Below are 270,012 nucleotides of genomic sequence, written 5' to 3' on the forward strand. Positions count from 1 at the left end.
GGCATCTGAATACAGATTGGAAGCATACTTTTTAAACTTTATTTTTCTTGAAGTTCTTCCCTGCTTTGGTGTTTGTTTTCTTTCATGCATAACAACATATGGATAATCTACATCAAATTGCTTACTTTATCAATGAGAGAGGATAGGGAAGGAGAGACTTTGAAACTCAAAGTCTAATAAACAAATATTAAAAATTGGCACATTAGATACAGCACCAGCCCTGAAGTCAGGGCTTTCAAATTCAAATCTGACCTCAGACACTTAGTGTGACCCTGGGCAAGTCACTTAATCCCAACTGTCTCAGCCAAAAAAAAAAAAAAAAAAAAAGAAAGAAAGAAAGAAAAAATCTGCAAGACATTTCCCCACCATCATTTCAGACCTGACCTAGCAGAACTGCAAAAAGAGTCTTAATAGATTTTAAAGGTTTCAAGGTTATTCATTAAGGAATTTGAAGATTAACCATATTAGGATTGTAAAGAATTCCTAGGACTTCGGGTAATTCCAGGAACTTATTCTCTTCTGAACTATCTTAGTGAGTTTTAAAGTACTATCATAGAATTTTTTTAAGGAAAAAATAAGAATTCAAAAAATTTGAAAAACAAATGGCATTTAGAAAAATTCCCCTCTCACCCCACCAAAGATGTACAGCCTTTTTGTTTTAGTGCAATGAAGGAAGTTTAGAAGTAATCCCAGAATGAAGAAAAAAAAAAACATGCTCTTCATAGTCACCTCTTGTTATCTCTATCTTGATCATGAAAACAATTATTTAAATCAAAGGTCTCCCGTGATTCCTCCAGTTCGGAGACTCTTTTCCTCTGATCCTGTTAATATCTCTTAAATTAGGCTCCCAATAAATGTGTAGGGGAAAAAGTGAAAAATGCAGAGAAACTTGAATGACATTTCAGTTGCATAAATTTATGTGCTGTGTAATCTTGAGTAGCTTATCTTACCTCTTTTTTCTGATCTGTACAGAGAAAAACAGTGATGGTACCCATCTCTCAGGGTTGTTGTGAAGATCAAAATAATATGATTACAAAGTGCTCAACACTGGGGCTGGCACAGGTAGAGTGAGCCCTATATTATTATTTCTTTAACTGATAATGGTTTAAATGGATTATTGTTCCATGCCTGATAATTCTAAGTGAATTTAAAATGCCAAAGATAATAAAAGCAGTGATTTTTATATAGGGCAATTTGGAAATGCATTCAACTGAATTGATTCATCTGTTAAGTTTTGTTTCATGTATTTAAATAAATATTCTTTATGTTATTATTGTACTTTTAAAGTTTTCTTACATTGTAAAATTTGAAAGACCATTGTAACAGAAATAGCATTAGACAAAACAACATTTTTTTAAAATCTGGATGCTGTTACACTATGAAATGAGCTTTTTAAAAGATGTGATATATATAGATATTTGAAATTTTATAATAACAATGTTTACTCTAATAGTGAATTTCCATTTGAAAAGTTCTGACTATTAAAAAAGTATATAGAATGGTTTAAAGATATAGTTTCAACATATTAATAATGAGTCCAACTATTAGGTATAAAGTAAAGAATAAATTAATTGTTAACTGTTAGGAAAACATCAGGAAAAATATTCAAGCCCTAAGTTGTAATTATAGAAAATTTGCTATTCGAGATAAAAATTCCTGGGACCGTCCTGCCGTCACAGATCTAGGGATCTAGGGATTACAGGGATAGTTGTCTGCATTTTCATGAAGCCAACAGTAGAAAATATATATAGCATATGCTATAGTCTGGAAATTGCTAAAAGTGGATGTCTATGCCTGGGGAAAGTTTTGGGGATGACTTTGGCACAGTCTAAGGTAAGATCCTTTTGACTCATTTCTCCATTATTTCTTTTCTGAGAAGAAAATTTCTCTACCCGATTAATCCTGAGGCTTGCTTTTGATACTCTGTGACAACAGGATTGGCTGTCAGAGATGGCTCATGCCTGGAATCAAACAGAGGTAAGGAAGTTTTCCTTACTATGATATATAACATTGTTATGTCTATGAGCCTCCTTTTCCTTGTATAACAAATTTCTATAATCAGAATAGGTGACTAGTAGAAGTTCTGTAAGCACAAAACTAAATATATTAAATAATATATTGATATTGAGATGTCTCTAAGTTAGGATTTAAGTATAAAAATCTAACAATTTTAACCTGTATTTGTGGAAAATTATAACATAGTAATCATTTCCTCCTAAAGAAGGGAACAACAAGACAAAGCTGTAATATAATGGACTACTGAATTTTGAGATATAAAAGGATCAGATTGTTTTCTTTAAAAAATGTATACAAGTATATGATTGTCTTCCAAATTTATTTATCATGAAAATTCAGGCTTTGGGTATGTTTTAGTAAAAAGTTCTCAGAAGAAGATTTAGAATTTTATATATAAAATTTTATTGATAATAGCAAAGAAAGTAAAATTATTTTCCTATTTTTAAACTATATCTTATAATTTTAAAAGGAAGAATAATTCATTTTATGATTGAACCCTCATTAATTTTTTAAAAAAGATTCTTACATCAGGAACAGGACTTAGGTAAGGACAGAAATAGTAAATGGAATATAAACTGAAATTCTCTGAAGTTTCAGGATGGGAAAACCAAATTTAAGAAACTATACTAAAATGTATCAAGTCTTGTTATTAGCATAATTATCTAGGAACCTTTAGATTTGAAACCAAAGAAGCAGAGCTTCATTTAAAGCTGTCCTGAGAATGAAGCCTATTATCCAAGAGAAGATATCTGGAGACCAGATGATTGAGACATCTGGAACTCAAAATGTGCTGATTAAATGAACACTGAGAATGGGTTACTAGGATACAAGGAGACTTAATATTAGTATTAATTAGTCTATTGCTCTGGTCTTTTGTTTCATGGTGTTTATGTTTACTTATTTAACTCAGTGACATTAAAACTACTCCATTGTGAGCTCTCTAAGTAGTCTGATTGTAATCTGACTTCATGTGATAGATTATTAATTTGTAAAAAACCTTAAAGAATTGGCTCACAGATATGTGATCCAAAGAGTTGCCCATTTCTCCATTAGTCAAAAAGGGAAAAACTGAATGAATTGAGGGGATTGGGACAGCAAGTGCTTAATTGTAGAACCCGAGTGAACCATATTAACTCCATCTTGTGTTTCAATCCCGGAGGTAACTTAGTTTCTGTTCAATTATGGATGTGGTCCAATTGCTGTCATATGAGAAAACTTTATTCAATTGTGGGAATTGGGTGGATGGGTGGGGAGTCTTATTGCATCGTTTTAATTTAGCCCTCCCTGCAGGGTTAGAAAACAGGATTCATCTCTGCCATCTAAGGAAAGCCCCCACTCCTGAGTGCATGGCAGAAACCTCCAGGGACCTCAATGTTCATATATATGGACCTAGAAGCAGCTGACATCCAGACATCTGTCTCAAGCTTCCAAAAGGTCTGAATCTCTGACTAACCCTTGATCATCTGGGTCAATGCCACTGGCCAGATGGAGACCAATACTAACTTGAAAATCTGTGAGCAGGCCTAGTGACTCCATGATCTCAGCCAGAGACAGCAGCCTTTGGTATCAGAAATTCCATCAAGGGTTTTCTCCTTCCTGTCAGGGACCTGGCTATTCTCCTCTGGCTGCAGTTTTTCCTTTTTCTCCTGTTCCTGCTCACCATCTACTCTTGATTGGCTCATTAATTTTGTGTCCCAGTGACTGCGTGCCTCTGGGCTTTTCTTCCTCTGACCTCCTAAAGTGGGACATTACCATTGCCTTATTTCTGATGTCCCTCTCCTTCTTCATCAGATTAAGAATAATCAGACCCATTAGACCTCCTGAAAGAAGCTGTCATCCATGCTAAATGCTCCTTTCTTGGTTAGAAGTTCTTTTAGACTCCTTCTCTTGAATAAATGGGGTGAATGGCAGAACTCCCATCCAAGACCAACTATTCTTTTCACTCTTCTCCTCTCTTATTATTAGGAAACACCTTATTTTCTAGGTCTAAGGTCCAGCAAGCAAGCTGTGCCCAAACTCTTACTGTATAAATCAGTAATTCTCAAGGTATGTTCAGGGGTACCTCTGAGGGTTCTAGAACAAGGTCAAAACTGTTTTCTAGTATGGCAAATATTAATAGATATAACTTGAGATAAACAAAATCTCTTTTGAGTGTGGTCCTCAATAATTTAATTAATTTTAAAGGGTCCTGAAATCAGAAAGTTTGAGAACCTCTGGTCTAGATGAACTTTGCTGCAGTTAAAACTGCAGAACTAACTCAAACCAGCCCTAAGTGTGCAAACACCTTTAGGAACCTCAGCCTGGTCATGAGGCCATGCTAAGAAAAGACTTTCTATCAATACCATGTCGCTGCCATTATACCTCATTGTTGCTGTTACATCTTACTGCTGTCTAACACTACACTGCTTGATTCTTTCTGTTTAAAAAGCCAAAAGTTATGTGTGACAGTTTTCAAAAGAAATTCAAGCTATCTATAGTCACAAGGGAAAAAAAATGCTTTAAATCACTACTGATTGGAATAAATTAAAATAGCTCTGAGATATTACCTCATATCTATCTGGCTGAAGTGAAATAGAAAAATTGGAACACTAATACATGGTTGGTAGAGTTATGAACTCCAAACATTCTGGAGAACAATTTGAAATTATGGCCAAAAGTCTACAAAACAGAATATTGTTTGATCCAGCAATACCACTACTGGGTCTGTATCCTAAAGAGATTTTGAAAAAAGAAAGAAAAGAGCTTATATGTACAAATGTTTACAGCAGCTCTTTATAGTGGTAGCAAAACATTGGAAATTAAAGGGATGCTCATCAATTGGGGAATGGCTAAACAAGTTGTGGTTTATGACTGTAATGGAATACTATTGTGCTCTAAAAAATGATGAGCAAAATGTTTCCAGAAAAACCTGGAAAGATATCAACTGATGCAAAGTGACATAAGCAGAAAAGTGTACACAGTAACAACTTGTATGAAGATCAACTGTGACTGACTCAGAACACAATGATTCAAGACAATTCCAAAGGCTACATATTGAAAAATGCCATCTATATCCAGAGAAAGAATTGATGGACTCTGAATGCAGATCAAAGCATAATATTTTTTACTTTTTTGATTTGCATAGGGAGAGGTTAAACATGTACAATCATGTAAAACATATTCCTATATTAATTACAGATGTAAAAGAAAAAAATGGATCTAAAAGTACAAAAAAGAAATAAACTGAAAAATAGTATGCCTTTGATCTGAATATAGAGTCCATCAGTTTTTTCCCTGGAGCTGGGTAGGATTCTTCATCATGAGTCCTCTGGAATTATCTTGGATCACTCTTTTACTGAGAAGAGCTAAGTCATTCATAGTTAATTTTCATATGATCTTGTTATTTTGTATAATGTTCTTTTGGTTTTGCTCAATTTATTTTGTATCAGCTGATGTAAGCTTTTCCAGGTTTTTTCTGAAAGCATCCTTCTTGTCATTTCTTATAGTATAATAGTATTCCATTACAATCATATACCACAACTTGGTCATTCACTCTTCAATTGATGAGCATCTCCTTGATTTCCAATTCTTTGCCCTAACAAAAAGAGTTGCTGTAAGTGTTTGTACAAAGAGGTCCTTTTTCCTTTTTTAAAAACTTGTTGGGATACAGACCTTGGAGTGCTTTTGCTTCAACAAAAGGGTATTATGCACAGTATTATAGTCCTTTAGCCAGATCCAAATTGCTCTCCAGAACAGCCAGAGCAGTTCACAACTCTACCAACTAACAGTGCATTAGTACCCCAATTTTCCCACATCTTCTCCAATATTTGTTAATTTTCTTTCCTGACATATTAGCCAATTTGATAGTTGTGAAGTAATATCTCAGAATTGTTTTAATTTGCATTTCTCTAATCAATAATGATTTTAGAGCCCTTTTTCAAATGATTATAAATAGCTTAAATTTCTTAATCTGAAAACTGCCTGGTCACATGCATTAATCATTTATTAATTGGGAAATGACTTATATTCTTATAAATTTGACTCACTTCTGTATTTATTTAAGAAATAAGACCTTCACATATAGATTTGGGGGTCATTGGTATAAGGATGGGGAAAAATCATTAAGAATATATCTAGAGAAGACTAGGGGGCCAAGGATACTGAGGAGCAATTAAACAAGCAAAAACAGAATCAGAGAGATGAGAAACATGAAAGCCTAAAAGAGTATTCAGGGGGAAAAAAAAATCAAACCTGAAAAATCCATTATCAGATTTGTTAATTAAAAGATCATTTCTGAGGACTGCTAGCTGGCACAGTAAAGTGTGCACCAACCCAGAGTTCAAATATGACCTCAAATATTTAGTATTTCCTAGCTGTGTGAGGCTGGGCAAGTCACCTAACCTTCATTAAAACACAACCTCAAGAGATCACTGATAACTCTATAATACAATGTTTCCATCAAGTGATAAGATCACACTCAGGCCAGACTACAAAGGAAAGGAATGAGGACAACAAATTCAGGCAGATTTTCCTAGAAGTCTGGACTAAAAAAAGGAAGGAGAGGGGTGTGTGTGCGCGCGCCATGTATGTGTGTAGGGAGGAGATGGTAATATCTAGTGAAAGTTTTTGTAAGAGTAGATACTAGTACATGCTTAAAGGCAGTAGGGAAGGAGCTAGTAAATAATGAGATGGTGGGAATACTTCAGAGAAAGGAAGGACTGAAGCTACCATCAAGTGAACAAGACAGAAGGAGATGGGATCAAGAGAAAACATGTAAAAAGGTTAGGTCTTGGCAAGGAGAAGGGCCAGCTTACAGTCAAAAAATGGGAGAAAAGCCATCGTCAAGATTTTTTGAGGTGAAGGGGTAAAGAGGTGAATTCTTCAGTTAAGAGAAAATGGAGGTGGGAGGGAACAACTTATAATATTGAGAAAGATTTCCAATAGAAAAGTAACTAAAATAGGGATAAAGTAAAGTTATTATGGATAACAACAAAGTTCTGAGCCAGAGTAGATTGTAAATAGTAGAAATAAACATGAATAAAAATAAGGAAGGAAAGGGACTTGCTTTGGAGAGAGATAATAAGTAACTTTTATTGTAGATTGCTTAGACTCTGGTAAACTCCCTGCATGGAATATAACCCATGAGACTATAACATGCAATCCCCTTGGGAGTTTGGCAGTTAAGGTAGTGCCACCAGAAGTTAAATCAGTATGAATGTGAAATGAATTCTTCATTTTGATGACACAATGAAATGAAGATTGCTGCAATAAAAGACAGTTTGATAATTTTAAACTGGTTGTTTTATTTTGTTTTTAAGAGTTTACACAAGGCGGCTTCACAAAACTCCATTTTCCCTTTGAACTTCAATCACATGCACAGCAAAGCTTTAAGAAGACATACTAAAAGTATAGCACATTACCTGGGGATATTCTGCAGAGAATAATGGATAACTCTTTAATAAAAACATCTTAAACAAGGAGAACTTAAAACAAACTATTATAGTTCCCATTTCAATTTGCATGCTGCAAAGTTTCCCTTTAAAGTCTACTTTTCCCCCCATAATTAACAGATATCCCTACAAAAATATTATTGACGGTTGTTAAAAACCTTTAGCTACCAAATACTATGTTTTAAGGGGAGGAAGAACAAAATTATATTAAACTGATTAACCAGTAGACTTTAAAATAAATATCTGCAATGAGATGATAACTTAGTAAAACTATTTTAAATGAAGATCAACAAAAAAAAAAAAATGTGTTCATTCTCTTTGGTATCTCTCCTATATTTTTTCACTTTTTATTTAAGTGATATTACTTAATAAAATTAAAGAAAAAGGGAAATGGAGAAGTGAGTAATAAAATGACTATTGCCTTAGATTTTTTCTAGGCTAAGTAACTAATAAAATAGTCTCACACACTGGAGAAGAATATCAGAGATGATGGATAAGGATTACTTCTAGTTTATACGTCAAATATTGTGTACTAGCATAGGAAATATCAAAATTATGACTCAAAGTGGCCTCATTTGGCAAGGCTGGGCTTGGGGATGATTTAAAATTAAATTTTTCTCTTACTCTTTCAATTTTCATGTGTGGTACTCATTATATCTGGTACCACTTACACTGTTTCCTTATTTATTTCCACTCTAGCATGATTTTTAAATAAATGGCTAGCTGGAAATGAACATTTAACATAATTTTGGTCTCTACTGTTTGGAGCCTTCAAAACATTATCAAAATAAGCCACAAAAAATGGCAGAATTCAGTTTAGAGAAGAGACACTGGAAAGATAAGAAAAGTAGGCAGTAATAATAACATGATTTAAAACTCTGTGACTTATTAATGCCACAAAAAGTAAAAATAAATTTGTCATGCTTAATGTCAAAAATTGGTAGAATATTCATGGTCCTGGGAATCCTTAACAAAGAGCGCTAAATAAACAAACCTTTAGGCTGAAATCACTTACAACCTATTAATGTCCCAATGATCCATGGAGCAAAAGACAGTTGATGAATTCTGAAATAAAGATCTATGGGGGGGGAAAAACCTATTGTTTCTCATGTTGATAAAGATTTTTTTTTTCTAGGTCTCTAAAATTTGTGGAAAATCTCAGCCTCTGTCACTCACCTTTAAATTCACAAAATTTCCCTTTCATCTGACATAGATGTGATCTTATAATACTCATATTTCAGTATAAGTATTTGAGATTCAGAAGAATATAGATGGTTTTGAATTAATATTAATATTGAAAATCCTATATTCTTGTTTTAGAAGTTAACAGCTTTAGGATTTTTAAATTCTTAAACAATCAATAGTATATTTAAACTGGGATAACTTCAAGTAGTCAGAGCTAATGGAGAAATTAGATTAGTAGAATATTTAAAAGTTTTAAAGCTTAAGAAACAAAGTGAAGCAAAAAAACATGTTATCAAAGTCAAAGAACTTTTGAGCTGAAATTTTGAAATGCAGGTTATGTGGAATTGCTAGAACTAAAATCAAGGGGTTTTCAATGACTTGGAAAAATGATTTCAAAGCAATTTCTAATTGGAAAAATTTTAAATTTTCATATCAAAGTATATGATTGAATAGTGTGTGAGACTGAAGACACACAATTGTAGAAAACTAAACCTCATTTTGCAAAGAGGCATACTGGAAAAAATAATTGACACTCTTCATCCTACAGAAAAAGCTTATGCTTAGTTATGGATCAAGAATCTTTGCAGAGTGCTAATAAAAAGATTTTTAGATATTCTTTCAATATAATGATGGTAAAGATATCTAAATGTGTAGCTAACTATACTAAAATATCCCCCTAACTACCCACAAAATTATTCCATATATTAAGGATTTATATAATCCAGAAAAAAAAAAACCCAACAACAAAAGAATACATTATCTTTTGCCTCAGCATGAAATCTCAGAAAGACTCCCCAAATTCTTGATTGGCAGCATCATACTCTGTAATGAAATGCTTCAGTTCTTCAATGCATCGCTCACCTATTTCATGTAAATTCTGTCTCAAAGCAAACTGCACAGACTTTTCTAATGAAGGATCTTTATCAATCAGCATTTTCACAACCATCCCAAAAGTTTCACAGTCTTGTCGATAAACCTATAAAGACGAAAGACATGTAAAAATCTGGTTAAAAATTAAAAGTATAGGAAAGCAAATTCACTAGCAACATTTCTAATTCAATTATTGCCCTAAACTGAAATATAAATCACCCCTATCTTTTAATTACATATAGGAAAGTCAAATCAGCAGAGTGAGAGAGAATCAAGATGGCAGAGAAAGAGGAAGGATTAGAATCTAACTTGCCCTGCATACTTCGTTCATAAAAATCTACAGAAAGCATCAGATCAAATTCTGATTGGGAAAGCCATTAAGATGTCAAAGAGAGTAATTTTTTTTTACTTCAAAGAAACTATCTATAGATACCTGTAGCCAAGGGAAAATAGGATACAGACATGAAGGTAGAGTGACAGAAAAAGAAGGTCAAGGTAGGACACCAGAGCAAGAAGCACAAGGGAAGAAAGATTCTTGAACAAGTACTGAGTACAGGAATGGGTGCCATTTGACAATTCTTTTGCTCACTCCCAATTCTGGTTGGTGGTTTTGGGATGGAAAAAAGCAACTGATCTTATGTTTTAAGCATAAAACAAGTTCCAGGAAGCAAGTAATATTTGTAAAGTGGTTCTGATGCTAACAAAGGGGAAATCAGCACGTCAGTTGTTTTGAACATAGAGAGAGCCTTCTAGTGAGCAAATTAATAGTGCCTAAGACAAGTAGTAGTCTATTAAAACTCCCAACCAGAAAAAAGGGGATAGAATCAAAACTGGGAAGGGAACATGCAAACTGAGAGTAGGAGGGCAGAGAACAAATCTACTATTACATAACACATTTTTGAAAACTTACAGCCCTCCTTTCTTCCCTCCCTCCAGCCAGTCATGAAAGCAACAGAATAAATAAAAGGGCAGAAATGCAAGCTAGACATTCCCAATCAAAAATGTGAATAAGCCAGCTCTAACAATAACATATAAAGTCAAGAAGCAGGTTGAAAGAACAAGGAAGATCTAAATACAGAAAGGATTAAAAAAAAAAAATTACAAGCAAAGCCTTAAAGAAAAATGCTGTTTGGACACAAGTCCAAGAAGAATTCATAGAAGAGTTGTAGCTAAAAAATTATTTCAAAAATCAACTGAGAACAGTAGAGGAAAGAATGGAGAAAGAGGCAAGAGCTTGGAAAGGAAGATTAAGAATTAACAGCTTGGAAGAAAAGGCAAAAAAAAAAAAAAAAAACTTAGTAAAAATAACTCCTTGAAAACTAGAATTGCCAAAAAAAAAAAAAAAAAAAAAAAAAAAAAAAAACAACTTTAAAAATGCAAAAAAAAAAAAAAAAAAAAAAAGGAAAACAAATATGACAGGCTAAAGTAATAGAACAAAATAAATATCTCAAAGGAAAAATAAGTGACCTGGACAAGAGATTGAAGCTAGATAATGTAAAGATCAATGGACTGTATAAAAAACAAAATGTCAAAATGAAAACTCCTAGGAACACCATAGGAAAAATACCGAGTTCTAAAGTCAAGAGGAAAAAAAAAAAATACTGCAAGCAGCTAGAAAGAAGGAATTCAAGTAGGAGGAACCCCCTTAATAATGACACAAGATTGAGCAGATACCATTCTAATAGAAAGGAAAGTTTAAAATGATATTCCAGAAGGAAAAGGAAATTAATGTACAACCAAGAATTATCTATTCAGAAAAACAACATAATCCTAACAGGGGGAAAAATGGAACAAAATAGGACTTCCAAGCATTCCTGATGAAAAGATTGGAGCTGCATAAAAATCTGACATAAAACTATAAGTGAAAAGAGAAGCAAAGAAAGGTAAACGAGAACAAAAAATCAAAAAAAGATTCAATAAGATCAATTGTTTAAATTCTCATATGGAAAAATAGGGTAATACAAATAACTAAGAACTTGAACATCACCAAGAATCATAGAGAGAATCTAAAAAGAAAGAGGACTTGATTGTGATTATTATTGTGTTTAGGTGATTTCAAAAGAAGAATGGGACAGATTGGGAAGCAGAATATACTGGGAGAAAGAGAAAGGGAGAAAAAGAACAGGGCAAATTATGTCACATAATGAGGTGAATAAAGAGATTTATACAATATGGAGGAGATGATGGACTTGAATCTCACTCTAATCTTAACTGGTTAAAAGAAGAGAAGAATACACATATACAGAATATGCAGTTGGGTATAAAAAATACATCTTACCGAAGAGGAATAAAGGCAAAAAGATGGGAGTAAGGTGAAAAAGGCAAATAAGGGTAGATTGAGGGAGGCAGGAGTCAGAAAAAAGAAACAAGAGCAGACTCTTAAAAAGGGGACAGTGTGAGGCAGCTGGTGCAATGGATTGAGCACCAGCCCTGAAGTTAGGAGCCGAATTCAAACATGGCCTCAAACACTTAACACTTCCTAGCTGTGTGACTCTGGGTAAGTCACTTAACCCCAATTGCCTCAGCCAAAAAAAAAAAAAAAGGCAAAAAACAAACATACAAAAAGGGGACAGAGTAAAAAAAAGAGAATAAGTTAGAGGGAAATAAACAGTGAACAATAAGAATTGTGAATGTGAATTGCATGAGCTCATAACATAATGGAGGGGGATAGTGGAATGGAATAGAATAGAAACCAGAATCCAACAGTATGTTGTTTACAAGAAACACGATGAAATAGAAAGATATAAAAAGAGTGAAAAATAAAAAGTCTCAATTCAATTCCAAAGAAAAAAATCCTAAAACAAATTCAAAGATGAATTTAATAAAATTGAAAGTAAAAAAACAAAAAACAAAAAACAAAAAAATCACTAAATGAATAAATAGAACTACAAGCTTTTTTTTAATAGAACAAATAAATCATTAACTAATTTGATTTTTAAAAAGAAAAACAAATTATTAATATAAAACTTGTAAAAAGTAAATTCACAATCAATGAAGAAAAGCAGTTTTTAACAGGTATTTCACCTATGTATTATTAAAGATGGATGAATATATAAAATGCCCAAATTAATAAAATAAGAAATGGAATGTTTACATAATTCTGCTATAAAAGGGGGAGGGGGAGATATGAGATAGAAATTAATCCTGACATAAAAGAATTCTCAAAGAAAAAAACCCAGGACTTGATGGATTTACAAGTGGATTCTACCAAATATTTAAGGGGCAATTATTTTTAATACTATATAAACTGTCTGAAAAAAACTGGTAAAGAGAACAGTTCTTACAAAATTACTTAACTTATACAAAAATAGTTAATATTTAAACTAGGACATTAAAAGAGAAAGAAAACTACAGACCAATTTATCCATGAATACTGAGATATATATTTTAAATAAAATATTAGCAACTATAGCAATATACCACATAATACATTATGACTAGACTGCATTAATACCAAGAATGCAAGACTGGCCCTATAGTGGGAAATCTTTACAAATCACTGACCGTATTAATATAAATTTAAAAATCCTATGGTTGCTTAAATATATGTAGAAAAGGCTTTTGACAAAATATATAAGAAAGCATTGAAAAATAGAAAATGTAGCTTTCCTTAAAATTACAAGTAGTATCTAGTATCTATCTAAAACCAAAAGTAAACATCATCTGTAATTGGAATAAACTAGAAGCCTTTTCAATAAGATTAGAAATGAAAAAGATGTTCATTACAACATCATACCAGAAATGTTAGTTATCACAATAGAATAAGAAAAGGAAAATGAAAGAAGCATTGGCAAAGAAGAAACAAATCTATTCCTTTTTGTAGATAACATGATGGTTTCCTTAGAGAACCAGAACCCTAGAGAATCAGCTAAAAAACTAATCAACCCAGTTAACAAATTCAAAGTTTCAGGATATAAAGTCTTCTGTATTTTTGTACATTAGAAAGAAGTAGAAAATGAAACTGCATTTAAAATAATTTCAGGCTAGTACACACAAAAGAGTTAAATGAAAATAATTACAAAATACTCTTCCACATAAAGACAGATCTAAATAATTGGAGACATATTAATTGCTTGTGTGTATGCTGAGCCAATATAATAAAAATGGTAATTCTATCTAAATCAATTCCATTCAGTGCCATACTAACTGAAATACCAAGAATCACTTAGAGAGCTAGAAAAAAATAGCAAAATTTATGTGAAGGAACAAAAGGTCAAGAATATCATCTGAATCACTGAGGAAAAAAATTGGGACCAAGAGTATCAGGTCTGGAACTATACTTCAAAGTTGTTATCATCAAAACAATTTCATACTGTTAAGAAATAAGAGAGATTATGAGCATAATTGACCGTATCAATAACAAAACCAACAAAAACCAAATAATTTTCTCAACAGATACAGAAAAGACTTTGGACAAAACAGAACATTTATTCCTATTAAAAACACTAAAAAGAATAGGAATAAATGGAGCATTTTTTAAAATAAATAATATTTATCCAAAACCATGAGCAAACACAATGTGGAGTGGGGATAAACTAGACAATTTCCCAATAAAATCAGGCATGAAACAAGAATGTCCATTATCACCATTATTATTGAAAACATCAATTCACATATATAATTGATATACTCCTTCCCTTCTCAATGGTTGGGGGAGAAAATTTGGAACTCAAATTTTTTAAAAATGAATTTATAATAAAGGATACATTAAATAAAAGAATTAATCCCCTATGTATGACTGCAAAGAAAATGATCTTTAATAACATTTGGGGAATATATCTATTTGGAATAGTATTGATGAGAAGCATTGTGGGAGAAGTGAAAGAGCACTTGATTTAAGAGTCAGAAGATGAGTTCAAATATCAGATTCACTTTTAACTAGACTTGATCCTGAGCAAGTTATTCGATCTATCTGAGGATAGGGATATGCTGGAGGTAGAGAAGAGTCACATATACTTTTACATATGCCATATTTCAAAAACTTACAAATAAAAAAGGAATCTCTCTTTTTTGTCACAAAAATCCGATTAAAAAATTTAAAAATCAATAAATATTTATTAAACATCTATCATGTGACAGACACTGTGCTAAGCACTGGAGATATGAAGGCAAAACAAAGAAGGAAAAAAAATAGTTCCTGCATTCATGGACTTCATAGCATAAATGGGGAAAACAACATACAACTAAATTATAAACAAGAAAAAAATTGGTGGATAATTAACAGAGGGAAGACGGAAATAGTGGCAAAAATCAATAAAGGTTACTTGTAAAACTTAAGATTTTAGTTGGGATTTAAAAGGGATACAGTAGATAGAAATAAAGAGGGAGAGAATATTAGGTATTTGGCAGCACAGCTACTGATAATACTCAGTTTCTGTGTACATATCTGACAAAACTGGAGTATGTTCTGCTAGAAATTAAAGGCAAGTATCAATGGATTGCAGAATTAATGGGAGGGAATAAGGTATAAGAATACTGGAAAGACAGAAAGGAGCCAGATAATGAAGGTCTTTAAAAGCCAAACAGATGATTAAATATTTGATTCCTAGAGGTAAAAAGGAAGCACTAGAATTTAATAAATGGGGAAGAGGTGACATGATCTGACCTGCACTTGGTAAGTGTGTAAGTAATAAAGTAATTTTGATAACTGAGTAGAAAACTAGAGTAAAGAGAAACTTGAGAGAATAAGGCAAAAATGTCATTGTAATAGTTTTAGGAATGAAGTCAGACTGTACCTGGTTGGTGACTGATCAGAAGATAGATAGGGGAATGTATTAGATATTGTTAGGAATCTATAAGCAATAAGATTTGGGCAACTGATCAGATATGGGGATTGACAGTGAGATGTGAAGAATGAGATCTAGGATATTAACCTGGGTAACTGGGGGAATAATGGTCCTTGATAGTAAAAGGAAAGTTAGGAAAAGGGATTGCAATTAAGGGAATAGAAAACAATGAGAGTTCAGTATATGTGGAGTTTAAATTATCTGTAAGATTTCCAATTTAGATGTCCAATAGATAATGGGAAATGCAATTCCCAACTATAAATTTTAGCACCTTAATCTCACTGTTATATCTGACTAAGTTGTGAGATTTCTTTTTCTGTATCTTCAAACTTATTCAGGGGTTTCTCCTCTATGCCTTTTTCAAAGCTTTTTTTTTTTTTTTTTTTTGGTAGGTTATCTATTTGACCTACAATTCAGTCATTTCATTTGCAGCTCATTGGTTTCCAGCAGTCTGGCAGAAAAAACCCATTTGGCAAGAATATCAATCTCTTTATGAGAAGGCTCCCCTACCAAGAGGGCAAATCCCTTTTGGAATCCTCTTCTCTTTGGTGGAAACTTGGAGATTGCTTTTCTAGGGTCTTGGTAATGTACTTGAAATGTATGTCTTAGTATTCTTCTTTCTTACTGGAAAGTATGGTACACCACCTAGGTTGTTGATGACAGGGTAGAAACAAAAGAATTTTCTGAATCATCTGAACAATAGGTTTCACTATATTGTTTTTGTTCTGAGTCTCCATCTTGATTGAAATCTGGGCTTCTTGTTCTTTCTCCCATTGTTTTGACGTATACTCTGTATTCATATAACTTCAGATCCTGGTCTCCAGAAGTGTCCCAAATCTGGCCGACTTTTCCACCTTCCTTTCCACTTAGGAGCCTCCCAGCCTTAGGCCCTAGATCTCCATATGGGCTCATTAATGGGCTGAAGCCTAAGCCCTGTGGAGGAAGCCCCAAGTTGAAAGAGGGATTAAAGCTGGATAAGTAGGTCTGAGATAATAACTGAATTCATGAGTAGTAGAAAGGATCATTAGTGACAGTTTAGAGGGGGAAGAGAGAAGGTTCTAGAGAGAACCCCTTCGTGGGCATGACCCAGATAAAGATGAAGAAGACAATTATATACATTTATTAAGTGTCTCCTTTGTGCTACGCATAGTGCTAAATGCTGAATATATAAATACAAAAAAAGAGAAAATCTCAGTCCTGAAGGAATTTACTATCTAAAAGGGGAAGAAAATATACAAAAATAAATTGAAGGGGGTGGAAATGGGAAGTACAAAGCTAACTCTGTGGTGCAGTCAGGTGGGAAATGAGGTGATACCTGTCCCAAGAACACTTCTTAAAATGAGTTTTCTTTGTTCTCTTATCTGTGGGGCAGAGGATAGTGATGGAGAGTGCGTGCCAATGCTGATTCTATCTTGCAAGATGAACTTTTCCCAATAATGGGGATGGTGAGGAAGACAGAGAAAATAGTATTGCCAGGAGAGAAATGAGAACCTGGATAGAGTAGTTTCACAAAAACCTAGAGAGAAGAGAGCATAAAGGAGATGATCGACATTATCTAAGGCTGAAGAAAGAGGTCAAGAAATGGACTGAGAAAAAGCTGAGATTTGTAATTAAGAATCATTGGTAACATTGAAGAGAGCAGTAGTAGACAGGTGAGATCAGAAGACAGAATGTACAGTTAAGAATTTGAGAGAAATAGAAGTGGAAGTACTGAGTGTAGAAGGCACTGATTTTAGCCACAAAAAGGAGGAAAGACAGGGGACAGTTCCTTTCTTCTTGAAGCTTAAGAGGGAACTGGTGACCAGGGAGAACTACATATTGGGAAGGTAAGTTAGAGGGAATGGTAATGGAAGTCACGGAGAAATTGACTGGCATGTCCTTCCACGAATGATAGATTTGCCATATACTGTTAAAATACCTTTTTTTTTTTTTTTTAGTAACACAGCAACGAGGTCATGTAATGAAGAGTAATAGACTGAGAGTCTGTAGACTTGGGTCACTTACATCAAGGGCTGAGCAAATCACTTAATCAGTTTTGGCCTCAATGTCCAAATGTAAAATAGTGGAAAAGATTTTGTAAACCTTAAAAAGTCTAAAAAGTCGGGAGTGGGAACATTATATTTTTGTCTTTTAGGTATTCTTGGTTTCTAAAGCTAGTAGTTGACATAAAATTACTATTTCTGGTACTAAATCAGTCACAGTTTAAAGGAACAGTTACATTCTGAAACTTTCAAAAAAGAGCTTTCAAGAGTCTGTAACTCAATGTCAAATATTCATTAAATTCTCATTTTTAAAATGGAACAACATTCTCATTTCACAGTTACAGAATTAGTATCATATAAATGGAAGCCATTTTACTGAAATGTGTAAAATGTTTAGATAAATTGTGCCTCTGCTGGTGTCCTTGAATCCATTTCTCCTCTCTTCTCTTTTGATTAACTTTTTTGTCTACCCCTATTTTCAAACCGCCCTTGTCTTTGGGCTCCTTCTTTGTTTGTTTCCTTCAAAAATGCCAGATCTCTTCCATCCTTAAAAAGCCTTCATTTTATCCTGCCATCACCAAAAGGTACATATGTTTTTTCCATGTCTCATCCCTTATACAGCTAAATGGATTGAAAAATCTGCACTCATTACCTCCACTTGCAATCTGGCTTCCAACCTCATCATCAGACTTAATCTTCACAGATTAAAAAATTAATTATCTTTTGTTAAATCCATGAGTCTTCTTTTAGTCTTCCTCTCTCTTGGTTTGTTACTTTTTTTTTTATTATAGCTTTTTAGTTATAAAATATATGTATGGGTAATTTTTCAGCATTGACAATTGCAAAATCTTTTGTTCCAATTTTTCCCCTCCCCCAGATACCAGGTGGTTTGTTACATTTAATGCTTGTAACCATCCATCCTCCTGGAAACTTGTTCTCTCAGTTTCAATAATACTGAGCACTTTTGGTTTTTGTCCTACCTACATAATTTCCTTCTCTGTCACTTTTCTGGATAATCATCTATTTTCTACTTCTCAGCAATGGACATTCCTCAAGTTTTTGCCCTGAGAGCACTTGTCTTTTTCTCACTATGTACTATTATCTTGGTAATATAATAATCTCTCATTTAATTCTCATCTTTCTATGTTTTCCAAATATATATAGCAGTAGTTGCTTTCCTCATGGTTCCACTTCACCAACTACTTGAGGGACATCTCATAAATATTCCATAAGTGTCTCAAACAAAACTTCACAAGCCCAAGACAGAAATTTTCATTTCCCTTAAGCCCACCCTTTTTCTAAACTTATCTATTTCTACTTAGATTTTTTTGTTGTTGTTGAACTGGTCAGTCATGTCTTACTCTTCCTGATTCTGTATGAGGTTTTCTTTGCAAAGACAGTGAAGTGGTTTGTGATTTTTAGTTACTTCTCCAGTGGATTATGGTAAAGTGAGGTAAACTGATTTGTCTGGGGTCACACAGCTAGTGTCTTGAGGCCAGATTTAAATCCAATCTACTTTCAGGCTCAATGGTCTATCCACTAAGCCACCTAGCTGCCCGTTGAGATCATCCTTATTTTTAATTCCACAATTACCTTGGACTATCCTTTCTTTCTTTCTCCTATCAAAATCATGTCAAAAATTCTGCCTCTATACTATTTCTTAAATGCATTATTATAATTGTAATCTTTGTCATCTCTAGCCTGAACTATTACAATGGTCTCTAATTAGTTTTATCTGTTTTCAGTTCCATTCCTTTTTAATTAGCTCTCCATACAGTTGCCATAATAATCACATGGCACAATTTGGTTCCAGAATAAAGGTTCCAATCCCCATCTTTCCATTGCTCTCTCTCTCTTTCTGTCTCACACACACACACACACACACACACACACACACACACACACACACACAATGTCTGTCTATCTGTCTGTCTCTATATCCTGGCAGACTAGCTTGTTTGATGATTTCTTTTCCAAATTACTTTCTGGAATATTGGACTACTTCACAGTTCCAACAACTATCTTTTTGCAACATCTTCAACACTATTTTTATCTTTGGTCATCTTTGTCAATCTGCCAATACCATGTTATTTTAAAGATAAAGAAATTAAGGACCAAAGAGATGGAATTATTTATGTTGTACAGTCATTTTCAGTTATATCCACCTCTTTGTGACCCTATTTGGAGTTTTCTTGACAAAGATATTGGAGTTGTTTGCCATGTCCTTCACCAGCTCATTTTATAGATGAGAAACTAAGGTGATATTATCTAATTTGATCCTCATAATAACTGTGGGAGGGAGGTCCTTTTATTATCCCCATGTAATATAATGCTGGAGAAACTGAGCAAGACAGAGATTAGAGAACAATTTAATAGTTTATTAAATGGAGAGATTTTCTGGGACCAAATGATCCATGTTTGGTCCAGGGCTGAACGAGACTATCGTCTCAAAGAATCCAGCCCTGAGTATTGGGACAGCAAGATTTTTTTGTAGGATAACCAAAACAATGACATAACGGGGGAGGTACCTGGATGGGGATAACCTAATGGGGGGAGGCACCTAGGATGACACAATGGAGGGGGGTACTGGAGAGGTTACTGATATTCTAATGACGTTTAAAATGGATAGACCTTTATCCTGTCAAACATTAAGAAGGAATGATTACAGTCTAAAGATATAAAACTTTTATCTCATCAAACATTAAGAGGGAAAGGTTATAACCTGAGGCAGAGTAACTAAATAGGACAATTGATAAACTGGGTGAATACATTAAAAGGGAATTGTGGCACAACAGTAATAGTTGAAGAAACTGAGACAAATGGAAATCGGAAAATCTTTCTGGCTTTAGGTCACATACTCTATCCACAATGCACCACTTTGCTGCCCAGAAATAATGAATACAACAAGATGCACGTTAACAGCTGGAATTTAAACTCGACTTTCTGACTGATTCCAATACTTTTCCCCCTACTATATGAGGTATCTCTCTGATCTCTGACAGAACTAGTCTTCTGGTTTGGAAAACCTGAATTGTTGGTGCCAAGTGGTATCCTTTCTCAAGATGCCTTTGCTCTTTGGTTGAGAGACAGTTTTATAGGTTCAAGGAGCTACATTGTTACTTTCCCTAAACTCAAGTTCTTGAATTATTAAGTTAATCAACAAACATTTATTAAGACACCAAGTGAAATTTAAAAAGCAAATTCCAGGAGTACAGAATGTTGAGAAGGTCTGAGCATCAAGGGTTAATTTGTTCTTACAGGATGACAGGATTGCTATGGTCATAACAAAGAAATCCAAAATAGTGTAACAAGGAAGGAAATGAAAATATCCTCCTTAAATTACCAGCTACATGAATTGTAATGAGAAGAAAACTGTATCAGGCAAATCAAGTAGTAGGCTATTTAATAATACATATATACTAAGACCAAAAGAAGGGGAGTAGAGAAGCCCACTAAGGCTCAAGCTTCACTTTTTCCCTTGGTGGTAGCTTTCTAACTGCTTCTGGCAGAGGGAACACAATGAGAGGCATTCTGGTCACAAAGGAGAAAAATGACTCATTCACAGGAAATAAAACTATTCAACTTGATATAATTTGTCAAATCCTATCTGAAATCCAGAAGTGTTTCCATATGGAGATTATTCCCCCACTCACTCCTACCCAAATTAAATTAAGCTTAGAGTATCATTATTGAATATTCTTTCTATGCAATTGTTAAGTAATTCTTTTGTCAATGACTGAATGCCTATGACCTATGAATGCCTGCATTCACTCAATCAGGATATGTTGTGGCTGTGTCAGATGCAAGGCATGCTAAGGAGGTAGAAAGGATACTATTTAGCAACTGTGAATAGGAGAACAAAAACTGAAGATGATATTAAAGTTACAAGCCTTAGAGACTAGAGAATGGTAGTGTCTTTGATAAAAGTGTTTGGAAGATGTATGGATTCTGGTTCTGTTCACTTCATTTTGTACTTTTTATACAAATCTTCCCTACTGTCTCTGAAGTCATACCTTTTATCATTTCTTAAGGTATAGTAATAGTCTATGGAACATGAATATGCTATAATTTTCTCAAGCATTCTCCAATTGTTAGGCACCTCCTCAGTTGCTAATTTTTGTCATCACAAAAAGAAATATTATAAATATTATTGGACAAATGGATCCTTGTCCTCTTATTACTCTCTTTGGGGTATAGATCTAGTAGAAGAATGACAAGACATATATTTTTGGATATATTCAATGTGAGAACTTATGTAGTGCATATTTGTTAATAAGGTTTTGATTTTTTTTCCCTCTTCCTGAGTGGGGGAGGAGGGAATTGAGAGAGAAAATAAATGCTTGTTAATTGAAAAAATTTTTAATTAGAAAAAGAGATGATAATTGATAACATGGGAGCAAGTAACATCACCAAGAGATCACATAGCAATAAAAGAAAAGAAGATATAGGACAGTGTCTTGAAGAATATTTAAGTATGGACAAAAAACCAGCAGAGGAGATTATGCTGACTAGCTGTACAACAGATTTATAATATATAATTACAACTGAGCTCTCCCTGCTGTGTACTATTCCAGGAATGACTCTCTAATTCACTCCCAATCTATTTTCATGCAACCTAGACCACCCTAACATCCATCTCAGCAAAAGAATATGCTAAATGTTTTTTTTTAATGAGGAATTAGAAATAGACCATCATTTCACATTATATTTCAAGATAAATATATACTGTGTTAATCAAGTAGTTAACAGAGAGAGAGGCTCAAAGAGAGGGTTTTTTGAGGATGTATGAGAAGTGAACAGGTTTGCAGGTAGCCAACAGATAGAAAGGGATTGAAAATAAATGATCAAGGGGGGCAATCTTTTGAATGTGAAGGAATAGAATGGACTGAGATCACTTGAGGAAGTAAAAGGATTAGGTTTGGTAAGGAATAAAGTCACCTCATTATATTAGTTAGGTAAAGAAGAAGATAGTGGAGGAAGACATATACATGACATGAGATGAGAAGGAACAAAGGAATTGGCCTTAATTTTTATTGTAAAGTGTGATACAACTGAGAGAGCTAAGGAAGGGGGAGCCATGATAGGTATAAAAAGGGATGAAAAGGTTAAGGAGGAGCTTCTATGCAAAGTGAGATAGTGAATTAATGAGAAAGGTTTAGGAGCACTTAGTAGCAGTAGTGAAGACCTGAAATCATGTAACATAAATTTGTAGAGTACACAGAATAGTTGTGTGATTTTTCTCCATTTTCATGCTATATCATGCTAAAAAGTATGGGCCTAACTGTTGTATGATAAAGAGGGTGGAAATTCAAGAGTTAGAAGAGATGTGGGACTCTATTGGTTCACCAGAATCAAGATGGGGAGAAGAGGAGAAATTGGTTAGTATAGGAGAATCGAGGGGACAAGAGATTCAGATGAAAACTAAAGGAAGAGATAGAAAGCCAACAAACTCTAATCAAATAAGAGAATTTGGGAAGTTTTTCAACATGGAAGCAGTATATAAGAGAGTGATTGCAAGAACAAGGATATTACTATCTTCATGTGTGGCTGAGATTGGATGGAAGAGTAGATCGTGTGAATCCAATTAAGGTGAGGAACTGAGTTTTTAGAGTGTTTGAGGGAGAATCGATTATGTTTGTTGAAGTCTCCTAGTATGACAGTAATTTCTCAGCCAGTTTAATCCATCCTCTACTGTCTGCTGCTTCTCACCACCCTTTCTTCCTCCTTCCTTGTTCCTGTTTTCATTCTAGCACTTCAACATACCTACTGATATTCCCTCATATATCCTAATCTCCCAGTTTGCCAATCTATTCCTTTCCTCCCAACCTTTCCTACACTGCAATGGGCTTCTATGTTCAGAAACTCTGAAATTTCCTTATCTGGTAAAAAATCTGTTGCCATTCCACCTCTCTCTGTGTTCTGGAACTTCTAATACTATTCTCCACTCATTACAACCTCCAATCCCTCTATCCCTCAATTTTTTTTAATGCAAGGTGAAGACATGAGTTTATTTTGTTTGACTGCATATTTGTTACAAGGTATTTAATTCCCCCTCCCCCCCTTCTTATAGTAGGGAAGAGGAGGTAAAAGAGAAAATAAATGCTTGTTAACTGAAAACAAATAAAATTCAATTAGAAAAAAAGATGATATTAACAACACGGAAAACAAGTGATATCACCTTCACAACAGCTACACCTACTTCTCTTCTTCATCTTAACTTTTTGATAAAGCTATTTTCAAACTCTACCCTGTCTTCTCATCCACTTATCCTACCAACAATCTTTTTCCAATAAATCTCAGCTTTAAATTACTTCCATCATCCACTATCTTGGCCCCCATTCACAAAATCATTCTGACTGGGTCTTCACTGTAGCAAGACAATCCTTTGATATGTCCCAATTATAATCAATTCATTTACCTTACTCACAGCAGCAGTCTAAAAAAAATTTCATCCCACCTCTGTCCTCTCAGGGCACTCTCTCCCCAAATTCTCTAAGCCACAAAATTTGCCTCCTATTTCACTTAAAAATTTAGGTTATTCACTAAGAACTCTCTCATATCCTCTCTTCATCATCTCATATCACTCAATATCTTCTGTCATTCTGTTCCTCAAATAAGACAATCCATTTACTCTTTCTCACTCAATAAGATGGCCCTTCTCTTTGTTAAGACAAACCCCTCTTTTCTCACACATAATGCCGTTTCTTCCTGTCTTCTCTAGCAGAATTCCCCTAATATCCCTGCTTTCTCAGTAATCTTTAATATTTTCCTTTCTACTGGCTGTTTCACTCTTATTGAGAAACATGCCCATTTCTCCCTCACCGCCCTCCCCCCCCCAAGATCCTCCATTTAATCTGTCCATCTTTGCTGGTTATCATCCCACTTCTTTCCTTCTTTACAGCTAAACTAGAGATATCCTTCTTCACTAAATGCCTCAAATTTCCTTTCCTCCTCTACAGACTATTTTCTATTCTCATTTTTCAGCCAAAATTGTTTCTCCAAGGTTACCAATATCCCTTAATTAGTAAATCTAATGACTTTTTTCTTCAGTCTTCTTGACCTATTTGAGCCTTTGAAACACTTAACTCTTGCTCTTCTTAATATCTCTAAATTTCTATGATTACTCTATCGTACTTTGTCATGTACCACATTCCTCAAGGGTTTAGCTTGGGCGCCTTTCTCATCTTACAAAATGACTCAGTTTGATCAGCTCAACTAATTACCTCATCAGCTTCCATGGATTCAATGATCACATCCATGCTAATGATTCTCACATCTATTTCTCTAGTTGTAACTTTCCTCTTAACTTCCAAATTTGAATCTCCAACTGCCTACTGAATATCTTGAAATTGATGTCCTGCATATTTAACATGTATAGGACTGCTTGCTATCTGGGGGAGGGAGTGGAGGAAGGGAGGGAAAAAGTCAGAACAGAAGTGAGTGCAAGGGATAATGTTGTAAAGAAATTTTTTTTTCAAAATAAAAAAATAAATAATTAAAAAAAAGAAAAGAAATGGATGTCCTGCAGACATTTTAAAAGTCAACTGTTCAATCTTAAAGTGAATTTATTATTTTTCCTCCCAAAACTCCTCTTCTAATTAACCCACTCCCATACCATGATTGTTCCAGTCATCCAGGCTTATAACCTGAGGGTTACTCTCCACTACTTATTCTCTGACCACCCATTCATAACAGAATTCTCCCCCCACTCACTAATATCCAATCTGTTACCAAGTCTTTTGAATTTTACCATCAAAACACCTCTCAGAACCATCTCTTTTCTCTAATATGGCCACCACTTTGGTGCAGACTTTCATTACCTAATGTATGGAATATAAATGTAATAGCATTTTGGTTGGTCTCCTTCTCTTGCACTGCAAGTCCCACTGCAGTCCATCATGCACCATATCAGAGTAATCTTCCTAAACTGAAAGTCTGACCATCATTCAATAAACTCCAGTTGTTTCCTATCACCTCTGGGATCAAAATGGGACATCTTCTGTTTGACATTTAAAATCCTTCAAAACCAGCCCCTCCCTTACATCTCCAGTGGTCTTATACCACATAATGATACTAACCTCCTTTCTGTTCCTCAAATAAGACAATCCATTTCTTTATTCCAGGAATATTCACTAGGTGTAACTACGCCTAGAGTTCTCTACTTCTTTATCTCCAGATTCTGGTTTCATTGGCTTCTTTCAAGTCCCATCTAAAATTCCATCTTTTATAAAAAGTCTTTTCTTATTCCCTTCAGATCATCTTCATTTCCCTTTTATTTCCTTCAATTCCTAATTTTTCCTTGTTCTAATTTGAATCTCTCTGTATGTTGTAGCCTGAACCTCCATGATACTAATTTTCAATTGTTACACATCTTGTGACCATATATCATCACTAAAATAACTTAACTTTTAGGATCCTGAAAATATAAGCTGCCGTTTGATCCAACATAGGTTGGATATTGTCCATATTGTCCCCTGGACCACATAAGTTTATTTTTTTACATTTTCAGTATATACAACAGACTAAAAAGCAAATTGTTTTAAAAAGGACAAATTTGTTAAAGAAGAGCTATGAGAAACAGTGAGAAGGAATCCTTAATGAAAGACTACTATTTCATAATTCTAAAGCTATTACACATCATGTGAAAATAGAAAAAATTTTCAAACCTCATTTTCACTTCTAAGTCAATTACTTAAATTCCTATTTATTTTATTATTATATTGTATTTTTTATAACAACTTTTAGATAGGTTACAATAATTTAAAGAAACTCTGCAAAAAAAAAAAAAAGTCTAAGGAAAGTTGCAGGAGCAATAATTCAAATTTACAGTTAAAAAGTTTCCAAAGTACCACTTGTTCTACTAAAAATATTGAGCCAATAGAATATACCATAAATAAGAAATAGAAAACAAATAGAGAATAAATCAAAGAAACTGGCAGACAGTGACTCAAAGGCAGGTCCTTTTTTGGATCACTATTTCTAATCATCATTTGAAAATAATAGCCAAATATCCTGGAAAAGCTGTTAATTCATTCCATTTCTCCTCATTTTGACAAATTAAAATGTGGATATATTAAATTGAAAAGCAAAACCACTGACATAGCAAAGCAGATAAAATGCTGGATTTGGACTCAGAAAGATTTGTATCCAAACCCTGAATCATCCCCTTTTTTTGATGGTATAAGCCTGGAATAGTTACTTAACTACAGTTTTCTTCATCTGTAAAAAAAAAACAAAGAGGGACAAAAATAATACCTCTACTTCTGAAGATTGTGGTGAAGCTAAAATAAGTTGTTTTTACAACTTGTTTTTACAACAAGTATTTTACAAACCCTAAAACAGATATAAATTTTAACTACTATTATTACTATTATTATTATGATTACATCCACTAAGACTCTTTTGAGTTATTATCATTTGAGAAAACGAACAACAAAGAACTAAAATATAGATTTTTTAAAAATAGTCATTGGAAGATGTGTCACTTAATAATTCTCAGGATAGACACATTCATCATGAGAAAGCTTCTATTATACTCTTCTAACAATTTTTACAAATCAATCAAATTGCTATTGCTGCTGTTGCTATCAATTATAGGTTGCAAAATACTTTATGTATATTATCTCATTTGATTCTCAAAAAACTCCAAAAAGCAGTGAATGAGGTACTATGATCCCATTCTATAGAAAAGGAAATTAAGACAGAGAAAAATTAAATGACTCTCGCAAGGTCACAGGACCATTAACTGACTGAGATGGACTTTCAATTCAGGCCTTCCTGAATCCAAGTCCATGACTATTGTCACGGTGTAACTTGGCTGCTTCATACACACTTTATTCTTAACTAAAAGTTACATGCACTAAAGAAGAACAGAACTGTTTGATTGATTATTTTCAAAACAACAAAAACATAGAAGTAAATGATCACCACATAATTATCTTTGTAGTTTGGAAATCAGTTGACTTGCTGAAGTCTGGAACTCAAGAGTGTTCCTTATCTTACCTCAGAGGAGTTTAAGAAAAATTCTCGGGTTCAAATTCTGGATGTTTCTTACTAGATGTGTAATAAATTACTTTACCTCTCTGATGTTTCCACTCCTTAAAGGGTCCTCCCCAATCCCCAGCAACCTTTCTTTGTATCCCTAGTGCATAGTACACAGTGAAATGTTAATAAATGCCTGCTGACTTGGACCTTAGTTTCCTCACCTGGCAAATGAAGCAGATTAGATAAAAGACCTCTGAAGACCTTTTCAGCTTTATTACAATAACCAAAAGAAATAGCAGCATGTCAATTTTTCTTTAATAATATATTAATAAGATTGTCCATATTTCATATGAATATCATATATGCTCTCACATAAAGGATAATAATTTTTCATATAAACAAGTCCCAGAAAATATATTAAATTTTTTTCTCATACACAAGATTCTAATGTCTTATTACAATAAGCATAATTTCTAAAATTTAGCTTTAGCACTTTAGTTGATTTGTAGTAATAGGGCAAAAGTGATAATACTTTTAAATCAGATAACTATTTATGGTTAGGATTTTTTTTTCTGAATAACTTCATAAAACTAAGTTATTTGTAAAAACAAATTATTGCATTAGTTAGCTAAGGTGGCAGGTTGGCTAGAGAGCTGAATTTGGAGTCTGGAAAACCTGAGTTCAAATTCTGCCCCAAGTATTAACTGTGTAATCTGGGTAAGTCTCTCAATCTGCTTTATTATCTGTAAAATTAAAGTTAGATTCGATGGCATCAAAAGTTCCTTCCATTTAAGCACAACCATTGCCACTACTATCAGTATCACTTCCTCTTCCTCCTCCACTACCACCACCACCATGGATTTTATAGCATTTTAAGGTACTGGAGAAATCTTAAGTTACTTTCTCCTTTTCATTCTCCTCTTTCTATCCATTTCAAATACCTATAAACTTTTTTTTTCTGTGGTAATCCCTCATTTATCCATTTTTGCAAGCATAACTCTGATGTTTATTTACTCCTAGCAATGCAAAGACAGGCTTGAAAGTTTCTCTGATTCTGGCCTTTAATTTAATTTATCATCCACTTAAGAGCCATCTTCAAGAATACTTGATACTTCACTTCTCTGAATGCTAAATAGTTCCCAATCTTTTGTAATTTAATTATTCATTCTAATCTTAGGCCTTTAACAATACTCTGTTCATTGATTATTTAATATCCTATATTTTTTCCATCAAAGATATTTACTCTTTGTCCTGACTAACACACTTATTTAATAGCTCCTATTCATGTCAAATTCTTTAAAACATTTTATTTACAAAAAATAAAAATAAAAAAATAAAAGATTTTATTTGCTCAGAACTCCTATCTTCCTTCAAAATTTTGATCAGAGTTTCTTCTGCCAAGTCCTTCTAGACTAAATTGACCTAGCTCTAATCCCTTTAATTACTTCCTCAATTTTCAAAATACTAATGATAGTATTGTTACTTTAATACATAGCTGTAATTAATTTGTGTGTGTTTATGTCTCCCATCTTTTTTTTATAAAATCAAGGGCAAAAAGACACCTTACTTAAAGTGGACATCCAAAAACTACCTTTTACTATCAGCTTAAAAACATATCCTTTTCCTACCATCTACCATTCACCAATTAGATCTGAGGGGAGCTAAGGTCAATTTTTTAAATGCATAAGGTAAATGAGCATTTACATAATCGGATATAGAACAGATTAAGGTAATTTGGAGGACATATATAAGAAAACTACACAATAGTGCTTAACTTCTAAATGAATGTATCTATCCAGTACTCTATTCTAGTGGTTATCCAACTCAAAAAGAAGTAGGGACCATTAAGTCATATATGAGAATCCTTGCTGGGCCTGTACACTGACTTAGAAAATCACATATATTCTACTGTATAGATATATTCTATCTATATTCCATTGTATTTTTATTTATGGTGGGAAATATTTCCCAATTACATCTTCATTCTGGTTCATACTGGGGAATGTTGTGGGCACTCATCTGACATGTATGACACCTCTACTGTAGTTCAAATTGACTATTCTCTCCACTGATGAATCCCAATGAACAAAGAAATAATCTACCCTTGAATACCAATCAAATGAGGATTGTCCACCAGAGTGGTCTCCAAATAAAAATTTATTAATAGTTTTTGTTTTTATTAAAAATTACATTTTCCAATGTTTCTCTCCCTTTCTGTCTTTCGAGAGAATCATGTAATATAACAAAGAAATAAAAGATAAAATTAGAAGACAATTCAATAAAAATTAAACAATGTAGTGAAAAAAAGCTGACATTATATACAATGTTGCAAGGCCATATTCTTCCTCCTCCAATTTGTGTCCCAAAGAAGTAGGGAGGAAAAGTATATTTCTTCTTTAGCATTAAATTTATATGGCACTTAGTTTTGGTTTTATTGCTGTTCTATCCACTTAAATTATTGTGACAATCACTGTATATATTATTTTCCTAATCCTGCCTACTTCTCTTTGTATCCATTCATATAAATCTTTCCATAATTCTCTGAATCCTCTATATTTATTATTTCTTTATGGCAAAATAATATTATGTTATATTTACATACCATAATTTATCTAACTGTCCCTTAATTAGTGGGTAACTATTCTGTTTCTATTTCTTTAATTCATCAAAAAGTGCGACCACCAATATTGTGGTAGACACTAGGCCTATTACCTAACTGGAATACATAATTTTCTTTGAGCATTATTACTTTAGATACTTTCTTAACATATTTCCAAATCTTTGTCCAGAAAAGCAAGAACCAATTAAATTACTGATTAATCAGTGTACCTGGTTTTCCCATAAGCTCTCCAACAATGATTATATTCAGCTTTAGCCATCCTTGCCCATTTGATGATTAAGATATGAAAAACTCAAGAGTTGTGCTGATTTGCATTTCACTTATTTTAAGTAATTTGGAGTCATTTTTCATGTGTTAATAGTTTGCAATTCTTCATCTGAGAACTATTTTTTCATATGTTTGAACCACTTTTCTATAGAAAAAGACCTATATTTGTGTTAATTCTTTGTATGTCAGACCATAGTAACCCCCTCTAACCTTTGTTAAGAATTCTATCCCATGCCCATCAATTAGAGAATGGCTGAATAAATTGTGGTATATGAATATTATGGAATATAATTGTTCAGTAAGAAATGATCAACAGGATGATTTCAGAAAGGTCTGGAGAGACTTACACGAACTGATGCTGAGTGAAAAGAGCAGGGCCAGGAGATCATTATACACTTCAACACAATACTATATGATTACCAATTCTGATGGAGCTGGCCATCCTCAGCAATGAGATGAACCAAACCAGTTCCAATGGAGCAATAATGAACTGAACCAGCTACGCCCAGCAAAAGAACCCTGGGAGACTAAGAACCATGACATTGAATTCCAATCCCTTTATTTTTGCCTGCCAGCATTTTGGATTTCCTTCACAAGCTAATTATACAATATTTCAGAGTCCAATTCTTTTTGTACAGTAAAATAACGGTTTGATCATATATATTTATTGTGTATCTAATTTATACTTTAATATATTTAATATCTACTGGTCTTCCTGCCAGGGGAGGGGGTGGGGGGAAGGAGGGGAAAAATTGGAACAAAAGGTTTGGCAATTGTCAATGCTGTAAAATTACCCATGAATATAACTTGTAAATAAAAGGCTATTAAAAAAAAAAAAAAGAATTCTATCCCAGGGGCAGCTAGGTGGCACAGTGGATAAGTTAAAATTTAGTCTCAGACACTTAACACACTTCCTAGCTACGTGACCCTGGGCAAGTCGCTTAACCCCAATTGCCTGAGGTTAAGCAAAATAATAATAACAAAAATAATTCTATCCCATTCATTGTTGTAAAAGGCACTTACATAACCTACTAATTTATGATATGGCCATTTATATTTGGAAGTCTTATCCATTTGCAACTTATGGTAAAACATGGTACCAGATTTTGGTCTAAGTTTATTTATATCAAATGACTTTCTATTTTTCCTAGCAGTTCTTACCAAATACAGAGTCCCCCCCCCTCACCCCTTCAATGGTTTATCTTCACAAATTTAACAAATACTAAGTTTACTTAGTTAAAAGTTTCTGATTCTACATTATCAAGCACATTGCATTGATATATTTTTTCTTCTTTTTAATCAAGACTAAAATTTCTGATGATTTTTTGCTTTAAAATATGTTACAAAAATGTTTTTCTTCTTTCATCACTACTTTCACCCCACATTATTTTCTTGGAAATTATAGACCTTTTTGTCTTTCAAACAAATATTTTTCATTTGTTTATTATTTTGGACAAGACACCTGTTTTTATATCTAAAGGGATATCAAATGGAAGACTTATTCTATTTGGTTCCACAGGGCCAAAGTAGGAAAAATGTTGATAACTGTAAGGAAACAATTAGAACTAGCTTAAAGTGGAATGAGCAGATCAGATAGTTAGTTCCTCCCCTTGAAGGCCTTTAAGTAGAGGCTATATATATACACACACACACACACACACACACACACACACACACACACACACACACCCATACACACACATCTGAATATATATCCACTTTAATAGTGTCTATATATTTAGAATAATTTTTTAAATAGAGAAGACATGTATATCATATATGTAATATATGTGCACACATATATGTAACGTGTGTGTGTGTGTGTGTATAGTTATATATATTTATATAATAGGGTCACTTATTGATCCTATTACAGTATAGCTTCCTTTTATGTTTGTGGACTTAATTAGATGTCTGCTGAAATTCCTTCCATATCTCAAATTCTGTGATCTCATCCTATAAAATAGGCCATTAACATCTTAAAACCATAAGTCAATCTACACAGAATAGTCATTACTGTTATACTAATCTGGTCCCTAAAAATGATGAATTTCAATCAATGAATATCTAAGATATTTTTTATTTCTATAAAGAGTGTTTTGAAATTATGCCTATGTACATCTTACCTATGTTTTAGGGTACTGATTCTCAGATAGTTCACATATTTTGTAGTATTTTCATCCTGGGTTTTAGTTCTGATAAGTGAAAACCCGGATGATTTTTTTTAATAGGTTTATTTTGTATCCAGCTACTTTACTGATGCTAATAATTGCCCCAGTTTCTTTATTGATTCTCTTATACTAAATAAAGCAATATTCTTGCCAATAGAGATAACTTTTGTCTTCTTTTTGCTAGTTTTGCCTTTAACTTATTTTTCTTGGTCCAAGTTTTTGTTTTTGCTACTGCCAGTATTTCTAGAAATGTCAAAAAATAGTTGGAATAGCGGTTCAGGATGTTCTGTATTAGACTCACTGGTATAAACCCAGCCTATCCTGAACACATCATCATTAAATCACTCAACTCACTGGTTTTCTCTCTCTTAGGGGCAGATGGCCTTGAGGTCAGGAAGAGCTAAATTAAAATCCAACCTCAGAACACTTACTGTGACCCTGGGAAAAATCATTTAACTCTCTCTGCTTCAGTTTCCTCAACTGTAAAATGCTTGGCCAGATGGTGTTTAATGAATGCGTATTCCCTTTTCCTTTCTTTTTTATACTCATTGCCCAAAGTACGGGAAGAAATTTAGTTCTTCAGTCATGTCCAACTCTTTGTGATTCCATTTGAGCTTTTGGCAAAGGTAATGGAGTGGTTTCCATTTTTTTTTTTTTCTTCCAGCTCATTTTGGAGATAAGAAAACTGAAATAGAGTTAAGTTAAATTCAAGATTACATAGCTAATAAGTATCTAAGGTAACATTTAAACTCAGGTCTTTTCAACTTCTGTCCTAGCACTCTTATCACCTGTACTATCCAGCTATCTATGGGAAGAAATAGAAAGAACTATTAAAATTTATTTCTTGACTTAAAAAAAAACACCAAAAATAAATATACACTTTAAGTATTTTAACTAAAAGTCGAGTTTTTTCACTTGGATCAAAATCCAGTATCTAGCAATTTTATTAAATTTTCTTTTGTATGCTTTTGTAAGATATAAGCCCTGCATTCTCATTAAATAATCATAACTTTCATATCCTCATGAGTTCCAGGTCATTTTAGGATAGGTTACAAAGGAATGAGTTTGGGCATTAGAGAGCAGATTTCATTTTTGCCTTTCTCTCTCTATTTCACTGAACTGTAAGATTTATTAAGAATAAGAAAGCCCTCAAGAACACTGATCTTCCTAAAGAACTCCATCACTCTGGTTACTTGATTGAAAACATTCATCTATATTAGCCATTTGACTTTTGGGGAAATGACTAGTAGCTTGGTGAGAGCTAGTCTTCTTCTGGAGAGTAAGGAGAAGGTACATTTTAGATGATAAACTGATCTCTGTTGCCATTTCAATTTTAATCTTGTACTCTAGGGACATCAGAAAATGCCATTTACTTGAACTACTGACTGCTGTTCCTTTACCTCAATTAAAAACGAGTTTATTACAAAAAGTAAAATATGGCTCTATATTTTTTCTCAAATTATGCAATTTTGTTCTAGGCATAAGACATTCTTTAATCTCTTTCCTCAATAGCAATCAAGTCATTTTCTGCTCACAAAATGAACCAAAGAATTAACAACTCAGGAAATTCATAATTACTGGGGGGAAATGCTGAGACAGGGATTTCTTGAACTTCTTTAAAAAACAAAAAAGTAAAGCAGATGGTCAGGAGAGATTATGATTGAATGCTGAACTACTTCATAAAAACACAACTAGCTTGGAGTTAGGGGCTTTCTGTGAGCATAAACTATAACCTCGTAAATATGAAATAAGAGTAATCTAAGTCAGCGCAAAGTCCATATTACATAGGAAACTGGAAATGCCTCCATGAATTGGTGTTAGTGAAATCAACTAAGAGAATGATTTATACAGTAGTGACAACACTGAAAGCTTTTAGAACTCCAATCAATTAAATGATAAACTACTAGTAGAAAAAACTGCTAATTAAGCAAAGTACTCACTTCCTTCTAGAAAGATGAAAGACTTAAAATATAGAGGGAGATGTGAATTTCTGTGCATGGACCCTAATGGAAATTGCTTGGCTGACTACCGTTATGAGATTTCTCTTTTTATTTATTTATTTTTTTAAAAGCTGTTCAGTGTGTGGGGCAGCTAGGTGGTGCAGTGAATAGAACATTAGCTCTGAAGTCAGGAGGACCTGAGCTCAAATCTGGCCTCAGACACTTAATACTTCCTAGCTGTGTGACAATAAACTATTCAAACTAATATTTTTTTTTCTCTCATACTAAATAGCAAGCTTGATTAGCTTCACTAACTAAAAAGAAAAAAGAAAAAAATGGAAAAAATACTTTATGTAAAAGCCTTCACATTCTAAAATCTCAGCAGTCAATAGTGATGCAGAAATATTACTATTTAAGTTGACTTTACTTAAGAAGTTAAAAGGATTGAAGCCAATTAAAAAAATAAAGTCATAGTAAAATAAATATACACTGAATGAAAATCAAAAGGAAATCTTCTTAGTTCAGCCTTCTCTTAAACATTCTGAATCAATTTCAATGAGTTAAGATAGTACTTACTGGAGATTGCTTATGGGGGAATTGCCAGGTTTCATATGCTAATTATATAATAAATTTGATCCTACATATCTTAGTTTTAAGAACAAAAGGTGCCAAACTAAGTTGGAACAGTGGAAAGGCAAATTTTCAATATAGTGGTTTTAATTACATTTTTTTTTAAAAAGCACGAAATCCCTTCTTTTCACAAAATTAAACAGATTCAGGGCTATTTATACTCCTCAAGTTTTAAACTTTGTTTTCTTAGTTATAATCTTTACTAGAAATAAAGTTAAAAGTATAAATTAACAGACTGTTCTAACTTTGGGAAATGAAGTTTTTTATATCTTCCAAGTTATTCCATAAAAGAACACCAAGTATAAACACTTTACATTTGATATAATGCCCCATAAGATTATATTATACAAGATTTATTTTCAGTATGTCTTCAAAATTAAAGGAAACTATAAAAAGGGTTCTATAAATAATACTCATAGTTTTAACAATTGTTAAGAGTAAAAAAGTTCTTATACAAAAATATATAGTATTCATTAGTGCAAAAAAGAAAAAAGTATATGAAATGTCTAGCTTTATTTTGCTTTAGGTGTTAAAATCCCAGCTCTGCCACTTACTACCTGTATGACTTTAATTTAAGTCACTTCACCACATTAGATCTCAGTTTCCTAATCTGTAAAAGGAGGGAATTTGGCTAGAAAGTCTCCGAGATCCCTTCCAGCTTTAAATCTATGATCCTAGAATATTTCTAAAAAAGAATGACAGGATATGAATGGGATGGCAGGGCAGTCAATTAGAAAACACCCATGTAATAACAGTTATACCTCAATTATGACAACTCTTGACTCTGAATGTTAAACCTTCAAAAGCACAATCTGATTCATACCTTATCTTTTTGAGGGAAAAAAAAATGTTCTTAATTGGGTAGTTAGTTGGTATAGTGGATAGAGCACCAGCCCTGAAGTCGGGAGGACCTGAGTTCAAATCTAGCCTCTGACACTTAACACTTCCTCCTTGTGTGATCCTGTGTAAATCACTTAATCTTAATCAAACTAACTATCCTTTTGGCAGAGTAGATGTGGGGGTTGGGAGGGATAGGGAAGTGGGAAACTGCAGAGATTCAGGTTTCACTTCATATCCATCAAACTACCAAAAATTATAGAAAATAAAAATGGTCAATGGAGGCTATATGGAGATAAGCTATAATCTTGGTAGGCCTTTAGTTAAACTATTCTAGAAAACAATTTAAAATTATGCAATATATGATGACTTTTGTTATGTTTGTTATGACTACCCTTTGACCACATCATTACATTATTGGTCATATATCCAACAGGTCAAAGACAGGTACCATTTATGCCAAAATACTCAGAGCAGTAGTTTTTATAATAGTATAAAATTGGGGGGAAGGGGTGGAAGAAAAGAAATATCTTAATAATGAAGCTGAGCTGATCTAGCTAAAGGTCAGGACCTCAAACAAGCCTCCTTCTTCTTATAACCAGGCTGTCTTTAGGGAGTCCAATCATCCACTCCTTGTCTCAGGTAGAAACTGGTCAATTATTTTGCTTCACACCAGTCACCATTCCAAGAACAAAGACTCTTCCCTAAAACGTCTCCCTCCTGGGGTAGACAATCTAATCAATATTAAATCCTGGCTGAAGTTGACTTGACTGAAGGTAAATACTTCAAATATAGAGTTGCTGAGTATCCTATAGCTATGTTCCTATTCAAAAGACTCTTTGGGTGCAGCTAGGTGGCACAGGGGATAGCACCAATGTCAGCAGGGCCTAAAGTTCAAATCTGGTCTCAGACACTTAACACTTCCTGATTGTGTGACTCTGAGTAAGTCACTTAATCCCAATCGCCTCAGCCAAAAAAAAAAACCCAAAAAACCTTATAAAAATGACTATTTGGTGGAAGGCTTATATAAATAATGAAAATCTGGAACTAAAGAGAATAGACAGAGGCTGGTGAGGAGACAGAAAACATGTTGGGTGAGCCTGGACTGTCACAAAGCCTTGTTTACTACAAGGCGCTTAGTTCAAAGCACCCATTTTCCCCTTTTAACTGCTGGATCATTTCTTGATTCCTTTTCTGCAACATTTAGGGTAAGGGAAGAAGGAGAGATAGAAAGAAAAGAGGATAAAAGGATAGATTTATCTATTATCTAATTATCTATTTTCAACTTCTAGTCAAAAATGGACTTGGGTCTAAGCTTTTTTAAATTGTTCAATTTAAAAACGAGTGACCACAAACTGACACTAATGCCCTTATTTTTAGAATTGGGGATTGGGAGAGACTGAGAATATTCTTTCTTCCTCTAAAAGAAATAAGAACTTTTTTTTTTCTTTTTCAGTTCAAGCTGGGTTGAAGAGAAAGCTCTAGAATTCATGGAACAGTAAGAAAATAGACATTACTGTTTCCCAAAACAGAGACCCTTAAGGAAAAAAAAAAAAATCAGCCAGCCTTGGGTGGGGTACAGAAATTAAGACTGACTGAGTTTTGGTATGGCTGCAGCTGGCCTTTCAGTTTGGGACTGATAACTGATATTAGAGTGGACTTTTAAATTTAATTCACCTACAAGCAGTTATTAAAGCAATTATTTAGACAAGCAATTATTATGCAATTATTTAGCATTATACTAATAGATGAGAAAACAAAGAAAATATTCTTTGCCTTGTAGAAGCTTATATTCTAATGGGTAATAATACATATACACAATTAGATATGTTATAGAAGACAAAGAAACAGTTACATACAAGATTCATACAGATTTGATAGGACAAAATTTAGCAAGGATAGAAAGATCAAGTGAGCATTTTTTCATAATGGGAGAAACACATGTTTTTAGATAGCAGAAATTAGTCAATAGAAAGAGTTGAAAAGTAAGTTAAAGAATGAAGATGACAGAGGGAGCAATCTGTCAGAGAAGGAGGGATGGAATGGAATTGCTCTAACAAGTAAAAGTGAAAGTTGTAGCTCCTAACTTTTTTAGTTTTACCTTCAAAGTAACTCCTGATTATAGAAGAAAAAAAGCTGAAAAGTAGTGAGAGGATACCCACTATAACTTCTGCATGGCATTTTTTTTTTACATATTGTTTATATTACAATTAGTTGATAATGCAATTTACTTGTAACATATAAAAAGTGTGAAAGATATGGTTTCTGGGTAATTAATCAGGCTAGCACATAATTAATAAAAGGGCTCAATTGTAATGACCCCGTATTTTAAAATCAGCCAGAGTCAAGAATTCAGGTTAAGGGAAAATTCTCGATCTTTATTCTTTGGGGAAGTGAAGGGGGATAGCGATAGGAAGTGAGAGCAGCCCCGACACGAACCCGACCAGCAGCCTCTCTGCCTCTCTCTCCCTCTCTCTCTTCACTTATCAAAATCATCTCCAATTCCTATACAACACATCAAAACTTGCAGAGAGTGGGAGGGGCCATTCTTTCTCTAAGCATATATTAATGAAGTATCATCCAATTGCTATTTAGTCTCATGTGCTTGGGACTTCAGTGCATCAACTCGAGCTTCTACCCATTACAATCAATAACACTCTCAAAGGCCAAAGACCCTTCACAAAAATCTACTCAACATTTATAAGTCCTTGGAACAGTGGGTGTTCCTGAGGATAGCAAGTAATTTTATTATCAAACAATGAGAGAGAATATTATAAGATGGATCTATTCTAATGAAGAGCTGATAATGTGACTTTGTGTTGTCACTTACTTCCAAATCATCCCCTATATCTTGGGCAATGTGGACAGAGAATCTGTTCCCTTGCATAGACTTATCTGAACAGGTGAGGCAACAATTCCACCTAGATAAAACAGTCTAGATAAAGGGTGAAGGGTAAATTTTTTTGGTAAAGGTCAGAAATCTGCCTAATAATTTCTCAACTAATAATCATTTCTTTCATACTTTCCCTTAAAAACTCTAAGTCCTTTGAAAGCTGCACTCAGTAGTTTCATATGGATATTGGGATGAAAGTATACATGTATTATATATGTCTAAAACATATCATGTATATATATATACATATATATATATATGTTGCTTATCAAGTATTTCTTTAACAAATGAATAAACCTAAGCAATAATAACCAATTCAGTCTTCTAGTCAATTTTAATTTAGATACTTTTAATCACGTTTTTAAAAAAAGATTACACATATTTTGTATTTTTTTTTTTTTAAGCAGAAGTGAACAATATATTTTTTAAAAGTCTTTTTTGGCATCTATTGACATTGTTATATGTTTTTCGATTTAAAAAAGTGATAAATTACCATCTATCATTTTCCTAATGTTAAAATATCCTTATACACTTCATATAAACCCAGTGTAATCTTAAAGAATAAATTCTTAGATAAAATGCTAAAGTTATTTAGTTTGTATGCTTGTTTTTATACTTTATAATTTAAATACTTTAGAATATAATTTGTGTGGTACTGAATTCTTCATCTGAGCCAGGAGATTTATCACCTCCTTTTTTTAGTAATTTCTTTATATCTCATACTGTTTTCTTATCTGATATTTTAAAGTTTTACGTCTTTTGTTAGTGTGAGTATTTTATAATTTTGAAGATATTTCTCTATTTCTTTAGTATCACAATTTTATTCAGCACAGATGGCTTGCTTTTAGCCCTAAATATCTATATTCTCTCCTCTTGACTCACCCATCCCCTTTCCTAACCCTTCTTGTAATGAAGAAAAACATTTAAACAAAAGTCAACCAACACAGAATTTAGCCATATATATTACAATTCCTTATAAGCTTGCATGCTTTCTATCTCTAAGACTCAGCTGAAATCCTACCACTGTAAGAAGGTCCTCAGCTTCTATCCATGCTTGTGACTTCCCACTAAGATAATCTTCCACTTGAATTGTATAGAATTTGTAAAAACAGTTATTTATGTATTGCCTTTCTTGCAAGAATGTGAGCTCCTTGAAGACAGAGATCATGATTTTGCTATTTTTGTATCTCTAACACTTAGCAAAATGTTTTTTAATAAAAGTTTATTGATTGTCACGGTAAAAAACAGAGAAAGATTACTGAAAGAAACTGAGGAAGAAAGTTGAGCAAATAAAGCAGAAAGGAAAAAAGTACAAAAAACAATGAAAATAATATAGGGTTAAAAATAGAGCAGAGAAAAAAAAAAAACAATGACAGACTGAAGATGCAGAAAAGGGAAAAACTAAATATGTGAGTCAATCATGAAATTTATCAGTGAAGTAATGGGAACTGTGCCAATCTAGAAAGTAAGGCTGGAGAAATGAGTAAACAAAATCAAGTATAAATAGGAAATATTATGGAGTCAGGAACATTCAAAACAAATTTGGAAAATCTGGACAAAACTCAAGGAGGCCAGAGTTTTAAAATAATCATATGATTGAAATGAGAGCTCTAGAAGGAAAAATGGCAAAGAAAATGAGTGTTCCAAAAGAATTTCACAATAAGAATAAGGAATTACATATAAATTTTCAAGTTGTTACAAGAGGTATTAACCTAATAAAAAAAGTTCATTAAGAAGCAGGCTCTTTCCAATATTTTCTTAAAATATAGGATAGAGGAGATATTCAATAGCATTTATAAGCACCCATTATATGCAAGACACTAAGCTGAGAGTGGTGTATACAAATTACTTAACCTCTCACAGTCTCAATTTCTTCATCTTCAAAATGATATAATGATAATGATAATAATAATAATAGCACCTGGCTTAGAGAATTATTGTCAGATCAAATGAATAACATATGTAAACTATTTTATAAATCTTTTTTTTCGTTTTATTTCCTGAGGCAATTAGGATTAAGTGATTTGCCCAGGGTCACACAGCTAGGAAGTAGTAAGTGTCTGAGGCCAAATTTGAACTCAGGTCCTCTGACTTCAGGGCTAGTGCTCTGTCCACTGTGCCACCCCTCATTTTATAAATCTTAAAGTACTATACATCTGGGGGAATAATGTATAGGGAAAAACATGTTAAGGCCATGTTGTAAAAAGCAAATTACTGTTGTTGTTGTACAGTTGTTTCATTCATGTCCAGTAACTCTTTATGATTCCAATGAGAGTTTTCTTGGCAAGATAATGGAGTGGTTTGCCACTTCCTTTTCTAGATCATTTTACAGATGAGGAAACTGAGACCAACTGAGTCACATAGCTAGTAAAATGAGATTTGAATCAAGGAAGATGAGTCTTCTGGACTCCAGGCCACTCTTAGAAAAGGGTTCTTGGAAGAGCTTAGAAAGAATTTTAGCTGAGGAAAAATTGAGAAAAGAAATAAATAATATAAAGCATGAAAATTATGAAAAGAAAGCCAACCATAATTAGAAAAATAGATCCAAAAACTTACAGAAGAAAATAACCTTTTAAAAATTTAGAATTGGGCAAGGGGATGCTAATTGATATAGGACATCAAGAAATATTAATATTAAAATAATAAAAAAAGAATAGAACATGAAACATTTCCCTTTCTTAGAAAAACAACTGAACAGGATATTCTCCTTGAATACAGATTACTTGAAAGTTATCATAAAAAGTTTTGACAGTATACTTTAAGAAATTAAGAAAAATTGCTCTATTCTACAAAATTCTAGAAATAGAGGGTAAAATAAAAATGGGGCAGGGAGGGGAATCCACCAAGCAGAGCTTGAAATGAAAATTCAAAGGAATGTTAAGATAATGTTTCAAAGTTCCCAGGTTTAGGATTTTATTACAGGTTTGATTACAAGCCACAGTCAGGGTAACACAAATTTAGCAGCTTCTGCATTAAAAGATGAAAAGGCATGGAACATAACATTTTGAAGAGAAAAGAAGTTGGGTTTGCAACCAATATTAACCAACCTAATGAAGCTGAATGTAATCCTGCAAAAAAAAAAAAAAAAAAAAAAAAAAAAGGATGTTCAATGAAGTAAAAAAACTTTGGACTATTCTTGAAGTAAAGGACTAAAATTGAACAGAAAAATCTGACTTAAAAGAATCAGGACAAACATAAGAAGGTAAACAATAAAGACTAAGGAATTTAATAATGTTAAAATATTTACTTCTTATATGAAAAAATGCCATTTTATAACTTAAGAATGTTATTGTTATTAGGATAGTTCAAAAGAGACAAATTGAAATCTTGGGGCTAAGTTGATTAATATGATTGGATGATCCTATAAAATGGAATATGTAAAAGTAAAAGAAAAGCAAATGATCTCATACAAAAAAGGCATGAATGAAAGAATCTTTATAGCTGCAGAGCAGGAATGGGAACCTTATTCTCATGGGAACTGGGTTCAAGAAGAAATAACATACATTTAGTAAGGTATAAAAAATTTTTTTGATTACAGAGAAATAGGAGTGCAAGAGGACAGTATAAGGGAGAGAATCTCAAAAGGATGCACATAAAATTAAATATTTTTTAAAAAAGAATAAACAGTGGAAAGGACTCTGGGAAAATGGCAAGTAGATGGGTAAATTTCAAGCTCTTCAGATTTCCCCCACAAACAGAACAAATTTGTGCTTCAGGCCAAACATACCAGTGAAAAATCAAGAAGACTTGGGGCAGAACAGGGAAATCCCAAGTACAACCCAAGAAGAAGTGAAGAAAGACCCTGAATCAGGGATTAATTCATGTGAAGTACAAACACCTTCAGACTAGCTCTGGAAACACCAAATGTGGAGCCCTGGGGCCATCTGGATTTGGCTGGAACCTCAGCAGGAACCACAGAAACTTTCACCTCCTGGACAATGTGTGGATTGAGTCCAAAAAGATAGAGAGGACTCTGGCTGATCAGGAACAACAGACCTAATTGTGCTACAGAGCTATGGCCTTAGGTGGGAAAGAATCAGCACAGTTGTGAATGCAGAAACAAGGTGGTAGAGATGCTGCTGACTATGGGAGCTCTTGTTTTGCGGTTCTAGGTCAGAGGGGAGAGATGAAGTAAAGTTTGAGGCACTATCCCTACCATCCTACAATTAGAGGTGGTTATACTAATATTTCTCATTAAAAAAAAAAAAAATGAACTGGCAAAGAAGAAAGAACCCCAACATAGAAACTTCTTATGGGAATAGGAAAGCTATGAGACACCAAGAAATAACAAAACAGACTCTAAATTATGAAAAAAAATAGAACAGAATGTGACCAAAAAAAGACACAATAATGCAAGAAAATTGTCCTGGAATCATAAAACATGAGGAGAAAGTAGAAATAGGAAAAAAGCCATTGATCACTATCTCAATAAGATCATTTGTAGCAAACATATAGGAATATTATTGCCAAATTCTGAAATCCCCAGATCAAAGAGCTAATTTTACAAGAAACAAGGAAAAGAAAAAAACAATCCAAATATACTGGAACTACAATTAGAATTGTACAGGACTTATCAACATCCACAATAAAAGACCACAGGTGTCAGAATCATATCTACCAACAATCAAAAGAACTACGTCTGAAGCCAAAAATATCATATCGAACAAAATTATTTATAATTTTGAATGAGAAAAAATGGACATTCAAATGAACTTGCAGATTTTCAGATTTTCTATCAATCAAATCTGAACTTAACAGAAGATTTAACATATAAGAGTCAATATCAAAGCTTAATCTCAAGGAATTCAACAAGGATATTTTTCTTTTAAATGGGAAATGTACACCATAGTTTAAGATCGACATCAACAATAGTGTAGTTCAAAATAAATATTGGGGGAGAACTTAGGTTAAAAATAGTAATTATGTCATACAAATGAGATGCAGAGGAAGAACAGCCACAGAGACATTGGGGAAGCTCGTAGTTCTGAAAATCCATTCATACTGGGAATGGAATAGTCAACACTACTATGAAGTGTATAGGACCCTCCAAAATTTATAAGAAATAAGGGGGAGAGACATGGAAGGACAAGGAAGCAAAGGATGAGGGAAAAAGACAAAGAGGGATTCATAGGTGAGAGGCAGTTAAGTAATAGCAAGGCAAATTAAGGAGCTGAATTAAAGCACAGGATCAAGCAGGAATAGGAAAGATATGTATGTGTATATATGTGGGGATATGTGTGTGTATGTGTATGTATACATAAATATATTCTTTTTTAACTATAACCTGCTTGGGGTAGGGGGGATTAAAGGGGTAAAAAAAGTTGTGCAGCAGAGAATAAAAGGACAATTTACAAGGAAGTAAAGAAAAAATGGACACTCATGAATACAATTTTTTCCACAAAAAAAAAAAAATATATATATATATATTCTTGAACTGGTAATTTGTTGTTACATATTTTGAATCCTCCCTGATGTTCTGCTGGGCATATGACAATGTTCTCTTTAGTTTTATTTGATTTTTTCTTTTCTAGTTTTTTTTAAATAAAATTTTTAAAAAAGAACAGCTTAGATGAAAAAGTGCTAAATCTTACCCAAATAAAAGAATCCCTGAAAACTAAAGGTTTTTAAAAATCTACGACTTTAAGAATATAAAAATAAAATTAAAAGATTGAAAATATAGAACAAAATGTAAGATACTGATATTTAAAAACAACAATTCAATAACTTAGAAATAACTGAACTTAAAAATCAAAATTTTACCACCCTGAACACTTTCCCTCCCAAAAAAACTGAGCACTATATTTTGAGAAATCATAGATGAAAATTTTTCAGGTCTATTAGATTCAGAAAACACAGTAAAGATAGGGAAAAAAGAGAAAAAGAAAGATTAAAAATAATCCACCCAGTCACTTCCTGAAAGAAATGACAAAAGAAAAATTCTCAGGAATATTAATTCCATTGGTTTGGCCAACATGGCAGAAAAGGAACATGACAAATCCTGGAGGGGATGGAAGAAAATAACTACACTAATGCATTATTAGTGGAGCTATAAACTGGTCCAACCATTCTGGAAAGCAAATTGGAACTAAGTCCTACAAACTTGTAAAAGTGTGAGCAATATCATTATTAGGTCTATAACTCAAAGAAGTCAAAAAAAAAGAAGGGATCCATATGTACAAAAATATTTATAGCAGCTCTCTCTGAAGTGGCAAAAAAAAAAAAAAAAAAATGGAAATAAGGGGACGTCCATCAGGTGAGGAATAGCTGACCAAGTTATGATACATCGAATAAGGAAATGACTTCAGAAAAACCTGAGAAGACCCATATGAACTGAAGCAAAGTAAAGTAAGTAGAATCAAGAGTACAATTTACATAATATCAGCAATACTGTAAAGAAAGTCAACTATAAAAGACTTAGTTCAGTACAATGATTTATTACAATCACAAAAGACTCATGATGAAAAAATGTTATCCATTTCCAGACAGAGAATATTGGGACCTATAAGATTAAAGTATCTTTCTTCTACTTTCTTATTTTTTTTAATTTTGCAACATGACAAATATGGAGATATATTTCCTATGATTTTATATTACAATGGGTATTATAATTCTCTTCTCAATGGGTTTGAGGGGGGAAGAAAGAATTTGGGACTGAAAATAAACATAAAACTGCATGTAAACCGAACACAAAGTCCTGAAAAACTTAGAAATGTAAATTTATTTAAACAAGTGAAAAGGGATATATGATATATATTGATGACATTCTTATAGGTGGTGAAGAAACAATTTTCCTTCAGAATGCTAATGTCTTCAAAGAGCACTGAGGGAGTCTCTAACAAGAACCAGAGGTCTAGGGAGAAACTGATTTTGTTCTGAGGATTTGGAAGAAGAAAGAAAATGAAGAATAAAGGAATACACTCATATAAAAAGAAAAAAAAAGATGAAAAATGACAAAGAACTTGCTATTCGCTATTCCTCATAATCTTAATACATGAGAAAAATTTCAAGGGGATTTCAAGGGAATAAGTAGTAGGAAGAAAGTAAATCTCACTTTTAATGGACTAGACAAAGTAGACTTGGAAACACATTAACATGTACACCCCACAGAGTTCAGGATAAAAAAAAATTTTCAAAGTGACTAGAAGAAAAAATGGGACATAAAAATGGGGAAGAGTTAGGAGGCAGCTAAAATTTGGGAAGAAACAGTCACAAGCAAAACAAAATTACTGATCACCTTTGGGATAAACCATAAATAGGGTAAGGGGAGTCCTATAGTCTAAGGAGATGCCCCCAAATTGATAATGGTTAAATGAAGTGTGGTTATGGAACATAAATGAATATGTGCCATAAGAATTGATGAAAGAGAAGATTTCAGGGAATTCAGTGTAGTATATAAATAAAACAGAGAGAATGAAATGAACACAAAGAGAACAATCTATACAAGAAAAGCAACATTGTAAAGAAACAGTTTTGAAAGATTTAGAAATTTTGATAAATTCAATGAGCAACAATGTCTCCAGAAAACTTATGATAAACCATTTTATTTACCTCTTAATAAAGATAATAGACTCCCAATTGCAGAAAGATACATCTATTTTTGAATATGGTCACTGTGTAGATTCATTTGTTTGGCTATATTCATCTCTAATAAAGGTTTTTGTTTTTTGCTACTTTTTAATTGGGAGAGGAGTGGTAAAAGGAGGAAGATAGCAAGTGATATTCAAAAAGGGGGGAGACAAAATATTTTTCAAAATATATAGAAGAAAACAAAAGGAATAAGGGATAAACAAGACGGTTTAAAAATTAATCAATGAAATTAATTATTCCTTTAAAAAAGCAAGTAGTATGAAATGCATATTGAGTTTCACATAAATTTGTATTTTTATGTTCTGCTGTATATATGAAAATAAGCATTTTTGGGATTTTTATGTTCAAGATACACTTTCACCTTCTTAACAGAAATTGGTCTATAAGCTACAATTATTTTCATAGCAGTGGCATGGTATTTTGGCAAATACTTGAGTGCTTCAATATGTTAAGGCTAAAAGCCCTATAAAGTAGTATTTCTTATTGCTTTTGTATCCAGCAGCAAACCTTAAAACTAATGGTAATATAAACATACAGAAGTAAAGGAAATCTAGGAAGAAAAGCAAAAATCAAAAATATTAGAAGAAAATATGATCTCTATAGAAGCAAAATATATTAATCTCAAAGAAAATATGTTTAGAGACAACCTAAGTATAAGAGGTAAACCAAAATAATATTACAAATTAAAAAAAAAAACAAAAAACCCTTAACATTATAATGCAAGGAAAATACATGAAAGCAACCTAGAAATTTCAAATATAGATAATAAGGTGCCAATCAAAAAATATATATAAAGATTATTTCCAAAGGGAAATAGCTCAAGGGAGCAGGAAAAAACTTTGAAATATAAAGGAAATTTGAAAATGAAAAGACTATTCTGCAAAGATCAGAAACTGAATCAGGCAATGGAATGTGTTTCAAAAAGCAAAATATTTCCAAGATGCAACTCAAGGTGACACATACTCTGCAATTCTGAGCATAATCAGCAAAAAAGAACAAGAAAGCATTTGAAAAATTCCTATCAAGAAAATATGAACTTGCCTCAAAATGTGACTTGCTTTGCAAATACATTAGAAAAATAAATTATAAGAAAGGTAAATAAATATAGCAACCAAGGAAAACACAGGGAATTTTTAAAAAGAAAGAAACCTATGAGGTTAATAACAACAAAGATGACAACAATACCAACAACGCAGAAAGATCTTTCTAAGAAAAGAAATACACAAGAAGAAAGTGAAAATGGAAATCAGATAGAAAATGAGATGGAGGGAAAGGAATGAAATAGAGTTACTGAAAAGTAACTAAATTCTTTTTGTGATACCAAACTGCAGAACTGTGAGAAATGGGAGAATATGTGATAAAGGGGGGAAGAAGTGAGCCTATAAGAGAAAGGTCAAGTTATCAAAAAGAGGGAATGAAACAAAGGGAAAGAAAGGGAGAGCCTTCTCTCTAAATAGCTGTAAAATTCCTGAAGGGAGCTTACATTTTGTATGATGTATTTTGTAATTTATTATTTAAAAAGTAGGGAGGCAAATTGCGTTATATTTTTATTTTCATAATTCAGAACTTTTAATTAACTTGTTTATCTTTCTGGTTCAGCAGGGGAATATTCTAGCAGGCTGGTGTTTTGTTTTGTTTTTTCCTCTTTGCTTGCAATTTTAATAACTTAGCTGAGAAGGTGTGAGGAGGCATTAGTTTGAGGCATGAAAAGAAATGAGGTATCTACCATAATTAGTGTTGTATATAAATATGTAGTACATCATACTATAATTGTTATAATTATCATTAATTAACATATTATAATTGGTAGATATTAGGAAAGAGTGTTCATTTTTGTCATAATCTACATTCAAACACTTTGGTACTCATAAATTTAGAGGCCTTCCTAACATAATAATCAGAATTCATTACTATTAAACAAAATCGAAAATTAGAGGCAGGTAAGTTTTAATAATTTACAAATCAAGATTCTACATAAGTAATAGAAATACCAAATCTTTCACTTTAATAAGTTGTTAAATTTGGTTTTTTCTTCTTTTTCTATAGGGAGAGGTTTAGGAGGGAGAGTGACAAATTTCTGAACATCAGTAATGGTCATAGTGAGTTCATTATTACAAATTATGTATTCATACTATGGGTCCCACTATGAAATGTTTCAGAAATTAGATAGTTTTAAAGTGCTTAAAATAGTGCCTGGCACAGATTGGTGCTATATAAATGCTAGGTAGTATCAGAATGAGGCATCTGGTGGCACAGTGGATAGTGATGAGTGTAAAGCCAGGAAGACCTAAATTCAAATCTGGTCTCAGACATTTAGAAATTGTATGAACCTGGGCAAGTTTTCTAATTTCCATGTGCCTAAAAATGGGGATAATAATAAGTAGTTCTGAAGATCAAGTGAGAAAACTGCAAAGCACGTGATACAATGTCTGGCACACAGTAGGCACCATAAAAGTGTTAACTATCATCATTATTAAAAATTTGGCACCCTGATCAAAGATCACTTTGTCTCAGAATTTAGGCTGTCTGTCAAGGAGTTTGCTTTGATAAGAAGAGCCACATCTTCACCCCAGACTGGAACAAAGGAGAAGATTGTGGAGGGAGACATTAGAATAAAGCAACTATAAAACTCGACTATAAAATGGACATAACAATAGCACCCATCTCATAGGGTTGCTTTAAGAAACAAATGGTATAATTTTTATAAGTAGCTCTAAAGGTGCAGTGCCTAGAACATAGCAAGTACTGTACAAATACTTTATTCCCTTCCCTTTAGAAAGTACACTTAAGGTTCCTTCTAAGGTTAGCATTTTAAAAACTGTAATGTGGAGATCATAATTAAATTTGATATGGCTATGAATTGGAGAAGTCAACCCAACATTTTGTATATATATAAAGTTACTGAGTAATCTTGAACCAGTTATACAAGTAGAATAGATAACCATTTGATATTTATTCCACATTTTATCTAGGTACTACATACAAATAATAACAAAATGAAAGAGCATTAAATATTGAACTAGAAAGGAAAAGGTCATTTAATTCAACTTCCAAACCATTAAACTGAAATGAAAATTTCATCTTCACATTCATAATAAAAGAAAATAAAATGACAGTTTATATATGACATAATTGAAGAATACATATTTAAAAGACTTCAGAAAAAATGTGGAGAGTAGATGTATAGGTAGGATTCAGGTAAAGTGAAATGAAGTAAGTAAAGTTGTAACGGGGACAAAAACTCAAGAAAGATGGGAAACCCTCAATGAAATTTTAAAGACATAAAGAAGCAATTCTAATAAGGAAGAAAAGGCTAAATTGCCTAACTTGACTGCACAGGAAATTAACTGACCACCAACTTAGATCCCTTTTTTTTAACAATAAAGCACATAGAGAAGATAGAACAAGTATAGAAAGTAAATACAAAAGCTTATCAAAGTTCTTTAAAAACAATGTTAACAGTACTAAAGTTCAGAATAAGCAAAGGCTAATGATAAATACTAAGTTTGACAAAAACTGTTATCTTTAAAACTATATAAATAAGTACCATGGGGAATCTCCATAAAATCTTACTGAGGTCCCTTTAGACAGTGAAATTCTGTCATTCTTATTCAGGATAAGAAGTGATAGGAAGCTACAATCTATATCTCTCTTTTTAAAGAATTATATGACTGCTATATAGAATAATAAATGCAAGAACTTAATGTTGGTAAAAACAATTTTTTTCCTTTTCTCACAAATGAGTCATTATCAACATTTAATGGGAAAGTAAATATTAAGATTATTGTAAAAATCTTTATCCACTGAAATCAAATGCAGTTCATATAGTGTATGATATACTTTTAAAAATCTGAATACCTGTTCAATTTCTTTGGTCTTTGATGCTATTGCTTTTGAGCGACTGGTTACTTGGTTGTCTTCAAAAAGATCAATACTATCTGTAGCATTTGTCTCAGGCTCTTCTGGTTGGTCATTGTATAATGGTGCTGAGGACCCAGCCTTTAAAAAGAATAAAATTGATATTTTTAATGATATAAAAGATAATTTTAATTACATGAAATTAAAAAGGGTTTGCTCATGCAAAAGCAATGCAGCCAAAATTAAGAGGAAAGCAGGAAACTGGAAAGGCTTTTTTTAAAAACAAATTTCCTTGATAAAGACTTCATTTTTCAAATATGTAAGGAATGAAGTCAATTTTATTTTTTAAAATGTACAAAAATATTTATAGCAACTCTTTTTGTGGTGGTAAAAAACTGGAAACTGAAAAGATGCTCATCAATTGGGAAATGGCTAGACAAACTGGGTTATATGACTATAATACAGTAATAATATGGTTTGAGAAATGAAGGTAGTGTTTCAGAAAAGACTGGGAAGACTTAAATGAACTAATGCAAATGGAAGTGAACAGAATCAAGAGAGCACTGTATACAGTAAGAGCAATACTGTAAAAATGACCAACTATGAAAGACTTCACTCTGGTCAAGGCAGTAATCCAAGACAATTAAAAAGGAACCATTCTAATAAATGGTATCTACCTCCAAAGAGAAAACTGATGAACAGAGTGCAAATCAAAGCATATTCTTTTCCCTTTCTTTACTTTTCTTGTTTTTATTTTTTGGTCTATGGTCTTTTTTTTTTTTTTTTTTTTTAAACAGCATGGTTATTATGGAAATGCTCTTCATGACTTCATATGTATAACTGATATTGTATTGCTTATCTCAATAGTTAAGGGAGGGGCTAAAAAGGATTTGGAACTCAAAAAATTTTAAAATGTAAGTGAGAAATATTTAATGAAATAAATGAAAATATAATAAAAATAAAGTTATAAAAAGGATGTTTCAGATAACTGTTTCTATGATACACTAGCAGGAGAAATTATATTAAGGAAAGAGATGATCCTTTACCATTTAAATAGTGTTTTTGATGCTTTTGATTTTATTAGGTTTAATGAGAATATGTGAAGGAAATATAAAGCTAGCAGCACTCACTTGCAATTGCACGTTCTTTCTCTCTGGCAAATGGGATTGAGATACTTGTCCAAGTTCACGCACCTAATATATCTGAGACCAAAGTGTCTCCTCTACCTACTGCATTACTTCACATTCCCCAAAGATATCTTTCTTAATAGTGGGTAAGATGAAGCTTCTACACTCATTAAATCTAAAAGTAATCTACATCCTTGATTGTGATTAAATTAAGTTGTTATTAAACTTTTATCTGTTTCAAGAGTAATCCTTAAATAACTTTCTGTGTACACGGGGAAACAGATGAGTAGTCTAAGAAAAAATTAGAAGAGAAATATGGAGCTAAGAATTTACATTTTATAAATACAAATATTTACTGTCAAGAAAGTAAAAAAGGGAAGGTTTGATTTGAATTTTGAATTTGCTCTCTGAATCTGAATTTGTTACTCTGGGCTGCAGATTGTTTAAACAACATAGAAGCAAACCCCAAAAAGAAAGTAGCAACTTTCAAGGTAATACAGTTCAATTTAAGTAGCTCATTTCTAAACAATCAGCAATAGTTTTATTTTTGCTAGCTCATTTTAAGCAATTCACTGGTTTTATTTTTGATCATAGTATATTTTTAGTCACAGTATCTAGAACATTTAATTTTTTGGCAAATTGTTTTAACTTCAAATCACCACAGAGTCAGCCTTGCAAACAGTTCAGCATGAAGTATTACAAATGCAAAATTATATAAAAGATGTTAATTTAATTTAATTTACAATATATTATATTTTTGACCTAGTGTTAGAATGAAAGGAGGGAAAAGAGAGGAGAGGACAAAGTGCTAATTAAAATTTTATATAATATCTTTTACTAGTCATTTGTAAAACTATAGTAAATTTTGTGCCATGGTGGAAAATGAAAATGGAAAGCTGAAAGAGTGAGGTGAGAGAGGAAAGTAAAGAGAGAAAGCTGAAAAGAAACGTATAAGTAGTGGTGAGCACAATAAGTAAGCTATTTGTAGAACTAGGGTCTATAAATGCAATAACACCAGGTTCTGGCTACTTTTGTTTTGAAATCCCATTTTCATTGCAATTGGGCCAGTAGTCAAATCTTGAACTATTAGGAAGCAATATACTCTTTTTTTTCCCTTATGATTCACCACTTCCTTTACTTGTACAAAACAGTGAAAAATGACATTAAAAAAAAACATAAAAATAACAGTGGTTTAGAATTTAAACAAAATTTTCTGTCCAGAAGCATCAATTTTGGAGGGTCGAGACTAATAGATTTAGGCCCCAGAATCTTTGGATTTGATACCTTTAGGGCCGGTGGACTGGGAAGGCTTCCAGTCAGGAGGCTTAGCAGCCTTAGGACCAGTGGGTTTGGGAGCCTTGGAATAACTGGGCTTTGTGACTTTAGAATCGAACTTGATGGCTTTGGTGTCAGACTTGGCGGCTTTAAAGACTTTGATGACCTTCAGACAGATTTGGTGACCTTGGTGTCAGACTTATTGAACTTGATGTCAGATTTGGTTTTCTTGGTGTCATTTGTTCAGAGCTGTACTTCACAATGCTGAGGCCTGGGCATTTGATATTGATTCTAGGGCCTAGAGGGGCCACTGTGAGGCCAGTGAGGAAGGCACTAGCTTTGGGGATCTTGGACCTGAGAGGCCTCTGCTCATGCCCTGGTGGCTTTGGTATTGTTGATCTGCATCTTCTTGGCCATTCTTCTTATGTTTCTTGGCAAAGATTAATATTTCTCAGAATCTTGGAGTCAGTTCCTTTCAGACTCCTACTTCTGTGACCTAGGTTCTTGATGCCATGTCAGTGCCATTTTCATGAGTGGATTTGAGTGGTGTTGTTCTTAGACTTAGCCATCTTTACACAGCTGCTTAACATGAACAGGCATTCCACAGCCTGGAAGAGGCCAAGAGCAAGATGGAGAAAAAAGGAAAACCATATATTCTTAAAGGAGTTTCTGAAATCATTATATTTCCAGGCCTAATTATTAAAATATAAGATAATGATAGGGACTGGACCTGTGATTTTACTAAAAAAGACAACTCCCAGGAGAACTGAGTAACTTTCCTCTAGCAATGTTGTTTGGCACCCTCTGTGAAACTTTTCAACTCAGAAACTTGCTAAGACTACTAAGAGTTCAAGGAACTTGCCAACAGGCCATCTTGGTTTGAAGATCAGCTTGCTCTCTCCCTCCTTCTCTCTTCACTTCTCAATATTGCCTTTCATGGTTAGTAAAACATAGGAAATATTAAATCAAAAAGGCCTCAGTTTGAGGGAGAAAAAAAAGAGGAAAATTATTTAAGTTGAAACTCAAACACAAAGAAAACAAAAATATTTTTTAAAAGGTTAATGGTTTTTAAAATGTTCATTGAAATAAATTTAAACTTTTCTTTCTCTGAATAGTCCACACAAATTTATTTGATCTTTATCACATTTCTGGCCCAAAGAATCACAGAATTTCAAAGTTGGATAGGTCCTCAGAAGCCATCTAATCCAATAAAATCTAAATAAAAACTTTCTTTATAATGTACTAAACAAGTAATTACCCAGTTGTTTTTAAATCTCAAGTGATGAACATAATTTCTCTGTGGCAAAATAAAACAAGCTCAATGTCTTTTCCAGATAAGGCCATCAGAATACTTAAAAATGGCTAATAATACCCTCCAAAGACTTCTATTTCTTAAGCTAACATCCCCATACCAGGCCCCAACATCACCTCCTCCCTTATTTCTGTTTTCTCTCACTAGCCGCAGATAATTCTCAGTTTTTAGTGGTCCTGACACAACTCTTCTGCTATCTGTCCTTATAGTACATGTCTTTTTAAAATCAAAGTTTGTCAATGAATTCCTATGGATCTATCTCTTTAGGTGACATCCCTTTTTTCCCTCGTCAAAATTCTTTGTCTTTTGAATTTTTCTCCTTTAAGGCTGACTTCTACAAAAGTTTGAACTATGGCTTCCGTTGCTCTTTTAAATCTACTTTCCCCCAAATCGAGTGTATTATACTAGAGGTTGTACAATTTATCTCTTTTCTAATAAAGCTTTTAAAGATAGAGGTATTAAAGATACAGGGGAAATAACCAAGGTCTCTCTCATTATATTCCCAGAAACAGTTTGTTTCTGTTAGTGAAAATACATTTCAAAATAGAAATGCCACTCTTTTATTCCTCCAACTCTTAAAAAACTAATTTATAATTAAGACAAATGAAAAAATTAAGTGATATGGGTTTGGCCTGGAGCTCCAGAAGTTATCTAGAATTACTGGTCCTACATCACTGCTATATCCCATGGCTAAGTCAGTATTGTGATCTTCCCAAGTTCCTTTTTCTGTCCATGTTTCATCCATAAGACGCTCAGATAACAATACCCACATGAGTGTAGGACTGCCAGGCTAAAATGAGATTCTCAATAAGAAGTGGATTATGAAGGTTATGTTTACAGAGTGATGATTAAGAGTAACTTACATTTGCATATAAAAACACTAAAAGTCTAAAGAAAGGCTACCAATACTGAAGAGGTCAAGTATAGCAGTTCATAGGAATAGTCCTATTATCCCATTCTTTACCAAAACATATTTGGCGTCTTATTTTCAATTGGAAAAGGTAATCATATTCAAGTCAGACTAAATTAGGTACATCTGCCTGGTGCAGAATGAATGTTTTTTGAAAAAATTGTAATATGAATATTTTTTGAAAAAGTTCAATCTATCAGATAATTTTCAATTTTTTAAACCACTATCAATTCTTCATTTTAAAGATAATGAAAATTGATACTGAAAATACAATAATTTAAAACAATTACAAAACTATATAATCAATATTATTACTACCACTGACAGCTAAAAGTGTGTCAATAATTATCCTAAACATTACCAAAGAAACAAAAGCATATTCGTTGAAATTCCCTGATAATATACAAGCCTGTAGGCATTTAAGGAATCCTGGGAAATTACTGAGCAATCTCAACTTAGAAGAAAGTCATAATAATACTAATCTTGTTTAAGTTTAATGTGAATTTTTGTCAGGTTTTTTTTTTTTTTTAATTCTTTTAAGAACGCATGTTAAAGTGTGTAATCTTGGCAGTAAAGGCAGTATAGCAAAAGCCTTATTATTATTATTATTGTTATAGAATAATAGAAGCAGAATATTATTAGCTTTAGAAGCAAAGTAACATGAATTCAAGATCTGCCTTGAAAACACTCTAACTTCATAACCATAGACAATATATTTATTCTCTTAGTGTCCCAGATAAATGTAAGATTATAAACTGCAGTTCAATGTTCTGCTATCACAGAGACCCTTCAGTTGGAGTTATCTACACTGAAAAAAATCACAGGTCCAGATTAAAAAAAAAAAACCTTTTATCTTATTTTCTAAACATTTATATACTAGTTAGTACAAAGAGAATGAATTCACAAACACATATGCATGCATGCACATGCATTACTAAAACAAGCCATCTATCTACAAAAATATCTAAATATCTAAGCAATAATAAACTGGCAATCCAATGCTTGTCTTCCAATAAATAGCATGTGTTAAAACAACAAACTATCTTTTTCAACCATGGAGAAGATAGACAAAGAAATGTGATTCTTACATCATAATCAGAAATTTCTGGTAAGTTATTCTCATCAGTCTTCTCTAATTTTTCTGCAGCCCATTTGTTTGCAGCCTCTGCAAGTTCCTTTTCAGTTAGCCTGCTAGGTTTATCTGACACCTAATGAAAAAAAAAATCTATTAAAACTCTAAAAGGGTTTTTAATGTTAAAATTAAAATAAAAGGTATACCTCTTTTAAAGCAAAAGCAATTTATGAAATGAAATGGTGTTACATAAAGAACTTGGGTCTTAACAATAAAATGATTGGAGTTTATTCTGGAGTTCCAGATCTAAGAATTGACTCAAGTTGAGCAAGTCACTTTATCTTTTTCTGTTTGCTTTCTCATTAGTAAAACTGATGATTAAAATTATTTACTTCATATGATTTTTTGAGGAAAACATTTTGTAAACATCAAAACATTACATAAACACATCATGAAAAAAGTGATAATGAATTTCCACATTTAGATGACCTGCATCTAAAAATTAATAGGTGCTTATTAAATTTTCAAATTTTTAGTAATTATTTCCTTAAAAAAATCCACTATAAGACAAGGGGTCTTTTGCCACTGGATAAACAATCAAAGGATATGATTAAGTAGAATTATTCTAAAATTATCAAATTTCTCAAACAAAATGGAATGTATCACAAAAAATTGAGAATATTTTTCAATGGTCTGGGAACTCATCTGATTTAAAGGTCATTCAAAATCTATGAAAAAATGGACTATGAGTCAAAGGTGTAATTAATATCCAATGTGATATTTGGTTCCATGTTTTAAAAATTAAAGAATCTATCACAATCTTGTGAACTCATGAAAAATAATTATGTAAAATAAGCATAATGCATATTAATTTTAAAAGATGTAAAAAGTTACAAGGTGCATTGCATGTCAACAAATTTATTTTACTTTTCTTGAATTAACTTGCACAGCTTGCACACATATTACACCTGCCCATGGATTCTGTTTTTTTACTCCAGAACCATATTTCCCTACATTTTTAAAAATCATCTTTTTACTGGAAGACAATAAAATTACTGAATGTGTATGTCAATACAGGGATATAATTTCCAATTATATTCATTATATTTTTACAAATATTTGTGAACACTGGAGGAGAAGATATCTAAGTATCTATGAAATGATGCTTCTAAGTAGCTTTTGAATGTGATAAAACCATTTCACTCAATTCATTTTTTTTTCCAAGAAGAACCTATAATGCCATACTTCCATAATACTATGACTTTTTTCTTTGATTCATTTTTCATAAAAATATCAAAACTGTTATGGTTCTACACCTCTAATTCTGTGTCTACTATTATTTACAAGTAGTTTTAAAACCCTTGTGATTTTTAGCACTGTAAATCTTTCTTTTGTGCTTCTCTCCCACCATTACTCCAGAAAAAAAGGACATAGAATTAAGGGTCATTTTCCATTTTTCTTTGTTTTCATCAATTACCATGACTTAAATTCATCACCAAGTATCCACCTTACTATTGAAATATAAGCCTCTCCACATTTAGTTAGGCTAGTTATTAGAAATTCACAGTCAGGACCACAACTTAACAACATGATAGAACTTGCCTTCTAAAGCAAGATTGCAGGGTAATCAAGATGCCATTATTAGATTTGGAATAATACTTTGATGAAAAAAATAATATTAAAAAACACAAATTTATAATACATCCTATGTACATAGCTAGATTAGTCGTTACAAAACAAAAAAAAAAAAAAAAAAGAAAGAAAGAAAAAGGGGATAGTTTGTTTCTGGAAGCAGCTACATGGTAAAGTGTATAGATGGTTAGGCCCAGAATCAGAAAGATCTGAGTTCAAATCCAGTCCCAGATGCTTAATACCAGCATAACTCTGGGCAAATCACTTAATCTATGTTGGTACGTTTTGTCTTCTGTAAAATGGGGATGATAATAGCTACCTGCCTTCCAGAGTTGTTGTGAGAATTAAATGAGTTAATAAATTGTACTTAACAGTATCTGATACATATTAAGTTTTCTAAATGTTAGCTACAATAATTCATAGTTATTATTTTTATTATTAATATTATGGAATAGTATTTAAGGCTTTTCCATATTGTAAAAACTCCAATAACATAGATTTCATGGACTAAGGGTCACTTACACAGTGTGCTAAAGTAAAAAGAATAGGATTTTGTATTTAAAGTTATATAGGTCCCTTCAAAATTACAGGAATTTGACCTAGTCTTAATATACCTCCTGACTTTCTCTTATCAGGCTATATACTCAATTCAAATTAAGCCTTTAAGAAATGCTGTTATACTATAAAGCACCCAGTTGCTCTTCCCATGAATAAAGGCAGGAAGTGATCCTTTGCTCTCAAAAGGCTAAGCTAGCAAAATGCTGACTTGACAGGCCCTACTATGACAGAAAGCTTAAAACCCAAAACAGATTATGTCTATTGTCAAGGAAGTAAAGTTTAGGTAATTTACCAGAAGGCTCAAAAGAAGGTAGATCAACAAATGATGACTTTTTGGGCCCATAGTAACACGTTACAGAATTGTCACTCAAATGCTGTTTTTTGAGCATTTAAAGTTTATAGTTTATCAGTTATGGGAATACTTAATGATAATGAAATTATAGATAATTTGAAATATTTAATACAAAAATTAAAAACGAAGCGATCTTAACCCTATCAGTATTAATATACTTAGAGCAATTTGTTCATTAAGTCCTAGGAGTCAATTTTAAAAAAATTCATATCTATTGATACATTTTTAAAAATCGTCTCCATTTACCCACATATCTTATAATCTCAGTCTCTCTGAAAGCTGTTACAATAAATAAAAAAGGTTTAAAAAAAGGATCAGCAAAAATGACTAATGGATCAAAATATCTGATATTATGTGCAATTTTTCAAATCCATAGTTTTCCTATCCCTAAAAATTAAAGGGAGAATGCACTATTATCTCTTATTTGGGGCCAAAATTAATTATTATAATGTCAAATAATATTTCTCTTCTTCTTCTTTCCATTTCTCTTGTTTTATGGATTTTTTTTCCACTTACATTGTTGTCATTGTATTGTGACATTTCTGGTTCTACATATTTCATTTTCCATCAGTTCATGTATGTCTTTTCATGCTTGTCGATACTTGTCATTTTATTGTTTCTTATAACTCAGCAATATTTCATTTCATGCAATTAACAAAACTGATAAGCACCTATTGTCCTATCACACAAAAGTACTGTTATAAATATTTTAGTGGATTGACTATTGATATGAAGCCTTTTTTTTTGGTTACTATCCTTATTAGAATATATGTCTAAGCAAGAGAATGTCAAAGGACATGGGCATTCTATAATCCATGTCCCTAATACGATTCTTATCCACCCCCACCCCCACCCCCCCAAAAAAAACTGGAGCAATTCAGTTCTAATATCAATGCACTAGTGTGCCTAATTTTTTTTATTCTAGCTTTTTATTTACAAGATATATGCATAGGTAATTTTTCAGCATTGACAATTGCAAAACCTTTTGTTCCAATTTTTCCCTTCCTTCCTCCCACTCCTTTCCCCAGATGGCAAGTTGACTAATACATGTTAAATGTTAAAGTATAAGTTAAATACAATATATGTATACATGTCCATATAGTTATTTTGCTGTACAAAAAAATCGGGCTTTGAAATAGTATACAATTAACCTATGAAGGAAATCAAAAATGCAGGCGGACAAAAATAGAAGGATTGGGAATTCTATATAGTGGTTTATAGTCATCTCCCAGAGTTCTTTCGCTGGGTCTGGCTGCTTCAATTCATTACTGATTTATTGGAACTGATTTGGTTCATCTCACTATTGAAGAGGGCCACATCCATCAGAATTGATCATCATATAGTATTGTTGTTGAAGTATATAATGATCTCCTGATCTGCTTATTAGTGTGCCTATTTTTTTTCACACCACTTCAACAGTGATTTATTTTGTCAATTTTCTACAAGTGAGGTGAAAACACAGGATTGCTTATCTCTTATTAGTGATTTTGAGGATTTTAAAAATATGGTTAATGGTTTGCAATTCTTCCTTTGACAATTGTTTACACATATCCTTTGATGATATATCTATTGAGGAATATGAATTAATGAAATTATTGAAATAAACTAAATAATTAATTTCAGTCTTAGAAAATATTTTCAGTTTTAAGTAATAAAAATTATCCAGTTTATTCTTCTGAATTGCCTCTATTTAAATATTTGGTTAAGCATTCAAATACCTTACTCATAGATGTCAAAGGAGTACCTCAGTTTCAAATTGCTACAAGCAGTTTGAAAACACTAAATTTCAAACTACAGTAATTAAAATTCCTATGTCTAAAATTCAGAACAAATTATCCCCCTAACTACACTAGTAAATATGGATGAAAAGGTTTATTACAGAAAGTATACCTGGCATTGCCAATGACAAATAATTTCTTAATTATTTCTAGCTAATGTATATCTTTCAATTTTTTTTTTTTTTAATCTAAAGAAGCAAAACAAACCTTTGATGAGGGAGTTGCTGTGGAACTGGAAGGAGAAGTATCTCTTGATGTTTTCAAAGACTGGGCAGAAGGTCTCTCTTTACCTTTAAAAAAATGTTTTAAATTACTTTTAGAATGCTATAATTATTATTTTAAAAAGCTTTTTTCATTCTTTTCCACAGCATTTTCTGATTTTTTAAGAAGGAATCTCAAATTCCTTAAGGTAAAAGTAAATAAGGGTTCAGGACATTACTTTTATATAGCTTATTGAGAGTAATCAAAGCAAGCTGGTAATACCAAGGACAGTTGACTTTGCCAAGCACTAGATACTATTTAGAAGTCTGAAGAAACTAAAAGGTGAAAAATAATGACCATCAATTCCAGTAGCTATTACCCAACAGATAGTAGCTGCAGTAATAATGAAAGCTTCCCACATATAGGTGTGTCACATAACAAAATCTCTACTTTTAAAGTAGGCCTTCATTATATAGCACCAAAATTAGCAAAGGCAATTATTGTAGTGACCACTACTAAGTTAAGTATCAATACTGCTTTTAAAAAAAAAAAAGATAATAGTAAGATTTAGCAATGGTGCTTATTAATATTAAAATGTTTACATAATAAATTAAAGGTGTAGGGTATCTTCAGAGAAGACGAATACCTCTGGTGTAAAGAGGGCCAAGCTCTTTACAAGGTTGCTTTCCACTTTTGGTGTCTACCTGATCCACCTAACTCTCTCACCTGTGGCTCACGGACAATAGCCACACCCTGGTAAACCATTTCGGCAGTAGAAATAAACCAAGTTGAGGGTAAACAGTCTTCATGAGTTAGTGGGGTATCTATCCCAGGCATGTAAAGACCTCCCCTGGTGGAATGGGTGGGTGAGAACAATTTGTTCCAATGGCCATGAAGGCAGGTGAAGCAGGCATTGTGGAGCACTTAGAGCTGGGTTAGACATCAAGGACACCAAGATTATCTCAAGTGATCACCAGCCATCTTGATTCAGTCCTATCATTAGACAGTGATGGTTTTAGGAGAGTGAAGCTGACAACTTCATGCAACTCTGCCTAACTTAAATCCAATTTATACACAAATAAAAAAAGATATAACAGAGCAAAAAAAAAATTAATAAAACACAATTTAAAACAATTTAATTGTGTTTATAGAAGCCACTGAGTCTTAAGTTTAGTCACGTCAGTACAAAATATGTAATGCTATTTGAACACTTCAGCAAAATATTTTTAAAACAATATAATTATCATAAGTAGGTTATATAGAACAAAATGCTTAAATGAATGTAACCTGTAAAATAAATGACATACTTGGGTAATTAGTAATTATAAACCTTTTATTAAAGTCAAATGAATTAAGTCATATTAAGTGCTTTGCATTCTTAAATTACTATGTAAATGTTAACTATTATCATAGTTACTGTTACACTACATTTTATAAATAATAAATCTCTTGAAGCAATTTTATATGCAAAAATCAAAACAAACCAAAACTATTTGGCTGGTGATGAAAAGAAAGGAGTAAATCATGTTGGTCATGGGCAGTAGTGGATAAAACAACCTCAGACAAAGTCAAGTGAACTACTCCTAAAAATTACACATCAGATAAAGATGAAGACAGACAGCAGTATGTCAGAGAAGTGAAAGCAATAGGGCGCCGTAGATCAAAAAAGGAGCTGAAGATCCAGAATAGCCAATAGCACAAAGTGTGGTAATCATTAAGGAGTTGAAGATCATTCAGAAGCTGAAAGTTAATATAGGGAAGTAGTAGAGCTAATAGTAAGAAACAAATCAAGTTATAAATAAGAAAAGCTTGATACTGAGGCAAAATCTACTTCAGACAAGAAACTTCTACTGTCATCTATGATACAGTAAGAATAAGGAATGAATTACTGATTTCAAACAACAAAATCAGCCCTGAACCGTAAGGTACAAAGGCGACTATGATATTCATCATATAGCCAATGATGAACTCTTTTCTACTCTTAGTAGTTCCCAACAATCTCTCTAAAATATCTAATTTTGATAACCCACTATAATTATAACAGGCACAAATACAGCACTTCTCTATATGTGGTACTACCTTGAGCTTTGAAATTCAACAAACTGAACAAGCATAGCTCTTATCCTTTAGGAATTTACAATGTTAAAAAATTTAAGTAGACATGATTGACATGTAGGCAATGATGTAATTCAGTAAACCCTCACTTCTTCAAACACTTAAGTTTTAAGAAGTAATTTTGTTGTCTTTTCAGTCAATCTCTTTATGGAATTTGGAGTATGGAGGAGTAGAGAGGAAAGATATAATGGAAATGAGTTTTAAAGTTCAATCCCAAAATGGATGAGTGAAACTAATTTTACATGGACTAATTATTCCATAGACTGTTGCACTTTATTGACCCACCAAAGAATTACATTAAAAAAAAAATCTTTGGATATGGCAAAACATAAATCCTAATTTTACTCTCAGATACTGTGATAAAACTTTGCTCCAATTAGTTAATTTATTTAATGAAGTTTAAAGTTATTTTCAACTTCTCTCACGTTATAACAAAAATAAATTTGTTCCTGATCCAAATAAATTATAAAACTTATTCTGGAAATGGTGAATATGACCGATAATTGGCATTTTTCAAGGAATACTTATATATTATTCTTTTTTTTCCCAAAAAAAAGACTGCAATGAATGTCTGGGGCAATAAGGCAATCTACCAAAACATACTGAAGAAGAATTATTCATCTTGGGGAGAAAGCTAAGCAAAGAACAGAGACAGTAGGAAACAAATGAGGAGGAAAAATAAGAATGGATGTAATTTTCTGATGTCAGTGCTATCTATTTTCATCTGCTCATAATGACACTTCAATCATTTCTCCACTTAGGAACAGATAGAGAAAAGACTGGCACCACAGCAGAAACATAAAGAGGAACTTTTGCCCGATTCCTAACCTCTACTTCACTCCCCCTAACAAGTAGATGGGTAGACAGATAGAAAAGTCCTATGATTTCATTGTTCAGAGAGGCTCCTGCTGAAGATCTCTAATCAATGGAAATGGACAAATGTACTATAACATCATTTAAGAGATCTGTCTCAGGCCGAGAAATTAAGTGACATAAATGGGGTCACAGCCAGAATATGTCAGAGGTAGGAATTGAACTCAAATGATCTTGAATCCAAATCTTGCTCCCTATCCACTACACCATGTTGATCCCCATGTGTATATATTTACATGCAATTGCATAACTGTTTTCAAGCTCTAGTTCTGACCTTTCCATTGTGCAGACTAGACACAGAATGCACGAAATAACTTGTCCCCCACTCCCTGTAACAACTATCATGTCCCTCCCATGCCAATCCCAAATGAGAATGCATCTCAACACTCACCTCTTCCTGGCTCTCCTTCATTTTGCTGTTTGTAGCAGGCACCAGCACGCACGGACTCTGGAGAAAGGTGGGCAGGTAGGAGTTAACACCAGCACCTCTCTGTGCTCCCAGAAAATGCAAAGAAGCCCAAAACAAGCAGCAAGGATCAAAGTAGCAAGAACTTCTTTACAGTACATATGTTTGAAGGTAAACTGCCCTCAAACTCTGCCCCCCAAATACTCAAGTGTTGAACTGATTATAAAACCTGTCACTACTATATACATGAGGAAATGTTTCAATCCGAAACCAACAACGAACGAATGGTGCATTGTGGTGATGGCATAAATAACTATATAGAATAAGTATAACCAGAAAAGGAATATGTCTATCTCAAAAGTGCAGAGAGAAGATTAATGATTAATGATTAATGATGAATAAGATAAAAGCACTTCTTTGAGATCAAGGACTACATCTTAAGTCATATTTGTAAACTTCATAGTTGTTGGCCTTTCAAACAGACAAGGCTTTCAATGAATGTATGATGAATTAATGAAAGAGTGAATGGATGAATGAATGAATGCTTTGAAATACCAATACTATATAAATTGCCTGATAATATTTCTAACTACTTTTCCTACTGGTACGTTATATCTATCTGTCTAACATTTGTCTGCACGTCCAGGTCTCTTTCCTATGCCTATTTGTTGTAGTAATTCCAATGCACTGATTATATTCACAATTTACCTAAATTCAAGAAACCTCGGAATCATCTGATTCTTTCCTCTTTTTTCATCTCTTCATTAAAATCAATTGATTCTGTCATTTCTACCTTTACAATCTTTCTTAAAGCTATCCCCTTTTCTCTATTCACATTGTTATCCCCAGTTCAGTTTCTCATCAGGTGGCCTTTTCTCTAATTCATCTCCTCTCCAAACTATGACACAAAGATGCCCAAATAATTTTGATTCTTAAATTCATGTTGTTCCTGATTAAAAAAAAAAATTTAAAGGTCAATATAATTACTAATTCCTTAGCCTGTTATTTAAGTTCATACACAATCTGACACCAATATAATTTTCCAATTCTGTTTCACATTACTCTCCTTAATGCAGTCTAAATTCAATCTGACTCAAATTAAAAAAAAAAAAAATACATTCTCTGTGTCAGGCACCAAAAATGAAATACACTTTGACCTCAAGAAGCCTGCATTCTACTAAAGGGATATGATGCTTAACAGGTAAGTAAATCAATAATATATACAAAATACATAGTGTTGGTGGGGTTGGTTCACATTAAAAATTGAGGAAATCAGGAAGGGTCTCTTAAAATATATGTACTTAAAAAAAAAAAAAAAACTTGGAGAAAGCTTGGTAATCCAAGCAGTAAAGGTGATCTTGTCAGTCTGTATGTCACCCTCTCCATTAAACTGTGAACTTGTAGAGGAGGGTCTGATTTTGCTTCTGTATGTACATCCCAAGCACTTTAATTTAGGGGCCCTTGTAGGCACTTAATAAATATTTATATATATTAATTTAACTTTCCCACTCTCTCTTCTGCAACCCATTATAAAATCTATAACTTACAATAGGAAAATCAGGTCAATGAGTCTAACTTCTTCATTTCACAAATGAGAAAAGAAGAAACTGAGAAAGGTTAAATTACATGCCAAAAAGAATTTTTTGGGGGTAGAATTTAAAACAGTCCCATTTGACCCTAAGGACAGCATTCTACTCTACTGTTATGCTTAAGATCATTCAGCATAGCAGAGGCAAGCAGATACAAAAATATCAAGATCAATTCCATCAGAATAAAGACATCAGTGGCCTTGAAGCCACAAAAGGCATAAGTTTTATCTCTTTACATAAGCCAAGAACACACAAATTTCCTCCATGTGCATACCTCTCCATATATTTTCTTCACATGCACACGTCTCTATTTGTGATCTGTGTTCATACTCAATGCTATGGGGTACAACTGAGGAAGAAAAGTGGCAATATTTTATTACTTTTTTTTTTACTATGAAAATTTCAATAACTGGGTTTATTTAGAATTAATTTTGTTATCTGGCTGGCAATTCAAAGATAAACTCATGTCTATGGAAATGTGAGCAAGACCCAAAATGCAACTTGAAACTGGAATATGTTCCCTAGGCAATTCTTGTTTGAAGAGGAAGAGTATATTGACTATAAAATAAAAATTAACACAGCTAATTTCTTTATTTGCCTTTGGCAAAAATCATTTAGCCATAATTTCTTCACAATCACTGTGGGTCCTATTTAAAAAAAAAAATTCTTACATTCTAAACTTAAAATAACAGCACACACACATTTCCATATTCAGAGTAGAACATACAGAAAAAATTCTTTAAAAACCTCACAAATCTCAATTTTAAACTGTTTGCTTTTTTAAAAAAAATCTAATAAAACTCTACATATTACTTTCAAAACTGCTCTGCTTATCTTTGCTTCCTTCTATTCTTTTCTACGAATTAAAAAAGTTACAGTAGAGACAGCTTTTGTTTTCCAGCATCACTTCAGCTAGTTTCCAATCTACACAAAACAGACACACTTTAAAAACAGAGAGGGAATATAACCAATTGTAATTGGTTTATTACCAAGCAAAGAAAAGCTACATCTGACTATATCCAAAAATGTCTATTTCTGCCTATGTCCATCACTTTTTTACTGAAGTGATTTACATACTTTATTGTAGGTTTTCCCAATATATGGTGATTGCATTGGTTTCAGTTAATAAGTCTTTCAAAGTGGTCACTCTTTACAATACTCTTGTCCCTGTGTAAATTATTCTCTTGGTTCCTCTCATTTCATTCTGCATCTGTTTACATTACCAATGATTATTTGAAATTACCTCTGCAATGATTTCTTAGGATACAATAACACTGCCTTACATTCACTTACATAATTTGTTCAGATATTACCTATTACCTTAGATCTAAGGATCCCAGTTCTTTGTCACTCTCTCCTTTCCAACTCACTCCACTTTTTAGGGTGAAGAAGATTTTTCTGTTTTTCTCCTTTCCTTTCCCAGTGTTATCCTCCCTCATATCTATTTGTACTGCCATTCTCATTTGTTTATCTGCTGATTTTCATGGATTTCTACACCAAAATAATTATGGGTATATTCAATAACCCTCATTTATTCATTTTAGATAAGAATAAGATTTGTTTTAATGTCTGTTCCCCCTCTCATTTCCTTTCTGTTTATGTACACTTCTCAATACATTCCAATTATAACAAATGGATAATTTCACTCCTTTTTTTCCTCCTTTTAACACTAGTATATTTTTTTAAATTCTCTTTTGTCTTTGTCTTTTCAAAACTCTCAGAATCATAAGCTTGCCACTGAATCCCCCATGACTTTTGCATTTTTTTAAAGAGCTGCTTGTTTGTACTCATCGTGTGTGTGTGTGTGTGTGTGTGTGTGTGTGTGTGTGTGTGTGCGCGCGCGCGCGCGCATGCACTGAACCTCTTTGGTAGACTGATATGGGTCCTTTTTCGGAAAAAAAAAAAAAAGAAACATATATATATTTCCCCCCAAACCACACAATAAAATGCATAAGAATATAGGGAAAGACAAATTTATTATAATGAAATATAGTTATTAAAAAAAAAAAAGAATGAAAACAAGTTTATGGTCTCCAAATTAAGAATCTAAACCTATTATAGAGTTAGCACTACATATCTCTCTCTCTCTCTCTCTCTCTCTCTCTCTCACACACACACACACACACACACACACACACACAGTTCTTTTTAACTGTTCAAATAAATTTACCTTTCTAGTTCTCTCTGGACTTTTCTAGGTCTCTCTTGTTTTTATATATCAAAGATCCTATTCAACTTTGGTCTTTCATTAAAAAAAACAAAAACAATCCCACACACTTCAAAATACTGTAGTATATTAAAGATTCATTTTTCCCCCTGGAAGATTATATTCAGATTTACAGGATGAGTTATTTTGAGTTTTAAGTCTCTGTCCTTTGTTTTTTCAAATACTGCATTCCAAGATCTCATTAGGCAGCTAGGTGGTGCAGTGGTCAACTTCAAATAGATCTTGAGTTTGAAGTTATGAATTCAAATCTAGGCACAAACATTTATTTGGCTGTGTGATCAAATCATTTTACTACTGTGTACCTCAGTTTCCTCAACTGTAAAATAAGAATAAGACCAATTACCTCCTAGAATTCCTTTCCAAACCTTAAACCAGTTTATAATAGCTATCATCATTATTATCATCATCAGTGCTGCTAGGTCTTATGGGATCCTGGCTATCATTCTCTAATTCTTAACTTCTTCTGGATTTATATAATATTTTTTAATTAATATGGGAGCTCTAAATATTATCCACACATTTTTCCCCCTAATCATGGTTTTCAAGGATTCCAGATTATTAAACTCTCTCTCCTTGATCTTCTTCAAGAAAGATGTTTTTGAGATATATTCCATTTTCTTCTATTTTTGAATGATTTTATTTTGTTCTGATATTTCCTAATAAGAATGATAGTCAACACTAATAATAGCTAACATTTATAAGGTACTTTACAACTTTTGAATAAATTACCTCATTTGATCTGTACAATAATCCCCTAAGTATAATAATCCCATTTTCTCAATGAAGAAATTAAAGCTGAAAGAGGTTAAGTAACTTACCACATTAAAAAGTGTTTGAGGCAAGATATGAAATGAGGTCATCCTAACTCAGTTCTATACTCTATATTCATTGTGCCATCTAACTACTATATGATTTCTGCTTTGTCAATTGTAGTTTTCAGAGTCCAATTCTTGAGTAAGATTTTTTATTCTAAGCTATTTATTCTCATTCCAATTCTTTCCTCCAGTGTCTTATTTCATTTTTATCTAGCTTTATTTCTTCTAGGAATTCATGTTATTTTTGAGAAAAATCCATCTTTTTCTCTCTGATTCATTGCTTGTTACTGTTTTTACATTACTCCCTTCTTTGGGGAGAGAGAAACAATCATTAGATTTGTAAAATTAGCATTTTCTTTGTCATAATCATGTATTTGTCCAGGCTTAATCAATTCTGCCAGTCACACTCCATTATCACCACCAAGGTATGGTGATCAGCCTTGTTTGGTCTCACGCTAAGGCTCTGAGATTTTTCTATTGACTTCTATATTCTGCTGCTAGGTTTGCCGGGATCTTCAAGTTTCAGTGTTCTGAATCTTCAGATTCATATCTGACACATCAAAAGAGAGGTAGAGACCTCAGCACTTCTATATTTGAATTGTCTTAGTAATGCCTTACTATTTGACATTGTACTCATTGGGGCCCACTGCTATTTCCTAGATTGCTAAAGATTTCCAATTTGGAGCTTTCTGATGACCCTAGAAATTCTCCATTTTTTTTTAAGAGAACTTCCCCATTTTTGCTACTTCTGAAACAGTTCCTTTCAGAGGTACATCTCTGATCATGACAGCACTAGGTTTGTTGGAGGGGGACACTTTTCTATTGCTTGGGAGCTTTTGGAGGACATTCTGTGTAGGTCTGAAGTGAAGAAGTTACTTACATTAGTTTTTTAATTGAATTCCTTGATCATTTTTTTTGACTGATGCTGACTTCAAGAATTTGCCAGAGTATGTAAGAGCTAGATGTCTGTTTCAATTCAAATAGTCATCTTAACAGGAAGTCCTGGAACCATTCGATAATTTTATTTCATGAACTACCATGGCCAATCAATTAATCATCAAAAGCCTAACCTATTAATGATTACTCTCTTCATACTTACACAATTTAGTTCTTGAAAAGCAAATAATATTATCACAGAATCTACAATCAAAGCCTTTCTAACATCAAGAACTTTTCATAATTCACACCAAAATGACAGTCTTCAATAACCACAGGTAACTTCCATGTTATAATGAGGCATCAGAGAAGTACATTGTGGATATAAAGAAGAAATAACTGACAGAAGAAGAAAAGGTCAGAAAGAAGTGAATATAAGGATTTAGATTAGGCAGTAAAACTATGAGCAAAAAGAAAGCTATAATTGTAAGATAAAGAATTTCTGATGATTTTCATGTATGACAAAAAAAACTCTCTGAGTTCTATAGTTGATAAAAACTTTATATACTTTAGGTTTCTAGTCTATAAAATAAGAGGTTTGAAGTAGTTGTTTTAAGTTCTATTCTGGCTGAATTTATATGACTGTAGGTGACTATAAAACAAATTGTAATTTAAGGAGTTATAACAATTTACTTACAGTATGAACCGCTCTGGTCCTGTCTGATGCCTAGCATGGAAAAATGTAATACTTATAAGATTAGAAAATAAGACCAGAAGAAAAAAAGATAACATATGCCCCATAATATGTATAGCAGCACTTCCTGGTCAATGTACAGAATTGGGAACAAGGCAGAGGCCCATAGATGACAGAAAAGCTAAAAAAAAAAAAAAAAAAATAGATGAATGTGATGTAAGATATATACTGAGCTATAAAAACAATGAATATAAAAGATCCAAAGAAGCATAAAAAGATTTATGAGAGAAAGAGTGAACAGGACCAGGTAAAAATACATAAGATGATTTTTTAACAAAATCAACTCCCCCAAATTGACTGAATGCTATATAATTATAATTACCTAAGAAAATGTGCCTTGCTTCTTTCTTAGACATATAAGACTGTTTAAAAATGTAAAATATTGTACATGCTGTCATATTTAATCAAAATATCATTAGTTTAAATATATTGCATTTTTATTCTTTCATTTTATACATTGTTGCAAAGGATCCATTAGAGTGATATATCAAAAAATGAAGGTAATATTAAAATAAAAGATAATTTTTTTAAAAATTAAGTCTTGAAAGGAGATTTAAAAAGAAGTAGAATTTTTCAAAAAAGAACAAGATGGAACAATTTTTTTTAAATATACAAATGATCCTAAAAAAAGAAAACATTGAAGATGTTCCTCACCTAATAAAAGACAAATGAGTTTAATTTGAAATTTTATGTTATTTTTCATAAATGCTATGTAATCAGTTACTAAGAGAGATTCTAAAAGCTCTAGTTGCATATTCTTTAAAAAAATTCTAATGGGAGAGTTTATAAAAGCATTCTTATAAAAATAAAGGCTTTAATCTATGAAAATTTAAGCTTGTTTTTCTAAGAATTTGGCACATTATTTAAATCCTTAAGTTTTTTCAAAGCTTCAAGATTCATAAATCTTTAAGAACAAGAAAATTAAAATTCTCTTTATTATGTTCAACATACATATTGCTACAAGGATTAGAAACTTGTTGTCAATAACGGACTTCTTAGTTCAGTTTGACAATGGCACTCAAGAGGAACTGTACATTTTAAAAAGGAGGTTTACTTTGTCCTAAATACAAACAGTGGCACTAAACTACTTTGAATGCAGTCCAAATCAACTCAACTTCAATCTAGAAATTCATCTGGTCAGTAAATCATCAGGTTATAGTAATTTGCATAGTATCAGACATCCATCAAGTCTGAGAAACCAAGACTACACATGATTGGGAATATTCGTGCCATTCAACTATGAAACAACAGCAGGGAATCTGGGTCCAAAGGAATATGCATCAAGAAAATGCTAGCTTTCTCACAATACTAACTCTAGATCTTTACAAGTAAACATTTATGAATTAACTAACATGTCAAATCTCCATTGATGTTCTCAATTGAGAATTGTTATGGTAATGATTTAATTGGGGTATGTGAGTGTGTTTACACACACACATACACACAATTTAATATGGCAATAATTTAATATTCCCATGTCATTCTGGTGACAGGAGTCTGCTCTTGGCTAGATTTCAAATGGCTGCTATTGTTCAAAGTCTCTCTAGATTAACAGAATCTGAGAGTTTGGGCTCTAATGGCATAGCATTAGATTCAAGACCTGGATTTAACATAAAGAATTTTAATAAAATATGTTTAAAATGATGAGATTAGAATCACTCCAATAATCTTTTTCTAAAAAAAATATGATCAGAAAAAGCAGGTAGCAAATTTGGGCCATCTATCTATATACTAAATTTAAAAGTCAAATATGACAGAAGTATTTTCATTAAGTGACATTAAGTATTTTCAGTTTTTTTTTTTAAAAACAACATATTTTTAATGGATAAATTTGCTGGTAATTAATTATTTGTAGATCCTTTCTCCCATTGGTGAGTTCTTCTAGAGATACTATTTTGACAAAGAGTACAGGTCAGTCAACCTTCATTATCATCTTCATTCTACTTCTAACTTTCCAGATTTCACCACAGTCCCTCTCCTTATGGTTTCTCAACTTCAGCTCCTTTTTGTTTTATGTTCTCTTGTTAAAATGTAAGCTCCTGAAGGACAAGGGATTCTTGTTCTTTTTGCTTGTATTTATATTCCCAAAACCAGGCATAATGTAACTTTATAAATGTTTTTTTTTCTTGCTTTTACCTTTTCTCACTGAAAATAGACCTCGCCAATATCTTTTTTTTTTTTTTTTTGATACATTATGGTATGCTGCTGTCATTTAAATATTTTATGATAAAAGTTAATTCCAACTTCATATGTAAATATACATAATACATACATGTAGACAATTATGTTTTAGATATGAACCCAATAACATCATGAGTAACTAAAAATCATTTTTTCTAGTATGAAGAAAGAGAATGAGAATTATTTATGAAAAATAAATCCAGGAGTTAAATTTACTTTCTTGATTAAAAATTCCATTTTCAAATCTAAATAATTAAGTGAAAGTTAATTTAAAATTACAAAATATATAATAACTTTCCACTTAAAAACTTTCAATTTACTTAACTATTTTAAAGTTCCTTAAGATGTTTCAAAGAAATTAAATAAAGAATAGTATTTAAGCTCCTAAAAAGAAAATGTGTTATTTTTATTTTCTCCATGTTTATTTTTAAGTACAAAGATTTGTGGTCACTGAATATGTCATATAGAATGAAAATCTGATCATTCTGGTCAATGATTGGCATGATTTAAATGAAATGAAAAAAGTTTAATCTCTCTATACACTACCATGAATTACGTTATAGTATTGTAAATAGCTATGATATGGCTTTTTGAAACATCCTATGAATTGCTGTTTTCTTCACTGTCAGAAAAAAAGAAGATAGCAGACTTTATATTCAGTATCACAAGGATTTTTTTTATAATTGAGGGGTGAGTGGTGGTGAGGTTTTGTTTGTTTGTTTTTACCTCTTTGGCTGAACCAAATCATTACTATGTTGCATTTCTGGATTCCAAGATTCTTAATATTTAAGGGCTGGAAATATTATTTTACAGACAAGAGATTCCAAAACATCAAATCATAAAATCATCTTTTAAACTCAAATAACACAAAACAAATCATTATCACTTAATAATCTCCATATCTTTTCTCCTCCTTGTCAACTCTCCAAACTTTGCTAGCCCAGATTGGAAGTAGTACAGAGATCATTGACACAAGGGCTACTCATAAGGACACAACTTTGTGTTTCTGTTTCTGCCATGGGCTTGGTTCTCATTAAGAGCTCAACATATTAAAAACTGAGCAGAGTACAAACACCTAATCACATAGCCAACTGCGAATCAGAATTCCTGAATTCCAGAGACCTGCTTACTTCAGGAACTGAAACTATAGGTGTACACCAATGCACCCGCCTCTATTGACTCAAAGTACATCATACAACATTATGCCTCTGTGCTTCTCTGCTCCTTAGAAAAACAATATTCATATGGGAAGCACTCCACTCCATAAATATTTGTTAGATGGATGAAGCAATAAAAAGATCAACCCAGCAGAAAGCATAATTTGAGACTGTCTTCCCTCATCAACATTAGCCAGCAGAAAAAGATGTTTAAAACAAAACACTAATTAGAATTAAACAATGAACTGAGAACAAAAAGAGAAACAAAACAAAAAAAGAAAAGAAACAACTTATAATAAGCAAATAAGAGAATATAATACCATATATATCACTCCTGAAAGAATTATGTCCCTTCACTACTTTCTTTGAAGTGTTAGAATTTCTTAGAATGTCACATATCCACAAATTAAGAGTTGTTTTTTTAAAGCAGTTCAAAGTCAATATAAATGATCTATAACAAGGGGATTGCAATATTAATCATTTAGAAATGACTGAAAAAAGTCATTAATTTTCTTAATGATTTGGCAATGAAAGAAATAGACACTGTAAAATGTGTCAATGTGAGATTAAGGAAAAATTTCAAAATAAACATGCCATTTTAGTTCATCTGTAAAACCATGCCAAGGACACATGAATCAAAGTATACTATGTGTGTTTGGAAGAAAAATAAACACAAAAAACTAAACACATACTTCTATGCTGAGACTGGTGGAAAGAATATGCTTTACTCCTTTCTGGAGAGTAACTTCTGCTGCTGACACTGGAGCCAGATCTGCTGTGTGGAGAATCTTTTCGATTGACAGGAGATTCCCGGAAGAATGGATTGTCCCTTTTGTGAGGAGATCGTTCTCTCATGTAATGGGAAGAGTAGAAACCCTTTCTTCTAAAGCCATCTCTAGTGTCCCTTTGGAGAAAACAAAAGTCACTATACTTTTTGAAAAATAAAAACCAAAAATAAAAGAGACAATGATTACTTTCTAAGTATCACTTTATATAACAGTTAGAAAGTCTGTTAGTTCACTCATGTAAGTTTTGGTGTTCCCATAAAATACAATTATGAGGGGCAGCTAGGTGGTGCAGTGGATAGAACACCAACCCTGAAGTCAGAGGATCTGAGTTAGAATCTGGCCTCAGACACTTAGTACTTCCTAGCTGTGTGACTCTGGGCAAGTCACTTAACCCCAAATGCCTCAGTGAAAAAACAAACAAAAAAACAAAAACAAAAAACAAAAAAATCCAATTATGAGACTGGAAAATGTTATACAATCTACCACTACAGTTTCACAATTTGTACTTCACAAATCTTCAAAAGTTATTGTATTCTAAACAAGCATTAAAGAATCTAACAGCTGGAAGGAATACAAAAAAGTTAGAAGATTATAAATTTAGGGAAGCAAGTACATTCAAAGGTATCTAATACAACCGCCAACATTTTACAGATAAGGAAATTGATGCCAAAGGAAAGTAAGTTCTTCAATATGCTCCTCCCAAATATGTAAAAAGACTGTACCAGAACCATTTGACACAAAAGAATACCTATCTTATTATTCTTTTTTGGGTCATTTTATTGCTGCCAGGAAATTCTTTACAAGGCTCATGCTAAAAGAATCTTCACAAAAACAAGTAAAGAAAATAGATCAACAAGGCCAATGCACTAAACAGTACATGTAAAATTACACAGATGGCCACCTTCTGAAGAAAAATGTTTCATTAGCCATTCTCCTCCACCCAAAGTGATCACTGATATTCGTTTCAATTCATGTCCCTTCCAATGTTGTATTTAATTACTTATTATAATTATTATGTATTTAAGGCTCTTGGATCTATTTACTTTGTTGTATACTATTTGTATTTGTTTCTAAGGTGCAGTAGTTTTCCTTTAATTTCATGAACCAGGTTGTGTTTTGCCTTTACTCAAACAATGAGCATGTAAACAGTTTACACTTTTTTGATATTACAAAACTGGGTGCAGTGGATAGAGTACCAGCTCTTAAGTCAAGAGGACCTAAGTTCAAATCTGACCCGAGACACTTAATACTTCCTAATTGTGTGAATCTAGGCAAGTCATTTTAATTTCAATTGCCTTAAGCCAAAAAAAAAAAAAAAATTACAAAATTGTTTGTGTGCCTATTAGTTAGAAGGCCTCTTTCTTCCTCTGATCAGCTTTGAATAAATGCCCAATAATTTAAAATATTCCCTTAGTAAAGAATATTTTATAAATGTATTTATGCAATTCCTAACTGTGTTTTGGTAGAATTAACTCTCAAAAGCATTATGTATTTTGCAACTACTTTAAATAGATTTTTTTTTCATTTTCTTAATTTTTTTTAGTACAAATAGAAATTACTACATGTAGAAATGTTGTGATTTCTAGGGATGTATTTTGTCCCCCCATTAATTTACAGAAGTTTTAAGTTATTTCTATTTAATTACATTCCTGAGTCTGCCAGTGTTTACACTGTACTTTTTTAAGTTTTCTGTTTGTTTTAATGTCATAATCAGCATCTCTAGAATATACTTAAGAATTGTGGGTTAATGATGCAACCCTGTTTTATCCTGTACATAATGAAAAAGCTTTAAATATATCTCTTTTGCTAGTAATGCTAGCTATTCCTTTTAGGTATATTTTTTGACCAAAGTAAACAAGTTTCCTCAGAATTCTTAACAAAAATAAGTGGTGAATCTCAAAGCCTTATTCAGTATTTATTGTTGAAATTGCATTGTTTCTATTCAGATGATGCAATATAAACATTTTTCTAACACTGACCTACACTTACATTAAAATTACAAATTCATGACTTGTAATTATAAGAATACAAACCATTCCCCAATTGATAAATGATCAAATGACATAAACTGACAATTTTCAGATAAAATTAAAGCCACCGAAAAACATATGAAAAAATGCTAGAAATCACTATTAATTAGAGAAATGTAAATTAAAACAACTCTGAGATTGGCTAAGATGCCAGGAAAACATAATGATGAATATTGGAGGGAATATGAGAAAACTGGAGCACTAATGCATGGTTAGTGGAGTTATGAACTGAGCCACTCTTTCTGGAAAGCAATTTGGAATTATGCTCAAAGGGCTATGGAATTGTGCATACCCTTTCATCCAGCAGTATCTCTACTGAGTCTATATGCCAAAGAGATGATTCAAGAGAGGGAAAAGAAGCCATATGTACAAAAATATTTGTAGAGCCCTTTTTGTAGTTGTAAGGAACTGGAAATTGAGTAGATACTTAGTTCACTTGGGAAATGGCTGAATAAATCATGGTATAAGAATATAAAGAAATATTATTATTCTATAAAAAATGATGAGCAAGCTGATTTCAGAAAAGCCTGGAAAGACTTACATAAACTGATGCTAAGTGAAGTGGGCAGAGTTAAAAAAACACTGTATACTTTAACAATAAGATTATGTAATGAATCAAATTTGATAGAATTGTCCCTTTTCAATAATGAGGTGATTCAAAGCTATTCCAATAGACTTGTTACAGAAAATGCCATCTGCATCCAGAGAGAACTCAGATGGGGTTCTGAATATGAATCAAATCATATTTTCAACTTTTTTTTGTTGTTGGTTGGTTTGTTTTTTTCTCTTTTGATCTGTTTTGTGTGTGTGTGTGTGTGTGTGTGTGTGTGTGTGTGTGTTTACACGTGCACATGCAGCATAATGGATATGAAAAAACATTTAGAAGAGCTGTACATGTTTAACCTGTATTAGATTGCTTTTTGCCTTGGGAATGAGAGAAAGGGAAGGAAAGGGAGAAAAATTTGGAAAAATGGAATACTATTAAAAATAATAAAATATTTATCTCCCTTCCCCTTCAAAAAAGTATAAATTCAACTTATTCCCAATGAACAATTTTAAAAACATGTTGTTTTAGTTTCTGAGCTGACATGTTATCTAAAATTTTTATATACTTTAAATATGTTATAGCTTTTGTGCTATTTTATTTAAAAGCTTTTTTAAATCAATACTGATTAGATTAATAAATAGGTCTCTTTCTCTGCTTTATCCCTTACTGATTTAGGTAACAAATTATATATCTCACATATGTAGTTTTAATTGAATATTCCCTTTCAACTTTTGAGATTTTTTATTACACACACATTGTTCTTTAAACATTTGAAAGATCATCTGTAAATTCATCTGACCAGAAATTATTCTCTTAACTCAAATATTTGTGGTTGATATTTTTGTACTCTAAATTTGTACATCTCATGTCTCTTTGAGATACTGTGATTCTATTTTGCTCATAAAGCAAAATGCCTTCTTTGATGCGGATACTCCATTATGAGCATTTTTTTGCCAGTGTTTTCCATGTCATGCAATCAATTCCAAAATTCTTTAGAGAGACCTTGAGAGTATGCTTGTACCAAGTGAGATTATTTTAAAATAGTCTTTTAGACAAACATATATTTGATCTTTGAAAAACAGAGCCAACCTATGGGAGTTGTACTCTCTGCAGTAAAGTTTGAATGCTTAGCAGTTTAGTTCAAGAAAGGATCTTAGTGGAGTGATGGGGTGTGATCTCACCTGTTTCTACGGGGAGAACTTTATCACAGTGTGGCTACTTTACCCTGGCAGCAAACCAGTAGATCAGCTGGGAAACCATAAACACAGTGAGTAAAGACTATAACCCTGAAAATTTAGGGTGTCTCAGGATCTGGCCACACCCACCCAGTGACTCAGCATGCTCTCAGAGCGCAGTCATTGCTGTCCTGCTAGTGCCTCACTGCTGCCCACTGCAGTCTGTAGAGGAAGCTCAGTGACAGCATGCAGCTCCACCTTCACCCCTCCCCCCCAAGAAAAGCAGATTGCATTTTTTTTGTTAGTTTTCTTTGATTCTTCTTTGACAAAATGAGCAAAAAAATTAAAACAGGCTCTAACTATTGATAGCTTTTGTATAGAGAGCAGACTTTAAACCCTGAGGAGACTAAAAACAGACTGTCCCCAGATGAACGCCAAAGGAGGATATGTTCGTGTCCTCAATATACAAGAGTCTCACAGAAGAATTTAAAAGGCTCTCACAAGAGAGCTAGAAGAAAAATGGGAAAAGGAAAGGGAAGCTTGGCAATAGGGTATGGATAAGTCATCCCACTCATTTAAAGACAAGAGTGGAAAAAGAAATCAACTTCTTGAAAGACAGGATATTAGTGAATTGGAAAAGGTTAACAATTCCAAGGAAAACAGAATTAGTGAATTGGAAAAAGAAAATAACTCTCTAAAAAATAAAATTGGCAAAATGGAAAAAAATTCCATAGAACAAAACAACTCACTTAAAAACTCAATTGGGCAATTAGAAAAAGATATTTTTGAAAAGTAGGTGAAGAAGATAATTCATTAAGAATCAGAATTGAACAAATGGAATTGAATGACTTAAGGAAACAACAAGAATCAGTCAAGCAAAACCAAAAAAATTAAACAATGGAAAAAATGTCAAATACCTTCTTGGGAAAACAACAGACTTGGAAAATAGATCTAGGAGAGACAATCTGAGAATTATTGGATTCCCTGAAAAATATGATGAAAAAAAGAGGCTGGACACTATTTTCCAGGAAATTATCAAAGAAACTGCCCAGATGTTACAGAAACAGAGGGTAAAATAGATATTGAAAGAATTCATCGATTACTTATTGAAAGGGATCCTAAACTCAAAACTCCAAGAAATATTGTGGCAAAATTTCAGAACTATCAGACTAAGGTAAAAATACTACAAGCTGCTAGGAAAAATCAATTCAAATATAGAGGAACCATAATAAGGATTACTCGGGATCTAGCAGCATCCACATTAAAAGATCAAAGGGCTTGGAATCTGATATTCCGAAAGGCTAAAGAACTTGGTATACAGCCAAGAATAACTTACCCAGCCAAAATGAACATTTTTTTTCCAGGGAAGAAGATGGACATTCAATGAAATAGGTGAATGATTCATCTATTTTGATGAAAAAAAAAAAAAACGGGACTAAACAAAAAGTTTGATCTCCAAATACAGGACTCAAGAGAAACCTAAAAAGGTAAAAAGAAATCTTGGGAACTATATTACCATTATAAAGATATACATGTATAATTTGTTCTAGAAACTAGAGGTGGAAAGGAAATTTAATTGTACCAAAAAATGGGTAAAGTAAGGGTACTACATCTCACGAAGAGGCAAAGGAAACCTATTATATCTGAGAGAAAGAATGGAGGGGGATGAAAATAGTGTGTATCTTACTCTCATTAGAACTGGCTTAAAGAGAAAAATATTAGGCATATTCATTTACGGGAAAACTTTTCCCACCTCATTGAAAAGTAGGAGGGGAAAAGTGAAAAGGGAAGGATTAAGTTAAGCAGAAGGGAATAGAGAAATTGTGAGGAAAAGGGGTAAAAAGGGGGGAGAAACTTTAAGGTAGAGGGAGGAATACTAAAAAGGGAGGGGTGTGAGAAGCAAGTGGTGCTCGCAAGTTTAATACTAGGGAGCAGGGGAAGGGGGAAGGAAAGGAGAAAAGCATAAGCAAGGGTTAACAAAATGATAAGTAATACAGAATTAATAATTTTAATCATAAATGTGAATGGGGTAAACTCCCCCATAAAGAGGAAGCAAGTAGCAGACTGGATTAAAAGCCAGAATCCTACAATGTGTTGTACAGGAAACACACTTGAAGTAGGGCGATACATATAGAGTAAAGGTAAAAGGTTAGGGCAGAATCTACTATGCTTCAGGTGAAGTCAGAAAAGCAGGGGTAGCCATCCTACCTTGATCTCAGATCAAGCAAAAGCAAAAATTAATCTAATTAAAAGAGATAAGGAAGGACACTATATCTTGCTACATCTTGCAATGAAGAAATATCAATATTAAACACATATATGCTCCAAGTAGTATAACATCTAAATTCTTAAAAGAGGAAAAAAAAATTAAGAAGAATGACAACAAAACTATAATAGTGGGAGATCTCAACCTTGCACTCTCAGAATTAGATAAATCAAACCACAAAATAAATAAGAAAGAAATCAAAAAGGTAAATAGAATACTAGAAAAGTTAGATATGATAGATCTTTGGAGAAAACTAAATGGAGACAGAAAGGAATACACTTTCTTCGCAGCAGTTCGTGGAATCTATACAAAAATTGACCATATATTAAGACATAAAAACCTCAAATTCAAATACAGTAAATAAAGGCAGAAATAGTAAATGTATGCTTTTCAGATCACAATGCAATGAAAATTATATTCAATAAAAAGCCAGAAGAAAATAGACCAAATTAATTGGAAATTAAATAATCTTATACTAAAGAATGATTGGGTGAAACAGCAAATCATAGACATAATTAATAACTTCACCCAAGAAAATAACAATAATGAGATGTCATACCAAAATGTGTGGGATGCAGCCAAAGCAGTAATAAGAGGAAATTTTATATCTCTAGAGGCCTACTTGCATAAAATAGAGAAAGAGAAGGTCAATGAATTGGGCTTGCAACAAAAAATGCTAGAAAAGGAACAAATTAAAAACCCCCAGTCAAACACTAAACTTGAAATACTAGGAGAGATTAATAAAATTTAAAGTAAAAAAGCTATTGAATTTATTAATAAAACTATAAGTTGGGTCTATGAAAAAAATAACAAAATAGATAAACCCTTAGTAAATCTGATTTAAAAAAGGAAAAAGGAAAATCAAATTGTTAGTCTTAAAAATAAAAAGGGAGAATTTGCCACTAATAAGAAATTAGAGCAATAATTAGGAATTATTTTGCCCAATTTTATGCCAATAAATTCATTAACTTAAATGAAATGGAAGAATACCTTCAAAAATATAGCTTGCCCAGATTAACAGAGGAAGAAGTTAATAGGTTAAACAATCCCATCTTAGAAAAACAAACAGATCAAGCTAATCAACTCCCTAAGAAAAAATCCCCAGGGATCAGATGAATTTACATGTGAATTCTACCAAACATTTAAAGAACAATTAACTCCAATGCTATATAAACTATTTGAAAAAATAGGGATTGAAGGAGTCCTACCAAACTCCTATACTATAGACACAGTATTGATACCTAAACCAGATAAGTTGAAAACAAGAGAAAGAAAATTATAGACTCCTAATGAATATTGATGCTAAAATCTTAAATAAAATATTAGCAAAAAGATTACAGAAAATCATCCCCAGGATAATACACTATGACCAAGTAGGATTTATACCAGGAATGCAGGGCTGGTTCAATATTAGGAAAACTATTAGCATAATTGACTATATCAATAACCAAATTAACAAAAACCATATGATCATCTCAATAGATACAGAAAAAGCATTTGATAAACTCCAACATCCATTCCTAATAAAAACACTTGAGAGTATAGGAATAAATGGACTTTTCCTTAAAATAGTCAGGTACATCTATTTAAAACCGTGAGGGGATTATGTAATGGGGATAAACTAGAACCATTCCCATCCAGTAAGATCAGGAGTGAAACAAGGTTGCCCACTAGCACCATTATTATGCAATATTGTATTAGAAACGCTAGTCTCAGCAATAAAAGTTGAGAAAGAGATTAAAGGAATTAGAGTAGATAATAAGGAAACCAAATTGTCACTCTTTGCAGATGATATGATGGTATATTTAGAAAACCCCAGAGATTCTACTAAAAAGCTATTAGAAATAATTCACAACTTTAGCAAAGTTGCAGGATGCAAAATAAATCCACATAAATCCTCAGCATTTTTATACATCACCAACAAAATCCAACAGCAAAAGAAACAAAGAGAAATTCCATTCAAAATTACTGTCGATAGCATAAAATATTTGAGAATCTATATACCAAAGGAAAGTCAGGAATTATATAAGCAAAATTACAAAACACTTTCCACACAAATAAAGTCAGATCTAACCAATTGGAAAAATATTAAGTGCTCTTGGATAGGCTAAGTGAATAAAATAAAGATGACAATACTCCTAAACTAATCTATTTATTTAGTGCTCACCAATCAGACTCCTAAGAAACTATTTTACTGAGCTAGATAAAATAACAACAAAATTCATATGGAAGAACAAAAGGTCAAGAATTTCAAGGGAATTAATGAAAAAAAAAAAAAAACAAATGAAGGTGGCCTAGCTGTACCTGATCTAAAAGTATATTATAAAGCAGTGGTCACCAAAACCATTTGGTATTAGCTAAGAAATAGATTAACTGATCAGTGGAACAGGTTAGGTTCATAGGACAAAAAAGTCAATAATTATAGCAAGGTAGTGTTTGACAAACCCAAAGATCCCAACTTTTGGGATAAGCATTCACTATTTGACAAAAACTGCTGGGAAAACTGGTAATTAGTATGGCAGAAATTAGTCATGGACTCACACTTAATACTGTACACCAAGATAAGATCAAAATGGGTCCGTGATTTAGGCATAAAGAACGAAATTATAAATAAATTAGAAGAACATAGGATAGTTTACCTCTCAGATTTGTGGAGGAGGAAGGAATTTATGACCAAAGAACTACTAGAGATCATAACTAACCACAAAATAGAAAATTTTGATTATATCAAATTAAAAAGCCTTTATTCAAACAAAACTAATGCTAAGATTAGAAGGGAAGCAATAAACTAGGAAAACATTTTTACAGTTAAAGGTTCTGATAAAGGCCTCATTTCCAAAGTATATAGAGAATGCACTCTAATTTATAAGAAATCAAGCCATTCTCCAATTGATAAATGGTCAAAGGATATGAACAGACAATTTTCAGGTGAAATTGAAAGTATTACCACTCATATGAAAGAGTGTTCCAAATCAGAGATCAGAGCTCAGAGAACTGTAAATTAAGACAACTCTTGAGATACTACTACACACCTGTCAGGTTGGCTAAGATGACAGGAAAAAATAATGACAAATGTTGGAGGGGATGTAGGAAAACTGGGACACTGATGTATTGCTGGTGGAGTTGTGAACGAATCCAACCATTCTGGAGAGCAATCTGGAATTATCCCCAAAAAGTTATCAAACTATGCATACCCTTTGATCTAGCGGTGTTACTACTGGGCTTATATCCCAAAGAGATATTAAAGAAGGGAAAGGGACATGTATGTGCTAAAAGATATATATACATACCTTATCCTTCCAGGTGATCTTCATTTTTGTAGCTACTACAAACTGGAAAATGAATGGATGCCCATCAAATGGAGAATGTTTGGGTAAATTGTGGTATACGAATGTTATGAAATAGTATTATTCTGTAAGAAATGACCAGCAGGATGAATACAGAGAGGCTCAGAAAGACTCACATGAACTGATGCTAAGGGAAATGAGCAGAACCAGGAGATCATTATACACTTCAACAACAATACTGTATGAGGATGTATTATGATGGAAGTGGATATCTTCAACAAAGAGAAAACCTAATTCAGTTCCAACTGATCAGTGATGGACAGAATTAGCTACATCCAGAGAAGGAACACTGGGAAATGAATGTGGACTATTTGCATTTTTGTTTTTCTTCCCAAGTTATTTTTACCTTCCGAATCTAATTCTTTTCGTGCAACAAGAGAACTGTATGGTTCTGTGCACATATATTGTATCTAGAATATACTATAACATATTTAACATGTATAAGACTGCTTGCTATATAGAGGAGGGGGTGGAGGGAGAGAAGGAAAAAGTTGGAACAGAAGTGAGTGCAAGGGATAATGTAAAAAATCACCCATTATTCAGTCAATAAAAAGTTATTAAAAAAAAAAAAAGAAAGAAAGAAGGATGTCAGTGGCCAATACCTTATCCTTCCAGGTCATGTTCAGAATCTTCCTAAGACAATTCAAGTGGAAACAATTCAGCTTCCTGCCATGGAGCTAGCAGACCATCCAGGTTTCATAGGTATACAACAATGAGGTCAGGCAATTTAATATTTTTTTTCTCCCATACTTTCCTTCAACGTCTCCCAAATACTGCGGTAACTGATTGTGCATGTGTCAACTTCATAATCTATATATATATACATCCCTAAAAAGTATTTTGCCAAAGTAAATGAACTTATCCACAGAATTCAAAATTTCTCTATTTGCTGTAATTAAAGTTTCCAAATATGGATTGGTGTGGTGCTGGCTAGTTAAAAATCTGTTTTCTAGGTGTTTAATTGTTAGACCAAAATTAGCACAAGGAGCAGAGAACTGATCCATACTCAGTGAAGTCTCTTCAGGCTAAGATGCAAAAGAATGAATAGTCAATTGTGTACAAAAACTAATGTCCCAACTATTTCTGTGCTTTAGCTTGCTTTGCAGCCTTTTTAAGTAAAATAATTTACTGTCAAAGCAGTGGCTGACATTGAAGTCTTTTTCATCCTCAATGATGATGTCTGACAATATTGCTGAAAACATCATGCTAAAAAAGCATGGAAGCAAGCAAAGCCCTGCTTCATATAATCCATGACTAGGAAAACAAAAGAATATCCCTGTTATGAGCCAGAACTCTGAACTTGAAACAAGGATTCTTACAAGGTACTAAGTGGAATTGATGCGACAATGCTTATCTAGTTTAGCATGATCCTTAATAGTTCTCTAAATTCAATATGATTGATTTAATCTTACAACAAATAATGGTTTCCTAGTGATATAATGATTGGGGTTTTTTTTTTTGGATTGGTTTATACTGTGTAGCGCATATAAGTTAGGAGCCTCAGCTCGATTCATTCAGAGAGAGAGCTAGGGAAGACAATCAGACTGCAGGCTGAGGCACAAGCCCTTGGACTTAGACACATTCATCCCATCTCATGCCACCTTGGTGGCAGCCTCTCCTCCTTAGTTTCTCCACTGAAACTAAGACTCCAGAAGGCCTTTAAGAAAGTTAACTGGGCCCCAGGAAAGAAGACAGGACTTTGAGAAAGATAATAAAGGATTTGGACTTTATCACCTGGCTACTCTTGTGGTGATTACTGAACTGAAACTAAAGCTGCTTCCAGAGACCCCAAGAAAACTGAAGAACACTACACATCTCTATTATCCAGAATCCATGCAATCATGCTATCATGAAATCAATATATTGTACTGACAAACTTTTTGGAGTAACATAGATAAATGGTTAAAGGATATGAACAAACATTTCTCAAAAAAGAACAGTAAAGTATTTGCAATCACATTAAAAACAAAGGTTTTCAATCACTAATAATAAGAGAAACACATGTCAAACTAACTCTGGGGTTTCCATCTCATACTGTAGAAATGGCAAAAATTACAAAAATGGCAGTGGTCAATGTTGGATGAATTGTGGAAAGATAGGCCCAATAATACATTGTTGATGAAATGTGAAAAGGTACAAGCTTTTTGAAAAGCAATTTGGAACTAAAATGTTCATACTCTTTAAACCAAAGACTATTACTGAGAAAGCCAAAGATAAAAAGTCTCTATATAGTTCAAAATATTTATACTAACACTTTTTGCAATACCTGAGAATTGGAATCAATATAGACACACATCGATCAGAAAATGACTAAATAACGTCTACCTGAATGTAATCAAATTTCACTGTGCTATAAGAAATAATGTGTGTTATGAATATAGAAAACATTGAAAGATCTGTATGAACTGATTCATAATGAAATAAGAGCCAAGAAAATAGTATATATTGTAACAGCAATGTAAATGGGAAAAACCAATAGAGAACAAAAAACCAAAAAAATGAAGTATAACAATTATAAATCTCAAGTAGGACTCAAATGAAGAGATATCAGAAGACACCCTAAATCTACTCATTCATGAAGGTGGAAGGTATACAAGTGCTACACTCTGCATATATTTTCAGACTTTTTGAATACATATATATTTTTTGCTGAGGCAATTGGGGTTAAGTGACTTGCCCAGGATGACATAGCTAGAAAGTGTTAAATGTCTGAGACCAGATTTGAACTCAGGTCCTCCTGATTTCAAGGCTGGTGCTCTAACCACTGCACCATTTAGCTGTGCCACTTTTTTAAATATACATCAGCTATCTGGACTTTTTCTTTCTTTATCCTCTCCAAAAAATATCATATAGGATAATTCTCTGGGAAGGAGAGTAGATGGAATACAGAAAACAATTAAAAATGTATTTTCTTAAAAAAAGATACTTCAGTGCTATCTACCTCAATTTCTTTATCCAGAATAATAATGGTAACTACTTTTGACAGTTGCTGTGAGAATAACATGAGATATTTGTAAAATATTCACTCATTTTCCATCAGCTGCTCTGCTTGGTTTTCACTCCAATCCTAAGCTATAAACTCATCATCTTGGAAATTAACTCCACAGCTTTTCAGGACTCTCAGTTGCCTCCAACTGGAAAACCGAAAGACCAAAACAACAAATTCGTACCATGTTATTCCTTTAAGAAGTCTAAGAACTTTCAAGCTAACTTCTCATTTTCCATAAGCTGTTTTGCTTGGTTTCAATTCCATAAACATTAAGCTCCCTGTCAGGTAAACTCTGGCAATATCTACCCATCCTCTTTTCAGCTTTCTTTTGTGTATTATTTTTTCTCATTAGATTACAAATTCCTTGAAAGCAAGAACTGACCTTTTTCTTATTTATATCCCCAATGCTTATCTCACTGTGCCTGGTACTTAATAAGAGCTTAATAATAACATATTGAATTAAACTACTTAATTTAAAAAATGCTAAGCAAACTTTAAAGTACTATGTAAATGCTAGTATGTACTCCTTTACTCACCTATCCTCTCTCTTCCCCTCACTTTCCCTTCTCCTCCTCTTTGTACTTAATATAATCTATGAGCACTTTATTATTTCTACCTTTAATTTCCTTACTCTCTTATCCTACTGCTGCTCATACCTTGGAAACTACAACCAATGGATTACTCGCACTACTGTTTTCCTTAACTAATCAAGCACTGTTGAACTAAACTAAACCACAGAAAGCATAACTATGCTAAATGGGATCATCTACATTTAACCCTAAATTTGCCCACACAGAAAAGAAGGTAATTCTTTTACTCAAGTCAACAAAGTACTTCTTAAGAACCTACGTGCCAAGAACTCTGTGCTAAGAGTCAGGAATACAAAGAAAGGCAAAAAATAGTCCCAGATTCTAAGAACTTAGTCTACTTGAGGAGACAACATCTACAACTATGGACAAACAACATACAGGTTAAATTTGGGATAAGCAATACAAAGAAAGGACAAGCTTTGAGAGGAAATGGGAAGGCTTTTTGTAGAACCTAGAAATTTTGAACTTGAAATCAAGGAAGCCAGGAGATTCAGTGATGAAATCAGTCACTAACTGATTATCTAACTCATTCACAAGCATTACCACCAAACCTCCTCTATTTTCTTCAAAAATTTTCATATCACTCATTTCCCTAATACTGACTTGAGGTCATACCTTTTTGCTTTATTGAGATCATCTAGAGTTTCCTCCATTTATCTCACAAGTCCTTGACATCACTGCTCACTATTTTCCGCTTTATACTAGTTCCTAAATTTTCTTCTTACCAAGACTAATCACTCTATTATTACCACTGATGATATCATTTCCTATTTTCTCCAACAGATTGTCCTCATTATTACTTCATTCTCCTAATCTTCTATCTTACTACGTACTTATTCTTGTCCTCATTATTACTTCATTCTCCTAATCTTCTATCTTACTACGTACTTATTCTTTCACTACTACTTACAAACATACCCACATCTCTCCCATCCATGAAAAATTATTAATAGGATCCCACCATCACTACCATTTGTTCGACTTTTCTCATTTTCTTTCCAGGCTCAATGAAAAAAAAAATTATCTAAACTCAATGTTTCTTTTCTCTTAGTTTTTCTCTAAATTTTGACCTCTTTGTTCATCTGAAATCATTCTCTTAAATGTTAGCAATGTCTTAATTGCCCAATCTAATGTCCTTTTCTCAAACTTCATCCTTTTGGACTTCTTAATTTTTGGATACTCTCTTCTCTAGATTTTCATAACAATTATTATGATCTGTTTATTCTTTTGTAACTATTTCTTTTCACTCTTTGCTAGACATACTTATTATGAGTACACCTCAAGATTCTGACCTGGACCCTCTGTTCATTCTCTGTACTCTCATATGATGTTTTCATAGCATCTATTATTGGTTTCATCCAAAAACTTCTGAAATATTGTTCCACTATTTTCTGGGGCAGCTACATTTTGCAATGAATAGAGTACTATGCTTAGAATAAGGAAGATTTATCTTCCTGATTTCAAATGTGGCCATAGACCAGTCCTATGGAAAAAAGAGAGTTGTGGAAGAATGATTTGGGAAAAGAATTAACAGCTTGGGATATGAGGTACACAATCTTACCTAGGAAAATAATTCCCTGAAAATCAGAATGGATAAACAGAAGCTAAAGAGACTACAAGACATCAAGACAATTAAAATGACTGAAAAAAAAATGTAAGGTTTCTCATATAAAAATAACTGACAAAGAAAACAAACCTAGGAGAGATAACATCAATTATTGGACAACCTGAAAACCAGGATCAAAAAAAATGAGCCTAGATAGCACATAAAACATCATGAAAGAGCATAAAGGAACACTGCTCAAATCTGAGAAGCAAAGAGCAATCTGGAAAGTTAAAGAATTCACTAGTTAGCACCTAAAAGAAACACTAAAATAAAAACTCCCAGGAATACTGTAGCCAAAATCCAGAGCTCACTGCTTAAAAAAAAAAAAAAAAAGAATGAAGTCAGAAAGAATTAAAGCACCAAAAAGCAACATTACAACCCAAATCAAAAATTATTTATCAGCCATCACTATAAAGGAGAACTCAAAATGTAAACTACCAGAAGGCAAAAGTTCTAGGCTTAAATGAAACTGAGTGCTGTCCTACAGAGGGGGAATGAACCTTTAATGAAATACATTATGAAAGTACAAATATTTCTGATGAAAAAGTGAGAGCCGAATAAAAAAATCTGTAATAATAGCATTTTCTTTTTCAAAATACATGCAAAAAGTTTTCAATATTCACCCTTGCAAAACCTTGTGTTGCAAATTTTTCTCTCTCCCTTCCCCCCTTTTCCCCTAGATAGTAAGTAATCCAATATAGGTTAAACAAGTGCAATTCTTCTAAACATATTTCCACACTTGACATATTGTGTGAGAAAAATGAGATCAAAAGGGGGAGGGGGGAGCAAGAGAAAGGGGAAAAAACCCCTAGCAAACAAACAAACAACAACAACAAATAATGAGAACACTATGCTTTGATTCACATTCAGTCTCTATAGTTTTCTCTCTGGATTTGGATGGCTCTCTCCCAATACAAGTCTTTTGGAATTGGCCTGAATCACTTCACTGTTGAAAAAAGCCAAATCCATCACACTTGAGCATCACATAATTTTCTTGTTACTGTGTACAATAATCTCCTGACTCTGCTCGATAGCAATCCATGTAAGTCTTTCCAGGCTTTTCTGAATCTGTCTGTTCATCATTTCTTACAGAACAATAATATTTAAAAAATTCACATACCACAATTTATTCAGCCATTTTCCAATTGATGGGCATCCACTCAGTTACCAGTTTCTAGCTACTACAAAAAGAGCTGCTACAAATATTTTTGACATGTGGGTCCCTTTCCCTCCTTTATGATCCCTTTGGGATATAAGCCCAGTAGAGAGACACTGTGGGATCAAAAGGTAAACTCAGTTTGATAGCTCTTTGGGCACATGAATAGAAAATCTAACCAAAAACATAAGCAAACCACACAAAAGTCAAGAGTGTTTTGTAATTTCCTTCTCTAGATCATTTGACAAATAAGAAAAATGAGTTCAATTAGGTTAAACATCTGAGTACCAATTAGAACTCTGTTCTTTCTGAATCCAGGTCCAGCACTCTATTCACCATTCCACCTAGCTACCTAAGAGAGATGGACCATATTAGAAAGATCAAACCTAAGACTTATTTTGTTGCTCTGAAAAAAAAATGAAAAGGAGAAAAAGAAAAAATGCACTGAGAAAATAGTTGTGGAAAGAAAGAGAAGAATAGAGAAAATTATACATCATCAGAGTGACTAAGGAAAAGTCTTAAGAACAAGGAAGAGAGAATCTGACTATATGTGGAGGTGTGGAGGGGGAGTAGAATCATTGACACTTGAACCTCATTATCACCTGAATTGGTCAAAGGAAGAAAGGACACAAATATAAACAGAGCTGAGCAAAAAAACACATTTCACAGAAAAGTGAAAACAGAAAGAAAAGGGATCAGTGAACAGAGATAGAAAATAAAAGAAAAGATAGACTGAGGCTCTGATTTATTACAAAAGAGAGGAACAACAAGAAATGAAAGTATAAGAGAATAACATGCAAGAAAGTACACAATTAACAATCATTATTGTGAATGAAATGAATTCACCCTAAAGAGGCTAGTAGAATGGATTAGAAACCAGAATCCAAAAATATGTTGCAACAGAATCTATTAAGAGTTTACCTGAAGTAAAAAAAAAAAAGGGGGGGGAGGGGCAGGAGTAGCAATCATTTAACTTTTTCTTTAAGAATTTAGATGTATGACATTTTTAGCGCTGCTATGAAATCACTATATATAAAGCTTTGTTGCTTTTTCTGAGGGCATGATTGCTAGAAAAACTTAAATCATTTACATCTAGAAACACAGCAAAATTATACATAGTAGAGGAACAAAATATAACTTTCTTAAACCTTAACCAAATGAAAAAATTCAAAAGAAAGAAGGTATATGACCAAATAGAATTTTAGAAAAGTAAGATATGAATGACTGAGAGATAATTGAACATAACTAGAAAGGAACAAACATTTCTCAGCTATGAATGACACTTTTGAAAACCTGACTATGTCCTGGGGTATTTAAAACCTCACAAAATAATATAATAATAATTAAAAAAAAAAAAAAACTAAGCATAGCTTCACAATGCAATAAAAATTATATTTTTAAAAATATGTTTAAAAAAAAGACCAATGAAGTAAAAATGAAAAAGTGCTTAGAGATGAAGTAATTTGATTCTGTAGAAGATAGACCAAAGTATAGAAATAATCAACAATTTAACTTAATTTATAGATCAAGTCAACACAGAAATTAAAAAGGAATAAAATGACTTAACACTTTAAACAAAAAGAGACAAAACTAAAAGAAAGAAAAGCAGGATTAAGTGATTTGTCCAGGATTACAATGCTAGTAAGTGTCATGCAGTCAAATTTGAATTTAATAAGATGAGCCTTCTTGACTGCAGGCCCAGCATTTTATCCACTGCACAACCTAGCTCCCTTAGTTTAATAAAATACAGGATATTAAATAAGCCCATTCAAATCATCAGCAAAACCCAGCAAAAAGTGAAAGAATGATAACATCCACTTAAAATAACTAAACTAAAGATAGTATAAAAGTACTTGGAAGTTTACTTGCTAAAACATGAACAGGAACTATATAAGTATAATTACAGAACATTGTACACAAATATAGACATAAGTAATGGGAGAAATAATAATTACCATGGATAGATGAAAGTCAATATTGGAAAATGAAGTTACCATTTTTGTGATTAGGGCAAGTGAACTTTACAGCAAGTTAGTAAACACAGAACAGAGGAATTAAAGCTTTCAGTTTAAAGTTTGAGGCCTATTACGAGAAGCTAATTAAATCTAGCTTATATGTAATTAACATATCTTACACTGATATCAATTAACTGAATGACAAAATGGATATTACTAGATGAATATATCTTCAATAATTGACAATAAATCATTATCCCTACCGAAGTATACCAGATTTATTCATACTGATTGGAATAAAATAGGGGTCCAATAAATCATTCTTCTCATCATTCTCTTCAATTTGAAAAAGACTCTAGTTCTTTCTATAGATTGTCACAATCTAGAGGCACACAGGACAGCTCTTTAGAGGTGATGCAAAATCAGAAGGATCAATTGACCATGGAGCTTATGATGGAAAAAACTGTGAGAGTTTAAGAATGATTGACCATTGCATTGACAGGAGCCAATAAGAGCAACCCCTATGGCAAGTAAGCCTTACAGAGGATAAGGGCACAATCTCTTTCCCAGGAACCTATTCTCACTGTCTATTTCAACAGTTTATTATATCATAAGATTTAGATGTCTCATCTCATACAACTGAATGGTCTCTGAATAAAAAACCTCAACATGCAATCCTCTGGAGACAACTCGGGAACCAAATTGCTCCTTTAGAGATTTCTCTTCATAGACATGTTGGAATGGGTGGGGCTTCAGAGCAGTTTCTTGCTAAGATCCCCTTTTCAGTTATAATGCCTGACAAAACACATCTTAAAACAGTTCATAGTGAGAGCTAGCACAAACCATATATCCCTAATAAGAACACCATATCAGTAATCTCCAGACCAAAAAATTTATGTTGTTAGATTAGGAAACTGTCAAACTGATATGCTTAAGATTTAATTTTTAAAACATTCTAAATATTAGCTGCTAGCTCTCTGCTGATATATTCTTGCTCATTCCCCCCTTAGGAGGACGAGATTCTACTAGGGAACTAATAAAAGAATACTTTTTTACCTTTCAATATCTAGGTGGCAAGTTCACAAATAAAATTCATTTTTTCTGTTTAGGTAACAGATGCTATTTCTTAAACTATTCTAAGAAAAGTGATGACACAAAAATTCTTTTTTTCAAACCCAAACTGAAGATGTTACTATTTTAGGCTTAGTAATAAACAGAAAAGCTTGATCCCAATAATTTTCCTATCAATACCCAGATATTCTCATATTAACTTCAGAAAGTACTAAAATTCTAACTTAAATAGCTCAAATCTTATACTTGTATCTAACTATAGCAACTCCAGGATTAGCCTATAAAAGAGATATAATATTGTGTTCATACTGAGCATACAGAAGTCTGTCAAAGAAAGAAAAAAAAAGGACAGTTATAAGAAGGGAAAAAAACACTTCGCTAACAATGTCAATCCCAGGTAAGAGATAGATAGCCAACTGTACTGACAAAATATTACATTAGGCTAAAAATTAAAGCTAACTAGGAAAATTCTCCATTCAAAAGTAAATGGCACACTAAGAAAGGAAGAATCCTACTTTAACCCATGCTAAAAAGTCACTCTTCCACTTTTCCTTGAGACAAAACTCCACTTGAAGTTTGCAGCTGCCATTTTTCTTGTTCATTAGTCCCACAGATCATTGGCCCACTGGCATTTCTTGACGATCATACCTGAAATCAGACCCAGAATAAAATTCTAAAAGGTCTAACAGAAAGTTACAATAATTTAGTTACTAAGGTTCAAAGAGCCTTGATATAGATGAAAAAATTCAAAGTTTTATATTATATCAAAGCCCCACAATTTGAAGTTTTTCCAGATTGTATTATAATTGTACATTGTTGGATAAACCATGTTCTTAGATCAGCTCAAAAGGGGATTCTACCCTCTAGCTCTGCTTCTCAAGTTCTAAGATGTAACGTAAACTCAGTATAAAATGGAATTATAGGAAGAATCATTACATTAAGAACAAATAATTTACCCAAAACTTCAGGGAATTCCAAGTGTTACATCATACATCAAGAATTGGGAAATGAGTCAGTGTCCCTTTCAATATTATCAGACAGACATTTCAAACAATTTTTACATGTAAAATTCTTAATTTAATCTTGAAAATCATGTCACATTTCTCCCTAATTTACCCCTTTTTTCCCCTAATTTACCCTTATGAGGATATTATTATCCTACTAACATAACAAAAATATGTTATGATCTCTATCATTTGTGATTCAAGTGGCAATTCAAAATGATCCCTTCCTTATTTATACTAGCATATTTTACTTAATCAAAGGTCATCAAGAGAATTTATATCTTTGATACTTGCCTTTATCAATGTAATTTGCATGTGTTATATTCAGCCAACTAACTGTCTGACAGGATGTCATGGGTAGGCTCAGAATTAAACAAGTGGGAAAATATCTTGTTTACCCAAGATGGAAATAGAGCAAGAGAAACCTATCTTCACAAGATCATTTTGTCAACTTTCCCTTAGGCAAACCTCAGACTACAGGCTCATATGACATTTTTCTCGAATGACAGGTTAGCAGCCTTATGAGGGGTTAGATATGTAGTCAAGTGGGTCATAACTGTTTACAATTTTCTAAGTGAAAACGATGGTACCAAAGGGAGCTGTAACTTTAGAACTAGGGAGTAGTTTAACTTTTGTCAAGGACTTCCTTGGGCATATTAATATTCTTCTGTAAAGGCTTAAAAGACAGGGTATAAACTGACAGTCATCAGTGAGATGTGACTTGAAATGAAAACTGATTAAAAAGTATACAAGCTAGATTAGCCCTTGTTTGACACAATGATACCCCCAACTCCACATCACCTCCAACAACTAAAAAGTATGCCTAGTAATAGAAGCTTTGGGAAGGAGTAGTTACCCAAATATGCTGTTTCCATTTCTTCAACATAAGTTCATACAGAGTGAATATTGTTCAAAAATGCAACTTCACTACATTTAATTAGTATTTTTCCTACTTTGGCTGGAAGAAGAAGCCCTGATTCCTCAAACTGCAGTACTGTTTTACAATACATTGTCAGAGGGGCTAATAATATCTTGTGATGCAATCTGAATAGGAAGTTGCACAGAATCTTACAAAGAACTCTTTAAGAGGATTTTATCATGCTTTTCTCCCAAGAATAATTTACTATTATTATTTTCTTATTCAAAAGAAAATATATCTTTTAATTAATTTATAGTTTTCAAACATACAGTTATATCATATAGCTTTAACAGTACTTAATTTAAAGACAGGAAGTAACTTGCACCAATAAGATGATAATAATTTGGTCAAATGCATTTCAAAGTTATCAATTCATTAAAAATCATTTAGCTTACTACCCCTGATATTTTAAAACTAGTCACATCTTAATTGATTATAGTGTTTATCACATGCAGGTTTTATCTAGGTATCAAAAACTGCTGTAAGGAATTGCAAAGCCCCATTTTCAATAGCGCTTTAAATGTTAAATCCATGAATTTTCAGTTATAATTTGAATTTCTGAAATATAACAGAAATTTTGTTAAATGTTCCATACCAATTAAAAAACTATGTCTAATTGAATCCCTACACAAGCCAGGCAACATGTGCTTCAATTTCACAGTCAATAGTCATTCTCCACAATGTGACTTTAAAACCAAATAAATCCTAATTCTACTTATTTTTAGTCCTTTGTAATCTGTAGTTAGCCTAAAACTTTCTTGTTCTGCCTTCAATTTGTCATTCCCTTTAAGTACAGCTTTTAAGTATATCTTTAATTTTCCTTAAAGTTCCTATCTGTTTCACAGAGTGATACTTCACTTCAGATTCGGAGACAAACTATTTAGGAATATTCTGCTTATAAAAAAGTGGAAGCATCTTCTCTTGAGCTGCTGCTGAGACTTGAGCAATTGGAGATCTAATCTCAATCTTTAATTCTCCAACATATTCAACAGCAAGTATGTTTAATCATAAACTCTGAATGGTGGAATGATTTAAACTCACAAGAGTTTTACTTTCTCCAGATCTCTTTGTCTTTGAATCTCTCCTGAACAGATTTTGTAATTAATAAAACAGTTCTTAAAATTCAAACTACAGTTTTAAATCAATCCCTAGTCATTTTAAAGATCACTTTATGGAATAACTGATCTGTCACCTTTTCTTTTCCAAAACACTTCATAAAAACATTCTTCAAAATGAGAGAAATCAATTATTCTTTTTCATCTCAGCAATATCCAACATGGACAGTATTAGAAACAGAAGAGGGGAAAACAGAGAAATTTGTTTTCTTTTAACTTGTAAAAAGTTTACAGCCTGTTCTTTTTGGTTGTTCATGCCAAAAGAAAAGCCTTAGGTATAACACCTACTGGCTATAGATCAACACAAAGCACTGATACACAAAGTACACCTACACAAACAGGTCTTTTAAGGAGCAGAGACCTATTCTTAAGTTTCTCTAATGCAAAAAGAAAGGAGAAATTACAGCTGCCAAGCTGGTCTGCTTTCTAGTGTCATAAAAATGTTTTTCAGTACTTACCCTCTTCTTTATGATTTTTCTTTAATATTCACACAGAAATAAGTATGCTTCAATAAAAATCTTTCTCCCTAGTTTCTACTTAAAGAAGAGCTCCATTTTTCTAGGTTGCAAAGTATATTCACAGAGGGTCTAAAAGGTAGACTGAGTAAAAACTGAAAAAGTGCAATTACTGTGAAGATAGAAGATTTCTAAAAGTGCTTCCTAGAAATATCAATTCATCTGCTATAAAATAGTTTGAGATTACTCAAAATTATGTAACTTTCTAAGGATAGAGAAGTAAACAAAAGTTCCAAGATTTAGTCAAAATAACCCCCTGAACCATTGGTAGTCGCAAACAAACTACACAGCTTTAACAACTCTTTAGTCATCCCTTGACAAGGAGTCCACTCTTTCTCCACAAATCTGAAATCCCTTGGCCCATCAGCAGAATAAATAACAATCAGGAGACATGGCCCACTGATGTATTTATCTTCTTATGTCTGACCCCATGTCTGTTGTGAATATTCCCAATCAGGAGTGAAAATTCTGAGAGGAACTTCTAAGAGAAGTGAATTAAAGACACAATTTCTCTGCTTCCTTCTGAGAAGTTCCCCACTTAAGATGTTTATAAAATCATTTATAAATTGTCTGAAGTGATCTTCAGAGAGTCCTTTCCTACAGCCAACACTCAAATATTCAGGGATCTGTCTCAGCATAATCTCCAATTCTTTCAATTCCTAATTTCTGGATTTAACCTCTGAGGAGCTAAAGCAAATCAATTAAGGCCCAAATGTTCTCTAAAAGTAAATAAATATTAAAAATTAGGTAGTTGGGGGGCAGCTAGTTGGTGTAATGGATAGAGCACCAGCCCTGAAGTCAGGAGGACCTGAGTTCAAATTAGCTTCAGACACTTAACACATTCTGGCTGTGTGTGACCCTGGACAAGTTACTTAGCCCCAACTGCCTCAGCAACAAAATAAATAAGTAAAATTTAAAATCAGGTGGTTGGTCTGTGGAAACTTTTGTGTCTCTAAACTGTTCCCTTTATCTTTGGTTTTGGGGAGTTGAGCTCCCTTATTTGAAAGACTCACACAGTGCAATCCTCATCAGCATTTATGGGAAGTTTAAAAAGATCTATTCACAGTCTTGCCATCCAGGTTTACAGAGCAAAGGAAATCCCAAGTGTTCTTAACCAAGGTTTCTAAGGAAAAAGTGATTCCCAAGAGTTCTTCACCAAGAACAAGACCCTAAGAGGTGGCAATTAGGATCCTAGCCATTCACGATTCTTTGTGGTGTTGAGACCAATGACTGTTGCTTTCAAAGCCTCTGAAAGCAAAACGACCTTGGGACAGCTATATTTGAGCCTACTACTTTGAGAAAAGGACCTTTTCTTACTCAAGGATCACCAAGGTTCCACTACCAGCCCTTGCTTTCTGCTACTGGAATCACAGAACCATACTGATGCAGTCACAGGTGCAGCTGCCAGCATTGTTAACTTTTTCCCCTTTATGTTGAGTTTACGTATACTGATGAGACCCAGAGAACTTTCAATTGAGTTCAAATTATAATTCAATAAAATTTCTATCAGCTTTCCTTTAAAAAGTTAAAAAGAAATATCCTTACTTATAACTGAAGAAGAGACTCCTCAAGGAAAGGATATACTTACCACTCAGATGGGGAATCTCTTCCTTAAGGCATTTGGGTCAGGAGCAAATTATTGCTCTTTCAAAGTGATATCACCCTGCTAAACCCTACTTATCAAATGACTGGGTGGTAGAGTCCTCTAGGTAACTTCCTTACCCTGCTGTGAGCCAGTTAAATGAGTTGTCCTTCAACCAATTTGATAGATTGCTCTATTAAATGACATGAATGATTCAATTATTCCTTATTAAAAGAATTTAAAGGTAAAAATCTATTTTAACTCTGCTAAAAGAAAGTGTTTTAACTGCTGACTGAAAAAGAACTAAATTTCACTTGATTCTCACTAAGTAGCCCTATTTAACAAAGTGAAATTAAAAAAAAAAAAAGGAAAAATAGCCTTTGTTTTAAAAATTAAAATTATAATCATATTATTTTTATAAATATTAAATTTCAGTGTCCCAGACTTATAAATCCAGACAGATCAATTACTAATTCAAACATTCCCTCTTAGCCCAATGGGGAACCTTTTCTTTAAGGAAAATAATTTAGAGGTAAATCAAGGCAGACAAATCAATCTGCAGCTTAGAGAGACTTACCACAGGCTCAGAGAATTTGGGTGCAGACCATGAGGAGAATCCAATCTCTTAGGACCACTGTCCCTGAGAGAATCAACAGCAGAAATTTGTTCACATGTGCTCTTCCTTTTGGGTCCCTTGTGGGAATTAGTATAAGGAGGTGGGGAGTTATACCTCACCATCCCATCTGGAATCATCATCAATACTACCTAAATTAATTTACTTATTCAGTGTCATAGCAATATTTTCCTTCTTGTCCTGGTAACATTAGACACAAAAGCTTTTGAATTTTATGTAATAAAAGTTACCCATTTTATCTTTTGATTACTTTTTACCCTTATTTGATTAACAAAGGTAACAGATGCCATAGTCTTTTTTTAACATCAGTTTTACTTAAAATATGTGTTTGTGTGTGTGTGTGTGTGTGTGTGTGTGTGTGTGTGTGTGTGTGTGTGAGAGAGAGAGAGAGAGAGAGAAAGAAAGAGAGAGAGAGAGAAACAGGGTATTTGGGTTTAGAAGCTAAAGGAAATCCTCTGCAAATAAATTAAAGTTTGATTAGAATATATATTTCAATAGTTGAAAAAACTTTATAGTTCAATAGCTGAAAAAAAGTTTTGATACAGTGAATTCTTCAACAATACAATGAACTATCAGGCCCTCACTGATATGGAAGATATTCTTCAAGAATAGCTAGAACTCAGTTGATAAATGGTTAAAAGATATGAAAGGCAATGTTTAAAAAAGATATCAAAGTGATATGGTCTTGTGAAAAATCATCTAAATTACAATTGATTAGTAAAATGTAAACTGAAATAACTACCTCATACCTTTAAGACTGGCCAATATGAGAGAAAGAAAATGAAAGGATTGGAGGAGATATGAAAAATCGGTACACTAATGTATACTTTGTGGAATTTCAAAATGATCAGCAATATTATACAATGATCAACTGTGAATGATTTAGTTCTTCTCAGAAATAAAATGACCAAGGATAAGTCCAAAAAACTCATGAGGAAATAATAATAATGAACTTGAATCTGACTGAAGACTAAAGCATACTATTTTTCATTTTTTTGTGTGAGTTTTTTAAACTGTATTTTTTTTCAATACGACTAATACATGTTTTGATTATTTTACATAGATGAGTACTGTATTCATATAACCAACAAATCCCAGAGAGGGAGTAACAAAGAGAATTTGGAACTCAAAAATTTCTAAGATAAAACATTAAAAATTGTTTTTTACATGCAATTGGAAAAAAATTAAAACATTATAAAAAACATCAACCACAAAAGAATATTTGGAACTAAAAACTTTTTTTTAGGGTAAAGATATGTAATTCTTTTAAACACATTTCCATATTTGTCCTGTTGTGCAAAACAAACAAACCAAAAGAGAAAAAAACTATTAAAAACAAACAAACAAAAAGGTGAAAATACTATGTTTCAATCCATATTCAGTCTCATAGTTCTCTGTCTGCATGCAGATGGCTCTTTCCATTCTAAGTCTATTGGAACTGCCTTAGACCACCGCATTGTTGAAAAGAGCCAAGTCCACCCTAGTTGATCATCACATAATCTTCTTGTTATTGTGTACAATGTTCTCTTGGTTCTGCTCACTTCACTCACCATCAAACAGTGTTATTGTTTCTGAAATCAACCTGCTTATCATTTCTTATAAAACAATAATATTCCATTACATTCATATGCCATAACTTATTCAGCTATTCCCCAACTGATGGAAACCTCCCTCAATTGGAACAAAAAACTTAATCACTTGGAAGTAAATATTTGTTTGGTAAGCGTTTTTGAATTTAACCAAGCTGTTCCTCACAACAAAAATGTAACAGTCAAAATAAACAAAAAGCCTTCTAGATTTGAAAAACATGCCAGAGTTTTGTGCTTCATTTCTATGATCTTTGTGAAATCAAAGTCTCCTCCAATTTGATGAGGAATCATAGAATATTGGTATTTTATATAACAGCAAAAACATATCTGAAAAAAAGCGGGAAGTCATATTATTTGGATAAGAAGCAATAAAAGGAGAAATCAGGCATGATAATGATATGATCAAATCATCAGAATAAGTGGAGGACTACTCTAAAACTTCTTAGGATTCCTCAATAAAAGAACTATAGAAAGGTGTAAAATGAGATATTTTTGTTTAAAAACTATAGTCATTGATTCCATCCCAAAGTCTTAGTGATACCTTAGGTCAAATCTGCCTGCAATTAGATTATCTCGTACATATTTAAAAGCCACGGATATTTTAATACTATTATTTTTTGGATTGTGTCCCTGTGAATTTCTATGTCTCCACTGCTGGTTTTTCTACATTATGGCTACAGACAGGGATCATAAAGATATAGAGAGATGTAAAGAGACAGCTACAAATATATAAAGACATAGAAAGATAAAGATAGAGATACTTTGAAGAATAAGCTTAGGTTTCTGACATCATTCCTCTTGGATTTGCGAGAGTGAATGACCAAAAAAAAAAAAAAAAACCTAATATATGGACACAAAGTCTTAGTGATACTTTAGATCAAAATCTGACTCTCCATAATTAGGATATCCTATACATACACATTAAAAGCCATGGACGTTAATATTAGTCTTTTCTGGATTTTGTTCCCTATGAATTTCTTTACTACTGGTTTTTCTACATTATGGCCATAGATATAGATGCAGAAAGATATAGCAGATGTAGAGAGATAAAGATAAAAAGATATACAGACATAGAAAGATAAAGGTAGAGATATTCTGAAGAAAAAGTTTAAGTTTCTGACTTATCATTCCTCTTGTTTATATTAGCAAGAGTCAAGATCAAAAAAAAAAAAAAAAACCCAATTATACATATACATCCCCCCTCTCTCTCTCTCCCTCCTTCCTTCCATCCCTCTCTCCTTCCTTTTCTCCTTCCATCCTTCTCTCTCTCTTCCTCCCTCTCTCTTCCCCCCTTTCCTCTCTCCTTCCCTCTCTTTCTCTCTCCTCTCTCTGTCTCTGTCTCTCTGTCTCTCCCTACCCCCACCACCTCTGTCACACACACAAACACACGCACTTCCCCCCTTAACAAAGGAGGACAAAGGCAGCAGAGGCCTTTAGCAGGCTTTTGCATACAAGCCCTTGTCACAGAAGGGCAGACTCAAGCTACAGCAGTGGTAATGCTATCATTCCCCCCCACAGAACAGACTCAAAAACTCAAGCTGCCTCTGGGTGAGTTGTGCTATTGTCACTCTCCCCCAAATTGGGATTAGAGAGAGCCTGAGAGTAACAGAGGATCATGGAGCTATCATTCTAATTTAGGATGGGGATCTTCTACCCTATGCTAGGACAGAGTGTTATTATAAGGCCTAAGCACTATTATACTGCCAGGACTGGATGCTGCCTTTTTACTGCAAGTCCTCCTATAAAGAAAGCTTCTGGGGGTCTCTGCTGCCCTTCACCTCATGTGTGGGGGGGGGGGGAAAGGGGGGAGGAGAATGCAAGGGGTGTGTGTGTGTCTGTGTGTGTGTATGTGTAGATACAGCACTTTAAGTATGACACTTTAAATTCTTTAAAAATCATTTCATTTTATCCTCATAACAGCCCTGGAAAAGAAGTGCTATTATCCTATTTTACAAATGAGGAAACTGAGGCAGAGAGAAGGGTTAAGTAATTTTCACAGGGTCACAGTTACTAAGTATCTGAGACTAATTTAAAGTCTTCTTGACTTTTTTTAATTTTTAATTTTTATTTTATTTAACTATATTACCTCATGTAAATTAATCTACAGTGTAATGTTATTTCCTATTGAGGTAATTAATTACTTAGAATTATTAGAATTGTGTTTTAGTTTAATACCTTTCTAAACTATGAGAATTGTTGCTGAAAAGCTACTTGTAAAAGGATGAATGAGCTTTATATTGGTTAATTTTGAAAAGTATTGATTACAGCAATGTCAACTGATTAGTAATAAGTCTTTTATGTTGCTAAATATTCCTCTATTGTGACTTCGGAAAAATCATTATTTGAGAAATGCTATTTTAGGGGATGCTGGATTATGTCACTGGGTTATTTAAATCTCTAATTTGCATGCTGTGAATTAGAGATGACTGTCAAAATGTGAAGCATACCTATCAAGTATTTGAGCATATTTTAGAAGAATAGCAATTGCTTATTTTATGGGAGGAAAAAAGCGAGAGGGAGAGAGACCTTGTATATATCTCTTTTGTGTATTTGCTAAGCTGAGCATCTATCAGTAATGTGAAACAGGTGTAACAATCTGCTAATTTGCACCATAGAAATTTAGACAAGTACTTATTTTAGCCCTAGCTTGTATGACTACTCTGGTATTTATTAAATATTTAACCAGGCCTCCTCTTATATTGACATTCCCCTTTTGGTCAAGGAATCACTATAGATCAGTGAGACTTTATTTTTCTCATTTTTTAAAAAAACAATCTGACTAATATTAGAAACATTTGCCATTTTTGCTTTTTTGGCTAATATGGAAATATTTCACATGACTTCATGTGTACAATGGGTATCATGTCATATAGGTTGGAGGGAGGAAGAGAATTTAAAACCCCAATTTTTTTTAAAGAAATGTTAACCCCCCCAAAAAAATTCCTTCTAGAAATTAAATATGGTCATGATACCTAAACAAAAGAAAAAGCAGAAAAAGAATACTGTAGGCTAATACTTCTGATAAATAATGATTCAAAATAAATGAAGAAAATTAGGAAAGAAGCTGCTGTAAAACACTTAAAAGATTATACATTTATTATGAACAAAAATGAATATGTTAGTAATATGGACCTCATTACATGAAGTGATATATTTAGACAGTCTTTAATTCCCAAAAAGAAAAGAAAAGCACAAATAAGAAAATCAAGGAGTCCCTGAAAAAGAGAGGAAATTTTAGGAGCAATGAATAAAGTTTAGAAGACCTATTGTGGAGAAAATAGGATAGAGAGTGAATAAAGGAAGCATATAAAAGTACTACACTGCAGAATGAGGACTTAATTGAGGTCATATAACAAGAGAAGTGTCAAACAAGGCAGCCCACAATACTCTCAAGTGTGGCCTGAACCAGATTAAAATATAATTGGGAAATGTTTAACAAAATAAATAAAAATACAATAAAATCTAAATAAGAATACATTTTAAAATTAAATAAATATGTTGTCCACAAGAGATCCTATGTACACATCAGAAGTCCCTATATATTTGTTGGACATAATTGATGTAACAAATTTGGAGTAGGCTTTGTCAGCACTGTTTCATGATTTTCTCCAGCTTCATTCAGCAGAATGTGTGTCAAGCAAAAGCAAAGAGGATAAAATAGCAGTGTTCCAAAGCTGAAGCTTGCCAGGGCCAGGGCACATTTGGCAATACAATAAAAGAGAAAGGAATTCAAAAGAAAAAAAAACAGTAAAAGTGAACTGGCTCACTAAGAAGTCAAGATGAGGAAAGAAAAGGAGTAGCTAGTACAAGGATGATGGTCTGAAAAAGAAGTAAAGAGCTGAAGAACTGGAAATCATACTATGGAAGAACAACAAAGTTTGGGTTAGCAAGACAAAAGTGGTACACAATGTATATATATATTATGTCTATTATGTATTATGTATATATTGTGTGTATATTATACAATGTATATATGATGTAATAATAATAGCTAATGCTAGCTAAGTGCTTTATATATGTGTGTGTACATGTTAATTCATTTGATCTTCATAACTATGAGATAGCTCATTTTACAGATAATGAAACAGACACAGTGTAGATGCCTCCATTATTATAAAGATAATGGGGATAGTCCTACGGCACTAGGGTGGATGTTCTTTGCTAATCACTGCTGACAAGATCTTAATATGCTCATCCTTCACCTGGAAGATGGTGAGAGCCAATGTGATGTTAGAAAAGGTGAAGGTACAATTGAGTGACTTGCCTAGGGTCCCAAAGCTAGTAAATCTCAAAGGCAGCATTTGAACAGAGGTTGTCCTGACTCAAAGTCCTACATTGTCCACTACACCAAATACCAGAGAGGAAAAAAAAAAAAAAAACTAAGCTCATCTACCTCAGGTGAGTGACCCCTCACCTAGGCTAATATTTTATTTAATACCTTACAAGCAAGTAAGTCAGTAAACACGGTAATTTTGCAGAGATCACTTACAGGGAATGAAGGCTGCTGGGAGGAAGTAATAGAGAGTCAAAAAACAGAAATCCTTGACAGCACCATTAGTCTTCTTGGGGAAAAAAAAAATCACTAGAAAAGGTCTCTTGAAAATATAGATTTAGAGCCAGCAGAAACTTTAGAGTTTATCTAGTGCAACTCATTCACTTTAATAACTGAGGAAATTAAGTAACATCAGAAATTGAACACAAGTCCTATGATTTCACAAGAGGTGCTTTCACTATTACACAAATGCTCCAAATTTTACAAAATGCTACATTGTTTTTACATGGAAATGTTCAATAATGTAAGCATATTTATAAATATGTATGTTTTCATTTTACTTATTTTAAATTGCATTTATTAAAAATGAATTCAATTATTAGAATGAAAGTTTAATTCTCAGAAAATAACAATTATTTAAAAGATTTTCCTCATATAGGATTATTAATATGTGGAAAGATGATTTTTAAAAAACTATAAAGTTTGTTTTCGCCAGGTTTCTCATTTATGTTCAACATAAAAAGATTCTCCCTTCTAATAATCCCTATCTCTAAACTTACCACATTTTATTCACCATAAGATGAAATAGTACACATGAAGGAAAAAAGAAAAAGGATTTGTTCTCAACTTATTCAATCTCTCTAATTACAAAAGCAAGTTACACAATTCAGTTTATATGTCTTTCTAGCTCTAGTAATATTTTTATCCCAAAAGTGTTAACTAAATTGCTTCAGTTTGCTTATATAATAAATTTATACATTTTAAAATGTGATCAGTAATCTTTTCAAAGAAAATGTATTTTTTTCCATCAGAAAGAGAAAAATAGCATAATGCAATGACTGGAATAAATAATAAATAATTCTAACTGCCTGCTATCTAAATGCAGAAAATATATATATTTTGGGGGCAAAAATATTTTCCAAAAGGGCAACCCCAAATGGTCATTAGTAAGCATATGAACAAGACTGCAAACATCAATCAGAAACCTTACATTTATTCCTTCTTCTTTGAGCTAGATACACACACACACACACACACACACACACACACACACACACACACACACCCCACCGCACAATGACTAAAAAAAGTATTTCCAAATAAAAGATATTTAAAAAAAAAAAAAAGAGAGAGAGAACAGGGACAGCTAAATGATCTAATGAATAGAGCTTGGCCCTTGGAGCAAGGAGGACATGAGTTCAAATCTTGCCTCAGGCACTTAACACTTTCTGCCTATGTAACCCTGGCCAAGTCACTTAAGCTCACTTATCTTTAAAAACAAAACAAAACAATGTAATTGTAGAAAAAAGCAAACAAGGATTTCATCAATCAGAACTTTAAGCCCTAACTATGTTAAAAAAAACAAGTCAGATGAGAACATTGTAATGGAGAAAATGAATTCAGTATACTGTTTAAATCAATTAATTCCAAGGCTGTAAAAAATTCAAAGTAAGGATAACTAAAACTTTCAAAAATATTCCCATATCAGCATCAGGAACCACTTCAAACTCTTAACAGGCTTTAAACCATTTTATAGCTTAAAATTTTAATACAAATGAAACTGTACCACCTCACAGATCTTTGTATTTGTACATTAATCACAATTAGAACAAAGTTGTGTTTTCTAAACCACAGAAGACACAAATGAATTTTCTACTACATATTTACTTCTGTTTAACCATGGTACATTCATGAGTTTACAACTGGAATACTATCTCCAGGATTAGATTTTATATTTTTGTTTTATTTTATTGAAGTAACAAGACTCACCAAGCTTTATTAAGGTGAATTTGCCTTGATATTTCTGGCTGAAAATGAGAAAACTGCTGGAGCTTAAGTCAAGTTGAGCCAACATAAAAACAATTGATGCAGAAACTTGGGGATTTTTTTGGTCCCTTCCTTTTTGAAAAGATCTCAGGAAACAGGGACTGGAATAAAAGGGGTATAAACTCTTTCTTCTTCCACAAGATTCAATCTAGAATTCATTCAACCACTCAGGAAACTTGAGAGTAGAGTGGGGCAAGTCCGATGAGAGAGAAAGGGAAAGCAAGTGTCCGCTCAGGGTAAATGAATACCTATCCTTGGGGTGGAAAGGATGTGCCTAAAATCCCATCAATCTGGAGGCCCGTTTGTGTCAGGAGGCAAGGGGTGACCAGAGTGAACACTAAAGGAAGAGTCCTGTTGCTGGGGAAAAAAAATGCCAGCCAGTGTAAGTTTGAGGTTTCTGCCCATAATAAGTGATCCCTCAAATATCACTGTTAAACTCTTAAAAACTCCAAGGAAGGAGGAACAAAGCTAGGGCAAGAACAGTCACTTTAAAGATAACCAATTCAAGTCCACAATGTTGTCAAAACTAGAATCCCTTCCCCTCTTATGCCATCACACTGATCACTCCTGGATGTTCTGAACTAGGACAGTGGTTCAGATTCTCTAAAACCATCTGAATTTAGAAAAAAAAAAAGAGTACTTAACAACAAAATGGAGATTACAGTCAACAAAAATAAAGCATTAATTATTGCCTTGATTATTGCCCTACATTCCCTATCATGGCCTGCCTAGTTAAAAGGCTTCCTTAAGGAGCCAAGATTGAGAGAGTAAAGGCAGGATGTCTCCTGTGGTCTCTTAAGATTTCCCTCCAAAAAAGTTTAATGCCTCAAAAATGAATTCTGGAGTGACTGAACCAACTAATGGATGGCTTGAAATAATTTTCCAGCCTAAGACAACTTAGAAGATTGACAGGAAAGACCTTTTTCACTGTGGTAAAAAGGGAATGCAGGCAAGCGAAGTATAATACCTCAGCAGGCGAAGACTAGACCTTGAGGATAAGCAGAGGTAGCTTCTAGAGCTCTCAACCCACTGACAGTAAAAAGGTCAGACGACTGATCAGAAGTACATTACAGGAGACCAACTGCTAGCAAAAAGGTACAGAATTCTATAATATTATTCATATGCAATTCCAGGTCATAGGCTCAGGGTGAGAAGAACTACCAGTGACCTCCATCATCACAGTTTGAAGGCAAAAAAAGAACGCTTATGAGGTGAAGCCAAGATGGTGGAGAAGACACATGCTGCATTGTGAGCTCTCCTACTACCCTTGCTACTGATTACAAAATTCAGCCTCTGAAATAGTGCTTGACTGATAGAATCCACGAATATTGGGAATACAACACATTACCAGCAGAAGATAATTTGGAAGATCACCAGAAAAAGTCTATCTTGATCAGGCGTGGCGAGGCCAGCACAGGATGGGGGGCAGAACACAGAGGCTAGCCCACATTGAGCAGACTGCGGGAAGGGGAAGGAGAAGGGGGGAAGAGGGAGGTGGACTCCACAGGTGGAGAATTTGCAGGGAAGACTCTACCACAGGTTGGCTATGCTGCTTTGGTTGCAAAGCAATAGATCAGCAGAGAAGTTACACAAACGCAAAAGGTAGAATGTACTCCAAAAAATGCCAGATTTTAACAGGACCTGGCCACATCCACCCAGCACCGGAAACGACTCAGAACAGACCACAGCACAAATGTGCAGCCGCATTCTGCAGTGCGGGGTTTTTGCCCAGGGCAGCCACACTTCTGTAGTGAGGCTGCTCTTCTAGAGCGCAGCCACTCTTCATAGCCTGTTTGCAGGACAGCCACTGTCTCTCCATTCCTGTTCTGTAGAGGAAGCTGGGAAGGTTCTTGCCCTAAAGGCAGACCCAAAGGGTTTTTTAAAAAAAAATATGTAAAAAAGCAAAGCAAGCTCTAACTATAGCTTCTATATTGAAAGAGATCAGATTTCCAACCCTGAAGAGACTAAAATCAGATTGTCTTCAGACAAAATTCCAAAGGGGGATATAACGTGGTCCCCACCTCACAGGGCTCTCCTAGAAGAAATTTTAAAATATCTTAAAAGAGAGCTAGAAGAAAAATGCGGAAAGGAAAGAGAAGCTCTACACGAGAGCATGGAAAAGACATATAACTCATTAAAAGAAAGATTGAAAAAGAAAACAACTTCCTAAAATGTGCAATGGAAAAGGTAAAGAATTCCCAAGGAAACAGAATTTGTGAGTTGGGAAAGATAAAGAATTCCTAGGAAAGTAAGATTTGTGAATTGTAAAAAGAAAATAAGTCATTAAAAAAAAAAATTCTGTGAAATGGAAAAAAATTCCATAGAATAAAACAACTCATTTAGAAACTCAATTTGACATATACAAAAAATTAAAAAGTAAATGAAGAAAGAACAAATGGAAATGAATGATTCGATAAGACATCAAGAATCAGTCAATCAAAACCGAAAAAATGAAAAAAATAGAAAAAATGTTAAATATCTACTTGGAAAAATAACAGACATGGAAAATAGATCTAGGATAGATAATCTAAGGATTATTGGGCTCCCTGAAAAGCATGATGGAAAAAAGGGCTTAGAAACTATTTTCCAGGAAATCATCAAAAAGAACTGCCCAGATGTAATAGAATCAGAAGGTAAAATACTCATTGAAAAAATGCATTGAACACCTTCTGAAAGAGACCCCAAAATAAAAACCCCAAGAAATATTGTGGCTAAATTTCAGAACTATCACACTAAGGAAAAAATATTACAAGCAGCCAGAAAAAAAACAATTCAAATACCGAGGAGCCACCATAAGAATCACTCAAGATCTGGCTGTCTCCACATTAAAGGATCAAAGGGCCTGGAATCTGTTATTTCGAAAGGCAAAAGGACTAGCAATGCAGCCAAGAATAAACTACCCAGCTAAGATGAGCATTTTCTTCCAGGGAAGAAGATGGACATTCAATGAAACAGGTGAATTTCATTTATTTCTAATGAAAAAAACAGAGCTAAACAAAAAATTTGACCTCCAAATATAGGACTCAAGAATCATAAAAGGATAAAAAGAATTCTTAAGAACTGTATTTCTGTTATGGGCATACATAAAGAGCACGTGTATAATATGATTTTACTGTTTTAATGCAAAAAGGGGAGGGGAATTAGAAGTAGAAAGGGGATTGCATCAGAAAAAGGGAAAATTGAAGGTAAAAAGAGGGAAATTACATCTCAAAAAGAGGCAAGGGAAACCTGTCTTATCTGAGGGAATTAAGGGAGGTGGAGGAACCTTGTATGAATCTTACTCTCAAAATATTTGGCTCAAAGAGAAAATATTGGATATATTTGATTTAAAGAGAAACTTCTTTCACCTCATTAAAAAGAGAGGAAAAGAGAAAAGGAAAAGGATATGTTAAATACAAGGGAATACAGAAATAATAAGGGAAAAATATAAGAAAGGGGGAGGGATTCTAAGGGGGAGGGAGGAATTCTAAAGAGGGAGAGCTACTTGAGGCAAATGGTAGCCATAAGTTTAATACTGAGGAGAAGGGGGGTAAAAGGGAAAAGAAAAAGTATAATCTGGGGATAATAAGATGGCAGGAAATACAAAATTAGTCATTTTAACCGTAAATGTGAATGGCAGGAACTCTCCCATAAAGCGGAACCAGACAGCAGACTGGATCAAAAGCCAGAATCCTACAATATGTTCTTGGCAGGAAACACATTTAAAGCAGGGTGATACATACAGAGTAAAGGTAAAAGGCTGAAGCAGAATCTATTATGCTTCAGGTGAAGTAAAAAAAGCAGGGGTAGCCATCCTTACCTCAGATCAAGCAAAAGCAAAAATTGATCTAATTAAAGAGATAAGGAAGGAAACTATATCTTGTAAAAGGGTAGCATAAATAATGAAGAAATATCAATACTAAACATATATGCACCAAGTGGTATAGCATCTAAATTTCTAAATGAGAAGTTAAGAGAGCTGCAAAAAGAGACAGACAGCAAAACCATAATAATGGGAGCTCTCAATTTTGAACTCTAAGAATTAGATAAATCAAATCAAATCAAATCACAAAACAAATAAGAAAGAAGTTAAAGAGGTAAATAGAATATTAGAAAAGTTAGGTATGATAGATTTTTGGAGAAAATTGAATGGAGACAGAAAGGAGTATAATTCCTGCTCAGCAGTTCATGGAACCTATATAAAAATTGACCATATATTAGGACATAAAGACATCAAATTAAATGCAGAAAGGCAGAAATAGTACATGCATTCTTTTCAGATCACAATGCAAGAAAAACTACATTCAACAAAAAGGTAGGGGGAAAAAAGACCAAAAAATAATTGGAAACTAAATAATCTAATCCTTAAGAATGAATGGGTGAAAAACAAATTATAGCCACAATTAATAATTTCACCGAAGAGAATGACAACAATGAGACAAAATATCAACATTTGTGGGATGCAGCCAAAGTGGTAATAAGGGGAGATTTTATATCTCTAGAGGCTTACTTGAAATAAAATAGAAAAAGAAAAGATCAATGAATTGGGCTTGCAACTTAAAAAGACAGAAAAAGAGCAAATTAAACCCTCCCCCCAATCAAATACTAAACTTGAAATTCTAAAATTAAAAGGAGAAATTAATAAAATTGAAAGTAAAATTATTTCAAAGTCCGATTCTTCTTGGGCAGCAAAATAACTGCACGGATCTGTATACATATATTGTATTTAACATATACTTTTTAACATGCTAAACATGTATTGGTCTACTTGCCATCTGGGGTTGTGGGGGTAGGGGAAAGGAGAGGAAAAATTGGAACAAAAGGTTTCGCAATTGTCAGTGTTGAAAAATTAAACCATGCATATATCTTGTACATAAAAAGTTAAAATGAAGAAAAAATAAATTTAAAAAAATGAAAGTTAAAAAAAAAACTAATGAATTAATAAATAAAACTAAGAGTTAGTTTTATGAAAAACCTTTGGTAAATTTGATTAGAAAAAGGAAAGAGGAAAAGCAAATTGTTAGTCTTAAAAAGAAAAGGGAGAATTCTCCATTAATGAAGAGGAAATTAGAGCAATAATTAGGAGTTACTTATCCCAATTTTATACCAATAAATCTGATAACGTAAGTGAAATGGATGACTACTTTCAAAAATATAGGCTGCCCAGATTAACAGAGGAGAAAGTAAATTCCTTAAATAGTCCCATTTTAGAATAAAGGAAATAGAAAAGGCTATTAATCAACTCCCTAAGAAAAAATCCCCAGGACCAGATTTATATGTGAATTCTACCAAACATTTAAAGAACAATTAACTCCAATGTTATATAAATTATTTGAAAAAATAGGGAATGAAAAATTCCTACCAAATTTCCTTTTATGACACAGACATGGTACTGATACCTAAACCAGGTAGGTTGAAAATAGAGAAAGAAAATTATACACCAATCTCCCTAATGAATATTCATGCAAAAATCTTAAATAAAATATTAGCAAAAACATTACAGAAAATCATCCCCAGGATAATATACCATGACCAAATAGGATTTATACCAAGAATGTAGAGCTGGTTCAATATTAAGAAAACTATTAGCACAATTGACTATATCAATAACCAAACTAACAAAAACCATATGATCATCTCAATAGACGCAGAAAAAGAATTTGATAAAATCCAATACCCATTCCTATTAAAAACTTGAGAGTATAGGAATAAATGGACTTTTCCTTAAAATAGTCAGTAGCATCTATTTAAAACCATCAATAAGCATCATATGTAATAGAGATCAACTGGAACCATTCCCAATAAGATCAGGAGTGAAACAAGGTTGCCCACTATCACCATTACTATTACAATACTTCATTAGAAATGCTAGCTTTGGCAATAAGACATAAGAAAAAGATTAAAGGCATTAGAGTAGGTAATGAAGAAACCAAATTATCACTCTTTGCAGATGATATGATGGTATTTAGAGAACCCCAGAGATTCTAGTAAAAAGCTATTAGAAATAATTGACTACCAAAGTTGCAGGATACAAAATAAACCCACATAAGTCATCAGCATTCTTATATATCAATAACAAAACACAACAGTTAGAGTTACAAAGAGAAATTCCATTTAAAGTAACTACTGATTGTATAAAATATTTAGGAATCAATCTGCCAAGGGAAAATCAAAAACTATATGAGCAAAACTACAAAACTTTTTCCACACAAAGTCAGATCTAACTAACTGGAAAAATATTAAATGCTCTTGGATAGGGTGAGCAAATATAATAAAGATGACAATACTACCTAAACTAATCTATTTATCTGGCATGCTATACCAATAAGACTCCCAAAAAACTGTTTTAATGACCTAGAAAAAATAACAACAAAGTTCATATAGAAAAACAAAAAGTCAAGAATTTCAAGGGAATTAATGAAAAAAAAAAAAAAATCAAATGAAGGTGGCCTAGCTGTATCTAAAATTATATTATAAAACAGTGCTTACCAAAACCATTTGGTATTAGTCTAAGAAATAGACTAGTTGATCAGTGGAACAGATTAGGTTCAAAGGACAAAACAATCAATAACTATAATAATCTAGTATTTGACAAACCCAAAGACCCCAGCTTTTGGGATAAGAACTTACTCTTTGACAAAAATTGTTGGGAAAATTGGAAATTAGTATGGCAGAAACTAGGCATTGACCCATACTTAGTATGATACATCAAGATAAGGACAAAATGGGTTCATGATCTAGGCATAAAGAACGAGATTATAAATAAATTAGAGGAACATAGGATAATTTACCTCTCCGACCCATGGAGGAGGAAGGAATTTGTGACCAAAGAACAACTAAGAGATCATTATTGATCTCAAAATAGAAAATTTTGGTGATATCAAGTTAAAAAGGTTTTGTACAAACAAAACTAATGCAGACAAGATCAGAAGGGAAGCCATAAACTGGAAAAACATTTTTACAGTGAAAGGTTCTGATAAAGGCTCATTTCCAAAATATAGAGAGAATTGACCCTAATTTATAAGAAATCAAGCCATTCTCCAAGTGATAAATGGTCAAAGGATATAAATAGACAATTTTCAGATGAAGAAATGGAAACTATTTCTAGACATATGAAAAGGGTGCTCCAAATCATTATTCAACAGAGAGAAAAGCAAATTAAGACAAGTCTGAGATACCACTACATACCTCTCAGATTGGCTAGGATGACAGGAAAAGATAATGATGAATGTTGAAGGGGATGTGGGAAAACTGGGACACTGATACATTGTTAGTGGAATTGTGAATGCATCCAAGCATTCTGGAGAGCAGTTTGGAAGTATGTTCAAGAAGTTATTAAACAGTGCATACTGTTTGAATGCAGCAGTGTCACTAGTGGGCTTATATCCCAAAGAGATCTGAAAAAAAGGAAAGGGACCTGTATGTGCAAAAATGTTTGTGGCAGCCGTCTTGGTAGTGGCTAGAAACTGGAAACTGAATGGATGCCAGTCAACTGGAGAATGGCTGAATAAATTATGGTATATGAATGTTATGGAATATTATTGTTCTGTAAGAAATGACCAGCAGGATGAATACAGAGAGGACTGGCGACACTTACATGAACTGATGCTGAGTGAAATGAGCAGAACCAGAAGATCATTATACAGTTCAACAACAATACTATATGATGATCAATTCTGATAGACGTGCCTCTCTTCAACAGGGAGATGAACCAAATCAGTTTCAATTGTTCAATAACAAAGACAACCAGCTACACCCAGTGAAAGAAGTATGGAAAATGAGTATGGACCACAACATAACATTTCCACTCCTTCTATTTTAGCCTCTTTGCATTTTTGTTTTTCCTTCTCAGATTATTTTTTACCTTATTTCTAAATCTGATTTTTCTTGTACAGCAAGATAACTGTATAAATATATATATACATATATTGCATTTAACATATACTTTATTTTTAACATGTATTGGTCTACCTGTCATCTAGGGGAAAAGGGTGGTGAGGAAAAGGAGGGGAAAAGCTGGAAGTGAAGGTTTTGCAAAGGACAATGCTAAAAAATTACTCATGCATAAGTCTTATAAATAAAAGGCTATGATAAAAAAAAAATGCTTATGTAACTCACAAACCAAAGCACAGGTCAGGAGAACAGTGTCCACAGCTCTCCTTAGATTTCAATTGTGGTTCACAAATCAAATGTGGATTGCAAATTTTTTTATTGATTTAGTTATTGATTTATTGATTGATTTATTATCAGTAAATATTAGATTTTTATACCTAGAGACTCAGTCAATGAAAATTTCTCAGGTAAAAAGGCATTATGACTGGAAAATTTAAAAAGCTCTGCCTAAGATCATACCACCAAGAAAAAAAAAAAATCATACCACCCTGGAAGAAATTAAAATTTGCATACCCTCAAAAATAGCACCATGAAAAAGCTGAAGCAACAGTTTCCTTTCAAGCCTCAGAGCAAAGCCCAACTATATAGTTAAAAGTCAAGAAATAAGCTAAAAAAAATGGACAAATAACAAAAAAAGAACTAACCACAGAAAGTTAACTATGGTGACAGAGAATATTAAAACAAAAACTTTTAGAAGTCAAGGAAATCAAAGGAGCAACAACCAAAGTCTCAAAGGAAAATGAAATTTGATCTCAGGTGGAAAACAATGCCTGGAAGGAGTCGAAAATAATTTTTTAAATCATATAAGAGAAGCTGAAGAAAAACAGGGCATAAAAATGAGAATAATATAAGAAATCATGAAAAAAAGGAATAAACAGTTTGGTAAAGTAGACACAAAAAGTGAAGAAAATAATACCTTAAATGCAGACTAAATAGTAAAAGAGGTACAAAAAGAATTGAAAAAGTAGAATGAGTCAAATGGAAAACGAGGTACAAAAGTTCACTTAAGAAAATAATTTCTTAACAATCAGAACTGGAAGATGGAAGCAAATAATTATTAAGAACTGTGAATGCAAATTAAAAGAACTTATTCATGAAACACATGGATAGAATGGATTAAAAACCAGACCCCAATATATGTTGTTAACAAGAAAAACACTTAAAGGAGACATACATAGAGAGTAAAGATAAGAGGTTGGAGCTGAAATCATATTTCAGCTAAAGTTTAAAAAATCACCCAGAAGAGAAAATAAAACACTTAAAGGAGCTCAATGAGCTCCCTAATTAAAAATCACTAGAAACTTCACAAATGAATTATGCCAAACATTTAAAGATTAATCCCAATTCTATATAAACTGCTTGGAAAAATAGTCAAAAAAGGAATCTTATCAAATTCTTTTTACCACACAAATATGCTAATGATACCTAAACCAGAATGAGCAGACAAGAAAAAAAAAATTTCCCTAATGAATACTGATGCAAACTTTTTTTTTTTCCTGAGGCAATTGGGGTCAAGTGACTTGCCCAGGATCACACAGTTAGGAAGCATTAGAAGTGTTAAGTGTCTGAAGTCACTTTTGAACTCAGGACCTCCTGACTTCAGGGCTGGTGCTCTATCCACTGTGTCACATAGCTGCCCCTCAGATGCAAACATTTTAAATAAAACAGTAGCAATAACATTACAACATATCTCACAAACCAAGTAGGATTTATACTCAGAATACAGAATTGGCTCAATATCAGAGAAATTAGTAGCATAACTGATCAATAATAATACCAACAGAAATAATACAATTAATTCAATAGATGCAAAAAATGCTTCTGACAAATTGCAACATTCCTTCCTATTAAAAATAATAGAAAGCGAAGATGGTGGAGAAGGCATACATAACTTTCTAAGCTCCTCTCATTCCCCTCATAATCAACTATTTAATTCGCCCTTAAAAATAGCTCTTCACTGCTTAAATTCATGAAGATTAGAAGTAACACAACTTACCAGCTGAGGTCAATCTGGAAGATCGCCAGAAAAGGTTTGTCCTGAGGGGCCAGGAACAGACCAGTGCAGGCAGGGAGAAACTAGTGTCCTGAGCAGACCAGGGGCAGGGTGATCTCTGTGGCTAGAGAAGTTATAGAGACGACTCTGCTATAGGCTAACTGCTCTGCCTTGACTACAAAGCAGTAAACTGGCAGAGAAATTAAAGCCTAAAACAGAAGGTACTCTTAAAAAAAACGCCAGAACCTAACAAGATCTGGCTGTAACTACTCAAACCTGGAAGTGACTCAGGCAGACTGTAACATAAACCTGCAGCCACATTCTGCATTTGGGGCTTTGTGGGGGCAGTTATAAATCTGCATGGCAGGGGGGCACACAGCCTGGGCAGCCTCTAATAGGCACAGTGAGGGGCTCGGTCTGGGGCAATAGAACTTCCCCAATAGATTGTGCTTTCCAGGGGCAGAGACACTTCCATTCACTGCAAATCCATTCACTATTCAACTGCTAATACCCACAGCCCCAGGGCAGGTTTTGGCTCAGCATCTAGCCCCAAGGCAGTCGTTATCTCACACAGCCAGGGTTCTTTGCAGGGCACTTTCCCAGCTCAGCCCTGCAGGCCTGAGTTACTCCCAGGTGGGGAACTCTTTCCCAGAGCACTCCAGTAACCTTGCTGCTTTTTATAGCCGGCTGGCAGGACAGCTACCTGTCCATATACCTATCACTGCTCTGCAGAGGAATGGTAACTTCCTGGCTCTGAAGGCAGATCCTACAGGCTTTAACAAAATGAGTAAAAAAATCAAAAGGACGATTGATAGTTTCTATACAGAAAGAAAACAGCTTTTCAACCCTGAAGAGACTAATAGCAGACGGTCTCCAGTTGCTGGTCCCCAATACAAAAGGCTCTCCTAGAAGAGACTATTAAAGACCTTAAAAGAGAACTAGAAGAAAAATGGGGAAAAGAAAGAGAAGCTATGCAAGAGAGTACAGAAAAGGCATATAACTCACTAAAAGAAAAATTTGATGAAGTGGAAAAAGAAAACAACTTCCTGAAATGTGAATTGGAAAAGGTAAAAAACTCCCAAGAAGTGCAGAGAAACAGAATTTGTGAATTGGAAAAAGAAAATAACTCAAAAAAAAAAAAAAAATCAGTGAAATGGAAAAAAATTCCATAGAGCAAAACAACTCATTTAAAAATTCAATTGGACATATACAAAAAGAAGTAAAAAAAGCTAATTAAGAAAATAACTCACTAAAAATCAGAACTGAACAAATAAAAATGACTGATTCATTAAGACATCAAGAATCAGTCAAGCAAAACCAAAAAAATGAAAGATTGGAAAAAAAAAGTCAAATATTTACTTGGAAAAACAACAGACCTGGAAAATAGATCTAGGAGAGATAACCTGAGGATCATTGGACTGCCCAAAAATTATGATGAAAAAAAGAGCCTAGATAATATTTTACAGGAAATCATCAAAGAGAACTGCCCAGAAGTAATAGAACCGGAACGTAAAATAGGCATTCAAAGAATTCATTTGAACACCTTCTAAAAAAGACCCTAAAATAAAGACTCCAAGGAATATTGTGGCCAAACTTCAGAATTTTCAGGCTAAAGAAAAAAATTTTACAAGAAGCCAGGAAAAAACAGTTCAAATACCAAGATGCCACAATAAGGGTCACACAAGATCTGGCTGCCTCAACATTAAAGGATCGAAGGGCCTGGAATCTGATATTCCGAATGGCAAAGAGCTTGGAATGGAGCCAAGAATAAACTACCCAGCTAAGCTGAGCATTTTTTTCCATGGAAGACTATGGACATTTAATGAAACAGAAGAATTCCATTTGTTTCTAAGGAAAAAACCAAACTTAAACAAAAAATTTGATCAACAACAGGACTCAAGAGAAGAAGAAAAAGGAACTCTTGAGAACTATATTTCTGTTGTGGATATATATAAAAACCACATATATAATTTGATTTTACTGATACATAACATAAAAAAGGGAAGTAGAAATGGAAAGGGGATAGTGTCAGAAAAAAGGGAAAAGGGAAAAAAGAGGAAAACTACATCCCACGATGAGGCAAAGGAAATCTATCATATCTGAGGGAACTTAGAGAGGGGGAGGAATGTGTGAATCATTATCTCATCAGAATTGGCTCAAAGAGGAAATAATTGACATATTTGTTTTACAGAGAATCTTCTCTCACCTCATTAAAAAGTGGGAGGAAAAGGGAAAAGGAAAAAGAGTAACAAGGGAAGAGTACAAGAAAGGAGAGAGGGATTCAAAGGGAGGAGGGAAGGATACCAAGGAGGCAGAGCTGTGTGACGCAAGTGGGACCAATAAGTTTAATACTAGGGAAGGGGGGAAGGAGGGCAAGAAAAAGAAAAGCATAATCTTGGGATATTAGGATGGCAGGAAATACAGAATTAGTCATTTTAACCGTAAATGTGAATGGGATGAACTCTCCCATAAAGAGTAAGCGGATAGCAGACTGGATCAAAAGTCCGAACCCTACAATATATTGTTTACAGGCAACACATTTAAAACAGGGAGATACGTACAGAGTAAAGGTAAAAGGCTGGAGCAGAATTTATTATGCTTCAAGTGAAGTCAAAAAAAAACAGGGGTAGCCATCCGTATCTCAGATCAAGCAAAAGCAAAAATTGATCTAATTAAAAGAGAGAGGAAGGAAACTATCTCTAGTTAAAGGGTACTACAGACAATGACGCTATATCAATACTAAACATATAGCAGCAAGTGGATATAGCATCTAACTTCCTAAAGGAGAAGTTAAGAGAGTTGTGAGAAGAAATAGACAGCAATACTATAATAGTGGGAGATCTCAATCTTGGACTCTCAGATTTTGATAAACCAAATTCCAAAACAAATAAGAAAGAAATTAAAGAGGTAAATAGTATTAGAAAAATTAATTATGATAGATCTCTGGAGAAAACTGAATGGTGACAGAAAGGAGTATACTTTCTTCTCAGCAGTTCATGGAACCTAAGCAAAAATTGACCATATATGAGGACATAAAGACCTTAAAATTAAATGCAGGAAGGCAGAAATAGTAAATGCTTTCTTTTCAGATCACAATGCAATAAAAACTACATTCAACAAAAAGTTAGGTGTAAATAGACCAAAAAGTAATTGTAAACTAAATAATCTCATCTTAAAGAATGATTGGGTGAAACAGCAAATTATAGACACAATTAATTATTTCACTCAAGATAATGACAACGGTGAGACATCATACCAAAATTTTTGGGAAGCAGCCAAAGCGGTAATAAGGGGAAATTTTATATCCTTAGAGGCTTACTTGAATAAAATAGAGAAAGAGAAGATCAATGAATTGGGCTTGCAAATTAAAAAGCTAGAAAAAGACCAAATTAAAAACCTCCAATCAATTACTAAACTTGAAATTCTAAAATTAAAAGGAGAAATTAATAATATAGAAAGTAAAAAACTATTGAATTAATAAATAAATACTAAATAATAATATATTGTGATCAATATATTGTGATTTATTTATTGTGATCAATAATGATCTCTAATAATAAATAAAACTAAGAGTTGGTTTTATGAAAAAATCAAAAAAATTGATAAACCTTTGGTGAATCTGATTAGAAAAAGGAGAGAGGAAAATCAAATCTGTAGTCTTAAAAATGAAAAGGGAGAACTTTCCACCAATGAAGAAGAAATTAAAAAAATATTAGGGGGTTATTTTGCTTAACTTTATGCCAATAAATTTGATAACCTAAGCGAAATGAATGACTACTTCCAAAAATGTAGGCTTCCCATATTATCAGAGGAGGAAACAAATTGCTTAAATAGTCCCATTTCAGAAAAAGAAATAGAACAAGCTATTAATCAACTCCCTAAAAAAAAATCCCCAGGACCAGATGGATTTACATGTGAATTCTACCAAACATTTAAAGATTAGCCCCAATGTTTTATAAACTATTTGAAAAAATAGGGAATGAAGGAGTCTTACCAAATTCCTTTTAAGACACAGACATGGTACTGATACCTAAACTAGGTAGGTTGAAAACTGAGAAAGAAAAGTATAGACCAATCTCCCTAATGAATATTGATGCTAAAATCTTAAATAAGATATTAGCAAAAAGACTACAGAAAATCACCCCCAGGATAATACACCATGATCAAGTAGTATTTATACCAGGAATGCAGGGCTGGTTCAATATTAGGAAAACTATTAGTATAATTGACGATATTAATAACCAAATTAACAAAACCCATATGATCAACTCAATAAATGCAGAAAAAGCATTTGAAAAAATCCAATATCCATTCCGATTAAAAACACTTGAGAGTATAGGAATAAATGGACTTTTCATTAAAATAATCAGTAGCATCTATTTAAAACCAGCACTAAGCATCATATGTAACGGGGTCAAACTGCACCAATTCCCAATAAGATCAGGAATGAAACAAGGTTGCCCACTATCACCGTTACTATTTAATATTGTATTAGAAATGCTAGTTTTGGCAATAAGAGTTGAGAAAGATTAAAGGAATAAGAATAGGCAATGAGGAAACCAAATTATCACTCTTTGCTGATGATATGATGATATACTTAGAGAACCCCAGAGATTCTACTTTTTACTAGAAACAATCCACACCTTTAGCAAAGTTGCAGGATACAAAATAAACCCACGTAAGTCATCAGCGTTCTTATATATCACTAACAAAACCCAACAGTTATAGTTACAAAGAGAAATTTCATTTAAAGTAACTACTGATTGTATAAAACATTTAGGAATCTATCTGCCAAGGGAAAATCAGAAACTTTATGAGCAAAACTACAAATCACTTTCCACACAAATTAAGTCTGATCTAACCAACAAGAAAAATATTAAATTTTCTTGGATTGGGCAAGCAAATATAATAAACATGACAATACTACCTAAACTAATCTACTTATTTAGCGCTATACCAATCAGACTCCCCAAAAACTATTTTGATGTCCTAGATAAAATAACAACAAAGTTCATATGGAAAAACAAAAGGTCAAGAATTTCAAGGGAATTAATGAAAAAAAAAAAAATCAAACGAAGGTGGCCTAGCTGTAGATTTAAAATTATATTATAAAGCAGGAGTTACTAAAACCATCTGGTATTGGCTAAGAAATAGACTAGTTGATCAATGGAATAGGTTAGGTTCAAAGGACAAAACAGCCAATAACTTTAATAATTTAGTGTTTGACAAACCCAAAGACCCCAGTTTTGGGGATAAGAATGCATTATTTGACAAAAATTGCTGGGAAACTTGGAAATTAGCATGGCACAAACTAGGAATTGACCCTCACTTAACACCATACACCAAGATAAGGTCAAAATGGGTTCATGACCTAGGCATAAAGAATGAGATTATAAATAAATTGGAAGAGAATAGGATAGTTTACCTCTCAGACCTGTGGAAGAGGAAGGAATTTGTGACCAAAGAAGAATTAGAGATCATTATTGATCACAAAAATTTAATTATATCAAATTGAAATGTTTTTGTACAACCAAAACTAATGCAGACAAGATTAGAAGTGAAGCAATAAACTGGGAAAACATTTTTACAGTCAAAGGTTCTGATAAAGGCCTCATCTCCAAAATATATAGAGAATTGACTCTAATTTATAAGAAAACAAGCCATTCTCCAATTGATAAATGGTCAAAGGATATGAACAGACAATTCTCAGATGAAGAAATTGAAACTATTTCTAGCCATGTGAAAAGATGCTCCAACTCATTATTAATCAGAGAAATGCAAATTAAGACAACTCTGAGAATACTACTGTACACCTGTCAGATTGGCTAGAATGACAGGGAAAGATAATGCTGAATGCTACAGGGGGTGTGGGAAAACTGGAACACTGATACATTGTTGGTGGAATTATGAACACATCCAGCCATTCTGGAGAGCAATTTGGAACTATGCTCAAAAAGTTATCAAACTGTGCATACCCTTTGATCCAGCAGTGTTTCTACTGGGCTTATACCCCAGAGAGATACTAAAGGGACCTGTATGTGCCAATATCTTTATGCAGCCCTGTTTGTAGTGGCTAGAAGCTGGAAAATGAATGGATGCCCATCAATTGGAAAATGGTTGAGTAAATTGTGGTATATGAATGTTATGGAATATTATTGTTCTGTAAAGAATGACCAGCGGGATGAATATAGAGAGGATTGGTGAGACTTACATGAACTGATGCTAAGTGAAATGAGCAGAACCAGGAGATCATTATATGCCTCAACAATGATACTGTATGAGGATGTATTCTGATGTAAGTGGATTTCTTCAACAAAGAGATCTAACTCAGTTTCAATCAAGAACAGAAGCAACTATACCCAAAAAAAGAACACTGGAAAATGAATGTAAACTGCTTGCATTTTTGTTTTTCTTCCTGGGTTATTTATACCTTCTGAATCCAATTCTCCCTGTGCAACAAGAGAACTGTTCGGTTCTGCCCACGCATATTGTCTCTAGGATATATTGTAACCTATTTAACATATATAGGACTGCTTGCCATCTGGGGGAGGGGGTCAAGGGAGGGAGGGGAAAAATCGGAACAGAAGTGAGTGCAAGAGATAATGTTGTTAAAAATAACCCTGGGATGGGTTCTGTCAATAAAAAGTTATTAAAATAGAAAAAAAAATACTAGATAGCATAGAACAAAAGAACCTTTCTTTAAAATAAATAATATCACTCTAAAATCATCACCAAACATTATCTTTAATGCAGATAACCTCACAGCTTTTCCATAAGATTACACATGAAATAAGGAGTGTATTAGAAATCCAATAGTATTAAGAAGAAGGAATTACACAGGCGGTGATAAAACAAAATTATGACAATCATACCTGTACTTATTTCTTCAATGTCCTACCAATCCAAAAATAAATATTCTATAGAGCTAGTAAAAAGTCATATAAAATTCTATTGGAAAAATAAAGGTCAAGAAAATCAAGGAAAATTAATGAAAAAAACAAAAAAAAAGGTATCCTAGCAGTACCAGATCTGTAACAGATCTGTAACTGTTACAAAGCAATAATCAACAAAACAATCTAGTACTGGCCAAGAAAAAGAATGGTGGGTCAGTGGAATTAGGTGCATGATACATAGTAATAAATAACTATAATAATCTAGTGTTTGAAAACATAAATATCCTAGCTTTGGGGATAAGAACTCACAATTTGACACAAACCTCTGGAAAAACTGGGAAGAACTTTGGAAGAAATTGTAATAGACCAAAGTCTCAAATTGTATAACATAAGTAAGATCAAAATAGGTACATGATTTAGACATAAAGGATGACATCATAAGCAAATCAGGGGAGTATGGAATAGTTTACCTATCAGATCTAGGGATAAGGAAAGGACTTTTAATGACCACACAAGAGGTAGAGAATATCAGAATATATAAAAAGGACAATTTTAATTACATTAAATTTAAAATTTTTTGAAGAAACAAATCCAATGCAGCCAAGATTTCTTAATCTTGGAAAGGGAAAACAGAAGAAAAAAAAAAAACAGACAAGTCTTTCTGATAATGTTCTCATTACTCAAAATTATAGAAAAATGAGTCAAATTTATAAGAATACAAGTCATTCCCCAATTGGTAGTCAAAGAATATGAACAGAAAATTTTCAGAAGAAATCCAAACTAACTATAGATATACCAAAATAATAACAATAATAATGCTATAAAATCATCATTGGAAAAATGCAAATTAAAACAACTCTGAGGTAACACCTCACACCCATCAAAGTGCCTAATGTAACAGAAAAGGGAAAATGACAAATCTTGACAGGTAAAGGGGAAAACTTGAAACACTCATATACGTACTACAGGTGAATTCTGAACTGATCCAACCATTCTGGAGACAATTTGGAAATATGCCCAATGGGTATAAAACTATTCACATACTTTGAGCTACCAATACCACTACAACATTTGTATATCAGAGGTTTTTTTAAAAAGGAAAAGGACCTACATTACAAAAATTATTTATACTACCATAAATATAGCAATGAAGTGGAAATTGGGGGAATTAAGGAATGAATGATTGAACAAGTTCTGGGATATGGTTGTGACAGAATATTATTGTGCTTTAAGAAATGATGAACAGGATGTTTTCGGAATAATCTGGTAAGATTTACAAGAACTAAGTTCTTGTTAGGAGAACAGAACTAGAAGAACATTTTCTACAGTAATAATAATATGGTACAATGATCAACTGCTAATAATTTAGCCATTCTCAGCAATACAAAGATCTAAAACAATTCCAAAGGATTTATGATGAAAAATGCTATCCAACGCTGGAGAAAGAAGTGAAGTGTAGTCTACATACAGACTGAAACGAACTTTTTAACACCTTTTTTTTCTTGGACTTTTTTTTGAAGGGGGGGGGCAGCATGTTTTTTTTTTTTCTCACAGTGTAATAAATATGGAAATATATATATTTTATATGACTGCACACATATAATCTGTATCAAATTGCTTATCTTCTCAATAAGGGATGAGGAGAAGATGGGAGAAAATTGGGACTCATTAATATTAAAATTTATGGTACATTAGAAAAAATACTAAAAGTAAAAAGTTAATATTAATCATGAAGAATCCTTGTTCAGATCTTCATGCATTAATATTTATACTTAGATGACAAATCAAGAGTTCTGTCAATAAAATCAGGCCTTAGTCTCCTGAACCACTTAAATTTCAAGGTGAGATTGTTTGTCTAACAACCTAGCCAGTAGTAGGAAATAAATAAAAGAGTTAAGGCATTAGAATTAAGAGATTGGGAAAAAGTTTCATGTTGAAGGTAGGATTTTACTTGGGACTTAAAGGAAGCCAGAGAAGCCATGTGACAGAGATGAAGAGAGTGAGCATGAGGGACAGTCAGAGAAAATGCTTGGAGATAAGAGATGGAACCTCTTGTTCATGGCATAAAGTGTAGTATCCTAAAAAGAAATTATCAAGGAGATGATGATCAGAAGTATCAAACTACAGCGGTTGAGAAGAATGAGAATTGAAAAAAGATCACTCAATGTGGCAATGAAGAGATAGTCGATAAGTTTAGACAGAACAGTTCAATGGAATGAGGTTGAAAGTTCCATTGTTAAGGTATCAAGAGACTGAAAGGAGAGAAAGTGGTCTGCAATAATAGATGGTGTTTTCAGAGTGTTTAGCCACAAAGGACACTAGAGGTTAATAGACAATAAAGGATAATAGAGATGTTAAAGGATTAAATGAAGTTTTTTTGAGGATAGAGGAGACATGAGAATGTAGGTCATGGGAAAGGAACTAGTTGGAGAGAGAATGCAGAGGATCAAAGGAGATAGAACGGAATAGGATCATTTGTGTAAGTCAAGAGGTTTACCTTGATAAAGAGAATAAGGTCACCTATTCATATGAGACAGAGATGAAGGAAGAAATAGTGGCAGAAGGTAAATGAGTGATATAAAATAAGGAAAAAATTATGAAAAATAAGAGTGTAATAATTGAGATAAAAGATTACTACTATTTTATATGCAACTTTATGATAACCTGGGTTGTTGCCAAGAGTCATCTTGTTCATCTGTCCATTCAGTATTCCCTGGCTCACCACGTAGCATCTCTTTCACATTAAGAGTACCATCAGATACACTGTTGGTGAATTGTGAATACATCCAGCCATTCTGGAGAATGATTTGGAACTATGCTCAAAAAGTTATCAAACTGTGCAAACCCTTTGATCCAACAGTGTTACTACTGGGTTTATATCCCAAAGAAATTTTAAAGAAGGGAAAGGGACCTGTATGTGCAAGAATGTTTGTGGCAGCCCTCTTTGTAGTGGCCAGAAACTGGAAACTGAGTGGATGGCCATCAATTGGAGAATGGCTGAATAAATTGTGGTATATGAATGTTATGGAATATTATTGTTCTGTAAGAAATGACCAGCAGGATGATTTCAGAAAGGCCTGGAGAGACTTACATGAAGTGATGCTGAGTGAAATGAGCAGGACCAGGAGATCATTATATACTTCAACAACAATACTATATGACGATCAATTTTGATGGACGTGGCCCTCTTCAACAATGCGATGAACCAAATCAGTTCCAATAGAGCAGTAATGAACTGAACCAGCTACACCCCGGAAAGAACTCTGGGAGATGACTATGAACCACTACATAGAATTCCCAATCCCTCTATTTTTATCCGCCTGCATTTTTGATTTCCTTCACAGGCTAATTGTACACTATTTTAAAGTCTGATTCTTTTTGTGCAGCAAAATAACTGTTTGGACATGTATACATATATTGAATTTAATTTATACTCTAACATATTTAACATGAATTGGTCAACCTGCTATCTGGGGGAAGGAATGGGGGGAAAGAGGGGAAAAGTTGGAACAAAAGGTTTTGCAATCGTCAATGCTGAAAAATTACCCATGTATATATCTTGTAAATAAAAAGCTATAATTAAAAAAAAGTTTAAAAAAAAAGATACCATCAGAAAAATACTGAATTCTAATCAGTGTCCCTTAAAAGTATCTACTGAAGGACAGCTAGGTGACAAAGTGGATAGAGCATCAGCCCCAAAATCAGGAGGACCTGAGTTCAAATCTGACCTCAGACACTCAACACTTCTTAGGTGTGTGACCCTGGGCAAGTCACTTAACCCCAATTGTCTGAACAAAAACTAAACAAACAAATAAATAGATGGATAAATAAATGAAAATTTTAGAAGTGTCTACTGAGTGACTAACTATTTTATCCAATAGACTGGATAGTTATGCAGAAATATTTTCACCTCCTTCATGGTGTTGTAAAGTGGGACATTTCCCAACAATTCAACAATTAACTAGTAGATACTGTACTGACAGCAATTTGAATGAGCCTAATCAATACCAGGTTATAGTGAGCAAAGAACTAGTTGTGCTATTCACTACACTGTAGCCTGTACTGCTGTCCATTCCAATGCCACTGCAGCACACTACCTGCCCACTTCAAGTCTGCTAGCATTTATACTGTTGCCGCAGCCACTGAACACCAAACTACTGCTCAGTGCCTCTAGTACCTATGTCTCTAGCACTGCTGTGGAAAATGAATGCACTCGAGGCTGCCAGTCAAGCAGTGTTCTCTCTACCTTCCCTTCCTAACCCTTCAACTCCGTGCTGCTGTTCAATATCACTCAGTATCACTGTCTCCAGCTGGTCTTCCTCACTCATAATGTAAGGAATGCCTGAAAACAGAGGCAACTTCAAGACAGTATGGAGAGCTAAAATTAGTTATAATCTAACTGGAGCTTGCCATACCCTTACAGTCATCTTCTACCACACCTTTACAGTCAGTCATCTTCTATACCTACCCATGCTTCCGTTGTCTTCTGTACATTTCTTTGTTAAAGCTGAGATGGCTGGTGTAGTAGGGTGTATATTCTAACTCCCACTTATAAGCAAGTTAGTCTAATTTACTTATATGCTATTGAGATTTTCCTCAAGCGTTGGTTGGCAGAAACTGTTGACATCACTTCCTGCTACAAGAGTTCCAAGAGCTCTCAGCTGCTTAGCTGTTGAATCACAATGAATAACTAAGGTAGGGAAGCTTTGCAAAGCTGAATTAACTAGGCATGTGACCTCAATGACCATCCTTGTTGAATACCCTCCTGTTAGGCTAAGCAAACCTCCTTTTGTTAACTGATTTGCATATATCTCATTGTGTCCAAATATTGAACCTAAGCCACCAGAAGACTTGAATCAAATTATAAGCAGAATAAATTGGAAATAATACACACTTGAACCAAGAGGGATTAGTGAAGACTTAACCTAAAAAGTGGGATTTTAGCTAGGATTTGAAAGAAACCAAGAAAGTCAGGAAAAACACAAAGCAGAGATTCTATGCATTATGGACAGCCAGTAAAAATGCCTGGAGTCCAAAGATGGAGTGTCTTGTTTAAGACATAGCAAAGAAACATGTCACTGAATCAAAAAGTACTTGGCATGGGGGTGGCACAGGAGAAGTAAGAAAACTGGAAAGCAAATTGAGAAGTTATGAAAGACACTGAACACCATCAGAAGATTTTATGTTTGTTTCTGGAGGTTATAGGGAACCACTGGCGTTTACTGAATAAGAAGCTGACAAGGTAAGGCCTGCACTTTAGGAAAAAGCTTTGACAACTAGGTGGAGAAGAAATTAGTCAGGGACACACTTGAAGCAGGCAGATCAGTCAATGGATAAAGTACTGGGTCTGGAGTAAGGAAATCTGAGTTCAAATCTGGCCTTAGACATTTACCAGCTATGTGGCAGATTGGAAATGTCAATCTGCTGGAAAAGACAAGATAGAATGGAATTCTATCTGAATGTAAAGGGGTCAGTCTTAGCAAGAAGAAGGTCCATTTCTTCATGTGAAACAGAGCTGAAGGACGTGAAGAAAGTAGACAGCACCGAAGTGATGAGCAAGCAAAAAGCAGCTGCTAAAAAACAAAAAACAAACAAAACAAAACAAACAAACAAAAAAACAACCTATTAATTTTAGGCTCCTAGAAGGAGGAGAAAGGAATAAACATTTATATAGTACCTAGTATGCTTTAGATATCGAGCTAAACACTTTTTATAAAGATTATCTATCTCATTTGATCCTCACAAGAGCCTTGCTTTTAGGTAAGTTTTATTATTATCCCCATTTTGCAGATGAGGAAACAGAGGTAAACAGGTTAATGACTTGCCCAGAGTTATTTATTGTTGTTCAGTTATGCCTGACTCTCTGTGACCCAATTTGGCCAAGATACTGCCAAGTGGTTTGCCATTTAGTTCTCTAGCTCATTTTACAGATGAGGAAACTGAAGTAAACTGGGTTCAATGACTTGCCCAGGGTCACAAAGCCTGTAAATCTGAGTCCAGAATTGAACTCAGGAAGAAGAGTTTTTGTGGCTCTAGATTTGGCATTTTTCCATTGTGGCATTTAGCTATGCTCAGGATTACACAGATAGAAATTGAGGCTGGTTTGAACTCTCAACTTTAAGTATTAAGGAATAATTCATGCATTTAAATCAAAATAAAAAAAAAATCAAAAATTTAATCAAAAAATCAAAAAAAAATTTAAATCAAAAAGTGATTTGCTAATAAAAACAGATGAAAAGGAGAAAAAAAGGACACTAGTTACTCCAGACATCCAACTACATAACAAAACAGTATTCACCAAAACTGCCTGGGCTCCATTTGGTTTTCAGAATATCATTCTCTCCTGGCTCCCTTTTCTATCAGATTGTTCCTCCATCTTTTGCAGGATGCTCGTCTAACATTGTGTAACAATGTGAGGGTTATGCAAATGTTTGATATGTAATCTATTGTATATATCTATAACTGGGATCAATTAAAAAATTCTTGGATAGAAAGAAGTTGCAAATGAAAAAAGTTTAAGAAGTCCTGTTCTATTCAGCCACCAAAGTGATTTTCCTAAAGATCAGGTTCAACTATGTGTTCAATTTTCTCAAAAAACTCCAGTGACTCTAGAATCAAATACAAAGCCTTCTGTCCTCTGTTAGGATGGTAAATCCCTCCATAATCTTGTCATCTCCCACCTCTCTAGTCTTTTTACACCTTTCTCTTTGCCATGTGCTTTTCAATACAATGATCCTGGCTTCCTGGGCTTTCCATGAACAATATTTGGCTTTCTTGGCTCAATGAATTTTCTTTGGCTATTCCATGACTTGTATGTTCTCCCTTTTCATCTCTGTTTTTTGGTTTCCCTCCCAACTAGAATCTCACTTTCTACAAGAATCCTATTACTACCTTTTCCATTATTCAACCATCTCAATCATGTTCAACTCTTTTGTAACCCTATCTGGGATATTCTTGGCAAAGATCCTGGAGTGGTTTGCCACTTTCTCCTCTACCTCATTTTATTTTATTTTTTTTTAAATAGTTTTTTATTTACAAGTTATATGGGTAATTTTACAGCATTGACAATTGCCAAATCTTTTGTTCCAATTTTTCCCCTCCTTCCCCCCAGCCCCTCCCCTAGATGGCAGGATGACCAATAGATGTTAAATATATTAAAATATAAATTAGATACACAATGAGTATATATGACCAAACCGTTATTTGGTGTACAAAAAGAATCGGACTCCGAAATATTGTACAATTAGCCTGTGAAGGAAATCCAAAATGCAGGCAGGCAAAAATATAGGGATTGGAAATTCAATATAATGGTTCTTAGTCATCTCCCAGAGTTCTTTGGCTGGGCGTAGCTGGTTCAGTTCATTACTGCTCCATTGGAACTGATTTGGTTCATCTCATTGCTGAGGATGGCCAGCTCCATCAGAATTGGTCATCATATAGTATTGTTGTTGAAGTATATAATGATCTCCTGGCCCTGCTGGTTTCACTCAGCATCAGTTTGTGTAAGTGTCTCCAGGCCTTTCTGAAATCATCCTGTTTCCACCTCATTTTAAAGAGGAGAAACTGAAGCAAACATGGTTATGTAACTTGCCCAGGGCCACACATCTAAGGAAGTGTCTAAGGCTGAATTTGAACTCAAAAAGATGAGTTTTGGTTCTACTTATGTTTGGGTGGAGAAAAATTCTTTGACTTGCCTAAGGTGGGGATGATTTGGAATCAGACAACAAGATCAAATCCGATGCTCCTCATTAGAATGGGTCAGTGAAATATTCATTCTCTGGAGATCAAAACATAGTACTTTTTCATCTTTTTTTGTTGTTTGCTTTTTTTTCTCATTTTTTTTCCCCTTTTTGATCTCATTTTTCTTGTGTAGCATGATAAATGCAGAAATATGTTTAGAATTGCACATGTTTAACCTATATTGGATTATTTGTTGTCTAAGGGAAAATTTTGGAACATAAGGTTTTTGCAAAGGTGAATGCTGAAAACTATCTTTGCATCTATTTTGAAAAATAAAAAGCTAGTATTATTTTTTTTAATAAAATGAAGGATGAATAAAAAATAAACAGTTATTAAACTCCTGTATAGGCCATTCACTTGTGTTAAGTGCTTGAAATTAAAATAAAAAAAGAAAAGAAATACTCATTCTCATGAGAAAGAATGCTTTTTAAACAGACAACTACCACCCTTAGGAACACCAATTCTTTCAAGCACATAAAAATCTTTTGAGTGGGTTCCATGAAAGGTCATTAGCATTAGTCAATAAATGTTCCCACAAATTGAAATAGTAAAAAGAAAATTACTGCACAATATGGGGGTGGGGGTGGGGGAGATTAGTGTCTAATCCCTTTTATTAATAACGTACTAGCATTAATAATAAAATGATCAATTATTCAGAAATTATGTCTCTTGAACCTTTTAAAATTTCAAACTTACAAAATAGAAAAAGAAAAAATACCCATGTACACAGCAAACATGACGTTTAGAATATGTAACAATAAATTTCTATTTCAAGAGACTATAATAATAGAACACACTGCATTCAAAAGTGTTCATCTTTTCTTTGCTCCCTTTCTCCTTCTGCCCCCTTCCCAAGGCAGTTACAATTAAGCACAGATACACACATACACACAGATACGCATGTATGTATGTATGTATGCACACATGCACATATACACACATACCTAATATATACAATAAAATGCATCCTTGTAAAACTATAATGTGCTTCTTTTTCTTCTATTTCTCTGAAGGTGGATAAAATTTTCTTTCATAAGTCCAAGACTCTGTATAGTACTAAATGCATCAGCTCATTTCCTATACCACAGCAATACTTTACCCTTATGCTGTCTAGTTATTTTTAAAAGTCTAAAATAAATTTAATATAATTGACAATAGTATATTTTCCTCTTTTTTTTTGGATTAAATTTATTTTAGTTTTATTATCATAATTACCCTTGCTTTTTTACACAACAAATTCTACTCCTGATTTTCATTTTATATTTTGGGATGTCTTTTACTTCCTATCCCTCCTGACTTCTACTTGCTTTACTTCTACTTGCTACCTTGACTGTGTTACTTAATCTACATTTTCTAAAAAAGGATCTTTCCCTTATCCTCTCCCTCCATTCTTTCTCCTTACCCTTTTATTTCTTTCTGAATTTAGAAGATTTCTATCCTTCTTGATACATATGTATTGTTCCTTCTTTAGCCCATTCCCAATAAAAGTAGCCAGAACTACTAGCCCTCCTCCCACATCTAAATTTTTATCACTTCCTCTTCCACCTCATTTGTATAAGGTAGTAATTACTCTTTTTATCTTGTCCTACATAGTTTTCTTCATAGAATCATATTATACTCAGCTCTACCTCAATCTTTGTTTCAAACTATCAAATCAAAAATGACGGCCTTAAATATGTGGTTTATATTTACACGTATAAAAAGTAAACAGTTTATACTTATTGAGTTCCTTATAATCAATCTCTTATGTTTGTTTTATATTTCTCTTTGATTTTGTACATCAAATTTTCAATTAACTTCAGGTCTTTTTACAACAAAATCCTGAAAGTATAGCAATTCTTTGAATATGCATCTTTTTTTTTTTTCATTCAGGATTATGCTTAACTTTGCTGGGTATATATTTGGCCAACCCTAGTTCTTTTGCTTTTTGATACATAGTGGTACCTTGGCACACTGCTTCAAAACTTATCAGATTTGGTATTTGACACATTTTGACGGGGGAAAAATGCTTCAGCATTTGACACTTGCTCAGCATTCATTACACTTCTTGTCATGGATGAGCAGTAGGTATGTAAAGTTGGTCAGGCATACTGCCCAGGCTCCCACTACTGCTATTGCTCTCAACTGTGGGCATTTCTTTCCCACCAAAGGCTGTGATGTGCATGATTGTCAGGTTGAAGCCCACAATGCTAAGGTTATGCACATAGAGGCAAGAGGGGGTGCAGTCACAGGAACAGTTCCTTCAGTATAGTCTCCCAGCTCCTAAAATAATAATCCTAGGAATAGCATGGAGCAGCCAGAATAGGAGGAAGAAGAGCAACAGCAGGAGCAGTGGCAGTTGCACAAGCAAAAGCTTCAGGAGCCCAGAAGGGTGAGGTGAATAAGGAATGTAACCATAGCTTCTACCTCCTTATCCAGCCCTTCCCCTACCTCAAGAAGCTTGAACAGAATGGGGTGAGGGAAGGAGTATAAAGGTCCTGGTTTACCTAGAGTTGAGTAAAGAAGAGAAGAGCCTGGGTAGAGAGAAATGATGAGGAAACCAGAGATTATTCCTTATGGAAAAAAATCATTCTGTACTCATCATTTTTGTCACTCATTGTGCCCTCTGAAACCAAGGAACAAATCACAGTGCATTATATTTTTATATATATGTTGTTAGTAGCTGCTGTTAGGTCTTTTTTCTTATGAAATGTTTTTTTTTATTTTTTTATTCTTTAATTTTATTTCATGGTCTTTTATAACTTCTCTGGCTTTCCCTTGCCCAATTCTAATGTCCAAGGAATCATTTTCTCCCTTAAGGTTCAAGATTTTCTTTTCCAAAGTTTTTTTTTTCAATAATTTTGGTTTTTCTCAGATTGTTCTTATTTTTCTTTTAATTTTTCCTCAATATCTCTCATTTAATTTTTCAAATATTTTTTGAGTTTTTCTATCAATTGTGACTATTTGACATTATTCTTTGAGGTAGGAGAAGCCTGTTTTACTTCAGTATCCTCCTCTGAAGATGAGCCATGGTTTTCTCTCTTTCCATAGTAACTTTTCAAGTTTGCATTCTTTCTCCTTTGCTTGTTGGGTTTTTTTTTTCTATAACAATTTATTACTGTAATTACATACAATCCTGGACTGTGGAGGATGGTGTCTATGGTATGAAGTGCTCCTTCAGTTCCACCAACCTGGACTGAAACCAAGAACTCTGCCTTCCTACCCCATTCTCAAACTTTTTAAAGTCACAATTGCATTAAATTTAAGAAATTTTATACAAAAAAAGCCCCCCCAAAACAGCATAAATTTCTAAGGAAAACAGGAAATCGAAAAGAAAATTTTGTAAACAATTTCTCAGATTAAGAGCTCACAATCTCAATATAGAACTTTGACAAATTTATAATAGAAGTCATTCCCCAATTGATAAATGGTCAAAGAACATGGAGAGTTTTTAATGAAGAATTTAAAACTATATACAGTTATTACTTCAACATTGGACTTTTCCTCATCACAGTTTTGATATTATAAATCAGTATAAAAAATTAAATTTTTTTTGGAGTTTTGCAGAGGCGACAGACAACATGGGAAGGCAAGCAGAGAACACAAAGCCTATGACAAAATATTTAAGCTAAATTTCAGACTTCTTCTCTAATACCAAGAAAGGGACAAAAAATGTTATATGGATTTTCAAAATTATGGGAGTAGCACACCCCAATCCCATAATATGGAAGGGATCACTCTATAGTTATGTAAAAAAAATTCTAAATCATTACTGATTAGAGAAATGCAAGTTAAAACAAAGATATCTTACTCTTATCAGATTGAGTAAAGTGAAAGAAGGGAAAAATGACTAGTGTTAGGGAGATATGGGGGGGGGAAGGATATTAATACACTATTTTTGGAGTTGTGAACTGATTCAACCATTCTGGAGAGCAATCTTGCATTGCTCTCACAGCTCTTAAAAAGTTATATAAACTGTTACTGTATATACACCAAGCAATCCTACTAACAAATATGTTTCTCAAGATGAAAAGAGTAAAAGGAAAACTATACATGCTCTAAAATATTTATAGCAGCTTTCTTTGTGATGACAAAGAACTGAAAATTGAGGGGATGCTCATCAATTGGAGAATGGATGAATGAGTTGTGGTATATAATTTTAATAAAATACTATTGTGCTATAAGAAATGATGAGCAACAAATGTATAAGAATACAAGTCATTCTCCAATTGATAAATGGTCAAAGATATGAACAATTTTCAGATGAAGAAATTAAAGCATTAGAAAATGCAAATTAAGAAAATTCTGTGGTACCACTACACACCTCTCAGATTAGCTAAAATGACAGGAAAAAATAATGATAAATACTGGAGGGTATACAGGAAAACTGGGACACTAATACATTGTCAGTGGAGTTGTGAACTGATCCAATCATTCTGGAGAGCAATTTGGAACTATACCCAAAGGGTTATCACACTATGCATACCCTTTGTTCCAGCAGCTCTCTACTGGATCTTTATCTCAAAGAGATCATAAAAGAGGGAAAAGAACCCTCATGTGCAAAAATGTTTGTGGCAGCTCTTTTTGTAGTAGCAAGGAACTGGCAACTAAGTGGATGCCCATCAGTTGGGGAATGGTTGAATAAGTTATGGTGTAGGAATGTAATGGAATATTATTGTTGTTGTATTAGAAACTATCAGCAGGATGATTTCAGAGAAGCTTGGAGGCAGAGAGGCAGTTTGCAGGAACTAATGCCTAGTGACATGGGTAGAACCAAGAGAACACTGTACACAAGATTATGTGATGATCAATTCTGATGCATGTGGCTCTTTTCAACAATGATGTGATTCGGGCCATTTCCAATAGACTTGTGATAGAAAGAGCCATTTACATCCAAAAAAAGAACTATGGGGACTGAATATGGAATACAACATAGTATTTTCACCTTTTTTGTTGTTCTTTGCTTGCTTTTTTTTTTTCTTTCTCACTTTTTTCCTTTTTGATCTGATTTTTCTAAAAAAGCTATTACTAAAAAAGAAATTAAAACTATTATCAAAAAAAAAAAAAAAGAAAAAAATTTGAGTTCCAAATTATCTTCCCAACTCTTACCAACTAAGAAGGCAAGCAATATGATATCAATTATACATGTTAAATCATATAAAACATTTTCATTATTAGCCACATTTTTAAAAAATTTAAAAAATATGCTTCCCCAAAAAAAGGAAGAAATGATGGGCAGCTAAATCACTACTGATTAGAGAAATACAAATTGAAACAAATCTGAGCTAACACCTCACAATTATCATACTGAATATGCCAGAAAAGTTAAATAAAATGTTCCAGAAGACATGGCAATATACTAATACACTGCTGGGGTGGGGTAAATTGGATTGTAAAACCCTTCCGGTTAGTCATTTAGAACTACGCTCAAAGAGCAATCAAACTGTAGATACTCTTTGATCCACCAATATTATTACTAAGTCAGTATCCCAAAGAGAACATAAAAAAGAAAAAGAGCTTAATATTCAAAGAGTTTTAGCAGCTCTTTTTGTGATAGCAAAGAACTGAAAACCGAGGGGATGCCCATCAAATAGGGAATGGCTGAACAAGTGGCAGTATATGATGTAATGGAATACTATTGTGCTGTAAGAAATGATGATGGTCTTAGAAAAAGTCTGCACTTACATGAACTAATGCTGAACAAAGTGAGCAGAACACAGAATACTGCATAAAATAACAGCAACCTTGTGTGATAATGAATTATGACAAAGTTAACTCTTCTCAACAATATGATGATCAAGACAACTCCAGAAGACTCATGACAGAAAATGTTATCCACAATCAGAGAAAGAAATATGAAGTCTGAATGCAGATTAAAGCATACTATTTTCTCTTTTTTGTTGGGGGGAGGATTTTTTGATGATTTTTTTTTCCTGTTTCTTCTTTCACATGACTAATATATCTAGCATGATTGCACATGTATGACCTATATCAGATTGCTTGCCATTTTGGGAGGGAGTAAAAGGAAAGGAGAAAAATTTGGAATGCAAAATCTTATTTAAAAACAAACAAAGTTTAAAATTGTTTTTACATGTAAGTGGAAAAAATAAAACACCAATACATACATAAGTAAATCAATCAATAAAGAGCAGGTTGATATTTAGAAAAACATGGAAAGACTTGCTAAAACGATGAAAAGTGAAGTGAGTAGAAGAGACTATTGTATACAATAACAGCAATATTGTTCGAATAGTAATTGTGAACAACCAAGTTATTCTGAGTACTATAAATATTTAAATCAACTATAAAAGACCTATAAAGAAAGATGCTATCTACTCTATAGAGAAAGAACTAAAAGATGGAAATATATATGGTTTTACATATATTTATAGATCTGTGTCAAATGGTGGTCTTCTTTAGTGGGGTAAGAGGGAGGAAAATAGTTTGGAACTTAAAATGTAACCCAAAATAAGGAAATTACTTTAAGTTTTAAAAATGTAAGTGTTCAATAAAGCCAAAGACCAAACTTGTAGTGTAAGGACTTATTTAATTCAACAAGAACTGCTAAACAAACTAGAAAGAAGTCTGGTTACAATTAGATTTATACAATCTTCCACAAGTGTGTGTGTGTCTGTGTGTGTGTCTGTGTGTGTGTGTGTGTGTGTGTGTGTGTGTGTGTGTGTGTATTACTCTAGAAGTTCTAAGTAATTGCATAATTTAGATATAAAAGGCCATATCACAAAACAAATTAGAAGTTCAGGGAAGAGAACAGTATTAATAATTAAAGAGAATCGAAGCGTTATTTACCTGGTAACAGGTGGAAATAAATGATTGTGGAAGATAAAATAAAATATAATTGAATCTAAAAAGGGAAGAATTTGATAAGGGATGGTTGCCTCTTAGACCCAATTTAAAAGTTAAAAAATTTTTTTGATATAAATAGAATCTCATTCTAATGAATAATATTATGATATTCCTATCTTATGAAATTATTTATACAACTAAGCCAGCAGCCCACACTAAAACTATCATAATATGGTTTCCAAAGTATATTTGCCAGTAAACTTAGTAATCAATCAAAGATGTTGTTTTAGCAAAATATTCCTGCATCATACAGATAGAATATTAGACAGAATTTACAAAAACTGCCATCTTTCCTTGACAGATAAAAGCATGTGAACAGGTGAGCTATAAAATAATGAGGCTCTCAGAATCCATAAAGTATATTACAATACTAGAAGGCTGCCAGAGAGGAAAGACTAAATGTTACCTAACACAAATTTAAAAATATAATAAAATAAAAATATAAAAAATTTAAAATAAAAATAAAAACACTGAAAAACAAAAAAGCTAACCTCTGAAATGTATGTGACTACTTTTAATACTATTAATTCATATTTTAATTAAGAATATTAATGTAAAAATTAGAGTTAATGGTTAAGTTCTATATAAGTGTATATGACTATTTAGAGTTTAAAGAAAAATAAGAGAAGCATTTATGTTACATTCATTTTTATTCTGCTTATTTATCATTCTGTTCCTTTGTTCACATTTTTCCATTGCCTTAAATAACGATTTCTTTCCTTTACTGGCCAAATTTCTATTCATCTAGAGACCAAATAATGTTACTTTTTCTGTAAAGCCCATTCCCTCGAAACCTTATAAAGCTGTTTTTTCCTTTGACTTAGTATAGTGTTTGTATCAATTCTTTTGGTTAACTTTTTGTGTTTTGTATCCTATAGACAATAAGCTCTCTTTATCTGTATAAGCTTGTTTTGCATATATTTGTTTACATGATATCTCCCCCATAAGAGTCCTTTGTCTATATTTTTTAATCACCAACATTTGGCACAATGCTTGGAACTTAACAAGCACTTTCAGTCATTTTTCAGTCAAGCCTGACTACTTGAGGTTTTCTTGGCAAAGATACTGGTTTGCCACTTCCTTCTCCAGCTCATTTTACAGATGATGAAATTGAGGCAAACAGGGTTAAGTGACTTGCCCAGGGTCACAAAGCTAGAAAGAATCTGAGACTGGATTTGAACTCAAGAAGAAGAATCTCCCTGACTCCAAGCTAACTGCCTCCAGTATGAACTTAAATAAATATTAATATTGTATAAAGGTAAAGCTCTCACATTAGCTATCGAGGCAAAAAATGCTAGGTTTTGAGTTAGAGGACACAGGTTTAAATCCTTTTCTTGGAGACTTATTAACTGTGTGACCTTGAGCAAGCTCCTTAATACCTTAGGACTTTATTGAACTCTTTTGTAGAAGGTAGGATGGACCAGAGAGGCTCTTGATACCCCATGTACCTGCCTTGAGTCCTACAAAGAGGAAGCATGGTAAAGGAATGAATGTTATTACATTATTACATTGAGGAAGTATTACAATATATTTATTGTATTTGGAAAGAAAATTGTTCTTTTCCCATTTAAAAAAAATCAACTTTATCAAATATATATACTTATCTATAATATGCATACAAATCTACTTATGTCTATATATACAAGTATACATATACACACAAGTAAAACATTACAGGAATATAGACTGGCCCTGTGATTTCACTGACGTAGGAACTCCTCAGTAAACACGATAGGTCAACATCATCTTAAAACTTTACCTAGAACATTAATTTAAGTGACTTGTCTAGCTTGTGACTTGTCACACAGCTGGTATATATTTTGATTAAACATAGGTAAAATATAACTATAAGTAACCTAAAATGAAGGAGTAATATTTTAGATAATCAAAATATCTGAAAACCTGTATTAGAGCTGGAGTTACAGGACTATTGGATGTTGGATAAGATGACATCAAATGTTCCTTTCAATTTTAAAATTTATGAACTTCAGTGGCTAAAACTAAAATTATTTGCAGAGGAAAACAAAAAGTCCACTTATTGAATTTTAAGGAGCTTAGATATATCTGAGGTAAGATTAGAGCCCTGATCTTTCTGGCTACTGAACTGGATTTCTATTCACCACACCTCACATAGCAAATGATTAATCAATCAAATACACATTATATGCCAAGCACTATGTCTGTCATAAAACATATATACACATCACTTTTTCTCTCCCTCCTTCTCCCTTTTCCTTCTCCTTCTCTCTGTCTCTAAAAAATTTCAAGTGATTTGAGTGATGGAAAATGATTCACTCTGAATAAGTGTTTTCTAAATAACTAAAAGTTTGAATCCTTAGTCTGAAAACACTGATGACATAGGAGCAACTGAAGTATATATAACTACTTTTTCCAAAATATATACATATCAGAGTATTAAAAATATGAAAAAATTTTGACTATGTTCTAAACAAGTCTTTGGATTTTTTTCTGTTTCATACCATAAATGAAGAGAGGATGACTAGTTTCATGAATAATTTAAGACCAACAATTACTTTTTTGAAGCTTCTTTGAGAATAATTATTTTTTTCATGAAAAATCAAAGACCAACAGTCTCTTTTTTGAAGCTTTTAACAGAGATTATACAAAGCATATAGGTGTAGCTACTAAAATACCTTATATGTTGGGAAACATTCATGAATGTTTTAGTTTTACTAGTGCTACTGTCACTAGTACAAAATATAAAAATATGGTTGGAAAAGGAATATAAGTCCTTGTTGCATTAAAAAAAAAAAATCACCATCCAATAAAGACATTTTAACAATCTATCTGAAATTTACTTTCAGATACTGATCACCAAAATGAAATCTGGTAAAATATACCTAAAAGGTGAAGATGTTACATTAATAGAAGTTATTCTTATTTTATTACCTATAATCAGGCTGTCTACTTATAGGATGATCATCCCTTGTCCATCGATAGCTGGATTCATCCTGTAATGTAAAAAGATACTTATTACAAATTTGAATGCTTAAATATACCATATTTAAATTATTGATTAGCATAGGTAGAATATGACAATAAAACTAAAACATGGCTGAAACTATTTTAAAATAAGCCAAACATATCAAAAAATCTGTTGCTAGATTGGGAGTTAAAGAACCTGGTGGTAAGACTTACTAGGAAGATCTCCAAGGATTCATTCAGCTTTAAATCAATGAACCTCAGGGGCTAAAACCAAAATTATCCTCAGAAGAAAACAAAACCCCACTTTTGGAATATTTATATGCCTTAGATTTATAGATAAACTAAAAGAGAAACTTGACTAAAAGGAGAACATTATGAGCTACCTTCTAAAGTTAAGAACCCAAACTGGCTTATTTTTTAAGAACTCAAAACAGTCTCACTAGCTGTGACCTTGAGCAAATCACTTAATCTGCTTGACTCAATTTCTTCAACTGTGAAATAAGAACAATAATAGCACCTACCTCCCAGAATTGTTGTTAAGGATCAAATGAGATAATTGTAAAGCATTTAGCAAATTTATCCTGGCACATATGATGATATCTGTCATCATCACCATCATCATCACCACCACCATCACCACCACCACCACCACCATCACCACCACCACCACTACCACTATCACCATCACCATAAATATTCTTTTATAAATATAAAAGTTTATAAATAAACTTTTAGCACAAAAAACATTATTTTGTTTCAGGGCAATGTATAAATACATTTTCTCAAATAGTATTTCTAACTTTCTATGTGACCTTTCTTTATGAGTGATTCCAGTCTTTTTCCTGTACTGAACTTATCACTTTTTCCTTCTCAAGTGATCATTTCCTTTCTCCACTACAATTAAAACTAAGTAAAAACTGAAAACACCAATCACCTGTGTCAGCCAAATGAATGAATGATATGGTACTAAAACTTAACACAGAAATTTAAAATACTCATTCTTACTTTGTAAATACTGGAAAATGCATAAAGCAAGCACAATAGCAATAAATAATAAAAATTGTGGTTTAACCGAGTAGGAAAGACAAAGAACTGGCTCATCAACTTAATTTTGTTTGCAGCTTTTACAAATTCCAATTCAACACAATGAAAGTAACTAGCACTAAAAGAAAATATTCACCTTACACCTTAGGTCTGACATCTATGACTAAAAAACTGATACCCAATAGGACAAATGGCTTTTTTACATTCTCCTGAAAGTAGTGGGGAGAAATATTCCTGCTAAAATAAAGATTACAATAAAACTAATTCAGTTACAGACTGCCATTTATTTACATTTTAAGCAACTTATAAAAAAGGGAAAATTTTTCTCATCCTAAAGAGCCTTCCTGCCTAAAGTCTTCTATTATAATGCCCTGAAAGAAAAGGGATCTTTGTTTCCTCTCTTTCTCTCATAGCAGTTTGTGCTTAGCACTATATCTCCCATCATATTCATGTTTTCATGCCTAACTATCCCTTAACAGATTACTAAATTTTTTTTGATACTGGTTTTTGTCTTTTTTGGGGGGAGGTGGGTGGAAAGATAGAGAAAGTTATCCCATAACCTGCATGTAGCAATCATGTTATAAGTACTTAATGATGAACTCAACATGTAGACCTTTGGTAAATACTGAAGATCCTATTCCTAACACACAAATACACTAGCAAACTGACTTTTAGAGGTGATTCTAAAGGTTTGAGGGATGTGCTTTTAAAGTTAAATAGCTCACCAACAATATTATATGATCAATTCTGATGGACTTGACTCTTTCCAACAGTGAGATGAATAATGCCAGTTCCAATGATCTTGGGATGAAGAAAGCTATCTACACCCAGAGAGAGAACTATAGGAACTGAATGTGAATTACAACATAACATTCTCACTCTTTTTGTTATTGTTCATTTGCATTTCTTATTTTCTTTCCTTTTTGATCTGATCTTTCTTGCGCAGCAAGATAATTTATAAATATGTTTATATATATTGGAATTAACATTTTAACATGTATAACATATATTGTATTACTTGGGGGAGGAGGTTAGGGTAAGAAGGGGAAAATTTGGAACACAAAGCTATGCAAGGATCAATGTTGAAAATTATCCACGCGTGTTTTGAAAATAAAAAGCTTTAGCAGTAATGAATTGACCAGCTCCACCCAGCAAAAGACCTCTGGGAGATGATTATGAACCATTATATAGAATTCCCAATCCCTATATTTTTGTCTGCCTGCAATTTTGATTTCCTTCACAGGCTAATAGTACACTATTTCAAAGTCCGATTCTTTTTGTATAGCAAAATAACTGTTAGGACACGTATACTTATATTGTATTTAATTTATACTTTAACATATTTAACATGTATCAGTCAACCTGCCATTGGAGGGAGGGGGATGGGAGGAAGTAGGGGAAAAATTGGAACAAAAGGTTTGGCAATTGTCAATGCTGTAAAATTACTCATGCATATAACTTGTAAATAAGAAGCTATTTAAAAAGAAAGAAAGAAAGAAAGAAAGAAAGAAAGAAAGAAAGAAAGAAAGAAAGAAAGAAAGAAAGAAAGAAAGAAGAAAGAAAGAGAGAGAGAGAGAAAGAAAGAGAGAGAGAGAAAGAAAGAGAGAAAGAAAGAAAGAAAGAAAGAAAGAAAGAAAGAAAGAAAGAAAGAAAGAAAGAAAGAAAGAAAGAAAGAAAGAAAGAAAGAAAAGAAAAAGCTTTAACAATTAAAAAAAATTTTTTTTAAGTTATATAGTTCACCAGTCCTATCCACATGATTTTTGGTTAGTATTAATTAATCAGCCAAACTTAATCAGCTTTTAGAAAGGAGTACTTATTAAATTGGTTTAGTAAGAAGGAAGATACTAAATCATATTTCTTCCCCTGAAAAGCTTGGGACACATTTTCCTGCTACAACATAATGCTGAGAAAAATGAACTCAAACTTAAGAGAACATATATGGCCTCCTCACTGCCAAGAATTCCTTTCCTTCCTTTTGTGTAGAACCCATTAAGTTCCCCTTAAACATGGTACAGCTTTTCTGCAAATGTCTTGAAAATACTGTTGCTAACTGGGGAAATATTGCCCTAAATTCAAAATCCTCTGAACTCTCAAAATTTACAAGGTAAATTCCTCTGACAAAGAGATTAGGATAGGAATGTGATTGAATCCAAGGTTCCTTCCTTAATCCTAGGGAAATTCTTTCTCAAGAATTTGGCTTGACTCTCATGACAAATCCCTTGGTCCTTAAACTGGTGTGTAATCAATAACTATAATGTATAATCATGTTCCCTCAACCAATACAAACATATAAAAAACATCGGTCCAATTCATATACCCCTTCAGAATAATGTTCTTATGCACAAAATAAAATGCATACTATTACAAAGCAAATTAATTATACTGAGGGAAAAAAAGGTAAGCCCCCTAAATTCTATCCACAGATCTTTTGGGAAAATATGAAATCATTTAAGAATAGTTCATTTAAAACTGGTCACAGTACGAGCAGTTCTGCAACTGTAAACTGTAATTTTTTTTACCTCTCCAATGAGTCTCAGTAAATAGTATTTCAAAATATCAGGAAACACATATACAAAGTCTTAAAGTCTTTACCAAAATTTTTTTAGAAATCAATGAAAGAACATTAACTCTAAATCTTAAATACTTAAATGATTTAAATCCCCTAAGATTTTAAGAGAAAAAATTATGACAATATTATTAGTGTTGAGAAAATGAATCTGTTAATGTTACATGCAATAAATCAACAAGAAAATTAAATCTTTGAGTTCTCTGGATTTAATCCAAGAATACAATGACTTAAAGGAAAGTACAATGTCCTTTCTCATTGTCCAATTCTGCTGAAAGATATGCAGGATGGCATTATGGATAGAGTTTTTCTTAAAATCAGGAAGACGTGGCTGTAAGTCCTATTTCTGAGACATGATAACTTTGTCATCCTAGCTAAGTCATGTGATTTCTTTATGACTCAGTCTATACTCTGAGATGTAAAGAAGGGGTCAACTTAGCATGGTAGAGGAAGATCTTCATCATGCTAGTGAAATCACATAAGCTGTCTCCATTCTTCATCTTTTAAAAGGAAAATGAACTTCTAAATCTAGAAAGGAAAAATAAAAATGCCAAAAACCTGAGAGCATCCAAGTGACAAATGGATGTCATATGAAAAAGCAGCTTTCAGAAAAAATCTGAAAGAAAAAAATCTTTAATTCTTAATTCTATAAAAAATAAGAAGTATTACCTCTGATAGAAAAGTTAAATGAAAAAACAGATACATTATTCTGAAAAGAAATATGAACTAGAGTTGAATAAAAACCATGATTTTTATAAGCAGCTAGATGGCACAATGGATAGAGCACAAACCAGAAGGATCTGAGATCAAATCTAGTCTCAGACAATGCTTTCTAACTGTGTGACCTTGGGCAAGTCACTTAACCCTAATAATTGCCTCACCAAAGAGAAAAAAAATATGATTTTCAAATACAAGACTCAAGAATAGCATAAAAAGTTAAACACCAATGAAAGGGAAAACAACTTAATTCACTAAGGGAAATCAAATTTGTAACTCTTTAGAACTGGGTATTGAGGCAGATAAAAGCTACATAGATGGAAGGTACAGGTATATATTGATTTTGATGGGACGATATGAAAAAAATTAAGGGTTGAGAAAGAAGATTGCTTTGGAAGAAGAAAGATGAGAGAGACAGAATGGGATAAATTGTCATTATTACAGAGCAGGGAAAAAAAAAAAAGAGGGGTAAAGAATGCTTGAACCTTACTCTCAATGGATATGCTTCAAAAAGGAATAGCATGCCATTCAATTAGGTACAGAAATTTATCTTACTTCATAGGAAAATGGGTGGAAGACAAGGAAGTAAGAGAGGGTGAATAATGAAAGGGAACTGAGACAGACTAAGAAAAGTGGTGGTGAGAAGCTCAACATTTGTGAGGGGGGACAAAGAGGAGGGAGAGAGAGAGGGGAAAGAGAAGAGGAGAGGAGGGGAAAGAGGAAGGGAGGGAAGGAAGGAGAGAGAGGCGGGGAGAGAAAGAAGGAGAAAGACAGAGAGAAAAGTATAAACGTGGGAAGAGGAGGCTTGGAGGGAAATTCAATTAGCAATCATAACTGTGAATGTAAATGGGATGAACTCACTCATAAAACAGCAGAGAATAGAATGTATTAAAAATCAGAATCCTTCAGTATGTTGTTTATAAGAAACACATTTGAGTGAGACATACACATAATAAAAGTAAAAAGCTGGAGCAAAATATACAAAAATTTAAAAAGACCTAATTAAAAGAGGCAAGAAAGGAAATTATATCTTATTAAAGATAACATGGACAATGAAATAATATATTTTTTGTTTGTTTGTTTTTTGGGGGGTTTTTTGTTTGTTTTTTGCAAGAACACTAAGCACTTATTTTAAAAATAACATTAATAAATTAAAAACATATTCGTCAAATTTATTGCATATATCTTCTTTTTATCATCTGTTAATCAGTTAACTTAAACTTTTTTATTTAAATGCAGCAAAATAACTATGGATATGTATACATATATAGTATTTAACATATACTTTAACATATTTAACATATAATGGTCTACCTGCTATCTGGGGGAGAGAGTGGGGGGAAGGAGAGGAAAAATAGCAACAAAAGGTTTTGCAATTGTCAGTGCTGAAAAAAATTTTTTTAATATTTTATTTTATTTAATAATAACTTTATATTGACAGAATCCATGCCAGGGTAATTTTTTTACAACATTATCCCTTGCACGCGTTTCTGTTCCAATTTTTCCCCTCCCTCCCTCCACTCCCTCCCCTAGATGGCAAGCAGTCCTATATATGTTAGACATGTTGCAGTATATCCTAAAACAATATATGTTTGCAGAACCAAACAGTTCTCTTGTTGCACAGGGAGAATTGGATTCAGAAGGTATAAATAATCCGGGAAGAAAAACAAAAATGCAGATAGTTCACATTCGTTTCCCAGTGTTCTTTCTTTGGGTGTAGCTGCTTCTGTCCGTCATTTATCAATTGAAACTCAGTTAGGTCTCTTTGTCAAAGAAATCCACTTCCATCAGAATATGTCCTCATACAGTATCGTTGTCGAAGTGTGTAATGATCTGGTTCTGCTCATTTCACTTAGCATCAGTTCATGTAAGTCTCTCCAAGCCTCTCTGTATTCATCCTGCTGGTCATTTCTTACAGAATAATAATATTCCATAACATTCATATACCACAATTTACCCAGCCATTCTCCAATTGATGGGCATCCATTCAATTTCCAGTTTCTAGCCACTACAAACAGGGCTGCCAAAAACATTTTGGCACATACAGGTCCCTTTCCCTTCTTTAGTATCTCTTTGGGATAAGCCCAGAAGTAACACTGCTGGATCAAAGGGTATACACAGTTTGATAACTTTTTGGGCATAATTCCAGATTGCTCTCCAGAATGGTTGGATTCGTTCACAACTCCACCAACAATGCATCAGTGTCCCAGTTTTCCCGCATCCCCTCCAACATTCATCATTATCTTTTCCTGTCATCTTAGCCAATCTGACAGGTGTGTAGTGGTATCTCAGAGTTGTCTTAATTTGCATTTCTCTGATCAATAATGATTTGGAACACTCTTTCATATGAGTGGTAATAGTTTCAATTTCATCATCTGAAAATTGACCATTTATCAATTGGAGAATGGCTTGATTTCTTATAAATTACAGTCAGTTCTCTATATATTTTGGAAATGAGGCCTTTATCAGAACCTTTAACTGTGAAGATGTTTTCCCAGTTTGTTGCTTCCCTTATAATCTTGTTTGCATTAGTTTTGTTTGTACAAAGGCTTTTAAATTTGATATAATCAAAATTTTCTATTTTGTGATCAGTAATGGTCTCTAGTTCATCTTTGGTCACAAATTTCTTTCTCCTCCACAAGTCTGAGAGATAAACTATCCTATGTTCCTCTAATTTATTTATAATCTCGTTCTTTATGCCTAGGTCATGGACCCATTTTGATCTTATCTTGGTATATGGTGTTAAGTGTTGGGTCCATGCCTAATTTCTGCCATACTAATTTCCAATTATCCCAGCAGTTTTTATCAAATAATGAATTCTTATCCCAAAAGTTAGGATCTTTGGGTTTGTCAAATACTAGATTGCTATAGTTGATTATTCTGTCTTGTGAACCTAATCTTTTCCACTGATCAACTAATCTATTTCTTAGCCAATACCAAATGGTGTTGCTTTTATGTGATGCTGCTTTATAATATAATTTTAGATCAGGTACAGCTAGGCCACCTTCATTTGATTTTTTTTTTCAGTAATTCCCTTGAGATTCTCGACTTTTTATTGTTCCATATGAATTTTGTTGTTATTTTTTCTAGATCATTAAAATATTTTCTTGGAAGTCTGATTGGTATAGCACTAAATAAATAGATTAGTTTAGGGAGTATTGTCATCTTTATTATATTCACTCGGCCTATCCAAAAGCACTTAATGTTTTTCCAATTATTTAAGTCTGACTTTATTTGTGTGAAAACTTTTTTGTAATTTTGCTCATATAATTCCTGACTTTCCTTTGGTAGATAGATTCCCAAATATTTTATGCTATCAACAGTTATTTTGAATGGAATTTCTCTTTGTGTCTCTTGCTGTTGGATTTTGTTGGTGATGTATAAAAATGCTGAGGATTTATGGGGATTTATTTTGTATCCTGCTTACTTTGCTAAAATTATGAATTATTTCTAATAGCTTTTTAGTAGAATCTCTGGGGTTCTTTAGGTATACCATCATAGACAATGAAATAATATCAATACAAAACATATATGCATCAAACAGTACAGCATCCAAAATTCTAAAGAAATTAAATGAGGTATAAGAAGAAAAAGACAGTAAAACTTTTCTAATACGGAACTTCACTTTCCTGCTCTCAGAAGTAGATACATTTAACCAAAAACCAAGAAAGAAGTTAAGGTAAAGAGAATTTTAGAAAGTTAGACATGATAGACTTCTGGAGACAAAACAGGCAAAAAGAATATACCTTTTTCTCAGCAAAACAAGTCACAATCAACTGCAAAAAGGCAGAAATAATAAATAAATTCTTTTCAGATCTTAATGTAATAAAAATTACACTTAAAAATCCATGGAGAGATTGAAAATTCATTGGAAACTGAATAATTTAACTCTAAAGAATGAGTTAGCCAAAGAACAAATGATAGAAACAATCAATAATTTCATTAAAGAGAATATTAAGAATGAGACAATATACTAAAATTTATGAAATAAAAGTCAAAGAAAGACATAGAGAAAAATTTATATCTCTTCACACTTATATCAACAAAATAGGAAAAGAGGAGATGAATAAATTAGATATAGTGCTACAAAAACTTTTTTAAAAAATTAAAAATCTCCAATTAAACACCAAATTAGAAATCCTGAAAATCAAACAAGATTACTAAATTGAAAGTAAGAAAATCACTGAACTAATAAATAAAATTAGGAGCTGGTTTTATGAAAAAAAAATTACAAAATAGATCATTTGATTAGGAAAAAAAATGAAAGGGGTGAATTCTCCAAAAATGAAAAGGAAATTAAAGAAATTATTAGAAGCTACTAAATTTAGACAACTGTATATTTAAGTTTTGCAACCTAAATGAAATGGATATTTACAAAAATATATAGATTAACAGAAAAGAAAAATAGAATGCTCAAATAACCTCATCTTAGAAAAAAAGGAAGTGAACAAGCCATCAACGAATTCCCTAAGAAAAACTCTCTAGTATAAGAATTCACAAGTGAATTCTATCAAACATTTAAAGAACAAATAATTTCAATAAAATATAAATTATTTTGGAAACAGGCAAAGGAGTCCTATCAAATTTCTTCTACAACAAAAATATGGTATTGATACCTATACTAATAAAAGGAGAATAAGAAAAAGAAAATGATAGATGTGCTTCCCTAATGAACATTGATTAAAGAAAATTTTAAGTAAAATATTATCAATGATATTACAGTAATATATTACAATAATCACTTACTATTACAGGGTAGGATTTATATCAGGGGTACAGGGAATCTATTAGGAAAACTATCAATATAATTGACCATATCAATAACAAAAAGTAACAGAAACCATATAATTACATCAACAAATGTCAAAATGGCTTTACACAATACAATACTCATTCTTATTTTAAAACACTAGTAAGCATAGAAATAAGCAAAGCTTCCTTAAATGATAAATAGTAGGTACCTAAAACCATCAGGTACCTAGAACTATTATTTGTAATGGGGATAACCCTGAAGCCCTCCCAAGATCAAGGATGAAATAAGAATATTCTTTATCAGCACTATTATATAATATTGTTGTAGAAATGCCAGCTATCGCAGTAAGAGATGAACAAGAAGTTGAAGGAATTAGAATGGGTAGTAAGAAAACTACCCTTCTTCACAGAGGATATGATGATATACTTAGAAAATCCTAGATATACAATTAAAAAAATTAATTGAAATAATTAACAAGTTCAGCAAAATTGCAGGATATAAAATAAATCCAAATAAATCAAAAGCATTTCTATATATCACCCCAAAACAAGTCTAGTACTAAGAGACAGGAAGAGAAATTCCATTTACAATAATTATGGACAATATAAAATACTTGGGAGTCTTATCTGTCAAAACTAAACCTGGAATTATAGTATTGTACACAGTTACAAAATGCTTCTGACACAAAGTCAGATCTAAATAACTAGAAGAAATTATATGAAATGATGCAAAGTGAAGAGAGCAGAAAACAGGACAAGACTATATACTATTAACAACAATACTGCACAATGAGTAGCTGTGAATGCTCTACACAATGATCCAAGACAATTCTAAAAAACTGGTGATAAAAAATTCTATTCATCTTCAGAGAAAGAACTGATGGGAGTCTAAATGTAGATCAAACTGTACTATTTTTACATCTATCTCACAGTGTGCTATTCAGGCTTGGGAGAAAATAGATGAGGGGCTAGTACAGCAACATCTTACTTCAATAAAACAGGACCCCCAAGAACCTATTAAAAATTATGTGTCCCGATTAAGAACAGCAGTTGACAGAGTTATAGGGAAAGGTGGTGCTTCTGACCTTTTCAGGCAATTGATAAAAGACAGAATGTATAAAGTGTGCAGGCTTACAATGGCTAGACTTTCTAAAGAAGCTCCTGTTTCTGAAATTATAGGTAAATGTTATGAAGCCGATTATAAGGCTGTTAATGCAGATGGAATGGCCACAGCTATAGCTCAAGGAATAACTTGGAATGAATAGAAAAGATGAGGAAAAGAAATGTTCTAACTGTGGCAGAAAAGGACATTTCTAAGCCCAATGCCTTAAGCAGCCAAAATGGGGTGGAAAATCCTTTTGCTCTGCTTGTGACAAGAAAGGCCATGTGGTAAAATTTTGTAGGACCAGGATGAGAAATAATTCTACGGTTCAGGGAAACGGGCCAAGGGGCCCCAAGAGGGCCTCAAATGCATACCAAATAGAGCAGGAGCCTAGCCAGAAAGGAGCTACAGGGTTCAAAGAGAATTCCTTGATTATGGACAGCACTTGGTGAATGCAGTTGAGAGTTTTAATATCAACCCACGGACTACTGCATGTGTTGAGGTATAACACAAGGCTGGAGATAGATTAGTAATCAGACTTTCAGACTATGCACCTGTGATTGTACGTACTATGATATTAAAACATATGGTACCATATCTTGATTACCAATCCTCACTCAAATTCTGTGAACTTAAAGTGCCAAAGCACTCCCATTACATTCTTTTTTTTTTTTTTAATAATTACTTTATATTGACACTCGTTTCTGTTCCAATTTTTTTTCCCTCCCTCCCTCCACCCCCTCCCCTAGATGGCAAGCAGTCCTTTATAAGTTGGATATGTTGCAGTATATCCTAGATACAATATATGTTTGCAGAACCGAACAGTTCTCTTGTTGCATAGGGAGAATTGGATTCAGAAGGTATAAATAACCCGGGAAGAAAAACAAAAATGCAGATAGTTTACATTCGTTTCCCAGTGTTCTTTCTTTGGGTGTAGCTGCTTTTGTCCGTCATTTATCAATTGAAACTCAGATCTCTTTGTCAAAGAAATCCCCTTCCATCAAAATATGTCCTCATACAATATCGTTGTCGAAGTGTATAATGATCTCCTGGTTCTGCTCATTTCACTTAGCATCAGTTCATGTAAGTCTCGCCAGTCCTCTCTGTATTCATCCTGCTGGTCATTTCTTACAGAACAATAATATTCCATAACATTCATATACCATAATTTACCCAGCCATTCTCCAATTGATGGGCATCCATTCATTTTCCAGTTTCTAGCCACTACAAACAGGGCTGCTACAAACATTTTGGCACATACAGGTCCCTTTCCCTTCTTTAGTATTTCTTTGGGATATAAGCCAATAGAAACACTGCTGGATCAAAGGGTATGCACAATTTGATAATTTTTTGGGCATAATTCCAGATTGCTCTCCAGAATGGTTGGATTCATTCACAACTCCACCAACAATGCAATAGTGTCCCAGTTTTCCCGCATCCCCTCCAACATTCATCATTATTTTTTCCTGTCATCTTAGCCAATCTGACAGGTGTGTAGTGGTATCTCAGAGTTGTCTTAATTTGCATTTCTCTGATCAATAATGATTTGGAACACTCTTTCATATGAGTGGTAATAGTTTCAATTTCATCCTCTGAAAATTGTCTATTCATATCCTTTGACCATTTATCAATTACTCCCATTACATTCTTTTGGTGAGGTGAATTTTACTCAAATGATTGGACAAGAAAAACCCATGTCTACTATTTATATAGAAAATAGGCCATTCCTAGGAATGATTAATACAGGGGTTGATATATCTGTTATAACAAAACTTGATTGTTCTCTTGAATGGCCGCTTCAAACTCAAACAGTAACAGTTAATGGAGTGAGTGGCATGCAACATGCTTCCCAGTCTAGTAGGAAACTTCACTGGGAATTGGAAAATCAGAAGGGTGTCTTTAAACCTCTTGTTATGGCAGGGCTTAAAACCTCTTTGTGGGGAAGATATTTACTGAAAGCCCTTCAGACAACATTACACATTGAGGAAAATTAATGGGGGCCACTGAGAAGGTCCTGGCAGTGCCACCCTTAAGATAGAAACAGGATTGTCTTATATGGGTGGATCAGTGGTCCCTCTCAAATGAAAAACTTACTGCCCTAAGATCCATCATTATGGAACAAGAGAAAGTGGGTCATATTGAGCCTTCCTTTAGTGCTCATAACTCACCTATTTTTGTAATTAGAAAAAAGAATATTGATTGGAGAACTGTGAATGCTGCCATACAATCCACAGGAGTCCTACAACCAGGCCCCTCATCTCCTAATATGGTCCCTAAAGAATACCATATGGTGGTTATTGACATAAAGGATTGCTTTTATTCTATTCCTTTGCATCCTACAGACAGGGAGAAGTTTGCCTTCTCTGTTCCAGCTATTAATTTACAAGCTCCTGCCACTACATGGCAATGGAAAGTATTACCACAAGTCCCTCCCTTTGCCAATGGTATGCAGACAAGGTTCTTGCCCTAGTTAGAAATTTATATCCAAATGTTTAAATACTCCATTATATGGATAATATACTGGTGGCCACTAAGGAAGAGTCACATTATACAACACATTATTCGAATATTGGCTCAGCAGAACCTTCTGGTGGCACCACATAAGATACAGACTAAGCTTACATTTCTCTATCTTGGGCACATTCTTCAAGACCCTGCTGTGTCTAAGGTGCCCGCTAAGGTGGATGAGGGTAAATATAAAACTCTTCATGATTTCCAACAGCTGGTGGGAACTTCACAATGTTGAGATCCACTCATCCGATTTCTCCTTCTGTTATGCACCCCTTTTATGATATTTTGAAAAGCCCTTCTGCTCTGACATCACCACGGTCATGGTCTGCAGAGGCTCGTGCAGCATTACAATCTATTCCCTTGCTATGCTCTTATTCTACCTCTAGAATTGATCCTTCACATCCCTTGATGTTGTCAGCATTTGCTGATAAGCCCTTTTTCACCGCACTGCACCAAGGTGAGCACCCCATAGAGTAGCCACTCTACTCTATTAGATCTTCACGCACTCTGACCAATAAGATTGAGAGACTTGGTTCCTTTTTGTGGCAATGTTGCCAACAGGCTGTATTTATCTTAGGATGGCCTCCTCAATTGGCTCTTGGAAGACCAGAACAGCAAGTGCTTGCTATTGCCCAGGATAATTTAATGTGAGCAGTTCTGTTACAGCTTTGTCCCTGAGCATCTTTGCATACTTCTCAGCTACTTACACAATTGTACAAAAGATTAAAACTAAGTATTGCCACTGGATCTCTTTCCTCAGAGCCAGTGCAAGGCCTTAATATTTTTACTGATGCTACCAAAGATACATATACAAGGCTGCTATATACAGGGAGGACACTCAAGAGACATATGTCCTTGATACCCCTTATGATTCCATACAGAAAATTGAATTATATGTCATCATACATGCTATGCATGTGTATATATATACAGGCTATTAATATCATCACAAACACTCTTTACGCCTGTCAAGCCATCCAACAGCTACCATAATGCATATATAGATGACAGACACTCCACCATGACTGATCATCTTCATCAGGCTCACGATGCATTAAATCACCTCTTTTTATCATGCATGTTAGGTCTCATACTTATGGGGCACTAGTCCCATATTTGAGGGCAATAGGGTAGCTGATGCCCTCCTTTAGTCTTTGTATGGCCTCTACTCTGATTCCCCTGCCCTTAAGGCACATGTTTCATTTCATTTATCTGCCCGCTCATTGCTGAGGCTGTATGGCATCTCTAAAGCAGATGCTGCAGCTGTTGTTTGCCACTGTACTACTTGTGCTCCTTTTTGTCCTGCTAAATACTGTGACAAATCCTTGTGGTGAGTCACCCAATGCCCTATGAGACAAATGGATGTGACGCATATTAAAAGGCAGTGCATCCATGTAACCATGGATACACACTCTCAATTCATCATGGTTTCACTCTAATCATGAGAAGCAGTTAGGCATGTAATCAGCCATCTTTATCACTGCTTCTTCACTGCAGGAGTTCCATGTGCATTTGAGACAGATAATGGACTAGCTTATACATCTTCTGCTTTTAGGTCTTTTTGCACTGAATTTGGCATTGCCTATTCCACTGGCATCCCCTATAACCCTAAGGGATAAGCCATTGTTGAACGGGCTAATCGTACTCTCAAGATGCTCCTGTCTAAGCAAGAAAAAGGGATATTGGGGTTTACAAGACTCTCCACCTGACTCATGCAGACCCCCTTAGATGTGGTGATATATACATATAATTATTTACAATTTTCACATTCCTTGGATCTTACCCCAGCAATGAGCTTCTGGCACATGCAGACAGCACGGCTAACAATAGATTGGCCAACAAGGACAAGAGCCCTCTCTCCACAGTGATGTGGAAGGGCTTAGATGGCATTTGGAATGGCCCAGGCCGGGTCAAGATTTGGGGTCCCAGTTATGCTCCTATCATTCCAGATGCACACCCAATAGCAGAAGAGTGGATCCCAACCAAAAACATCCATGACCTGGGGAACCAAGAAGAAAAGGACAAGACAATGGCCCACAGGGATCAGCCAGATGTCAGCAGATCTCCAGATGTCAGCAGATCTCCAGACGCTGACGGCAGCAATGTCCCTCCTGACTGTGACATCAGAGACAGCAGACAGCTCCAGTGTAGCAACTGAATTAGACCTTCTTGGGTGATATGCAATACATAAAGACTGATAATTGGACAATGGGCTTATGCACTTTTCCATGGCTACTCACTGTTCATATGGTGGCTTGGGGAGAGGCTTTGCCCTGTTTTCCACTTAAAGACTATGCCTCTAAATTAATGGATGAAAAACCAACACACCCACCTGCCAAAGTTACTGAGGCAGTGCTACAGCACATGACTTTGCTTGTATATATCTTCCTCTGTGGCTTTCTTTACCAAAAGGTCACAATTGAAACTACCAGATGTGTGACATCCTGCCTCATTGACATCCTACCTCCTTGAACATGATTCTATTGAATGGGTTGAACACCATGTTACTCATGCTTGGTTATAGCCATTGTTGGGCCTAGTTCTCACTGTCATACTTTTGTTTGCCTTTGTTCTTTTATATACATTCTGTAATCTCGTTGATCAAGCGAACTATTGTTGATGCTAAAGTTAGCTTGAGTGCAAATTTAGGACCACTTTACAAGAGAGGGGAACTGTATGGGTTAGAGGAAGAGAAGGAGTCACAGTACAATGCAGTCAGGAAGTAAACAAATGATAATGCTTGAGATCCCCAGAAGTGATTTCTGTGGGCAGAGACTGCCTCCTGGACAGGAATTCTGGCCACATTGAGATCGCATCTTAACAAGAGGCATCTCCTCCTCTGATTGGCTGTGCGTGTGACATCATAGAGGCTATTTAAGCAGTGAAGACTAGGAAGTTGGACCTTTTACACCGGGAACTCCGAGGGGAGTAGGAACTAGAGTGCACAAGAGGTCAGAGGGTAAGATATAGACCTGACCTTGCATACAACTGCTTTCGAGTGCTCTATTGTGTTGTTCAAACTATTGTTCTTATGAAACACTGGCAAGGTCTCTGAAGACCTCAGACACAGAGGTAAGCCTGGTAAAATTGGTTTAAACACTGCAAAAGACAATGACCAGATTTCTCTGAGGGCCTAGAAATTAGGAGAGACTGGCAATAGCAAATGCAAAGCAAGCATTTACAACTACCTAAAACTATAATTTGATACACTGTTATGTCAAAATCTATTCCTAATTCACTCATGCCATTAGAATTCAAGTAAACTTATAAAGTATATGGAAGCTGGACAACTTTGGAAAAATACCCACTTGCCTCCTTCATGTGCTCCTAGAGAACAAAAACTGCTTTTAGCCTTCTTTTTTTTTTTTTAAATCCCAAGTATTTATTATACTGGCTGGCATAATGTAAGCATTTAATAAATACTATTTAATTAATACTTTTAAAATTACTAATCTTTGGGACAGCTAGATGGTGCAGTGGACAAAGTGCTGGTCCTAAAGTCATGATGACCCGAGTTCAAATCCACCTCAGACACTTAACACTTCCTAGCTATGTGACCCTGGACAAGTCACTTAACTCCAACTGCCTCAGCAAAAAAAAAAAAAAATTTAATCTTTTTTCCCTCAAAAATACAAATTTGTTCTTGAGACTCCAACTTAAATTATGAACTAAACATGCATAAAAACTGCAAAACAATTATTTTTGCCAATTACTAAAATAAGTTAAAAAGACAAAAATTTAGTGACTATCAGAATAAGCTCAATAATGACACTAAGAAAAAGATAAAATACTATGTGTTGGGAGGATGGGGGAAGAGAGAATAAAATATCTCTAAACAAACAATACAATCCTGAATTAATCATTTACAATGCTAAAATAAATTCTACAAAAAAAAAAATATAAGCACATAAAAATCCCCAAGAGATCAATTTAAGACGAAATTTTGTTTATTTTTAAGTAACTTAAGATAAGGTCTTAATACACAAGCACAAAAAGGTAAGATGACTGAATAATAATAGCTATCATTTATATGGTGCTTTAAGAATTGCAAAGTGCTTTATACATGTAATACAATTTTATCCTCAAAACAACCCTAGGAGGCAGGTTGTCTATAAGTTCCCATAGCTAATTAAAGAGTCAGATAAAATTAGATTCAGATCTTCCTTCACTCCATTCAAATCCAACACTGTTCATACTGACCACCTCCAGGCCTCAGTATAACAAATGCTTGGGAATAATTACTTCTAGACTTTCTCAAAACAGCAATGTATAGCTAAAGAAATAAACACAGAATAATCTATTTCACATGAATGGTGAATTATGTATTTACTGGTTACGAGTTTTCTTTTAATTACTATTAATTATAAATCTCTTTTATAGGAACAGTGAAGTACTGATTTAGTGATTACACAGCTCTCTAAAGATTTGAAAAATCTGACCTTAATTGAATAGTTACACCATTTTTAACTAAAGAGCACCTAGACTAATGGAATCAGATTTTGCACCATCTGTTTTCGCTGAAGATATAATTCACCAATTCTCAAACTTTTTGTACTTTATTGTTTGCCTTTATGGTATCTTATCTCTCCCCCCCCCCCGCCCCGTGCCCCCAAAATAAAAAAGGCATATTATGGAATGTACTTTTAAAAATGAATCTAAACTAATGCTTTATAAATTACTTTAAAATTTATCAATATGCCTTATAAGTCAGTTAGTAAACATTTATTAAGTGCCAAGATGCTGAGCATTATGCTAAGTGTTATGTATGCAAAAAAGAGGCAAAAGATAGTCCCTGTCTTCAAGGAGCTTATCATCTAATGTGGGAGTCACAAGCAAACAAATATATACAAACAAGCTACATTCAGGATAAATCGGAAATAATTCAAAGTGGGAAAGCAGAAGACATAAGAGGATTTGGGGAAAGTATTCTTGTATAAAATAGGATTTTAACTGGGACTTGAAGGAAGCTAGAGAAGTCAAGAGGTAGACATGAAAGAGAGCATTCTAGGGCAGAGCCTCCAGAGAAAACTCCCAGAACAAGGAGATGGAACATCATATTCATGGAACAGCAAGGTGGCCAACTATCTCTATTACTGTCAAATACTGCATTGCCAACCTCCTAATTCCCCAGAGTCAAAACCTTGCTAACACTCAGCTCCTCACTATTCCTCACCCGCCCTTACATCTAATCTGTTGCTAAGTCAATTTCACCTCTGCAACATCTCTAATATGCCCCCTTTTCTCTTCTTATATTGTTATCATCCTGATACAGGCCCTCATCCTCTCACATCTGAGTTATTGCCCATAGCAAAGGAGCTGCTTACAAATCTCTTCCTCTATTCAGCCAAAAAAAGTGCTATTCTTAAAACTAGGTTTGAACTTGTCACTCTCTACTCAATCAACTCCAACTCCCTATCACCTCCCACATCAAACACAAAATTTTCTGTCTAGCACTCAAAGTCCTTTATAACTTAAGCCCACCTGCTTTCCCCTTCCAGTCTTCTTAGACTTTACCACCCCCCCAACACTTACTCTTCAATCCAGTGAGAACTGTTATGTTTACCAAGTAATCTTATATCTTGACACATTCTTTATTTCTTAAGGATACTGAAGAAAAAGAGCAGCAGAGGAGTGTCATATGTGAACGCAGGAGAGGAGAAAAGAATCACACCAAGAGACTGTCAGCTACCAATGAAGCGTTAAGCTTCTGGTTCTAGATTAGAAAAAAAGAATTAAAGAAAAAAAACAACAATAGTTTGTTCTTCAAGTTAACAAGTAGCCCAGATTGAAAAAACACACACACATTCTCACTCTTTCTCAGCAACTGTAATCCCAACAAATTCTATTGTTTTATCTTAAATGCTCAAAAAATTATAACTATCTATAGAATTGCCACATATACAGGAACTATCTATGTATCTTTAACTGAGTGCTTTAGCAATAGATGATTCAAATCATTTGTCCACCTAGAGAAGAGGAGGAGATGACTATACAGTTCTTGTCCACTAGTTCTACATAACAGACATATTAAAAAAAGCATCAAGCCAGAAAGATTTATTTACCATCTATATGACCACAGAGTAGTCAAAAATTGCATCCTATCAATTTTTTTTAAAGTATAGAACAAAAGTGACAGGGGTGAGGGGGAATTTACATACGCCTCTTTGGGATGGACCACTTCTTCGATCATGAGAAAAACTGCGGCCCTCGGCATATTCTCGGTAATCAACATGACTGTAACCATATCTACTGTAGCTTCCTTCACCAGGTCTGTCTAGCAGTGGTGGTTTCTTGGGCATAATATTAACTACTCTATGGTAGTCATCCTAAAACAGACAAAAAGAAATATATAAAATCACTAATTTCACTAATGGAATGGCTTTTTTAAAAGCACAGGAGCCTTTTCCTTTAAATAAAGTGGGTAAACTTGAAAAAGATTTCTTATTAAACCTAACACTATAAAGTCTTTAGAAGACTTTTTCAGCAAGCTATTCAGTGAAAAAAAGCTATTAAAAACTATGGCAGTTCTTGTCTCCATTAATGTAGATAAGCTAAAGAAAGTATTTAGAAAAACTATAAATAGCTCTCTCTAAATATAATTGAGTTAAATTTTATTTCAAAAGACTGGCGAAAAGGTTAAGTAAAAAGTTCATAATTTATACATCAAACTGGACATCTCTGAACTTCTACAAAATTAGTGGTTATTACCTTAAAGTATTCCTAGTTTGCTATAAATTTAGAGTCTACAAACCCAATAGCTACTAAATAAGAAAGATATATGGTGCTTTGATGACAGTATTTTTTTAAAAGAATAAAATCACTAATTTCACTCATGAAAGGAAAATCTTCCTGGTGTTTATAGTTAATTGAGTTCCAAATAAGATGTTATCAGAATCTTTGGAACTTATCTATTCAGAATTCAATTGATATCCTAAATTCAGGGCAAAATAGAACTCAGAACATGCAATATACTAACAATTTCACTTACCAGTAACTCTTCTCTAAAAACCAATCTGTGCATTGTGGCCAGTTGTAACCTATAAAACTATGTGTGTGAATATATGTATTGTGTATACATTAAGAAGACTTAAGCAGGCTATAAGATAATTCCTCTGGGATCAGTATAAGGTATATGTTAAGATATTAAACATTTATATTTGAACAGAAATTGGTAATAAAAACTAATGCAACAAGTCAAAATAATCAATAACTTCTATTCCCAGATAAAGTCCCCTGTAATTTACAGACTTAAAAACACAAAATTAGAAGAAACCTCAAAAGTCAAGTAGCTCAATTTGCCAAACCATGATTCAACATTATTATGTGTAAAAAGCTCCAGTGTCACAGAGTGCATTATTTGATTTGGCAATCTAGCTTCATCAAAGTGAAACTATTATTCACCAAAATTACAACTGGACTCTCAACTTCTAAATCTAATAGTATATTCTCAATCTTCATCCTAAATGATCTGTGTACAGCCTCTGACACACTCTTTTCCTGAGTACTCTCTCCTCTCTTGATTTTTGTAATCCATCTCTCCCCTCCCTTCTTCTCCTACCTGTCTGATTGCTCCTTCTCAGTCTCCTTGATGGATCTTCCTGGCTGGAATAGTCACACATATTTTAAGATGCTTCTACATCAAGTACCACTTTTATTGAATCAAAATTGTATATCACTAAATATATATATTTGAAAATAATCTGTCATATTGGCATGAACCTAGCAAATCTAATTTGTAAGGGGAAAAATAACACCTTAAAAAATAATATGATAGCAATAAACAAAGAAGTAGAAGGAAGTATTTTGTATAACTTAGAGGTCATGTGGTATAACACTCTGATTTTACAGATGGCAAAACTGAAGCTCATAGTTGAGGCAGAGGTGCAAATAAAACCATGATTGTTTAATGACAAAGCTATGTTTTTTTTTTTAACATTACAATATCTAACAATTAGTTTATCTACTTCATGATATCTACTCAAAATTCTTGAATCATTTATTTTGTTCTTACCATTTTTCTATACCCATATTAATTTAATTTCCACAAATACCATCTATTTGGATAACAAAAACTAACATTGTTTTATGTGGCTAAAATAACTTCAATCAAGTTCAAAGGGATGCTTGTTTTCTTTAACAAACCCATGCTAAGTTAATTCCATGTTGATTCTAAGAATATTTCTATATATTCTATAGTTATCTTTTTAAAATTGACAACTCCTGTTATACCAAATTATAACAAGTTTCATTGATTCTCAGCTCAAATTATATCACATTCTGACTATTTGTGAGCGCAATATCTTATGTAAACTATGAAACATGGGAAACAAAAAAGTTCTGAGTAAACACAAAAAAAATTTTATAAAAGGATAATCATATTTATTGAATTATTTCTACTATACTTTAAAATGATAAACAAAACGTACTTAAATATAAGGCCAAGGAGATTAATGACCATTTTGACCACAGTAGATTATTGGTTAGATTGATATGGTGAGAAAATATGCTGTTGTTCATACTGCCTTTCAAAGAGGGCCAATAACATAAAGGTGATGTCTTGATTTGTGTATTATGTATGAATGAGACAGAGTTCAGCAGCTTCACTCTCCTCAAGAGTCACTTAAGTCCAATGGCAAGACAAAGGTAAAAAAATTAACTTGGACCAGTCATATTGTAGAACAACAGGCAATATGACAGTTTGGACCCCTATCTAAGTCAGCAATGCTTAAAATTTGACAATTTTTTTTTTTGGAGGGGGGAGAAGGGAGGACAATCTGATAAGTGATTTGCCCAGAGTAAGAGTCTGAAATTGGATTCAAACTCAGGTCCTCCTGACTCCAGGACTAATATTCTATCCAGTGGACCACCTAGCTGCCCCAAGATTGATGATAAATTAATAAAAATTGTTTCTGACAGGTTTGAACCTAAAAACAGAGTCCAATATCAGTATAAAATTGTTTTGTTTAAGAATACCAATGACTAAATTCAATGGAGTATTTGCTTACCTAATTTAAGCAAAGAGCTATTCAATCTACTTTGGTTTTTTGTGCCAGTCACATAAACCACGCCAATCTGTTTTGATTAATTTTGGATCTCAATAAGATAGGGTCTCCAGAGCTTAATAAGATAAATGTTACCTTCAAAAAAAGATACCATCCCCATTTATGTTGTCAGGAAGACATGGTACATTTAAGATGATCTAAGACTCTGAATTTTTGTCTTTGGTTACTGAGAGAAAACACTATCTAGCCTAGTTAATACATTGATTATTAATACTCAGTAACTTTGTCTCTCAGAATTTTAAGACAACTGACTATCCCCACACCTAGAATGTTCCCTCTCTCCTTATCTCTGCCTCCTGATTTCCCCAGATTATTTGAAGATTCAGTCAAAATCCTAATTCTGGCAAGAAGCTTTCCCCAATTCCCAGGCCATCACATCTACTACTGGTTCCTTCCTTTTGAACCTACTTTCCATCTGTACTTTATACATTATATATGTACAGTTATCTGCATGCTATCTTTCCCTTTAGAAAATAAGCTGTTTGAGAACAGTTACTATGTTCTTACCTTTCTTGGTATCCCAATGCTAAGTATTCTGTCAAGCACAAAGTAAACATTAATAAGTGTTTGTTGACAAACCACAAAGTATTTTTTTATATAAAAAGAAAGAGGTCATGGCAATATAATAAAAATTAAAAGAATACAATCTTGTAATAACAATAATAAAACAACTTTATTTTGTGCCATACCAATCAGTAAAAGATTTCATTATAAAATGAGACAAAAAACAAAACTCATCTGAAGAAATCAAAATAGCAAGAATTTCAAGGGAAATAATGAAAAAAAAAATTAGGAAGGAGAAAGAAGACTTGGCCATAAAAGATCCCAAACTATATTACAAATTACCTATCATTAAAACTATTTAGTCTTATTATTAAATTAAAACATTGATCACTGCAAAAGATCAAATATATAATATGTAGAAGCAAAAAAGTAGCATTACTATTGGTGGATGACTTTTAAAATCCTACTACTGGGATAAAGACTCAGTATTAGGAGAAAGAAGCAGTTTGTCAGAAACTGATTTAGCTCAAGAACTCAATGTTCTTGCTATATGCTATAAATATTATTCAAATGGACATATGACCCAGATACAAAAAGTCACAAAATAAACAAATTAAAAAAGAAATGAAGAAAATAACTTTTAGAGCTATACATCCAGAAAGAATTCTTGATCAAACAAGCAAATATTTAATTAAAAACACAGCTCAGGCACAAGCCCAACTAGAACTTCTAAGAGAAATTAAAGAGTTAAAAAAAAAAAATTACTTTTGATATCAAAAAAGGGAGATAAAAGGGATTACCAGAAATAAAATGGATAATTTTTGATTACATGTAATTAAAAAACTTCTACACAAACAAAATCAATGCAAAAAAAAAAAAAAATAGAAAGGAAATACTTCAATTGGCAAAAATTTTTGTATAAAGGTTTTCTCATTTGTAAGGTATAGACGGAACAGAAAGAAAAAATGTTGCCCAATATTTAATAGTCAAAGAAATGAACAGTAAATTCTAAAGGGAAGATAACCATGTTATCAACTAGTCATATAAAAAAATCCTCCAAATTAATAAATGCAAATTAAAATAACTCTGAAAGTCTATCTCTGACTAACAAATCAAAAGAAAAAGAAAAAAAAAGAAAATGACAATTATTAAAGGGATATGTGAAGAGAGAACACACAAGTTGTTTCAAACATTGTGAAAAGTAATCTGACTAATTATACAAAAAAAGTCATTGTATATACCATTTGATCCAGAGATACTTTTACAATGTTTACAATATTTTCCCATACAACAGAAATAGGAGTGACTCTACATAGAAAATTAGTGTTTCTTGGTTTTTGTTAAATTCAGAATAATGAAAAAATATATCTTTTTAAAATAAAAAGAAAATCAAGTGCTTTTAAACCCATACTGCCTCCAGGATGGATTTTTTTTTTCCCTCACACATATTTGGTCAGATCAAGTCACTCGAATTCATATTCTAAAATTTTACTGACTACTACTTATATAATTCGAGTCCCAGTATCACTGAACTACTATCATTAATGAGAATATATTCCCATTGTAATGACTAGCAGAGATATCACCTTTTTAACCAGTTATTTACTAGAATGGTTTTCAATTTTAAAAATTTGTTTTATTTTCCTTTTGGTCTGTTTCTTCTTTCCCAACATGACTAATGTGGAAGTATTTTACATTATTTATTGCACATGTATAACATATATCAGACTGCCTGCTGTCTTGGAGAGAAGGGAGAAAAGGGAAGGAGAAAAATCTAAAATTCAAAATCTTTCCCCAAAAAATCAATGTTGAAAACTGTATTTACATATAATTGGGAAAAAATACTATTAATTTTAGTTTTTTTAAATAACAGGCTATTTCCTATAGTTAACAAATCTTTGAAAAGGGTGGAGGGAGAAGCTAGACAAGCCTATGTGACAGGAACCTAGGAATTAATACTATTAAAATGTCATTGCAACTCTTCACATGATACCTCAAGTACTTAAGATGGCAGGGTTCAAAATATGGTCTAATATCATCTCTAATGATATTCATCATTGCTGATATTCAATTAAAAAACTCTGAGATATGTCTTCTCTTTTGTTTCTATTTACTCTTTACCTTCTAGTTTTATCTATTATTCTCTTAGAATGATTTCACTTATCTGAGCTTCATGCCAAAGTCTCTACAGATTAAAATGGGTTTTATGGTTTCCTAGGAAAATATTGTTCAAAATTTTCTATCACTCTTGTTCAATTTTTTTAAACTAAAAATTAAGATTAAGTATAGGTCAAGAATTACAGGGGGGGAAAAACACACAACATAAGTATTCATTTTTTCCAGGCAAAATGGGCAGTGAGAGATAAAAAGAAAGCTCTGGGGATACTAGGTATGTCTAGCCAGAAATGCAAAAGAGATTTATCTTTTACAGAACACAGAAATATGGGATAGTTGAGAGATTAATCACACAATAACCAGTTGAGAGATAATCCTTTCAGATTCGAGAATAAAGCAGCACTTGTAATTTCAAGAAATGAGAAGCAAGATGCAAAAGGATACAAGGTCAGTCCAGACATTCCCACCAGAAATATATGGAATTCAATCCTAACATGAAGTCTAAATTCAAAAAACAAGGTTAAAGAACAAAGTAAAAATAAAAATTGTTTTCCTAATAACAGGGGTGGTGTTCAAGACAAAACCAAAGAAAAAGAAAGCCTACAAGATATCTACAAGCAAATATTTAATTAAAAACACAGCTTAGGCACAAGCCCAACTCGAAGTTCTAAAAGAAATTAAAGAGTAAAAAAAATAAAAATTATTTTCAATATCAAATTTCAAGAAATATAAAATTGTCCAAATCTTTTAAAACCAAAATAATGAAAAAAGAAAGAATTCACTGATCACTACCTGAAATACTAAAATTAAAATTCCCAAGAATATTATAAGAAAAAAATATGATGAAGAAAAAAAAAAAACTTAAATAACAAAGAGCAACACTGCAGTCAGGATCATAAGTGATTTAAAAAGTCCTATCATATAGATACAGACAAGTTGAATACATTGTTTCAGAATGCAAAAGAATCATATATACAACTAAAAAATAACTAACCCGGAAAAATATAATATAATCCTACAGGGAGAAAAATGGACTATTCTGAGTCTTTCTGATAAAAAAATCAAAACTAAGAAGAAATTATGAAATGAAAAACTGGACTGAAGAGAAACAAAAAAAAGCATTTACCATACAATCCCAATTAAGATTAAATATTTAAATTCTAACACGGGGAAATTAAAAATGTGTTCCAACAAAACAATATTGTCATGAGAGCTAATAGAGGGTAAGTCAAATAGCCTAGTTTTCAATCTATTCCGTTTTCATGGCCTTTTACAGATATAGGCTACAAATATAGATACAGGATACAGATAAAAGGAAGAGTAGTGAACACATAATTAAGCTACACAAGCAGAATATTACATAAAGCAAAAAGGACAGGAATATTAATTGACTCAACTTCATTCTCATCCAGTTTTTATAAAAAACACAAATAAATATACACAGCAATGAATTTCTGTATTTTCAGGAAATAGCAGAAAAAAATTAGAAGAAAAGAGATGAAAATAAGTGAGAGAGAAACTGAATTGAAATAGTCTGTTTGCAGGGAGGAAGGGAGGGAAAACTCTCAACAGGGTAGATTTCAAAAAAAGATTTAAAAGAAGAACGAAAAAAATATAGGAATCTGCAATTGGGCACTGATCAAGGGAAAAAGAAGAGATGTAAGGAAGAAGAAACAAACTGCAACAAACCTAGGTCACTGGTGAATACATCTTTCATTCTTACCAACTTTAAGGAAAGGAGGAGGGGGAAAAGTAGAGAAGATGGAGGGGAAAACATGATTAACAATAATAATTGTGCATGTGAATGGATTGAACTCATAAAACAAGAAAAGGGGGAAAAAACACTAGAAAGGAGAATCTAATAACATGCTGACCATAAGAAATACACCAGAAATATATATTCTCACAGAGCTAAAAGAGGCTAGAGCACAATCTATTATGGTTCATTTGAAACAAAAAAAAAGTTAACTATCATGATCTAAGACAAAATAACAGGAAATTAAAACAAATTAAGAGAAACAACTACATTTTGTTGAGAGATACTATAGATAGTAAATTAATATTAACACTAAATATCTGTATTCAGAAAAAAAACTATGGAGATTAAATGTAAATCAACGCAAATTATGTTCACTTTTTTTGTTTTTTTTTCCTTCCTCTCCCATGGTTTTTCCCTTTTGTTTGATTTTTCTTTCCCAACATGATTCATAAATGTGTACTTTTTAAAAAAATAAAAATAAAACACTAAATAAATATGCATTTAATGGAATAACATCTAAATTAGTAGAGGAAAGGTTTAAAGAGGCACAAGGAGAAATATATAGTAAAAGTGATTATTGTCTTTTGTCTCAAAGAAGACCAAAATGACATCACTAAGCTGGGATTGAAATACAATGTGTCTCAAATAAAGTTAGATCTAAACAACTGGAGGAATATCAATTGCTCATGGGTAGGCTAAGCTAATATAATAAAAATAACAATCATACCTAAATTAGCCTACTTATTCAATGCCATAACAATCAAACTGCTAAAAAATTACTTTATAGAGTAAAAAAAATAATAACAAATTCATCTGGAAAAACAACGGTTCAAGAATATCAAGGAAATTAATGAGGAGGAAAAAAAAAAAAAAAGCAAAGATGGATGACCTAGCCATATCAAACTTAAAACTATATTATAAAGCAGCTGTCATCTAAACTACTTGTTACTGGCTATGAAACAGAGTGGTGGATCAACGGAATAGACTGAGTACATAAGACACAATACTCAATGACAGTAGTAACTTAGTACTTGATAAATATGAACACTCATGCTTCTGGGATAAGAATTAACTATTTGACAAAAACTGCTGGGAAAACTGAAAAAAATTAAGGCAAAAATTAAGCATTCATGATTTAGACATAAAAGATGATATTATAAGCAAATTAGGAGAACCAGAGATAGTCCATTTGTCAGATCTTTGAAAGAACTTAAGGCCAAAGAAGAACTAGAGAACTTATGAAATGCAAAACAAATAATTTAGAAAATATTAAAAATATTTCGTACAAACAAAACCAATGTAGTCAAGATTAGAAGAGATGCAGAGTAAGCATCATATATAACGGGGACAAACTGCAACCATTCCCAATAAGATCAGGAGTGAAACAAGGTTGCCCACTATCACCGCTGCTATTTAATATTGTATTAGAAATGCTAGCTTTGGCAATAAGAGTTGAGAAAGAGATTAAAGGAATAAGAATAAGCAATGAGGAAACCAAATATCACTCTTTGCTGATGATATGATGGTATACTTAGAGAACCCCAGAGACTCTACTAAAAAGTTATTAGAAACAATCCACACCTTCAGCAAAGTTGCAAGATACAAAATAAACCTACATAAGTCATCAGCATTCTTATACATCACTAACAAAACCCAACAGTTAGAGTTACAAAAAGAAATTCCATTTAAAGTAACTACTGATTGTATAAAATATTTAGGAATCTATCTGCCAAGGGAAAATCAGAAACTTTATGAGTAAAACTACAAAACACCTTCCACACAAAATAAGTCTGATCTAACCAACTGAAAATAGTAAATGCTCTTGGATTGCACGAGCAAATATAATAAAGATGACCATACTACCTAATCTATTTATTTAGCGCTATACCAATCAGACTCCTAAAAAAATGTTTTGATAACCCAGAAAAAATAACAAAGTTCATATGGAAAAATAAAAGGTCAAGAATTTCAAGGGAATTAATGAAAAAAAATCAAATGAAGGTGGCCTAGCTGTACCAGATTTAAAATTATATTATAAAGCAGCAGTTACTAAACCATCTGGTATTGGCTAAGAAATAGACTAGTTGATCAATGGAATAGGTTAGGTTCAAAGGACAAAACAGCCAATAACTTTAATAATAAAGTGTTTGACAAACCCAAAGACCCCAGTTTTGGGGATAAGAACACATTATTTGACAAAAATTGCTGGGAAAATTGGAAATTAGTATGGCAGAAACTAGGCATTGACCCACACTTAATACCGAACACCAAGATAAGGTCAAAATGGGTTCATGACGTAGGCATAAAGGATGAGATTATAAATAAATTGGAAGAGCATAGGATAGTTTACCTCTCAGACCTGTGGAAGAGGAAGGAATTTATGACCAAAGAAGAACTAGAGATCACTATTGACCACAAAATAGAAAATTTTGATTATATCAAATTGAAAAGTTTTTGTACAAGCAAAACAAATGCAGACAAGATTAGAAGGGAAGGTTCTGATAAAGGCCTCATTTCCAAAACATATAGAGAATTGACTCTAATTTATAAGAAATCAAACCATTCTCCAATTGATAAATGGTCAAAGGATATGAACAGACAATTCTCAGATGAAGAAATTGAAACTATTTATAGACATATGAAAATATGCTCCAAATCATTATTAATCAGAGAAATGCAAATTAAGACAACTCTGAGAATACTACTATACACCTGTCAGATTGGCTAGAATAACAGGGAAAGATAATGTGGAATGTTGGAGGGGATGTGAGAAAACAGGGACACTGATACATTGTTGGTGGAATTGTGAATACATCCAGCCATTCTGGAGAGCAATTTGGAACTATGCTCAAAAAGTTATCAAACTGTGTATACCCTTTGATCCAACAGTGTTTCTACTGGGCTTATACCCCAAAGAGATACTAAAGAAGGGAAAGGGACCTGTATGTGCCAAAATGTTTGTGGCAGCCCTGTTTGTAGTGGCTAGAAGCTGGAAAATGAATGGATGCCCATCAATTGGAGAATGGTTGAGTAAACTGTGGTATAGGAACGTTATGGAATATTATCGTTCTGTAAGGAATGACCAGCAGGATGAATACAGAGAGGACTGGTGAGACTTACATGAAATGATGCTAAGTGAAATGAACAGAACCAGGAGATCATTATATACCTCAACAACGATACTGTTTGAGGATGTATTCTGATGGAAGTGGATCTCTTCGATAAAGAGAGCTAATTCAGTTTCAATTGATCAAGGATGGACAGAAGCAGCTACATTCAAAGAAAGAACACTGGGAAATGAAGATAAACTGCTTGCATTTTTGTTTTTCTTCCCGGGTTATTTATACCTTCTGAATCCAATTCTCACTGTTTGGTTCTGCACACATATATTGTATCTAGGACACTGTAATCTATTCAACATGTATAGGACTGCTTGCCATCTGGGGGAGGAGGTGAGGGGAGAGAGGAGAAAAATTGGAACAAAAGTGAGTGCAAGGGATAATGCTGTAAAAAATTACCATGGCATGGGTTCTATCAATAAAAAGTTATTTTAAAAAAAAAAAAAAAAAAAAGGGGAGGTGTGAATTCACAAAGTTACACGGTTAACTTTGTGAATCTCCCATACTTGTGAACTCCAATGAGTACTTAAATACTTCTTTCTTATATGAGCTCTCTAAAGGTGTGAACACAAGCATTGTATCAATTAGTTCTACTAAGTACCTTGTTTCAGGTTCTGGCCCAAAACATTTCCTTGTAAGATCAGATCAATGATACTGAACCATGCTAAATTAGAAAATTATTGTCTCTATCAATGCTAATGACTTAACAGTTTGTAAAGATTCCAACAAGATTTGGCTTTTCTCAACAATGAAGAGATTCAAGGCAATTCCAATAGATTTGGAATGGAAAATGCTATCTGCATCCAAAGAGAACCATGGAGATTAAATATGGATCAAAGCATAGTATTTTTACCTTTTGTTTGTTTTGTCTTTTTCATGTTTTTTTTTTCCCCCTTTTGATCTGATTTTTCTTGTACAACATGAGAAATATAGAAATATGTTTAAAAGAAGTGCATACTTTTAACCTATAACAGATTATTTGCTGTCTTGGGGGTAAGGGAGGGAGAGAAGAAGAAAAATTTGGAACACAAAGTTTTACAAACATATACATTGAATATTCTGTGTCTAACTGTGGGTGATCAGATTCATATGAACTCTGAAGGCTCTATCACAAGTTAACTCATAGAACATTTGGAGTGAACATGTCTCTAAATTTGTGCATCTTACATTTCTTTTGAGCTGCCACAATTCTGTTTTGTACACAGAGCTATTTATACTCTTTCTTACATGTATGGCACACCATGCTGGGTGGTTCAAGGCCAGTATTTCCCCTATCTCATGATCAATTACAAAATCTTCAGAGATATCTTGTTAGCATCTTTCTATCTTTTCTTCTGATCTCCATGTGAGTTCTTGCCTTGTAAGTTATCTATAAAACAGTCTTTAAGATAAACATACATTTGGCATTCAAACAAAGTGGCCAGTCCATGAGTTGTGCTCTCTACAAGAGAGTTTGATTATTTGGCAGTTTAGCTCAAGAAAGAATTTAAGTGAATAATATCTTATCTTAACAGGTGATCTTCAGAATCTTCCTAAGACAATTAAAATGGAAACAATTCAATTCCTGGCACAGCACTTGTAAACTATTCAGGTTTCACACAAGGATACAACAATGAGGTCAGCATACTTTTGTAGACCTTCAATTTGGTAGGCAGCCTAAAACCTCTTTTTTCTCATTCTTTCCTTCAAACCATTCCAAGCACTGAGCTAATTCTGGTTAATGCATTCATCAATCTCAGCATCTATGTGTATAGCACTGGAAAGTACACTGCCAAGATAAATGAATTAATCCACATAATTCAAAATTTCTCAAACCGTTGTAATTAATGGTCCCAAATATGGATGGTGTAGTATTGGTTGGTGGAGAGTCTGCTTTATAAAGTTGTTAGGCCAAAATTAGTGCAAAGCAGTTTAAAAAAATCCATTCTTTGTTATACCTTCAGACTCAGGTTATATTCAGTGCACAATCATCTGCAAACTAAAAATCACGCACCAACTCTCCCTCCACTCTGGTGTTGGTCTGTTGACTTTTGAAGTTAAATAATTTACCATCAGTGCAATAGTTGACCTTGATGCCATTTTTGCCTGGATTGAAAACATCTGACAACATTGCTGAACAATGATTAAAAGGCATAGAAGCAAGCACAGAGATTGAATTCGCTCCACTGGTGATTGCTTTTAGAGTACTGTCCATTACCCAGAACCCAGGCAAGCATGCCATCATGAAACTGACATACAATACTTATTAATTTCTCTAGGCAATCAAATTTTGCCATAATTTTCCACAAGCCCTCACAGATAAGTATCATAAGCTTTCATTAGATTAACAAACATTGTGTACAGACTTCTGTTCTGTTCCAGCATTTCTTCTGGAGTTGTCGAGCAGAAAACACCACATCAACCATTCCTTAGCCTTGGTTCTCAGATTAAATGATTGTCTTCCAGGGTAAAGATCAGTACACTAAAAAGGACCCTTATAAGAATTTCTTGCCAGCAATGAATAAAATATACACTCCGTGCTTGTCACAGAATGATTGATTTCCCTTTCTTTTATAGAGATAGACAATGGAGGTATCCTTGAATTCCGGGGAATAAGTTCCTCTTGCCATATGCCTAAGAAAATTTCTATCAGCCTTTGTAAAAGCACCAGACCCTATGCCTTGTAAATTTCAGCTGAAATAGATTCAGCACCCAGAATCTGATACATGAGAGGAGCCTCATGTCATTCAAAACTTATTCATTTGAAAGTATGACTAGACAGCAATCATCAAAACCATTTGATACTAGCTAAGAAATAGAATAGTCGATCAGTGGATGACTATAGTAATCTAGTGTTTGATAAACCCAAAATCTCCAACTTCTGGTATAAGAACTCACTATTTGACAAAAATTGCTTGGAAAATTGTAAAATAGTATGGGAGACACTATGTATTGATCAACACCTAATACTGTACACCAAAACAAGGTAGAAATAGGTCCATGATTTATACATAAAATATATGTACTATAAGCAAATTAGGAGAACAAGGGATAGTCTACCTCTTAGATCTATGGGAGAAGGAAGAACTTTATGGCCAAAGAAGAACTAAAGAACACTATGAAATGCAAAATGAATAATTTTGATTATATTGAAAGGTTTTGTACAAAGAAAATTATGCAGAAAAATCAGAAAGGAAGCAGAAAACTGGTAAAAAAAAAAAATTCACATCCAAGGGTTCTGAAAAAGGCCTCATTTCTAAAAGATATAGAGAATTGACTCAAATTTATAAGAATATAAGCCATTCTCCACTTGATAAATGGTTAAAGGATATGAACAGACAAAATTCAGACAAAATAAAAGCCATTTCTAGTCATATGGAAAAATACTTTATGTCATTATTGATCAGAGAAATGCAAATTAAGACAACTCTGAGGTACCACCACACACCTCTCAAATTGGCTAAAATGACAGGAAAAGATAATGTTGAATGTTGGAGAGGATGTGGAAAAACTAGGACACTAATACATTGTTAGTGGAGTTGTGAACTGATCAAATCATTCTGGACAGCAATATGAAATTATGCCCAAAGGGCTATCAAATTGTACATACCCTTTGATCCATCAGTGTTTCTGAGTCTGTATCCCAAAAAAGATCATAAAAAAGGGAAAAGAACCCACATATACAAAATGTTTGTGGCAGCCCTTTTTGTTGTGGCAAGGAGTTGAAAACTAAGTGGCTTCTTTTCAACTGGGAAATAGCTGAATAAGTTATGGGATATGAATGTTATGTAATATTGTTCTATAAGAAATGATCTCACTCGTTTTAGAGAAGTCTAAAGAGACTTACATGAACTGATGCTAAGTGAAGTAAGTAGAACCAAGAGAACATTGTACATAGCAATAACAAGATTATGCGATGATTAACCCTAATTGATGTGTCTCTTTTCAACAATGAGGTGATTCAGGCCAATTCCAATAAATGTGTGATGGAGAGATTCATCTACTTCCAGAAAGAGGACTATGGTAACTGAATGTGGATTACAACATATTATTTTCACCTTTTTTGTTGTTTGCTTGCTTTTTTTTTCCTTTCTCTTTTTTTCCTTTTTGACCTAACTTTTCTTATGCAACATGATAAATGTGGAAATATGTATAGAATTGTACATGCTTAATATATTGGATTACTTGCTGTCTAGGGAAGAGGATGAGGGGAAGGAAGAGAATTTGGAACGAAAGGTTTTGCAAGGTGGAAACTGAAAACTATCTTCGCATATATTTTTGAAAATAAAAAGTTATTATTTAGAAAGTTTGGCTAGAGAAAGACTGAATTCAACCTTAGGAAAACATTCAATATCCTCAGCATTGATTGATGATGCTCTGAGAACACCATGAAAGTGTTCAGTCCATCTCCCCAGGATCACATTTCTACTACTAATCAATGTGGTTCCATCAGAGCTGAATAGTTGAGTTGTATCATAGATCCTTGGTCCATAAATAGCATTCAGGGCATTATAAAAGCACTCTGAATTGTTTACTATTGGCATAAAACTGTTTTTTCTGCCTTCTTACTGAGTCAAGCATCTGAAGCTTTACTTTTGATGGCGTTAAATGCTGCCTTCTTAGAGACAGACAAACTATCCTACCAGTAAACTCTGTGGAGTTCTCATTCTTCACCAAGCAACTTCTGAATTTCCCCATCATTTTAGTCAAATCAATGTTGTTGTTTATAAGTGTTCTGACCCAGATAAATAAATGCAGAGTCGTATATCAGATCTCTGAAAGCTGCCCACTTCTATTCTGTTCCAATGTTGCCAAGTGTTTGGTGACTCAGTTTTCCCTTGAAATTAGCAAGAAACTATTCCCAAAGGGAGAAGCATTCTAATTTGTTGGCTTTTAGTTTTTTTTGGTACTATTTTGTCATGGGGCCACTGCTTTTGTTGAATGCAAGTATTTAGCTTGGAGAGGACAAGTTCATGATCTCTCTAGTATGCTGTACCACACACAGCCTTGCATCTTGTTTCTAGTATCTTCTCCTTATAATAATAATACATTAAATGCCAATGTTTTCTGTGAGGGTAATCCAGCATTTATTGCATTTAGGTAAATGGAAGACAATGTTGGTAAGTGGCAAAGTCATGAAACAAAAACAAGTCTTCAATAATAAGTGACTACTGTTATTGAAGCTTCTTGACACCATTCCTTCTAAGGATTTCCTGACACATCTAGTAGTTTGTACATACTCTTGCATTAAAGTAACTTAGACTTTTAAATTTATTCTTTTTTGGCACATTGATGAGGGTCTCTATATCTTTAAAAAAAATTTTTTTGACCTCATTAAGGCTCATCATGGTGGGAATATACACAATGATGAAGGCAACATAGCACCTTCCTACAAGTAACAATCATAATGTCATAAGACTGTTATTTGTTCCTTTGAGGAGGCATACAAGCTTGCTGAATAGGTTATTTTTTATTATAAAACCTACACCTTCATGGAGCTTCTTTTCACTGTAGCCACTTCAGAAAAACATGTGAGCAACTCCAATTTTGGTATACTGGATTTCAGTATTATTTCACCAGAGTTGTTATTTGGATGTGATATCTGCTGAGTTCTTTTGCATAAGAGCAGTTTGTCTTTCAAACTGGATTATATATTGTATAAAAGCATGCACATTCCATATGCCAATGTTAAATGGAATCACCTTTGTGAAAGCTATTGTAATTTCTTGATCAAGAATTATTCCAGGTTCTAAAATTTCCTCCAGAACCAAAATAGAACATTATCTCAAAGTAAAACATAGAGCAACAAAAATAAATTTGTGGTAAAGCAGTTGTCCTCTTAAGACAACTTGAGAGGAACTCAGGAGAGATCTACCCTTCAGGAATAGAGGTTTGACCTGAGTAAAGTGAAAATATCTCCAGGCAGACTCTACTAAATCAACAAAACAAGCCCTGGAAGCATGAGTCAGAAGGCTAACTAGGCTTCAGAAATATTTACCTTATGGATTGTGTAGGAGTAGAACAGCTGAATAGAAAAAGACTGCATATCCCACTGCAGTCATAAGATGCCAGCCCCAGCTGTGCTAACCAGACATAATTTCAAGGTATGACACTGGTGAGAAGGAGGGAGCACAGATCTGGTGATTATGGTAGCAGAGGGACAGAGATCCTGCTGGCTATAGTCACTTGTGAGAGAGCAAAGCCCCTACTTTCATTTCCAAGGCAGAGTGAGAGTTGAAGTTTCCAGCCTGGGAAGAAAGGACTGCAAAGAGCAAGAGTATTTGTGGGACAGCATGGCGGGGGCCCTAGATATGACTTAGGGATGGAGAGGAGTGCCTGAGGTTGCTGTAGAACTCAGAAATTAACAATAAGAAGGACCTGAGATCTGGGACACATTCCCCATACTTTGAGACTAGAACTTTATTACAATAAGCAGCTAAAAATAAAACAAAATGAAAACTAAAAATGAGTAAACACAAGAGAAATAATCTAATGATAACAAAAACTGTTATGGGGATTAGGAAAGATCTGACTACAGGCTCCAAAGAAGATAGTGAAGTTTATTTTTTTAAATTTCTCTCTTTTTTTAATATTTTATTTTATTTAATAATAACTTTATATTGACAGAATCCATGCCAGGGTAATTTTTTTACAACATTATCCCTTGCACTCGTTTCTGTTCCGATTTTTTCCTTCCCTCCCTCCACCCTCTCCCCTAGATGGCAAGCAGTCCTATATATGTTAGATATGTTGCAGTATATCCTAGATACAATATATGTTTGCAGAACTGAACAGTTCTCTTGTTGCACAGGGAGAATTGGATTCTGAAGGTAAAAATAACCCGGGAAGAAAAACAAAAATGCAAATAGTTCACATTCATTTCCCAGTATTCTTTCTTTGGGTATAGCTGCTTCTGTCCATCATTTATCAATTGAAACTGAGTTAGGTCTCTTTGTCAAAGAAATCCACTTCCATCAGAATACATCCTCATACAATATCGTTGTTGAAGTGTATAATGATCTTCTGGTTCTGCTCATTTCACTTAGCATCAGTTCATGTAAGTCTCTCCAAGCCTCTCTGTATTCATCCTGCTGGTCATTTCTTACAGAATAATAATATTCCATAACATTCATATACCACAATTTACCCAGCCATTCTCCAATTGATGGGCATCCATTCAATTTCCAGTTTCTAGCCACTACAAACAGGGCTGCCACAAACATTTTGGCACATACAGATCCCTTTCCCTTCTTTAGTATTTCTTTGGGATATAAGCTCAGAAGTAACACTGCTGGATCAAAGGGTATGCACAGTTTGATAACTTTTTAGGCATAATTCTAGATTGCTCTCCAGAATAGTTGGATTCGTTCACAACTCTACCAACAATGCATCAGTGTCCCAGTTTTCTGGCATCCCCTCCAACATTCATCATTATATTTTTCCTGTCATCTTAGCCAATCTGAGAGGTATGCAGTAGAAGAGAGTAAAGTTTAAAAGGCCAATCCCACTTCAAAGAAAAATATCAAATTATCCTAAGCCCAAAAAGAGTTCTCAGGAACTTAAAAAGGACTTCAAAAATCAAATAAGTAAGACTGAAGAAAAATTAGGGGAAAATTAGAACTTCCAAGGAAATCAAGAAAATTATGAAAAGAAAGTTAACCAATTAGAAAAAAAAAGGTAAAAACTTTAAGATGAAAATAACTCCCTGAAAATTAGATTTGGGCAAGAGAAAGCTAATGACATTGTAACACACCAAGAAATAATAAAACAATTGATCCAGAAATCAGATCAAGAAAACATAGTATTAAGGATTGTTGGATTACCTTAAAATTATAATAAAAAAAAAGAATTTTAAGACAAATTTATTAAGGAAATTAATCCTGAAAAATCTAAATTAAGAAAGCAAAACAGAAATGGAAAAAGTCCACCAGAAATTCCAGGAGGAAAACTTATAGAAATATCATATGCAAGTTTCAAAGATCCCAGAAGTAAGTATTACAAGCAAAAAGAGGGGGAAAAAAAATTAAATACTGTGAATTTACAATCAGGATCACATAAGACCTAGCAGCTTCTATATTAAAAAACCATAGGTTCTGCAACATTATATTCTGAAGAACAAAAGAGCTACAATTGTCATCAAGAATAGCTTACCCAGAAAAATTGAGTATAATCTTGAATTATAAAAAAGACAAATACTTTTAGTGAACTGACTTTCAGGTTTTTGAGACAAAAAGACTCAATGGAAAATTCAACATATAAGATTCAAGAGAAATGTAAGGCAAACATTAAAGACCAATTAAAGACTCAATAAGGTCAAACTGTTTACCTCTTAAATGTAAAATTGTTTATTACCGGTCCCTCCAAGTTACTGAAGAGTTTGAGACCCCTCAGTTACCCTCAACTTGGGTTAGCTTATTTGCTTAAACCAATGAGGGACAGCTATGTATGCTACAGTTTCTTGGAGTCATAGATGGGATTTGGGAGAATCAGATACACACGAAAGCAGAAAGCAGTCCTTTTCAGGCAGCTCTCATACCAGAGGTACTAGTTTTCCCTGAGCACCCTATACTTCAGACTAGTAAAATTATAATGGTGGAAAATTTCAATTTAATTCATTTAAATCATGATAAATGAAAACAAAATAAAACAAACAAATAAAAAACAAGAAAAAAGGTAAGGTGTTGAATGGAATTTCAGAAAAGTTAGATGTGACAGACCAGAAAATTTATGAAAATTAATAAAACTAGTCATATTTCCCAGTTTTTTATGGTACTTTTGCAAAAATTGACCATGAATTAGGAAACCTTACAAACAAATGCCAAAAATCAAAAATATTAAACACATCTTTTATGAACCACAATGCAACAAAAATCACACTCAAAAAAAATGGACTGAGTAGCAAAAATTTAAAATTACTGAAATCAAAATAAATCCAAAAGAATGGATGGAACAAAAAAAAAAAAAAAAAAAAAAACACCCTGAAAATTTCCTTAAATATAAGGGCAACAAATAAGATAACATGCTAAAAATTTTAGAGATGCTACCAAAATAATCTTTAGGGGAAATGTATGTATAAATGTGTATGCGCATATATGCATGTGTTTACATGTATATATGTAAAACATTATTCAATAAAAAATCAACATATTGCAAAAAACTAAATTTTTTTTAAATTATAAAAAATAATAAATTTTTTAAATCCCAATTAAGAACCTAATGAAAAAATATTGAAAATTAGAGATTAAAAAAACTGAAAACTAAAAAAAAAGTTATAAATAAAACTAGTTTACTGGGAATATGACAAGAACAATGCAAAAAAATCACCAGGATTTTTAAAAAGAAAATCAAATTGCCTATTTCTAAAATAAAGTGACTAAGCAACCACTGCAATAACAAAAATTATCAGAAGATATTTTATTACATCAAAAACTATTTCAATATGCCAAAAAACTTATAATCTAAATGAAATACATATTTATAAAAATTAAACTGCTGCTCAAATTAACATGAGGACTTAAATAGATTATCTCCAAAAAAATATTAAGCAATATAAAGAGTTACTCAGAAAAAATCATTAGAAATAGATGGAATTACAAGCAAACTCTATCAGATTTTTGAAAAACAATTAGTTTTAATACTATAAAAGTTTAATTTCCTTCACCTCCATTATTTGAAGACAGTTATAGTATATAATAATACCTTCCTAAAACATGGAGTCTAAAAACAATTTTAATAATCCAGAAGTGGTCTGACCAAGACAGAGAACAATGAAACAATCATCTCTCCAACTCTGGACACTAATTCTTCTCTTAATGTAGTCTAAGACTGAAGTTGTTTTCTTAGTTTCACATCACTCTCAGGTCATATTCACAGCTTTTAGTACAGTGAAAAGATTACATCTTTTCCAGGAAAAATGTTGTGGAAAAATACCTATCCAATTTTATACTTGCGAAGTTGATTTCTGGCACCCAAATGTAAAATTCTATATCTCTATTAAAATGTCTTCTTATACTATATTTAGTATTCTACATTATCAAGATAATTTTGAATACTAGATATTAACTTGCAGAGTAAAATCCTGAAAGAGGTTAGTTACCCATCACAGCTTTGTGACATCTGGAAATTTGATAGATATTCCATCTCTTTCATTATCCCTATCAGTGACAAAAATGTTAATCAATACAGGATAATCACACAGCCTTAGAACATTCTGCTGGAAATCTTCTAAAATGACGTAAATAAATAAATAGTTAGCCAGATATATATCATTACAGACATTTGGATTCTTTGGACCCAGGCTTTCAAGTAATTCAGAATTTGCCTGAGGACACAATCATTTCTCCGTTTTTACTCAGATAAATCATCACATATTTTGTTAAAATCTAGGTAAACTATACCCACAGGGTTTATCTGATGTGCCATTCTCATATCCTTGTTACTTATTTTACACTCTGGGTAAAAAGAATTATTATTTCTCTCTTTTATTAATAGCCATAGTTTTCCCTTTTTTCCTCATTCAGAAACCAGTTCCCCATAGCTTAGTCAGTCAGTCTTCCAAAGGGCATTGCTGATGGATGATTGTCCAAATCCTCAGGATACATATTTTTTTATCTTTGGTGGGACCCCAACTAGAAGACCTAACTTATAATCTTATCCAGATGGCACTCTCACCCCACCATTGTTCACTGACTGAGTAGATATGGATACTTTTGTATAAACAGGTAGAGGTAACTGAACCTCCTCATGTCCTCAGCAAGAAGAGCTGAAGCCTTCAACCCACCTTTCTCCACCCCGTCCCTAATTGTTAAATCAATCAAAAGTTGATTTCTACCCTCAGATACATGCTCTTTTCCCAAAGTTTTCTGAGCATTCAATATTAACCAAGGTTCATCTTTGATTTCCAGAGTGCCACTGACTTCATTTTATTAAATATTTGCTAACTTATTATTAATTACTCAGAAACTGTCTCTGGGAAAACTTCATTTGTCAAATGGAACAAGGCACAACCTCTCCAAATGTCAGTTTTCTAATCTGTAAAATGGAAATAACAATACTTAAACAACCTGCCTCACAGAACAACTGTGATGAAAACACTATGTAAATTCTGAAGGATTATACAAACATAAGTCATTAGTGCTCACATTCACACTATATAGAAGACATGTTTCATGTTTGAAAGCTTTATTTCCAGTGGAAAAGTAAGCTAATACCTATTATTCAACTTTTTCTTTTTAATCCCAGGGACTTTTACTAATATGCCTCCTTTGAAAAATAAAGTAGTAGGTGCAGCTAGATGGCACAGTAGACAGAGCACTGGCCCTGCAGTCTGGAGGACCTGAGTTCAAATCCAGCCTCTGACACTTAATACTTTTACTAGATGGGGGACCCTGGGCAAGTCACTTAAACCCAATGGTCCTCAGGGGGAAAACAAAAGGCAAGATGAAACAGAGATAAAGAAATAATTTCAATGATATCCTATTAAAAATTCCAAAAGTTATTTTTTATTGTTATATTTATAAGCAACTAACCTCAGGATGATTTCGAGGGGGTAAACGTTCTCTTGGAAGTCTTTCATAATCATAGCGTCCTTCAGACCATATATCATCTCTTCTATATGCCACTAAAGAATAAAGAACAAAAAAGAAGCACTAAATCATAACTGTATACTTATTAGAATAAACTACTTAAGAATCTCCTTAACCTATCGGTCAAAGTTCTCTACACTATAACTCTAACCTACCTTTCCAATTTTTATACTACAATCCCTTTACACACTTGATGATTCAAGCAAATTCGACTATTTAACCATAGTTCTGCATAACCCTATCCCACTTTTGTAAATGTGCTTACCAATGAAATATGCATCATACACCCATCTGACTGCTTGAGTCTTCCCCAACTTTAAAGGTCCAGATATATTGCTACCACTGCCTATAAAACTTTAAGCCCTTCACAAATCAATGCACAATCACATTTTATTTTATATTATGATTATTTGTATATTTGCCTTCTTTCCTTTGCTAAATTGTAAACTGAAAGAAGTCATTTCCTCGTTACCCATTTATTTTACTTCCTCATTTCCCCAAACCATAGCCAGTACAGTCTTACACAGGGTATAAGTTTATACTATATTGGATGGAACAGGGGCTATGTTTCCCCCAAAAAAAAAAATTTGTTTAGCATAAACAAAACTGAAGTGAAGTCTATGATCAGAATTATATATTAATGTATGTATATATAAATATGTATGTTTGCTTTCCAAGAGATACTGTTTTAGGGGTATGAGATGTTGAAAGGATAGTATATATTTGATCAAAAAAAAATTTTTTTATTTGTTGAACCAAATTGCAAGAATGAAAAATAAGAACAGAAATGATTTTTCTTCCTACTTTGTAGTAGGAATCTTCTAGAAAATGCAAAGGAAAAAAAGTAGTCCTTGGACAGGAAAGTAAATTTCTTTAAAACAAAGATTAGTCAAATAGCTTGCCATCTCCATCCCAAAATAACTGTTTATAAATTTTTAAGAAGCGGGAAGAGTATGAAAACATTTATGCGTATAACTTTTTAAAGTAAATATCAATAAAACTTAAAATAATCCTAAAGTCTTGGACAAAATACTAATTTTATTTGACTAAAAATACTAATGTTAAAAATGAACTTTGCTAATTTGTCACCCTCCCCTCCAAATTTAGAGCACTTACTTGTATCTTTTCAGGAATCAACAAACTCCTATGGAGGAGAGAAAAAAGTACAGATTTAAACAATTGCTTATATACAAAGAATTAAACAATTAACGTAATTAATAAAAGCCATAAGCCACAAAAAACACATTGCCTTAAACTCCACAGCATTAAAAATTTAAGACAAGATTCAGACCCTAGAAGGCCAATTATAATGAATGAAAAATAAATTTAATGAAATTAATAAAAGTTACAGAATTTAGGGACACTTTAAAAAATTTCAACTATACTAAATATTTTTCTTTTTATCAAAAGTAAATGGCATCTTAAATATAAAGCTTCAAATAAGTCTTGCTTGATATTTACAATCACTAATCACCAAACATATTCAAGACAAAAAATGATCCCATGGCAATATTACAAAATTAACCAATTAACTTTGCATTTCCATCACCTTTATATTTTAAATATAGGATTGTTCTTAATAGACAAATTATTTCATACCATGGCTTTACAAAGTATTATAAATTTCCTTTCGACAGATAATAGTCAATAAACATGTATTAAGCACCTACTACATGTAAGGCAGTGCAGTTAGCACAAGGGATACAAATATTAAAAAAGAAAAACCGTCTGCCCCTCAAAGAACTAATGATCTATTTGGAGAGGAGACAAAAGGAAACAAAGGGGAGAGTGGAGAAGATACTCACTGCAGGAATATGGTAGAGAAGCCAATCAGAGATGTTTAACAAACTAAAAATGGCTACATAAAAATATGTTCCAGTAACTAATAGTAAGGAAAATGGGAAATGTGAAAACAACTCAATGGTTAAACAAAAAAAAAAAAAAAAAAAAAGCTTTTACCATATATGGCAAAGATGATAAAAATAAAGAAAAATCAGTGTTAGAAGAGCTGTGGCAAGAGTAAGCACAGTGATGAATGTGGAAATATATTTAGAAAAATGTTTAAATTATATCAGATTGCTTGTAGTCTTGGGGAGAGGGGAAGAAGGGAGAAAAGTTTGGAACACAAGATTTTGTAAAGGTGAATATTGAAAACTATCTTAACATGTATTTGGAAAAATAAAATACTATTTTTAAATATTAATACTAATTAAAATTAAATTTTTATTACTTTTTTTTAAAAGAGTAAACATACTGGTATATCAAGATAGAGCTATGAAGTGGATTGACCATTCTAGGTTTCAATTTGGAATTATTCAAGAAAAATGATTGAACTGTCTTGCTCAGAAATACCATAAATACTCCCAAAGAATTCAACAAAAGAAACAAAGAACCAAAGACCCAACAAAACATTTATAGATATAGCAAAAAAAACTAAGTTTTACATCAAGAAAAAATGGCTGAAAACATTATGGCAAATGAATATAGCATAATATCATGTAATGAACAATAATAATTTAGAAATATAGGAAAGATTTGTATGATGAAATAAGCAAATAAAAGAAAAATTTACACCATGATTACAATCATATCAACAAATCATAGAAACTCAAAATTTAAAAGTTGGCAAAGTGGTTATCTAGTCTAACCCATGTATTTTTGTCATTGTTCAGTCATTTGATCATATCCAACTCTTTGTGATTCCATGAATGCAGCACACTGGACTCTTCTAAGCCACAGTGATGAGACGGCATACCAGGGCATAAATCCCAAGTTCCAAAAGAGAAATGAGAAGACCCCTGAATTAGCCCTGGAAGCAAGAACAAGTGCCATCTGGTAGCTCTGTGTCAAAGGCTGCAGAGAAATCAAGAATAATGAGAACTGGTTGGAAGTCACTGGATTTAGCAACTAAGAGATCCTTGGTTACTCTAGAGAGAGCACTTTCAGGTCTTCTCCCTTTTCCCACTCTTTAATGTCTTTTTCTTTAATATCAGAGTCAACTTATACCTATCCCCTCTATGTATTCTCCTAATGAAAGACACAGGTCTTAACAGTCACGAGAATCATCTTCCCAGATAAGGATATAAATAGTTTAATCTTTAAATAATGTTTTGTTTTTTCTTTCCTGTTTACCTTTTTATGCTTTTCTTGTGTCTTGTATTTTGGATCAAATTTTCTGTTTAGTTCTGGTCTTTTAAATAGAAATCACTGAAAGTCCCCTATTTCACTGAAGATTCATCTCCTCCCCTTAAAAAATGATGCTGAGTCAAATTGGGTAGTTGATTCTTGGTTATAATCCAAGATCCTCTGCCCTCCAATCCTTTACTATAGAAGCTGCCAAATCTTGGGTAATCCTGACTGTGGCTCCTTGACGCTGGAATTTTTTTTTCTGAAAGCCTATAGCATTTTTTCCTTGACCTTATAATTGTGGAGTTTTACAATATTTCTTAAGACTTTTCTTTGTTAGATCTCTTTCCGGAGATGATCGATGGATTCTTTCAATGACTATTTTACTCTCTTGTTCTAGTATATCTTGGCAATTTTCTTTGATGATTTTCTTAAAGAATGCTGTCCAAACTCTTTTTCTGGTTATGGCTTTCAGGTAGTAAATAATGTCTAAACTGTCTCTCCTGGATCTATTTTCCAGGTCAGTTGTTTTTCCAATGAGGTCCTTTACATTTGCTTTTATTTTTTATTCTTTGTAGTTTATTTGATTCTTGATGTTTCATATTTATTAGATTCCATTAGCCTAGTGCTAGCTTTTAATGTGATTTTCTTCAGTTAGCTTTTCTAACTCCTTTTCCATCTAATTAATTCTACTTTTAAAAGTGTTTTTCCAGTGGACTTTTTTTTCATTTGATCAACTGCATTTTTTTAAGGAATTGTTTTCCTTTTCTAAGCTACATACCTCATTCCTTTCCCCAATTTTTCTTCCACCTCTCTTATTTGATTTTAAAAATCCTTTATGAACTCTTCCAAGAAGGTTCTTTGTCCTCGAGCCCAATTCATATTCCCCTTCAACATTTCGTAAGGGTACTTTGTTCTCTTCTGAGTTGGTGTTTAGGTCTTTCCTGTTACCATAGTAACTTTCTATGGCCAACATTCTTTTTTGTTTCTGGTCCCCTACTTTGTGATTTTTAAAAGTTAAGCTCTGCTCATGAGGCACAAAAACAAGTTTCTTGTGCAGCTGTAAGCTTTGGCTTTGAGCACATGAGTCTCTTGTGTTTGTTGTCTTGTCAAAGCATTGAGAGTAGCTGAAAAAATTGTTTCATAACCATTTCTTTGCAGGCTACATCACTCTAGATTCTGTTTGGAGGCTTAGTTTCATGTGATTTTCAAGGGAAAACTAGGAAAGCTCAAACAGCTTCCTGGCTTTACTTCACCATCTTGGCTCCATCATTCCCCTTCCATCCCTCTTTCTTAGTGGAAATCACCCCCCTTCCTCATTATTCAATAAACTCTAGTGGCACATCTTGTCTAGAATCAAATACAAGAATCTCTGTTGGTGTTCAAAATCCTTTATAAAACTAACTCTTCTTTCTTTCCCAACCCTGCCCCACTTTCCAATCTTCTTATACCTTATTACCCACCAGTCTTTGATCCAATGACACTGGAATCCTTGCTGGGAACTATGAACAAAACATTCTATCCCTTGGCTCACTGTCAGAATATGTATGATTACTTATAAATTACAATGTACTCATCTCTCTCTATATAAAACACATTATAAGAGACTATGCCTTCTTTGTTGTTAATTTAATAATAAATTTGATTTATTTGAATTTTGTTTTTCAAATACATGCAAAAACAGTTTTCAACATTTACATTTGCAAAACCTTGTGTTCCAAATTTTTCTCCCTCTCTCCCTCCCCTACTCCTTCCCCCCAAAACAGAAGCAATTTGATTAAATTAAACATATATATTATTTATTGAAACAAGGCAAACATTCTATTCATCCCTGATTTGTTATTCCATCAAAATCAGTGTCCTTTTGAAATTTCATTTCTACTCAAGCTTCCCAGAGCACTAAAGAATATTACTGAAAAATTTGAAACCATTTACTGAGGTTTTTCCTTTTGCTACTTCTCCACATCTCACATCATTCAGAGATCTTCCTCCATGATGTCTTTTTTCACTCCAGTCTGGGATTAAGAGACTGCCCTTCTCCTTGTCATAGCAAACATTTCTAGAAACTCACCCTTGATTCCATTTTTACCCAACTTTTCCAGCAAACTGTTTCTAATATCTTTCTCTTATCTCAAATCTCTCCTGTTTTACTGATTCCTTCCTTATTACATAAAATTTGTGCTCATGTCAAATACAGGAATAAATAGAAATATTAAAAAGGCAAAACATGAATGAATAATGATAAAGAACTAAAAAAAGAGGAAAAGAGAAGGAAAGAGAATAAACATTTAGACAGAACCTATCATGTGCAAGATAAAGTGCTAAATGACTTAGAAATATCTCATTTTATCTTCACAATAATTCTGAGAGACAAGTGCTGTTATTATCCCCATTCTACAGTTAAGGAATCAGAGACACATAGCTAATAGGTCCCTGGGATGGAATATAGACTCGAATTTTCCTGATTACAGGCCTAAGAGCTCTATCTAATGTGATACCCAGATGGGGTGTATGTGTGTGTGTGTGTGTATGTGTGTGTGTCTCCCCTCTGGGCCCTAACATCATCAAGGATCACAAAGGGACTTCAATTAGACTACATCTGGAATGACTCTTTTATATTTTAATGATATGAAAAAAGATAGAAAGGTAAAGAGAAACACATGGGGAGCAAGAATGGGGGAAGGTGCAGAAAATCATTTCATATAATCAGGTAGATAACTACAAGGAGAAGGGCATAACTGGAACAGGTGACAATTGAATCTCACTCTCATCTGAACTAGTTTTAAAAGAAAGAATATACACACCTGCACACACTCTTACACAAGTATAGAAACATATTTCATTCAATAGGGAAATAAAAAGAAAAAAGGAGAGGGAGAGGGGAAATTGGAAGGAGGAAACTAAGAACTAAGGAAGAAACAAAAAAGCTCTTTCTAAAGTAGTAAAGATTAGGAATTTTGCAGGAAATCACTGTATATGGCAAGAGCAAGATTATACAATGATCAATTCTGATGGATGTGGCTCTTTTCAACAGCAATGTTATTCAGGCTAGTTCTAATGATCTTCTGATGAAGAGAGTCATCTGCATTCAAAAAGGACTGTGGGAACTGAGGGGGGATCACAAAATAACATTCTCATTCTTTTTGTTATCTGTTTGTATTTTGTTTTCGTTCTCATTTTTTCCTTTATGATCTGATTTTTCTTGTGCAATATGATAAATATGGAAACATATATAAAAAATTGCACATGTTTAACATATATTGGAATATTTGCTGTCTAGGGGAGGGGATTAGGGGAAAGGAAGAAAAAATTTGGAACACAAAGTTTTGCAAGTGGAAATATTGAAAATTATCCATGCATATGTTTTGAAAATTAAAAACTTTAATAAAAAAAAAAGATTAAGAATTTGGAGAGTGGATAAATTATTCCAATTATTTCAATCACATAGAAATGTGAAAGAGTACTATTGTACTATAGGATATTATGAAAAAACATAGACTACTTATATTGTTGAAATAAAATGAAGTAAATAGAACCAGGAGAAATAATTTCTACAATGACATCAATATGATAAAGACAAACAACACTGAAGGAATTAGGAGCTCAAATCAAGCACAACGACCAACCATTATTCCAGGGACTAATGATGAAATGTTTCTACCTATTGATAAGAAAGACTCAGAGTAAAGAATGAAAGATGTGTGTGTGTGTGTGTGTGTGTGTGTGTGTGTGTGTGTGTGTGTGTGTTTGATATGGCCAATGTGACAATTGTTTTGGTTTCCTAAACATGTTGGTAATGGAGTTTGTTCTTCGTAGTTCTCAAATTAGGGAGGGATATTTGAGGTAAAAGAGTGAAAAGGCAGATTTTTGCTGATATTAAGGACGTTTGAGATCCTCCTTTGAAAAGTTCCTACAAAAAAGATGTAGAAAATGTTGAATCCTAATAGGAAAATCAAAGAAAAACTCACAATAAATCTTTTTTTCCAGCCCAGCTTACATAGGGAGATAGAGGTCTGAGGACACAGGCCTGAATAGGATCATGCCATAGGCAGAGTATGCTATTTCAGGAAGTATTTATATATCAATACAAAAGTACAAGTGCCACCTGGATCTCAATTGCCTATCATCCAGTTTCAGGGGTCAGATTAAGAATAGATTGAGGAGTCAGAGTCAAGATGGCAGAGAAGGCACACCTGACTTTCTAAACTCCTCTCATGCCCTCACAACCAATTAGTAAATTCAGCCTCAAAAACAGCGCTTGACTGGTAAAATCCACGAAGTTTAGAAGCACAACTTACCAGCCGAAGATAATCTGGAAGATCACCAGGAAAGATTTATCCTGAGGGGCAGGAACAGACCAGCGCAGGCAGAGAGAGACTAGCACCAGAGCAGACCATGGGTGGGGGCGACCTCTGTGTCTAGAGATGACTGTCCCATAGGCTAACTGCTCTGCCTTAATTATAAAGCAGTAAACTGGCAGAGAAATTAAAGCCAAAGACAGAGGGTCCTCTCTAAAAAATGCCAGAACCTAACAAGATCTGGCTATAACCACCCAAAACAAGAAGTGGCTCAGCGCAGACCGTAACACAGCCCTGCAGCCACATTCTGCATTATGGGGCTTTTATGGGGGAAGTTACAAATCTGCACAGCAGGGGAGCACAGCCCGGGGCAGCCTCTAATCTGCACAGTGGGGGGCTCGGCCCAGGGCAGTAGAACTTTCGCAGGGTGACAGTGCTTCCCTGGGCAGGGATACTTCCAGTCCCTGCGGGACTATTCACTGGTCAGTTGCGAATATCCACAGCCCCACTAAGGGTTTTGGCCTGGGGTAGTGACACTTTTACTGCTCAGCTTCTACCCCAGTGCAGTCTTTATCTCGCACAGCAGGGTTCTTTGCAGGGCACTTCTGCAGCTCTGCAGTGCAGGACTGAGTCACTTCCAGGGGGGAACTCTTTCCCAGAGCACTCCCATACCTCCCTGCTCTTTGTAGCCAGTTGGCAGGACAGCTACCTGTCCATACACCTATCCTTGCTCTGCAGAGGAAGCTGGTAACCTCCTGGCCCTGAAGGCAGACCGTACAAGCTTTAAGAAAAGGAGTAAATAAAATCAAAAGGACAATCGATAGCTTCTATACAGAAAGAGAGTAGGTGTTCAACCCCGAGGAGAATAATAGCAGACTGTCTCCAGACAACTGCTGGTCCCCAACACAAAAGGCTCTCCTAGAAGAGACTATTAAAAACCTTAAAAGAAAACTAGAAGAAAAATGGGGAAAGGAAAGAGAAGCTATGCAAGAGAGCAACAACTTCCTGAAATGTGACTTGGAAAAGGTAAAAAAAAAACTCCCAAAAAGTGCAGGGAAACAGAATTTATGAATTGAAAAAGGTAAAGAATTCCCAAGAAAGTAGGATTTGTGAATTTGAAAAAGAAAATAACTCACTAAAAAAAAAAAAAAAAATTAGTGAAATGGAAAAAAATTCCATAGAGCAAAACAACTCATTTAAAAACTCAATTGGACATATACAAAAAGAAGTAAAAAAAGATAATGAAGAACATAACTCACTAAAAATCAGAACTGAACAAATAGAAATGACTGATTCATTGACACATCAAGAATCAGTCAAGCAAAACCAAAAAAAAAAAAAAAAAAGATTAGGAAAAAATGTCAAATATTTATTTGGAAAAACAACAGACCTGGAAAATAGATCTAAGAGAGATAACTTGAGAATCATTGGACTTCCCAAAAATTATGATGAAAAAAAGAACCTAAATACTATTTTACAGGAAATCATCAAAGAGAACTGCCCAGAAGTAATAGAACTAAAAGGTAAAATAGGCGTTGAAACAATTCATCTAATCTTCTGAAAAAGACCTTAAAATAAAAACTTCAAGGAATATTGTGGCCAAATTTCAGAACTATCAGACTAAAGAAAAAATATTACAAGCAGCCAGGAAAAAACAATTCAAATACTGAGATGCCACAATAAGGGTCACTCAAGATCTGGCCGTTTCAATATTAAAGGATCAAAGGGCCTGGAATCTGATATTCCAAAAGGCAAAAGAACTTAGAATGCAGCCAAGAATAAACTATCCAGCTAAGCTGAGCATTTTCTTCTATGGCAGAAGATGGATACTTAATGAAACAGAGGAATTCCATTTGTTTCTAAGGAAAAAGATCTAAACAAAAAATTTGATCTCCAACCATAGGACTCAAGAGAAGCAGAAAAAAGTAAAAGGAACTCTTGAGAACTATATTTCTGTTGTAGATATACATAAAAACCACATGTATAATTTGATTTTACTGATATAACATAAAAAAGGGAAGTAGAAATGGAAAAGGGATAGTGTCAGAAAAAGGGAAAAGGCGAGATTAAAAAGAGGGAAACTACAGCCCACAATGAGGCAAAGGAAACCTATCATATCTGAGGGAACTTAGAGAGGGGGAGAAACATTGTGTGAATCTAACTTTCATCAGAGTTGGCTCAAAGAGAAAATAAGTGACATATTTGTTTTACAAAGAATCTTCTCTCACCTCATTAAAAAGTGGGAGAGTACAAGGGAAAAGGAAAAAGAGTAATAAGGAAAGGGTACAAGAAAGGGGAAGGGATTCAAAGGGTAGAGGGAGGGATCCTAAAGAAGGAGAGCTGCATGACACAAGTGGGGCCCATAAGTTTAATACTAAGGAATGGGGTAAGGGGGAGGGGGAGAGGCAAGAAAAAAAAAGCATAATCTGGGGATATTATGATAGCAGGAAATACAGAATTAGTAATTTTAACCATAAATGTGAATGGGATGGACTCTCCCATAAAGCGGAGGCGGGTAGCAGACTGGACCAAAAGTCAGAATCCTACAATATGTTTTTTACAGGAAACACATTTAAAGCAGGGAAATACATACAGAGTAAAGGTAAAAGGCTGGAGCAGAATCTATTATGCTTTAGGTGAAGTCAAAAAAGCAGGGGTAGCCATCCTTACCTCAAATCAAGCAAAAGCAAAAATTGATCTAATTAAAAGACATAAGGAAGGAAAACTATATCTTGCTAAAGAGTACTATAGACAATGGAGCAATATCAATATTAAATATATATGCATCAAGTGGTACAGCATCTAACCTCCTAACAAAGAAGTTAAGAGAGTTACAAGAAGAACTAGATAGCAAAACTATAATAGTGGGAGATCTCAATCTTGCATTCTCAGAATTAGATAAATCAAACCACAAAACAAATAAGAAAGAAACTAAAGAGATAAATAGAATAGTAGAAAAATTAGATATGATAGATCTTTGGAGAAAACTGAATGGTAACAGAAAGGAGTATACTTTTTTCTCAGCAGTTCATGGAACCTACAAAAAAATTGACCATATATTAGGACATAAAAACTTCAAAATTAAATGCAGGAAGGCAGAAATAGTAAATCCTTTCTTTTCAGATAATAGGGAATGAAGGAGTCATACTAAATTCCTTTTATGATACAGACATAATACTGATACCTAAACCAGGTAGGTTGAAAACAGAGAAAGAAAATTATAGACCAATCTCCGTAATGAATACTGATGCTAAAATCTTAAACAAGATATTAGCAAAAAGACTACAGAAAATCATTCCCAGGATAATACACTATGATCAAGTTGGATTTATACCAGGAATGCAGGGCTGGTTCAATATTAGGAAAACTATTAGTATAATTGACGATATTAATAACCAAATTAACAAAACCCATAAGATCAACTCAATAAATGCAGAAAAAGCATTTGATAAAATTCAACATCCATTCCTATTAAAAACTCTTGAGAGTATAGGAATAAATGGACTTTTCCTTAAAATAATCAATAGCATCTATTTAAAACCAGCAGTAAGCATCATATGTAATGGGGACAAACTGCAACCATTCCCAATAAGATCAGGAGTGAAACAAGGTTGCCCACTATCACCGTTGCTATTTAATATTGTATTAGAAATGCTAGCTTTGGCAATAAGAGTTGAGAAAGAGGTTAAAGGAATAAGAATAGGCAATGAGGAAACCAAATTATCACTCTTTGCTGATGATATGATGATATACTTAGAGAACCCCAGAGATTCTACTTTTTACTAGAAACAATCCACACCTTTAGCAAAGTTGCAGGATACAAAATAAACCCACATAAGTCATCAGCGTTCTTATACATCACTAACAAAACCCAACAGTTAAGAGTTACAAAAAGAAATTCCATTTAAAGATAACTACTGATTATATAAAATATTTAGAAATATATCTGCCAAGGGAAAATAAGAAACTTTATGAGCAAAACTACAAAACTCTTTCCACACAAATAAAGTCAGATCTAACCAATTGGAAAAATATTAAATGCTCTTGGATTGGGCGAGCAAATAAAATAAAGAGGACAATACTATCTAAACTAATCTATTTAGCGCTATACCAATAAGATGCCCCAAAAACTATTTTAATGAACTAGAAAAAATAACAACAAAGTTCATATGGAAAAACAAAAGGTCAAGAATTTCAAGAGGATTAATGAAAAAAAAAATCAAATGAAGGTGGCCTAGCTGTACCAGATCTAAAATTATATTATAAAGCAGCGGTTACCAAAACCATTTGGTATTGGTTAAGAAATAGACTAGTTGATCAGTGGAATAGGTTAGGTTCAAAGGACAAAACAGCCAATAACTTTAATAATCTAGTGTTTGAGAAACCTAAAGACCCCAGCTTTTGGAATAAGAACTCACTGTTTGACAAAAATTGCTGGGAAAATTGGAAATTAGCATGGCAGAAACTAGGCATTGACCCACACTTAACACCATACATCAAGATAAGGTCAAAATGGGTTCATGACCTAGGCATAAAGAATGAGATTATAAATAAATTGGAAGAGCATAGGATAGTTTACCTCTCAGACCTGTGGAGGAGAAAGGAATTTATGACCAAAGAAGAATTAAAGATCATTATTGATCACAAAAATTTAATTATATCAAATTGAAAAGTTTTTGTACAAACAAAACTTATGCAGACAAGATTAGAAGGGAAGCAATAAACTGGGAAAACATTTTTTACAGTCAAAGGTTCTGATAAAAGCCTCATCTCCAAAATATATAGAGAATTGACTCTAATTTATAAGAAATCAAGCTATTCTCCAATTGATAAATGGTCAAAGGATATGAACAGACAATTCTCAGATGAAGAAATTGAAACTATTTCTAGCCATATGAAAAGATGCTCCAAGTCATCATTAATCAGAGAAATGCAAATTAAGACAACTCTGAGATACCATTACACACCTGTCAGATTGGCTAGAATGACAGGGAAAGATAATGCTGAATGCTGGAGGGGATGTGGGAAAACTGGGACACTGATACATTATTGGTGGAATTGTGAATACATCCAGCCATTCTGGAGAGCAATTTGAACTATGCTCAAAAAGCCATCAAATTGTGCATACCCTTTGACCCAGCAGTGTTACTACTGGGCATATATCCCAAAGAGATTTTAAAGAAGAGAAAGGGACTTGTATGTGCATGTGTATATGTATATGTGGCAGCCTTCTTTGTAGTGGCCAGAAACTGGAAACTGAATAGATGCCCATTAATTGGAGAATGGCTAAATAAATTGTGGTATATGAATATTATGGAATATTATTGTTCTGTAAGAAATGACCAGCAGGATGATTTCAGAAAGGCCTGGAGAGACTTACATGAACTGCAGGCTGAGTGAAATGAGCAGGACCAGAAGATCATTATATATTTCAACAACAATACTATATGATGATCAATTCTGATGGACGTGGCTCTTTTCAACAATGAAGATGAACCAAATCAGTACAAATACAGCAGTAATGAACTGAACTAGCTACACCCAGAGAAAGAATTCTGGGAGATGACTATGAACCACTACATAGAATTCCCAATTCCTCTATTTTTGTCCACCTGCATTTTTGATTTCCTTCACAGGCTAATGATACACTATTTCAAAGTCTGACTCTTTTTATACAGCAAATTAACTGTTTAGACATGGATACTTTAACATATTTAACATGTATTGGTCAACCTGCAATCAGGGGGAAGAGGTGGGGAGAAGGAAGGAAAAAGTTGGAACAAAAGGATTTGCAACTATCAATGTTGAAAATTTACCTATGCATATATCTTGTAAATAAAAAGGTTTAAAAAAAAAATTGATTGAGGAGACCAGTACTTACAAGTGGTGTCCTGCATGTAGAAAGGAAGAGATTTATTAGCAACTAAGAATAACTAGGGCAGGCAGACAATGCTGAAATCTACCATCAGTCTACTCTTATTTAAATCCAAATCCAAGTTATGAACTTACAGAGTTCAGAACAAAAAGGCGGCAATCAGACTTGCCCTGGAACAGATAAACTCTGAGAGAACTCAGTATGCTCCAAGAAAGCAGCAATAAGACTAGCCCAGGAGATCTTCCTTTCTGAAGTGCATAGAGCCCAGCCTTGATATCATATCTGATGTCAGGAAGTAAGCTAGAAGAATGAGCACACAAAAAAGGAATCCCAGAAAATGCATTATTATGGTAGAAGGGATGCTCAAGACACAAATGGAGGAGAGTGAGTCCAAAACATCCACAAAGAAGGTTTCAGAGAAAAACAGATTGAGCAAGAAATAAAAGAGTTTAAAAGAGTTAAAAAATGTTTTTTTTACAAAATGAGAGCACTTGTGCAAAAAATTAGGGAAGAAAATGAGTTGTGGAAGAAAGAATTAGGGAAATAACAGCCTTGCAAAAAACATAAAAAATCTTGTACATACAACAAACTCCCTGAAAATTAGAATGGATCAAAAATAAACTAATATTTCCATAATATATCAAGAAGTATTAAAACAAAATTAAAAGACTGAAAAAAATAGAAGTATATAAAATATCTTACAGCAAAAACTGAGCTAGACAACAGATTGAAAAGAAACTTTAATAATTAAACTATGTCAATGCCACGATCAAATATTTCAAGAAAACACTCCAGATCTCTTAGAAACAGAAAACAAAGCAGAAATGTAAAGAATATACCTTTTAGATTTCGAAAGAAACCTAAAAATGAAAACTCCTAGGATTAGTACTAGAGATATCCAGAGCTTACAAATGAAAAGAAAAAAATCCTGCAAGCAGTCAGAAAGAATTCAAGGAGTGAGCCACAATCAGGCTCACAAACAACTTAGCAGTCCTAATATAAAACAGCAAAGAGCTTGGCATGCCACAAGTACCAACAAATCCAATAATAACTTACCTAACAAAACTGAGTATAACATGAGGTGATTCAGGCCAATTCCAATAAACTTGTGATGGAGAGAGCCATCTGGATCCAGAGAGATGACAATGGGGACTGAATTTGGATCATAACATATGATTTTCAGGTTTTTTATTATTTACTTGTATTTTGTTTTCTTTCTCATTTTTTTCCCTTTTTGATCTGATTTTTCTTGTGCTGCATGATAAATGTGGAAATTGTATAGAAGAATTACATATGTTTAACATTTATTGGATTACTTGCTGTGGGGGGGAGGGAAGGAGAAAAATTTGGAATACATTTTGCAAGGATGAATGTTGAAAACTATCTTTGCATATGGTTTGAAAATAAAAAGCTTTTAAAAAAAATTAAGTATAATTACATATGAAAGAAAATTGGATTTTGAACAAAACAGAAAACTTCTCAAGAATTCCTGATAAAGGGGAAGTTAGACTGCACAATGGGTAATGCAGTGGCACTGGAGTCAGGAAGACCTGAGTTCAAATCTAGTGTCAGAGACTAAACACTTCCTAGCCGTATAACCTTGGGCAAGGCACTTAACTCCAAAAAGAATTCCTGATGAAAAAACCAAATTTGCATAGATACTTTAAAGTTCAAATACAGGAGTTAAAAGAAATAGAAAAAGGTAAATACTTTTTTAAAAAATTATTATTACTAATAATATTTGATTTTTCCAAATACACTCAAAAATAGTTTTCAATATTTGCCTTAGAAAAACCTTGAATTCCAAATTTTTCTCCCCTTACCCCTCTTCCTTTTCCTCTAGGCAGCAAGCAATCTGATATATGTTAAACAGCTCCAAGTAAACACCTTTTATCAGGATAAACTGCTTACATTCTAATATGTAGTTTTCTTAGCAAAGATACTGGAATGGTTTGCTATTTCCTCTTCTTGCTCATTTTATTGATGAAGCAACTGAAGCAAACAAGGCTAAGTGACTTGCCCAGGTTCATAAAGTTAGTAAATGTCTGAAGTCACATTTGAATTCAGATCCTCCTAAGTCTAGGCCCGACACTCTTGAGAACTATATCACCTGTCCCAAAGATGGGACCCTGTGCTCTATTTTGCCACCTTGTTATCCATTTGGGAAAGTATACAGTGCTTTAAATAATCCTCGAGCTATTCACTAAAGCAAAATATCATCTTCTGGCATCAGTATTATCCCAGGGATATCACCATCCCAAAAGAATCAACTGCTAACAAAGGGCAAAAATCTTATCTGGTCTTATCTGGGCCTCAATTTTACCCTCTGTAAAATGTGGCAACTAAGTGGCTCAATTAATAGTCCCCTGGGCTCAAAAACTGCCCCATTCATCATTTCTTAAAGCCTCACCAATACTGAATCACATTTAGACCTCAACATCTGTTCCGCTCCTCCCCTCCCCCATTTATTTCCCCTTTTAAGAATCCTTTTGTTTGCTACCTCAAAAAGAGTAATAAAAATGTTTGTACTCCGTTACTTAAAATCCGTTTTAATTAGTGCTAATCCTTCTCCTAAACTCCCCTTCTGGCAGAGCTGAGATCGAATTCGGCATCACACTTACTAGCTGTGTCACCCTGGCTAAATCACTTAACCCCTGCTAATCTTTCAAGATGGGGTAATGACAGCACTCTCCTCACAGGCTGTTGGGAGGATTAAACGAGATCATATTTGTAGAAGTACATGGTATATAATTGGCGCGATCCAAATGCCTATTTCCTCCCCCCTTTGTAAAATGAGAACTGTGGAACCCGATTCTAACGTAACGTGATTGATTTCGTGTCACCTCATTCTCCCTTCGAGTTCTTTGTTAGGTGGTTCGCGCTAGTTTTGTTTTGTTGTGGACGGGGAATGGGGAGAGAGGAAATTCAGAAGAAGAGGGGAAGAAATGCCCCCGCAGAGCTGGACCAAAGCTGGAGGGCCCCACACCAGCCTCCCTTCCTCCTGGCTCCCCGGGGGTACTCATGGCTTAGGAACAGAAAGGGTTATTCTCTGTATACAGGTCTAATCGACTATCCCGCAACCAGCTAACAAAAAGACTCACCACTACCCGGGATGTTATCTGGGGAAACCAGCCCCACGCACACTGCCACTTCCTCCAAAAGCAGAGAACCTCAGTCGCCCGCGAACTCACAGGAAACCGTAGAGAGGTATACCACGCTCCCCTAGAGCATCACATCCGGCGCGCCAGCAATCACGTCACGCGCCCTCGGCCAGAAAGCGAGTTTCGGCGCTTAACGTCATCCGGAGAGCGACGAGACCTCAAAAAGAAAGAGAAAGGAGTTGCTGTTGGCTATTTGTCTTTAAGACACCTGGCTGGCTGCTGTTGGGACTGTTTTTTGGAGCGGAGGCGGTGAAAGTCGTTTGGATCTCCAGGAGTGTGGAAATCGCCAAGGACTTCGTGGCGCCTTGTGCTGTGAACGAAAGGTAAATCCTGCTTCGCTTCAATTAAGATTACTGTGTATCATACTCCCCGTCTGCCATTCTGGTGCATTTACTCTCACCTCCTTTCGTCAGGATTTTAAATCCTTGCTAAGTCTTGGACCCAGACGATCCAGTTGAAAAACTTTAAAAGTTGCTCCTAATAGTTACTTGGAGCTTTGAACCTAGATTCGAAAAATAAAATAAAATAAAATGCAAGCATGTTTATCACTTCGCTTTTCTAGGCTGCAGCCAATGGAACAAACATGGGTTCCTGGAACAATAATATACCTATGCAAAATATCCCACTATCTCTATTTTTTTAATTAAAATTATGAATTTAATTGCAGTGTCATTGCACTGGGGCCATGGGACACTTTCCTGTGTAATTTACTAACAAGGATAATGCAACTCTATATAGAGAGAATATATATATATATATATATATATATATATATATATATATATATATATAAAACATGCAAGTTTTAATGATAATAATAATTAACATTTATGTAGAGTTCATAAATGTACTGTTACTGTGCTAAGGTGATCTCAGTGAAAATCACAATAATTTCATTTGATTCTCACAGCAACCGTGGGAAGTTGTTGCTGTTACTATCCCCTTTCTACAAAGATGAGGAAACTGACATAAACAGAGGTTAAATGACTTGGTCAGGCTCAAAATATGTTTTATATCAAAAGAAAGAATAATTCTGGATTCACACCTGAAAGAGTGAGGAGATATTCTTGATAAGCTTTGCTGTGAGGAAAGTAGGCACTTATTATAATTTAGAGTTTTAGCAAGTTATCTAAGACAATAAAAGATTAAGTGGCTTGCTCAGAGACACATAGCCAGTATGTTTCAGAGGCAAGACTTGAACTCAGATCTTTGTGCCTGACTCCTAATATGAAGGGGCAAAGATATAGACAATGAGATATAAAGATAAGGTTCTTTCAGGTGTAGTTGAATACTCTGTACTTTTTAGGGAATCTTAGTGTTTGAGTATTTCAACTACAAAGAGCTAAAAGATACATTGAACTTAGAACTAGGATGTAGATCTCTTCAGTAACTTATCCCCAGCCAGCAAGCATAAAAGAGAGGCAGAATTTCCAATGTGTTGGATGGTCACAATTAAGTTAGAATTAAGTCTTACCAAGGTAAACCAGCTTATAACTGGAAAAGGTAGTTAAAAAAAAAAAAAGAAAGAAAGAAAGAAAGAAATTATTCTTCTCCTACTTCCTGCCAGAATTACAGATGAGGAAACTGAGGTAAGAAGGATTAAGTGAATTGCTCAGTCTTACAGCTAGTTAGTATCTGAGACCAGCTTTGAACTCAGGAAGATGAGTCTTCTTGACTTCAGACCTGGCATTCTATTTCCTGGATTACCTAACTACCCTCAAATTTCCTTATACAAGCCAAACTCTTCCTCTCTTTAATTACCACTGGTTGCTTCTAAATTTCATTTCATTTCCATGTGGCTGGTTTGTAGTTACTTGCTACAGCTCTCATGTTCTGCTCCTCCTAAGTTTTTTCTCCAGATTAAACATCCCTGATCTGTTTAATTAGTCAATTTACCAGCCATTTATTAAATACATTGAGGATAAAAAAATCAGCAATGACAAATCCCTCCCCATGAGTTTATATTCCATTAGAAGAAAGAAGAATCAGATGTAAGAAAATTAAGGAAGGAAAATTCACTTTCACCTACAGGTAGGTTATTAAAGAAGACATAGTACATATAACATCTGAATTGGCCATTAAAGGAAGAGAGGAAATACAACAGATAAATATTAAAAGTCTGTTCCAAGCATAGTAGAATTGCATGAATGAAGGCATAGAGGCAATAGTAGGGGGAAAAAATTAAAAGGTAGAGAATAATCTAGATTTTACTGAAATGTACAATATGTGAATAAGAGATAAGGAGAGATAATTGGGTTTTTTTTTTTTAATTTTAACAATTATTAAATCAGATGAGCATTCCATATATAATGCAAAACAAAATAGGCATATATAGAAACTCAAATTTACAACAGGTACTACTTCTCCTTATTGTATATAAAAAAGTCAACATATTCTTGGAATTTGTGTGCATGCTTGTGTTTCCCAATTGTCTTGCTTTTGTCTTCTTCTATGAATTTTTTTTTAAATTCTTCAAAGATCCTCTTTTCTATGTTCATTTTTTCATTCTCCTTTCTATCCTCTCCCCGATACTGAGAAAAAAATTTGTAAACAAAATTCTGAATTCCAAATAAAGGTAGAGTACTTTGAACTTTTAATAAATTCCTGAAGGAATCTGGTGTGAAACTCAAAATGAGCTCACACACTTTGCAGAAGCAAGAGCAAGAGCATTCACCTTTTTCCCAGTCACAAAGGCCCTCCCTCATCTCCTCAGTGAATGAGGTGATGAGGTTAACATTCTTTCCCATTCTTCCTACAACATGTCTCTTTAATGCATATATTGTATGACCATTAAAATGAGCCTTAGCTTCTCCTGGGGAGGAAAAGTTAATATTTATGAAGCAATTAAGCATAGATACTCTAGCTAAGCTATAACTTTTGTCCTACTTATATATATTTTTTTTAACACTGCATAACTAGTTCTATCCAGTTTTACCTAGTTTCAAGAGCTTCCCCTGCTCTCCTTTTCTGGACTACTTCTAGGTTCCAGACTTACAGTTTTCCTCCATTCTAGGAACATAACTGTTTATTCTCACCAAAGTAAAGGAAAATCTTTGTCTTACTATAACTAGAATTTTTGGCTTTTTCAGTCAGTTTCAATCACATCCAACTCCTTGTGACTCCATTTGGGATTTTCTTGACAACAGTATTGGATTGGTTTGCCATTTCCTTCTCCATTTCATTTTACAGATGAGGAAACTGAGTTACATACAGGATTAGGTGACTTGCTCAAAGTCACACAGCTAGTAGACTCAGAGGGCAGATTTGACACAGGAAGATGAGTCTTCCTACTCTTCACTGTGCCATCTAGCTAGCATTTCTAGCACTATTTCAAAAAATAGTGAGAATAATGGATCAAAATGTTACATCCTATCTCATTGGAAAAGTCTTTATCTCTATTACATATAAAATTATATTAAAAATAGAAACAAATTCCCACAGTGATGTCTGAAAACATGTATCTTGAATTCATCCTCATTCTCAGAAGTTACTTAATGTGTTTCATCACAAGGCCTGTGAAATTATGATTTATCATAAACAAACTAAAGGAAAAAACAGTTCTTATGACTTTCTTAGTTGATTTTCTTTACAATGTTATTGCATAAATTAAATCAGTTCATACTATTATTCCCAGGTTTTTCTGAAACCATCTCTTTGATTATTTCTTGAATCACTCTAATATTTCTTTATATTTATATACCATAATTTGTTCATCAAATTCACTATTGATGAGCACTCCCTGAATTTCCAATCCTTTGCTACAACAAAATTAATCATTATAAATATCTTTACATATCCTCTTTCTTTAATCTCTTGGGGAATAAACCTTTCATTGGCTATTACATCAATATCATTAGGTCAAAGTTTAGTGGCTTTTTTTAGGTATGAGTTTCAAACTGTTTCACAGACCATCTGTATCATTTTTCAGTTCTACCAAGTATATGAGTATGCTATCTTTATATAGCCACTCCAGCAATTATTTTGTTATATTTGCCAAAGTTATGATGGTTAAGTGGAACCTCAGAGTTGATTTACATTTCTCTAGTTATTAATGATCTTGGAGAATTGTTTTCATATGCCTGTTAATAGCCTGAATTTCTTCCTTTGCTAACAGCTTGCTCATTTCTCTTAAGCTTTGACCATTTTCCTATTGGAAAATAGGTTGCACGCAGCAGTGGCTTTCCTAGGTAGGGATGCTTTCCTAGATAGGGTAGTTAGTGGAGGAAAAAGAAAATTGAAGAGCCAGAAATAATCCTGAGTCTCAGGTGAAAAGCAGAGAGCCTATAATTCTGCCTCTGCTCTGTTGACCCAGAGCTTTCCAATTGACTGATTAATATCTGGGAAATGCTGTAAAAGTCTTGGTCATATGCAAAGCCAAGTGACAAAAAGTAGTGTGATTGCTGTCTTTCTGGTGTGAACTCTACAAGTTCCCAGCATATCCCCAAGATCCTGAAATAGCATAATACTCAGTATTCCTGTAATCAAGAGATAGTTTCTGGATAATTTAATCATTTTACTAATAAGGCCAGCACATTATTAATAAAAGGATTTGTTGGTCTCTTTGACCAAAAACTATTATGGAAATAGTTTTACAGTTTATATACCCTTTGAAGAGTAAGTATTTTATAGGACTGCTTGCCATCTTGGGGGTGGGGAGGAGGGAGGGAGGGGAAAAAACGAAACATAAGTGATTGCAAGGGATAATGTCGTGTAAAAATTATCCTGGCATGGATTCTGTCAATACAAAGTTATTATTAAATAAAATAAAATTAAAAAAAAAAAAAAAGAAGAAGAGTAAGTATTTAATGAGGGACTAAGAGTGACCTCATACCACCGTTAGACAGAGAGACTTATCTCTAAATCCAGACCATCCCTAGCCTTGGGCAATCTATTCAAAGAATGTATGCCTACCCAGCCCACCCATCAGTGCCTGTTCCACAAGGGTAGGATCTTAAACTATAATGTCACAATCAGCCATGTCCTTCAAGAGACTGAACTTTGTATAATCAGGATTTTAGAAGAAGGGAAAAAACTCTGGATCTCCCCAAATAACTGATTATTAATAATTATTTCTTTCATCCTCAAGAAAGAGTAACAGAACCAATCCAGACCTTCTCTCCAGATATGCCCAAGTTCCTGACCTTGCAAGTCCATATTCAGAAAGTAGACTGAAAGAATGGGCAAACAACAATAACAAAAAAAGGAACCTTCTATAATGAGTTACTGTGATGCACAAGACACAAATGGAGGAGAAGAGAGTAGTTCCAAAACATCTACAAGTTATTGCTTCACAGAAAAATACAGCTTGAATACAGACTCAACTGGTATTTTGAAAGATAAGAAGGAAAAAGTTGAAAGAATTCAAAAGTTTTTTACAAATGGAATGAAAGAATTTGAAGAAAAGACTAGAAAAGAAATGAGTTATGAAAGAAAGAATTAGAAAAGGACTTAATAGCTTTGCACAAGTACACAGCTGCGCTCGAATAACAAACTCCCTAAAAATTAAAATACACCAAATAGAAGCCAAAGCCTCAAAAGACAACAAGAAATATTTTTAGAAAGTCAAAATGTTGGGGAGGGAGGGAAGTATAAGGTATCTCATTGGTAAGATAATTAACTTGGAAAATAGATTGAGGAAAAAATTATTATTGGACTGTGTGAATGCTGTGACCAAAAGCAGGAAAAAAAAACCTGCCTAAATCTCTTAGACCTAGAAACAACCCACCTGTCACCTGAAAGAAAAACCAAAATAAAAACTCCTAGGAACATCATGGCTAAAATCCGGAGCTTCCTAGTCAAAGGAAAAAAAAAAAAAATACTGCAAGGAACCACAATCAGGATCATACAATTCAGGAGACTCCACTATAATGAAACTGGGAACTTAGACTATGATATTGCAGGAGGCAAAAGATGTGTGTTTACAGTCAAGAATAACTTAGGAAAACAAATTATATTAGCACAGTGCCATGATATATGATAGGTACTTAATAAATGCTTATTGACTGATGTTAGGAAGAGCAGGGCAGAAAATGGACCTTTAATGAAATGGAGGGCTTCCAAGTATTTCCCATGAAAACCCCAGAGAAACTTTGAAGTATAAACATAGGCATGAAGAGAAACATAAAAAGGTAAATATGAATGAAGGATTAAGGATAAACTGCTTACATCAAAATACAGGAAGATAATACATGTATCCTCTCTAATCCTTTTCATCATCAGGTCCATAGAAAGAATCTAATTAGACAAGACCTGAGAGTAGTTCCATTATGTCTTTATGATATTGAGAAAAGAATGGAATTTAATTGGATGTACATTGTTTTGAAATGAAGAGCAATAATAATAACTTATGCTTTGATTTTAAAAAATTCAAAAAATTAGAAAAAAGGGAAAGAGAAATATATAGCAGCTTGAAGGAGGGGAAGGAAGAATAGAGGAGATTATCTCCCATAATGAAGGTATACAAGTAAACAACTGTATAACAAGGAGGGAGATGAGTTCAAGCAGCTGACTCTTTAACCTCACTTTCATCTAAACTGCTCAGAAGAAGAAAGAATACACATACACGCAATTGGATACAGAGATAATATTTTACTCAACAGTGAAATGGGAAGGAAACAGGAGGAGGTAAAAGGAAACAAAGCAAAACAAAGTTTGTTTGATTTTTTTTCCCCCAGTAGATAGTATTTTATTTTTTCCTAATAATTACATGTAAAGACAATTTAAACATTCATTTTTTATAAAATTTTAAGTTCCAAATTTTCTCCCTCTCCTCCCCCCTCTTTAAAACAGTAAGCAATTTGATAAAGCTTATGTATGCATAGTCATATAAATCATATATCCATGTTGGTCCTCTATAGTAGACATTGGCTAACTATGATGTAAGAGCTAAATCTAGTCTGTATTTAGAGACAAGTCCATCAACCAGAGAATATTGCAATAGTCTAGACATAAAGTGATGAACGCTTGTATAAGATGGAAGCAGTATCAGAGAAGGGGGCATATATAAGCTATGTCACAAGGATAGAACTGACAGGATTTGACAGCAACTTAGATATTGGGAAGTTAAAGAATGAGGCATTGAGGAAAACTACCTAGATTTTGAGCGTGTGGGACAGGGGAAAGGTAATGATATCCCCAAAAGTGATGAGGAAATTAGAAAGAGGGGTGACTTTGGGAGAAAAGATAATGAGTTCCATTATTGACATTGAGTTTAAAATGTCTACATGGAGGGAGGCTTCTCAGAAGATGATGGATTAGATGGGTAAATTTCAAGCTCTCCAGATTTCCTCTACCTTAGGGTTACATGGATTCTGAAAAACCAAAAAGACTTGGGGAAGAACAGGATTCCTCCTGATACAATCTGGGAAGATCTGAAGAAAGACTCATCTATCTGAAATGCAAACACCTCTGGGCTAGCTCCACAAACACACTAAGTGGGGATCCCTCGGGCTAGCTATGTGTGGTTGTTTTGGACAGCAGAAACCACAGAGATTTTCATCTCCCAGACTTTCCAGGAAGACAGACTAAACCATGGCTGATTGGGAATGCCAAGTCCATCTGTGTTGCTAAGATGTGGCCCTAGGCAAGAAGGAAGCAGCAGGGACAAGGGCACTTGCAGGAGGGTTGAACTCTTGGTTTGGGATTCCTGGTCAGAGTAGAGAGCTGAAGGGAAGTTTGAGGTACCATTCCCCTACCCCATGATTAGAGATGCTTATATTAATATCTCTTATTTTAAAAAAAGAAAGAAAGAAAATCCACAAAGAAAGAATCCCACCACTGAAACATATTAGGGGGACAGAAAAGACCAGTATTCATCTTCGATACTTTAGTTAAAAAAAAAAAGCTTTTATCCCAAAGAATAACATGAAATAGCTCCCCACCCACAGAGAATTTATAGAAGAACTCAAAAAAAGAATTTAAAAATTAATTGAGCGATATAGGAAAAAATAAAATAAAACCCATCCAAGAAAAACAAGATTATGGGGGGAAAGTTAATCAACTTGAAAAGGAGGTATAGAGTCTCGAAGATGAAAATTAGAATTGAGCAAGGGGAAGCTATGAGAAACCAAGAAATAACAAAACAGACTATAAAGAATGAGAAAATAGAACAGAATGTGAAACATTTTTTAAGAAAAGTGACAGATCTGGAGAACAGATCAAGAAGTGAAAATATAAGAACAATTGGACCGTCAGAAAGTTGTGACCAAAAAGAAATAACAATAATGACACAATAATTCAGGAAATAATCCAAGAAAAATATCCTGAAGTAATAGATCTGAGGGGAAGGTAGAAATTTTTAAAAATCCACTGATCAGCACCTCAAAGAGATCCTTTGTGGAAAACATACAGGAATATTATTGCCAAATTTTGAAACCCTCAGATCAAAGAAAAAAATTTTCAAGAAACAAGAAAAAAATAATTCAAATGTGCTGGAGGCACAATTAGAATTATACAAGACTTATTAGCAGCTACAATAAAAGACCACAGGTCCTGAATCATATCTACTGACAATCAAAACAAGTATGCCTGCAGCCAAAAATATTATATCCAGCAAAATTGCCTATAATTTTGAATGAGAAAAAATGGGCATTCATCAAACTTGGAAATTTTCAGAATTTTCTCTCAACCAAACCTGAACTTAACAGAAAATTTAACATATAAGAACCAATATTAAAGATTATTTTTAAGGAACTCAACATGGACAAATTGTTTATGGTTTTTTTTGCACAATATATAATATATGTTTAAAATTCACATCAACAATAGGATAGCTCAAAAGAAAGTTAAGGTACAAATAGTAATCATATTATGTAAATGAAGTGCAGAGGAAGAATAGACACAGAGGCATTGAGTGGGGAGGAGGGCTTAATAATTCTGAAAACCTTACTCACATCAAGAATGGATTCAATAGGCAACACTACATATATACCATGAAGTACCATTCATTAAAAGTACCCTCCAAAATCTACAAATAAGGGGAGAGGGATGGGTGGATGGGTAAACAAAGGGTGAGGAGAAAAGACAAAGGAAGGATCCTTAGATGAGAGAATGAGAGTATGTGTATATATATGGATACACACACACACACACACACACACACACACCCTCTCTCATACACATATATGTGTAAATATATCTTAACTATAGCTTGCTTGGGGGTGAGGCTGGATGAAAGGGGGGGAAGAACAAAGTAAATAAGGTGTACAACAAAGAATCAAAGAACAGTTTACAAAGAAATAAAGAAAAAATGGACTTTCATGAATATAATTTCTTCTATTAATATATATATACACACACACACACTTTATCTGGTAATTTGTTATTATATATTTTGGGAAAAATAATGTCTACATGATAAATAGTTTGAAATGTCCACTAAGCAATTAGGGATGTGAAACTGGAGATCACAAGAGAGTTGAGAGCTAGATAAATAGATGTGGGAATCATCAGCATAGCAATGATAATTGAATCCATGGGAGTAAGGAGATCACCAAACAAAATAGTGTAAGAGAAGCCAATACTGAGCCTTTGGGGAACACTCAATTTGAATGGGTGTGTGACCTCAATGAAGATCCAACTACGGAAATTGAGAGTGGCCAGATAGATAGTGAGAGAAAACAGGAAAGAGTGCTATCATGAAACCTAGAGAAAAGAGGGTATCAAGGAGAAAATGATTGTGCAAAGGTTGTAGAGAGGTCAAGAAGGATAAAGACTGAGAAAATGTCATTAGATTTAGCCATTAAGAGATTGTTATTAATTTCAAAGAGAGAAGTGTCAGATGATTGATTTGAGAGTCAGACTGCTCCCTAAACAGGCTAATCTGAGGTATGACCTGATTGTGGCCTTCCTAGTCTGAGCTTTTCAGACTTGTTTCTAGGTCTGTGCATTACCATTGCAGGTTTAACCTTAATTATTGCTGCAGTAGGTACCTACTGGGCTTCAGCCCCAGCCAGTTGGCTGGAAAACTCTAGTAGATCAGTTATAAACCTGAAGACTTCCCCCTAGGCTAAGTTCCCTGGCCTGGATATACAGGTATACAGCTGTGGACCTCATTCCTAATGTACAGACTAGAAGATAACTCTGAAGTCAGACAAGGCTACAATCCTTGCTCAGTACCTTGGTACACAACTATACCATACCACCATCCACCCTGATCCATTTACTGAAGAGCAACATAGCTGTAGACTCACCCCTGGTTTGGGGCTCCAAGAAGGTGCCAACCCTGGTCCACACATTTCTGATTCTATAAATAAACTGAGCTGCTGGCTTATCTTTAGTCAGACCTCCCTATACTGGATACCCAGCTTCAGACTCCAACCCAAGCCCAAAGACTGGAAAGCTTTATAGGCTTTCCTGGCTAGACCCCTCTTCTTGCCAAAGTCCAAAGATACTTCTGACTGCCTTTTTGTATATTCTTTGGCTAAAAAAGTTACCTCGTCTAATGTTTCCTTGAATTTCCTGATCGCCATTTGGTATTTTTCCTCCATCTTTATTAAAGAGTTGTGTAAGAGATCTGGAATTAACTAATTCCTATCATTTTATCTATTCAATTAGCCCATTCAATTTAAGAATAGTTTTCTGAACTAATAGTAAATCAGATTATTTGCTACTAGACAGTTCTGGGATAATAAATTCTTTTCTGATTTTAGATAGAAGACAGAACAACTTTTTTTTTTCAGTTTCTTTTTTTTAATCTCATATCTTTAATTCCCCTGTATAATATATGATATATTTCATTAGAAGTAGTCTTCAGAAGAAATCACATTACCTACACAAGGGGGAAAAAAACCCTATCAATTTAAATTGATTAAATTAATAAAAAAGCTTTCTCGATTCTTATTATATATTCACAGGATTTTTTTATTATTTTTTTTTAATAGTATGAGTTATCTAATGTTGATCAAAGTTATTTCTTACATTGACTTAAAGGCTTTCTTCCATTGACAGCAAAAGATTTCTCTTTAATGTGATTTTTCTGAGCTATGATTCAATTAATGTCTCTTCTAAGGCTAATTAATGCTAAATCTGAAGGATTTTCCACATCAGTTATATTTATAGTGGTTTTTTTTTCCAGTATGAAGTCTTTGTAGCTGAGTACGATTTGAACAATTAAAGAAGGCTTTTCCACATTCCTAATATGAATAGGATTTTTCTTCAGTATACTTTTGTATTCAAACCTATTGTGATGAACTTGGCTTTAGGCAATCCAAAATATAAACCACAACTAAAGTCTCTCAAAAATCATGTTTTCCCCAGTCCTTGTTGGGGGTTCAACCTGAAGTGAACACAAATACTTAGAAGGAACCTTAAGATTTTCTTTCCAAGACATCTTCTCCTATTTGAACATAGCAATTTGTTCTTCATACTAAGTCCGTAGGAGCCTAAATTGAAAAGTATTGGCTCTTTTAAAATACTTGGAGTCCCAAACTACAGGGGAATTTAACACTAACTCATAGGACTATAAATTATTTCATTCTAATAGAGAACAATATATAGCCAACATTCAATTTTCTCTGGATATGAAGGTTGCCCCAGACCATGAACTACATCCCTACCAGTAATTCCCCGGGAAACCCAGTCCTACCTGCACATCTCGCCTTCTGCTTCCCTCTTCTCTACTTGGAATAGCATCCTTCAGACTGGACTTCAAGAGATTGTGCCTCAGTTCACTGAGGAAGTTGATCCTTTCAGCTTTGGGATTCTTCTCAGGAGCTATCTAGATTAGTGAGAGGGTAAGTACAAAATTTAATTAACCCTAATGTATGGTTATCTCTAATGCATGTTTCATATCTTATCTACTATCCTCCAGAAAACCCAAGCTTTCCCAAACATCTGCCCTACAACCCTACTTACCATTGCATCTCCATTTTCCTACCTCTTCTTTGAGAGTTTCTGGTCCACAAGGTGCTTGTAGACTAATAGAGGTGATAAGATGTAAGCAGTTATGTACAAACAGGCCATATACAGGATCAATTTGACATAATCTTGGAAGAAATGGAAAAAAGAGGATGGAATTTTAGCTGAGACTTGAAGAAAGGTAGAGATAAGAAGGGAAAATATTACCAATATGAGGAGTCTAGACATGAAGTATCTTGTGAAAGGAACAGCAAGGACACTACTATTAGTGAATCACAGAGATAGGGGTGGGGGCTAGGGAGAAGAAGAGTAAAAAGACTGGAAAAACAGGAATGGGCCACATTGTGAAAGGCTTTGAATGACAGAGAACTTTTATGTTTGATTCTGGAGATGATAGGGAGCCACTGGAATATTGAGGAAGGGATGATTAGATCTATGCTCTAGGAAGATTAATTTGATAGCTGTTTGGAGATTGCAGACAGTGGAGAGGCTAAAAGCGGGGGAACCTATTACCATTCTATTGCAGTAGTCTAAACATGAGGTGATGAGGGCCTTGACCAAGTTGATAGCAGTGTCAAAGGGACAAGCCCGCAAGCCTGGATGATTGGGAGGATGCCATTGAAAGTAATTGAGAAGTTTGGAAAAGAATAGGTTTGAGGAGAAAGGTAATGCCTTTGGTTTGAGATATGTTGAGGTGAGAAACCCTAAAAATGTAGTTAATTAACATGGTCAAGACTCCAGAGTCTTATTTTGTTCTAAACAATCATAAAAGAAGAAAACATTTGGTCAGTGTATAAGAGGATTCAGTCAACACTCAAATTTTTGGACATAGGGAAATTCAATGTTATGGATAAGTTGATTAAATCTCATTGCATTATGTTTTCCTGCTTTTTTATTTTTGTCAAGGATACTATCAACTCTTCACCTAGGTAGGAAACCTTGGCCTGGACTTTTCACTCTTCCTTACCTCCAAATTATGTCTACTCTTAAAATTTCTCCCACATCTGTAGAGGGTTGAAACTACTGGGTTGATGCACTGAGGTCAGGACTGCTGAGCGCTTGAGGCTAACTACTGATTGTTCAGTACTCTCTGGGCATATGCTTGGAAAATGGTCCTTTCCACTATCCGTACTGGCTCAATGATTGGTGTATAGAGGATTCTAGGAGGGACTAGGGGGTGGAGTAAGACAAGCAAGGGTCACACTCTCGGTGGTAGACGAGAGGGAAAGAGGTTGCAGAGAATCTGCTTCCATCCTGTTCAATCCTGCGTCTAAGACCAAGAATAAAGACTAAGGACTTTTGCTTGTTTTAACTCCGGCTGACTCTGGGATGTCCTGGGTGCTAGCGTGATCATTACACACATCTGTCCCTTTCCTTCACAAACATAACCAGCACCCTCACTCAGGCCCTTATCATCTCTCCCTTGATCCATTTAATAGACCTTGCTTCAAGTCTCTCTCCATTCCAGTCCATCCTCTAGATAGCTGCCAAAGTGGTTTTCCAAAGATGGGTCTGACCATGTCATTCTCTGATTCAATAAACCCTAGTGGTTTCCTATTTAGTTTTAAATCAAAAACATTTTCTCTTTATCCAAGTACTTTTAAATTTTCTTTCTAGTTATTTATAATACATATAATTATTTATAGAATTGTATATCTTTACAATTAATAAATAAGTAAATATCCATATATTGATGGTACATACTTTTTAAAAAATTACTGATAGGAGTGACTCAAAACATTTGGAAACCACTGGACTAAAGAAATACATTAAGTGTAGCAAATATATGCTTTTTAATATTGGTAATTTGCAACTGTTTATAGTAATTAAGCATATCCTAAATATTCTCCTGAATTCCAAAGCTTCAGATTTTTTTTTTTTAACTACCACATCTTCAACTTAAATGTGCTATTGTGCTTTCTTATAATGATGAAGAGCTGTATTTGAACTGATTATATCCTTTTCCCCTTCTTGATACAGAAATGAGTGGTGGATTAGCACCAAGTAAAAGCACCGTGTATGTATCCAACTTGCCTTTTTCTCTGACAAACAATGACTTATACAGGGTAAGCAAATTTGTTTATAAATACCTTTATTGAAGTCTATATAATCTATGTTAGGATCCTAAATGAACAAAGTCTTACCTTAGCAGAATTGCTTACTTGTTACTTAGATTTATTTAGTAATTCTAGTCTATAATACATGTATGTACATATATGAGAAAATCTGCAAATATTAAACAATGACTATTCTTCAGAGGTAGGACAATAAGGAAATATTTCAGACAACTTTATTTCTGTTATATAGTGCCTATAAATCCCACTAATGATTATACCCCTAGAAGTGGGTACCTTGTATTCTACATCTTTCTCCCATCTTCCATACTAATTTAAGAGTCAAACAATGGGTTTGTTTGTCTTTTCTAAAATAATAAAATATTGTCTAGACTAGATTTCTCAACAAACCAGAATATAATATAATTGAGATGTGGGAATTTGTTTTGCTGGATTAAGCAGGCATTTAATGAGGAGGGTTTAAAAAGAAATTTTTCTTTTCATTGTGAGAAGCAAATTATAAATGCATTAAAATAAATTTATTTTTAAAATAAAAATATAATTGGAAAATATTTGATAATAATGAAATACAATGTAGATAATATTAATTTGTGGTTTGTGGCAGCAGGGATCAGTATCTATGTTTGACACCATTTGTCCAAACAGTTGGATACCTACTTATGACTTCCCTAGGCTTTGAAAGTGGGATTTTTCCTATTAATATATACACACTTATTTTGTATTATCATCAATACTAATGACATTTAGTCCAATTTACCAAACTTTTTAGGGACTACTATGTACAGAGGACTACTCTAAGGTGGGGAAAGAAAAGAGCTTAGGGTCATTGCCTTTATGTAAGTACCAGTATATTCCCCTTCGTGAATGAGTACTGGTATATTCCCACATACTAGATAAATTCAATAGCCCAACTAATAAAACTGGAAAGTTTTGTAATACCCATAGGCAGTAAAAATCATTTACCTTACTTTATCTTAAACCTAAATTTAGAAATGGATTGATTGTAGAACTTTTTATAACTTTCACTAAAGAAGAATTTCATCAATTTATAATTTGTGGTGAGTGGCATATTCATACATGTGTATGATATAAGAATGAATTATCTTCCTTTATGGTCTTTATTGCAGATATTTTCCAAATATGGAAAAGTTGTAAAGTAAGTATTCACCTTTATTTTAAAGTTTCTCAAATTGTTTTTTATTGTTGCTGTTATTTTAATATAGTTCCATTTGTTCTTAACATCTCAATACCACAAAAAGTTCCCTATAGTGTAGTAGACAAAGAACTGACCTTAGAGTCAGGAAAATCTGTGTTCAAGTCTCACTTTTGAGACATACTGGCTAGTAAAATTACTTAATTCCTCAGTGCTTCCACACAACCCTCTAAGATTATAAATTGCCAAACAGTTGCCAGTAATCATTAATAGACTTCCATCAACAAAAGATCTCTATACCAATAAAATCATAGGCCTCGACAAAAACAAAAATAAAATCAGTCCTACTATAAAAAGTTATTACCTGACATGATTAGATAATTCTAGGAATTCTGTTAATCAAATATTTTAATTGCTAGTAGGTAATTATATGTTCTATAATTAGTTTTATTGAATCTTCTTGTTTTTACACTGATGTTCGATCTTTCTTCCCATCCACTCTCAGCACGGATTCCTCTTTTATAACATACATGCAGAATTAATCAGCATAGATGAGAGAGAATATGCACCATATGCCAACCTTGTATTTCTACCACTTTTCCACTAAAAAGAAGGAAGTATTTTTCATCATCACTTCTCCAAGATCAAAATCAGTCATTGAAATTAATCTGAATTCAGTACTTCTAGTGTTTTTTGCAAGCATTAATATAGTCCTTGCATTGTTGTTTTGGTTGTAATTATTTTTTTCTGTATCATTTTATGCAAGTACCATATATAGGACCATAGATTTAGAGCTGGAAGAGACTTAGGGATCATCTAATCCAATCTCCTCATTTTACAGATGAGTAAACTGAGTCCCAGATAGGTTACATTACTTATCCAAAGTTGAATGGGTAGTAAATAATCAACACAACAAAGACTCAGAATCAAGGCCTCTGACTCCAAATCCAGCACTCTTTTCACTGTACTATACTCTTTCTATGTTCCTCTAATTCACTTTAGTTCACTATTGTGATAGGGTTCCATGATTTAAAAAAAAAAAAAAAAGTTTGGCAGGATAATGTTTCATTATACTCATGGATTACCATAGTGTGTTCAGCCATTATCTAATTTATATTCAGACCCTTGATTTAATTTGAGTTTTTCTACCAAAAAAAAAATGTTGCTGCATTTGTTTTTAAATACATATGGAAATCTTTCCTCTTTCTTTGGGTAGAAGATGCAAAGTTTAGATTTAATAAAAGAAAAATTTCTAAATAATTAGAGCTATCTAAAAGAGAAGTAGGAGTTAGTTCCCATTTACTAGAGGTTTTCTGGCAAAAGCTAACCTTTCTTGTCTTATATGTTATAGTGGCGATTCTTTTTCATGTATAGGTTTCTCTAAATAGTTGCTAAGGTCCCTTTTAAATTTAAAATTCTTTGATTCTGTGAGTTCATATGTAGTAAAAGATTAGAGGGCATATTTTCTCTTCTCCCCTTTTCTACATCTCAGAACCCATTAGCATCATTCCCTATTCTTTCCTAATTTACATTAGTCATTGTTAAGGGAATAACTTTTCTCCTCACCAAGGCTCACTCTTTTTCATCTTTGGTCACATTTCACACCTTTTTTAAGAGAGTGATCTCCTTTTCTCTCTTTATTTATCCCTCTCATCCCCTCATATTGATTATATCCCCCTAATTCTTTGTTCTGTACTCTTTTCTATCTCTATACTTTCTCATTTGGGGGCTTCATCAATTGTTTTATCCAGACTATTCCCAAACCCATATATCCAGCCCTAATTTTTTTCTGAGTTCAATTGTCATCAAGAAATGCCTATTGGAATATAAATGACAGATCTCTGGGAGCAAGATGACAAAATAAGCGGTAAATTGCTGTAATTCTCTCAAATTACCTGCAAACAACCACAAAATAGCACCCCAAAACAAATTCTGGAACAGTAGAACCAGCCAAAAAATGGGAATGAAACAATCTTTGAGCCGAAGAAATTTTGAAGATCGCCAAGTAAACTCTGTCTCAATCAGGTACAAAGGGAGCACAATCCAGTACAGGAAACATCCTGGCAAGCCCCACTTCAGTAAATCAGTGATAGATCTTGAGCCCCAGGACTTTGGATGTGTGTGATGGACTAGGCAAAATGCCAACACCAGGACCACTCATACGCCTCAGCACAGTCGGAACAGGCAGACTCTAGCTCTAAGAACCACTGCTTCAGTATTGCCCAGGGCAAACAGGCAACCTCCTGCAGACAGATCCCAAAGTACTTCAGTAGAGTCCAGGACAAACAGGCACCCTCCAGTGGTCAGACTGTCATATGCTTCAGTGTAATCCCAATGAAAGGCAAAAATTCCCCACAAGCCTCAGCATACCCCAGACACCCCCACTAAAATGCTGAGTCAGCACCAGGTAAGCTATCAGATCTATATGGCCCCAAGCAGTGCCACCTACCCTCCCACATACTCCCTCAGTTCAGCACCAGATACAAGGGTCCCCTATAGGCCTCAGGGCAACTTCAGGGTAGCATCAGGTAAACAACCAGGGCTTGTAGCTCCTGGGACAAGAAACCAGCATCAGTATTCTTCCACTCCAGGAGCAAAGATCAAATTTAAAAGAAAGTGGAAAAACCAAAAATGATGAGCAAAAAACAACTAAAAAAGAATCTGACTACAGAAAACTATGATTGCGACAGAGAAGATCAAGACACAAACTCAAAAAAGAATAACACTGTCAAAAATCTGTGGGAACAAGACCAAAGTAAAAAGGGAAGTGGTCTCAAGCCCAGAAAGAACCCATGGAAGAGCTCAAAAAGGAGCTTTAAAATCATGTAAAAGAGGTAGAAGAAAAAGTGGAAAATGAAATGAGAGTGATTTAAAGGAATTATGAAAAATAAGTCAACAGCTTGGAAAAACAATTTCTTAAAAAGTAGAATTACTCAGATGGAAAAGGAGATTAAAAAATCCACTGAAGAAAAATTCTTAGAGATTACAGTTGACCAAATAGAAAAGAAAGTTTAAAAAGCTAATTAAGGGAAACAATTCCTCTGCAAACAGAGAGAGAACTATGGGAACTGAATGTGGATCACAACATAGTATTTTCACCTTTTTTGTTGGTGTTTTGCTTGCTTTTTTTTTTCCTTTTTGATTTGATTTTTCTTGTGCAGCATGGTAATGGTAGAAATATGTACAGAAGAATTACATGTTTAACATATATTGGATTACTTGCTATCTAGGAGAGGAGGTAGGGGAAAAGTAAGGGAGAAAAAATTTGGAACAAAGTTTTACAAGGATGAATATTGAAAATTATCTTTGCATATATTTTGAAAATAAAAACCTATATTTAAAAAATAAGTTAGAATTGAGCAAGTGGAAGCTAATGACTTTAAGAGGCATCACAAATCAATCAAATAAATTCAAAAGAATGAAAAAATAGAAGAAAATGTAAAATACCTCATGGGAAAAACAACTGACTTGGAAAATACATCCAGAAGAGACAATGTCAGAATTAGTGAACTACTTAAAAGCCATAGAACACCTGGACAGCATCTTTCAGGAAATTATCAAGGAAAATGCCCTGTTATCCTAGAATCAGGAGGCAAAAAAGGCATTGAAAATATCTACCAATCACTTCAGAAAAGAGATCCCAAAACAAAAACTCCAAGGAACATTATAGCCAAATTTCAAAACTATCAGGTCAAGGAAAAACATACTGTAAGTGGCCATAAAGAAACAATTCAAATATCAAGGAGCCACAAATAGCTTTACACAGGATATGATCAGAGGTCATGGAAAACAAAGGCGTTAAGACTATAATCAAGAATCATCAAGCATAATACTTGGGGGGGGGGGCAGGGAGGGAATGGTCATTCAATGAAATAGAAGGATTTTAAACTTTCTTAGGGAAAAGAACAAAACTAAACCAAAAATTTGATCTTTAGTATGCAGATTCAAGAGAAGCATAAACAAGTAAAAAGGGAAAAGAAAACATAAGGGATTCAAATAGAACTAAACTTTATATTTCTACATGAGATGATGATTCTTCTTATAACTCTTAGAAATTGTATCACTGATAGTACAGCTTAGAAGGAATATAGAGAGAGAATACTAGCATAAGATGAATTTAAGGGAATGACAAAAAAAAAAGTTAAGGGATAAGAAAGCAGCACACTGGATGCAGAAGGAATAGAGAGGTACAATTGGGTAAATTATTTCACATGAAGAGACATGAAAGATCTGTTACAATGAAGGGGAAGATAGGGTGGACAATGAATATCTCTTGAACTTTGCTGTCATCAAATTTTAGTTCAAAGAGTGAATAGTATACATAATCAGTTGAATATAGGAATCTTTTACCCAACAGAAAAGTAGGAGAAGAGGAGAAAGGCAGACTGGGGGAGGTAGTAGAAGCAAAACACTAGTAAGGAGGAAAAGAGTAAAGAGAAAGGACAAACAGGAAAAAAAATAGGATGGGGGGAAATCCACAGTAATCCTGAATGTGAATGGAATGAACTCCTCCATAAAACAGAAGTAGAAAGCAGAGTGAATCAAAACCCAAAATCTTACTATATGTTGTTTATCAGAAATACACTTGAAGCAGTAAAGGTAAGGGACTAGAGCAAAATCTGTTATGCTTCAGCTGAAGGAAAAAAAGCAGAGGTAGCAATCCTGATCTTAGTAAAACAAAAGCAAAAATAGGCCTAATTAAAAGAGATAAGGAAGGAAACTACATCTGGATAAAACGTACCATAAACAATGAAGGAATAGCAATACTATAACATATATGTACCAAGTGGTACAGCATCCAAATTCTTAAATGAATTATAAAATGTTAAATAGCTTATTTTGATTATATTAAATTTAAAAGTCTTTGTACAAATAAAACCAATGCAAACAAGATTAGAAGGAAAGCAGAAAGCAGGGAGACAATCTTTACAGCAACATCTCTGATAAAGACCTTATTTTGTGACTTTATAAAGAACTGAGTCAGATTTAAAAGAATTTGAGTCATTCCCCAATTGATAAATGGTCAAAGTATATAAACAGGCAGTTTTCAGATGAAGGTATCAAAGCTATCTATAGGCATAGAAAGAAGTGCTCTAAATAATTTAAATACAAATTAATAACTGAGGTATCACTACATGCCTGTCAGATTGGCTAATATGACTTTTAAAAAAAGGAAATATTGCACAATAATGCACTATTGGTGGAGTTGTGAACTGTTCCAGTTATTCTGAAGAATAATTTGGAACTGTATCCAAAAGACAATCAAACAATGAAACAGTTTTATACAATTCTACTAGCTTTACATCCCAAAAATATCATAAAAAGGGGGGAAAGACCTACATGTGTACAAATATTTATAGCAGCCCTTTTCATGGTGGCAACATGGTGGCATGTTGGAAATTGAGGTGATTCCCCAGTAGAGAAATACTTAATTCTGTTCAGTAAGAAATGAAGAATAGACAATTCAAAAAAACTTGGAAAGACTTGTATGAACTGAAGTAGTCTGAAGTGAACAGAACCAGAAGAACATTAAACATAGTATCAGCAGTATTGTGAGATAATCATCTGTGAATGACTCATTTCTTCTCAACACTACAGGTACAAAAGACAAAGGAAAATTCTATCCAATAAATTCAGGGGTCCTCAAACTTTTTAAATAGGAGGCCAGTTCACTGTCCCTCAGACTTTTGGAGGTCCGGACTATAGTAAAAACAAAAACTTTGTTTTGTGGGTCTTTAAATAAAGAAATTTCATAGCCCTGGATGAAGGGGATAATTGTCCTCAGCTGCCACATCTGTCCTGCAGCTGTAGTTTGAGGACCCCTAATTAGATAAAGAACTGATGGACACTTTCATAACTGTGGCTAATATGGAAATATGTTTTATATGATAACCTTATATAACCTATACCATTTTCAGAAGAGAAGAGGGAAGGGAAGGAGAAAAATTTGGAACTTGAAATCTTGTAAAAACTGAATGCTAAAAATTGTCTTGACTTGTAATTGGAGTAAAAAGTGAAATGCTATTTAAATGGAGGGAAAATGCCTCTTTTATATTTAAATTTGTAAATCAAAATTCAAAATTTCCAAAACAATTCATTATCCTCCCCCTTAAATCTAATTGCTTTCTGAACTTCCTGTATGTGTCGACTACCATCTCTTCTGTCATTCAGGTTCAAAACTTTAGTATAATTCTCAGCTTTTCACTGTCCTTCAACCAATAAATTTTTAAGTCATATTCATTCTAATTCTATAGCTTCTCTCGAATCTGTCCACTTCTTTCTATTCACATAGCCCCTATGTAACTTCCCTATCCAGTGGCTCCCTATTATCATTAGGATCAATTTTAAACTTGATTTGGCTTTTAAAGCTCTTCACAACTTATCCCTTGCCTATATTAAGGCCTTATTACTTATTATACCCCTTCATAAATACTTTAGTTTAATCAAACTGACCTTTTATTGTTCTTCACACATGGTATTTCATCCTTAGCCTGTACATTTATCTTGATTATATTCTTTGCATGGAATGTACTCGTTACCTCTATCTTTTAGAATCCCTTAGTATGCTTTAAAACTCAGCTTAAATACTACCTTAATGCCAGTACCCTCTCCCAATTACTTCTTAATTGTTTCATGTACACTTATATACATGTATTTTCCCCTTAATAAAATATAAACATCTTGAGGATTGTGACTATTTCATTTTAAATTTATATCCCCAGTACCCAGCATAGTTCCTTACAAATAGTAAGTACTTAGTAAATGCTTGTTGATTAATTGAAACTGAATAGTTTAGTTACTTTTCTAACATAAATCCAAAGTAATGTTCCAGAGCAGTTGATTGATTTTCAATTCCAACAACAGTGGTTAAGTGTACCTATCTTCCTATAGCTACAACAGTGATTTCCATATTTTATCTTTAGTTAACTTGCTGTTTTTGAAGTGAAGCCTTACTTCCAATCCTAAATTTTCCCTATCATCCATCTTCCTTGTTTCTACAGTTATTACTGACCACCACTAGAGGAAGCCATATAACTATATTGGCCAGGTCTATTACATTATTGCTTCCTCTCGGAGTACCTACTGCTACAAAATACCCCTGTAATCTTCCCTGAATGACTTTCTATCACAGTCCAAACCTTTTCCTCTTTTCTCAAACTCCTTATACCATTCCCTCCTTTTTCTTCCCTCTTACCTTACCTTATGTACTGGCTACTTTGCCATTGTGCATAAAAATGTACATCTACCTCTATCCACCTTCACTTAAACCTTTCATTTCTTCAAAGTCCTTGTCTTGTACCTCTTCCCCCTTTCACAGCCATATTCCATGAGAAATCCATCTGTATTTATGACTTCTTTTTTCTCACTTTTTGTCCCCTTCTTAAGTCCTTGCATTTTTCTACACAGTGACTGAAAATATTCTCTCCCGGCTATTCAGAAAAAGTCTCTTAGTTGCTAAACTCAGTGGTCTTTTCATAAACCTTATTTTTCTTGACCTCTTGGCAACTTTAGACGATTTTGAACATCCTTTTACCTGCCATCTAGGGGTGAGGGTGGGGAGGAGGGGATAATATGGAATAGAAGGTTTTGCAAAGGTCATAGTTGAAAAATTACTCATGCATATGTTTTGTAAATAAAAAGCTTTAATTAAAAAAAATTTTTTTTGAACATCCTTCAAGATATTCCCTCTTCTCTATGCTCTAGTGAAACTGTTTTCTACTGGTTCTCCTCCTACCTGTCTGACTTTCTTCTCAGTGTCCTTTGGTAGATCATCACACCATTTCCTAATCTCTAACCTTTGGCATTCCCTCAAGGCTTGATCCTCAAACTTTTTCATTACTCAGGTTTCAAATTTAAAAGTAATCTCACACACACACACACACACACACTCCACAAACACAAACTCTGACCATAAAAGCCTTTTTCTCTTCTTGGACTGCTATCACCCTAGTAAAAGTTCTCATTAATTCACATCTAAATCATTTCAATAACCTTCTAATTGGCTTCTTGGCTTCTTCCCAATTCAATCCAGATTAACTAATCCCCTTTCACAGCCTGGTTTCCACCTTCCTAAATGTAAATCATATTTCTCTCCCATCTATTTTTTATTCCAGTCTTCCTGGCCTACTTGATTGTTGTCAACCTTAATTCCATTATATAAATTATCCCAGTAGCTTAAAATTCTTTACCTCCTTTCCTCTGTCTCTTAGAATCTTTAGTTTACATGAAGGCGTAGATTAGTTGCCACCCACTATTTTGCCCTCATTGTTAGTATTCTTTCTATCTTCAAATCTATCTTATACCTATTTATTCTGTGTACAGTTTGTCATCTTCTTCCCGAAAAGGAATGTACAACCTTTAGAGGACTTTGCTTTTGTCTTTTAATTCCTAGCACTTAACCCAGCACCTTGTACACAAGTACTTAATAAGTGCTTGTTGAATTTAATTGAATTAATAATTCAACTTAGCAAATATTTGAGCTCCAACTATATGTTCTCTTATTATTTTTTAAAATAGTTTAATTTTGTCCTGTTATAATACTGAACTTGTCCATTCTAGACTAAGTTCTTCTGATATTCTCATTGCCTAAACTGATTTAAATTAGTCTTATTCAATTGAAATTTTTAAGTGACAGCTTTTAAAGAACTTTAATGAACCAGTCCTCATTCAAGCCATTAAGGGAATGCTGGAGATTAGAATGAAGTGGGATATTCATAAACTAGATAGTTAACATCTTTGAGAAAAAAGTTTGCTGAACAGTAACAAGGGAAGAGTATTTTTTTTTAAATAATTTTTTATTGATAGAACGCATGCCAGGGTAATTTTTTACAGCATTATCCCTTGCATTCATTTCTGTTCCGATTTTTCCCCTCCCTCCCTCCACCCCTTCCCCCAGATGGCAAGATCCCTTTACATGTTGAATGGGTTGCAGTATATCCTAGATACAATATATGTGTGCAGAACCAAACAGTTTTCTTGTTGCACAGGGAGAATTGAATTCAGAAGGTATAAATAACCTGGGAGGAAAAACATAAATGCAAGCAGTTTATATTCATTTCCAGTGTTCTTTCTTTGGGTGTAGCTGCTTCTGTCCATCTTTGATCAATTAAGGCTCTCTTTATCAAAGAGGTCCACTTCCATCAGAATACATCCTCAAACAGTATCGTTGTTGAGGTATATAATGATCTCCTGGTTCTGCTCATTTCACTCAGCATCAGTTCATGTAAGTCTCGCCAGTCCTCTCTGTATTCATCCTGCTGGTCGTTCCTTACAGAACAATAATATTCCATAACATTCATATACTACAATTTACTCAACCATTCTCCAATTGATGGACATCCTTTCATTTTCCAGCTTCTAGCCACTACAAACAGGGCTGCCACAAACATTTTGGCACATACAGGTCCCTTTCCTTTCTTTAGTATCTCTTTGGAGTATAAGCCCAGTAGAAACACTGCTGGATCAAAGGGTATGCACAGCTTGATAACTTTTTGAGCATAGTTCCAAATTGCTCTCCAGAATGGCTGTATGTGTTCACAATTCCACCAACAATGTATCAGTGTAAGGGAAGAGTATTCAACAGAGATAAAGCAGGGAAAGGAATGTCACTTGAAGTGTCTCACCTGTGGTGCATAGTAAGCCATAACAAATGCTTTTTGATTGATTGACTTATATACCTCTCCCCTCCTCTACCCCCATCCTCACTCTCAACAAGACCTGCTATCTTCTGCAAATCTGCTGGGATATTTGTTGTTTTTTAGATTTATTCAGTTGTGTCCAACTTTATGGCTCCATTTGGAGTTTTCTTGGCAAAGACACTAGAGTGGCTTACCATTTCCATTTCTAGGCTTATTTTACAGAGGAGGAAACTGAAGCCAACAGATTTAAGTGACTTGCTCAGAATCACACAACTGGTAAATTTGTGAGACCAAATTTGAACTCAGATTTTCCTGACTCCAGAACCAACACTCTATCCACCGCACCATACATTTCAAATTCAAGAAACTTCCCTGAAATCCTCAGAAGACTCAAGCATTGTGTTTCCCCTAATATTTTACACCAAAAATAAAATCTTAACATAACCTATATGGCTTTTTAAGACTTCCTAAATGCTCTATAAAAAGTTCTAGTTAGTTAATTAAATATTGTTTTTGATCCCAAAATTAACATTATTAAATCTCTGGGTACAGACTTTGTACCCAGACCACTTTACTGTGTTTTTGCTGAGACAATTGGGGTTAAGTGGCTTGCCCAGGGTCACACATACGGGAAGTATTAAGTGTCTGAGGTCAAATTTGAATTCAGGTCCTCCTGACTTCAAGGTTGGTGCTCTATCCACTGCACCATCTAGCTACCCTACCACTTTACTTTATTGAAGCAAAGATCAAAATTAGTACAAAGCTAGAAAAAAGTAATAAAAAAAATCAGAAAAAGATATGGTATGTAATTAAAACAATTCTGTTGTGACCTACATAAATATACTTATTACACACCCCAAAATAGGACATGGATAAAAGAATTGCTAATTATAATTTTATCTGAAAGTCTAATATATACAGGTTAATTGTTTTAGTAAGCAGGTCCAAAGAAAGCTTTTAAAATCTTAGTTACAGTCTCTTAAAGAACATACCAAGCTGAGAGATGGCAAAGGCAATACTTAATTTAAAATAAAAATTTGTTTCTAAAATCTTAGAAGAATTATAGGAAATGTTATAATCAATATCTCCTCAAAAGACAAAGAAGTAGAAGTTAAAATCAGTTGTTAAAAAAAACATGGCAAGAACATATTTAACATATATAGGACTGCTTGCCATCTTGGGGGGGGGGGGGGAGGGAGGGAGGGGAAAAAAACAAAACATAAGTGATTGCAAGGGATAATGCTGTGTAAAAATTATCCTGGCATGGATTCTGTCAATACAAAGTTATTATTAAATAAAATTAAATTTAAAAAAAAAAAAAAAACATGGCAAGAAATTCAACTAAACAAAGTCATTCTGATGGCATTTAAGAATGAAATTAAAAGGAGGAACCAACAAACAGAGTAAACAAATTTTTTTTACCATCAAGGATGAAGCCACAGCAGGAAGCAATGTCTAATTTGAATGTGCAAAACTTTTTCTGTCATTTAACAATTCTTTGTCATCAGGTAATAGTAATTAGACATCAGAGGTAAGTACTCAGAAGAGCAAAATCATAGCATATGTATCTACAATCTGAAATCTATTTCAAGCTCTTAGCAGATCACAGGAGTAAGGAAGGCTTATAATGATAATAGCTGTTTTAATGTGCCTCTTTTATGATTTAGGTATTTCTCATAATTTTACCATGATCTTCATATGAATAAAAAAGCAGCACTGGAAAATTTATATATCCTGCCCCCTGTTATATTTTTACATTAAATCCCGACTTCTAAAACCCATTCTAATGACAAAAGTAATTAGATACTGCGTATATTATATATAGAGAGAACTAATTGAAAGTTACCAAGTCCAGTTTTAGGTCCTACCTTCACCTAAACTTTTTCTATATGCCCCTTTCTTATACCTTATATTTTGGGAGTACACTCATAAACATTTACTGTCACAAGGGTTGCACTAGCAGACTCAAGGATATTACAGGCTTACATCAAAACCCAAAACTCTTATTTCCTTTGTTCCAGTACCATAGAACCCCAGCTCCAGGCTTTGGAAGTTTCCTCAGCCCATAACAGTCAGTCTGGCCACAGTCCTTGAGGAGCAAAAGCCTGCCAAAGCCTGCCACCTGGAAGTATTAATACCAGAGCCAGGAAAGACAGACTCTGAACCATTGATGCCAACAGGCTCTAAATTGCCAGTGCTAGGCCAAAGAACTAAGACACTGAGGAAATGGGACAGATCACTATTCCATTTCAGTATATCATGTATAGCACATTAGAGGGAGAGGGGAGTTTCCAAAAATCTAGTCAGACAAGGCAAAGGAATACACATTTTAAGTAAATCTTGTTTTTAATGTATTTCAAAGATGTCATTGTCTTTCTTGCTAACAAAAGAAAAGAATCATGCTTTTCTTAGTAATTCAATTACATTGTCTTTCTTAATCACTGATTTAAATTTGATGGATATAGCATTTAATATACCTTTGAATTTATTAAAATTAGCATTGTTTTCTTTGCCTTACTTTTGAGTCTTCCATAACCTAGAACTAATTGATTTACTAAATTAATTCTCTTTACACATTAAAAATATTCGCATCTGAACATACTCATTTTATTTGAATCTCAAAAGTATTACCCATTTTGGTTTCTTAATACTTTTGTTTATTTCTTTTCAGGGTTACTATTATGAAAGATAAGGATACCAGGAAGAGTAAAGGTGTTGCATTTATTTTGTTTTTGGATAAAGAATCGGCACAAAATTGTTCGAGGGCACTAAACAATAAGCAGGTAGGCCAGTCATCCAGGCAACATAAAGATGGATCTGTGTGCTCATCCACTCCATGAAGAAAGGGGGATAAAAGATGAAAATAAAGTTCAAAAGAATCCAGTACATTGACTGGGAAAACATGTGAGAAATGAAAAGGCTACAGAGCTTTATTGCCTTCACCTTTCCAAAATGAAAGGAGGGTTCAAAAGGGAGATAGCAGGTAGGCAGTGTATTGCTTAGTAGGGTTTGCTTCAAGTAAGCAGGCATCCCCATTTTGCAGTAACTAAAATTAACTTCTAAGAAAATTACATAGGAGATTTAGGAAAAAATGAAATTGTCTGATTTGTAAAATTATTTTGCTTTATTTTTCTCCTCGCTTTAGTTATTTGGGAGAGTGATAAAAGCAAGCATTGCTATTGACAATGGAAGAGCTGCTGAGTTCATCCGAAGGCGCAACTACTTTGATAAATCTCGGTGTTATGAATGTGGAGTAAGTAAAATACATTACAAAAATTTCCATATATCTTCAATATATTTTACATCTTTTTTTCCTTAATGGTAGTTATCTATTCTGGTTCATAAAACTATGATGGAAGAATATATGTGACGAGACTGAATATATAAAGCAACCCTAAAAGGAATTTGCCATGTTCAGATATAACTTTTATTTTTCCTGATTTTCAGTTCTGTAATACAGGCCAATTATTAAGTTGATTTCCTTTAATCTGAAGTACATAGTCAAGGTTTGATTGATGAAACATCACTTGGGTACTCAAAACAGATCTATGAACTCATCAGTTTGTGTATTCTTTCCAAAAATGCATTTCACAACCTATCTGATCCTACCCATCCTTTGCAATTTGCCTTCATGTTCCCCCATAAATTTGCTACAGTAGACTTATTTATCATGCTGAGGAATTTCCTCAAGTTCTCCTAAAATTGCAAGAATGCTAATAAAGTATCTGTCATACTTATCCTTGACCAGTTCCTCTTCTTATAACTTCCTGAGAGCAATACAACCTACTCTTCTTCTATTTAAATCTGATTCGCTCAACTTATTATCCATTTGTACTAATTGTCCCAGATACATAAATTGATGGACAAGCAGTAAAGCAGTCCATAATTAGGGACATAGGCATTCCTTATTGCTTTTCCTTTCATGGATGGTTAAGTCAAACTCTTTTGAATGATTGAAGAACTCTTTCATGGTCTTCTGCAGCCTTCCAGGATATTATGTAACTAGGATAATGTTATCTGCAAATAGACACAAAAGAAGGACCTCACTATTAATAAGGAATCCCTTTTCAAAGTAAACTTAACACTGTCTTCCTTCTGTGTCAGTGATGGATTATTTTGACCAGAAAGGTCTCCATGTTCCTTGCCTCAATATTATGTGAAGGAGAATTGTCAACCAACATTGTCACCCATGAAATTTTGAGTAATTTGTTGTTTGATCATTTCATTCATGTCCACTTCATCATGACGCATTTGGTGTTTTCTTGGCAGAAATACTGGAGTGATTTGCCATTTGTTTCTCCAGATTTTACAGATGAGGAAAAGGAGGCAAACAGGAGTGATTGACTTGCCCAGAGTCACACAGGTAGTAAGTGTCTGAGGCTGGATTTGAACTCAGGAAGATGAGTCTTCCTGACTCCAGACCTGACACTTTATCCACTGCTCCACCTATCTGCCCTTTGATAAGTAAATGCAAAGATAGAATCATAGGTTGGTAGTTGTGGATTTCTCCATCTCCTTTTACTAATTTTGCTAATTAGGTCTGAAATTTGTCCATGTTTTTGTTATTCTACTTTTCTTCAGATACCTTGTGAATCAATCTCTCAACCTCATATTATGTTGCGCCTAAGCTGTCTACAATTATACTTTTTCCAGTCCAACTTCTTTTTCCACATTTGTTCACTTTGATATAATACTTCTAGAAGCATATCCAGCACTATGATATTAAAGTTGCTTGATAGCAAAAAATTTGTTATAAAAATCGCTAAAGTTCTTTTCCATTTTCCTTCACTTTGTTATCCTACTATTTTGTCTTTGAAACGATTCTGCTTTGTTGCATTTCTTACCAAACTTTCTTTAAATTGTTTTTTCCCTCAACTGCTTTCCTCTGTTTTATGAGATTTCTGTTCATAATTCTTTGATGATCCTAATTCATAAGATTTTTGACCTGGCATATAAGTTGTATTTACTGAATAAAACAATTTTTTACACTTTTAAAGGTTTCCTTATTTTAGCAATTGCTTTCTATCTGTTCTTTATAAAATTATAAAATCCATCCATTTCCTCTTTTTTCTTACATTGCCCATATTTTAAATTTTCAATAACTTGTTTGACTACATCAGGATTGAGTTGCCATATATACAGATATGTACATGTATATATGTGTGTATATAACATCTTTTCTGATTTTTACTGTTTTATTTAATTTTGTACTAGTTTTGATGTTTCCTTTTAGCATTAATAGTCTCATTGTACTGAGTCAATTTCCCGCCTGTTTTTACATTGAGGTCACCCAGTTTCAAAGAATATGATCATTTCATTTAGAGAGTTTTATCATGTTATTCTTAGACTCTTTCTTTGTGTATCCTCCAATTTATGTGTCTCCATTTCTTCTGATTTAACTTATAGCAAGAACATTAAAATCAATATAACTCAGTTCCTCTAGTACTTTCTTGTTGCACTGGCCTTTAAACAAGCATCTTACCTTTAGAATACCAAAAACCAAATTAAAATTTGATTGATGGTCTTAAAATGTAATTTTTAGCACCTTGCCTTTGCCTCTGCAAAAGCAAAGGATTAGATACCATATATGTTTGTGGTTTTTTCCATGGGTTTCCAAAGATAAAGAAATCATCTTCAAGTGACCAATCTATTAATTATGGCCTTCTCTAGGTTAATCCCCAAGGTGAAAACTCTCTTAGATCATTCTTGAAACTTTTCTAAAATGACAGAATCTGCCAATGCTTATGTTCTCTGGTCAGTTAGCTCATCTTAATTCCACAGTAAGACATTGAAGTAATACTTTGTAGAGGACAAATTACTTCTTTGAAAAATAGCAGAATGTTTTATCTAATAGGAATATCTTTTTAGTATCTATATAATTAGTTTTCATGTGCTAAGAATCCTTGAAGATGCAACATAAAATTAATTCATACTGTCTTCCATTATCTTCTGTAGCTAGAGTATCTGCTTTGTCTTTCTTGTACTGATGATTTTTTTTCAAGCCATACATGTTTCCCTTCCCTAGTTCTCACTGTACCCAACTCTAAACATTTGCAAAGCAGTTTCATGAAATAAGAAAAATACATTGTGGCCACAGAACAAGATGTTATGATTTATAAGTCAACAAACAAGTGTGTTAAAAAGAATTTAAGTAACTGCATTGTGCAAGATACTGTACTGAACAGAGAGATACAGGCAAAAATAGTCCCTGCTCTCAAGGAACTCATAATTTAATGGGTCCCTAAGACTTCATTCCCTTCATGTTTTCATTTTAATTTTTTTTTTTCCTGAGGCAATCGGGGTTAAGCAACTTGCCCAGGGTCACACAGCTAGGAAGTATTAAATGTCTGAGGTCAAATTTGAATTCAAGTCCTCTTGACTTCAAAGCTGGTGCTCTATCCACTGGGCCACCTAGCTGTCCCATTCCTTTCATGTTTTAATCAAATGACTATAAAGTAGATTCAATGGCTATATCCATAAGTTTAATTGAAGTCAGGGGTAAAGGAAATGCTTGGATATAAACTAGATTGGTATAGAAAATGGATTTCTGCAACACATCCTCTCTCTACTTCCTCCAATTTTGTCATCAGTAGAAGTAGATGCAAAAATAAGTCCTAAGCACTTGGCAATGGTATTACTCCAGGTTCTGACTGTAATATATTTCCTTTCTTTTTTGCCAGTTTTTTAAACCTTTAATTCAAGATCTAGAAATAGCACCATGCTTTTAGATAGTTCTTTTTTTTTTATAGAGCTTATTTGCTAAATCAGTATCAATGTTTCTCTGATTGTTCTATGTATTTGTAATCTTTGCATCCAAATAAGTTTTACCTTTTTCACTTTATCTTATGAAGGATGTATCAGCAAAGCCAAGCTAAACTATAGAATGTAATAATAAAATATGGAATGTAGTAAGCTAGGTTAGTTGATATCACAATTTGAAATTTTGATTTTAAAAAAAATATTTTTGAATTAGTAGTAGTTATACTATCATCTCTACTAAAGTCCTAACTTGGTGCCTCATTAAAGAATGTGGAGGTAAATAAACCCTGTATTCTCAAAGCAAAAGCAAACTAAGTCTAACTAATGACTGGTGGTATGATGCTCAAAAACTTTCAGTGTATGGGCTTTACAACGAACTCTCTGTCATCTGAGGCCAGGTTAAATTTAGAGGCTCATCTCCTGAGGTTTGGCTACAGACTCATAGACATTTTCAACCAGAACAGCTTGCAAAGCATTCGGTGTGATATGCTTTGGTGAAATTACAAATGAATCACCATGCAATCACAGATCCCTGAAAAATTAAAGTAAGTAGAATCTGGACTTCTTAAACTGAAAAGAGCCAAATTTTGATTCACAAAATATAAAGCAATATTCAAAAGAGGACCATAGGATTTGATTTCTCTGTGGTAGTTTTTAGTATTTCCTCCCTAACTAACACAAATGTTAAGGAACTTCTAAGTGTTCTTAAGGGCATCTAGGTGGTATGATGGATAGAGTGTCAAGCTGGAGTCAAATCTGAGTTCTCAGATTTAAGTTCAAGTCTGGCCTCAGACACTCACTAGTTCCTGGATAATTCAGGTAACCCTGTTTACTTCAGATTCCTCATTTGAAAATGAGCTGATGAAGGAAATGACATAAACCACCCCTGTATCTTTGCCAAGAATACCTGAAATGCTATCATGAAGTGTCAAAGATAACTGAAAGAATTAAAAGACAAGAAAGTCTTCCTTTATTAGAGATGGTTTTACTTCATGGTTTTTATTCATATAATAAAATAATGTGACTATAATTTCCTACTGTTTACATTTTTTTTGTATCTATTTACATTTGAATTGTTTTAATAGTGAAATTTCAAGAATTCTATGGCATATTCAGACATGGCTATATTGCATTATTGTTCTAAGGAAGGTCTGGCAATCAGTAAATTATAAATTTAATATGAGTTAACTGTATAATGTGGTAGCCAAAAAGCTAATTAAATTTGGGGCTGAAATGTTAAAACAAGGATAGTATTGAGGAAATGGTGGTTTTTTTATACTCATTTTTAATCACTCCACATCTGGAGTATTATGTATTTGGGGGCACAATAATTTAATAATGATTAACATTGATAAGCTTGAAAGTAACTAGTCAACCAAGAGCTGGTCCTTGAGTCCATGCCATATGAAGCTCAGTTTAAGGAAATAGGGAAGAGACTGTGTCAAGTATTTGAACTTCTTCCTTTTAGTCCCAGAAGGCAGACCTAAGGGCAATAAGCAAAAGTTGCAAAGAAGCAAATAAAGGCTTTATGTTAAGAAAAGCTTCCTAACAGCTGTCTAGAGGTATGCTACCTTAGCTGGGGGTTCTTACTCAGCAGAGGACTTCAGGCAAACTCTTGATGACTACTAGGCCAGTCATCATAGGGATTTCTTTTCCCCTTTCTTTGGATTGGACCGACTGGTTTCTGAGGTCCATTCCAACCTGAAAAATCTTTGATTTGTGGGAAAATTTCATAAAATACCCCCCCAAAAAAAATTTAAGCTCCATCATTCTGATTTTTGTATTTGTTTTATTTTACTTTCTTAATGAAGAGATAAGGAATATTACCAATATCATAGTAATCTTGTATTTGTTCTGACATGGCTTCTGTATTTTTTTTTCAACAACACATTATTCTTAAATCACAAAAAAATTCCTGCTCACCAATGCAATACTTTTAATGTCTTTTTTTTTTCTCTTAAATAATAAAAATATAACGAAGGAAACAGGTCACCTAAGTTATGCTTGCCCTAAAAATGTGCTTGGAGAACGTGAACCACCAAAAAAGAAAGAAAAGAAAAAAAGAAAGAAAATTATTGAATTGGAAGAAGAAATGTATGTATATCATTCTTCTCTGAAAATAAGATATTATATTGCTTAACATGCCTGCTATGGGTCATATATGTTCTGATTTGAGAAAGAGAAAGATATAGATATATAATATAGAGAGAAATATAAATATCAATATATAACATACATATGTATAATATGTACACACAAGTGTGTACTTATATATGTATATATGTGTATTTCAGTGAAGAAGCGGAAGAAAGTGAAGATGAAGGAGAAGACCCTGCTCTTGATAGCCTCAGCCAAGCCATAGCTTTCCAGGTTAGTATAAGCTTCCATCTTCCTGCAGTTAGTAATTCACTACTTTTGTACATTGCCAGAAACCACTTAACAAACAAGTAAAAGTCAGAGGCACCTCTCTATCACTCACTATTCCTCTTCTTTCCATTCTTCAACATAAACTAAGGGGGAAATGTTTTCTGTCAGTTACAATGTAGTAATTACCATGTGACCAAAGAAAAATCTTCATTTACCCAAATCATTGTTTCCTGAAAGAACATCCTCTCCAAAAAAGGTAGAAAAGTTGTATATTCCTGCATGATGAATACAAAAGAAAAACCTTTGAAAACAGCAGATATAATTTCCTGATTTGAGTAAAAAATCATTATTTCTTTATGATACTATAGCTTGGGTTATTTAACATAAAAAGTATAAATCAAATTCTTTCTTCCATTCATTTGATCAGTGCTGACATTTGACATTGATATAAGGCTTTAAAATTGCAAAGCACTTTCCTCACAACAGTCTTACGAAGTAAGTAGCCTTAAGTATTGTTATTCACATTCTACAGATGAGGAAACAAACTCTGAAAGATTCTGTGTCTTCCTTGTGGTGTGTTTGTGTGTGTGTGTGTGTCTGTCTGTCTGTCTATCTATCTTTCTGTCTTACTAATGTTGAAGTTAAGATTATAACACAAGTCTCATGATTCTCCTTGACATTATCTATTATGCAGTTTAAAAGAACACAAAAATAATTTTGCATAATAAAAACACCATTGCGGTTTTTGGTTATTCTCAGTATAAAAGAAAATATCTAAACACTCTATTTTTTTCCCCTTAAATCCATTATATAGCAAGCCAAAATTGAAGAAGACCAACAAAGATGGAAGCCCAGTGCAGGGGAACCTTCAACATCAGATGATTCAAGACGCCCAAGGATAAAGAAAAGTGCATATTTCAGTGATGAGGAAGAACTTAGTGATTGAAATTGATGTATTATGTATACACCACTAAAATACAAAAATTTTAAAGCACAGTTAAATGGTGTTAAAATTACCATTGGAATTTTGAATATAAGGAAACATGTAACTAATATTTTATACCTTATAACTACAATTACAAAGTTTACTTTCATAGGAAACCAAAAAATTATTTAGAAGTATCATGTTTCTAAATTTATTTTAGTAGAGCAATAAAAATCCAATTTTGCTTCTAAAACTGTTACTCTTCTAAAAGCATATGTAAATGCAGCCTAACCAGTTGCATTCAGTAATAAGAAAACTAATTACTAAATATTGTCACGATGCCATTATAGACTTGCTTTAAAGAAGTTAAGTATTTTTAAGAAGCTACTAAAAATTTAAAGCTTTCTTCATGTTTCACATGTCAACTTGAGCATTTTTCAAATCTAATTTTAAACAAAAGCTTCCTAAAAATTAAAGAAAGTCAGTGACTTAATTGTATTTAGAAATGTTCTTTACTAATGTTCCCAAAAGAATTTTTTTAAAGATGAATGGCAGAAGTTGGGGGGAGGGGAAGAATTTATTATGTATTCTACTTAATATAAAACATAAATAAATTACATAAATAAATACCTGACAGATGATGCTTTGGAATTTGAGTAACACAACTATAAAATCATTACAAAATTATCTCTCTTTGGATCCTGCCATTAGCCTATTCATTACTGATTATCTACCTGAACAATTTTCAAATATCCATAAAGTCTAATGAATTTCCTCAAAAATGTCCCAGCTTTAGCTTTCTTTATTTAAGAAAGAAGAACAAGAAGAAAAAGGATGGTATTTTACCTACATTTAAAAAAAAATCCTTTGAAAAAATGAGAAATGAATTTTACATTTTGTTGTTATAATGGTTCTATATATTCATTATTCTTGGTAATTTGGTTTGAGGCCATCCAACATGAATTCTCACAGCCCCACATCCTCCATCTCTCAAAACTCAGCATCATCACCTAATCTTTCTTCTCTGGTAGCATAAGAAGTTATCCGAATTCCTCACTAAGGCTAAGTTCTCTGCCTATACCTAAATTGACTGTACATCTATATGAACAGATATAGAGCAAAGGACAATTGGAGGATACTGAAGGATAATTTGCACAATAATCAAAATAATAAAAAGGATGTCAAAGGTTATCTAAAATGCAGTTCATGCTTAGGGCAGCATTCACTGCTCTCTCTGGGTTTTGGCCCACCCTTCTCCAAAGGAAACTTTCACCCTTAAAGGAGATTTTTCCCTCAACTTTCTTCAAAAGGGTCATTGGAAGAGAAATATATCTACCTTCCATATTAAATATTTCTGGTCTAAAGGTATGATTTAATTCAAAACTAAAAGTGTTTCTCTGATTACTAGCCCTTAGCTTAAGGGGAGAAAGGAGCACACAAGCTCACCCACATCAACTTGCCCCCTTTCCACAAAACACTACTTACACTAAAGATCATAACAAATATGGAACTATGACTAAACCCATGTATCCAAACAAACAGGAAAGCTTAAATTGGAGATTTTATTTTTTTTATTAAAGTTTTTTATTTTCAAAACAGATATAAGAATAATTTTTCAACATTGACCCTTAAAACCTTGTGTTCCAATTTTCCTCTCCTTCCCTCTCACCCCTTCTCCTAGATGGCAAGTAATCCAATATATGTTAAACATGGTAAAAAATATGTGTTAAATCCAATATATGCACACATATTTATATAATTATCTTGCTGCACAAGAAAAATCAGATCAAAAAAGAAAAAAATGAGAAAAAATAAAATGCAAGCAAACAACAAAAGATGAAAATGTTATGTTGTAATCCACACTCTGTTCCCACAGTTCTCTGGATGCAGATGAATCTCTTCATTACAAGATCATTAGAATTGATCTCTCTCATTGTTGAAAAGAGCCATGTCCATCAGAATTGATCATCATATAATCTTGTTATTGGCACCTACAGTGATCTGGTTCTGCTCATTTTACTTAATATCAGTTCATGTAAATCTCTCTAGGCCTCTCTAAAATCAGCCTGCTGATCATTTCTTACAGAATAATATTCCATAACATTCATATACCATAATTTATTCAGCCATCCTCCAACTGAAAATGGCATGCCTTACCCAAGAAGGAACAAAGATGTCAGTGTTACTGGTTCAAAGTATATAGAGCAGAGAGTTATAAGACAGGAAAAGGGGTGAGAGGTACACTGAGTTATGAAGGGCTTTGAATATAAAATCAAGGTATTAGTATTTGATCCGAAGGTGATAGGCAATACTGCAATTTATCAAGTAGGAAGGGTGAGTTCATGAGGACCTGTTCCTGAGTGAAGAAAGTATCAGAGAGAAGAAGGGAAGATGGCATTTGAAGTATATTATAAAGGTGAGATCAACAAACCTTAGCAACAGGTTGGGATATGGGCAGTGAGAAATAGTGAGGAGCTAAGAATGACCCCTAAGTTGTAAGCCTGAGGGCCTGAGAGGATGGTGTTCCCTCTGTAGTAATAAGAAAAGAAGGGGAAGAGGGCTTAAGGAGAAAGATGAGTTCCATTTTTAACATGTTATTGGATATCCAGTTTGAGATGCTGGAAAGGCAATTGGAGATGCAAAGTTAGAGGTCAGCAGAAAAATTAGAACAGTATAAGATTGAGAATCATCAGCATAAAGATTAGAGTGAGAGCTGCTGAGATCATCAAGGGAAGTAGTATCAGAGAAGAAAAAGAACCCTCTGGGATACCCATCCTTAGAGGATGTGTTCTGGACGAGGATCCCACGAAGGAGAATGAGGAGCAATGGGATAATAGGAGAATGAAGAGAGAAACTTAGAAAGTATCAAAGAAAGAGTGATCATCAATGTCAACATTGGAGAAAAGTTGAAGAGAATGAAGGCTAAGAAAAGGCTACTGGGTTTGTTATAATTAATTGTTACATTATGATACAAGTTATTGGTAGTTTCATAATTCGAATTCATGTCTGTTGCTGTGTTATTGTGTTGTTTAAGCACCATATTCCACAGAACATTTTGCTATGATACTATGTATCTATTGTTTGCTTTAATATTTATGAATTACTATGAACACAAATGAGAAATTTCTTTAAAAAAAAAAAAGGAAACTAATGCAGTTGAGTGATATTATTTTATGTTAGCAGTTGAAAAGCATAGAGATCTTTTAATGTTAGAAATAAACCCAGTCCTTAAGAAGGAAGAAATTTTAAGTATATTATCCAGAAAAGCAAAAGACTTAGAAGAGCATACAATTAAGACCACTAAAGTTACAACAGGTAAGACAACTCATGACAATATTCTAGTCTAAGACTTTTTTTTCCACTTTTTCCACTCATGACTTCTTTTCACCCAAGAAATTTTTACACAATCCTGGATATATAGGTATATAAAATAGGTGTGCAAATCAAATATTTCCTAATAACAAATCATAATTTCATGACACCCACATTCAGTTACGTGATCCCACATGGGGTCACAACACAAAGTTTAAGAAGTTTTGTTCTAGTCTACCTGACTATTTTGACCATGTATGTTTACCTGAGGAATTGGTAGTAGGGATTTAGTTATTCCTGGGAATTTCATACTAGCCCATCTTGTAAAGATCTTAAAGACATAGGAGTCTTTCTAATCAAAGACATTCCTATAGAGAAACTGTCATAATTAAACCTAAAAATGTCATTTTATCAGTAAGTAAGGCTGAAGCAATACCCTATATTATAGAAATGTCTTCTAATAATAGCTTCTGAAATGTAGCCATTAATTGGTAACCTAAACACACAAAGCAGTTATCCCATAATGTAAAACATTGTTAATCTTTTTCCCAATACCATAGTTATAAATGCCACTTCTATTCTACTTCATCCTATTTTTTTTCTCTTGCTACTCTTTAACTTTACCTGCTTTTCAATTTGGAAATTTTTTTACTTTATAAGAATAAGAATATTTATTTTGTATTATTTTCTTTGTTTGAAATTAAATTAAAATGATATCTGCTATTTTTTGAATCCTTAAAAAGTGCCCTATATGGTAGACAAATACTAACTCCACAATGGCATTTTCTCTGGCCGTGAACAATATCCCCCAGGATATCAACACTGGGAGACATTATTTGAATAGGCAATTGTAGGCCTGACATATTGGAAGGTTCCTGAGCTAGCTAAAGGATGAGACTGACAAAAAAATCTAAAGGGAATAGCCAGAATGGTAGTGAATAATCTGCCTTGATGGCATAATACATAACAACTGATAAGATTTATGAAGAGAAAGATGATTATACTAATTTTATCTCTACTACCATATAGCACAGGAAAAAAGCCTCCTCAGAATGGAGCGATTTGAGAGGAGACATACAGATAGGTACTGTGGATTCTGAGAATGAAAGCCAAGGCTTTGGTACATGACTCTCATGTTTCTCATTCATCACAACCATGTAGACACAAAAACCATTGCCCACCATTCTTGAGGTGAGATTCCTGAACTTCAAGAGTAAATCTACTACAAACATCCCATCCTCAGGCTCCAAGCTTTCTTGAATATGAGCCATGGAAGCAAAGAAGGAATAAAAGCAGCAGCATCTGTGTCAATCACAGGACCAAAAACAATCAGGTGAAAGAGTGATGTACAATACTATTCTTCTTAGAGAAGTACAGGGGAAAAAAATGAACAGGCATTTGCTAAGCACCTACTAGATGCTAAGCAAAGCACTTTACAGATATTTTTTCATTTGATCCTCACATCAACCCTGGGAGATATATATTATAATCCTCCTTTTTACAGCTGAGCTAATGGAGGCATAGGGTCACACTGCTAGCTATTGTTTCCAGCCAGAAGTACTATGGCTCACCTGATTCCTGATCCACTCTTCTATTGACTGCTTCCCATAGCTGCATCATGTGACCATGGGAATGGAGAGTCTGAAGACCTGACAGCTTATCCCCAAAGTAATAAAACCACCCTCTATTATAATTTTGGATTAGATGACTATACTTATTTTGTTTTTGCTAGCAAAGAAGATGCAGATGTGATCATTAAGAACACAGAACTTTCTGATCCAACTCTGGAAAGATAGACAGGAGCAGATAAAGGAACCCCAATCTTGAACCTGAGGACAGTTAAACTGACCTAATCATCTTTTTTTTTTTTTTTTTTAGTGAATCTATTCCATTGGGACTTAGAGAATCTTGTATTAGAGTAATGGGAAAAATTGAGAATATGAACTGCAGTGCTGTCCTGAGCAGTGAATCTCAAGTTACTATTGTTTTCCAATCTTTTATAATATATGTTTAGGGATAATACCTTTGAAGACTGTAATAGGGTTTGGACTTGATGCTTTGAGTAATAAAGACCATCTATACTTGTGATGTGCCAAAGGGAGCTTAAGAAATTAAATAAGAACCTACCATTGATTCAAGTGAATGCAGCTTCTTCTCTAACTCTACATTTGTCATGGAATATTACCTGATCTGCACTGCAAGGAGAATTCTGCCTGATTTGAAGAATCTTGACCTTCAAAAGCATGCATGCTCCAAGTAAACGGAAGCCATATTAATAATTTGCACTCCAGTCCTTTAAATCAATCAAGTCCAAGGAATGACCTCCTGCTTCTTTAAAGAGAATGCTGCCCAGGGTTAATAAATCAGATGCCACTCCTGTTATATCCTACCCATTAGTAACAAGGTCCCATAAGTCCCCTAAAGGATCTTCTCCCACTTAAATTGTACTAGGGCCCCTGATTTGAAGAGCCTGACACAAGCAACCCTGAAAGAGGAGCTCATTAGAGATAAAAGAAAATAAAGACTGAAAAACAAAAAATTGAATAGCATCCAGGAAGGGCTTCATCCATTCAAGTGGGATGTTGGGGGTAGGTAGAACTGGGTGTTGACTGGAAAGACTTATATGAGCTGATGCTGAGTGAAGTGAACAGAACCAGAACACTGTACATAGTAATAGCAATATTGCATAACAATCAACTACTTTAGACTTAGCTTTTCTCAGCAATACAATGATCAATGACAATTCCAATAGACTCGTAAGGGAAAATGCCATCTATATCCAGAGAAAGAACTAGGAAGTCTGAATGCAGAATACTATTTTCATTTTTTTTGGCTTTTTTTCCCTTTTCTATTTTTTCTTTCACAATATGACTAATGTGGAAATATGTTTAAAAGGTTTACACATGTATAACCTATATCAAATTACTTGCTGTCTGGGGAGAAGGAATCGGGAGAAAGGGAAAGAGAAAAATTTGGAACTCAAAATCTTGTTAAAAAAATGAATGTTGAAAACTTTTAAATGTAATTGGAAAAAATACTATTTACATTAAAAAATAACTGCAGACATTTTTAAAAGAAAGTGGGTATTGGCTTTTAGATCTGAACACAAGGTTCAAGAACAACATAAAAAAGTAAACATGAATGCTCATGAAGAACTAAACAAGGATATATTTTTTATATTCAGCTAAGGGGAGATGATATATGTGTTACTTCAGAATACTATACTTATTAGAAATCATAGAAAAAGACTAATAAGGCAAGTAATTGGGAGTGATTTTTGTTACATTTTGATTCTCTTGAAATAAAAATAAACAGTGAGGGTAAAATAAATCCATGGGGGAGAGGCAAGGGAGTGAAACGTAGAAAAAGGGTGGGAAAATTATTTCATATACTCAAGTTGAGTAACCAAAATAATATATGAAAAGGAGAAACAGATGGAGGAAATAGGCAGCACTTAGATTTTTCTCTCTTTTGAACTGGTCACAGAAGAGAAGAATACACAAACAGTTGAATAAAAAAATACATTTCTCTTGACAAGGAAAGAGGAGGCAGGGAGTGTGAGGGAAGGAGAAAATAAGAGGGTGAATAAATTAAAAACTCATTCCTTCCTGTCTGCCTAGCACTCTATTCATTGTTCCACCTAATTGTCCTTACTGTATCTTTAAGCATAGTATAATTTCCTTGTTTATTTTTCCTGACATTGTAAAATATATATATGTAATATAAACATATATGTATACACATACACATGTGTGTATAATCTGATATGACTAAAACTCCTATTTTGAAGAAAATGTTTAATACAAATTTTATTTTATATTCCAAAAATAAAAAAAAAGAAAGTGGATGTTAAAAGTTAAAAAATTGTTAGCTGATTTAGGGTCTTCAGATGTAAAATGATGATAAGGAGCATAAATAATACCAGAAACATCAGGGCCACTGCGCAGATGATGTGACATAGTCACCAATCTCTATTATGAGTTAGAATCCATCTTTAGCAAGATAGCTAAGAAATCATAAGACCCTATTCTTTCCAACATTCAATTCTTTCATAGACCATCATCCCTGAATTTGCCACATTCTTCTTGATCTCTGGTAAATTGGTTCAATTTTACACTATGTTCTAGGCTCAAATCACTTGGCCAGCTATAGTATAATCAATTATATCTTGCCAAATCATGAATCATTCCCACCATCTGTCTCCTTTACTCCTATTCATATGCTGTGTAGTAAGACTAGGGTGTATTAGGTAACCTTATCAGATTGTGGTTTTCTACAAATTAAATACAAATGACTTTATGAACTCATCTAAATTACTCTTTAAAATATTGGATGGAATAGGAAGACAGATCCTTGGAAATCATACTAGAGACCTCTATCCAAGCTGATAACACATTAATAACTATTTTTTGGGTTGGTCATTCAGTTTCAAATTCATAAATATTTAGCACATATGTTCTGAGTATGGACCTATTTCAGGTATGAGACTTTTCTTTGCCCTTCTTTCTATACCCAGGCAGATGTTAATGCTGTTAGTACACTTCAAAAAAAAAAAAAAAAAAAACCTGTATCTTTGATATTGTTAGCTCTTCTCAACAATATAGTGATTCAAGACAATTCCAATAGACTTGGGATGGAAAATGCCATCCACATTCCAAGAGACAACTATATACATTGAATGAGGATCAAAGCATACTCTTTTCACCTTTTTTAAAAATGTTTTTTAATGTGGTTTTTCCCTTTTGTTCTGATTTTTCCTTCACATGACAAATATGGAAATATGTTAAAAAACAATTATATATAATAACCTATATTAGATTTCTTGTTGTGTTGGGGAGGGGGAGATAAGGAAGAAAGAGAAAAAATGGAAATAAAAATATTATAAAAATAAATGCTGAAAACTATCTTTATGTGTAATTAGAAAAATAAAATACTATTGAGGAGGGGGAAAAGAATAACTTGTACCTATTTAACCCAAAATTTCCCTTTCCTTTTCTTGATTATAATAAGTATAGTCATTATGCAAATCACACTATATGCTATTCTGCACCTCTAATCCATCATCTCTCTATCAAGAAACTGGAAATAACATTCATTATCTCTCACAATGAATCATTGCATTAATTTTCTTTATAAAATTATTGTCATTGAATAAGTTGCTCTGTTTCTGTTCACTTTACTTTGCATCAGTTCATATGACTCTTCCTATATTTCTCTTTACCCATCCATTTTGACATTTCATACTATCCAATGATATTCCATTACTCTGGCATAATATAAGTTGTTCATTTTCCAAGTTATGGGCATTCCCAATTTATGGGCATCCTATTAGTTCCAGTTCTCTGCTTTAATGATAAGTACTACTATAAATATTTGGGGGCATATGGGTTCTTTCCTTCTTTCCTTGATCTTTTGAGGATATGCACCTAGTAATAGTATAGCTGAGTCAAAGAGTATGAATAGCTGAGTGACCGTTTTTGAGTCAAATTGCTCTCCAGAATGGATGGAATATTTTGTAACTTTGCTCACAGTGCATTAGTCTGCATGTCGGTCCATAGTCACTCAAACAACTATTCTTTTTTTGTTTGCCATTTTTGTAAATCTAATTAGCATGAGATATAACCTTAGAATTATTTTAATTTGCATTTATTTTAGTATTTTAATGATTTATTATTATTAGCAATAATTATTGATTGTTTGCCTTTCTCTTTTTGTGTTCTGCCGTGTCCTCCCATTTGAGAACATGCACAAATATTCTTTTTTTCAGACTGATAAACCACATGGTGAAGAAACAGACTTTTGATTGATTGCTGAATCAGAACTGAGTAAGGCACTAATTAGCCATATTAAGGCTTTTTTTCCCTTCTTTTGTCTGCATAACTGCACCAAAAACTTGCAGACTCCCAGCCTGAGCCACAGCAGAAATTCATCATTAAAACAGAAGTTCAGACCAGAGCTTCCTTTGCTGAAGGGAGCAGAGTCCAACTCTAACATGGAATCTAAAGTTAAGAAGTAGGCTAAAAGAAGGTCCTTCAAAAAAAGGACCCAACTATAAAAAGCTATTATGGTGACAGAGAAGATCAAGCCACAAAAATAAAAATAACTTGAAACTTTCTACAAGCAAAACCTCAAAGAAAAATACAGATTGTATACAAGTCCAACAAGTCTCCCTAGAAGAATTAAAGAAAGAAATAAGAAAAAGCAATAATAATAATAATAATAATAATAATTCAAAACCAAATATATGAGGTTGATTAAAAATGGGGAAATAAATGAGAGTTATAAAAGAAAGTTGTGAAAAGAAAACTAACAGCTTGGGGATGGGGGGGAAGAGGTATAAAATCTTGCTGAAGAAAATAACTCTTAAAAATTAGAATTGCCCAAATGCAAGCTCCATGAGACCATAAAAAAAACCAATAAAGTCAAAAGACCAAAGAAATGGAAGAAAAAGATGAAAAAAAGTTGTGCTATATGACTTTGATGGACTACTACTATGTTATAGGAAATGATGAGCAGGATGATGTTAGAAAAATATAGAAAGACATGAAATAATGATGAGTGAAATGAGCAGAACCAAGTGGCCATTGGATACAGTAATAGCAATATTGTTTGAAAAACAACTGTGAATGAGAGGCTTGGAGAGACTTACATGAACTGATGTTAAGTGAAATGAGCAGAACCAGGAGATCATTATACACTTCGACAACGATATTGTATGAGGATGTATTCTGATGGAAGTGGATTTCTCTTTGTCAGAGACCTAACTGAGTTTCAATTGATAAATGATGGACAGAAGCAGCTACACCCAAAGAAAGAACAGTGGGAAACAAATGTGAACTATCTGCATTTTTGTTTTTCTTCCCAGGTTATTTTTACCTTCTGAATCCAATTCTCCCTGTGCAACAAGAGAACTGCTCGGTTCTGCAAACATACATTGTATCTAGGATATACTGCAACATATTTGACATATATAGGACTGCTTGCCATCTAGGGGAAGGGGTGGAGGGAGGGAGGGGAAAAATCAGAACAAAAGCGAGTGCAAGGGATAATGTTGTAAAAAAAAAAAATTATCCTGGCATGGATTCTGTCAATAAAAAGTTATTATTAAAAAAAAAAAAGAAAGAAAAATAACTGTGAATAACTAAGTATTCTGAGTAAATATTCAAATCAACTACAAATATACAAATATACAGAACCTATAAAGGAAAATGCTATTTATCTCCAGAAAAATAGAGAAAGAAATAGAGAGGCAGAAACACAGAGAGAGACAGAGACAGAGAGAGAGAAGAGAAAAAGGAGGAGGAGAGGGAAGAGGAAAAGGAGGAAAAGGAGGAAGAGAAAGGGGAAAGGAGAAGAGGAAGGAGGGAAAAGGAGGAAGGAAAGGAGAAGAGGAAAAGGTTGGAAGGAGGAGGAGAGGAGAAGGGAGAAGAGGGGGAAGGAGGAAGGAAGGGAAAGAAGGAGGGAGAGATAAAAATCATAAGAGACAGAGTTTCTGGATAATTAATAACCAATTTCTTAATTAGGATAGCCAAAAATCAATAAATTGAACATCAATGGTTTCTCTTGAAACTAAAGAACCAAGGGAGATCTTGAAATGTCTTAAAAGTCCTTCTGAAAGGGGATTTCCCTGACATTGGTGAGCATAATAAGGAGGTATGTTAAAAGTCTGAATTCAGCTCCTCCTACTGAGAACGTGATTGGATCCTGAGACTCAGGACATCTGGGCAAAAGGAAACTATCTCCATCTAGTTTTCTCTTTCATGAACTGGGTTACCCTAAATTCTAATGGAGGAGATCAAAGCTCCTTTCCCGAGGATAAGGGTTCATATGGAGAGGATTCCATTTATACTCTAAAGAAAAATTAAGTCTCCTAGTTGGATGGAATCCAGACAAAAATTGATGAGCATATGATTGAGAGTTAGGAGCAATCTCAATCAGCCATGCCCTTCAGAAACTGATTATTCTTTTCAACAAGATGGAACTGGCCTCTAACGCATGGCCAGATCAGAACAGAGCAGACTAGAGATAGGAGAGACAGGAATCAAACAGAAGTTTAATTTCAAAATGAGGAAAATAGCTTGACATATGTGCTGGAGTAGGAACTCAAGGCAGAGTTCTCAATATTTATACCAGTGGTTGCATAGTGAGCCGCAGCCTGGACAATGAGGGTGACAACAACGAGAAAGGTTTGATTCATAACAAGGGTTTATGACCAGAACATGGGTACCTGTCTGAACTTGCCTAATGCTTATCCAAACTCAGAGAACTGGTACTAGTCAAATCAATACAATAAATATGAGAGTGAGATCATCCACTCAGCAAGTGCAAAGGATTATTATTGAGCCAAGCTTAAGGCACAGTTTACTTACAGAGCCTTGGCTCTAGAAAACAGGGTATCTCCTAATATATTGACAACCTTATTAAGAGTTAGGCTTTTCCTTAGAAGGAAAAAGAGTGGATCACAATTAATAGTTATTTATATAATAGTATAATAATTTCTTTCTTTTATCAATATCTATATATCTATGTCAAAGGGTAACCATCTCTAGTTTGGGGGTGATGGTGGAGGGATTCAGCTTAAAATTTAAAATGTAACCACAAAAATTAATTTTAAAAAATAATTTTATTTTAAATTAAATGCATAAAATGAAACATGTAGTGTTACTAAGGGGGGAAAAAAATAAAATCTCCTTCCTTTCTCCTCTGCCCCTTTACCCTCTTTCCTTATTGGCTATGAGACAAAACTACTCTTAGTAAGAGTCCTCAGCCAGATCAGGAAGGGTAGCTGTTCTCTCTTCTATCCAGCCATAATAACTGTGAGCCACATGTCTAACTCTTTTGCTTTGTGTTTGTTCCTTCCTGACCTTAGACAAATGTGTATCTTATAATGAAATTGTTCAGAGAGATCTAGAGTTTCAAATGCTGCAGATGATAGGCTGCAGGTGTGGCAGTCATAGCAGTGTCCACTAGAGTGACCATGGAACAGACTGCATTAAGAATGTAGTAATCAGATAGGTGCAGGCAGCATGAGTCCTTATGGTAAAAAGAAGTGCTGGATTTGGACCCTCAGATCCCACCAGAAAGCTATATACCTAAAGAGACCTTTGTGAAGGCTGACAACCTGAAATAAAGAAGACCAACAAAGTAGCAACAACAAAGATCTTTAATTAAGGCAAGGGCATTGCAATCCTGGACAACACACAGCCTTGAAGTACTGCTGTGCCCAAGAGGGGCAGAAGGGGCATGGTTTTAATGCACTTCAACAGGAAAGGAGTCTTAATGAAAGTTACAGCTTGTCAAAGCTGTTACATAAGCTGTTCTGCAAAACTGCCAAAAGTTTGTAGAGAAGACTGGGGAAGCTTGGGGAGTAGTGACATCTGGTCAGAACAGCAGGCTCCAGGTGCAGCAACGGGGAGTTTCCAGAGAAACCACAATGACAGAAGGTCAGATAGATAGTATGGGTGAATAATTCCAAGGCCAGGCCAGATATGTTGTTACAAGCATTGATCTATCAGGCATTAAACCCCATTGAAGACAATGGCCAGAGACAAAGAGATAGCTCAAGTGATTGAGGACAGAAAGGGAACAAAAGAGGGCAGCTAGGACCCCAAACCCAAACCTGTGAGTAAGATGGTTATGACGACAAATAATAAGCAAAGCATTAACAACAGGACCAGCCTCCACAGTTGGCATGAAAACGTGCTGCAGAAGATCCAATGGACAAGGTAACCAGAAGAACAAGGTAACTGCAAGAAGAACAGATGCAAGAAAATAGTGAATTAAAAAAAAAAAAACCCAAGCAAACCAAAATTGAATAAAAAGCTGTATCAAATAACACACCATAGATATTCAGTCCATGACCAGCATCTTGGGGGAATGGTTTACTATTGCTTGTCTGCTTCTTTTTCTAGGTGAGATGAAGCTTGAGATCATTAGCAGTGGGTTAGGACTCTCTTATGTTTCTAGGGGTTAACGCCTTTCAGTTTAAATGGCAAAATAATTAGTCAGGGATTGATCCTTTACCTTTGAGCTGCAGTTTTCTTGTACATTTATCATTTCCAAAAATCTTTGGGTTCCAGCTGCAAGATTAACTGATCTAGGATTGAGGCCCTAGGAAACTACTGAGAAACAAGATGTTTAAGGTCCCAAAGTGAACTCTCTGCAATAGGGTAGAAGGGAAACTTAGATGAAGGAGTAACCATGGGGTAAAGGATAGGCATCAGATGTCCAGTGTTGATCTCAAAGGACAAAAGGGAAAAATTTCCAAAAAGGGTTACCTTAAGGTTTAAAAGGATTAAGGGAAATGATCTTGGCCAAAACAAACTTAAGACATCTAAAAACTCAGAATGCTGAACCTTAAAAATTCCACTGATATGATCTATCAAACCAGAAGTTTGGGGGTGTAAACACAATGGAGGCACCAAGCAGCCAGAAGCTGGGAGATAAATAATAAAAAAGATTCCTCTGCCACTATGGATTTCTTTGGAGTTCTCCCCTGGTAGGAAAATCCTTTCTAACATTTAGCTACAGCTGATATAATGACTTGCTAAAGGAAAAAAACTCTACCCACCCAGAAAACTTATAGATCATGACAAACTTATATCCAGATGAGGGCAGGAACTGAATATAAGAAATCTGTCAAATCTGAAAGGGGAATTTGCAGAGAGGGCATTTCCCTGGGGAAGGCCACAGGCATTTGCTAAAGTTGGGTTTGAGGCAGACATGTTTATCTGTCATGTGAAATTTTGTCTCACATTCCCCCACCAATACTGGCAGGTCAAACTAAGCAATTTGTCAGTGCCCAGGTTATCAAGCAAGTATTCAAGCACAGAAAAACACAGGAAGTTAAGGAGAACAAGGAGGCAATTGGGTTGTGTTCAGAGTTCTTTGTGCAGTCCGCTTGTTCAAGTCTGTCCTGGACAGGCTGGGACATGGTCTTTTGGGTAGGCAAGACTTCTGCCAGGATCAGCATCAGTCTAGGAAAAGACCTCACAAATGTGGAGGAGAAAGAGGGTTGTGACAATCGAGATGTGATTGGTGTGCAGGTCAGCAAGGGCATTGCCTCAAGCATAGGGATAGTCCTGAGGAGGGTATCCTTGAAGCTTAATAACAGCCACTGTTGCTGATAAGGAGAATCAATCTCTGGATTTGCACCTGTTCTTAATGGAGGAGCCAGAAGTCAAGACCTTTCAGTATTTTCAAAACATCCTGAAATCATGTCCCACCCTAAAGGCATACCTATGGTCCATGTACTTGTTCACTGTTTTTCTTTTGCTAATTCATAGCCTTAGATCTGTACTTCAAGTTCAGCTTATTGGAAAAGCATTATTAGAAACAATCCCCAAGGCTTTGCCTACATCAGTTGATTGGGGAAAAATCCAGTTCTACAATCAAAACACAGAAGAGTAATCTTCTTATATTTTTATAACAAATTCTTGTCAACCTTCCAAGCTAATTCTGGCCTCTTTCCTGACAGTCCAGATACCTTTAACACTCTATGTGGCAGTACTGACCTTATTAAGGGAGGCAAATTAGATTGACTCTTACCTCTAATTTGATTCATTTCTAGAATGCTTGAACCAGTTCACAGTTTCACCAACAATGGATTAAGGTACCTGTTTTCCCACAGGAAGAATGCCATTTTTTTTTATCAACTTTGACAATCTAATGTCTGTGAGATTGTTTTAATTAGCATTTCTCTAACTTATTAATTAATAATTAAATATTATTTAATAACACATTTAATAAATAATAAAATTATTCTTTAATTTTAAAGCATTTTTTAAACATGGCTATTGATTGCTTAAAGTTTTTTTGTAAACTACCTAGTCACATCCTTTAATCATTTGTCAACAGGGAAATGACTCTTATTCTTATGGATATGAATTAGTTCCTTATTCATACACATAAAATGTGTATATACATATATATTATATATATAAATACAGTTAGTCCTCAACTTTCACAAGGGTAATGTCCCTAGAAAATGGCACAAAAGTAAAAAATGTGAATGTTGATACATTGAACTTATGAGAAATAAAGGGTTAAGTTCACTTTGTGAAACAGATCCATGAACAATTTTACAAATACTTTCCTTCTTTTTGCAGATAGAACAAATCACGTATTTGTTAACACCAAACTTGTAGTTGATAGTGGCTACACAGGTTTAACACAAAGTTTATCTAACACCTTTATTTTCTCACTAAGCTACATCACTAACTTTGCAAGACTGGGAATAAAGCCCAAAGAACTTGCACTATATTTTTGGGGACATAATTGCAACGCAAAAGTTGAGTTTTGAAAATATGCAACCAATGTACAGGAAGCTCTTAGCTCTTCAGAGAAGAGTGAATAAGATTAGTGAAATACCTAATAGGAAGCAACACAAACTTGCATACATCATGTCAGTCATTTTTTTCTTTGCTGTGCATAGTTTCAAATGTGCAGGGTGGCCAAAGCAAAAGTGAAAAGGATGTTTCTAATAAAATCACATGAATGCTTCATGTTGCAAAAGTTACATTGTGAATGTTGACTATGTTAGAAATGAGAGATTTGTCAGAGAATCTTCCTGCAAATATTTTTTCCCAATTTCCTGCTTATCTTCTAATTTTAGCTGAATTGGTTTTGTGCAGAAACTAATCTTATATGATAAAAATTGTCCATTTTATCTCTTGTGAACCTTACTATCTTATTCACAAACTCTTCCCCTCGGGAGAGGAACTTGGGAAGATAACAGAGTAGGTCAGAAAACTTTCAGCTCTCCAAAATTCCTAGACACACACACACACACACACACACACACACACACACACCACAAGACAGAATATCAGAGGGTACATAGAGCAGCATAAATAAATAACAGTCAAGGTGAAGCAGTTGTCCTCCTAAGACAACTTAGAAAGAGTTGAAGGCATCCCAATCTTGAGGGATGCCAAGCACAACTGTGATGACCAGACTCACTCCCAGGTTGTGACAGCAAGGGAAGAAGGAGCTAGAACAGACTGGATGAATATAATAGCAGAGGGACAGAGACCTTTCTGGTTGTGGGAACTTGTAGGAGAGCCGAGTCCTTGGACTTCCAATTCCAGGACAGAGAGGACAGCTATAGTTTGCAGCAACCTGAGGGACTGCAAGGAATAAAAACCTCTGCAGAGAACAACAGTGTTTCTGGGATAGCATGGCAAGGGTACTTAGCTGTGGCTTAGAAATAGAAAGAGCCCAAGATTCAGCTCTGAGACAAACCTCAGGAAATAAAAGTAAGAAGGACTTGAGGTTGGGGAAATCTTTCCCCATACCTCAGGACTAGACCTTGATTATATTAATAGTTGCTAAAAAATAAAATAAAATGAATAGGAAAAGAAAAAAGAACCAACCATAGATAGCTATTAAGACAAAAGAAAAGAATAGGGTTCTTATTCAGAGGAAGATGGTGGAGACTAAAAATCCAAGCCTTTTTTAATGAGAAGCATCAAATGGTCACAAGCAAAAAACAAGTTCTTGGAAGAATTTAAAAAGGACTTTAAAAATCAAATAAGAAGGGCAGCTAGGTGGTGCAGTGGATAGAGCACCAGCCCTGAAGTCAAGAGGATCTGAGTTCAAATCTAGCCTCAGACATTGAACACTTCCTAGCTGTGTGATCCTGGGCAAGTCACTTAACCCCAATTGCCTCAGGAGGAAAAAAATCAAATAAGAGAGATCAAGGAAGAATTAGGAAAAAAAGAGCAATCCAAGAAAATCAAGAAAATTATTAAAAGAATGTGAATCAACTTGAAATAGAGAATCAAAAACATAAAGAAGAAAATAATTCCTTGAAAACTAAAATTGGGCAAGAGGAAACTAATGATGTTATAAGAAAACAAAAAAAAAAAATCAAAAGAATGAAAAAAATGAAATGAGTGTGAAACATATCAGGAGGAGAAATAATATAAGAATAAATGAGATACTAGAAAATTGTGATAAGAAAAAGAATTTTGATAAAATATTAAAAGAAACTTTCTAGGAAAATTGCCCTGAAGTTCTAAGACAAGAAGGCAGAGAAGAAATAGAAAAAAATCCACTGATCACTACCTGAAAGAAATCCCAAGAGGAATACTTACAGGACTATCATAGCCAACTTTCAAAGCTCCCAAGTTAAAGAGAAAATATTGCAAGAAACAAAAGCTACAATAAGGGTTACACAAGATCTAGTAGCTATTACACTGAAAGACTGTAGCTCTTGGAATACTATATTTCATAGAGCAAGGTTACAACCAAGGGTATCTCACCCAACAAAGTTAAATATAATCCTGAATTTTAAAAATGGATATTTAATGAACTGAAAGACTTTCAGATATTTGGAACAAAACCAGCAGAACTTAATGAAAAATTTGATATATAAGATTCAGGAGGCAAAAATTAAGACAAATTAAGAGACTCAATAAAATCAAATTGTTTACTTCTTTTTAAAATTTTTCAATAGTATTTTATTTTCCAAATACATGTAAAGATAATTTTCAACATTCGCTTTTTAAAACTTTGTGTTTCAGATTTTATTCCTTTCCTCTTTTACCTTCCCTCTCCCCAAGACAGCATGCAATCTGATAAAGGTTAAATATAAATTGTTTACTTCTTATACATGAAAATGCCATTACTCTTATAATTGTCATCATTATTTGGATGATTTTAAAGGAAGATTCTGTGCATGACAGAGTGATTCTAAAAAACAAAAACCTGTATGGAAGATAAAAAAGGAGTAATTGTCTCATAAAAATGAGACATAAAAAGAAGAATTGATACAGAAGTAAGAAGAAGGGTGGGTAGAACTGGAACTCTAATCAGGAATGGGTTTAAAAGAGAACAACATATTTTACATGTGTGTACTTGTGAAAATATATATGGATATATGTAATGTCCAGACTAGCTTTCTTAAGGGTCTCTGGATGAGCCTTGGTCTTAGCAGGAGAATCACCATGAGAATGGTCAGGGATAGAGTCTGGAGTCTGGAGTCTGGAGTCTGGGATCAAGCTTGAGCACAGACTCACTCTAGTCTATTTCAAGTCCTCTCAGCCCTTAAATACCTTAGTACAATTACATCAATACAGCACACTGAGCATGTCCCAACTGTAGAACCATTATCTCATACTAACTACTAAGTATATGTGAACTAGAGAACCATTATCTCATCAATCACACTTAATAAACACCCTGCTGTATCTTTGCTTCAAGTACACTTTTCTCAGAGTTCCCCAATATCTGCTGCCCTCTTAATCTCCTGCTTTCTTTTGTTTTTGAACACAAGTAGTCACATCCTCCCTGACTTCTCAGGAAGGGAGGTGAGAACACCAAATGGAGATGAGGAGCCAAACCAGATATTGTTAGCAGGTTTCTTCTGGGCTGAAGGGTCTTACTTGAAGCAGACATACACAAATCCATCAGCATGGGAAATATTACACAAGCACATAGTAATATAACACAGACTAGTAGAGATATAACAAACAATATGAATCAACCTTAGGTTGTCCATAAGTCCATAGGAGGGTATATAAATAACAATCACACATACATCTCCTTCAGCAGCCAAGAGGTAGCCCAAAACCATCTATTGTCATTCTTCATGTGTCAGGGAATCCAGTGATTACTACAGATTTTGAAGTCCTGCAGCAGTCTCACTAACAATTTTTTATGTTCATGAATCAATTGCCATACACATTGGGTTAACAGCCATGCTTTTTCAGTGGTACATGTAGTCAGAGATGGAACCACCAGATGTTTCTTGGGTCTTTTCCTTTGTTTCAAGGATCTTCTCTATCTCTCTCTGATGGACAAGGTGAATACAGCTAGTTGACACCCATCTGATTCCTACTCCATCTGTAGAGATACAAGCAAACCCTCTCCCCCAAGCAGTTAACCTATCTGGTCCTTTTCATTCATCACTTTCTGGATCTCTCCACATCACCTGGCAATTATCTAAAGATAGTGAAGCTGCTCACACTGGACACTGTCCTTCTGGTGGGTTATAAAACCAGTGCATCTTTATCAAAAATCAAAAAATTAATAGTATAAAGAGCTAAATTTAAAAGTTCTCTAGGGTTACTTGTGGTTCCCTCTTTCCTTTGTTTTTGGAGGAACGTCTTGATGTCTCTGTTTCTCCTCGCTATTATTGCCTGTCCTTAGAGATTAAAAGGTATGCAAGTGGTGTGTAAAATCTGATATTATGCACAAAGTGTGCAAATGTTTAGAAGTATATGCAGGTCCATTATTTGTTTTTATTGCTTGTGGCATACCCATAATTGCAAAAGCTTGGATAAGGAATTCAAGGACTACTTGAGCTGTCTCTTTTGCTTCTGGTACTGAAAAAGTAAATACTGAAAAGGTGTCTACTACAACATGGATAAAAGATAGATGATCAAAAGATTTATAATGAGTCACATCCATTTGCCAAATTTCACTGGGTCTCAAACCATGAGGGTTCTTCCCTGGAGGGAGTGTAGGAGCATGGAAAAGAAAGGGAGTGTAGAGCTTTTACTATGCTCCTAGCTTCCTCTTTTGCTATCCTGAACAGCAAATGTAAAGCTTGAGCAGTCTGATGATATTTAGAATGAGATACTTGGGCTGCCTGAAATAAAGGAATATTGGCTAACATGGTGAGAAAGTTATCTGCCTTTGAATTTCCATAAAAGAGAAGACCTGGAAGTCTATTATGAGAGCAGACATGCAAGATATAAATTTTATCTTGACATTTTCTTACTTGCTCTTGAAGTTCCTTAAAGGGCTGATATAAGCTACAAATTTTATTTGGGCTATGGTAATTCTTTGTACTACACCTGCTGAATAAGCCGAATCAGATATTATATTTACATCTCCTGGATAATAAGTAAGAGCTAGCATGATTACATATAATTCATTCTGATGAGTGGACTGAAAGGAAGTTAGCCACTCTGGGATAGTTTAATTTGGAGCTGTGGCCAATAAAATTGCATTAATTTGTGCATTGGTACTCTGAGAGACTACAGCACAGATATTATGTTTCTTATCCCAGATAATTGTACTACTTGCTTAATGACTTTTAATAAGATTCTAGCCATAAGCACTGGGTAAGGAGTAAGGCTTTGGTCTGGTTATGCTGGGAGATTCACCCACTCTATCACACTGTCTCCTTGATGAAGGACTGCTGTGGGTGCCTCTTTTGTAGCTAAAACTTATATTTTCAAGGATTTTTGAGTAACTTTTTCAACCATATTGGATAAAGCCAGTTCAATTCCTCTCAAAGCTTCTTGAGCTTCTTTTGTAAGCTGATGTGGTGAATTTAAAGCATTGTCTCCCCTTAAAATGTCATATAATGGTTGTAATTGATGGTTAATTAAGCCTAACACTGGACGCATTCATTGGATATCTCCTATCCAATTTCTGAAAGTCATTTAAGGTGTTCAGTTTCTCTGTTCTTAAAGAAAGCTTTTGTACAGTAAGAACCTTAGGGTATACTTCATATCCTAAATATTGAAAAGGAGCATGCCTTTGTTTTTTTTTTTTTCTGGAGTTATATGCAATTTTTAGTTCCTTAGTGTTTCTGTACAACTTGCTTCTAACATTTACTCCTCAGGTGCACACCCCAAGATATCATCCATGTAATGTAATAAAATAACTTTTGGAAATGCTTTTCTTACTGAAGTAAGAGCAGCAGCAACATACATTTTACACATAGTAGGGCTATTTTTCATTCCTTGTGGCAAAACTGCCTATTCATATCTTTTATAAGGCTCAGCTAAATTAACGCTGGATACTGAAAAGGCAAATCTTTTCATATCTTCCTTATCCAGAGGGATAGAATAGAAACAATCTTTAATGTCTACAACCCAAAGTGGCCATTCTTTAGGCAATTGAGTAGGAGATGGAAGCCCAAGATAAAGAATTCCCATAGTTTCCATCTGTTCATTTACTTTTCTCAAATCAGTCAACATCCTCCATTTTCCAGATTTCTTTTTTTTTTTTTTTTACAGCAAATACAGAGGCATTCCAAGGATTTAGAGAAGGCTGTTAAGTGTCCTTGATCAAGTTGCTCTTGTACTATATTTAATAAGGCCCAATTTTTTCACTTGTTAAGGATTAAGGGCCACAGGTGTATCAGTTTTCCATTGAATGGGAACAGGTAAGAGTACAGGCAGGCCTTCAACAGCAACCCTGCTGATAATATATGGATATACAAGTCTTCAAAATTCAGAAAGAAATAAGGGGTGATGGGATAGGATGGGGGGAGAGGATAAGGGAGAGATGCTTATAGGGGTGGGTAGATTAAGAAATAGAAGGACAAGGTAGCAGATAGAAATAAAAGAGAAGAGTGAAGAGGGTAATGAGGAAAATTAGGAAGGAGATAAATTTACATCAAGTAATTATAGCCTGGAATGTGAATGGGATGAATTTACCCATAAAACAAAAATGGATAGCAGATTAAAAAACTGAATTTGACAATTTGTTGCTTTCAGGAAATACAATAAAAATGAAAGATATACAGAAAAAAAAATAAAAGACTGGAATAGAATTTACTATTTAAAAAAAAAGTAGGGATAGGGGCAGCTAGGTGATTCAGTAAATAGAGTACCAGCCCTGCAATCAGGAGGACCTGAGTTCAAATATGACCCAAGACACTCAACATTTCCTAGCTGTATGACAATGGGCAAGTCACTTAACTCCAATTGCCTCAGCAAAAATAAAATAAAATTAGGGGTAATAATCATGATCTCAAAGTTAAAACTAAAATGGATTATTTATTTATTTGTTTTGATAAAATAGATTTAATCAAAAGAGAAAAACAGGGAAACTATTTGTCACCAATATTATTAAATATTGTTTTAGATCATTTAAAATAACCAGACAATATGAAACATCCCAATTAAATTACTAAAGAATTATCTTATGGAGTTTGAAAAAATTATAACAAAGTTCATTTGGAAGAATATAAGGACAGGAGTTTTAAAGAAACCCCACGGGAAAATATGTAAAGGAAGAAAATTTAACAATAGCACACCTTAAACTATAAGACAGGAGCACTGTTGAAGTGTAAAATGAATAATTTTCAATTATTTTCAATTATTTTTTTGTATAAATGAACCCAGTGTAGCCAAAAATAGAGGGAATACAAAAAAATGAGGAAAATTTTTCATGGACAATCTCTCAGGATATGATTGTGTTGGAATACTACTATAATATAGGAAAGGATATGGTGGTTTATTTAGAAAAAACATGAAAAGATTCTTTGATATAAGAAGAAAGATTCTACTCACCTCCAGAGAAAGAGGTGAGAAGTGAAAATATGTATAGTATGGTCATATATTTGAGTATGAGTATATATGTATATGTGTATGTCTATATAGATATATGTGTGTATATGTTTATAAATGTGTGTATATATGTATATATAGGCATTTAATTATAGCCTTTTTAAGGGTGAGAATGGGAGAAAGAGAGGAAAAAATAAAGTAAAAAGTACCCACCAAAGAACATAAAACAACCTGCAAGGAATCAAAGGAAAACTGGATAGCTTTGAAAACAATGTTTAGTATTTATTATATAATTTTTTTGAAATGGAAACTTATTGTTTTATAGTGAATTCTCTCATATTCTTTTCTTTTCTTGTTTTGTATTTGTTTAAAATTAATAAAAAATTTCAAAACAAAAAGATACCCTTAGATCTGGGGTAATTTCTTCCTTACTCGTCTAATTTCTTTATACCACCCTTTTTATTTAATCACATACTTATTTGAAGCTCATCTTAGACTGTGATGAGAAATGCTGGTTTATACCTAGTTTCTGTTAGACTACTTTCCCATTTTCCCAACAATTTTCGTTGAATAGTGAATCTTGCCCCTATGGTTTAGATCTTTAGGTTTACTAAACAATAAACCACTGTGTATATTTGTTTCTATGTTGTATACCTAATCTGTGCCACTGATCAGCTTCTGTATTTCTTAACCAATACAGAACTATTTTGATGATTGTAAGTTTTAGTATACTTTGAGATCTGCTATAGGTAGGTTCTTGTTACCAAGATTTTTCATGAATTCTTTTGATATTTTTGATCTTTTGTTCCTAACTTATGTGCTTGTGAACTTCTTATTCTAGCCCCATTCATGAAAATGGAATGGGCCTCTTTTGTCTATGGTATAAAAGATGAAAACTCCAGGGGCCCCACCAGGGTCTAAACACCTATCCTTTACTGTAGTTTCTATAGGAAGGCCTGTGATTCCTGCCCCTACAGGCCAAGATAGGAATTCTACCTACTCTGACAACTAGCTCCTGAGTTGAGGAGAAAGAGGGAGGTGATGAGGAGAGAGATCAGGTGATTAGTTTCTTTGAGCTGAACCTATTCATCTTGTATTCAATCTACAAAGGATACTTAATAGATGCTACCTCTATTACAGAATGTCTTCACATATTTTGTAAAAGGTGCATCATAAACAGATTTTTTTATTATAGCAACAGATGTCCAAAATGTTACACACCCTTTTTTATAATATCAGATTGGATCAACAGTTATAAGACACAGTATGCAAATTACCAACCAATTTAAAGTAACAAAAGAAAAAAAATGCATGTTTTTTAAAATAAAAAAAGAGTTCTGGAAATATCAAAACTTGCTATACTCTAGCCATGGAGCAGGGGGAGAACTAGGAAGATTCTGGGGTCAGTGTTTGTATTCCATCAAAACTCGATATGTTTTTATTACTGGACTTCACTGGTGGTAATAAAGGGACAGGACATTTTAATCCCCTGGAAAAGAAGTTGTTGGTGTTTTAGGAGAAAGAACTATTTTCACACTAAAAAAGTTTTCTCAAGAAAAAAATGGGTTTTTGCCAACTTGTCAGTTATATCAAATATATGATGATCATCTATTTGAATAGTATCAGAGAAAAGAGAATTTGTCATACTATAAATGATGGAGCTAGGTAGTATGGTTTACTTATACTTCATTATGGCTTTTGTAATTTCTCCCCTGAAAAAAACATGAAAATTTTAAAGTTGTTAAAAGTAATAAAGCAAAGCAGAGTCCTCATCTTACCAAACACTGTCATTGTATGTCTGGTTACTACTACTTTGTTATGCAATATATCTAATTTTCAGCAGTAAGAATCATAGCATTGATAGGTACAACAAGAAATGTTTTTGTTTGACCAATGACAGCTTAAGTCAAACTTTAGCTTTAGCAAAAGGAAATAATTTAGAAACAATGGATTTTAAAATTCTTTATCATTTCAAATAATTTTATTTGTTTGCTAATTCTCTGAATTAGTTACTGTTCTTTTATAGAACCACATCTCTTTAAAGGAGGTGATTGGGATGCAATTGTCAAGATGGGATTTAATTGTCATCCTTTTGGGAAAGAGTTGTATGATTTTGAACTAAGAATAAAAAGTCAGGGCTGCATTGCATTGAACTTCATTATTATCCCCCAACACTAGGTATCTTCCCTGTATGGAACAGAGAGAGATAAGGTGAAGAACTTACAGGAATGTATGAATTTTTTTTCTGTATTTTATTTTCATTATTTCTGTGTTTCCCCTATGGCCTGTATGATACGTGCAGGCTCATATTTACTAGAGCCTTGGCCAGTTAGAAACATATTTACTTAACCTGAGCTGATGACATTTATTAGTATTTGACATTTATTGATATTTAGTCTATTAGCTGGACCACTGTCTGCTTGATTAAGTCTGAAGGTCTGACTTTCTGTTTCCTAGAAATCAGGAGTTTCGGGAAACAGAATTCTACCTTCCATTCCAATCTCTCCAAATAGCAACAACCAATTAGATGCCTCCCCTTCCCCTTCTTAATGCTCTCTTATTTGTGATGTAATTTCTTGTATAAAAGCTATGTATCTTTACTACTTCTTTAGCCATCCTACCGCGAGCTTTCTCTTTCTTTTCTCCCGATGGGACGGCTTGTTCTCTGGAGGTTTTCAATAAACAACTTTTCTGCCTTCTACTGAATGATCTTTAAGTAGTCATTTGGGGTAAGGGTCTTCCACATCCCTCACATTCTTCATCCCACCTACCCACTTCTTAGCTTCTTTTTATGTGAGTTCCATTCTACTGTGAGTTCCTTGAATGTAGGGGATGTGTTTTGCCATTATTTTTATCCCTAGTGCTTAGCAAAATGCCTAGTTCATAGTAGGCAAATAATCAATATTACTGAATGATTAATTGTTATTATATGAACAATTTGTTGATTTGTTCTTTCTTTCATTATTGTTGATTATGTTGAGACATAAACTTAGGAGAACCTGGTTTTCTTATATATTGCTTTGTCTGTATTGCCAAAGTTTTTGCATGCTATTTTATGGTTTGCATTAATTTTAGTGAAATTAGTGATCACTTCTAAGATTTGTTTTGACCCATTCTTTATAATTAAGTTATTTAATTTCTAATTCCAATAATTTCATTATTAAGCTTAATGCCTTCAAAAGGGGCTTCAAAGGCACTTTATTTATTATATTTTTATTGCATTGTGATCTATAAGATGCTTAGTATTTTTTGTTTTTTGAATGTTTGTGACCAATTTTTGTGAAGATGCTATTATCCTTTCTCTTCTCATTTAATATTCTCTAGAAGTCTATAATAACTAACTATACTAACTATAATTTTAGAAAAAATTCTTTTCAGATCCTTTATTTTTATTTTTTGTTTTTCTAAATCTGAAGAGGGTAAACTATAGTCCTCTACTATTGTGGTTTTACTGTTTATTTCTCCCTTTAATTCAGTTAACTTTTCCTTTAAGAATTTCCATTTCATATATATATGTAGTACTGATAATTCATTATCTAAGGTACCTTTTAACAAAATGTAACTTCTTTGTTTACCTTTTTTTATTAGGTATGTTTATATTGTTACTTTGACTGATATCATGATTGTTACTTTAGTCTTTTTTACTTCAACTGAATTGTAACATTCTGCTCCAATCTGCTATTTTAACAGTATCTTTCACTTCAAGTGAAACATATTGTTAGACTCTGATTTCTAATCTATTTTATCTATTTAAAGCTGACTTCAACCTATTTACATTCATAATTATGATTAACTACATATCTCCCTTCATCCTATTCGCTTACACTTGTCCTTTTCTTTTTTCCTGACCCCTTTTTTAAAAGTTTGTTTTCCTTCTGACTAAATTCTCCCTTAATTTATTTACCTTCCTTCTTACTACTTTCCTTTTTTTAAACCCCTTTCCTTCCTGTTTCTCTTTTGAGTAAGAAGTATTTCTGCATCTAATTTTATATGAAAAAAATAAATTCTTCTCTCCTTTGATGAATTTAGTTGAGTGTGAGATTCAAGCATAGATTTCTCCATTTCCCTTCCAATTGTATAGAATTCTATTTAGGAAAATTATGACCTAATTTCTCACATTCTTCTTCCCTTTTTCCATCTCTTCCACTGTATTTCTTTTAAGCTAAAACATACCAAAACCCCAGACCCTCAGTCTAATTAAACTTCTTCTATGACCCCTGATGATTAAATGAGGTTCTGAGGCACCACATAATAATCTCCTTATATAGAATGTAAACAGATTAACTTTTTAATGCCTTATGCTTGGTCCCTCATGTATATCATTTTATGTTTCTTTTACTCTTCTGTTGGTTAAATTTTCTACTCATTTCTAATCATTTCATTAAGAATGCTTGTGTATAGGGGAAGCTAGGTGGTGAAGTTGATAGAGCACCCCTGAAGTCAGGAAGACCTGAGTTCAAATCTTGTCTCAGACACTTCCTAGCTATGTGATCCTGGACAAGTCACTTAACCCCAATAGCCCCAGCCAAAAGAAAAAAAAATGCTTGTGTGTCATCTATTTCATTAAAAACACATTTCTGACTGGGAGCCAAGATGATGGAGAAAAGACAGGAAGTTGTTTCAGCTCTCTCCAATTCTCCTTGAAACAATGTTAAATTATAACTCAAAATAAATTCTAGATTGACAGAACCCATCAAAGAATGGGGTAAAACAATTTTCCAACTCAAGATAACTTAGAATGACTTCAGGAAAACTCTATTTCACTTGGGTAAAAGAGGAGAACAGCCTAGTATAAGCAGTATCCAGGTAAGTCAGTAGGTGGTCCCTATCCGTAATATAGATCAGCAATAGAGGCCCTGAAGTCCTGGCTCAACAGTCAATGGAATATCAGACTTGCTATAAGGCCCCCAGTCCTGGTGCAGCAAGCTAGTAGTCAGCCCTTGCAAGCCTGGAGGGCCCTCAACAGTGCTAGACTAGGCCTGGGTGACCCCATTGTGACAGGCAAGCTTTCAGCTCAAAAGGCCCCAGTAAAGAAAACTAGTGACCAGTCCCCTGAACCCTGGCATAAGAAGCTTAGGACAGTGCTCCCTCCACCTCAAAGAAAATATCAATTTTAAAAGTCATGAAATAGGCTGAAAAATAAGCAAAAAACCAAAGTAGATCCTTGACCATAGAAAGCTCCTAAGTGGATAGGGAAGATCAAAATACAAATTCAGAAGAAAAAAACAGCATTAAAATACCTGCAGGTGAAGCCTTAAAGAGAAATATGAATTGGTCTTGGGCCTAAAAAGTCCTCCTAGAAAACTCAAAAAAAAAAAAAAAAAAGATGTTAAAAAATCAAATAAGAAAATAGAAAAAATTGTAAAACAAAATGAGAGTTATAGAAGACAATTATGAAAAAAGAGTCAACAACTTGAGAAAAGCACAAAAATGGACAAATAAAAGAACTGCTTAAAAAGTAGAATTGGTCAAATGAAAGGGGAGGTACAAAAATCCCCTGAAGAAAACAACTCCTTAAAAAGCAGAACAGGTCCAATGGAAAAAGTTACAAAAACTAAGTGAAGAAAATGATTCGTTAAAAATTATAATTGGGCAAGTGGAAGCTAATAATTCCATGGCACATCAAAAAACAATAAAATAAAATAAAATAAAAAGAATTTTAAAATTTTAAAATTTTAAAATTGGAAAAACAACTGATATGAAAAATAGATCCAGGATAGATATTGAACTCCCTGAAAGTCATAATCAGTTTAAAAAAAAAAAAAAAAGAGCTCGGATAGCATCTTTCAAGAAATTAAGATAAACTACTCTAATATCCTAGAAGCAAAGGATAAAAGAAAGAATTCATTGATCACTTCCTGAAAGAGATCCCAAAATGAAAACTCCTAGGAATGTTATCATCAAAATCCAGAACTCTCAGGGCCAGGAGAAAATACTATAAGCAACCAGAAAGAAAGAATTCAAATATTGAGGAGTTGCTGTCAGGATTATACAGAATTTAGCTGTTTCTTCATGAAAGCATAAGAGGTTTAGAATATGATATTCTGGAAGACATAGGAGTGTCAATTACAATAATCAACTACCCTATAAAACTGAACATAATATTTCAGAGATGGAAAATGGACCTTCAATGAAATAGAAGACTTCCAAACATTCCTGCTGAAAAGATTAGAGCTAAATAGAAATTTGATTTTCAAATACAAGACTTAAGAGAAACATTAAAAAATGAAAGTTATTATGTTATCCAATAAGTTAGATTGTTTATAAAATCTCTGTATGGAAAGATGAGACTTGTAACTCTTAAAAACTGTATCTGTGGGATCAATTGTGATGGACTTAGCTCTTTTCAACAATGAAGTGATCTAAGACAATTCCAATAGACTTGAGATGAAGTCTCTCTCCTGAGAGAGGAGTATGGTGACTGAATGTGTATCAAACATAGTATTTTCACCTTTTTGTTACTGTTGTTTGTTTGCTTTTTTCTTTTTTCTTTCTCGTGTTTTTTTTTTCCTTTTTGATGTGATTTTTCTTGTGCAGCATGCTGAATATGGAAATATGTTTAGAAGCATTACACATGTTTAACTTATATCAAATTGCTTGCTGTCTTGGAGAAGAGGAGGAGGGAAATAGGGAGAAGGCAAAAAAATTGGAGCACAAGGTTTTGCAAAAGTGAATGCTGAAAAGCATCTTTGCATGTATTTGGAAAAATAAAAAAACTATTAAAATTATTTTTAAAAAGAACTATCTATTAGGGCAGTTAGAAGAAACATAAAGAGATGGAGTATTCAAAACAATGAGCAAAAATCAATCGCCAATTACATATAAAACAATTTTAACATTCTTTTTTTCAAATTTTGATTTTAAAATTCTTTCCTCCCCTCACTGAAAAGGCAAGAAATTTGACATAGATTATACATATGTAGTCATGCAAAACACATTTCTATCTAAGTCATGCTGTAAAATAAAACACAGACAAAAAACTCCAAGAAAAATAAAGTAAATCAATCTTCATTCAGACTTCACCAGTTCTTTCTCTGGAGATGGAAAGCACCTTTCAATATAAATCCTTCAAAATTGTCTTGGATTATTGTACTGGTGAGAATAGCTTTTATTCACAGTAGATCATCATACAATATTGCTGTTACGATGCACAATGTTACCCTATTCTGCTCATTTCACTTTGTAACAGTTTATGTCAGTCTTTCCAGATTTTTCTGAGAGTATCTTGCTTGTCATTTTTATAATATAATACTATTCCCCCACAATCAGAACTTGTTCAGACATCCCCCAATTGATAGACATTCCCTCAATTTCCAGTGTTTGCTATCACTAAAACAGCTGCTATAAATATTTTTGTCCCCAAAGACCTTTTTGTTTTTTTAACACACGTGGCATTGCTTCCTAAAGGGTATATACAGTTTTATAGTCTTTAGGACTATAGTCCTATAGTCCTTTATATAAAACTAAATAAATCTAACCACAAAATAAACAAGAAAGATGTTAAGGAAATGGATTGAATTTTGGAAAAATTAGCTATGAAAGACTTCTGAAGAAAATAATGGGGATAGAAAGAAATATACCTTTTTCTCAGTGGCATATGGCACCTACAAAAAAAATTGACCATGTATTAGAGCATAAAAATTATATATTCAAATGCAGAAAGGCAGAAATGTTAAATTCTTCCTTTTTAGATCATGATGCAATAAAAACTGCATTTAATTAAAGGCCATAGAAAGACAGGTTAAAATTAATTGAAAATTAAATAACCTAATCTTAAAGAATGAGTAAGAAAAAGAACAAATCAAAGAAATAATCAATAATTTGATCAAAGAGAATGATAACAACGAAACAACACATTAAAATTTATAGGATGTAGCCAAAGCAGTACTTAGGGGAAATTTTATATCTCTAAAGCAAATCAATGAATTATGTATACAACTAAAAAAAGAAAAGAAAAGAAAAGAACAAATCAAAAATCTCCAATTAAATGCCAAATTGAAAATTCTGAAAATTAAAGGAGAAATTAATAAAACTGAAAGTAAGAAAACCATTGCACTAGAAAATAATACTAAGAGTTGGTCTTATGAGGGGGGAAATAATAAATGAACCATCAGTTAATTTGATTTAAAAAAAAAGAAACTAAATTACCAATATTAAAAATGAAAAGAGAGAATTCACCAAAAAATGAAATTAAAGCAATAATTATGAGCTATTTTGTTCCATCATATGCCAAGAAATTTTGTAATCTAAGTGAAATGGATGAATAATTACAAAAATATAAATTGCCCAGATTAGCATAAAAGGAAATAGAATATTTAACTTCATTTCAGAAAAGAAACTAAAAAGCCATCAATCTCTCTAAGAAAAAATCCCCCAAGTCAGATGGATTCACAAGTGAATTCTACCAAACATTTAAAGAATAATTAATTCCAATACGATATTAAATATTTGGGGAAATAGACAAAGAAGAAGTCAGATTTAAACAATTAGAGAAATATCAATTGCTAATGGGTAGGCCAAGCTAATGGAATAAAAATGACAATCCTACCAAAATTAATGTATTTATTCAGTGCCATACCAATAAAACTGCCAAAAAATTATAGAGCTAGAAAAAATGACAAAATTCATCTGGAAGAACAAAAGGAAATTAATGAAAAAAATGCAGAGAAAGGTAGACTAGCCATAGCAGACATAAAACTATACTATCCAGCAGCAGTCATCAAAACCATTTGGTACTGACTATAAAACAGAGTGGTGGATCAATGGAATAGAGTAGGTACCTAAGACACAATAATCAATGACAATAGTAATCTAATCTTTGATAAACCTAAACTCCAACTTCTAGGATAAGAATTCCCTATTTGACAAAAATTGCTGGTAAAACTGAAAAATAGTATGGCAGAAACTAGGCATAGACAAACATATCGTACCCCATACCAAGATATTGTCAAAATGAGCTTATGAGTTAAACATAAAAAGTGATACTATAAACAAATTAGGAGAACAAGGAATAATCTGTCCATCAGATCTTTGGAGAAGAGAGGAATTTATAGCCAAAGAAAAACTAGAGAAGATTATGAAATGCAAAATTAAAAAATTTGAATATCTCAAATTAAAAAGCTTTTGCAAAAACAAAACCAATGTAGCCAAGATTAGAAGGGAAGCAGAAATCTGGGGGGAGGGAGGGGAATTTTATACCCAATGTTTCTGATAAAGGCCTCGGTTTTAAAATATATAAAGAACTAAGTCAAATTTATAAGAATATACAACATTTCCCAATTGATGAATGGTCAAAGGATATAAACAGATATTTTTCAAATGAAAAAATTAAAGTCATTTATGTTCATATAAAAAATGCTTTAAATCATTATTGATTAGAGAAATGCAAATTAAAATAATTCTGAGGTACTACTTCACACCTATCAGATTGGCTAAGATGACAGGAAAAAATAATGATAAATGTTGGCGGGAATGTGGGAAAACTGGGATACTAATGCATTGTTGGTAGAGTTGTGAAGTGATCCAGTCATTCTGGAGAGCAATTTGGGACTATGTACAAAGGGCTGCAAAATTGTGCATATCCTTTGATCCAGCAATGTCCCTACTGAGTTTGTATCCCAAAGAGACCATAAAAGAGAGAAAAGGAGTCACGTATGCGAAATGTTTGCAGCAGTCCTTTCTGTGTCGCAAGGAATTGGAAATTGAATAGACATCTATCCATGGGGAATGGCTGAATAATTTGTGGTATTTGAATTATAGAATACTATTCTATAAGAAATAATGATCAGGAAGATTTCAGAAAAGATGGATAGACTGACAGAAACTGATGCTAAGTGAAAGGAGTAGAACCAGGAGAATACTGTCCACAGTAACAAGAAGATTTTCTGATGATCAACTCTGACAGACTTTGCTCTTTTCAGCAACAAAATGATCCAAGACAATTCCAACAGACTTTAGGTGGAAAGTGCCACCTATATATAAGGAAAAACCCTAGAACTGAACGTGGATCAAAACATACTATTTCACTTTTATTTTTTTCTTTCTTGTGGTTTTCCATTTTATTCTGATTTTTCTTTTTCCAACATGATTAATATGGAAATATGTTAAAATGATTGCATACATGAATAACCTATATCAGATTGCTTGCTGTTTTGGAGAGGGGAGATGTGAGAGAGGGAGAGAAAAAAAAAATTTGGAATTCAAAATCTTACAAAAATAATTGGAAAAAAATACTGTTAAGTGAAAAAAGATTTGTAGTTTCTATCTGAAATTATCAGCAAGCACTATCAGTATTGGAGAAAAGCTAGAATTCTTCCCAATAAGATCAGAGGTGAAGCAAAGATTTCCATTATTATCACTATTATTCAATATTATATTAATAAATGTTAGCTGGAGTAATAAGAGAAGAAAAAGAAATAGAAAGAATTAAAAGAGGCAGTGAGGAAACAAAACTAGCAAATTTTGCAGATGATATCATGGCATAATTAGAGAATACTAAAAAATCAACTAAAAAAACTAATTGAAATATTTATCAGCTCAACCAAGTTGCAGAATATAAAATAAACTCATAAATCATCAGCATTTCTATATTTTACCAATATAGCTTAGCACTAAGAAATAGAGAAATTCCTTTTAAAATAATTGTAGACAATATAAAATATTTGGGAGTCTTCCTGATAAAGCAAATCCAGGAACTATAGGTACACAATTACAAAACACTTTTTCACACAAATAAGGTAAGATCCAAACAACTGTAGTAATATCAATTGCTCAGGGGTCAAGCCAAGACAATGGAATGAAAATGACAATTTTACCTAAATTAATCTACTTATTCAGTGCCATATTAATCAAACTACCAAAAAATATTTTATAGTTAGAAAAAAATTAACAAAATTCATCTGGAAGAATAAAAGGTTACAAATATCAAAGGAATTAATGAAAAAGATGGGAAGGAAGATGACTTCTCAATATCAGGCTTAAAACTGTATTATTGTTGTGCCATAGTTTCCTTTTCTTGTCCTGCCTTAGTTTCCATGAATTGTTCTGCCTCAATCCCCTTGGTTGTAACCCCCCTTTCCTGTTCATTAGGATTGAGATAATTAGGGCTATAGAGACCTGGCCATTCTGGTATTCCAAAAAATAAAACTCTAGATGTCCTATTGCAGATACCTAATTGGCATCCTCTATCTCTAAGTTTCAGACTTTCTGTCTCTAACTGACTACTCCTTTTGCTCCTAGTTTATCATTATTTATGGTCTGGATTGATGGTCTGTCTTTGGAAATTCCTGCTGTTTACCAATGTTCAAATTCCACACCTTGCCTATCCTGATCAAAGGAAACATATAATTCATTGGAATCTCACATTCACTACTAGATTCTTTGAGAAGTCTAATTCAGCCCTGGAGGCAGAATGGATTCTACTCTCCATCTAGACTATCTCTCCCTCTCAGAAATCCAAATAAAATATTAAAAACTCTCTAATCTCTATCTTGCCTCAGTTTCTCTAGCATTACATTATAAATTGGCAGTCATCATAACCATTTTGTACTGGCTGAGAAATGGAGTAGTGGATTAACAGAATAGGTTAGATACATAAGACACAATAGTCAATGATAATAGTAATCTATTATTTGACAAACCCAAAGATCCCAGCTTTTGGGATAACAATTACCTATTTGACAAAAACTGCTGGGAAAATTGGAAGTTAATGTGGCAGAAACTAGGCATTGATCCACACCTAACACCCTATACCAAGACAAGGTCTAAGTAGGTTCATTATTTAGACATAAGAAGTGATATTAAAAGCAAATTAGAAGAACAAAGGATAGTTTGTCTCTCAGATCTAGGGAGAAGGAACTTGTGGCCATAAGAAGAACTGGAGTACATTATTGCATACAAAATGGATAATTTTGATTATTAAGTTAAAAAGGTTTTGTACAAACCAAACCAGCGCTGACATGATTAGAAGGGAAGCAATAAACTGGGGAAATTTTTTTTAATATTCAAGGGTTCTGATAAAGACCTCATTTCTAAAATATATAGAGAGTTGACTCAAATTTTTAAGAATTCAAGCCATTCTCCAATTGATAAATGGTCAAAGCAAATGAACAGACAATTTTCAGATAAAGAAATTGAAATCATTTGTAGTTATATGAAAAGGTGCTCTAAATCCTATAGGTCAAAGAAATGCAAATTAAGACAGTTCTGAGAAACTATTACACACTTCTCAGATTGGCTAAAACGACAGGAAAATATAATAACAAATGTTGAAGGAGCTGTGGGAAAACTGGGACACTAATACATTGTTAGTAGAGTTGTGTCAACTATTCTGGAGGGCAATTTGGAACTATGCCCAAAGGGCTATCAAAATGTGCATATCATTTGATCCAGCATTGTTTCTATAGGGCTTGTAACCCAAACATCATAAAGGAGGGAAAGAGATATACATGTAAAAATGTTTGTGGCAGCCTTTTTTGTAGTGGCAAGAAACTGGAAGCTGAGTGGATGCCCATCAGTTGGAAAATGGCTGAATAAGTTATGGTATATGAATGTCATAGAATATTATTTTATAAGAAATGATTAGCAGGATGATTTCAGAGAGACCTGGAGAGAGTCATATGAACTGATGCTAAGTGAAGTGAGCAGAACCAGGAGATCATTGTAATATGGCAACAAAAGATTATATGATGATCAATTCTGATGGATGTTGCTCTTCTCAACAATGAGATGATTCAGACTAGTTCCTTGTGATGAAGAGAGCCATCTGCACCCAGAAAGAAGACTGTGGGAACTGAGTGCGGATCACAAAACAGTATTTTCACTCTTTTTGTTGTTGTTTGCTTACATTTTGTTTTCTTTCTCATTTTTTCCCCTTTTTGATCTGATTTTTCTTGTCCAGCATGATAATTGTGGAAATATGTATAGAAGAATTGCACATGTTTAACATATATTGGATTACTTGCTATCTAGGGGAGGAGGTGGAGAAAAGGAAGGGAAAAAATTTGGAATGCAAAGTTTTGCAAGGGTGTTGGAAATTATTCATATATATGTTTTGAAAATAAAAAGCTTTAATTTTTAAAAATTGCTGGGAAAACTGGAAAACAGGATGGCAGAAATTAGGCATAGAATAACATCTCACATCCTACACCAAGATAAGGTTGAAATGAGTACATGATTTAGCTATAAATGATAATACCATAAGCAAGTTAGGAGAGCAAGCAATAGTTTATTTATTAGTTTGCAAGGAATCTTAGTGAGAAATCCCAGTGAGTCTCAGACATTCTTTTATGTAAATTTGTTTGTTGAGAACATTGGAAAGTGCTCACAGTTATCTGACAGAATTTCAAGAAGCACATAAGAAGGTTCAGCTACTCTTCTGGTGCCTTAAATTAATAAGTATCCTTTATTGCAGGCCTGTGTTTACCACAGAAACCTGGCTAGTTCCAGGAATAAACATAATCCTCCCAAAGGAATGAACAAATATTCTCTTTGGTGGGCCTTTTGGCCATGGAACATCTTGTACCTGAGGGGGCTAAGCCATCTCAAGAATCACATATAAAATGAGAATGCTTAGTATAATGCCTTCTTTGTTCTCAACCTATAAAAACCCTTAGTGTTCTTCTCAGGAAAGGATGCTTTGTCTAAAAGAAAAATCCCACCCCTGTACCCTAAAAGCTGTAATTGGGGCTCTCCAGCTAGGAAAGTCAGGTGATAGTGCTTCTTCAAAGTGGTGATGTTATATGTTATATGTTGTCTGTTTCTTATATTGTCTTGATGATCACTGTATTTATTAATTGTGGGTTACTGTTATGCTATAAATTTCCTCTTTTCTTATATCTTATATATTAAGGTTCTGAACAGTAACAAACACCTACATTTTCTTTTTTAAAGCTTGTGCCTGTTGAATGCAAAATCCTCTGAAATTAGGTTAATCCTACACAGTTTTACAGAGAAAGAAAGAATTTATGACCAAACAAGATAGAGAGCATTATGAAATGTACAACTGATAATTTTAATTAAATTAGAAAGTTTATGTACAAACAAAACCAATGCAAATAAGATTTGAAGGAAAGCAAAAAGTTGGGAAATACTTTTTACAACAAGTATCTTTGATAAAGACTTCATTTCTCAAATTTATAGAAAACTAAGTTTAATTTATAAGAAAGCAAGCTATTCCTCAATTGATAAATGGCCAAAGGATATAAACAGATAGTTTTCATATGAAGAAGATCTATAGCCATATGAAAAAAAATGCTCAGTCACTATTGATTAAAGAAATACAAATTAAAACAACTCTGAGATGGAATTGAGAACTGATACAATCATTCAGGAGATCAATTTGAAAGCATGTTCAAAGGGCGATCAAACTGTGCATACCCCTTGATACAGTAGTACCACTAAGAGATCTGTATCACAAAGAGATTTTTAAAAAGAAGAAAGGAAGGAAGGGACCTACATGTACAAAAACATTTATAACAGTTCTCTTTGTAGTGGCAAAAAATTAGAAATTGAGGAGATACCCATCAATTGGGCTGAACAAGTTGTAGTATATAAAATTAATGGAATACTACTGTGCTATAAGAAATGATGAGAAGGACAATTTCAGGAAAAACTTGGAAAGATTTACATAAAATGAAGCTAAGTGAAGTAA

General features: G+C 33.7%; 2 protein-coding genes across 13 annotated transcripts; one reads left to right on the plus strand and one right to left on the minus strand.

Annotated features, from left to right (window-relative positions):
* Positions 1–7,273: 7,273 nt before the first annotated feature.
* PPHLN1 (periphilin 1) lies at positions 7,274–198,091 on the minus strand. Of its 11 annotated transcripts, none has more exons than XM_051961718.1 (12): positions 197,965–198,091; positions 182,681–182,708; positions 181,508–181,599; positions 159,600–159,767; positions 140,714–140,775; positions 139,183–139,263; positions 73,958–74,169; positions 63,652–63,708; positions 60,279–60,361; positions 55,768–55,887; positions 50,056–50,196; positions 7,274–9,606 (listed from the first exon to the last, which is right to left on the minus strand). In XM_051961718.1, coding segments are annotated over exons 2-12 (1,212 nt in total). In that variant the 5' UTR covers positions 182,682–182,708; positions 197,965–198,091; the 3' UTR covers positions 7,274–9,411. The 11 variants fall into 11 exon arrangements, 10 of the variants coding, with proteins under 10 accessions (XP_051817678.1, XP_051817679.1, XP_051817683.1 ...); XM_051961719.1 differs by lacking the exon at positions 197,965–198,091 and adding an exon at positions 185,472–186,300; XR_007947684.1 differs by lacking the exon at positions 7,274–9,606 and adding an exon at positions 52,467–53,065 and having other exon boundaries at positions 50,099–50,196.
* Positions 198,092–198,183: 92 nt separating this feature from the next.
* ZCRB1 (zinc finger CCHC-type and RNA binding motif containing 1) lies at positions 198,184–233,431 on the plus strand. Of its 2 annotated transcripts, XM_052001468.1 has the most exons (9): positions 198,184–198,347; positions 209,550–209,756; positions 211,861–211,946; positions 213,083–213,111; positions 225,418–225,529; positions 225,892–225,999; positions 231,487–231,599; positions 231,800–231,875; positions 232,687–233,431. In XM_052001468.1, exons 3-9 carry the CDS (start codon positions 211,863–211,865, stop codon positions 232,816–232,818), a joined length of 654 nt encoding a protein of 217 aa, XP_051857428.1. In that variant the 5' UTR covers positions 198,184–198,347; positions 209,550–209,756; positions 211,861–211,862; the 3' UTR covers positions 232,819–233,431. The 2 variants fall into 2 exon arrangements, with proteins under 2 accessions (XP_051857428.1, XP_051857429.1); XM_052001469.1 differs by lacking the exons at positions 198,184–198,347; positions 209,550–209,756; positions 213,083–213,111 and having other exon boundaries at positions 211,860–211,946.
* Positions 233,432–270,012: the final 36,581 nt, after the last annotated feature.

The sequence above is a fragment of the Antechinus flavipes genome, chromosome 5 (assembly GCF_016432865.1).
Source record: "Antechinus flavipes isolate AdamAnt ecotype Samford, QLD, Australia chromosome 5, AdamAnt_v2, whole genome shotgun sequence".
NCBI lineage: Eukaryota > Metazoa > Chordata > Mammalia > Dasyuromorphia > Dasyuridae > Antechinus > Antechinus flavipes.

Coding starts and splice junctions, on each gene's coding strand:
- PPHLN1 (XM_051961718.1), bottom strand. Junction 63,709..73,957: donor CCACCAGTCTCAGCATAGAA/GTATGTGTTTAG, acceptor ACCTTTCTCCAG/AGTCCGTGCGTGCTGGTGCC. Junction 55,888..60,278: donor CAGCAACTCCCTCATCAAAG/GTTTGTTTTGCT, acceptor TTTTTTCATTAG/GTGTCAGATAAACCTAGCAG.
- ZCRB1 (XM_052001468.1), top strand. CDS start 211,863: ATGAGTGGTGGATTAGCACCAAGTAAAAGCACCGTGTATGTATCCAAC. Junction 211,947..213,082: donor CAAACAATGACTTATACAGG/GTAAGCAAATTT, acceptor TCTTTATTGCAG/ATATTTTCCAAATATGGAAA. Junction 231,600..231,799: donor ATTGAATTGGAAGAAGAAAT/GTATGTATATCA, acceptor TGTGTATTTCAG/TGAAGAAGCGGAAGAAAGTG.